The sequence below is a fragment of the Trachemys scripta genome, chromosome 1, assembly GCF_013100865.1.
Source record: "Trachemys scripta elegans isolate TJP31775 chromosome 1, CAS_Tse_1.0, whole genome shotgun sequence".
Taxonomy (NCBI): Eukaryota; Metazoa; Chordata; order Testudines; family Emydidae; genus Trachemys; species Trachemys scripta.
This window is the reverse complement of record NC_048298.1, coordinates 236,141,015-236,429,372: the sequence shown is the minus strand read 5'-3', so window position 1 is coordinate 236,429,372 and position 288,358 is coordinate 236,141,015. Positions and strand designations below refer to the sequence as shown.

The 288,358-nt window shown below is 41.4% G+C and overlaps 4 protein-coding genes across 13 annotated transcripts in view; 1 reads left to right on the top strand and 3 right to left on the bottom strand.

Annotated features, from left to right (window-relative positions):
* Positions 1-48,600, bottom strand: part of SH3RF3 (SH3 domain containing ring finger 3) — a 378,424-nt gene extending 329,824 nt beyond the window's left edge. For 2 of the 3 annotated variants that reach the window (XM_034758087.1, XM_034758088.1), the window contains exon 1: positions 46,681-48,600. In XM_034758087.1, the coding sequence (XP_034613978.1) occupies positions 46,681-47,199 (519 nt within the window). In that variant the 5' untranslated portion in view covers positions 47,200-48,600. The remainder of the gene's footprint in view (positions 1-46,680) is intronic. The other variant, XM_034758086.1, reaches the window with a different exon arrangement.
* A 43,978-nt stretch (positions 48,601-92,578) lies between these two features.
* Positions 92,579-200,535, top strand: EDAR (ectodysplasin A receptor). 2 transcript variants are annotated; one of them, XM_034758084.1, is made up of 12 exons: positions 92,579-92,865; positions 156,049-156,117; positions 156,624-156,746; positions 158,402-158,583; positions 168,233-168,318; positions 182,394-182,480; positions 188,604-188,732; positions 188,828-188,902; positions 189,216-189,288; positions 191,561-191,717; positions 195,061-195,121; positions 198,367-200,535. In XM_034758084.1, the coding sequence occupies exons 2-12, from the start codon at positions 156,067-156,069 to the stop codon at positions 198,684-198,686; spliced, it is 1,344 nt and encodes a 447-aa protein (XP_034613975.1). In that variant the 5' UTR covers positions 92,579-92,865; positions 156,049-156,066; the 3' UTR covers positions 198,687-200,535. The 2 variants fall into 2 exon arrangements, with proteins under 2 accessions (XP_034613975.1, XP_034613974.1); XM_034758083.1 differs by having other exon boundaries at positions 92,753-92,865; positions 188,607-188,732.
* Positions 200,536-221,672: 21,137 nt separating this feature from the next.
* CCDC138 (coiled-coil domain containing 138) lies at positions 221,673-280,559 on the bottom strand. 6 transcript variants are annotated; one of them, XM_034758078.1, is made up of 15 exons: positions 280,407-280,559; positions 276,605-276,665; positions 274,345-274,483; positions 271,799-271,923; positions 270,764-270,948; positions 269,409-269,567; positions 266,830-266,949; positions 263,799-263,876; positions 263,609-263,719; positions 261,777-261,929; positions 260,858-260,974; positions 258,661-258,853; positions 245,959-246,135; positions 224,124-224,262; positions 221,673-222,937 (listed from the first exon to the last, which is right to left on the bottom strand). In XM_034758078.1, the coding sequence occupies exons 1-15, from the start codon at positions 280,482-280,484 to the stop codon at positions 222,766-222,768; spliced, it is 2,007 nt and encodes a 668-aa protein (XP_034613969.1). In that variant the 5' UTR covers positions 280,485-280,559; the 3' UTR covers positions 221,673-222,765. The 6 variants fall into 6 exon arrangements, 5 of the variants coding, with proteins under 5 accessions (XP_034613969.1, XP_034613970.1, XP_034613971.1 ...); XR_004644030.1 differs by lacking the exon at positions 221,673-222,937 and adding an exon at positions 245,489-245,618 and having other exon boundaries at positions 224,176-224,262; XM_034758082.1 differs by lacking the exon at positions 221,673-222,937 and adding an exon at positions 245,541-245,618 and having other exon boundaries at positions 224,244-224,262.
* A 6,070-nt stretch (positions 280,560-286,629) lies between these two features.
* Positions 286,630-288,358, bottom strand: part of LOC117870750 (E3 SUMO-protein ligase RanBP2-like) — a 68,722-nt gene continuing 66,993 nt past the window's right edge. For both annotated transcript variants that reach the window (XM_034758076.1, XM_034758077.1), the window contains one exon: positions 286,630-287,941. In XM_034758076.1, the coding sequence (XP_034613967.1) occupies positions 287,639-287,941 (303 nt within the window). In that variant the 3' untranslated portion in view covers positions 286,630-287,638. The remainder of the gene's footprint in view (positions 287,942-288,358) is intronic.

The window sequence follows — 288,358 nt, the reverse complement described above, 5'->3', positions numbered from 1 at the left end:
CCACCAAAAGGAGAAATTCTCCCCTCAGCCATGAGTCCTCCCCACTCCCACTTGTCCAGCAGTATGGGGATTACAACGCAAGCATGCCAAGTTGAGAGGATGCGGGATGTAAAAATGATGTTTCAGCTCCATCAGATTTGTCAAGAACCCCAAGGAAAGTAAACCAAAACCATATATTTGGTCAGTACTTAACTCCTGTTCTTCTGTAATTCTTCCTAAAACAGAGCAAGAATAAAGGCATGTCTTCCCTGCAGTGTTAGCTCAGGATATAACTCGAGTCCTGCCCCTACCCCAACTCTCATTCACACACACAACAGTCAAGTAATGCAGTGAGGGCTCAGCTAGTCTACTTGGCTCATACAAACACCCTACGCTGCTTGAGTGTTCTGTGGCATCACTGCCCTCATCTGAGTAAGCTAACTCATAGACTCTAAGGTCAGAAGGGATCATTATGATCATCTAGTCTGACCTCCCGCATGATGCGGGCCACAAAAGCTGACCCACCCACTCCTGGAAGAATTCTCTCCCTTGACTCAGCTGTTGAAGTCCCCAAATCATGATTTAAAGACTTCAAATTGCTGAGAATCCTTCAGCAAGCGACCCCTGCCCCATGCTGCGGAGGAAGGCGAAAAACCTCCAGGACCTCTGCCAATCTACCCTGGAGGAAAATTCCTTCCCGACCCCAAATATGGTGATCAGCTGAACCCCGAGCATGCGGGCAAGATTCTCTAGCCAGACCCTCTCGAAAAAGTTCTCTGTAGTAACTTTTAATATCCCATCATTGACCATTGTTACTAATTACCAGCGATGGCACGTTATTGACCTATTGACTAAAATCACTTTATCCCATCAAATCATCCCCTCCATAAACTTATCAAGCTTAATCTTAAAGCCAGAGTGGTCTTTTGCCCCCACTGTTTCCCTCAGAAGGCTGTTCCAAAACTTCACCCCTCTGATGGTTAGAAACCTTCGTCTAATTTCAAGCCTAAACTTCCCGATGGCCAGTTTATATCCATTTGTTCTCGTGTCCACATTAGTACTGAGCTGAAATAATTCCTCTCCCTCCCTGGTATTTATCCCTCTGATATATTTAAAGAGAGCAATCATATCCCCCCTCAGCCTTCTTTTGGTTAAGGTAAACAAACCGAGCTCCTCGAGTCTCCTTTCATAAGACAGATTTTCCATTCCTCGGATCATCCTAGTGGCCCTTCTTTGTACCCGTTCCAGTTTGATTTCATCCTTTTTAAACACGGGAGACCAGAACTGCACACAGTACTCCAAATGAGGTCTCACCAGTGCCTTGTATAACGGAACCAGCACCTCCTTATCCCTACTAGAAATACCTCGCCTAATGCATCCCAAGACCGCATTAGCTTTTTTCACGGCCACATTACATTGCCAACTCATAGTCATCCTGCAATTAACCAGGACTCCGAGGTCCTTCTCCTCTTCCGTTACTTCCAACTGATGTGTCCCCAGCTTATAACTAAAATTCTTGTTAGTCATCCCTAAATGCATAACCTTACACTTCTCAGTATTAAATTTCATCCTATTACTATTACTCCAGTTTACAAGGTCATCCAAATCTCCCTGCAGGATATCCCGATCCTTCTCCGAATTGGCAATACCTCCCAACTTTGTGTCACCCGCAAACTTTATCAGCCCACTTCTACATTTGGTTCCGAGGTCAGTAATGACTAGATTAAATAAAATCGGACCCAAAACCGAACCTTGAGGAACTCCATTGGTAACCTCCCTCCAACCTGACAGTTCACCTTTCAGTACAACCCGCAGCAGTCTCCCCTTTAACCAGTTCTTTATCCACCTCTGGATTTTCATATCGATCCCCATCTTTTCCAATTTAACCAATAATTCCTCATGCGGTACTGTATCAAACGCTTTACTAAAATCGAGGTATATTAGATCCACCGCATTTCCTTTATCTAAAAAATCTGTTACTTTCTCAAAGAAGGAGAACAGGTTGGTTTGGCACGATCTACCTTTCGTAAAACTGTGTTGTAATTTGTCCCAATTGGCATTGACCTCAATGACCTTAACTACTTTCTCCTTCAAAAAATTTTCCAAGACCTTGCATATTACAGATGTTAAACTAACAGGCCTGTAGTTACCCAGGTCACTTTTTTTCCCCTTCTTGAAAATAGGAACCACATTAGCTATTCTCCAGTCAAATGGTACCACCCCCAAGTTTACAGATTCATTAAAAATTATCGCTAACGGGCTTGCAATTTCTCACGCCAGTTCCTTTAATATTCTCGGATGAAGATCATCCGGTCCGCCCGATTTAGTCCCATTAAGCTGTTCGAGTTTGGCTTCTACCTCGGATACAGTAATGTCAACCCCCACTCCTTTATTCCCATCCGTCTCGCTTCCGCTATTCCTCAGCCCTTCATTAGCCTAACTAAATACCGATGCAAAATATTCCTTTAGATATTGTGCCATGCCTAGATTATCTTTAATCTCCACTCCATCTACAGTCTTAAGCGGTCCCACTTCTTCTTTCTTTGTTTTCTTCCTATTTATATGGCTATAAAAGCTCTTACTATTGGTTTTAATTCCCCTTGCAAGGTCCAACTCCACACGGCTTTTGTCTTTTCTCACTCCATCTCTACATGCTCTGACCTCAATAAGGTAGGTTTCTTTGCTGATCCCTCCCATCTTCCACTCCCTGTACGCTTTCTGTTTTTTCTTAATGACCCCTCTGAGACGCTTGCTCATCCAGCTCGGTCTAAATCTCCTGCCTACGAACCGTTTTCCCTTTCTTGGGATACAGGCCTCCGACAGCTCCTGCAACTTCAACTTGAAATAATCCCAGCGCCTTCCACCTTTAGATCCCTAAATATGTTAGTCCAATCCACTTCCCTAACTAGTCCCCTAATTTATTAAAGTTAGCCCTTTTGAAATCGTAAACCTTAGTCTCTGATTTAATTCTGTTAATCTTTCCATTTAGTTTAAACCGAATTAGCTCATGATCACTCGAGCCAAGGTTGTCCCCTACAACCATTTCCTCAACGAGGTCCTCACTACTCACCAAAACCAAATCTAAAATGGCATCCCCCCTCATCGGTTCAGCAACTACTTGATGAAGGAATTCATCAGCTATCTCGTCTAGGAAAATCTGCGCCCTATTATTCTTACTAGCATTTGTTCCCCAATCTATATCCAGGAAGTTAAAGTCTCCCATGATTACACAGTTCCTATTAGTATTTACTTCCCTTAAAACGCTAAAGAGTTCTCTGCCCATATCCAGGCTAGATCCCGGCGGTCTATAGCAGAGAGAGATGCTGACCTGAGTGCAGATAACTCAGGCCAATACTACATTGAAGACAAGCTTCAATGGGAACAATTTCTGACATTAGACGGGAAAAGAACAACTCAGTTACCTGGTGCTATAGATGCCATACTGGAGAATAAATGTCTTTGCCCACATTATACAAAAGTCTGATGGCATCACATCGTATCACTCACAGCCAGAACAACAACAAAGTGATGATTGTTTTAGAAAATTTAAACCACTGTGTCTTAGAAACTCCCTGTATTTGTCTTTCAGCAGAAGCAAATACCAGTTTGTGTAAAGAGCTTTCACCAGGTCACGTGACTGCACTGCCACGGCAGAGTGAGGAAGCAGACACAGCGAGCCCCCAATTCACCTAGTCTCTAATTTTCAGCAACATTAGCAGCAGAGCCCTTTAACGAGAGCTACTACCCCTGATTAGACCTGGGGGAGTCCAGGAGAGCAGTAGACAAGTGAGAATAGAGTGGAGGAGGCAGGAGCAGAGAAGATCAGAGCAGGCTGAAGGCCTCTCCTCTTCCCCCTCCATCCACTGGAGATATACTGTCAGCATTGCTGGAGGTGAGTGAGAGGCCCCTCTGCCTCGATGCAGAGATCTGTACAGCGAAAGGCTGGGGCTTCACCCCCACCTTCCCTTGCCTCCCTCCTCCTTCCCTGAAAACATGGTAGCAGGAGACAAGTTCTCCCTATTTGCTGGGAAGCAGAAAAGTGAAGTCAAGGGGAGTGTCTCTCCTCCCCCACCCTCCCAAGAACTGCAAGCAGTGCAGAAGAGTTGCTGGTTCAGGACTGTCCCTCCATTCTGTCTCCTGAACTCACTGATTCTGTAGCAGCAGGAGACACACATTGTACTCCTGTCAGAAAGCTGAGGAGTTGAGTGACTTCGACATCCCCTCACCCCTCCAGGAGGATCACAGACAACAGTGGCTGTTCCAGAACACAGAGTGCAGGGTACAGAGGTGGCCTCACAGTTAATATGATTCTCCCAGAAGTGTGGGTGACGGTTGTCAATTCTGGACAAAAAACAAAAAGAAGGGGAAAAGAGAATAAACGAAAAGAGGATAATATGAAGATTAAGGCGTCACAGTCTGCGGGGAAGAGTAACGAAAGAGTGGCACAGATTACTGCTGATTTAACTGTGGTGCTGGAAATCTGTTTCAGCACGATTGAAGAAAAACTGAATAACCAATTGCAGAGAATGAATAATCAAATAAATTAACTCATAGTAACCACGACAGATGTGGAGTCTAGAATTACCAGCATTGAGGGCACGTAGAGCTGGGTGAAGAGAGCTGCTGCCCTGAGTGAAAAACTGGAAGATGTGGAAAATAGGGACTGTAGGATTCTAAGGCTGCCGGAGGGGACCAAAGGCAACTACCCCACAAAATAACTTGAAACATGGATTCTGGCAGCTCTGGACTCTATCAGTCAAATCAGATAGAATTAAGATTGAAAGGGCTCACCAGATCGGGATACAAGTATATAAAAGAAATGTGATTAGACCATATGCTATCATAATAAGGGTACATAGCTTCAGAGACCAGGTTTTGATTCTCGACATAGACAGGAAATTGAAAGTAGTAAGAGTTGAGGGCAACTGAGTCTCCTTCTGTCAAGATTATTCTATAGGTGTTAGAAGGAAAAGGGCTGAATTTACAATAGTCTACAAACAGCTCCTCAGCTAAAAGCTTTGATTAATATTGATTTTTCCAGCAATCCTGAAAATATATAAGGCGGGTCAAACTCATGCTTTGGGACTTCATTTTTTCTCCAAAACATATAATAGGATAGATCTAATTTTTATATGAAAATTTCTTTTAAATTAAAAACTTAACATCAGAATTAGATTAATACATATCTCAGACCACATGCCTGTCTTCATGAAAATAAAGTCTAATTCAGGAATAATACAAAAGTAGGAGAATTAGTAACACTGTTGAAAGACAATAATTCATGAATAAAATGGAAAACTATATTGATAATTATATTAAGGATAATCTTCTATGTGATATATCCCCAATAACTAGATGGAAGATCTTTAAAGGAGTTATCTTATATAACAGTTATAAGGGAAAAAAGACAAGCAAAACCAGATAGATTTAGAGGAACAAATTTACAGTTTGCAGAAGCAATATTATTTGACTAATTATGCAGACTTACTCCAAGAGATTAAGAATTCATAAAGAGCATTAGAAGCATTGATAACAGGAGGAAAAAAACCAGACAGCTCTCTTATTTGCCAAACAAAGATCAAATGGAGGAACAAATCTGACAGATTACTAGCCAGACTAATTTCCAACAGAAGATCCAGAACAGCCAAACTATACCATAAGGATAAAAATGGAATACTTTAAAAACACACACACACACACACACACCCACACACCACAAAAGGATTAACAAAGTACTAGCAGAATATTTCCAAGAGATATATATTAGCAAACATGGAAGAACTGGAATCTAATACACTGCAGGATCTTAAAATGCTCACTTTGATATATAATGACAGAGAAGTACTAGATGGTCCTATAACACAGAAAGAAATAGAGATGGTAATCTCATCGCTAAAATGAGGGAAAAGTCCTGGACCAGAAGTGGATATACCTCTGAATTCTACAAAATGTTTAAAACACAGATAATGTGTGTTTCACTATACGCTGATGACTTTATGCTTTTTATAGAAGTTTTAAATAAAAGTTAGCCAGTATTACAAGAAATAATTTAAGCTTTTGGTCAGGAATCTGGATACAGATTAAACTACTCTAAATCAGAGTTTCTGCACCTGGCTCTAAAAAATACCCAATAAATGTTTAAGAGCTCATTGAAAGTAGTGGATCATAAAATTAGATATGTAGGCATTAATGTATCACTTAAAGCAGGGGAGTTATTTAAAATGAATATTGAACCATTAATGAAAATTATTTACAATGACCTAGAAAGATGGATGTTATTACCATTGACTTTGATAAGTAGACTCCATGAACTTAAAATGAATGTCCTGCCCAGGGTTGTGTATCCTTTTTTCCATGGTTCCCTATACACCTCCCAAAAATGTATTCAAGAAATTAAAAAAAAAAAACACCGATTCCTATGGTCAAACTAGAAACCAATAATCAAAACAGAATGGCTAGGATGACCAGCTGAGAGGGAAGGCCACGTGCTACCAGAATTCAAGGGATGCTATAAGGTGGCAGAAATTAGACCAGTAGTGGAATGGATCTCTAAGTGAGAGAATCCATCATGGACACATATACAGCAGAAACTGACAAACCTGATCTCATTATACAATTGTATGCTGGACTCGTAACCCAAAATTCCAGCACTCATGAAATATCGCCTGCTACTTATAAAGTACACTTACTAACAGGGCATATGTGAGGCAGTTGACCAAACAAGAGCAGATGTAAGTAATATCAAAAATAAAAAATAATAGTGCTTTCTAACCCAGGTTGAACAAGAAAGTTTTTAGGTATTGGGACAAATAACACTAAAATAAATGGAAGGATTTTTTTGGGAATGGACAATCCCTAAAACAAACAGATATAGCTGATATATTAAAAAAGAAAAGAATGTGCAATATGAGGTTACACAGATTGCTTATTTTATTAAAAATTTCCTTTCGGGAAGAAGAAAGGAACCAATAAAGCTATCTGTATTGAAACTTTTTTACACAGATTGAAGTTTCAGCAATTAAAATTATGTCTAGAATATATATTCTCATGACTTTATTGTGAAAAAGACAAACCTCAAAGCTATAAAATTATGGAGTGCAGACTATAAATAGGAAATAACAGCAAAGGAATGGAATGAGATAATAACTACTGACTTTAATACTAACTAAACAGTGCAAGTTCAGTTCTATTTGGTTTACAGAATGTATGTTTTTCCATCTCTATATAATATGATATATAATATTGTCCCAGGTATCTGTATGACATGCAAAACAGCCAGGCTCTCTTTCAAACACATGATATGGGACTGTTAGATGATAAAAAAAGAAAAATGTGGAAAACCATCCTGAAAGAACTCATACCAGACTTAAAGACACACATATTGGGAGTTGGCCTGTTAAAAAGATTCAAGCCAGAAAGCTACTCCTATTCTTGCTCTTTATAAAAAAAAAATCTTAAATGTGTGGACCCATGCAGCGATTCCTGCTGTAGATCACTGGGGAAGGAACTATTAATAGAATATCTTATAATTGAAGACTTAACACATTTTGTGAGAAGAGTGAAAGACAAATTCACAAAAAAAATGGATAAAAGTAATAGTATACCTTGCACTACAAAACAAATAGAAATTCTGAAACTATTGAGATGCTAAGATACAGAAACAGTATTCCTGTATTTAAAGTACAGTCAAGAAGGATATGCAGAGGATAATAATTGAATTACAACCCCCACCTCCCTTAGTTTTTCTTTATTTCTATTCTCCTGAGACTCTTCTCCCCTTCCCCCCAAAAAAGGTACTATGAATGGTTAAATGTATATTGTATTTAAATAATTTTGAAAGAAAGGGTAATGTTAATGATGTAACAATATACAGTAGAACCTCAACAATAGAAACACCAGAGTTATGGACTTACCGATCAACTGGACATCACTTGAAACTAAAAGTAATCATGCAGCAGCACAGACAAAAAATAAATAAACCCCAGCAAATATTGTACTGCCTTGGGGCTTTAGCTCCATTTCCAGTTTCAGCCTTGTGGGGAGCACTGGGGCTCGGCGCTTCAGCCCCATGGACGGTGCCAGGGCTCAGCGCTTCAGCCTCGCAGGGGACACTGGAGCTCAGGGCTTTAGCTATGAAGGGAGTGCCAGTTTCAGCTGCAGCACTCCCATGGGGCTGAAGCTGGGAATGCAGACGCAGGGCTCAAGCCCCGAGCCCCAGTGCACCCCCAAGTCTAAAGTCCTGAGCCCCAGTGCTCCCGCCTGGCAGAAGCCCTGATCCCCCCCCCTCCCGCCATGAGCTCTAGGGCCCCAAGGGTCAGAAGCCCTGACCTCTCCCCCGCAAGCCATGACCCCCTTCCCGTGGCCGTAGGCCTCCATGGCTGAAGTCTGTAACCTCTTCTTCAGAGTTACGAACATTTCCAAATTACGGATAACCTCCATTCCCGAGGGGTTCGTAACTCTGAGATTTAACTGTATGTTCAATATACAATGTTGCCTAATATTGTTAATTCTGTATTAAAATATGTATCTATATGTGTCAAGACAATGTAATTGTAATGTCTTATTGTAAATGACCCCAAATAGCAAAAAAATTAAATATTTTCAAGGAATTAAAGGGTGGGGGGAGCTTTCACCATTCCTCTGATTTCTTGCTGCTTCCTCAAATTTCCATCTTACTCTTTCATTGGTGAAGGCAAACTCATGTCTAATTGTGTCAAGGCTACTAAAGACTAACACCACATTGCAGACAGTTTGTAGTGGGTGGGAAAGAGCTCAGCTGCTCCCCTTTCAAGCATTACATACCAATCCTCAGAGCCAAGAGCCTCAGTACTAGAGATTAGACAGACAAACAGAAGAAGAGCACGAAAACAATTTACTAAAATAGAGACAAAACTCAATAAAACTACACTGCCTCCAATATCCTTAGCATTAAAAGATCCTTAGCAACATGTTATGAACTGAAGAGTAAAATCTCATCTCAGAACTCTGAGGATGAGCGTAAATTAGAGATTGAAAATCATGTTTATACTTTTGGTATATCCTCATAATTTTGTCAATGTGTTCTTGTAAAATACTTTTTTCTTAGCTTTCTCTATAACTACAGTACATGCTTTTTGCTCGTAACATCACAGTCCTATTAATCTTATTCACTATGTCACCACCTTGTTACATAATCTAGGCTGGCAAAGAGCAGAGAACTGAAAACGGCTCAGTTTGCTTTTTTCCCTTGGGCATGTACAGACACACATTTATATTTTCAGCTAAGAGGCTAAGTTCGCAATTGAAATGCGTACACATTCCCCAGGTACTAAATGAATCCCTGAGACTGTACACCTGGAGGGCAACAGAGGTGAAATAAGTGAAGAGCTACTCCACTTCCTCAAAAATGTGTAGAAAACATTGGCAGTAAAACCAAAGTGAAAACATATCTTCTGTGTTTACTGCTTTCCTCCTCCTCAAGCTCAGTTGTGAAAACCAAACCACTCTAGGAACAGTCTACTGCAGCAAAAGCCCTAATATATCTCATTTTGACTAGTGTAATCACTTGTTTTCTGGCTTCTCTGCATCTCACCTCCCCCGAGCCAATCTATGAGAAACGCGACTGCCAAGATAACAACTTTATATTTTCAAAGCTCTGTACAAAAATAAATCAATATTCACAAACCTCACCGAGGTTTTACAAAGGGGGAAATTGAGACAGGGAGCAGCCAGCTGGGTAGCTTCTCAGCTTTGCTGCAGTGTTATATATTGACAATGATAACAACCAGATGTATTTATTTAACAGCATACTTGCCTGGCTCTTCACAGGTAAAAGCATGGTCCCATATTTCAGGAGTGTACATTCTAAGTTCAATACAAAATGCCAATAGTGACAATATACCACGCATGGTATAAAACATTGAGAAGCGGGTGGCAGAAGAGAACAATGGATAGGAATAGAGTTCCCGGGAAGCACACTGCATTTTGGCCACAGAGAGCCAAACAGAGTATGCATGTTGTTTAGCATATTTCTTGTTGGTTAAATTGGAATAGATTTAACTTTTTTAAAAAGAGAAATTATGTAATTGGAATATTTCTTTAATAAGTCTTGTCTGAAAGACTTCATGGGAGAAGTGTGTTTCTGTATGAATGTGTAGAGGGTGGGTGCCCAGAAAACTCAAAGGGTGCGTCTACAGTTCAAGATGGGGGTATAATTTCCAGCTCGAGGACACATATCTGTGCTAGATCTCATCGAGTTAGCACTCTAAAACCAGAATGTAGCTATGGTAACGGGAGCGGTGGGCAGGGCTAGACACCCTGAGTACATGTCTAGCATCTTGGATGGGTACATACTCGGCGTGGCTAGCCTCTCTCGCCGCTTGAAGTGCTGTGACTACACTCTATTTTTGGCATGCTAACTTAATCTAAGCTAGTGCAGGTATGTCTCCTCAAACTGGAATTTATACCTCCAAGTGCAGACATACCCAAAAGGAAAGACTGCTCCAGGCTGAAGGGACAGCAGGGAAGCAGATGAGAGGAGAGTTGTCTTCCCTGTTGTTGAAAACTACTAGGCTACAAGGCTACTAAGGGAAGAATGTGAGATATTCTGTGTCATACAGTGTCTCCGCCAGTATGAGAGTCAGCTGTATATCTTCTTTAAATTGATGCAAGATTCTATAATTTTAGTCGTTTCCCAGTACGTGATCAGACAGGGACTTGACTAAAAGAAATGTAACTAAAACTTAACTCTGATCAATTTTAAAATTATACTTACTGATAAAGGACAAAGAGGTAGTAAAGAATAATACAAAAATAAATAAATAATGATAATAGTTAGAAGTGGGCTGAGTGACCTCCACAATAGCTATTGAGAACTATGCCTCTCTCTTGCCAAACAGCTTGCAGTCTGAACCCTACTGGATTCATAATTTTTCCTGTACTCTCTGGGTAGCAGCAGCGATCGGTGACCTTTTTTAACTTATAGATGATCCAGACGCTGCAATCCGAAGAGGCAGATCTGACAACAGTCACCCAAGCCTTTGTCACCAACACACTAATGCAATAATCCCAATATGGGACCACACAACTGGCACAGAAGGTAGAACTGGGCAGTCAACCAGAGCATGTAATGCTGGCTCACAAATCTCTGTGCTAGCTTCTTATTCACTTCTGGGTGCTATTCAAGGTGATAATGATGATCCTTTAAAGCACGGTATGGCTTTGGACTGGTTAGCAAGAAGCTGCTTTAACTCCATTCTCTGTGATGGCAGGGGAGATAAATTCTGATAATATTCTCAGTCTCTGGGATAAATTTTCCAGAACCAGAGATTTCTTTGTGGGCCTCAACTTTTGTAATTCATGTCCCTGGAACAAGTGGCAAGTGGAGTGGGTACAATTCTAAGAATCATTTATGTTGTTTAGTGGGGATTTTAATTATCATTTTGGTTTAGTTTGGTGTTGTTTTGTGTTTATTTTACCTCTTGTCACTTCATTTTAGTTTTGGTTGTTAATCTAAGTTGTTTTACATTCTTAAACATTTGTTTACTAAGACATCCTGGTGACAGTCAAGGCAATAGGCAGGCATGGACAGATGGAGAAGTACTGGATCCTATCAGGGTGTTTTGGGCAGTTGCCGCTGGATTTCTCAAGAGCAAAGAGCACTCGCTTATACATTTAGGCTCTAAAGTCCCCATGGAGGGGGCATGTAGTGAGCCCAGTTCAGAATTGGGTCTCATGGATTTGGTAATTAGAAAGACCTGGAGGTGAGCTTTCCTATCCTTCCTAATTCCGAAGCATATTTGCTGGGAACGTGCAATTCTCCCAGACGATATGGGCATTTTGAGTGTCCATCTGAGACTTGGAGAACCAGATGACACCATCCCAGAGACAAATCACAAAATCTAGAAATAAGGGTTGCAACAGGCAATCGGTCAACTACAAACTATTAACTAAGGACTGTTGATAAATTAGAAAAGCTATCTAGTCAGGAAAGGCTGTCTAAGCCAAGAGGCAGTGAAAGGAACTGAATGGCAGTCGGCACTGTAGCAGGGCAATTACCCCGCTCCAAGGAAAAAAGGTAGGCTGATTGGGGAAGCGGCCACAGCTGTGGCCACACCCAATCAGGCCACAGCTGGCGCTGATATAAGGGCTAAGGGAGGAGCTGGGGCAGTCTCACTACAGCCTTGGAGTGGGAAAGACCTAGCTGCCTGGAGGCACAGGGTACCTGAAGCAGAGCAGTGCTGGGGAAGGGCAAGAGGAGCCGGGGCGCTCCAGCTTAGCAACTCCCCAGGCTGAGGCCTTGTTAAAGGCCTGAGAAGGTACTGGGGCTGCCAAGGTGTAGCCCAGGGATAGGCAGAGGCAGCTGGTCCAACCCCCCTTGCCAGTGATGAGTGGCCACTACAGACTGCAGTCTTCCCCAAAGAACAGGGGCTAGATGATGATTGGCAGTAGCCACTGAGGCAAAGTGGGCATAGGGGGATTGGGTTCCCCTGGGAGGGGAAACCCAGAGTGTAGGGGTACTGCTGCGGGGCAGAATCCCAGGGTAAGGGGCACTGGGGTCTGGGAGAGACACGGGACCTGAGGCAGGTGAGACACCGGCCAGCAGGGGGTGCTCCGAGTGCTGGAATTGAGCTAATTACCGGAAGACCAGCAGGAGGTGCCGCAGTGGTGAGTCTGCAATCTGCTATAGTACACTTCGGCCTTTTATGACCTCAACATGGAGCACAAGGACAGAAGTGTGCATGCATGCCATATGGATACTGCCAGCAAAAAACTCTGACCTCTGGCACATGAGGCCAATGTGCACCGTCAGTAGAATGTTCACATGGACAAGCGCTCAAAGGAGAACTATTCATGATGTGGTAGAATCAAGTTTTATGAATTATGCCTGAATTTGGAACATATTTTACAAGAATCAGTTATTAAGTTCTGAAGAAGACATACCTAAACAATCCTCTCTGATTCTGTCCACTCCAGCTTGCATCTAGAGCTTACTCCATGTGTAGGGAACAACACTAAAAAAACTAATCTTAAGTGGGACAATTATTATATATCATTTGACCAGCCTGTTTACACACCTGTGCTTTTTTCCTCCATCCATTGTCCACATGTACAGTTGCATGAGGAAGCTAGCACTTCATGATCAATTAACCAGTTTTTCGTGCCTTCCTAACACAACATCCATAAAGATTTAAAAGTCGCAATTATAGTGCAATACATTTTAAAGCTTTGTAATAGCAAAATTTGGTGCAAAATCTGACTTCCCACCACGACCACCTCTAATCTGTCCAATTCATCAAGCCCTACTTAAGAAATAGGTCTATTACACTTACATGTTATAGACAAAGTTCAGAGCAGGGCCGGCTCCAGGCACCAGCTCATCAAGCAGGTGCTTGGGGCAGCCGCTCTGGAGAGGGGCGGCACGTCCAGGTATTTGGCGGCAATTCGGCGGACAGTCCCTCACTCCGCCTCGGAGTGAAGGACCTCCCGCCAAATTGCCGCCACAGATCGCGATCACAATTGCTTTTTTTTTTTTTGGGGGGGGGGGGGGGGTGAGGGGGACTGCTTGGGGCAGCCAAAACCCTGGAGCCGGCCCTGGTTCACAGTAACTAAATGTCTCCTGTAAACACCATCAGATTTTTCAGCAAAACCACACTATGTTTTTTAAACTCCCTCCAGCATTATCATGACATTATAAATAAAAGCTGAAACATGAATCTCCTCCTAACAAACCCTGATACTATCAAGGTACATATTTTTAAAAATAAAATTTTGTCAGTCCTCCCTTCTGGCCTTCAGGCTAAGACTTAGCAGAGTATCAATTTATTATGTCATACTTTTTCTATCAAGAGGCTATAATATTCACTTACCTTTCCAATCTAGATGTTTTTAATTTATATTATGAACATAACACTTTACAGGAAGCTCCCATCCTTAAAAAGAAAATTCAACCAAAACATTTATGCATGTGTTAGATCAAGGATCGGCAATCTTTGGCACGCAGCCCGCCAGGGTAAGCCCCCTGGCGGGCCAGGCCGGTTTGTTTACCTGCCACGTCCGCACGTTCGGCTGCAGTTCGCCGGCCCAGGCCAATAGGGCTGCGGGAAGCGGCACAGGCCAAGGGATGTGCTGGCCACCGCTTCCCGCTGCCCCCATTGGCCTGGAGTGACGAACCACAGCCCGTGGGAGCCGCGATTGGCCGAACCTGCAGACGCGGCAGGTAAACAAACCGGCCAGGCCTGCCAGGGGGCTTACCCTGGCGGGCTGCATGCCAAAGGTTGCTGATCCCTGTGTTGATTCTGAAATATTAGTATATACAGTTTTCTAAATTGTTATTAAATGTTTATCGTTGCTTTTTGTAAGACAATTAAAGTTTGTTTTCTAAAATTTAAGACACCGTTTATCAGATCTCCAATATTTATTGCAATGTTTCTTTCCCTTCTGTACTGAAGACTAAGTTAAACCTATCGCTTTTTTCAAAATAATTAATCTGAAATCCAATAAAGAAAATGACTTCAGCCTTCCATAAATATGCTTCTATTATGAAAATACTCTGAAAAATCCATTAAAGAAGTGGATAATTTATTATACATGCAAGTGACTGCAATGTAACACTCCTAAGTAAAAGTGGAAGCCCACATGTGGTTATTTGCATCATCCATGAGATCACAAGAGTCCAGGGAGAAGTGCCACACAAAACAGAAAAATTCATCTTTTGTAAAACATTCCCTTTCATGTCACACTGTGCTCACTAAATAATTAATTACAAATACAACAGCAGCTGTAAAAAGAAAGGAGGAAAATCAATGAAAGCTTACAAATGAGGTTAACAAAGAAAAATACAAGAAGGATTACTGTTCAAAAATGCACAGGTCAAATGCTGAAGAAAGCACTGCCAGCAGCAATTGCCTGCAGACATCACATACATGATTAGTGACTTGGTGCCACAAAAACACTATGTTTGACAAAACCATGTGTCCTGAGGATCTTGACACTTAGAACTAATTGCAACCCAAGTAATTGCCCTGTTCCAGATGGCTCTGTAGCATAAAGCTGCACCTTTGTCCAATTTTTCAGAGTGCTGCACCATATAGGTCAGTCCTTCTGACATGAAACGAAGTTTATGTTAATTACTCCCTGTTGCTGACAATTCAGAAAATTGCTAGTGCTTTTTGGCTTTTATTTGTACATAAAAATGTCAATTAAAATGCCTTGCTGAAAACGAACACCTTTACCCTAGATAAAGATGTGAATTATAGATCTGTGCTCTTCACAGTAGTATGCTTTATAGGAACACAAAATGAGGTTTTAAAAAACTAGTACACATAAAATATGAATGTATTTATTCTATGAATCATTATTATGGAAGATTCACTCTCCTTTATTCTCTTCTCTGTTATTGTACAGACAGGAAATACGTCTTTTTGAGAGTTCACACTGCCACAGATTGATCCCTTTCCTGTTATGTGGAAGGGAACCAATGATTTGTTAGCTGGAAGGGAACTGTATTGGTTGCAACCTATCTAAAGATGGGAAGTGGCTCAGACGAGGGAGTTCACAATGGTTAACCTTCTGGAACACATTAGATATACCAAACTCCCAGTTACCCAGACTAAACAACCCTGAAACCTCTTGATTTTATTCACTAACAGGAAATGATTCAGATACCGTTCTACAAACGAAGCCAACAAAGATACGTAAATTACACAGTTTTTACTGTTATTTACTGTAAAACAATAAAGAATAAAAATTCTACAGCCCTGAAGTGATGGTGCCTCTTTTCCTCTTTTTAGTGCCTTTGACTAAAATTAACAAACCAATGGGAAAGGGTGCGGAGGAGGACAGGGGGAAGAATACTGCAAATACAAGAGTGATTATATTCTTATTTTTCAGATCAACAGATATCACATACTTTTGTAAACACATACACCCCATAAAAAAATTATTGACAGCACACTGCATCGCCACATGTAAAAGTGAGAAACAGACCAGAAACTCTTTGAGAATCTTGCCTGCAAATATGCTGCAATAAGTAGTAAAAGGTGGCAGAGTATGGAGCTAGAGAACAGATAGAAATCTTTTACTAAGCAATTGCCTTTTGGTATGGGCTATTTATTACTAAGATCAGTGTTACAAGCACAACATAAAACCAGTGCCTAAATGGATGAGAGTATAACATATGAAAACATTTTCTGACTTCACTTGTAACACTTATTCCAATTGCTTTATAAAGTGCAGTTGTGGTCCAGAAAGTGACACCCTGGTGTTTCCTATTTATTCCCAGCAATACATTTCATATCAAATTTATTGTTTACAATTAAGACACATTTTTAAGTGCCAGCAGTATACACACTTTCCTGCTCACACTTCAAAAGGCTAATGCCACACGTAGACCTCAATCACCATCAGACATCCATGAGAGTTTTGCCAAGAATTAATGACAATATGTAGACCAAAGAACTTATATCTTTACCAGGTCTGAACTTTTGCTGATATTATGTATTGTTCATTATTTTCCATTACTGATTTTGAAAATTCCAGTATTGAGCAGTAGCCTTACTCTAGGGGTAGTTGCACAGAAATAAATGTAAGTGAGACAGACAGAATTGGGCTCTAAAGAATGTAGTTGTTTATTATTCAGTGTATTTGTAATTATTTTAAAAGCTAGTGCAAATGGCAATTTCAGCAGTGCACTTTCCTTGCGAGCAAAACAACTTCTGCCGCCGTCACCTGAAAAAGTTAAGTGCTCCTGCTTCTAACACAACCGTGTTGTAAGCTCTATACACACACAGACACAGAATAATATTCTGAAGCAGCATTTTCTGTTTGCATATTTGCTTCACTGTGGAATTCATGTGATTTGCTAACCGCATACTTTACAGAACAGAACCACAAAGCTTGCAAGGCTCCTCAAATGTCAAACTGAAAAGTGTACTTGCTTCTGATTCTACAATGTTTAAATTTTACTATAATCATTACCACCCCAACAGCTAATCAACAGACTTTAACACTTATAGAACATCTGACTTGAATGTGTAACTCCAGTGGTAGGTTAGGGTATATTGTATTGAAAAAAAATGAAGTATCAATGAGACAGGTGTGAATGTTTTTTCGATAAACTGCAGTGCAATAGCTTTGTGTGATGACACACCTAGTTTGCATACAATCTTGTTGGCATTAAAGAATAAGCTTTATGCCTTGCAATAAGAATTTTCACATGAATCTTTTAGCAAGTGCACAGTACTTAACTAAACAAAGCATTTATGACACTTGTTGCAATGCTCATCTTCATCTCTATTTCCTAGCTGACAAGTAGTAACCCTGAAATTACATCTTTACTTCCACATCCTTGCAGTTTCATTTGTTTACCTACTATGAATTAGTAAAGACTTCAGCCATGTTCTTAAATTATTCCTGATATAGGTAAGCCACTATATCAGACTTTATTTTGTTCTAGATAGACCCAGTCAAAGAAATGTTAGAATAGAGTTCAGTAGCCTCTCAAGGGTATTTTCTATGGCCCCAATTCAGCAATTTGTTTCTATTCAGCAAAACAATGAAGCACATTCTTAACTTTGGACATGTGCTCATAGTTAAACATGCACTTATGTGCTTTCCCAAATAGATATAGACTTAAGCACACATTTAAATGTTTTGCTGAATTGGGACCTTAATTATTACATCATGTGGAGGGAAGAGCTAAGAACAGAAAGTCTCACATTTTCAATATGCGGCTAGCTTTTTTATCTTTTTAAAATAAACTTTGAGGGTATCTTGCAACGTGTTAAGATGATGACAGCATCCAATCTTACTAATTCTCCTCTTGTACCACTATGGGATAACCCACGCCTCAGGAGCAAGACCAACACTAGCACATTCTGGGATGCAATTCAGACCAGAGACAGGTTCTGTCCCAAAATGTTTCTGCTACTTGTTGTTCCCTGCCTGAGGCATACATACAGCCAGCATGCACTTTGAGTTCTGTATGCTGTATAGCTCTGTCTGATTCAACCACTTTGAATTCAACAACAGTTATCACAGGCACACTTCTGTCTTTACCAGAATGGGTTAACATTAACAGGTCACCTCAACACACACCCCAGTCCCGAACTTCCCCAGACCCATGTGCTCTGATGTGTCCACCCATCTCCTGCAATATTCAGAGGAATAATAAGATCCGTTTTCTCCTTTAAGTAAACATAACCAACCAGCTTGCCACATTAGCTGGAGTTAACATTCACTTTAGTACAAACACAGCACTGTTGATTTAAATTAATAGTAAAACAAGTTTATTAACAAAAGGAGATAGGATTTTGAGTTGGAGTATAAGAGATAAAGTTAGAAATGTTTACAATCAAATAAAAGTGAAAACATGCATCTAAAACTTAATCTTGCAAGGTTTGATTCAAGGTTTTGTCCAAGATGGCCTTTCTCACCCACAGTCTTCCAGCAGGATGGTGGCTGACCCCCATCTCAGTCAGGATCTTTTCCAGAGACCCAAAGCTGGTTCCTTTGTCATCTTAGATGAAAGAGATAATTTAGGGTTCTCTGCCCCTTTCTTCTATAGTTCAGTGAACCTTTGAAATGCATTCTTCTGAAGGTTACCTCTCAGAATAAAGTTTATTCAAGCAGAGAAGAAGGTGACATGGAGTCTGGGGGTGAAGGAGGCTCCATGCTCTTTTTTCCCCTCCCTGCTCATGTTTGCTAAAATGCAAATTGTTTGAATTCCTGCCATCTCTTCCCCTGCTGTCTTGAGGATTCTGTTTACTACTTATATGTAAGTTTTGTAACAACTTTTGCCTAGACAGGTCTGTCTGGTTTGGAGCAATTGACAACATACAGGGGGAATTCATAACTTTACATATAATGTTGCTACCTACATTTCACCATGATATTATTGACCAGCAAGGTATTAGTTTTCAAATAATACCTCACAAGGTATATTTTGTGTGTAAGGTGTGCACACAGGGTGTTTTGAGTCACACCGGGCCTCAGGATTAAGACCAATTCCATGTTTAGGACTATTTAAACAGAACAACGATTAACAAAAATTAAAGATGTAATGCAAGATGCAGACTGGCCTCCAATTACAAGTGTAACAAATACCAGCTACCGCTGTCTCTCAGTTCCTTCTTTCAGCAACTATGCTCAAGGATTCATGCACAGATAGGGAACAACTGGTCTGTTTTAACTCTCCTCTAGAAGAACATGTTAAGAAATATGGAAACAAAATGCACTTTGTAGGAATTATTTATAGATGGTGCAATGTTTTGCAGCACTCTCTTAATCTCAGTCTCAAAGAAAAATGGAAAAACGAACTTAGCCTTACTATCTCAAGAGAAACCTGGGAGGATATCTAGTTTAATGTGAAAGATACTTCAAGTTCCTTATCCTTGTGATTTTTCTAGAACAAGATATTAAAAAGATACTACTGGCCTCAAGAGTATTTGTTTATGGCTAGATTGACGATGCACAATGAGTGATGGAGATGCAAACAGCCACCTGCCAACCTTTTGCACATCCTCCATACCTGTCAAAAATTAATGTGTTCTGGAATATTATATTCAGTGCTTTCTCAAAAACTAATTTCACTATTTTCCCTTCTCCACGCTTGTGTATGTTAGGCATGCCGGATGAGTTGGAATTACCAGTTAACATTAAGAAATGAAGTACACTAACTATTCTAATGGCCAAAAGAGTTATTTTAAGAAAATGGAAATCTGCAATTCCTCCCTCAGACACTGACGGAGTGAGCGCTCTAATATTGCATTAATGAAAACAAATGACTGTCTAATAGAAGCACATGGAAAAATCACAAGAATGTCTGGTCACACACAAAACTATAGCATACCTTTGTAGTTTAGTATATATTAATCCCCAATACTCTTAAAAGTATATTCTTTCTTATTTATCTATTCTATCACCTTAATAATTAACGCTCTTTGCAACTTTTACAGGTTCGGGGTTTTTTTTTCCAGGTTTTGTAAATAATGAATATTGACTTTATTACTGATATTATATTTCCACTTTGTGTATGTATTTAAGTATGTTTTGTTTGGTTATGTGCTTATATTTTATATATAAAAAAAAATCTGAAATATTCTGGTTTTAAATGCATTGTATTAACTCTACTTTGAAAACAAATGAATCAAGAATTTTTAAAACTGCTCAGCAGCTCATCTGTCTGTCGCTTCTGAGCTCCTTCATGATCTATTTTCTCCATGCATGTCAATAAAATACATACAATAAGAACTGTATACACTGAATACATAAAACAATTGTATTTGTGTCCATAAACTGTTCTGCTAGCTGTTATTTCTGTTTCCAGGGTAAGCTCAGCTTTCAGACTTTGTGACCTCTTTGTTCACATTATTCATCCACGCAACACCAATAGCTAAGTGACTACTTTCTTTGATGGTCTATGATGAGCCCTGCCAAGTAAAATAAAGGGCTCCCTGCTATTAATCTACTCTATGTGGTCTCTTATTTGGTTGAACCAGTTTGTCAAACCTCAACAACAGCTATAAATATTCCAGTTATAAGTCACAGTAGCCACAAAGCTGAGACAAGCTATACATTTTCAGGACAGGTGACAATTTCAAAAATCTAAAGGAAAAGGGGAAAGTATTATAACAAAAATGTAATAATGATGGTTGCTTTCCAGTTATTTCCTACAGTCACTGATACTGCAGTGTAAAGTTTAAAAACAAAAACCAAGTTAGAAAACTAGTCAATACATCTTAAAAGGTCTAACAAAGAAAGCTACATTTCAAAATGACAACACGAGCTAAAGGTCTGTAAAATCTTGGACCATTTCCTTTTAAAGCAAAATAAGCCATCACATCTTCAGCGTGTATAAACCAGCATAGCTCCATTGCCATTGATTTACACCAGCTGAGGATCTGGTCCAATATCTATTAATGTTAATATCTATGGGCCCGATCCTCATATGCTGATCTGGTTCTTCCTACAGAGTAAACGAAGGAGATTAGCTACCTTTGTGACACTTCCCCCATCCTCTTTTCTAGGTCCCCATGGAGAGAGACGTTTGTGGGACACTGACTATGCGTGTGAGAAAGGGTGTTGGAGAGGGTGAGTCTGAGGCAGAAGGAAGATGTGGAGGTCTAGGAAAGAGGATATGGATCATCCCTCCCAAATCCTAAACAAAAGGCAACACTGTCCAGGTTGTATTAACTTTTGTGTGGAGCAACATCAGTGCCTAACCCTTATAAGAGAGGTTCTGTTGGCAGCCACCAGCTCAGCTGTCCCTAACAGCATGGCTCCATGGGAACTGTGCATTACTGAAGTACAAGTGATATTCAGGGGGCTCCTATGTTGGCAAAAAACCTCTGCATGGCAAAACTTAGGGCATTAACGGAGATTGGTGGCAGAACTGATGGCTGTTCCATGGTAGGGCTAGCAGCTCACCCTGGAAGAATCTGGAGAAAATCAGTGAAGGTACACTGGGAAGGGTTTTTCCTCCCCCAGACCCTTGCCTCTGAGTATGGCAACAGGACAGGAGATCCAGGCCTAAATTAACATATCCCATAGCATCCTACTCTCATTAGCCTTCAAAGAAGAAGAAGAAAAAAATCAAGTTCTTATTCCTTAACCCCCCTGAAGAACAAGATGCTGCATGTATGGAATTCAGTCATGACTGGTACAAAATGCATCAGACAATGTTTTTAATTTATTTATACTGTATTTGCGAGGTAGTCACTAAACACCCACAAATAAACAATTTTTTCTTTTATGTGTGAAATTCATCACCCTTCCCTCAGGCTTTATGTGGGGAAATTCTGCAGGGGGCTGGATGGGGGACAAATTTCTCCACCCTCAACCTACAGGAGCACCAGAGAGCAGTGATGCAACCTCTTTTTATCTGGCCACCATTCCAGCCTTCTCTGTTCTCTTGTCTACACTGTGTAAATGAGATGCATGCAGCAAACATGTTCATTTGTGCGTTTGCTAAACACTCTTTATTTTCCTAGTGTAAACATATCCTGGTCTGAAAGTCCTGGAATCCCTGCCCTGGGGCAGTCCACACAGGAGGGCTGTTGAATGGCAGCCCTGGCAACTGCAGACTGAAACTGACATGATTCTTGATATGAAACAGACAAGAACAATATCAATTTCAGTCAGCTGTTGCTGGGGTTCCCAGGGAGAATAGTTCATATTGGAAACTCCATGCGTCATTGTTTCCAAAACTTAATTTTTTTAAATTTCCTGTTAGTGGGAAATTTTTTTTAAAAAATGGTTTTGTTCCAAATCCAAAACCAAATTTAGAAATGTCAAAATTTCCTACAAACCAGAAGTTCTGAGTTTTGGCCAGCTCTAAAGTACAGTTCCCAAGGCTCTTGCTGGAGGGGATGTTGGAATGAGGAACAATAATGTAATCCACAGGTCTTTATCAGAAAAAGAAACATCCTCCCCTTCCATCCCTTCGTGTTGGGGAGCGGAGGGGAAAGATAAAATACAGTATAAATCTATAAAACTTGGAAATTTTAAGAAATGCCAATCACCAAGCCCTTACAGTACTTAGAGTAAAGAGAATGAGTAATCCAAATAGGTGGTTCTCTATCAGAAGGTCACACAACCGTGAGACCACAGTGCTCCAAAAAAATAACTAAATAAAACTTCCCTATGGATATTGAAATTTATAGTAATTATTTCAAAGTTCATCTAAGCAATATGATGATTTTCTATTGTTCCAGTTTCCATAGATACAAAAATGCTTTCTATAAACCAGTTATACAGAATAAAGGATTATTCAAATAGAGACATAAGTCAAGGTTGTGCCTTGTCTTTTCCTTTCTAAAGTCTGGTGTTTTATTCACACATTACAATGGATCTGTCAGGAATATGACCTTTAACACTTTCATGTTCACATCACATTAATAGTATTTACCATTTTAACCCCAGACATGTAATTATTCTTTTTGCCTTCAGGGTGAAAGTGTAGATTCAAATCTTTTACAAGCCATTGAAAACAGCAACTTCAGGGAAATTCTTATTCACAGAACTATGTGTACGTAACGTGAATTCATACAGTGAATACACACACAAAAAAAACTTTGTTAGTTCAAAGTAAAAATTGCTGAAGACATTAATATAACTTCTGTGCAAAATACAGAACTACAGCATTGCCCATTTTAAAACACAAGCATTAAAAAGACAAACATTTTAGTAACTTACTTTATTACCCTTAAAGTTCACATGCATTCAGTAAACCACATACTGACAAGTGATAATTCATTTTTCATATTGCAACAATCTTAACTCGGACTCATGCTCCAATTTTTGTGGATCTTAGGAGAGCTATAGCATCAAGAATCTCCAATCCCCTTCTCAGGATGGTGGATGGGGATCATGGTTAACAGAAGACTGGCAGAATAAAAAGAAATTTCCATAGTTGCCAAGTTTTCTGCTCCATGTGAGATACTTTATGCAAATTATTTAATGAGCTATTTTGCATATTTAAAGTAAATTGCACCACAGCCTGTTATTAAGTTTGCCCTACATATCCCATTATAAGACTCTGTTTCAGTTGCTTTTAACTGTTTGGGCTGAATTTTCCCATACCAGATATCTCCTCAAGCCAACAATATTTGGAAAATGTCAGCCAAAATGTTTCAGCCATTTCCAGGAATGAGGCTAGGGAAAGATACATTGTTTTTCCCATGTTAAAATATACTTGAGACCTTTTCTTTTAAAATTTCTACTATCCCTGTGCTTTGGGGTAGGGACTTAAAATTCTGTAGAAGGGTGGCCTTTGTGTTAGGAATGAGCCTTTTGCAATCACTAGAAAATCTGCCCAAATTTGGCCAAGTTACAAGCCTTGGAACAATCACAATTTGCACATGCTCAGTAGACACGTCAGAGATTTTAGCAGCTAAACATCTCTGAGGATTCTGTCCTCACTGAGCATGTTCCATCCCCTCACAGCTCCTAGTGATGACCCAGGCTGTGCAGGTGCCATCCCCAGAGAGGAACTGAGCATGCTCCACCTCAGGGCTACCAGGATCAGAAGGACTTTCCCTATAATTGCTACTCCAGGACACGCACTGGAACTGAGAGCAGGGAGCCTGTGAAGGACCCTTTTGTTTTTCAAAATCCCCAAGTGTATATTCCCTTTACAAGAACGTTAGTTAAGAAAAATATTCAGAATCCCAGGAAATGCAGATATAAAGTTGCACTTCTCAAACAAAACACCTAACACCCTGAACTCTGCCTCCATTGCAACACCTGGAGAAAACTGGAAACTCATACTACGTTAGCCATCCATATCAAAGAGCTCCATTTTATCAATCACCAGACAAATTAGAATGCCTTACTCTTAGCCATTTAGTGGTTCTGCTGCTTTCTACTCTTCTTTACAGTCATAAATAAAACAATTCTACACATTTCTGATTAGATAGATAGCTAGCTGAATGTAATCATTGCCCAGCCTTCATTAAGAGTTCAATACTGCCACGTGCTGGGATCATACAGAGCCTCATAAGCGACACTCAGCACAATGGTGCCGAAACCAAGGGGCCATGGCCCAGTACTTTTTAACATGAGTGTAGTTTGGGGAGACAGGGGGCAGTGTTGTCCCCACAAACTGCAAGCCTCAGGCAAGCACGGAACAATGCTGGCAGGGGCTATGCTTCACAGCAGGGTAGCTGATCAGCTGGCAGCCTGACATCCCTCCTCCCACACACAATGCATCCAGTATCAATAGACACAGAGTTAGGTGTCTCCATATACAAACTTTATGTGCCCTGATCATGAAATTAGAGAACTTGCATGAAAAAGAGCAAAGAATAGTTTGGACACAAAACAGCGCACTTAGTATCAGAGACAGGTATGTATGACAGAAGCTGTAAAATCACTGTTCTGAAAAGCAGATTTGTGATAATCTACATGCAAAGAAGGGAAGTTTGGGTACTGTACTTGGTCAAGAAGTGCAACCTTAATTCTTTTTTTTATTCAAAAAGTTAGAATCCCGGGAAATACCTTTCAGGAATGTTTAAAATTTAACATTCACTCAAACCACTGATACATGCCTGATTATTTACTTCAATTTAACATTTGGTGGGGGGGGGAATTGGGTTTATAAGAGGAATCTCAGAAAATGTTTGACAACAACTGTAATTTTTTTAATTGGCTCATTTTAAAGTCAGACTACTGAACAGGTTCACTTCAAACCATGAGAAAAATTCTATCTGTATTCCAAAGGTAAGCAGTGAAATTTTGGCTGTCATCATGATTTGTTTCCATGCTTAACAAGGCAATTTAAATACCACTTTAATTGAAAAACGAAACATAACCTTAACAATGGAGTTGCTACTTAATGCCCTTGTAATACTCAAACTGAAAAAACAATGTTTGTCATAAATAGTGTGTAATATGCAAGAGTTAAATATATAACGGTCATAATTAAAAGTAGTTGCTACTGTTCAGAGAAAGCAAATTAATTATTTAGATATATTATAGGATTTACAGGGCAACTGGAACCTAAGCTAGTTAATTGAATTCCTGATAAGGCACTGAAGTTCACACTAGATTCTATACTGTGAAATTCAAACTCTTTATTAAATAAGGGCATTTAAAGGGGATGATAATCCCTATGGCCTTAAATATGAATAAGGTGCAAAGTAAATAATAAAAGGCAAAAATCCAATTTTCATGCAGTCAACTTTCAAATACTCTACTGTTTCCATTAAATTAGCTTTTATTCACCATACAGTAATGCCACTGAGGGCACATCAGGCTTCCTTGTAATACAATTATTGTACAGCATTAAAACTGGTTCTTAACTTGAGACAGAATTATGGAATATATTATTTGGTTCCTTTCACATGTCAACTGACAGAAAATAGAGAACAAAAAACTCTGCAGATATATAAAAGAGAAAATAAGCAAAAGAGAAGTAAACACAAACAAAAAAAGCAAAACATGACGACAAGAGCAAAATAGGGTATTTAGCCGTAGCCTTCCCATTAACTCTGTAACAACTTAATATTAGCAAATAGAATAGCAAATAATTTCATCAAAAATTGACTTAAAATATAAGATTACAGGCCACATATAGCTGTACTGTATAGTAAAGCAAGTACAACTCCACTGATGTAAATGGGACTCATGATCACACTAATCAGCGCTGAATTTGGCACCACACATCTATTACAGTCACTTCAAACAGAAGGCTAATAAGGTCTTTCAAAAGGGCATGAGCAGTTTAGAGACAGTTCAGAGGTTCTGTCTAGGAATCAGGAGAACTGGGCTGTGTTCCAAGCTCTGCCACTAAGCCGTGTGTCCTTGGTCCACAGCGCTCTGTGCCTCAGTTTCCTCATATAAAATGGGGATGATATTTACTGTCCTTTGTAAGGTACTTTATGGATTAGATAAATATTAAATTAATAAACAGATAAATCTTTAGTTAATGAATGAAAAGTACAAAGTTTTACTGTTATTCACAGACAAAATGTTCTACTTGGGAAATATAAATCTGTAAAGAATGAGAATATACCTGTTTTAGGTGTCAAACAAATTTTCCAACCTGCCCTTTCATAAACCTTCTTTCAAAACAAAAGAATCTCTAGAGTGAATTCTCAATGACACAAGGAACATAGACCAATTTTATCTTTATAAACCCTTTTCAAAATCATTATCCATACATCAGAGGGGTAGCTCTGTTAGTCTGGATCTGTAAAAAGCAACAAAGAGTCCTGTGGCACCTTATAGACCAGGGGTCGGCAACGTTTGGCACGCGGCTCGCCAGGGTAAGCGGTGCAGGCAAGCGATGTGCTGGCCGCGGCTTCTCACCGCCCCCATTGGCCCGGGACGGGGAACCGCGGCCAGTGGGGGCCGCGATCAGCCGAACCTGCCACGTCAGCAGGTAAATAAAACTGGCCCGGCCCGCCAGGGTGCTTACCCCGGCGAGCCGCGTGCCAAACGCTGCCGACCCCTGTTATAGACTAACAGACATATTTGGAGCATAAGCTTTCGTGGGTGCATACCCACCTTGTCAGACACATGACACATGCCTCTGACGAAGCGGGTATTCACCCACGAAAGCTCATGCTCCAATACGTCTGTTAGTCTATAAGGTGCCACAGGACTCTATTATCCATACAGAAACCCTGCACTGAGGTGATCAAGAAACTGGAGTATAGAATTGAACTGTTCTAACCTCCAAAAAGAATTATGTAGAAAAATATTTTAACATATTCACTTTTAATTGTCTATAGATACTTTCAGGTAGTAAAGATTCCCGACTTGATTTTCTGTTCCACCCCTTGCCTCCTCAGGCTGCTCCAGTAGCGAAAGAGAGCCGTGAACCTGGCAAAAATTACCTTGGGGAATACACATGCCAGCATAAGGGGATTCCTCAGCTGAAAATAAGATGGAGGGCTACTGGGACAGGAGGCAATGCAGACAGAGCTCGCTGCACTCTACCTATTCTCAGTTGTTGAATAAGCCACAGGGGCTGTTGCAGCAAAGGTGCTTTAACTTACAGCAGGGGCTAATCAAGCCCCCAGAAAACCTGAGTATAGTACAAGCGCAAAGGTGGTGAATCAGTGCTTCCATGTTTATCTGTAGAGTGGGAGTTGTGTCACCAGTGAAATTGTTTCTTTTAGGTTTTATATGGATTGTGTATGAAGATAAACATTTAAAAGAAAAATAAATCTCAGCATTGAAAGCACAGCAATAACACCCATCAAGGCTAAATGGAAATAACAGAGCAATCCCATCAATCCAAGCCATTATCTTGGACAATATTTGTGCCAGGTCAATGAGGGAAAACTATTCAAATTCCCTTCCTGGAGTTTTCCTTCCTATGAAGGGCATTCTTCTCTGCAGCAAGACTCCTAAAACTGGTTTGCTGAGGGCTGTGGTACTACTACTTAATCCTCCAATGATTACCTATCCTTCCCACAGCACCAGAATGGGATCATAATCCTAAAAAGTAATAGGCTCCTTGGGCTATAGGCTAAGTAATAGGCTCTAATAAGTCCTCTATGGACATCTTTGCCAATACAGTCCTTTGAATCTTATCTATAAAATTCCCAGTCTCTCTGAGCTACACAGAGGCAATATATATACCTCTACCTCGATATAACGCTGTCCTCGGGAGCCAAAAAATCTTACCACGTTATAGGTGAAACCGCATTATATCGAACTTGCTTTGATCCATCAGAGTGTGCAGACCCCCCCACTCCTCCCCAGGAGCACTGCTTTACCACTTTATATCGGGTCACGTTATATTGAGGTAGAGATGTAAATAAATAATAGATATATACTTACATATAGAAAGAACTCATCCATCCTTTCAACTACATATAGAGATACTTTTTTACTTTTGCCCACTTGTCTAGCCAGTATGGCCAATACCCCCACTTTGTTTTGCTAAACAAAAGAAAAAGCATGAAAAAACAATTTATTTGGAATTCATTCTCACAGAGCTACTAAATAACTACAGTGACACTACCAAGTTCAGGCTCTCCCCAAATGATCACTTTCCAGCTTCTATAGCTACAGCAACTTCATAACGTAACATATTATTCTAAGGGCATTTCTCTGTACTCTTCAGAGTAAGAAAGGTAGGCAATTACCTTCCTTCTGTCAAATTCAAAATGATCTATATTCACTGCTAGCAACTTAGTTTACACCTTTACATATCAACTTTGAGCTGTCCACTTTCAGATGTCACCAACCTCCACTGAGTGCCCAAGCTCAATTTATTTCACCTTTGTTAGAAAGGAAACACTGATTTGTCTAGTCGGTTTTATTTTTTTATTTTTTGCTTGGGGCGGCAAAAAAATTAGAGCCGGTCCTACCAAGAACTATCATCATAATTCTGACGTTTGTTGGCAGTCACAGCAGAGGTTAGATTAAATAGGCCTGATTCTCTACTGCTTTGAAGCTCATGTAGTCCTATATACCTGTGCAAAGTGGGTATCAAATTGTAATTTTCTCTTCATGTATGCCAATGGTAGCATTTTACATCCACTTGCACAAGATTCAAGGCAGGGGAGAATCAGGTCCACAGAGTGTGACCTACCTTCTCCTTTCAAGGGGCCTGGGAAGAGGCCCTTTGGCAGGATATTATTATGGTGCAGCAGTAGCTACACTATAGTTACGGTTGTGTTACAGAGCATAGATTGAACAGGAGACACACACACCCCAACTACAAGGGCATTAGAACCCAGCTGGTGCCACCCTTCTCCCCATCATGTGGCCTTGAGGGAAAACTGCAGAAAGGAGACAGCCAGAGACTCCAGCTGGTATGGGCAGAAGCAGACAAAGCACGGACCTCTGGACATTCAGAGAACTTTCTACAGTTTTGACTGGACTGCCATATCTACCACAATTGCATTTGCATAGACAGTCAGCTCAAGAATGTCAAAGTGTCTTAACCACTCAGTAAATGAGGGAAAGGCACCGTGCAAGTCAATGAGGGAACCAGGCAACACTTGCCAATGGGCGCAACCAGCAAGTATGTGGCCTATATCCAGGGGTGCTGAGAGCCATTGAACCAAACTGTAAACTCAGTATATAATAGAAACCACTTCAAGCCAGGGGGTGCGGCAGCAGCTCCCCACCTCCCTTGCACCTCTAGTTCCAGCACTTATGCCTACGTCTTCTAACTAACCACAGTGGCAAGGGGGAAATCAAGAAGGACACACTTAAAGTCATTAGCAGCACATCTGATCAATCTACACTCCCCACCAGAAGCAAATGAGCTTTAACCAAAGATGGTGTGGAAGGTCAAAACCATGGGGTTGGACTGTTAAGATCTGTCACGGGATAGTCATTGGCTATATTTGTTTTTCGCTGTCTTCTGATAATTGAATGTTTGCTCCAACCCTCTTCCTCTCTCTCATTCATGGTCTCTTCACCTAAGTTCACTTTAAACCTCTCCCTCTTTCTTTCTTCTCACCTGGCCTGTCCTCCTCACTCACTCCCCCTCCCTTTTCTTTCCATTTAGCTTATCCCCTCCTACAAAAACCCACCCAATAATAAAATAATAATAATAATAATGGAACTAACATGATATTTGCTGCCATCCCATTGTTCACTCTAGTTGTGTGTTAGATTCCTTCTCCCACCCTGTGTCTGTCTTGTCTATTTAGATTGTAAGCTCTTTGGGGGGCACGGACCATCTACTATTCTGTGTTTGCACAATGATAAGCACAACAGGGTTCTATTCTTGGTTGCCCACTTTGTTTTGAACTACAGTTGCAAGAAATCTAACATACTCTGGAACCTGCCCTTTGTGTTGCATTGTTGCTGATTTTTAGACTATCAGTTCTACATCAGCAGTGGTTTTTTAGAGAGAATTTTGTAACTCTTTAGCCATAAGAGAAAATACGTGGGCCAAGGTAAACCTTTCCTTTCAGGGATAAAAATGAGAGAGAGTCCCCCCATGCTGACCAAATATTCCTCTAGGAGAGAGGAAAGTTTCCTGAGCTGGGAAAGAATGGATCTGCAATTCAAATCTTACCTCTTCTAAATTCTGTTTAGATTCCCATGCAATTCAGCACCTTTATTATTGGCTACAGCCATGACTCTGAGACTGGAAAGCAGCCAGGGAAGAATTGCTGAACACTCCACCACCCATTTTTAAAATAAGTTAGCAGAGAGTTTATGCAAGGTCACCACAGACACAGAAGCCAGATCTCTAACATTACACATCTCAATCTTATCCACTACCACACAGTGCCTTTCAGATTGAGTTAATCCAGTCTGGGTTACCCTATGTCTAAACACGATAAACCACTTGATCACCAATATTCTATTGCTGACTCATAAATAGTTGTGTAACCCCACTGGGAAAGTGTGTCAAATGCTCCTCCAGAGACAGGTCTACAAACAGGCTACCAATTACTCTTGTAGCTCAAACAGTAAAGGCCTACTGGGGATATAAAGATCCAGAGGTTCAAACCCTGCTGTTTTTCTATGTAGGGGGATAGTAGAGTTGACTATGATTCACACAGTGAGAAGAGCTCTTTAAAATAAGTTTTATACTTAATCTATGAATCTGTAAGTTATTACATGAATCACCAAAATATCTGTGCTTCATATTTCAGTCATCTGTCACACATTTTGCTTGTATAACCTCTTAGTCAGTCTGTGTGTGTGTTCTGTCTCCTTCTCTGTGCCCAATCCACAGAGGATGAAAGTCTGTGATAACTCTCAATTCAAAAGCCTTGCTCTCTAGTCCAATCTGTAAATATTCATGTTATTTTTTAGCTCTGGAGGTCATTGGTTCAACCCCTGGCATTGGCCAAGATGGCACCTGTCACACTTGGAGGTGTCCCTATTTGGTATATTTGAAGGTTGAGAGGTATGCCTCATACTGGAAAGGAAGGGAGAGAGCAATAGGCAGATCTGTGCATGCAATGGAGTCCTGCACACTTTGCTGCCACAGTTGTTTAACTACTGTCATTTAAAAGTCTTTGTTCTAGTTGTATATATCAGTATCTAGCCAAAGTGGTTGGTTAGTTTGGTCTTCAGTGTTTCCATTAGGCATTTCCCAGAATTAACGCTCTGTAATTTAAATATAATAATCTAAATTTGATACTGATATGAACCAGCTGCCAAGTTTATTGTCACATGTTTGTGAACTCTCTTTCACTCACTACTTTCCCTCAGTTAAAAACTGTAGCCATTCAGTAGTTATCTCACCTTGGCCACTTTGTTACAATCTGTCATTCTAGAATCTCTCTCCTTCATGGCGCCTCTAGTTTACTCCAGCTATTTAGACTACCTTTACATTTCATGACAGTTAAGATAGTAGGACTTGCCCCATACACCCAGCATTATTTAAGTGGGTGTATGCTACAAAAGGATTCAAGAACTCTATATAACCTCTCATCTGATTAAACAATTTTATTAATCTTTATTAGCAAACAAAAACTACATTTCATGACAGTTAAGACAGTAGGACTTGCCCCCCACACACCCACAACCTTGAAAGCATGGACATAAGAAATTAAGGGACAGACGTATACTTTCTTTGCCACTTTCATGTTACCAACAACATTGTTGATAACACACTCCAGGATGCAATATGAAGGTGGACTGAAAGGCATGAGTCTTTCTCCCCAATTTTCTTTTTTTCTTATTTCCCTGCTTTGAAATTTTTGGGTGCGTGGGGTGTGTCCTGCCACAACCTTAACTGTCCCAAAGTGTAATTTTTGTTTGCTAACTTCCTAGTTAGTTTGTTTGTTTTGCTGTACCTCAGCACATAGCTTCCCAGCATCAGAGAGAAGAGGATCTGCCTGCCTGGCTGGGAATTGGAGGGAGAAACTGCTGCTGAAGTTGCTCCTGACTATGTTGACTCTCCTGAAGAGTGTGAAAGTTTGTGACATGCCTGAATACGTTTTGTGTTTTATGATGCTTTATCCCCATTTAAAAGTTACTGAAACTAAGTACCTCAAGAGCAAGCCTCCATGTTAAGCAGTGATAACATAAACTCAGCTGGGGGCAACTTCCATCAAATCACTTTCCAAAATATTCCACAACCTCTGTTGAACTTCTGGAAAATGGATACAGCCAGGAATAAACAGTTCTTCAAAAAATGGACGGAATGGCAATGTGTAAATCCTTGAATAGATCTTGCTTAATTTATCATACACCTTGCCTGTATAGCAAATACAGTATTCAGAATAGGGGAGGTTGGGGTCCTTCCCACCCTCTCTTTTTTTTCTTTTACTCCTTGGCTAGTTAGATAACAAGAGTGGGGAGGGGACTGCTCAAACATGGAGAAATATGTGCACTGAATACTAGTCTTCAATACTTGTTAACATTTGTTGGGAGAACACAGACCCAGGCCCATACAGCACAAATCTGAACACCATTTATGAAAAACATTATTTAAAACCCTTAGAGATCACTGGAAGAAACAGTCTAGGTTTCTTAGCAAAATACAGTTTTTGAAAAATTCTATAATATTTTAAAGTCATCACAGCCAAATGCTTCATGATAGTTCCAAATTCTACATGGAAGCAATAAGGAGGGCTGTGGCAAATCTTTAATTTGTGATCTCTTTATTTATAGATACCAGAAGTTATACAAAATAAAACCAGCCAAACAAAAACAAACCATTCTAATTTAAAATAACTACCACTGTAATGTCAAAAGAAAATATATTGGTATGGTGAAGGAGATGAAACTGTTGCAAACTTTGAAAAGTCACAATAATCATCATTTGAAATTGCATAAGCAGTTAGGCACCATAACAAAGGCAGCTGGGTTAGAAATTGCTCCAAAATGCGGCTAGAAATAGGGGGGCAGGGAAAGTAAATCTGTAAAATCATCTTTGCTACAGTAGTTCACAACAAATACAAGTTTTCACATTGACTTAGTTTGAAATCAGCGCATGCTAAACAATATTACTCCACATCATACTAGATAATGCAAGTGTACTTGTCCTTTTAGAAAATCACAGAACCAAAACACTAGCTGACTTTTGTTTTTTTTAAACACACACACACAATCAAAATGGAGTATGCCAAAGTCAATACTGTCTCTTGTTTTGGTAGAATTTCAACATCTGTTATCTATGGAAAAGATGTAGCAACATGCTGAAAATTATAGATCTTGGCCCAGATTATTAACAATATTATTTAAGCATTGCTGTGCTCATCATCGCAATGTCTAACTGATTTAGGAGCCTGAATCTTATTTTCAAAAGGTTTTTAGGCACTTACGAGCTAAACTCCCATTGACAGTTGATGGGATTTAAACTCCTAACTGCCTCAATCACTTTTGAAAATGAGATTCAGGCTTCTAAATCAGTTAGGCAGTGCAATACCGAGCACAGCAAAGCCTAAACACCGTTAAAATCTGGGCCCTAGCTCCTACGTTCGTTTTAACAAACATCAACAGTTGTAAGTAAATGAACTTCTACCCACATGGGGAAAGGTTCCTGCAGCTCAGTGAGGTATTAATAAATATTACAAAGGCCATTATTTAGAGACTGTGTCTATTCTAGTCCTCCCTCGGATAAAAGTTGAGACTGTAGTACAAATAGTCATTAGCATTTTGATAACAAACCAGCAAGTCCTCAGTCATGAAGTGTTTTAAACTGAAAACCATATGTTATCTCATGGAAGCAAGTCATTTCAAAGCTCACAAAGGGCAAATATATAATCCACAGTTTTGAATCAGGTTTTAAAAACACCTGGAAAATAAATATTAACGCTAAGTTGATTGACTAATCAGTATCTTGGGCATGTTGTTGTAATAACAGAGACACATTTCAAGCACAAACTAATGAATAACCTGTTCCCACAATTACTGACTACACACATGGAAATGCACTCACTAAAACCACAAACAGCATTTATTTCACTTGTAAGGTAAATCAAACCCCAGTTGACAGCAAATAGAGGAGCAAATGCTTCACTAACATGATGAAGTCATTATCCCCCAATCTTCCCCAAAATGAGATGCTATTCATCTGCAAGAAAATAGGAAATAGTTTTACAACTAATAGAACAATTACCCTCCTGATAATCATATCATGCTTCTGTGAAAATTCCAATTAAAGTAATTTAATCAAACTACATTCTGTTATTAACAGAATATAAGATTTTGTCCCCATTTATCTATTTTTAAAGTTAATATGTACCTAATATGTTAATATGTAATATGCCTTCTCTCTTTTTTGGATCCAACTATGCACAGGGTTGCTAAATTTTGTAGTTTCCGAAACAGGACAAGATAGAGACCTCTATGGAAATCTTTTATTATTATTTTGACAGGAGAGAGGATTCTTCAAACAATGTTACCATTCTGCACCTATGGACAGAACAAAATCAGAACAATGGAAATCACATTAAAATCAGCACTGTACTAATGGAACAGGAACAGACAAATCCAATTTGCAAATCTAATCCTTTAAAAGGGAAAAAAAACAAGTTAAGACCCAAATCTACTATGCTTACATAAAGAGTTCAGGTTATGTGTAATTCTGGTTTTAAATGTTGTTCTTTAAACAGACTGAAATCTATCAAATTACATATACTTGGATGTGATAAAGCAGTCAATGACTGCATCCAACCAGTGAGTGACTTTGTGTTGGGTAAACATTCAGTCACATATTATATTTGTTTTTAATTGTATTTAAACATATTTTTAAAATGTTTTCATCATCTTCTCCAATCAATACAAAAGTATACTTTCTGCAAACAGGAACCAACAGGCGTGTAAGTGCAGCTGTTGTGCAACACAATCAACTGATTAAAACTAAAGGATCAGTAACCCCAAGAATTGCCAGAAAAAAACATTATATCTAATGCCCGGAGAAAAATACTGACGAAAGAGAACCAAGGATGTAGCTGGGTTTACTGTCCCCTGTCCATCACACCATGCATTAGCACAATGGTTCCCATCTTTTTCTCCCTCTATATTCTCTCTCTTCTGCCTCTGGTCTTTTTTCTTTCTTTCTTTCTCATCTTTTTGTTCTGTATGTTTTATTTCTAATTTTTATTATTTTTGCTGACTTAAATTGTGACTTCCCATCCTTATCTTTCCCTTACCAGAAAGCTACATCCTGCTTGCACGGAAGTTTCCATGGGTGGCTCCATGTTCTCTTCCACGTGGTCTAAGTGCCACCGGATCAGTTCAGAGCTGCTCAGGCTAGTAAGCACTGCCCAAGGCTGCATACCTCTATATGTGAGCAACTCCGTAGCTGCAGGCACTGGGGGTTGCTATGAAAGTAGGGATAAATGACAGATGACTCTCAGGAGCTCCTGTTGTTTTCTCCCCAGGAGCAGGACCTCAATTGCAGTGAGAGTTGGAGCAGATCCAAGGTCATGCAGCTTTCTCCATTCCCACTGTTCTTCTCCTTTGTCAAGACATCCTTGGACTAGCTGAACAAATCTTGGGCCCTTCCATAAGAGTCTGCTCCCACACTGAGAAAAAACTGTTGGAAAATATCAACACTGAAAAGATTGGGCAAAATTCACCTCTGGTGTGTACCCAGTGGCTTTATTAGAGTTGAATCCACTTATATCAAAGCTGACCTTGCAGGGGTGCTAGAACAATTTTTGGGGGAGCTGAGAGCCATTGAACCAAACTGTAAACCCTGTATATTATGGAATCCACTTCAAGCCAGGGGTGCGGTAGCAGCCCCAGGATCTATAGTTCCAGCACCTATGTGATTTTGGTTCATAGTGGTCACCCCTATATAGAAAGGACATTGTGAAAACAGAGTAAATACAAATTGAGCAGAGGTCAGCAACTGAAATGATTCAGGATTTGGAGATACTAATTATAGTGAAAGATTAACCATAACAGGCCATTTTTCTTTTGGAAAAAGATTCTAAGGGAGGATCCTATCTAAGACCCCCACAAGGAAGCTGTTTTAGATAGCTACTAGTTTTAAAGAGAAATCATTGAAGCTGAGGAGGGAATAAAGATTTTTTTTCTGCAACTTAAGCAGTGTCTTTACACAGAGAAAGTCTGAAATACCAAACAGCTTAAATTAGTGACAGAGGTAAGTACAACAGTGTGGCTCAATTCAAAAGGGAGCCAGGCACACTTTTAGAAAAAGGAGGGCGGGGGGGGAGGAGAGATTCAGAAAAGATTTAGCCAATAACTGGATTAGGTTAAAATGATGAGATAGTAAAATAAAATAGTTCTAGATGGTAAGAAAAAGCCTTGATAGTCTACGTAATCTATACACAAATGTACATATATCAGTGTTTTAATATTTTATGTTGCCATTTTGGTCAATAAACTGCATGGTTTCTGTTGTCAGGGCAGGATTGTATCACAAACAGATAGCCTCACTGACCTGCCAAAAACAGACACACACACACGCACACTAAAAGCCAACATATCTACAGAGCTTGACCTGCTGGGCATCTGGCCAACAACAGGAGTTACGTCTGTGTACAAGCTGTTAAGATTAGAAACAAGGAATATTGTGTCTGCTACGGAATTTAGGTTATGTCTATACTACATACCACTTGTGGCAGTGTGTAGGGTACAAGTGCGATATGGTGCAATGAAAAGCAGGCTGCGTCCACATGGCAGCGTGTAGCAACACATGTTAGCGAAAGGCTCTAGAAGAAGGGAGACAGCAGATGGGTCATTTTCCCCATTGCCTCTCCCCTGCCAGAGACTTTGGTCACAGGGTGAGTCTTTTCATGCAGCAGCGAAAGGCTCCAGCACGAGGAAGGTAACAGGACACTACAGTGGTAAAAATAACAGTGTAGACAAGGAGGCACAGCTTAGGCAAGTGGCGAGTGGGTAGGGTGCATATTCGAGTACCCACACTTTTCTGGCATGTCTATTTCCCTAAACTGTGCCTCACAGGCTATTCTGCTATTTATTCCTGTGTTAGGGAGGCTATATTCGGGTTGCCAACTCTCCAGGATTGTCCTGGAGTCTCCAGGAATTAAAGATTAATCTTTAATTAAAGATTATGTCATGCAAAGAAACCTCCAGGAATACGTCCAACCAAAATTGACAACCCTACTGTGGGTATGTATGTTATATGCTGCCAAAAGAAGCATGCAGTGTAGACACACCCTTATATATAGGTTACTGGAATATTTATATGCTATACCAGTGTGCCCCAGAAGCAAAAAAGGCAACTCTACTAAATTTTATCAATCGACAGAAAATAATAGTAATATCTTCAATATGGAGAGTACTTTTTCATCTCATATGATCCCAAATTCTTTAATAACAACTTTACACTTATGCAGCACCTTTCGTCTGAAGATCTCAAATCGCTGTAGGTGGGTACAGGTTTTAGAGGGGTAGCAGAGGTGGGTAAGCATTATTATCCCAAGTTTACAGAAGGGGAACCTGAAGTTCAAGCAACTTCCTCAAGGTCAGGGGCAGAGCTGTGAATAAACCCAGATCTCCTACGTCCCAGTTCCAAGCTTTAAGAACCAGACCATGCTGCCTCCCAGAACAGAAAACAGCAAAACTATACAACAGTTTAGGACAGAAAGGGATGAATTACCAGAGTTAGAATTTGGGTAGAACACAGGTTTTTAACATTCTTCCAAGCTTATGTATTTTATCTTTGAGTGGCTAATTACTGAACAAGAGTAACTAAATATTGTTACATTTAGTGATATATACAACCTTGAATCATTGCGAAAGAATGCTGTGCATTGGTTAAGTGGACAGTATTTAAGCTCTTGTCAGTCATACAATATCATGTCACCCACCACATCTGTCACACTTTACCCACAGCAAAGAGTAGCCCTCTCTTTAATATTGGTATTGTTCGACATACTTGAAATACTTTATTTGTATGCTCAAACATGTCAGTGGCTCTGGTTTCCGAAGGCATCACTTATGGTATCTGTTAGATTTGTTGTCACTGATTCACAGATGAATATAATAGTTCTGAATCCACTACAGTCATTGCACGAAGTCCCTTCCTCAGTCATCTTTTTACTCTATGTTCACTTTGACTCATGCCATTATTAGTGATTCCAATCTGAAGTGAACTAACTCCACCAATGAAAAAGTCAAATATTCAATAGTTCATCAAACATTTCTCTAGCTAGTTACCAAAAGATAATAGCAATATCTGAAAGTTGGTAAAACAGAACAAACTATTTGATTTTTGCAAGACGTAATGGGCTTAAAGTTGACAACTGAAAACAGTGACATTCTTAAATATATAACAATCTACTATATTATAAATTCATCTGATGCATTTCCCTAGCATTTCCCATCTCCTCTAACATGCGCACACTTCTGATAATACAGCTTTCTTTAATGGGGTTGGGACATAGAAAAGTAAATGAAAACCCTAGGGCTCCTTGCTGTTTTTTTAAAAAATGCTTTAAGACACTTTTTAATCTTCCTGTGCTGAAATATGTCTTTCGGGTACAATCAAAAAGGTTCAAGTTGAGAGATTTAAATTACATTTTTGTTTAAATTCAGGGCGGTTTCCAGCAAAACTATATGAATCAGAGGCAGAAAGATAAAGTGTATCAGCTGATCAGATATTATTAGGAAGTGTGATGCTACCCTTTTCATGAATTAGATACCTAAAAAGCTGGACTCAGGGTTTTCTTCAATATTAAGACAATGCATGTGCTTTTTTTCTCTCTATTGCTCCTAAAAGGTTTAGGCTACATAAACATGATCTTCTAAAATTCAGACATGTAAATGCTTGGCTTAATTCACTTTCTCCTGCAGAACCCAGGCTCTGGGCCCCTAGTAGTGAAAAGTCCACCTAGATGGGAAGCATAGCAGTGCAAAATGCCTGCAACCTCCACTCCACAGTGGACCCAAGTTTGGCCAGCTGCAGTCTAGAACAGTGGTGCCTAAACTTTTCTTGTCACACCCTCCACTTACCAGTAACAGAATCTGTCCACGCCCCTTCTCCCCCCATTACTGCACAGCCAAGGCTTCCTCAGCATAGGAGCTTTGGCTGAATGTGTAGCTAGGGGCAGAACTGGGAATGGGGGAGGAGCTGGGGCTAGAGGCGGAGCTGGGCTAGAGGTGGAGAGGGAATGAGAGCAAAGCTGGCCTAGAGGCAGAGCGGCACTGTGGCTGGGGCCAGAGCTGACCTGGGGGTGGAGCTGGCCTAGGTGGCATTCCCTTCCCACCGGTCACTCCACCCCACCCCCCATGAGGGGGCTGGCCTAGGTGCCGCCCCACAGTTTGGGAATCACTGGCCTAGAAAGTACATAGATGATCTGGCCTGGGATAGGGCTCCTAAGAAATGTGCTGCTTCACTCCTAGGAAGTTTCTACCATTAAAGCTACTATGAAGCCCTGGCCACAAATTAAAGCTGTTCCCTCCACTGGCAGGAATTTCAGAAAAGCTCTGGGCAGCGAGTTTCCCCTTAGGTGCCGGGGCTTGTAAATTGCAGACCTCTGCACCTGAAAAGGTGAAATATCCCTCCTCCCCTAATCTGATATATAGACGAAGCATTCAATGAAAAATAAGGAAAATACTATACATCAGTTGCTTAACTCAGACCAGCTGAGATGCCATTCTTATACCACCCTCATCCCCATATTATCTGAGCACCTTCTAGTAGTGCATTAAGCAATGTGACTAACATCTGTCACCTGTGGTCTGTCCTCTCTCTCATCCTCTCCTCAGAGGGAGAATAGTGTGTGCTATGTTTTATTTCGGAAGGTGGGGTGAACGGGGTTTATGTACAAGTGTGCCTTGACTTAGAGCAGAAGGTGGTGAGGTTTGTAACTGTCCTTAGTTCCTGCGAGAGTTCCACAGTCTCAAGTGTGTTATCTTAGTATGACCAGAAAGATCTTAAACTACACACTTTATGAATTGTTTTAAAAAATGGGGAAAAATTTATCTTAGGGATGTAGGGAGCCATTTACTCTTGATAGATCCTGAATTCCCAACACAGTTCTACATGGTAATGGAAGCAGAAAAGCTAATATATTATAACCTTGTATCTAATGTTCCTACCATTACAAACCACTCTTAGCCTCCTATTTTATCCCCAGGCACTCTAACAGTTTCTGAACTTCCTCTTATTCTTCCAATGTGCTTTCAGCTTCCAAACCTTTGTATACTACAACTTTACATTTACACAACATCTTAATCTGATTATATCAAAACACTTTAAAAATTGGGGATATATACAGTGTTTTTCCACACTGAAATTGAGGCACAGACTAGTCCAAGGTCGCACACATGTGAACAGAATCTGAAGTATCTAGTTCAGGTAAAAACACTTTAGAATCTTAATGTTTATAAGCAGATCCAAACCATATATTCTTGGGTAACTGAAATATTTCCAGGGTTTGACTTATCCTTAGAATAAAGAATAGAACATCCACATATTCGTAACAACTCCCTGTTGAATTATATTTCAGCACTCTTAATAAAATGTTACTAAATATTTGTAAGGTTGCAAAAGAATACTTGCTAAAGAGGGGATAAAGCAACACACAGAACCCAAAGTTCTGCCAAAATGTTACACATTTTACAACACCCACTTTGAAGTTGAAAAATACCACTTCGACAACACCACGCTTGTGGGAAATTAAACATGTATATATTAAAGCATAGACTTCTCTATCAAAGCCTTAGCTGGGTTTTTTTTGCTTTATTTTAAGGTTAATTAAAATTCTGAGAGAATACACATCAAGCATACATTTCTAACATATCAATCTGAACATCTTCTAAACAAGAGTGAAGTTTGACAGAACTGACCTTGGGCTCTGTGTCATTATTCTTCACCTGCAAATTTTGTTCTTCCCTAACTAAAAACTATATTGATAATGCCTCGTTTCTATTACGGCACTTCCCAAGATATGAAGGTATTAAACTGTAAAAATAGTGTGATTTGCATTTGATACCAGAGAGTGACAAATCTAAAGCAACAGCTGAAATAAGAAACTATTTCAAAATATCCTCCAAGACAGCCAAGCTGTCAAAGGCTGTAACTGTTGTATGCAATGTTATTGTAGCCGTGTTGGTCCCAGGATATTAGAGAGAGAGGGTGGGTGAAGTAATATCTTTTATTGGACCAACTTCTGTTGGTGAGAGAGACAAGCTTTCGAGCTTACACAGAGCTTTGTGTGAGTTCATTCAGGAGCATACTGATTGTCTCATTTCACGCACATAGTTGTTATTGGGCCATTTAGTGCATTGGATGAAGTACACCACATGTTGTGATAACCCAGTAACAACTACTGTGGATAAAACTGGACAATCACTGTGCTCTTGAATGAACTCACACAGGAAAAATGATAAAAGACAAAAACACCATGTCACCTGTGGGTGACCATTTTTCACAAAGTGATCACTCTGACTTCTCAGTCCGCATCCTCAAAGGAAACCTGCACAAAACCTTCAAAAGATGAACCTGGGAGCTTAAATACAGAACTCTGCTAGACACTAAAAATCATGGACTGAACAGAGATCCTGGATTTATGGCTTATTACAACAATCTACAACCCACTAACTTTCCTCCTACCCCCAGCCTTCCCCCCCCCCCGCCTCTTTTCCTCTCTATGACTGGAGAGGTGTTAACAAGCCACTTCACTTTGAATGGTCCCTTGTAATATGTGTTAACTACTTACGCTGAACAATCCATTTCACCTTGTATTTATCTGTGACACACTCAGACCTGAAGAAGAGCTCTGTGTAAGCTCAAAAGCTTGTCTCTCTCACCAACAGAAGTTGGTCCAATAAAAGGTATTACCTCACCCACCTTGTCTCTCTAAAGGCTATACCAGAAGACCAAATGATATCTGCTCTTCACAGTGAGATCACAGAAAGTCGAATTCTAAGCAGTTTTATACCGTCTATTGTTTAATACAGATAGAGATGCTGTATTTTGTTTTCAGGAAAGCTTGGCAATCAGCTGTATCAGCAGCTTTAAGGAGGATTATTCTCCCCTGCTGCTTTTTTTAAAAGGAGATTAGTTCAGACTTTCTTTCACTGTAATGAACCTTGTAAGGATCAGGAACACTGCATTGATTTCATAGATAAAACTGTAAGGTCATTCAAAAGGCTAAACAAACAGTTTCATGGAAACACTCTGCTCAGACATTCATTAATGGAAGCAAGGGAAAACTAGTCGTTAATCATAAAAGCTAGAATGTGATTAAGTGTTAGGCGCAATATTACTTTCTACCAAATTCACATGCATAAAAAGTTTCAAGGAAGCACCATAACTGTGTGTAAAATGCCCCCCAAAAAGGTTGGTCAGGCAAGGTGATCAGCATTAGAATGCAACAGTGTTACTGAACATTGAAAGATTCCTTACTGTACAGTGTATCACATTAATTGCTAGGGAGGTGACTTGTTAGAAAGTTATTCATTTATATTAATAATTAGCACTCAATCCCTTCTGATTGTGCCCACAACCTATATACTCAGGTGTTCCTGTAACAGTTACCCAGAGACTCTCATCTTCCCCTCCCTACCACACAGTTCATTGTGTGTTACAAACATAGGTCTTGTCTTCATTTAGACTGTGGGTTCTTTAGAGCAGAAACTGTCTTTTTCATTACATGTTTATAGAGCCTTATTCAGAGCTTGGTTTTGCAACAGGATCCATGCAGCCATAAGGATCCTCCCAGTCCCATGTGAATCCCTTTGCGGAATAGAAGTCCAAAAGTATAAAATATTTCCAACTCAAACACACATTCAGATGATCATGGGAATTTTCATATTTTAAAATGATCTAATGATTATAAACATTTTAAACTATATAATCTTTAACATCTGATCTCAAATGAGTTGCTCTGACATCATGAACTATCAAGCCTAAGTTTGAGATTTTATTAAAAGTATCTACAAAAATAAAGAACAGTTGCCTTTTAAAGAAAATTGGGTTCTTTAAATTGTGAAATTATTAAATACCTGAATATCATATAGCATGTGGACACAGTTGACTAAAAGTACCTATCATCCCCAAAGCATTCCCAAACATACTTCACCATAAGGTTCCAAATCTGCATTTATAGAAAACAATTCATGGAATTTCCCATCATTTCCTGAAGGCACAACTTCAAAACCTTAGCATGGGTCCCAAAGAATATCACATTGAAATACCCATTGCAGTGTTTCTCAAATGCGGCCACTGTGGCCACGTGCAGCCACCAGGGGCTTTTCTTGTGGCCACAGCCTCCTGGGCTGTGATTGGGAGAAAGGGGTGGGAGCAGTGGCCCCTCTCCCAGGGCTACCAGTGGGGGTGGGCACCCTGCCCCACTCCGGTGACACAAACATTGGAGGTGCAGGCAGCTGGTGAATTCCCCACTTTCCCAGGGGCGGGGGGACAGGCTTCAGGCTTCATCCACGCAGTAGCAGGCTCTGGTTCCTGGCTCTGGTCCCAGGCTCCCCACCCATGCCATTGTCCCTGGGCCCCACGGCCTAGCTGCCCACCTCCCCATCCAGGGCTTAATTTGTCCCAGGACTTGCCGGGGCTGAGTAAGTCTGCTGTGAAAAGTGATATTAACAAACATACAAATATCACTTTTCACAGCAGCAGACTTACTATCTAGCAAATTTTTAAAAAAACGCAACCAAAAAAACAAAAGAAACAACAACAACAACAAGACAAGAAAATGCAAAACACTTATTTGTGTTTCTATTCTGTTTAGGTCCAGCAAAGAATAGAGACCACTGTACATTTTTTTTTATTACTGAGTCTGAAAAAAAAAACCCAACATCAATAAATTACATGATTTGGACATGTATACATGCATATTTATTTGTTTTTCCTAAAGTTAATTAAGTATTTTAGGAAAAATTGTCAGCGCAGCCACCAGCAAGAGTTGGTGACCGCATTGTGAGGCCACCAAAAAATCTCTTGTTAGAACCCCTGGACTAGAAGTCCAAAACTTCACAAGAAATCTCACTACTGACCTTTCATATCCAAAAGGTAGTATACTAAAATGCTGTTCAAATAGAATTCAGAGGTAATTAAATATATCTTTACATATGACATCAGAGATAAGATGCAACTCTTGCTCTTCAGACTGCCTCTTTTCTAAAGTCCTTTAAAAAAAGAGCTATGCTGAATTTTATTACCTCAGATATATAAAATGTTTTGTAGGGACTGATCCTGTTCCCATTTATGTCAATGAATCCTTTGCCACTAACTTCAAAGGGAGCAAGATTAGACAGTTGACATGAAGTACTTTCTAGTAAAAAAGAAAACTGTATGCTATAATTTATAATACATACATTTTAAATTTTATATAAACTGATTTATATTCTCTTGTGGCAAAATGATTAAAACTCAGAAATAAACTGTTCTAATAGTAAGAATGGTTTTGAAGGTGCATGTGTAATTCTATTTACCACACCTCAAAAACTGAAGAAAAACCTTAAATGCAGTGCTAGTGGAATAAGTAAACATTTCCTAACTCATTTCTCCTACATAACAGAAGAAAGAGATAGCACTAGATCCTCAGCTGCAGCCATAGGTTCTGGAACTAGAGGTGCTACCGCGCCCTCTGGTTTGAAGTGGTTTCCATTATAAACAGTTTACAGTTTGGTTAAATGGCTCTCAGCACCCCCACTATACTACTTGTTTCAGCACCCATGGGGGCAGCTGAGATATGCATGGTGGAGATGGAGGAACTGAACAAAAGCGGCACTAAACCCACTCTGCAGCCCTTCAGTCTGGGAGCCATGCTGGTTTCTGAAGTAATGTAGAGCCACTTCAGGGCTGTTCTAAATTTATGCCCTATAGCAGTGGCTCTAAACCTTTTTAGACTACTTTCAGGAGTCTGATTTGTCTTATGTGAGTCCAAGTTTCACCTCACTTAAAATCTACTTGCTTACAAAATCAGACATAAAAATATGAAAGTGTCACAGCACAGTATTACTGAAAAATTGCTTACTTTCTCATTTTTACCATATAATTATAAAATAAATAGATTGGAATATAAATATTGTATTTGGATTTCAGTGTATAGTATATAGAGCAGTAGAAACAAGTCATTGTATGAAATTTTAGTTTATACAACAGCGCGATGGTGTGCTGTGTGACACACTAAAAGACACCTACTTTCAGCACATTTAAACAGCGAGTTGCTACAGCAATGATTACAAGTCATGTCACTATTTTAAAATGTGTATAGATTGGGCTGGAATCTGACAAAGTTTAGAACACCACATGTACCTGGAAATCTAATTACAGAGACAAACCAAACTGACAAGTTTAACATGGGATATCCTGTTGAAATACATTACATTTTAAAAAATGAAATCATAATGCAGTATGTATTTTAAACATTTCAGAATGTGTGTGGCCCTTTTACTCTTTGATTACATCTTTCACATTTAGTAACCATTATGTTTTCTTGTCTCAAAAACTATCCTCAGAGACCAGTCATTAAAATGATGAGGCAAAGTGACAGAGAAAAGGCTGGTTTTTAAGTCTTAAGTCAATGAACAAGACCAATTGCCACAGAAAACAAGCTCTGCAATCTATATAAACTAATACCAATACAGAGGGAAATACAACATACTTTCCCATGTTGGAATGTAAACGTCCATGCAAGCAACAACCATCCCCTAACACACACTGCCAAGACCTTGGCAACAGCACAGCCAAAGTAATATTTTCCCAATCTCTCTACTGACAGTTTGTCCTTCCCCCACTGAGAACTTTAGTTTGAGATTCTCAAATGTACTCTTAATACTAACTTCAAAGCCTCCCTTAGTTTGAAAAAAACAACAACAATAAACATAAATGAAACAGCAATAATCTCCCAAATGGCCTGAGATGAGGAATAATTAACCAGATTCTTTCCTCCTCTACAGGGAGAGAAAGAGGAAGGGGAAGAAGCTGTGTGCAGGGGGATTGAGGGTAGGGATGTGTGTAGATACAGGGGACAGGGAAATGCGAGGATCGAAAGCGTGTATGTGAGCAACAAGGGACTGTATGGCATGAAGTTTGTATCTGCACGATCACTGCTATAAGAAGGGGTGTCCGAGAGAGGGTGAGTGTGTAGGGAAACAGGTGCAGTCTAGAGAATGAGTAAACAGGGCGAGAGGTGTGTGGAAGTGGGGTAAGGGTGCAGGGACACAGGGGAAATGCGTGAGTCCACGAGGAGCAGGCAGGGCAGATGACTGGGTGCGTGGGGAGTTGAACTCTGAGGAGGGGGCAGAGCAGAGGGCTCGGGGTACCGGGTGGCCTGAGGAGGGGGCGGGCTGGGGGGTGCCCCGACCAGCGACAGGGCTGGGGGCCGAGGGCCGTGTCCCGGGCGCTGCAGAGCTGCTGAGGCAGCGGTTTGTACCCACCTTTCCCAACAGGGCGCTCCGGCTGGCGGCGGCCGCGCTGGGGGAGCCGGTGGCCGCCGCTGGATGATAGGCGGGCGACCCCGCCGAGTCGCTTCCTCCGCTGCCAGGGGCGGCGGCCGCCGCCGCTGCGCTGCCCTGCGCCGTGGGGCTGCCGCCGCCGCTACCGCCGCCCCGGGGCCGCTGGCGGATGCCGTCCAGCAGCCGGACCAGCAGGATGTTGGCGGGCAGCTCGTCCACCCCGCAGCCCACCAGGATGCGGCACTCGGGGCAGCGCAGCTCGTGGCGGGAGCTGACGATGCTCTCCAGGCAGCGGCGGCAGAAGGTGTGCTGGCAGGGCAGCGCCTTGGCCGTGGTGTCCAGCCGCTCCAGGCACACGGAGCACTCCAGCAAGTCCAGCAGGGACGACTCGTCCATCGCCTCCTCCGCCGCCGCCGCTTCGCCGCCTCCCCGCCGCGCCTCCGCTCCGCGCTTCGCTGCGGCTGCCTCGGGCGCGCACAACCGGGACGCCCCTAGGAGCATCTAGAGCCGCAGCAGAGGCCACCGCGGCACATGGCGGCCCCGGCTCCCAGCGAGCGGCCTGTCAACTGGAGCCATCAGGGCGGCGGCGGCCGCGGCCGCGCAGGGCGGCAGCGGGGAGCGCTGGAGGCAGCAAGTGAGTCACCGCCTCTAGCAGTCTGGGGTGCAGCTCCTCCCGTTCACCCGGCCGTCAGAGAGCGGGGCCACGGCCAAGTTCAGGCCGCCGGGCTCCCTCTGCCCTCGCCTGCCAGCCCCCTGTCCTTGCAGCACAGGCGTCCCGCGGGTGAATGCTGGTGAGAGAGCAATCCCGGCAGCATGGAGCTGGAGGAAGAGGAGGGCACCTGTTTCCTGGGGTCTCCCCCCACCCGCTGTGTGCGATCAGCAGCTGGGATGGGGCATGGCGCATCCGGGGAGCCGGCTTAGCGTATTCAAGCCTCGCTGGAAGCCACGGGGCTGGCCCAGCGGGCAGGGGAACGAGGCAAAACAGATCCCCCCAGGGATGGCTGCAGCACTTCATCTGACCCGCTGCTGCTCCTCGCCAAGCGGCCCCTCCTCTGCTCCCCCATGGCTCGCTGTAACCCGATCGCAGCACTTCTCTCTCGCTCTCCCCCCTGCCTTACTCAGCAGTGTCTCCCCCCGCCTCTTCGAAAGAGCAGAAATAACAGTGCGGAGAAATGCTGCACAGGGGAAGAGGAGAGTTAACGGGACCAAACAAGACCCCTTTGCACACGCTGTCCGTGCAGCATTTTGCAGAATCCTTTCGCAAGAAAACGGATGACACCCGCACCCTCTCCCCTCCCTTACGCAAGCACGGAAGTGCTCTCCAGGAATCGGCTCAGATACTGGGCCTGAAAAATACAGAAAGATTTGTCAATCTTGCTGACTTTAATTTTCTGCTCATCACGGTTAGCGCTAATCACGTTGCCTAGTTGTGTGGTCATTATCAGGCCCACTGGCTCTGACTTCCTGCCTCTGAGGAAGGATGGCCAGTGACCAACAGCCCAGGGATGCTGCTGCCAAGAAAGGAGACAGGCTGGAGGGTGCAAGCAGACTGACAGCGCAGCTAGCAATGTGCCTTTGCCACTAACACTTCATCTGCAGGGAATGCGGTCCAAACTACACAGCATACCATCCAGCAGCAAGTAATTCAAGCTGGAGAGTCTTCCGTCTCACTTCCCGTCCTCAAGCACGGGCCAGTCATTCAGGAAACTTTTTATTTCAGCCCAGATCCAAAGGCAGCTAATGTGTTTGTGCTGTGAAAGTGAGCAGTTAAATCCAAGCTTCTTGCTGCTGCAGAACCTCTCTTTCTTCCTTCTCCTCCCACTTCAGGGGGGGGAATTGCTTTCTCCTATCCGACCCCAGACTCAGGACAGCGTCAGAGCAACGGAAATACGCACCCCGGAGCAACCCGAGATGCTGGGGAAGTTTGCAGAAGTTTGTTCAAACTGCTCATCTAAAATGTATTTCTTGCAGTGGGTTGCCCCTTAGTGGACAGTCTCGGACACAGCACCTACTGGCATAGTGCTAGAAGGATATTGGTGGGGGGAGGTTCTTGGACAAATTCCTTGACAGTGTAGCTGAATATTTACTAAAATTTAATACTAATGAAAGCTTTTGTCAGATAGACAGATAGCTGGTCGACTGACTTTTGTCACTGGGTCTGTAAAAGAATGGGAATGATTCAGTAGTTCAGTGGTTAGGACAAACGGCCCTGGGAGGTGGTAGACTCCAGGGCCAGTCCCGCTGCTTCAACCTCTCTTTCATCAGTGCAACAACTTCTAGGGTCTGGTCTATACTACCCGCCTGAATCGGTGGGTAGAAATCGACCTCTCGGGGATCGATTTATCAAGTCCCGTCGGGACGCGACAATCGATCCCCAAATCGGCGCTCTAACTCCACCAGCGGAGGTGGTAGTAAGCGCCGCCGACAAAAAGCGGCAGAAGTCGATTTTGCCGCCGTCCTCACAACGGGGTAAGTCGGCTGCAATACGTCGAATTCAGCTACGCTATTCACGTAGCTGAATTTGCTTATCTTAAATCGACTCCCCGCTGTAGTGTAGATGTACCCTAAAAGAGAGACTAAGGGAGCCCTACATCAGACTAACCCATAGTTCAGTGGTTAGAGCATCTCTTGAAAGGTGGGAGACCCTGCTGAAATCCTCTCCCCACTTTAGGCAGAGAGGGGAACTGAAACTGGGTGTCCCACATCCCAGGTGAGTCCTGTTAACAATTGAGCTAAAAGTTATAAAATGGGCTTTTTCTCTAGCTGCGTTTTGAATGAGACCCAATCAAGCAGGCAGCCTCTGAGCTCGCCTACTGGATTAGGTCCCGCATGTGACATAGCCTGTCTTCATCTGGTTTGTGAATTGCTCAGGGGCTTAGGCAGGAGATTAGTTCTCTGGGCATCTGAGTGAGGCAGCAATGTACATATCCAAAGGCAGAAACATAGGCCCCTAGGAAAATATTACCCTGAAAAATATAGGTGCCAAGTGAGTTCAGGCACCTACACAGTTTGGCCAGAGTTTTGTGGATTACATTGGAGCCAAAACTGGGATTTACATGCCTAACCCCAGGACTAAATACCAGTGACTAAATACCTTTGAAGAAAGGCATTAGGGTCTCTACTAAGAATTCCTGTGATACAATTTCTGTCTCAGCAGGCAAGACCTTTGTCCTAACCCAGTAAATCATATACTGCTACTGGTGACTGCTTTTTCTGTTACATACACTCCCAATAAAAAAAGGAATATGTTTTTATGCTGCACTTTACTGCTAACAACCTGGTGAAAACAATCAGAAAAATCTAACGATAGTGAGGAACATCTGTTCCCTTTTCAGTCTCCCACATATGAGCTGACCTTCATGGATTCCAAGGCTCTGTGTTCCAGCCTCCCAGGCCATTGGGAAGAGCAGCAGATATCCCTTCTCTACTTCCTCTGCCTGGAGTGCCAAACAGCACTGAACAAATATAGCCATGCATGGAAACAGTCCTGCTTCTGGAAGTGGGATGCATGCCTGCTTCTCCTCAAGCTGAGTGCTCAGTCACACATGGAGCCCCCAGCCGGGACAAAAGAATGAGGTTCTGATTGAATTTCCACACACCTAATCATCAGCCTTGCAGGGTGGATTAAATGCTCTGGCCTCTGGACAAGCTCGTTGCAGCTCCACTGCCTTTACCACCCATGTGGTAAAGGCAGTAGCAGCAGCAGTCAAAAAAGCTAACAGAATGCTAGGAACCATTAGGAAAGGGATAGATAATAATACAGAAAATATCATCATTCCACTATATAAATCTGTCATGTCCACCCTTTGAATTCTGTGTGCAGTTCTGGTTACTCCTTCTGGCAAAAGATATTAGAATTGGGAAAAGTACAGAACAGGGCAACAAAATGATTAGGGGTATGGAACTGCATCCCTATGAACAGAAATTAAAAAGACTAGGACTGTTCAGTTTAGAAAACAGCTGACTAAAAGAGGATATGATAGAGGTCTACCAAATCATGAATGGTCTGGAGAAAGTAAATAAGGAAGTGTTATTTTCCCCTTCACATAATACAAGAAACAGGTGTCAGCCAATGAAATTAACAGGCAGCAGGTTTAAAATACAAGGAAGTGCTTCTTCACACAACATACAGTCAACCTATGGAACTCATTGCCAGGGGATGTTGTGAAAGCCAAATGTATAACTGTGTTATAAAAAATTAGATAAGTTCACAGAGAGTAGATCTATCAATGGCTATTAGCTAAGATGGTCAGGGATGCAACCTTATGCTAAGTGTCCCCAAACCTCTGACTGTCAGAAGCTGGGACTGGATGACAGGGGATGGACCACACAATAATTGTCCTGTTCTGTTCATTCCCTCTGAAGGATCTGGCACCGGCTACTTTCAAAAGACAGGATACTGGGCCAGATGGACCATTGATCTGACCCAGTAGTCTTATGTTCTTAACCTATAAAATAAATTTCATCCATCAAGCTACATGCAGTGTGCAACACAACAACTGTTTAACACCTAATTTCTAAAATATCCTAACCAGGGAAGGTGTGGAAAATGTTCAAAATGTGTGACTCTACTTTTTCAACGTGTGTAAAATGCACCTCTTTTTAGGAACCATGTTAATCACATTACTTAATTAGTTTACAAATAATTACTTAACACTTGGAGTTTGAAGGCAGATGTTGTGGCAGCTGAGACTGGGAATTAATCATTACTAAAAATTTGTGGGCTTAGTTAAGTAAAACAGAAAGCAAAACACAGGCAATACAGTAATTTTTCTTTCCCCTGCTATTTCTTTCTTTCTGTATATTTTTCTTAAGGCTTTTGTGTGTGTAATTTTTTCTGTTTTTAAAACTTTTTTTAAACGATCTGTACTTTTATTTTTCTGTAACTTCATTATACTCCTGTAGTCTCTCTGTTGTTCATACACCTCCCCTCATCCCCAAATTTGTCTTACTCTTCTCTCCTATACTTCTCAGTATGATCTTTCAGGCCCGATCCAGGAAAGCACATAAAACAAGGGCTTAACTTTCAGCATGTCAGTATTCCCTAAATCAGACTACTGACATGCTAAAAATGTTTTTCTGGATTAGGGCCTTATCTTCCAAATTCTATCTTCTCTCCACTTTTCTGTTCATAGATCTCCACCTACTCTAATTTCTCAATAAATCACTGTTTTCCCTTTAATTCTCTCCTTCCTTTTTGCGTTTTCCCTGTCCTGGTTCCAGTTCCCTTGTGTCTGGCTCTCAGGTCACCCCAGTTCAGTTCTCTCCAGTATTCCTCCTGCTCTGTGCCCCTTCAGTTCTGCCACTGCAGCTTTATTCCCTCACTAATCTTTGCCTCTCCAGTGTGGTTTAAACAATCTGTCCCCCTGCAAGGCCTGTTGGAGTTTTACCACAGCTCTAACTCTTGCTTCCTATTATTGTAACAATCAGCAGATATTAGAGAGGGTCCTCCCCTTCCAGAGAAATCAAAGTCCTTCCTGACCAGCTGTCTGGCTGGTGTCTCCAATGCCCTGCGCCACTTCCCAGTGGCTGGTAGGGGAACCCAGGCCCACCCTCTACACTGGGTTCCAACTCAGGAACCCTACAATAAGCAGCCAAGGCTTGTACAGTCTTACCCCTTTTTAATTTTACATACCAGCAATCTGGTTCCGTTCTGGTTTAGATGGAGCCCATCTTTCCAGGCTGCTCCTTTTCAGAAGGTTCCCCAGTTCCTAATAAGCCTAAATCCGTCCTTTGAACACCGTCATTTCATCCATGCTTCGAGACTCTGCAGTTCTGCCTGTCTAACTGACCCTGCACATGGAACTGGAAACATTTCAGATAATGGACTTTAATTTCTTACCTAAATTTGGCTTCCAGGACCTTTGTCCTAACGTTTGCTAGGTCATGGTACCTACATATACCACAACCACAAGCTCCACCCCAGCACTGCACAAAAGTCTGTCTAAATGTCTTGAGAGGTTCACAACCTTTGCACCCAGCAGGCAATTCGCTATGTGGTTCTCCCAGTCATAACAAACCCAACTATCTATATTTCTAATAATCAAATTCCCCTTACTGTTACTTTTCTCTTCCTAATAACAGTGATCCCTTCCCCAAGAGGGGAATCTTGAGTGTGAGAGGATATCATGACATCATCTGGAAAGTTAAATTTGAGAAGTACTTTGAGATTAAAGGTGCTTAATAAAGGCAAAATACTATTATATGAAGAATAAACAGAAGTTTTAGTATAGAAAGCTTTAGTTTGCAGTTGTACACAAATTATAACAATCAGAACAATAGTACAGTACGTGTAATACATCAGGTATTCAAGTGTCTCAATTTTAAAAAAATGCTGGTTCTGTTTTCATGGATTTTATTCTCTCATGATCCTTTTTTAATATTGAGTTCAGAGCAGGAAGGACTGTTGGCTTTCGCTTTTTTATATATTAAACTTTTGGATAGACAGATATATTGTGGGGAGAGGGGAAATGAGTTTTTAGCTTTGTCCTCATCCATTTACATGATGCTATTAGATCCAGCCAACTTGTTTCCAGTCTTTTGCCAAATGCCACACAGATTAGGTTTAATCACACACAAATTGCTCTCACATCTTGCCCTTGTTCTTGCTCTACTTGTAAGGGCCAGTGATGCAGTAACTATTCATATCATAGTTTTACTACCTAGCAATGATTAATGAGTGACAAATGTTTGTACAGCACTTCAAAAAATGTAAAGTGCTATAAAAGTACTAAGCATTATTACTATTTTTGAAAGAATCAATGTAATTAAACATGCAGTACAGTATACAGCTCATTAAAAACCTATTCTTAGTCTTGCATTTCCTGTGTGTGGTTTTAAATAATCACTGGTCTACACTTACATTATCTGTGTTATTTACATTTAGATGTAAATCTATTTCAAAGACCAATTTTGCATCTGAATTACATTAATATTTAGGAAAATTCTGAACTAAGCCTTCTACTCCACTCCCCCATTTACTCTTGTCGTATCTAGATACTGCAGCATATATGGTAAGGTGCATCCCAAACGGATTTCAGACCTCAGCAATATTTAGACACAAGGGGCAAGATTCACTACTTTATGGGAGGTCAATAGAAGGCCCTCTACATTACGGAAGCCCAGCAATAGCCCTGCATTGGTGGGGAAGAGCAGAAAGGCCATTCAGGCAGTTGGGGAGGTAGAGTCTCTGCGGGCTTTGAATAAGATGGTCTGGAGGAAAGCATTTGGGGCCCACTGGTTACAAGAGGATGCAAGAGCAGTAGAGTCCATAGCCTGCAGTAGCTGATGCAGAGGATCTGGCACCACTATCTGACTAACAGGGAGGAACTGGCTGCAAATCTAAAGGCAATTTGGGTAAAAGTGATTATGAAATGATAGATTAAGGAAAGTGTGAGAGCAGCAGAACAAGGGCAATGGACTTCAAAAAAGCAGATATTACACTCAGAACTGGTAGGTAAGGTCCCATGGGAAGAAAATCTAAGGGAAAAAGGAGTTCAGGAGGCCTGGCAGTTTCTCAAAGAAATGATATTAAAGGAACAACAGCAAACTATGTTGATAAGAAGGAAAGATAGGAAGAATAGTAAGAGGCCAATATGGCTCCATCAGGAGCTCTTTAATGACCTGCAAATCAAAAAGGAATCCTACAAAAGGTGAAAACATGGACAGATTGTGAAGGATGAGTACAAAAGAACAGCACAAGAATATAAGGACAAAATCAGAAAGGCTAAGGCAGAAAATGAATTACACATAGTAAGGGACATAAAAGGCAGTAAATAGAGGTTCTATAGATACATTAAGAGCAAGAGGCAGACGAAGGAGGATAGGATTAGAATTCAAAATTACCTTGAAAAACTGGAGTTGGTCTGAAATCAACAAGATGAAATTCAGTAAAGATAAATACAACGTACTACACTTGTGCATTTGATTTTTTCTTCCTAACTACAAAATGAGGAATAACTAGCTAGGCAGTAGTACTGCTGAAAAAGATCTGGGGGTTGTAGTCGATCACAAATTGTATACGAGTCAGTGACAATGTTCCCTCTAATTTTTCCTATGCATGTGTAGAATGAATTTTGTTATGTGCACCAATATGGAGGTAATGTGTGGCAGGGATGGGGCTGACAGGTTCGGAGTGCAGGAGGGGGCTCAGGGCTGGGGCAGAGGGTTGGGGTGTGGGGAGGTGAGAGCTCCAGCTGGGGATGAAGGGTTTGGGGTGCAGGCTGCCCTGGGGCTGTGGCAGGGAGAGAGGCCTCCCCAGCCCTCTCCCCAGCCATGGCAGGTCCAGGGCTGGGGCAGGGGGAGAGCATCTCTCCTTGCCTCTCCCTGCTGTGGCAGCTTCAGGGCTGGGGCCATGGGAAAGGTGCCTCTCCCTGCCGCAGCCCTGAGTGCCTGTGCGGCCCTTGATAGGCTGCTGCACGGCCATGCAGCTTAGAGGGAACTTGGGTCAGTGATGTTCTTATTATGTGATGCAGCTGCAGAAAAGACTAATATTCTCAGGTGTATTAGCAGGAGTTTCGTATATAAGACACGGAAGGTAATTGGTGCTGGTCAGGCCTCAGCTGGAGTATTGTGTTCCGTCCTGGGTGGCAACATTTAAAAAAAGATATGGAGAAATTGGAGAGAGGAGCACTATGAAAATGATAAAAGGTTTAGAAAACCTGGTCTATGAGGAAAAAACTGGGCATGTTTAGTCGTGATAAAAGAAGACTGAGGTGGGATCTGATAGCCTTCAAATATGCTATGGGCTGTTATAAAGAGGATGGTGATGTTCATTGAAGGTAGGACAAGTAGTAATGGGATTTATCTGCAGCAAGGGAGATTTAGGTTAGATATTCAGAAAAACTCTCTAGCTGTAAGGGTAATTAAGCACTGGAATAGGCTTCTAAAGGAGGTTGTGGAATCGCCATCTTTGTCCAACCTGTTCTTCAAAACCTTCAAACATCTGTCAGGAATGCTATAGGTCAGGGATCGGCAACCTTTGGCACACAGCCCGTCAGGGAAATCCACTGTTTACCCGCAGCATCCACAAGTTCAGCTGATTGCAACTCCCACTGGCCGTGGTTCACCATTTCAGGCCAATGGGGGCTGCGGGAAGCGGCGGCCAGCACATCCCTTGTCCCACACTGCTTCCTGCAGTCCCAATTGGCCTGGAATGGCGATCTGCAGCCAGTGGGAGCTGTGATCGGCGAAACCTGCGGACACGGCAAGTAAACAAACCGTCCCGGCCCGCCAGCAGATTTCCCTGACGGGCCGTGTGCCAGAGGTTGCCAATCCCCGGTTTAGGTTTACTTGGTCCTGCCTCAGCACAGAGGTCTGGATTACATGACCTCTCACCGTCCTTTCCAGCCCTACATTTCTATGATTTCAGTGGGAGTCCTCAGTGCCATGTAGGATGGAACTCTAAATGATCAAACTACAATAACTCCTCACTTAACATTGTAGTTATGTTCCTGAAAAATGTGACTTTATATGAAATGATGTTAAATGAATCCAATTTCCCCATAAGAATTAATGTAAACAGGGGAGGTTAGGTTCCAGGGAAAAAATTTTTGCCAGACAAAAGACATTATATACATATACAGTATAAGTTTTAAACAATTTTAAACAAACAGTTTAATATGGTACACAGCAATGAATGATTGGGAAGCTTGGTTGAGGTGGTGGAGTAAGAGGGTGGAATATTTCCCAGGGACTGCCTTGCTGCTAAATAATGAACTAGCACTTGGCTGAGCCCTCAAAGGTTAATACGCTGTTGTTAATGTAACCTCACACTCTACAAGGCAGCATGGACTGAGGCAGGAGGGAGGAAACAATAGATGCAGGGCAGTAGCTGCAAACACTTCCCTGCAAAAACTGAACATGATGATGAGCCCACGCTATCCAGCTGGAGTGCACCACTCCCTCCTCCTGACAGCACATGCACGGCTGCACAGGTGCTGACTTTCCAAAGTGCTGGGGGGTGCGTGCATGAGAGAGAGAGAGAGAGAGAGAGAGAGAGAGAGAGAGACATGCATTGCCCCTTTAAGTACGCTGACCCCACTTCAAGTACGTTGCCCTTTTAAGCAGATCAGCCAGAAAGCAACAGCTGCCAGCAAGCTTCCTCCTTTCTGTCCCTGAGCCCTGTCCCCCTCCTCCGCTTTGTGGAGAGGGGATACAGAGCGGGGGGGGTGGCAGGGGGACATCCTGATATTAACACCCCTTCCCCCGCCCCAGCAAGCAGCTCCAAGGTAGAGGGCAGGGCAGGAGCAGCATGGCAGTGGTGGGAGGGCAACCTGAACTGCTGCTGGGCAGCTGCCGAGCCACATACCTTACAGGGAATTCAGGGGAGCTGATGGGGGGGGGCTGCCGGCCCCCCCTGGTTCTAATCCCCACAAGGAGGGGCTCCTCTTCCAGAGAATCCTGCAAGCAGTGGACAAAGCAGGCAGCTGCCAAACGACGTTATAAGGGAGCATTGCACAACTTTAAACGAGCATGTTCTCTAATTGATCAGCAACGTAACAATGAAACAATGTTAACCGGTACAATGTTAAGTGAGGCATTACTGTATTCAAATGCTTTCTTCACACTTTCTCCGTTGAAGTCTGCTGTTGGAAAATATTACTGTCATAATATCATTAACCACAAGACCACATTAACAAGCCATCTGTAGCTAAAGAATGAATTAGAAGAACTTTCTTCTGTGATAACGAAAATAGGAACACTAAAGCACTTCTGAAAAGTTAATGTCAATAGAATGCATTTGATCTGCAACAACTGTTTTTTTAAAACATTTTCTTAGGAAAAGTATGTGATAGTAATACAGAATCCTAATTTTAAAAAATTGCTTGAAGATCATTTCAGGGCATTTTAGATTTTTTCATGGTTGCTAGACCAAGGACTGTCAGGTCAAGAAAGACCGTTAGTTTTACAGCTATACAAATAAATATCTGTAATTCTGAAATAATGCTCTTGTGTTTGGTTCAGGATCAGCCATGACTTTGATTTCTAAACATTTCAGAGATTAAGCATTACTTCACTACGTACAAAGAAAATAAACATGTACTTTCAGTCTAAACTGACTTATTTCAGACTAAGGAAAAGAGCAGCCACTTCCAGCACCACCAAATGAGACATTTGCCAGAGCACAATGATGTTGCCGTTCCCATAACAGAGTGCAGAAATTCAGTGAACAAAATGGCTGCTGTCTTTGCAGACAGACATAGTTCTTAGAAATGTAAAGAGGCAGTACACAGAAAAGACTTCAAAAATTCAGGCAACAATCACTACAGTCAAAAGTATAATTCAGTAGACTTTCTCAATATTCAAATGTTATTCAATCAACACCTCAGCTCAGAACTAGCTGAAACTCCTTAAAATAGCTTTTACACCAGAAAACCTGGTCTCAGTAACACTGGAAAACATATACTAAGGAACTCTTAAATTCTCCTGGCCCATAGTTTAATCTTTTGTTAAGTGAACATTGGCAACATTTACTACATACTGAGTATCACATTCCCAAGAAGTCTCAGATTCAAAAGGGACATTTCAATTTTGATTCTTGACCACACATGTTTAACACAAGTGAAATAATATACAAACTGTAATACAGTAATGTTTTTCAATAACAATGAAACACTATGCAAACTAATATACTCATGTTATTTTCATCTGTAAAACACTGCTTTGCCACAGCTAATAAGGCATATTGTTACTATATCTTTTCAATGTCCATTATAATTAGATATACACCTGTTTGTTTCTAAGAAGTTACATTACCTGCTGCAGATGCAGAATATATTTCTTTAAAGGCATCATAGTGTATTCAAGAATGACAAATGAATTTGTATATTGGAGAGTTCTATTTTAATAAGTGCACATTTGCCAATATTACAGCATGATCTGTTATATGGGAATGTATCTTTTAATGTTTCATTCATAGGGAGTATTCAAGCATCTTGTAAGGACTTTCTTGCTGAAACAGAACAACTGGCAGCCTTGAAGCCAAGACTACAAATATGAGATTCAAATACTTCCCACACCTACTTCTTATGAACTCAAAAACAACTGGTCAATTTTTTTCTTTTACTCTTTCTGAATGACTGACTTTGTGGGATCAAAAATGTTATGGACTCTTGACTTTAATGTGAAGATAGGATGAGCAAAGCCAGGTCTTTGAAAGTTTGTGTGAGATCAGAGGTGACACTGGTGTACAAGTTCTGCCAGAGCCAGGGCTGGCTCCAGGCACCAGGCAACCAAGCACATGCTTGGAGCGGCACCTGGTAAGGAGCGGCCAATCTTGGGGTGGTGGGGCGCAGTGTGGCGCTCGGCGGGGGGGCGGCGCGGGGTGTGGCGCTGGGGGTGGGGGGTTCCGGCGGCACGGCGCTCGGCGGGGGGACTCGGCGGGGGGGCGCTTTTTTTTGCTGCTTGGGGCAGCAAAAAAGTTAGAGCTGGCCCTGGCCAGAGCAGCAGAATTGCTCTGAAATTCCTTCAACAACAACTATAACTGTTCCCAGTTATCCAACTGGCAGAATTATCTTCCCAATGCCTACAAATAGAAACAGGTGCTTCACATCTGGAATTTAGTATCTCTAGGTTTATCCTCTTAATTTCACTTACATTTATTTTCAAGGTGGAGAAGTGACTTTTTCATTAGCAAAGCTCCACAATATTTGCATTTGATAAATTGATGTGTGGCAATGTCAATTCCAAGATATAAGTACCAAATTACCAATAAGCTAATGATAAAAGGGTGGGAGCTAGAAAGTTTACAAGATTAAAAAGGCCTGACTGGTAGCTTGATACAGCATGCAAGATGAGAAGAATGGCAAATACTCTAGCCTACCTTCCACCAGCCCAGAAATATAACATACAAACAATGCTGAAAGCTTCCAGTTTCCATCAGAGCTGTCCTGTAACTAAACATTCAGGGCCTGATATTCCACTTATTTACACTGGTTTTACACCAGTCTAATATTATTGACTTCAATGGAGTTACTCCTGATTTCCAATATGAGCAGAGAATAAGGCCTTCAAAATTTAAATAAAACTGATTTTGGAACTGGTCATTTCCAGCACTCTCAATTCTACTTATGAATTATCTAAAAATGAAGATATGTGAAGAGAATTAAACCTGATAGAAATGCTAAGTGAAACTATTTGATGATGAGAAAAAAAATTCTCCATAACTTAAATGAGCCAACTTGTGCTTCTGAGAAAATATGTTTGACAAATGCATCTAGACATTCCTGCAAATGCAGCTTTAAAACGTGACTTATCTGTTTATTTATAAATTTCATTGATTACCAAGGCCTCTAGGTGCATATACAAAATTTAACAGAACAACTGTCTTTACACCAACAGCCTAATAGGAAGAAAAGACTTCTCAATATAATTACCCAGCTAGGCTCCACACTGTTCATGCAAAACCAAATATAGGAATAGACTTGATGCTGTGCCTGACATGAGGATTCAACTTTCCAGCATTATTCCTAATATTAAGCGAATTTGTGATAGAAAAATGCAGAAACACCAATCTTATTAAATCCAAATTTGTATTTCTGTTTATAAAAATAGATTTTCCTAGTAAAAATCTAATTTGTTTGGTGTTTGTGTATATATAAAAACAGGTTTTTTTTAAAGTAGAACACTGTTTTTAATTTTGACTCTTTTACTTGATTTTTGTACTACTTTATACGCACTTTCCAGTTAGAAATTGGTAGTTCAAGTTATTGTAAATTTGTATTTTTGCTTTGTTTTATAAAATAAAATATATTTGAGCATAAATAATGCAATTTTTTATTTGAAAACCAAACGACTACAAAATAATATTATAAGTGTTCCGTAATAAGCTAAAAGTGTTTTGTGGCTAAAAAAGTTTGGGAAACGCTGGTCTAGAGGTTAGGATATTCTCAGTGGCGGGTCCATGAGTCTGCAGTTCACAGAGATCTTGGAGTCATTGTGGATAGTCATCTGAAAACATCCACTCAGTTTGCAGTGGCAGTCAAAAAAGTTAACAGAATGCTACGAACCATTAGGAAAGGGATAGATAATAAGATAGAAAATATCATCATGACACTATATATCCATGGTATGCCTACACTTTGAATATTGCGTGGTCACCCCATCTAAAAAATATATTAGAACTGGAAAAGGTACAGAGAAGGGCAACAAAAATTATTAGGGATATAGAACTGTGTCCATATGAACAGAAATTAAAAAGACTGGGACTGTTCATCTTAGAAAAGAGATGACTAAGGGGTGATATGATAGAGGTCTATAAAATCATGAATGATGTGGAGAAAGTGAATAAGGAAGTGTTATTTACCCCTTCCCATTATACAAAAATCAGCAGTCACTCAATGAAATTAATAGGCAGCAGATTTAAAACAAACATAAGGAAGTACTACTTCACACAATGCATAGTCAACTTGTGGAACTCTTTGCCAGGAGATGTTGTGAAGGCCAGAAGTCTAACTGGTTTAAAAAAAGAATTAGATAAGTTCACAGAGGATAGGTCCATCAATGGCTATTAGCCAAGATGGTAAGTCCTTCATTATCAAATTTCTGTTCCCCGTGTACACTCTCATATAAAGTGATCAAGTCACTCCTTAACCTTCTCTTTGAAGAGCTAAATAAGATTGAGCTCCTTGAATCTTGTACTATATAAAGGCATGTTTTCTAATCCTTTAATCATTCTCAGGGGTCTTCTCAGAACCATCTCCAATTTTTCAACATCTTTCTTGAACTGTGGACACCAGAACTGGACACAGTATTCCGTAGCAATTGCCCCAGTGCCAAATACAGAGGTAACACTACCTCTCTATTCTATTCACTATTTCCCTGTTTATACATCCAGTGATCATGTTAGCTCTTTTGGCCTCAGCATCACATTGGGAGCATATATTCAGCTCATTATCCATTACGACCCCCAAGTCTTGTTCAGAGTCACTGCTTCCCAGGATAGACAGACTCCACCATCCCATAAGTATGGCTTGCATTCTTTGTTCCTAGAAGTATGACTTTACATTGGCTGTACTGAAATGAATATTGTTTGCTTATGCCCAGCTTAGCAAGCGATCAAGATCTCCTTGTATTGGTGACCTGTCCTTTTCATTATTTACTACTCCCCCAAGGCTTTGTGCCATCTGCAAACTTTATCAATAATGATTTTATGTTTTCTTCCAGGTGACTAATAAAAATGTTAGATAGGATAGGGCCAAGAACTGATCCCTCTGGGGCCCCATTGGAAACATACCTGCTCAAAGACAATTCCCCATTTAAATTACATTTTGAACCCATTACAATTACATTTTGAGCTCCCCACCTTTTAATTCATTTAATGTGTGCTGGGTTGATTTTGTATTATTCCAGATTCTAAATCAAAGCATTTTGCAATAGCAAGTCAAATGCCTTACAAAAGTCTAATCAATCATATTACATCACCACTCTTACCTTTATCAACCAAAGAATCTGATCTCATGCACATGGGATGCATGCACCCCAGAAGTGGAATCCATTTGGCCAATCACTCAAACATGAGCCAATACTTAAGATAAGCATTTTTCCAGAAATCCTAAATTAAAGAATATGGACATATTTTAGTATCTTACTTACATCCAATGCTAGTAACCCTGCATATCTATTCATTAAATCAGCGCCCACTTATTGCCATTGCTGATCAAAATGATCCTAATAATAAATGGCTTATTACATAAGAAATGATGGAAGTAGAATTAATGACATGACAGATGTTTTACAATTTAAATTATGGTGACCTTTCTTGTGAAGTTATTTCTTTCAGTAGGTTCATTATCATTGTAATATCTTTAGAAGTAATATTAGTGACATTTCCCTGAATTTCAATTTTTACTGGTATGATGGGGTAGTAGCTAACAGTCCCATGGACACAGGTTACCCCCCATACGCTTGGCCTGCATTAACTGGCTGCGCTTCACTAATTTAACCGAAATTAGGGTGATAGCACTCCAAGTCTATGAGTGCCATGGTTTCTACCCCATTCAACTTTACCTGCCTTGTATATTTATGTGGGGTGACTGCGACCCCTACAATATTGAATAGGCTACATGGGTCTGCCCCGTTCCCCAGGTTACACTGCATTGGCTCTATGACATTGGGGCACTGGGCAGCTATGTGCCCCAACTCCCCGCACCCATAACGTCTATAATTGCTTCTAGTCACTCCCCTATCACATGGGTTAGGGGGTTTAGTCCCAGGGTTCCCCCCACTTAGGCCTTCCTCTTCCTTCTGGGTTCCCGATTGGTTTTCGACCTCCCTCTTCTTCCACCTAGGCCTTCCTGGGGGGTTGGCCGCCCGACCCGCCGCAGTCGGGGTCGAGTGTTTGATTCATGAGGGGCCTTCCTTGGGTAGTTGGGTTAACTCCCAGGCTGTCATCCGTCTTTCCACCAAAATGATCATTTCATCGTAGGTGGATGGATCATTCTGGCATACCCATTTGCAGAGATCTAGTGGAAGTCCCCGCATGTAATGGTCTATGACCAAAGTCTCTAAAATCTCCTCTGGGCTGCATGCCTCAGGCCGTAACCACTTCCAAGCGAGGTGTATGACGTCGAATAGTTGGGACCTTAGAAGTTTGTTCTCCCTGTATTTCCGCTCCTGGAACCTCTGGGCCCGTACTGCTGCCGTCACCCCGGATCGTGCTAGGATCTCTGCCCTCAGCCGCGAATAGTCAGCGGCATCCTCAGTGGGCAGATCAAAGTAGGCCTTCTGGGCCTCTCCATACAAAAAAGGGGTGAGAATGCTGGCCCACTGCTCCAGGGGCCATGCCTCACGCTGAGCAGTCCTTTCAAATGAGAGGAGATACATCTCTATATCATCGTCTGTTGTCATCTTTGGCAGACAACTGGTGGCCCTCAGGGTTCGCGTCCCATTGGACCGCCGAGCCTGGGTGGTGAGGATCTTCAGCTGGTCCACAACCTCGCGCAGGAGGGCTCGATCTTGGGTCGCCTGGCTCATTAATAATTGGTTGGTTTCCTGCTGTAATTTCATGGACTCCTGTTGCACCATCGCCTGAGCCCAGGTTGCCTCCTGCTGGGCCGCTGTGGCTTGCACCAGTGCTCTCACCACCTCCTCCATGGTGGTACAAACAAAAACCCAAAACCAAAAACCCCAGTGCACTTTTTTTTTTTAAAGTAAAAACCTCTTTGTTCCGCCACTCTGTGGACAATCATGATCCCACTTCTGACACCAGTTGTGGCAGAGCTCTGACCTTGTCCCCGTGGGTCCTGCGCTTCTAGGCAGTATATGCTAGCCTCAGTGGTTCTCTGTGACCCTCCACGTAGCCCTTCTCTCTCTAGGGCCAGGGTTACAGTCTACTGAGCCCTTTTCATCATAAGCCAGCAAGGAGGTTGGTGAGAGAACTCCCACAGTCTCTGTTGTCCCTAAGGCTTGTTTTAGAACAGTTTAGCCTCCTGTCCTGACAGGGGCCTGACTTCCCCTCCCAGGAGGTGTTCCTGTAGTGGTGGGTTGGGGGGGAACCCGGGCCCGCCCTCTACTCCGGGTTCCGGCCCAGGGACCCTAATGGTAGCAGCTGTTGGCAGCGAACCTTTCACTGCCAGAGTTGCTACATTTCCCTGGGCCACTTCCCCACAGCTCTCCTACTTCTCCCTTCTTCACCCTTACCTTAGGGCTCCCTTATCAATAACTTGAGGGTATCTTCATTAACCAGCCCTTCGGCCGCACTTCCTCTCCTCTGTCTCCCTGGCTCTCCCCTGCCTGACTGGAGTGAGCCCTTTTTATAGTATCAGCAGGGCCTTAATTAGAGTCAGGTGGTCACATTAGCTTAATGCCCTCACCTGACTCTTTGCAGGTTAATTGGAGTCAGGTGTTCTTATTAGCCTGGAGCAGCCCCTGCTCTGGTCAGTCAGGGAACAGAAAACTGTTAATCCAGTGGCCAGTATATCTGCCTTCTGCTATACCCAACTGGCCTGGGTCTATCACACCTGATGTAAATCTCAAACCTAGTCAAGGACAGAATAGTCATAGAGTCAATTAAGTAATCTAAAATATGTACATTTAGTTTCACATAATTCACAGGCTCCTATATATCAAATTAATAAACACTTTGACCCTTCTAAAAAAATTAATGGTGTCAAAGCCTCAGATTTGTTGGATCTATGGGAGACACTGAAGATTTATTTAAGAGAACTAATTACATCTTGTTATGCATAATGAATCTCTTTCAAAATAATATTGTAAGAACAGAAATTGCAAAATCCAATAGGTAAAAATCCAATCACACAAAGAACTAACTTCTAAAAGGAAGGTTCTTCAGTGTGCTCAATGCCAACCAGGCAGACCAGCCCTCTAGACAGAAGGCCAGGACTAGCATGCCCTGACTGAGTTGTTTTTATTATTATTAGTCAACTAAAAAGGAAGACTACAAAAAGTGCTCTCTCTCTCTCTCTCTATATATATATATATATATTATATATAAAAACCAATTTAACAAGTAATATAATGGCATTTATAATGGACTCTATTTTCCTTTAGTAACACAGTCCCTGGAAAACAGCAATTGTAAGTGGTAAAATAATTATTACAACTGAGTTAACATAGCTAGAAGCCAAAATTCTTAGAACAATAGATATAAGTATTATAACAAAGAGCCTTTAGATAATGGAGAATATAATTTCAGGACCTGATCCTACATACCTTTACCCCATGCAGAGTCCCACTGAAGTCAGGAAATTAAAGTTTGCAGAACTGGGTCCTCAGGTGTTATTCTAGTAAATCACACAGCTCAAGCACAAAATAAATGGTCCTGAAGAACATATTCCTTTGGCTTTCCATTTCCAACTCTCCCACTAAAATGACCCAGAAGTTGATCCTTTGCCCGTTGTCCTTCTCAATGTACACTATAGGATCCAAGTGTACCCCATGCCTGCTTTGTGTGGTGCTCTGTCCCCCTCTAATGTCACCTAGACCGTCTAGAGATTGATGGGTCTGCTACGGCCTTGGCCTATGAGGCATGTGGCTTTTAGCTCATGCAGTAGAGACTCATACAACAAGTTTTAGAGGTCTCAGGTTAGATTCTGACTCATACAAGCCTTGTGACACTGCCCAGAACTAACTGAGCTGGTAGAGCTTGCTGGGTTCTGGTGCTCAAAAAATCCCACCCACAAGCAACCCATTTTGCATCTGCAATTCTGAGAGTCAGTTCTGCTGTCACAGGGGGATTTTTCAGTATTAGTTGTGTTTTCCCTACTTAGGTCTTTGGGAAATGTTGACATGTGCCATTGTGTAGCTCATCCTATTTAAGGCAGCCAGGCAACAATACTTTCTCTTCCTTTCCTGTGTTTATTTAGGTTTTGGTTGACAGTAAAGATGAGATAGGCCCAAGTTGTAAAGTTCAGATCTGGATCTAAATTGAGACTTCCCCATAGTTCAGGGTGTTTGGATTTGGTATTCCAGTTCAGGCCCATCTGTACACCAATGTGAATCAGAAGTAACTCCAATTAAGTTACCAAGCCTTAAGAAATATAGGCCCCAATCCTTTTTCCAGCAAATTCCCCTCTGAAGGTCAATAGAAGTTATACTCGAGTAAGGGGTGAGGAAGGGCCAGTCCCAAAGGAAATGTTTGTCCAACAACAACAAAAAATGGCATCACTAAAGTGATCTGGGACAACAAGGGAAGTGCAATAGAACAAAAAATAACACAACACACTTACCTTTTATTTCCTATATCATCTTGTGAAGAAAGTATTTAGAAAGGATCACTCCAACCACTGAAAATGTTCTGAGTGAATTCTCTGAATGAGAAGAATAAAACACAACCTTTTAAAGCAGGCAGAAATAATGCTCCACTGTTAGTTTATTTACTGCACTGAGGGGTGTTTTGCAAAGAAAAAGGCAGAGGCAGCCCATTCAAAGAGTTTGTGTCGGAGTCTGGTTAGATCCCAGCTCTTATTAAATAGTTGCTCAATACTTTGTCCTCAAAGGGCCAGCTCTTGAGGGATGGCAACCTCAATGGCACGTATCCATGCTGTGCTATTTTCAGAAACCTGGATTATTCTATGTAGCGAATGGATCACAGTTTCACAAATAGCTTGATGTTGCATCAAGGACAGATGCTCGTTTGTTGAGGACAGTGCTTCAATCATTGTTTAACTGGCAAAGTTCCTCGGCCCATCTCCTCAAGGAAGTAAGTGCTTGACAGTCTCTTCCCATAGGGAAGAAATGTCATGAAGGAGAAAAATAGGTTACTTCCCTGTAGTAATTGTTTTCTCAGCATGCATTGCCTCCACAGAGCCACACTGCCCCTCTTTTCTCCCCTCCACTTCAGATCGTAGCGCTGACACTTTGGGTTCCATTCATGAGATGGAAAAAGCTCCCACTGATGGAAACAGGATTGAGGCCTTAAATGTGGTGACAATGTTGCACATAATAGAATTGCCTCACAATAAAAAGTATATGTCATCAAACTCTCCTATTCTTCACACTCTATATCACTCCACATTTCTCACTTGTGCATGTTGAGCGAGTCCTAAATACATAACAGAGATCCAAAATGTGAGCCAGAGAGAGCTTTGGTCATGAGATTTACTACATGTTTATGATATGACATTAAACATATGCAACTTTACAATATATTTTTTCATATTAGCAAAATATGGCTTAGTCCACAGGAAGGCATAATTCTCTTATTTTTTCTTTTTTTAAAAAACTACATTTTTGGTTTACAGTCTGGCAAAATAACATACTTGAACTGCATGAAATTTATATTTTGTGCTTCTTTATAAGCTCAAAATATATTACTTAACATCAGCATCCCTCCCCCCCGCCCCCCCCAAAAAAAGAAAAGAAAAAGCAGAGACTAATACTTTATCCACCTAAAATGTTCTTCTCTATCAATTTGACATGGTTAAGATATATTGAACATGAAGGTTTGTAATGGAGAAGCTGATAGAATCATAACTGTGGCATTACTTGTGATGTGACTTTAGAATGAACTAGTCTATTAGTAATTGCTCCATTAGATTTCTGGTATTAAGACTGATCATAAAACATTAATCAGTGATCCATGTTAAGGTCTTCACAAGTCAGTTTAGCGCCAGAGGCAAAGCCTCTTGTGAGTCATTAGCTGAATGGTGATCATCAACAAAGGACACATTAAAATGTATTCACAAAATGTATGGATCTTTTTATAGTTGGTTGATTCATTTCTTGAACATGTAAAAATTTGTATCTTACACCGCAGTGGAAAAATAATAGATTCCCTGTGTGCACATTTTGATGTTTCATCAAATGTATTGAACATTTATTTGAAATATACAGGTCAGCATACAGAACTGTATATACAGTATTGAGAAGTATGTGAATTATTTATAGGCATTGTGAAATGGACCACGTTTCATGACATTTGATAGGAATGATGTGACAATATATTTTCATTTATTCAAATATATTTAAAATGTCCATTGTCATGACACATACTGTATTCTATATATTATGGGTTATACGTGTAATATATTTGTTATTACTCTGTCACTTTGTTCTTCTAGCTTGTTATGGTCACCAGCCACTCTCTCAACTCCATTTTAGCTAGAAAATGGTGAGGCTTGGAGCATTGCAAATATAGGCTTTATATTTGTATTAAATTCAATTTTTTAAAAATCTATTATATTAGGCTTTTACGTGTAACCCTTCTGCTAGGTGGAGCCAGCAGCAGCCAGGGCTGGGTTCAATGTCTTGGGGTTCCTTTCCATCGATCCAACACAGAACCGGCTCAAGCCCCCACCCAGTAACCTGGGAAATTTACACATCACCCCTGGGCACCTCTGAGAGGCAATAATTCCCCACTCACAAGCACAGAGTATGAGTGTAGAAAAGAAACTTTTAATAAAAGGAGGGAAGTAACTTGGCATTAATTTGGGAAAACACTGCAAACAGGGTTCATAAACATAAACCATGAATAAAAGACCCACCCCCAAGTAGGTTGGGCCGTGCCTTTTCCCCTCAGTTCTTAAGTCCAGTAACCCAAAAGTCCCTTTGACATGCCTGACCCTGCACCCCACCCACAGTTGCTGTCCTTGGTCAGTGCAGACCCAGAGTTCAGATGTGCTCTGCAGAGTTCACCTCCCACCCTGGGTAGGGGCTAAAGTGGGGGGTAAGAAGCATGTTACTCGCTCAACACACCTCTCCACTGCTGCCCTCATGTCCCGCCGGCCGCCCCTGCTGGCCACCCACTTGCTGCTCCCACCAGTTGCCTCTGCCGGCCGCCCACGCCAGTCACCTGCTCCTGCCATCTGCCTGCTTGCTGCTCCCACCGGCCGCTCCTCCTAGCCAGTCTCTTAGTGATTTTAGCTCTGTGCAGGAAACACAGTCCTGTCACAGGTGATTTCAGCTCTCAGTGATTTCCAGCTCTGGACAGGCAGGGTAGAAACACAGCCCTATCACAACTGGCTTCAGCTCTGATGGAGCATTTAAAATAACAACGAGGCTCCTAATGAAGCCTATTTAGCTCTTTCTTTGAACTGTGTGTGTGGCGGGGGGGGGGGAGAGGAGGGAAGAACCAGGTTAAACCAGGCTAGGAAGGACCCTTCAGGGTGTGCAGCCTCCGGGCTGGTATTCCTGCCCCCATCCTTCTTACTTTCACAAGGCTCGGACATTCGAGCCCTTGTTTTACCAAACCGAAAGTGACTCCCTCCTTTGGGACAGGTTCAGCACAGACTTTCTTTTCTGTATTCCCACAATAATTACAAACATTGGTAACCATAGTTCACCACTCCTGCATGCAGTATGAACATAATTTGTGACCCAACACCAGCCAAGTTGATGACAATGAGCAAAACACGGCTCCATCTGCTGAATAGCTAGCAAATCTAAGGGTACATCTACACTACAGGGGGGAGTTGATTTAAGATATGCAAATTCAGCTACGTGAATAGCGTAGCTGAATTCGACATATCACAGCCGACTTACCCCGCTGTGAGGAAGGCGGCAAAATCGACTTCTGCGGCTTTCTGTCGACGGCGCTTACTCCCACCTCCGCTGGTGGAGTAAGAGCGCCGATTTGGGGATCGATTGTCGCGTCCCAACGGGACGCGTTAATCGATCCCCGCGAGGTCAATTTCTACCCGCCGATTCAGGTGGGTAGTGTAGACCTAGCCTAAGCAAAGCAGGAGCAACCGGTATTTACATAAACATACCCAGGGTCTCTTCCCCTCTCCCAACTAGCTGTCAGGGAAACATTCATCCAGACCCTGCATACATACATAAATTATACTGGCTACAGCTGTTGTGTATATTTCAGAGTTTATATGTAACAAACAAAGAAGAGAAGTGTGGAGTGGAGGAAAGAAAACCTACAAAGCAAAGAGATATCAAGCAATCCCATTGCTGTTGACTGCATTAAGTTAACATTTGCATTTTCCCTTGTATTTTACAGACTTACACTGCACAACAAAGGTGGAGGGCAGCTGTTGCTGTACTGGGGATACTTGGATGATCGGAGCCCCAACATAAGGAGCCATAAGGATTTTACCCTCAGGTAGTTGGTTTTTTTCTTTATTTTTTAAAATATTTTTATTTTGATTAGAGCAATTTTATATGGAGTGGCAGATTTTAGTATTATTCCCATTGACAAAAATAGAATAAAATAAAAACAGCCTAAAACACAGAGACACAAAAACTATATGGTCCTATTTAATCCTATTCAAGAACAGTTGCCTTTTCATAACTACTGTTCTTCAATATGTGTTGCCTATGTCGATTGCAGTAGGTGTGCGTGTGTATCTCGGGTCCCAGTGCCAGAGTTTTCCTAAGTGGTACCTGTCGGGGCAGCCATGCCTGCCCCTTGTGCCCATTGTGTTCTGAGCTGAGGGTATAAAGGGCAAAGATGTCCTCCCCACCCCCATTCCTTCACACCAGACCCTTAGATGAGAGGTTCCAATGCATTGGAGGAAGGAATATGGGTCATGAAATGGACATATGCAACACATCTCAAACCAATAATACCAAAAGGTTAGTAACTGTTCTTCCTTCAAGTGATTGCCTATGTGCATTAACTTAGGTGACTCCCAAGCAGTTTCCAGTAGGAGGAGGGGCTTGGAGTGTTATTGGCAGAGGGACTGCAGAACTGTTCTCTCTTAGCACCTTCCTTTGATAAAGTCAGAATTGCATAATGTGTAGCAAAGGTGTGCGCTGGGGACCACATTGCTGCTCTGCAAATGCCTGCAATTGGGACATTACTCGCAAACAGCATGGATGATGAGTGAGCTCTGGTTGAATGCTCAGATAACTGTACTGGAGGGGTAAGACCCAGAACATTGTAACACATGATGATGCAGCTGGTGATCCACTTGGACAGCTGTGGTGCCATTACAAGATGCTCCCTCACTTGTTCTGTATAGGAGAAAAATAGTTGGGAGGAGCCATGGAAGGGCCTAGTTCTATCTAGATAAAAGGCTAGGGCTTATCAAACATCCAGAGTGTGGAACTTTTGTTCATCCTTATCAGCCTGACATTGATCTTGGGGATCAGCAGTACTGGGAGTAGGCATAGACCATGTTCTTCTCCCAAGCAGGGCCGGCTCCAGGCACCAACGCAGCAAGCAGGTGCTTGGGGCGGCCAACGGAAAGGGGGCAGCACATCCGGCTCTTCGGTGGCAATTCGGTGGCGGGTCCCTCAGTCCCTCTCAGAGGGAAGGACCTGCCACCAAATTGCTGCTGAAGAATGAAGCGGCGGCGGTGGAGCTGCCACCGAAGTGCCGCCGATCGCGGCTTTATTTTATTTTTTTTCCTGGCGCTTGGGACGGCAAAAACTCTGGAGCCGGCCCTGGTCCCAGGGAAAAAGGAATATGTCTGAGAGGGGTCATAAGTGCATACCATCATATGCACTTATGGCAGCCTGAAGCAGTTCCTCACTGATGTTTGAGGATGGTTCTTGAGGGTCATGCAGCATCCTGTATCACTAGGAATCTTGGCAGCAGCTGAAAAGCCCTGGCTAGTGTTGAATCTAGGATTGCTCCAATAAACTCTATTCTCTGGAGGGGCAAGTAGTATTGATTTTTCTCTGTTCATTTCCAGACCGATACATGATGTGAGTTACATCTAGCAAGGGACAAAAAGGCAATAAGAAGTGGTTCTTTAAATACATTAGGAGCAAGAGAGAGACAAAGGAAAGTGTAGGTTTACTATTTAGCGTGGAAGGAAAACTCATACCTGGTGACATCCAGAAGGCTGAGGTGTTTAATGCCCATTTTCCTTCAATCTTCACTAAAAGCTTAATGGTGACCAGATACTCAGCATAATTAATCTTAACAACCAGGGGGATGAATGTAAGACAAAAATAGGGGGGGAAATGAGTTAAAGAATATTTACAGAACTTATATGTATTCAGATCAGCAGTGCCTGATAAAATGCATCCTAACGTACTTAAGGAACTAGCTGAAACAATCCTGGAACCATTAGCAATTGTCTTCGAGAACTCCTGGAGGATGGGTGAGTCCCTGAGGGGTGGGGAAGGGCAAACATAATCCCTATCTTTAAAAAGGGGAACAAAGAGGACCCAGGGAATTATAGATCAGTCAGCCTCACTTCAATACCTGGAAAGATACTGGAACAAGTTATTAAACAATCAGTTTGTAAGCACTTAGATGATAGTAGGATTACAAGGAATAGCCAGCATAGATTTGTCAAGAACAAATCATGCAAAACCAACTTAATTTCCTTCTTTGATAGGGCTACTGACCTAGTGGATGAGGGTAATGAGGAAGCAGTAGATGTGATATATCTTGATTTGTGTAAGGCTTTTGACACAGTCCCACAGGACACAGTCCCACAGGATATTCTCATAAGCAAACTAGGAAAATGTGGGCTAGATGAAATTGCTATTAGGTGGGTGCCCAACTGGTAGAAAGACCTTACTTAAAAAGTAGTTATCACCAGTTCGCTGTCAAAATGGGAGGACGTATCTAGTGGGGCCCCACGGGGTCAGTTTTGGGTCCAATGTTAGTTAATATTTTTATTAATGACTTGGATAATAGAGTGGACAGTATGTTTATAAAATTTGTGGATGACACCAAGCTGGGAGGGGTTGCAAAGATTTTGGGGGACCAATTGAGAATTCAAAACAACCTTAAATTGGAAAATTAGACGGAATTGAACAAGATGAAATTTCATAAAGACAACTGCAAAGTACTTCACTTAAGAAGAAAAAAAATCAAATGTACAACTACAAAATGGGAAATAACTGGCTAGGCAATAGTACTGCTGAAAAGGATCTAGTGGATCAAAATTGAATATGTCAACATGTGATACAGTTGCAAAAAAGGCTAGACTGAGGGAAGGCATGATAACAGTCTTCAAGTATGTAAAAGATTGTTATAAAGAGGAAGGTGATAAAAAAAATTTCTTATCCACTAAGGACAGGATAAGAAGCAATAGGGTTAAATTGCAGCAAGGGAGATTTAGGTTAGACATTAGGAAAAACTTCCTAATTGTCAGGGTAGTTAAGCACCCTAAATTACCTAGGGGGGTTATGGAATCTCTGTCATTGTAGGTTTTTCAGAACAGGCTACACCAGTGTTTCTCAAACTGCGGTCACCGCTTGTGTAGGGAAAGCTCCTGGCGGGCCGGCCAGTTTGTTTACCTGCCCCATCCGCAGGTCTGGCCGATCGCGGCTCCCACTGGCCACGGTTCGCCGCTGCAGGCCAATGGGAGCTGCTGGAAGCAGCAGACAGTATATCCCTTGGCCCACGCCAAACCGGCCCGGCCCACCAGGGGCTTTCCCAACACAAGCGGCGACCCCAGTTTGAGAAACACTGGGCTAGATAATACTGGTCAGGGATGTCCTAGGTAGTACTTATTCCTGCCTCTGTGCATGAGGTGGGAATGTGGGTTCAAGTCTCCCCTCTGCCTGATATGGAGAAGAGATTTAAATGTAGGTCTTCCCTCTTCATGATTCACATGCATGATTCATCCCTGTCATATAAGACGATAAATTTGCATGCTAGGATCTGTAAATCTGTATTTGTTCATCCCATATATAAGCAAATAAAAAAAATTGAAACTGAGCTGTGCACCAACATTGAGTGGACCAGTATTAAATAGTGTTACAGTAGGGACAGCCTAAGAATGTTAACTCTAGTCCTTTAGTTCAAAAGATTACGTTTCTTGCCTTTGCTCTTGTGAACTGAAACACAGCATCAGAGAGATCCAAAGACTGGCCAATGGCATTTTCAAGCAATAAAATAGCAAGCCATGTCAGTCTTTTGTCAACCATCATCGATCGAAGATATATTTTAATGACCCTGAGCTTCAAAAAGCTGCGCTCATCACCTGCGACTGTGACCGGCAGCATGAGCAGAATCCTCAAAGCTATCCACACATTAGAAAAAGTGTCCTTCAGCTCTGCGTCATGAATGAATTGGAGAACTTGGAGTGGAAAGTACTTCTCGTGTTGCAAAATGTGATGGATGGATGTCCAATTTGACATAAAGGCCTTTATCTTTGACATTGACATACCCGAACATTCCTCATGTGTCAGCATCTGGTAAAAATCTGTACAATTGTTCAAGAGTGTTTTCCTGTGTGCTGTCAGCTTACTAAGGTCATACAAAAAAATGCTTGGTCTTTTCATGTTGCTTCATTTGTCCAAACCTTTGTTAAATGGACACTTGAGCAGTGTCAAAAAGTGAGCAAAAAAATTCCCTCTTGAATTTTTCTTCTTTTTGCTTCCCATCACCTCACCTCTGCCCTCGTAACCAGACTGTTTCTTCTTCCGATGAATATGAGTTTCCTTGAAGACAGGCTCAACTCCTAAGTTTTCCACCATTTCCTTGGACAGCATTGATGGTCTCTTCAAATCCATTGTCTCTGTAGGCAACAATGAAATCAAGGCAGCAGTAGCAGTTGCAGTGTCCATCGACTGACTTTGTAATGCTTTGCTTACAACATTTACTTGGAACAGGACGTGCCAAACCACAACTGAGACCAGAAATTTGAAGTCAGTGATCTGGTTTGCCAGGGTTTGCACCGTGTTTTGGATTCCAGCCTTGGCTTTACTCGACTGCGCCAGTTCCATCAGAGTGTCATAAACCTCAGTCACTTGGTACCTCACTGGTCTTATGCTGTCAGTGTGGCTCTCTCAGGGAGTGTCACTTAGAGGCTTCAAGATCAGATTCGTAACAATGTTCATGAAGATCTTCCACGTCATAGTAAAGTTGATGCTGAAAACAGGATGTATATCCTTTGCAGTACTCCAAAGAAAGATACTGAATCTAACGAAGATGCTGTTGCATCTGATACAACCAGGTTGAGGGAATGGCAGCCACAAGGCATGAAGAAAGATCTTGGGCTGGGTCTACACTACCCGCCTGAATTGGCGGGTACAAATCGACCTCTCGGGGATTGATTTATCGCGTCCCATCGGGACGCAACAATCAATCCCCGAATCGACGCTCTTACTCCATCAGCGGAGGTGGGAGTAAGCGCCGTCAACGAGAAGCCGCAGAGGTCGATTTTGCCGCCGTCCCTACAGCGGGGTAAGTCGGCTGCGATACGTCGAATTCAGCTACGCTATTCGCTTAGCTGAATTTGCGTATCTTAAATCGACACCACCACCACCCCCCCGTAGTGAAGATGTAGCCTTGGATTCAGTGCAAGGATCCTTGCCTAGGTGCCACAGTTTCTTCCTTTCATGTTTGTGTCATTGTTGTAGCCTTGGCCACGGCTCTCCTGAAGTTTTATTTTATTCTCATTGAAAACGTTCATAAACAGTTCTATTAGGCCTTTTCCAGGAGAGTGGTCCACAGACCGTTAACAGATAAAGTGTTCCTTTACTTGGATACAGACATCGTCATCGTCAACAAATCTTACTGCAAATGACATCTTTTCACTGTCACTAATGTCAGGAGTGCAGTCCATTATTATGGCATAGCCCTTGGCTTTCCTGAGCCACATCAATATGTTATCAAGCACCTTCCTTGCCATAAGGACAATCAATTCATTTTGAATTGCTTTGCTGCAGTAAGCGTCCATAGCTTCTTTACAAACTGTTTGACATAGGTGATCATGCATGACATCATCGTATTTCCCAAGGAGCTCTACCAAACTGAGGAAATTATCATTATGTTCAGTGAACAATTTATTTGACAAGCCCAGAAAGTCAAATTATTCTTTGTAAACAAGAGGGTCAGACCAAAGGTCCATCTAGCCCAGTATCCTGTCTTCCGACAGTGGCCAATGCCAGGTGCTTCAGAAGGAATGAACAGAACAGGTAATCATCAAGTGATCCATCCGCTGTCGCCCATTCCCAACTTCTGGCAAACAGAGACTAGGGACACCATCCTTGCCCATCCTGGCTAATAGCTACTGATGGACTTATCCTCCATGAATTTATCTAGTTCTTTTTTGAACCCTGATATAGTCTTGGCCTTCAGAACATCCTCTGGCAAAAAGTTCTGCAGGTTGACTGTGTGTTGTGTGAAGAAATGCTTCCTTTTGTTTGTTTTAAACCTGCTGCCTATTAACTTCATTTGGTGAGCCCTAGTTCTTGTATTATGAGGAGAAAATAACTCTTCCTTATTTACTTTATTCACACCAGTCATGATTTTATAGACTTCTAGCATATCCCCCCTTAGTTGTCTCTTTTCCAAGCTAAAAAGTCCCAATCTTATTAATCTCTCCTCATACGGAAGTGTTCCATACTCCTAATCATTTCTGAACCTTTTCCAATTCCAATATCTCTTTTTGAGATGGGCAACCACATCTGCATGCAGTATTCAAGATGTGAGCATACCATGGATTTATATAGCAGCAATATGATATTTTATGTCTTATTATCTATCACTTTCTTAATGATTCCCAACATTCCATTAGTTTTTTGATTGCTGCTGTACATTGAGTGGATTTTTTCAGAGAACTATCCACAATGACTCCAAGATCTCTCTCTTGAGTGATAACAGCTAATTTAGACCCCATCATTTTATATGTATAGTTGGGATTATGTTTCCAATGTGCATTACTTTGCATTTATCAACACTGAACTTCATCTGCCATTTAGTTGCCCAGTTACCCAGTTTTGTGATGATTCCTATGAGACCAATAATGATCCATGGAAGATGCCCTGGATTCCTTATAGTGGAAGATGTAGGAATCCACTCCAGATTAAGGAGGAGCACAAGTACTTGGTGGGTCATGGAGGTGCATTACCAGATGGTGTCATCGGCAGTTGGGACCAAGATCTGACTAGACTACTGTACAGGCAGCAACACTGGGGGCTTTCTAGCTATTGGTACCATGCACTGTGGTGGAGGGGATACTCACAGTCTTAAAGCCAGCTCCATCACCAAAGGATGTGACACTGGGCCTGAAGCCACTAGTGCTGGAGCAGACACCAACACAGGAGACAACATGTGAATGCCATACAGTGGCCCTGGTAAGACACCATTGGTCTGAGTAACCATTGAGGGTGGTACGGAGAGGCTCAGAAGATCCTTTGCAACTGCATAGGCCGCTAGGATGGTTGGTACTGAAATAGGCCTTTGCCTCACTGTGATCAAGAGTGATGGCTCCAGCCTCTACTCTGAAGAAGCAGCTGGCCTCAACAGTCCAAACTCGGGAACCAGAGTCAAGGAAGCAGCACTGGGGAGTGGTAAGCCTGAGGGTGCCCTGTACCTTTGGTACCAGAGTGGTATGTTTCTGCAGCCAAAGAGTCCCACACCGAGGACTCCGACGATGGAGGAGCCACTATTTTCTTCAGCTTTGGAGGCCAAGAGAGGTATGAATGCTTATGCTTCTTTGAGGAGTGTCACAGTAAAGGGGATTGTCTCTTTTCCCTGCCTTCTGGTAAAGCCAAGGGAGAAACTCGTGGGCCTGGAGGAACTCCCTATAACAGATCAAAGTGCTACCAACACTGGGTAAAAAGGGCAGCCGCCATAAAGGTGTACCTGAGGCAATCTTCTCTAAGCTTCTTAGTTCTGGTTTTGAAGCCTCGGCAAATCAGACAGCTATCCCTGACTCTCACCCAACCACTTCAAGCAGCCTTGAGGGGGCCATTTAAGGATCTGGGGACAGGTCCTGCTTCAAGCAGGGGGTTGGACTAGATGACCTCCTGAGGTCCCTTCCAATCCTGATATTCTATGATTCTATGAAATGCTACTGAGTGAGTAGCCAAATTCACTAGAGTCTCAGACATTGATTTGATTTGGATGACAATAAAATAAATTCTACAGAATAACTTTTGCCTGGACAAAGTAATGTAAATCTGGACCAAGTATGATATTATATAAAGGCAAATAATATTTGTATTTTCCTTGCTACAAGTCGGGTATTTGGTACCAGAAGTAAATTGAGTCTAGTGGACAGAACCTGAAAATAAGTAGTAAGCATTCTGCTGTAAAATTCTACATCTCTGAGGGTGGCAATATCCCTGAATTGGGATGTCACACAGAGCGAGGGGTGGCCTTTCCCTTGAAAGATTTCACTGCATAGGAGCACAATAATGAGTAACATGCATTTTCTCTGTACCCTACTGAGACAAATTATTCCTATCAGGAAAAGTGGTTTTAAAAACCTACTCCATGGTGCCGCCTCTTTCTCCTTTCTCCTCAAAGCACTTTAAAGGTGAAATCCAGCATAGCTGGAGACACAAGGAGAGAAGGAAAAACACTATATTTCCATTAGAAAGTTATCCAAGTTTATGTACCAGCAGGAGGCAATGCTATGTACTTAATGTGAGTTCCCTTTTTTTAATGTTATAGAAAACCATTAACAACTCTGAGAAAGAGAGCAGTTTGTCGCCAACTTTCCCAGTGCAGTAACTCTGATTGTTTTACTGAAGTAATCTGAAGCTGAGGACTTTTTTTCAGTATATCCCTGCTTCCTTTTGGTATTTGTCTTTGCATTCATTAACAAATGTTCAATCTTTATTAAAGGACAGAGTCGGGGGAAGGGAGGGGGAAAGAAGGGAGAGATGGAATGACAAACATTTGTAGAACTCTACTAAATTTAACCATCAGTGTTAAGTATTTCAATGTTGCTTTGAAGGTGGCATTTTTAATCTGCTTTTGGATACATGCAAATCTAAAGACATATGTTAGGCTGTACCTAGTAAACATATCTTTGATTTGAGGAATGTTTGGATGATCCAAGCATGACAGGATGGCTGGTCCAGTGGTTAGAATGCTAACGTAGGGCTTGGAAAAACTGAGTTTGAGTCCCTTCTCCACCACAGACATCCTGTGAGATATTAGGGAAGTCCCTTAGCCTCTCTATGCAGCTGTAAGTGGGTATAATAATACTTCCTTAACTCACAGGAGTACTGTGAGGATAAATACACAGGCTGTACCATCCTTCCTCAGATGTGTGCAGCCCCTTTGGCTGGCCAGTGCAGAGAGAGGGTCATAGATGTGACCCCCTAGAAACAGTGTGCCTTGGGAGCAGTCTGTGTGAATCTCAAGTGCAGGGGCTGCGATTGTATCTATCCCTTGCCCAGGGTGTATAACAGGGGTAGGCAACCTATGGCATGCGTGCCGAAGGCGGCATGCAAGCTGATTTTCAGTGTCACTCACACTGCCTGGGTCCTGGCCACCAGTCCAGGGGGCTCTGCATTTTAATTTAATTTTAAATGAAGCTTCTTAAACATTTTTAAAACCTTATTTGTTTTACATACAACAATCTAAATTGTTTAGTTATATATTATAGACTTATAAAAAGAGACCTTCTAAAAACGTTAAAATGTATTACTGGCACGCGAAACCTTAAATTAGAGTGTATAAATGAAGACTCGGCACATCACTTCTGAAAGGTTGCCAACCCCTGGTGTATAAGAAAACTTCTTGCACCCTACCACAATCTGCATAAGGGCCAGTAGCAATCTAGCCTACAACTGATGTTGGGTAAACTTTAACATCAGCAGAGAGTTCTAGTCCTAGAAAGACTGGTAACATTCCCCTCTACCCCCAATTAAAAGGAGAAATGAAAAAGAGATTTAGATTGTATTGAAAGAAGCAGTGCTGTGGAACAGATTTTTTTTTTTTTTTTGAGCCATCACAGAAATTCTTTAAAATCCAGTTACAATGATGTAGATCTGACACAGGAGATATTATGATGATACCCCAGAGGAGGTCAATAAAATTTGTTATAAGGTCTCCACATTATTTCATCAGGGCTGTAATATAGATAAAATCTCATTATTCCACATGTTTTGCAGCTGCTCTAACTTAATTTTCAGGGCTACCATCAGACAATTATCCAAGATGATTAAATTGTATGTCCCCAGATCTTATAGATTGTGTCTACAGCAAGAGAGTTCAAATCTATTATGTAATAGCAACGATATGATTAGACTCCGAAGAGGGAATAAATAGATCATACTAAGGTAAAAAGGGCAACACAGACAGTCATGGACCAGCAATGTATGGCTGAATTAATGTCTTATGAAGAAAAGATGAATTTAGAATATCTAGAATTTGCAGGTAACTTACAGAATGTTGACTTTTTTAATAGTCTGTCAACCAAACATCTGTGATATTTTAGGTCCAGAGTTTGGTTTAGAACATACAGAGGATGAATGAAGGGTACCTGGTGAATATAGCATGGTAGGAGAGATGGTGGTAGGAAAGATTTCTGGGAAAGTTGCCAAAGTGATGGACGGATTGCATCAAAGAAGATGGGAAGCAGTGAATATTAGTGCCACTTCAGAAAGAGGAAGGTGGTGGATGCTTGCATGATGACCTAACCCAAGTTGATGGGATAAGGGGAAGAAGAAGAAGAGGTTAAATTGTGTGTGTTTTCGATTTAATTGGGATACTATGCTAAAATAGAGAGGTTAAGAGGAATTTAGATTTTTTACTTTGCATACTGGGACTTTTTTTATGTCTACTAAGCACCACAAACATCTTTAGTGCTGTATAAATATTAATTACACATGTTACATTAAAAGAACACTGTTAAGGTTGCAAAGTCATGAACTCAAAAGTTAGGAAATGCCAGAATTAAGGGTGACTGTGCACCATGAATTCAGCCTCCTGGTGCACTGAAACAGAGTTTCTAAAAATAGGTTTCTAAAATGAAGTATGCTCCCCGAGAACCCCAGCATGGGCTGACTAAAATGTACATGATTCTTATCATGGTGAAACTGACCTAACAGGCGGGCAGCAGTGAAACGGATAAAAATCATATTGATTTTAGTCCAGAGCTTCTGGGGTCCCTGGCTCCATAGCAGCCCCACCATGCTGACTGCCTCAGAGTTATGGACCTCAGGACTCTCAGACTCCTGGTCTAGCTGACTCTCCAGGCTACCTGACTCTCAGGGAAGATGGCTCCATTGCCTGTGGGAGTCAGGCAGTCAGGGAAGTCAGCTGGCCCAGTAGTATGGAAACCCTGGGATCTCCAACCCCAGGGCAGTCCACATGCCAGGGCTGCCCTGGAGCCACAGAACCTTGAAGCCCTGGTGTCCCCAGCTCAGGGACTGTACACATGGTGGGGCTACCCTGGACTCTAGACCTTGAAGATATGTCTACACAGCAAGCAGGATCTCATGGCAGCAGGTCTCAGAGCCCTTGTCTACAGACTCGGGCTTGCAGAGCTCACTTTATGATGCTTTAAATAGCTGTGTAGACCTGTGGGCTTGGGCTGGAGCTCCGTCTCTGAAGACCACCTTCTCCCATTTCACCTATAGGTGAAAATAAAGATATTTTTATTCTCTACGGCCTTAGGCCACGGGGCTTACATATAGATAGCGCTCAGCTCTTTACAAGATCAAGCCCATAGCGCACAAGTGGCACAGTTATGTTTAGAACCCAGAATTCCTCACTCAGTGCCTCATCTGTAAGTAATAATAGTACTTCTCTATCTCATGGGGGGGGAGGTGATGGCAAATACATTAAAGATTATGAGATAACCAGATAATACAATAATGGGGAACCACATAAATAGCCACATAGAGTCTCTCACATTGCACTTCAGATACTCTGGACGAATAGCATAGAAAAATCATTAGAGCTTAACATTGGAGATAAATCATATAACATTCTTGCTAATGTTAAAGGCTGAGTTTCCAAAGGAGCATAATAAATGGCCTGAAAATGTGCACATGCATCTATTGGTACATTCATAATATGCAAGTGAACAAATAAGTATAAATGCAACTATGCATTTGTGTATGCAAATGCACACATGTAAGTAGATACCTATCCAAATTTTGTGGATGCAGTTTATGAGACTCTTGAAAATTTGGCCTTATGTTAGCCTGAAGTCAACAAATCTAGTAAATTCAGATTAAGGCTACCAGTGTGTTCTGATAACATCTTTTAATGCCCAAGTTTGGAGCTCATAGAGCACATCAGGCTTTGCTAAGCATTTAAATTAACTTTCCTTAATAACTGAAGTAATGAAGTCTTTGCTAAGTTACAAATGAAGATAATCTGAATGTATTATAGAAACTAAGGTGGCACTAGCATGGGGAAAACAGAAATATGTAAAGGTTATTTATTCATAAATATACAGCTACGGTGGTGTTTTTACACATTATGGTCCAGCCAATAAGACATGGTTCTATTCCCAGTCCTAATCACTTCACTCTCCATCCCTCTCTTTCCTCTATTGTCTATCTTGTCTATTTAGACTGTAAACTCTTGGGAGCTGGCACTGTCTCTAACTTTGTGTCTGTATAGCACAATGAATCCATGATCTTTCGGGGGAGGGCGGGGGACCTCTAGGCACTACTGAAATACAAATTAAGAATATTCATCAAGAGTAGTTTAAAAGGAAAGACCTCACTGAGGTATTCCACTTCTGAAGGAAATAGCTGCTAAGCTATCTGCAAAAATTGTCTGCAAAATGCTACACAACTATTTTAGCTCAGATCCCATCTAAACAGCAGGAAAAAGAATACAAGATGGGAAAGTGCTGCCTGGTAAAGGGAGTTCAGTTAGAATTTACATAGAGAGCAGTTGATATATGAAGTAAACCACCAAATGCAGATATTGAAGTGACGGGTACAAGTAAAGTGTATAAATCTAACTATGTATGACACCTCTAATAAGTCTACCACTGTATTATCTATGCACCAGGTACAAACTTCCGAACCCATGCGAGCTTACTAAGGATCACATTTGGACAATGTCTTTTTCTACATCAAAAGAAAAATACAAAGAAAAGGCTAGATCATGCAACCTTTATGTGTGGCCTATCTACCTTTTCAGTTATAGCAGTGTTTCTCAAACTGGGGTCGCTGCTTGTGTAGGAAAAGCCCCCGGTGGGCCGGGATGGTTTGTTTACCTGACTTGTCTGCAAGTTTGGCCGATCGCAGCTCCCACTGGCCGCGGTTCGCTGCTGCAGGCCAATGGGAGCTGCTGGAAGCGGCGCAGGCCGAGGGACTTACTGGCCGCCGCTTCCAGCAGCCCCCATTGGCCTGCAGTGGCGAACCGCGGCCAGTGGGAGCCGCGATCAGCCAGACCTGCGGATGGGGCAGGTAAACAAACTGGCCCGGCCCACCAGGGGCTTTCCCTACGCAAGCAGCGACCCCAGTTTGTACCTCAGAAACATTGAGTTATAGGATTTCAGGTAGATGTAGGCCTCATGCTAACAGGGGTGAGAAATTCACCGGGGTGAATTTCACCTGTTGGTGAGCACTTAGACAAGTAGTTCCCTTGACTTCATTGGGACTACTTGCATGAGTAAATGCTCAGCAGCAGGAGTAATGGGTTGCACAATCTAGCCCAAACCGATTAAGAGCCAAGTCAGTGACAGAAAATGCACTGAGGACTAAATGAAATTTAAAACAAAATAGTTTGCTCTTGCCAAAACCTGAGTCCAGTGTTCTTAGTCTCCTCCACCTTCTGTGGACATCACTAATATCTAAAGCATTATCATTAACCTTGTTTTTGGTGTTAGTGATATCAGCTGTTGTAGGACAAACTGAGAACCCAGAACTTTGCTCTTGGCAACTAAGCAGCCTTTCAGTTCACTTTTAAAAGGAGAACAAAAAGCATATTTGGAGAACAGACTGGGCCTCCTGACTTCCTTCCGACCTAAAACTGTCTATGCTCATAGAAAGTATTATTACAAAGCAGGGTTTGTTCATATACCATGCTGACAGCTTGAATTTATTATGCATCCTGAAAGTTAGTAGTATACCAAACTCATACGTTACAGGTGACATGATACCATATTAAAATATTCATCAAATCTGCAAACCATCTAGATTCATTGCAAATAATCTGCCAGCAAAGGTGTTATAAACAAAATTGAATTTCAGAACAATATCTTTAATAAATGTGCTGCATGCCAAAGTATATTAATATCTGGAAAACATCCTAGAATTTCCCCCTTACATTTGATACATATTTAGCCTAGGAAGTTTGTATTAAGTTATTGGGAATAATGGAAGTGTAAATGAATTTAAGGAATCTGAATTTAAAATCTCCTGTCATTGTAAAGAAGAAATGCCATAGACGTCAACTGAATAGCAAATGGAATATAATATTCCATTAGCTCTAGATGTTAGCTCTGATCAGACATGCCTTAAGCATCTCTGATTTTTCTGTAATTTAAGTGTGTCACCAATGTGGTCAAAAACTGCTTGTAGTTTAGACACAGTGTTACCTGTAGTGTTATGTTCTGTGTACACAGTTTAAATTAGGCTTTAGGTTTGACCATGGTACCCTGGATCACCTATAATTTATAAACCCAGTGCTAGTCATGTCTAGTTTACATTGTAAAATTAAATAAAAATCAAGCCATGATCACTAATTATGTAGCAGGAGAGTATAGTGCTGTCCAATTGCTATCTGAAGAGGATACAGAAGTTACCTACTGCTTTGTAGATTTAACAGTGCAAGAAATTTCTTACAGTGTTGGTGATTACAGAGAAACAGATTATTCCCGTTGTATAAAAGCATCAGGTAAATACTCCTTTACTGCCTGAGGCACATTGTCCATGCACCCTGAATTGTCCCTGTGACAGATATTACAGACCAATGAAAAGTTCTGGTTTCTTTCAGTTTCTCCTCTTGTATTGCTACCTGCCAGAGGGAAGAGGTTAATTTATTTTTTTAAACAAGATAAGAAATGCAGTGACTGGGGGGTGGGGGAGGGGCAGGGAGAGACGTGATATCATTATGAATAAACTATCAGGAAGTATCAGCCTGTGAAATGAGTTACAGAACTGTGAAATAAGCAAAGACTATGGTCTCAGCTTTATAAGTGTCATATGTATCTTTATGAGCTAGTGTTTCTATTTTGGCTCCATGGGGAAGTTCCTGGAGTTTCCTGCAGGAACTAAAGTTACTGAGAAATAATTAATGCAATGTGCTAGGTAGGTAAATATGCCTAGAGAAACACTATCTGCCTGGGGGTAATTGTATCTCCTGGTTTGAAGCGGTTGAGGAAGGCTACCAGACCAAAAACTGAGAATTGTAGAAAGTGACCAGCCTGCCTTGGGGTGGCGGGGGTCACTCTCACCCAATCCAAGAACTGACATGGCACTGTAACCAAGAGAGGCAGACCCTGCTGAAAAGTTTTGAAGAATTTTGAAACCTTACAGGGTCTCCGTGTGGAAGATGAGTGACACCTGGTAGGACAGGCATGCATATGAGCTGTTCTATTATTTTCAAAATACAGTGTACTCCTGGTTATCCGAATAGCAGGTGGGACACGGATTTAATTGGGATAATTGGGAGTTCAGATAATCATGAGGGCAGGAGCCATTCAGCCATTTACCAGCATGGTGGTCCCCCCTTCCAGCTTGACAAATGCCACCATGAGTTTCTCATTTTCTGGGTGCTCAGCATGTAGTTTACATGGGGCTTTATATGCAGAAGTGCTGAGCACTCACAGCTGCAACTGAAGTCAATGGGAGTTGTACTTAAGAATATGGCATCCTATATAATGCTAAGTACTCTGACAAAATCAGGCTGAGTCCTCTCAAATTGGGCACAAAACTCCAGACACTTTTGACCTTAATCTCTCTCTCTCTGTGTGCTTCAGTTCCCCATGTGTAAAATGGAGGTAATAATGCCACCTAATTTCACAGGGATATTGAAGCTAAACTCATTAATGCTTCATAAATTCCATTCTATGGAACCATGGAGATCCCCACCTGGTCCCGCTCTAAGAAATCAGCATTAGAGGCCTGGATAGTTATCACTTTTTCTAGCCCACATGCAGATTTCTCCATTAAAGCTAATTGTACATCCAATTATTGAAGAAAAACTGTAATGGATTAATTCATTAAAAATTAAAAATTACTGGTGGTATAACATGCTGCCTTATGTGGTCTTAAAGAGGTATAAAAACAAGGGTCTTAGGCCTTACAATGCACCAGAAATGAGTGAATATATTTTAGTGGCTTGATAACTTGGTTCATAAAGTGATTCCATGAGCTCTTCCAGGAACTTTTATATAAAAATAAATGTCATGCTTTCAGAATGATTACAAAAATAATTATCAGTTTATTTACAAGATGGGGCAATGTTCATACTTAAGCAGACGCTGACATTTTGTGCAAAATCAACAAGATGAGGAGGGCTGATCTCATATTTGCTCTCTGTCCTCAAAACACTCAAAGTTTATCAGTGTGCAGCGTCTATCTTTCATATAAACTTGTCCAAGACAAAAATGGTTCTGAAAAGTCTGGCCTTAAGCTCCTTGGAACAAAGGTGAGTCCATTATTCTGCAATGCATTAATAAAATCGCCAGTGAGCTCAGCCAGAAAAGTGCTAAAAAGAATCTTGCCTGTTTCTCCAACTTAACATTTTAACTATATTTGGAATATGAAGCTTTTAATCTTTTGTTAGAATATTTTTGTGACCACACCACCCTGCCATGTGTTCTTTTTACTTACTTAAACATATATAAACCATATCAAACACATGTACATCTTCACACAGGTTTAAAGGAGAGCACAATATATATACTGTCTGAAATTGGCATCTGCTATGCCAGATGACTACTAGATCTGTAAAAGTGAGAAAAGTTCTGGAAGTTACTAATAGTGGCAAGAAAGGCAAAGATGAAGACAAGAATACAAAACCCATAAGAGTCAACCTAGCAACATATACACTTGACACAAAATTCTAATAGATAGGAAGATGCAGGTATGGAATCAGGATAAACACCCTCAATGAACAATGCAATAAGAAGAATTTCAGGAGGAAACAGAGGTGATCGTAATAAATTGGCACAACTCTTTCTGGAAGGAAAATGCTTATTGGGATCCTAATTTTCATGCTACTATGAAAGTTTGGAATATGAAATAATTAATCTAAAAGTAATGATCCTTCTCCCAAGCTAAAAAATAAAATAAAATAAAACTGTACCAGTATAAAGTACTGGATGTTTTATAGAAATGATAATGAGAAGAAAAAGCACCAGTACATACAGTAATGTACCAAAGAACAAAACTAAGAGACATAAAGACAATTATTTGGTTAAGCAAATAATTTTACAATAGCAACTACAGAAATACCAACAGACAGGAAGTGACAAGGAATAGCGACGAGTGAAAAAATTGTAACGTACATAACTCTAAAACCATACAGACCAACAAAGACACAGAAATAGTGAAACTCCAAACTCAGACAGAAACACAGTTTTTGCGCAAGACAGCATGGTAAGCATCCAATGAGCTCTAGTTCAGGTGCTTTAATGGAGGTCCAGCATTAAAGAGCTTTAACAGCTGTACCTAGTATCTGACCCTGCCTCATTGATGTCAGTGGCAAAACTCCAATTGACTTTAGTGATGCCGAAGCAGGCCTCTTAAAGTGCTTTAGCTAATCCAAACTAAACACAATTTAGCTATGATGTCCCACTCTACACTTGCGTTTTGCTCTTGGGCTTCCCCAAGTTCCTCCGCCATTCATAGTTATCTAAAATCACTTTTCTGAAACCCTCTGTTATCTGAAAATTTATATCTATCCAAGTAATTATATGACTCTCATCACCATAATATCAGGGTGTGTGAGGACCATGAGGATATTGTTTTGAATAACAGAGTTTCAGATAAAATGTGATTCAGATAATTGAGTTTCTAAAGCATTTGAAATCAGCCATTGATAAAATTGCTTGAGATAAGGTTCCTCTTATGGTTTTTTTCATAGATTTGAAGGCCAGAAGGGACCACTGTGATAATTTAGTCTGAACTGCTGCATAATACAGACCATAGGACTTCTCTGAAATAATTCCTCTTTGAACAAGAGTGGAGCTTTTAGAAAAACATCCAATCTTCATTTAAACTGCCAATGATGGAGACTCCCCCACAGACCTTGGTAAATGATTCCAATGGTTAATTACCCTCACTATTAAAACATTTGAGCTGTAGAGATTCAGAGATGGGCCTAGGGATGTGCTGGCTGCCGCTTCCCACCACCCCCATTGGCCTGGAGTGGCGAACCGCAGCCAGTGGGAGCCGCGATCGGCCGAACCTGCAGATGCGGCAGGTAAACAAACCAGCCCGTCCTGCCAGGGTGCTTACCCTGGTGAGCCGCGTGCCAAAGGTTGCCGACCCCTGGACTAGGCTGACCCAGGTGTGTTACAATTTGGAAAGGGTCTCCAAACATGCAGTTTTTCGCTCATCCTTAGTTGTCTGGTTGAGTTCATAGGCACATACAAACTTCAGAGTTTTGAAGGAGTCAGGAAGAGACACTAGCCTGGAAAACTGGGAGAATTTCCAGCAGGTAAGTGGTCTTTTCTTGAATGAGCCCTAATCCTCCTCACTGTTATAAACTCTTCCCAATCCCCAGCATGTATTCCTTATGCAAGATACCTCCCAAATATTGTACCTCAGTCCTAATGAAAAGCATGAGACAAGTGTGAGGTGTGAGGAAACAGAGTGGTCACAAAGTTTGGGGTAAGAACCTGTGAAGTGGAGAAGCAGGTGGGTTAGTAGCCAGAAGGCAGGTAGGTAGGGGGAGGGAGCTGGCTGTGGAGGAAAGGTGGATTGTATTGCACCAGAATTAGGGAGCCAGAGAAATGTCTGAAGTATTGTTCAGAGGATGAGGCAGGGTCAGAAGCAAAGTATGAGTATACTCCTATTTAATTCTCAGTTAACCTCTAATGAGGCCAACCTGTGCACCAAATGAGGCACGTGTGGCAGGAGGAAGTTTTGCTCAGACACACCTTAGGCATTCCGGAGCTGGGGAAGAAAAGTTCCAAAGGGGCACTGGGAAGGAGGCCCATTGTCTGTACTGGTGGAGGGTCACCGACAGAAGTGCCGCTCCTATGTACTTCGGAGTTCTGCTACTGAGGAAAGTGCAGATTTCACTTCAATTGTATTCTTGTTGCTGCTCTTCTCCCCAACCCCATTAAACATGTTTTGCATTGAAATGGATGCCACAATTTTTGTCACAAAGAGAGGACTTGAAGGTTTTTGTATTGTAGAAAGAAGGCAGAAATGTTTTCTACTGAAAAAGGGGAAATGACTCACATGGTCAAGGGCCCTCTTTATGGCCCTTTGAGTTATAAACCCTGAATTGCAACAGTGGGGAATTTCTAGTTTCAGGATGCCTAGCACAAAAGGCAGGGTAAAGGCAGGCCTGAGGGACTTATTTGGTTATTGACTGCCATGAAAAAACACAAAATAGTGCTGCTCGGAATGGTGATTATTTATATTGCAGTATCACCCAAGATGTTCGAGGCATTATACATACCCACAAGAGGAGATGGCTGCTGCCCCAAAGAGCTCAGAACCCTAAGACAAAGACAAATAATCAAACCTGCACAATCAAAATGCTTGAGGCTATGTAAGGTTACAGCTTGGAGTTTCTTTATACCACCCTTGCCATGGCCATCCTTTCCCTTCCCCTGTCCAAGTGTACCCACTCTGTCCTTGGTGCCCCAAAGTATCCCCTTTCCACCCTGCGGTTCAGTGTGAGAACCAGAGGAGAAAGATCATTAGGCACAATAACCAATAGAAAATATTTTCTTCACATGCACTGAACTAAAGGGGTAGTTCAGGTCACTTGTAGAAAGCACATGTAGTATGTATCCTAATTATACTCTATAGTTTCCACAGCTTGAAAAACTACCTGTAATAATAATTTCTATTTTTAACTAGAATATTGTGAACAACCCTTTGTTATTTTTTCCATCAGTCTTGTCGCTAAGCTAAATGAAATAAACACACTTGGGAAAAGGTTGTTTCCCATCTCTCCCCTGCACAGTTCTTTTCCCCAGTGTCCTCTGCTGCCCTTCACGCTTCAAGGTTCTCCAATCCTGCACTCCTCTTTTTGTCTGTAGCAGTCTCAGCTCATCTTCTTCTGATTGCTCAGCCCCCTTCTTTGCTCTCTAAGAGCTACTGTTCTCCGCTGTGGCTCCCAGCTCAGTCCCTATTATTCATCTGCTCAGCTCAGCAGGGGAATGGAGCTGAGATTCAATTGCCTACAGCTGACAGTGGCAGTTGGGACAGGGTGCCACTGAGCAGTCAGGAGGTCAGACAGCCCTGTCTCTCATCCCAGGACTTTGGCAAGGACTAGTGCCAAGCAGAATGGAAGTGGTAAGCCAGTGACAATCCCAGCCAGGCTGGGTACTGGCAGCTATGAGCTTTTCTTCTCTGCATGTGAATGTGCAGCCATAAGTGGTACTCCTGTGGGGTCACTGCTTCTTAGGAGTGACAGCCACTTTATTTAAAAGGATCCTTAAAAATATAAAACAATCTTGAATGACAATTTCATACCAACTCACAAACAGGAGGCTGACAAGGTGAGGCAAGTGATGGTGCCATATGCACACAAGTTTTTGATGCCAACAAATGCACATACACGTTTTGGATGTAATCCGAGCCCATGAGTTTGGTGCTCAGCCCAGCTGCTGAGTTTTTCCAATTTAATGCAGTAGAAACCTAATCTTATGAACCTGGAATTTACAAAACTCCATTGGAGCTTAAATGCTTTTTTAATTCCCCTGCCCAAGAAATATTCTTCACTGAACCACCCAGTGCTGCCAAATTTCGATATTAGATATTGGATGTAAACGGAGGTTTTCATAATACTAAGCTATTCTTCTTTATCGGACTTACCTGCATTTGGGATTAACTGTATGGCTGGCCAGAAAAACAACATTTCTATTCAGCAAAAAAATGTTTGAGGCTTCAAAATTTGTTTGTTCCAATGTGGAATGAAACCATAAGCTTGTGAGGTTTTTTTTTGTAAAAAACATATATACATATATATATATATATATATATATGAGAGAGAAGGAACACGGGACACACATCCACCCAGCCTAGCCAATAGCCCAGGGGTGACTGCACTCACCTGTAACAAGCCATTTACAACACACACTTCATTTCTCTACAAAGGAAAAAGGACAGTAAACTATCTAAACTCCTACATACCATAGGGAGCTACAACAGTAGTACCCTTAACTCACCCAATGATATTGTTAATCTATCCAACCACACACTTAACCCGGTGGAAGAGTCTGTCCTATCTCGGTGACTTTCTTTCAGCCCCACCACCCTCACGAACATGATACAGTTCTGCGGTGATCTGGAAGCCTACTTTTGTCATCTCCAACTCAAGGAATATTTTCAACACACCACTGAAAAGTGCACTGATCCTCAGGAACCCTCCTACCAATACTACAAGAAGAAGAATTCTGCATGGACTCCTCCTGATGGTCGAAATGACAGACTGGACTTCTACATAGAGTACTTCCACAGACATGCACAGGTGGAAATTGTGAAAAAACAGCATCACTTGCCCCATAACCTCAGCCGTACAGAACGCAATGCCATCCACAGCCTCAGAAACAACTCTGACATTATAATTAAAGGCTCTGACAAAGGAGGTGCTGTAGTCATAATGAACAGGTCGGATTATGAACAGGAGGCTGCCAGCCAGCTCTCCAATACCACATTCTACAGGCCACTATCCTCCGATCCCACTGAGGAATACCAAAAGAAACTACACCATCTGCTCAAAAAACTCCCTGCTATAGCACAGGAACAAATCTACACAGATACCCAGAACCCCGACCAGGGGTATTCTTCTGCTACCCAAGATCCATAAACCTGGAAACCCTGGATGCCCCATCATCTCAGGCATTGGCACTCGTACAGCAGGATTATCTGGCTATTTGTACTCTCTCCTCAGACCCTATGCTACCAGCACTCCTAGCTATCTTAGAGACACCACCAACTTATGGTAACATACAAAAGCCAGTAGGAGAACACTTCAGTCTTCCTGGACATTCTATAACAGATTTAAAAGTAGCCATACTTGAACAAAAAAACTTCAGAAACAGACTTCAAAGAGAAACTGCAGAACTAAAATTCATTTGTAAATTTAACACCATTAATTTGGGCTTGAATAGGGCCTGGGAGTGGCTGGCTCAGTACAAAAGCAACTTTACCTCTCCTGGAATTGACACCTCCTCATCAATTATTGGGAGTGGACTACATCCACCCTGATTGAATTGGCTCTGTCAACACTGGTTCTCCACTTGTGAGATAACTCCCTTCTCTTTATGTGTCAGTAATATAATGCCTGCATCTGTAATTTTCACTTCATGCATCTGAAGAAGTGAGTTTTTTTACTCACAAAAGCTTATGCCCAAATAAATCTGTTAGTCTTTAAGGTGCCACCGGACTCCTCGTTGTTTTTGTGGATACAGACTAACACAGCTACCCCTCTGATACATAAAAATTTGGGTTCTTGTGTTATAGCTCATGTTTTGGCTCTCCATATCTGTTAACAAACAGGCAAAGAATCTTTAAGTGAATTATGTCCATATAAACAAGAGTAAAAAAACTGAAAGTAGTATATAAGCTCTATAAATAGTCATGGGATGAATTGGAAAAGAGTAGGTGTCAGATCTGCGTAGGATAACTGCTTGGCTTTTCTAATCCTGTGGTACACCTCTAGGTGGTGCAGGTGAGTTTCCACAGAGAGAAAGCCCCTTTTCCATTCACTGTAGTTTTCAAAACTTTGAAGCTAAAGAGAAAGCAGCAAAGGAAAAGTTATTGGGAAGTCCTCTGAGACGGCAAGTGCGTGAAGGTTTATACTGCACCTCAGCACACTGGAGTGGATCTGTGGATACTCGTGACAAATTCTCCACAAATGTACCATGCAACATCTGGCTGAGAACGACCCTTGCCACCTGTGAAAACCTCTTGCCTTATTTGGATTGGATATTGCTAGAGCTTTATTCACAGACGGATCTCCTGGCTGGATTTTGGTTTTGTTACTTACATCTGCATCAGGTAAGATTTTTTTATAATACATTTTCTCTCTTTTTTTAAAAACTAGATATTGTTCAAGGCAGAAACGCAACTGTCATGAGATAACAGTCAAAAAATATTTCTGAAAAGTGTGTCATTATTAGGTTTAGTTTGAACAAGCACTACCTTTCAGCATGCATCTTTGCTTAGGGCATTAATGCCAAAGAACTTTTCTTTGTTATTTCTGCACACATTAGAGAGTAAACGGAGTGCTTGCTTAGTTGCACATTTAATTAAAGAAGCCAAGTTTCCTTGTGTTAAACTTGTTTCAGATATGTTGATTAGTGAAAGTACCAATGCCCCCATTAGCCCACAAACTTCTTTGGAGGTGTTCAGCATAGCGTGACTTCATTTGAGAGGAAGAATACTTTGTCTGGATTGTTATTTCACAACCCAGCATTCAAATGTAGCCTCTACACCTTACAATATTTCTGTGCCATTCTGAACAAAGAATGTTACTGCAAGATTTCAGTGCACCAGCTGGGGAATGAGGCTGAATGAATGTGGGGAATTATGTACCTGTAAATACAAGTTTAGGAGCATGCTGAGTTTTGTTTCCAGCAGAGAGGTTCCTCAGTCCTGCTAAAATCAAGCTCTGTGGAGCCCAAGTCCTGTACAGAAGAGCAAACCATGGTACTGTACCAGACCCACAAGCATACAGTTTAACCACTAACTGTTGTAGCAGATTAGAAAAATGCACGGGAACTCTGTAAGCTAAAGGGGAAATTAGTTTTAATTTTTGCAGACTCTGAATCTTTGGAAATTGCACGACCAGGTGCTGGATATCATTTGTGTTCCATGTTCTGTAAGATAAAGAGCCAGATCCTCAGCTGGTGTAAACGGGTGTCACTCCATAAAAGTCAGGGGTGCTATCCCAATTTACACCACTGAAGTGAATGGAGCTGTGTGGATCCACAGCAGCTGGGGATCTGACCCAGAGTGTCAATTTTTATGCCAAAGAAAAAGTACAATACCAGGACTTAATCTTACAATTGTCACTACCTGGAGCAAGAGCTATTGGACTGGGCCTAATGGTGCTAGTCCCCCTTCTCACCAAAAGAAGAAAAAAATAGTGATGGCTATTGCAGTATCCAGCTATAGGTCTGGAAATATGTCCATGTCAGAGATATTGATAGAGGCCAAATCATGGAATATCATAACATTTAGAAAGGACATTGGCTTTACTGGACAAGAGGAAGTCAGTTCAAATGACTAAGATCAGGCTGGCATACTCAATTTCTCTTTCTTCGCTGTCATTTAATGTAGCTTAAAGTCAAAAGCAACTTTGGTTTTGGAATACTCAATTAATAAAGCCATCAAGAAGAAAATAATTATTAAATGTTAATGTTTGTGATTATTCCCTCAGGACATGTACATTTACACTTTAGAGTACATAGGTAAATACATTACTTTTGGCAGCAGTCTGGCTCCAGACTCTGTTCAATGGGCCAAATTCTGATCTGAGTTAAACTGGTGTAAATCAAAATAATTCTTCCCTGGAGTTGATTTACACTGGTTTAATATAGATCAGAATTTGGTCCATATTTTTTCACAGGAATACAATGTGGTTGTTATTCACTATAAATGATTTAGTTTGGGTTGGTCCTGCTTTGAGCAGGGGGTTGGACTAGATGATCTCCTGAGGTCCCTTCCAACCCTGATATTCTATGATTCTATGATAAAGAACTCTCACATCAGCAGAGGAATCAAAAGAGGCTATGGCCAAGGAACTCCACTGGGTTTTCTCTTTATGGAAGGTGGAAAAATCTTTCCATAAATGTATTGGATTTTTTTTTAAACAGCTGGATAAAAAAAAAACATGATTTCTTCATTTTAATGTCACTTTGTGAGGGATGATGTTCACTTCCCTGGAATCACACTATATTACTTGAAGCAGAAGTAAAGTCACTACAAATACTGGGTCACATTCCATCTGAGAATTACTTCATTTAGGATATCAGTTTCACATTTATGTCTGGCACCTCCGGGAGGATTTGAATACTTTGAAATAGACCATGGCTTCTAACTGAACTGGTACGGCACTGACAGGTAAATGGTCCACACCTAGCTTTTGAAAAAAACAATAGAATATTCTTTCAAAGGTAAGGCAGTCAATGAAGATAATGCTTTTCTTGCGTTGTCATCCTTGGAGGACTTTCCCCTTCTAATATCTTCAGGAGACAATTTTCCTTTAACCAAGCCAGGATGGAATTAGGATTCAGATTGAATCTGTGTTGCTCCTTTGATCAACTAAAATGTTGTGAAACAACAATATAAGCTACTGCCTATGGCTGAATGAACACACAGGGTCCAGTTCAACCAAGCCATGCAAGAGTCCTTTGCAAGGATTGGGAGTACCATTTTGTATTAAATGCCTAAATATTTATTGGACCAGAGAGACTGTATAGTCTACTGGTTAGCATGCTCACACCTGGGAGACAAAGGCTCCAGTCCCTAGTACAATGAATATTTAAGTATTTTATACACAGTAGAACAGCTTCAACAGCAGAGTCTCATATTACAATACCTGATAGCTAAGTGGTTACCGCCCCCTCACCAGGGCGGTGAGCAGACCACGCTTTAAATCCCTGCTTCCCATCAGGTGGATTTGAACGTGGGTCTCCCACGTGCAAAGGGAGTATCCTAAGCACCTGGCTATTGGGCACAAGTGTGGAACCTGCTCCTTCCTGTTTTATGTGGGCCCGAAGCTGATAGTTGTGCTCTTAGGTGTTTCTAAGAAAACCTATCAGATCAGACCCGACGGATGGGGGAGAGCTTAGACTGTGAATCACGCTGCAGTTTAGGCATGAATTAGATGCTGAGCAGCTCAGTGGTGTCAGGACTTAGGTGGTTATGTGCTTGCCCAGTGGCAGAACCTAGGTGCCTAACGGAATTTACCAATGGAAATTTAGGGCTTGTCTGCATAGAGCCACAGTCTTTTCTATGGGGGTGTGAATTGCACTCTAACGGGTAGTGCTCTAACCATGCTGTGTAGACCCTGCTGGTGTCCACTAAAAGGTACCTAGTTCACATTAACATAGTCACACCAGCAGGGTCTCCATGGGGGAGTCAGAGCACAACACATTAGAGTACGCTACCATTCACATCTCCATAGTCTGGACTGTGGCCCTGTGCAGACAAACCCATAGGTACCTAAGGACTGTAGGCATCTACAGTGTTAGGTGGCAGCAGCTGACCAGTGGTTTTGTGAATGCCAGTGGTGCCTAAATGTTGGATTTAGGTGCCTAAAGTGGTAGTTACACACCTAAGTCCTCCCAGTGAATCTAACTCAAAGGGTGAAATCTTGACCCCATTGAGTCAATGGTAAAGCTCCCACTGACTTCAGTGGGGCCAGGATTTCACTCCAGATGTTTTGTGCTCCCTCTCACTGGCGCCGAGGCAGCAAACAACCACCAAATCCTCTTTCCAGAACTCTGCTAACTTCAACTGGTAACGCTACTGCACAGATTTCTTTTGGGATGATAATGTGCTTTATAAGTTGAAACTGTGAAACAAAAGCAGCCATGTTTCAGTTCCTTTCCAAACAGGAAAATCTGAACTACAGGGGTAGGGGGAAATACTATTTTCAAACTTGTAAGTGGGTATATTAGAAATAACAACCAAAAGACTAACAGACTATTTTAAAGCATTACCTGATATCACCTTTTTAAGAAGTTGTCTGAAGTTTTGGCTTTCAGAATCTCTATAGAGAGGCAGGCACACCTCCCCCCTCGTTGGTGCTTGTGATTGCTACTTTTTCAACTGTCAAAAAGTGGAGTTTTTGCGAAGGAAGGGAGAGACGACTGAGAATTTCAGATAGAATGAGGATGAAATTGATGGACTCTTTAAAAAAGCCAAACAGTGGACATTAGACTATTGTTTCCTATAATCAGAAATAGTTACTGTATACCCTAAAACACAGGATCTTTATTCGTCATAAAAAAGATTTAGGATGAGCATTTAACATTGGGCTAAGTCTGTTCCCATTGAAGTGAACAAGAATTTTATCACTGACTTCAATGAGAATAGAGTTAGGTCAATACCGAGCATTTTGAAAACCTTACCCTTAAAGCATAGCTACAAGAGTACGGAGACAAGACCAGGAATGCCTCATCTTTGTGTGACTTGAAATTTTGCCACTTCCTTTTCTTCACATATGGTTAGCTGGTGATCACCTGACTATTCAGCTGTACAAAGTTTCCCATTTCCCAAAAAACCTCCAAAACAAATAAAAGGAGGTGGCCCCAGCTTTTAACTGGGTGAAAGTGAGATTGGGAAAGGCAAAACTAAATCTCTGAACATCACATGGCATATTTATTTCATATCATTCAAATATAATTTTCCTTTGAAAAGTGCTTTCATTTCAAAGTTTCGGTGCAGAAAAAGGATATGCTAGTACATTGCCAATTAGGGGTGTGCGTGTAAAGTCTGATTATTTTGCACCTATGACTAAGGCTACGATTTTTTCATGGGGGTCGTGGAAGTCACGGAATCGGTGACTTCCAGCAACCTCTGTGAATTCAGCCCCAGCAGCTGGAGCTGTAGGGTACCCTCGTCCCCCTCCCCAGCAGCTGCGGGAGGTGGGGGTACCCCTGAATCTCCTGGCTGCCACAGGTGACAGGGTCCCCAAGCTCCAAGCCGCCGCTGGTGGCGGGGCTGCAGCTCTTAGCCACCGTGGGCGGTGGGGCCCCCAGAGCTCCCAGCCGCTGCAGGCGGCAGGAGACTGTGGAGCGCCTAGCCCTCACTGGGGGTGAGGACCCCCAGAGCTCAGAGCGGGCCCTCGCAGCTGCACAGCCTCTGCAGGCAGTGTGGGGACCCCATATCTGAGCTCCCCATTTTGTCATGGATATTTTTAGTAAGAGTCACAGACAGGTCATGGGCTCCCATGAATTTTTCTTTATTGCCCGTGACCTGTCTGTGACTTTTACTAAAAATATCCATGACAAAAATCTTAGCCTTACCTATGGCTGTTTCACCTTCACTCTGCCCACTAATCCATCTCCACCAGAGCAACAGTAAAGCTAAAAGTGTGAGTCTTAATTCAGTGCAAAAGGGAGAGTCCCAAATTTCCAATAGGATACACAGCAATTGCTTCTAGCCCTAAGAGGTCCTGCAATATCACATATATATGTATACAAACACACTTTCTATAATTTAAAGAAGTTTCTGATATTTACTTTTTTTTTTTTTCCTCTCCATTCAGGGCCTATACAGGCAGGCTCATTGCAGTTAAGTGAGCCCAGCTTTATTGGTAGAGGGATCTGAAAAATAGCAAAAAAAAGTCAATGCTTTAAAATATTTCCAAAATAGTTTTTGTTCTGTAAAATGAGTGGCATATGCAGAAGACTTTTTTGGCATACATTTGAGAGGATGTGCATAACTCACTCAGAGCTCCGCTACTCATGAGGAATATGGTTTTCCCAGACTCCTGCTGATAATATGCTTTATAGTCTACTGTGTGTGTTCTCTCTCTCTCTCTCGCTCTCTCTCTCACACACACACGCACCCTGAGTGTGTCCCTACACTCATGCGAGAAGGAACTTGCATTTAATTTTTCCTTGAACTACTTCTAGGCTATTCTTTACTTATTCAAGTAAAACTTCCATTGATCTCAGTGGGAGATTTGCCTACATATGGAGTGAAAGATTTGGCCCCTTGGGAGTAACTAAACCATTTTCTATTAGTTTGTCTGCTGGCATGATCTATTTCCTTAATAAATGGTTGCAGCCAGCACCTTTTATGTTGTCTACTAGAGATTAGATTACATATTTTGTGAAGATGAGCCAGAGGCACTGCTCTTGTTAGCTAAATATGGGGACTGTTAAGTTGGTTTGGACCTGAAATACAAGCAGATAATTCTCATCTCTTTTGTTGTTGCTAATGAACACATTATACCTGACTGAAATAACATAACCTAAAGGGCAAAAAATAGTTACGTATCGGAAGCTTTGAGATGGGCTGGGGGTAAAAAAGTTGACTTATGAAATAAGATTAAAGCAATTAAAGGATAAAGCTCATACTTAATTTTCCTCCGTAGATGCAATTTTTCATGCAGTGACAGCACCAGAACCTTTTCAAGTTTTATAGCTATTTCACATTTGGCAGAAATAACAGGAAACCAGCTGTAGCAAACCAGAACTGTTAAAAGCATATTCAGTAATAAAAAAAAGATCAATAGAAATTAAATGTTAACTTAAAATGATAACTTTGAAGATGTGAGGTATGGATTTACTTGCTCTTTTTTACCTACCATGAACCTACCTACCAAATTCTAGAACAGGCAGTGCTGACTTGAAAAGGTCGATTATTCGAGCAGAAGGAATGTGAAGTACACTGACTGATCTGGCAAAGCATATAAACACTCAGATGATTTTAAGCATGTGAGTAGTCCCCTAGAAGCCAATAGGACTACTCATGCTTAAAAACTTTGCTGGCTCAGGACCTGTACTTTTAAAGGTAAGGTACTAACTCTCTAACTGCTGCAGGGACAGTGCACTGTATGAATTGTATGGGTCTCATCACACTGCGCTCTCTCATGGAGACTTACATTTGTTCTTTCTTTGTTCTTTTCCATATGCTGAAATGACACATCCAGACTGAAATGATGCATTTTTGCTCTTTGTGTATGAAAAACACAAAAGTATCCTTTCACTGAAATTCAGCCCATAGATTAATTAAGTCATGGGTCAAATCCTGAGAGATGTGCTGACCTCAGTGGGGTTGCAGGCACTCAGCAGCTTTTAGGACCCGGCCCCATGCTGTATTGCATTCTACAGTGCTTCAAAATGTGAGTGGTACGAAAAGTGCTAAAAATATTGATAATGGCAACATACCAATTATCAAACAGGAGAGCTAGTCTAAAAATGAAACAACATATTCGCAAAATTGTTCATGAAAATTTTATCAAAATGCATTGAAATTTCAGATTTCAATTACAAGCTAAGAAATAATCACTTTATTTTGTAATTTTGATATTAATGGCAGTTTCTCACGTGGCTCCAGAACAATATATGGATCTAATTTTAGAGGATAAGATAACATTTCTATCTACCAAAAACCAAAGTTGTCATGGGATCTGTAATGTCTTTTCATTACTAATGTCTCCATAAATTGCAGTCAGACACCCAGTTTTTCCAGTTTTCAGGACAGGTTGCGGGGGAGGCGGTTTTAAAGTGCCAGGCTGATGAGACATTAAAGGTTTCTTTCAAATAGTTTGAATGTTGAGTTGCTCCCTTCACTGCCTCCCAGTTTAGAAATCTGCTCCACCTTCCCAGCATCAACCACTGAATTTACATATCTCCACTTTTTCTTTGAGTCTATCAACTTGTGCGGTCATTAAGATGGGAATGCAAGAACAACAAAGCAGCACAATGGTAAGAGATGACATCACAATACCCTCACTTTATAAATCTTAGTAACAAGGAATCTCCCATAGGAGAAAATTGTACCAGGAATAGCACAGATTTAGCAATCTCATATACAGCTGCTGGGACTGACTAACCTAGTAACCGTAAGGAAGTCATAGTTCTAGATGTAAGTCCTTCTGAAAAGGATTCATACTTGTGGTATTTTGATTTCACAGAAATTATATAAAATCTTACTGGTTAGAAAGTCTTTGTGAAGCACTATTGTGCTTGTTCATTGTTGTGATAAATTTATGTGGAGCAAGCTGGTGGGATTATTGTCTTCTTTAGATGTTAAAGCAGTTTCTGTTTTGACTCAAATTTAATAGTATATATAAATAAATTTCATGTGTGCTTGCATATCCTGAACATACTATACACAACATATCTTTCGGCTTTAGATGTACTTAGGTATATTTCCAAAATATTATGGCTCGTTAACCCAATCATTCCTCTCATATGTACTTAGGAGACATTCAAGTGTTTCACAGAATTACATATAAGTGGCAAAGTTATTACTTAAATAAAACTTTTAATATAACAAAACAATTAAGAAGGGCCTGAGCTAACATTTAAATGTGCTGAACAGAAATATATGTATTTTTCTATGTGCAACTCTTTTTCACTCAGTTTGAAAACATAAATAAAAAGGAACAATGAAAGAAGGAGGTAATCCTCTTGTATTAATTCTTCCTTGTACATTTTCTTCCAATCCCCTTTTAAAACAAAAATTCTTGGAAAGACTGCAGTTGTTCCATTACGGTTGCCATAGGGTCCTTGATTTCATGGAAATCTGTCTCAGCTTCTGTTAACTACAGAAGCTAATTTTACATAGTGGATCTTATGTTTTTTCTTTTGTTTTTGGTGTTCGCTTATTGTCAGGTTAGTTGCACATCGCTGTAGAATGGGTGAAAGCTCCTACATTCTGAATATTATTTTTAATTACAAAAAGGGTTTCCCCTCTAACTTTTTCACCTTTTTTTTTCTTATATACAAACCAAATACTATATTCTCATCAGGAAATTAGAGATGGATATGTGTATAGCACCTAGCGCAATTGGTGGCCTGATTGGGGCCTCTAGGTGCTAAGAAAATACAAATAAGTAACAGTAATATAAAACTGACTGTGTTGCAGATCATCTAGTGCATTCCCCTGCCATTGCAGGATTGTCTGTTACAGAATATTTGGTAGAGCTTTGTCCCATCTAGTTTGTTAGGGCTGGTTGAAAAGTGGAAAAAAACAAAATAGTTAGAATTTTTCTCATTTTTTTAAATTAAAAAAAGTGCACTCAACTTATATCACCCATCCAAACCTAACGTTGCCTCTTAATTAAATTTGCATAACAATATATACAAGTCAAAATAACAAATGACTAACAGATTATTGAAAATGGAATTGCTGAATGAAAGCCTACATTTTAGCAACTTTAACTTTGCCTCCTTATAATTTCCACAAATATATGTAAAGTTAAGAAGAACATACTATTAGAAGGTTGTAAAATTCCATTTCCTTACTAAGGGTATAATTTCCAATGTTTTATATACCTCTAACATATAGTACACTATTACTTATTAAAAAGATAGTATACATATTAGTTATTAAACACAAGCAAATGTACCAATTATATAAACATAAAAGACCATATACACCTCTACCCTGATATAACGCTGTCCTCGGGAGCCAAAAAATCTTACCGCATTATAGGTGAAACCGTGTTATATCGAACTTGCTTTGATCCGCCGGAGTGCACAGCCCCGCCCCCTCGGCGTGCTGCTTTACCACGTTATATCCAAATTCGTGTTATATCGGGTCACGTTATATCGGGGTAGAGGTGTATTTGATACATTCCAAATCCCTAGTGATAAGATTTCCTGCTTCATTCATGAAAGGAATCTTGCTACTCCTTCAATACATCGACTGAGAGGAAAATTTGCTAATCCACCCTGAGATTACACTAGTATGAAAGTCTTTAGTTCTTATTCAGCTAAATAGCATATTTGTCTGTATATATTCAACAATATATTTATAATTGTTTCAGAACACAACAAAGGGGAATACAGTAGTTGAGGTTGGTGGAAAGATATAACTTGCATGTATTAGGGTAGCAGCCGTGTTAGTTTGTATCCTCAAAAAGAACAGGAGTACTTGTGGCACCTTAGAGACTAACAAATTTATTAGAGCATAAGCTTTCGTGGGCTACAGCCCACTTCTTCGGATGCATATAGAGTGAAACATATATTGAGGAGAAATATATACACACATACAGAGAGCATGAACAGGTGGGAGTTGTCTTACCAACTCTGAGAGGCCAATTAAGTAAGAGAAAAAAACTTTTGAAGTGATAATCAAGGTAGCTCAGTACAGACAGTTTGATAAGAAGCAAGTGTGAGAATACTTACAAGGGGAGATAGATTCAATGTTTGCATGTAGTGATAATAAGTGAAGAAAGAATAGGTGGCATGAGTGAAGTGGCTACATCCCGTACCTGTTCATTTCCAACTTCCACATTTCTGAGGTAGAAGAATTATTTTATGGAAATGATCATACATTTTATGGGCATTAAGCAAACTGTGATATGCATTTTCACCCTAAAGTATTTGGCTTTTAGTTAGAGATTTTTTCAACTTTACTCATGTAGAATAATACCTTACTCCATATGTAGGCCTACTGATTTCAATGGCTAGTATACCTCAGAGAGTAAGGGTGGCAAAATCTGTCTCTGAGTTTCTTGTTGACTAATATTCTCTCTCTGTTAAAGAGCTTTGATTGTCTTATTAGGTCCATATGTTTTGTATATCTGCATCCTGCTTCTGGAGCTTTCCATTATAAGGATGCACATGTAGGGGGAAAAAATAGACTTCAGTATTTCAGCTGAACAACTTTATGCATGTAACAGTCTGAGCACGGGAGATGCTTTGATAAAATGGCCCTCTGCAAACCAACTGAGGTTAGTCACGTTTCTTTACAATCCTAAAGATGCATCATCTTGAGATGCCAATAACAGGTTTGGTGGTCCAAAGCTTTTCATAGTGGGGTGTCTGAAGCCAATAAGTCATGACACGACAGGTTTTTGTTAGTTTCCTATTATCTGCCCATGAAAAAAGTGTAGCAGCATACCATACAGCTTGTTAGCAACAATCAAAACACCCTTGCCCAGGCGCACATTGGTGTGTCTAACTTTGATGTAATTAATCTTAACAGAAAAATAACTCATTTGTCAATACCTTCACTGTTCATCATTAAAAGATAATTTATGGTTTTAATTAAATGCCACTTGCAGTCGGAGATGTGATATACAAATTTGGCGTTGAGGAGCATACATGGATTTATGTAAATGAGATACAAAGCAGAGCCAAGCCAGCAAAAATTCAGCCTGCAAAGTAGCTCTCATTACATGTGTGCAAACCCAAGCATGAAGCTATTACTAACTACAAAATGCTTTATGCAGTGTTGTTGTGGCTGTGTTGATCCCACAATATTAGAGACAAGGTGGGTGTGTACTTGGCCCACCTTTTCTCTACAAAGGTTTGCCATTTTAAACAAACACCTTCCCACTTGTGTTTATTTTTCCAGTATGATTAGCTTTTGTATTTCAACAGTTGAAGCACCTCAGGAAAATGCACCAGGGGCCTCCAAGCATTGTGTGACATTGTGGTTCACCAGTTGTTTTATATTTGACAGCTTTATTTTCCAGACCTTTTCTTTTTATGATCTTTGCTTTCCTTTAATCAACTATTCATTTGGAGAAATAGTATTATATTGTGTAGTTTTGCTGTTTGGTGCACATTCAATTGCTTCAGTATTAATGCTATTCTTTCCATAGTTACACAAGGCTGTACTTACTCAGAGCCAGACCATCCCTTATGGGGAGTGCCTGACCATGGGCTAAAAAACGGTGGGGGTAAAAAACAGGTAAAAGTGGGCTAAATGTGAGGGAGATCAATGGAAATGGCATCACATCTCTCCCTTTGCTATGAAGAGGGAGGAGCTAGTGGGGGGATGGGAGGAGGGGCTGCTCACCAAAGCATCATCCCCCTGTAGGATTTTAGATGCAAGATTACATTGACATTATCAGCACTACTTGCGTAGAAACCTCCTGAGCACACTGACACAGTCCTGAGGGCAGTAGGGTTTCAGCCAAGTGACGTTCCTATGACAGTATGGCTTCCTGAGAGGTTATTCTGGTACAGAGGTGGGAAGGAAGCACACACATGCAGTAGGGACTTGCCCACTTCTCCTCTTACCTCATCCTGCAATTGTATGGGTTGGTGCTTCCAACTCTCTGGAGCACTTAGCACTGCCAAAATGCCACCAATGGCCTTTTAACGCTATGCCCCTAGCCTGCTCTCTGTGCCTGCAGGTGAAACCCATCCTCCTCCCTAATGGGATGGGAGTTACAACTCACAGCATTTCCTCCCCTTTTTATATGCCTATGGAAGGGGTGATTTGAGCCTTGGTCATTACTCAAGCAAACCTCCCACAAAATCCAGTGAAAGCGTTTCCTGAGTAATGTGTACTGGGTTGGATCAATAGTTATTTAAATGAGACTATTATTTTGTAAAATGTGCACTGTGACAGTCTTTGTATTGTGCAAAGATCAAACCATAGTAATACAGGAAGCTCACAATATTGCTGATTTTGGAAGTTTCATGCAGAAGTCTGTTCGTTTCGGGTTATTTCCCTTACAGCAATAGGAATACATAGTTTGTTGAAGTTTTGCTGTAATCAGCCCCCTGTGATGCTATGAAAATCCCCACTTCATAGCCCCAAGAAAATCGGATAATGTCAATGCAAACTGTATTGGAAAACTTTGTTAAAATGTGGATGGCAACATTGTATGAATAGTCTAAAATATTACATGTATATGATTTTGCCATAGATAGATGTAAGTAATATGCAGCATCATTTGCTGCATTAGTTTTAGTGATTGAGTACCATTGTTCTTCCATTTTTTATATTCTCCATGTTCCAGTCACCTTCACACATTCTTCAGGGATATCTTCTTTTGTACATTTGTTGTAGCTTCTGTGCTATTGCAATGTCCCTTTGAAATGTTGATCTGTCATGGGAACAATACTTGCCTACCATAAGGATCTGATACAGGAAGGTATTCCTGTACAGGCTTTCTTTAGTTTGATTTCAGTGTTCCTTATCTTGATCTTGTCTCAATAGTCCCACATGGGGATAGGAACACTACAAGTTTCCTGTGTCCTTATATGCATTTCATCCCACCCTTGCTAGTAAATGCACCGAAGCAAGCATTTTGTTAGGGTTCTCTTTTTTTTTTTTTTTTTTTTTATAAATCAACAGGAAAAGATTTGGAAACTCAGGCTACCTTAGAGAATGTCTCTTTCTTTGTATAGTAGAACCTCAGAGTTACAAACACCAGAGTTACGAATTGACTGGCCAACCACACACCTCGTTTGGAACCCGAAGTACGCACTCAGGCAGCAGCAGAGGAAAAAAATAGCAAATACAGTACAGTACTGTGTTAAACTACTAACTAAATAAAGGGAAAGTTGAAAAAAAATTTACAAGGTAAGGAAACTGTTTGTGCTTGTTTCATTTAAATTAAGGGTTAAAAGCAGCGTTTTTCTTCTGCATAGTAAAGTTTTGAAGCTGTGTTAAGTCAATGTTCAGTTGCAAGAACAACCAAAATGTTTTAGTCAGAGTTATGAACAACCTCCATTCCCCAGGTGTTCATAACTCTGAGGTTCTACTGTATTATATTATAGCAGCAGAGAATTAACATTGTCCAGGGGTCAACGAGAGGGTAATGTTGATAGGATTTTTACAGTGAGGGGCCCTCCTGGAAGTCACTCCTAGCATCAAAGCCAGTTTGTTGGCTTTCCAAGCATGCTGCAAGGCCTCTCTCTTTAAAAAAAACACTATTGCTTGAGATAATAATAGGAAGGTTTTGATTGTGTTTTTTTTCCCTTGGATAGGAGAAAGTTGGAATCTATGTTGGCAATAAGTACAGATGCAAAACTGTTATTGGCTTACTGACTTAAAATACTCTTATTGCATGTACAGTGAATCTTGTAAATTAAAATAAAATAAAATTCATATTTGGTTTTTAATTCATCGTAACATAAAAAGGTATTAAAGAGAAGGAATTTAAACTTTTTGGCATAAAACAGCCTTTTTCAGATCTCCTGCTTTCGTTAGGGTTTTCAAGCCCACACTGAATTGTGGTCAGATCCCTGAATATACTGCGATTGTGGGACTACATAACCATTCACACAATTCCCCATTTAAAAAAAATATTTACAGCATGCCCCTGAGCACCACTAATTTTATCTAACTCTCTATTAGAATTCTTTGATTCATTCATTTATATTAGACGTGGGCAACCTGAGGCCCATCAGGGTAATTTGCTGGTGGGCCACCAGACACTTTGTTTACATTTGCATGGGCGCCCGCAGCTCCCAGTGGCCATGGTTTGCCGTTCCCAGCCAACGGTAACTGAGGGAAGTGGCGCAGGCCTCAGGGATGTGATGGCCGCCACTTCCTGCAGCTCCCATTGGCTGGGAACGGTGAACCGCGGCCACTGGGAGTTGCGAGTGGCCGTGCAAATGTAAACAAATTGTTTGGTGGCCCGCCAGTGGATTACCCTGACGGGCCGCATGTGGCCTGCGGGCTGCAGGTTGCCCACCACTGATTTATATGGTGGATCAATGAATGTTGGTTGACATAATTTATTTGGACTGTCGAGTCTTTGACAAAATTCCTCTCAAGAGACTCAATGATACTAAGTAGTTGTGGAGTGAACTACAAATACCAGCTAAAAGACAAAATAAAGAGTAGGAATAGTGGTCTATTTTCTTCATGGCAAAAGGATAACAGCAGAGGTCGACAAGATTCTGTGTGAAGGCCAGTATTGTGTAATTTATTTAGAGAGCTGGAAAAAGAGATGAACAATGAGGTGGCATTGCCCATGACAAAATTATTTAGGCTAGTCAGACGAAAGGAGAGAGTGTGAGGAACTTCAGAGGTAACTAACCAAGCTAGGTCAATAGATTAAAATCAGGAATCAGGTTAATAGATTACATTTTAACAGATTAAAATTAAGCGTTGACAAATGCAAATAATGCTGATTGAAAGCAATAACCAGAACACATACCTTACTAGGTTCTAAGTTAACTATGACAACACAAGAAACAGACTTGGGCATCATTGCAAACAGCTTAGTGAAAACCTTTGCTCAACAATAAGCAGTGGTCTAACTTTTTTTCTTTTTTGGATGCACAAGGAATGAAATGGAGAATAATTCTAAAATATAATGCCATTATGTAAATCAAAGTTATGCTGACTCTTGGAATACTGTGTTCATTTCTGGTCACCCTACCTTGAAAGGGATGGAGGGGTTTCAGAAACAGGCAAAAACAATGAGTAGAGGCATGAAAAAACTTTCATGAGAAGAGAGATTGGAAAAAACTGGGTCTCTTCATTCTAGAGAAGAAACTAATACAAAGGGGCATGATAAAGATATCCAGAGATATACCTATACCTATCTCATAGAGCTGGAAGGGACCCTGAGAGGTCATCAAGTCCAGCCCCCTGCCTTCACTAGCAGGACCAAGTACTGATTTTCCCCAGATCCCTAAGTGGCCCCCTCAAGGATTGAACTCACAACCCTGGGTTTAGCAGGCCAATGCTCAAACCACTGAGCTATCCCTCCCCCCCTAGAGAGAGAGTCAGAGAGATGACTACAGAAGGTAGATAGGAAACTTCTACCTTTTCACTCTTTCAGACAATGCACAAAAAGAGAGGGAGATTCATTGAACCTGAAAGGCAGATAATTTAAAATTGCTAGAGGGAAATACTTCTTCACTTATCACACAATTAGTCTGTAGACCACCGCTACAAAATATCCCTGAAACCAAGAGCTCAGTTGAACAAGAAAAGAAACTGTTTTATATATAAATAAAAAGAATATTCAGGGTTATAATAGCAAAGAATAAAAACCCAAGAATCTGGGAACAGATATAAACTATCAAGTTTCTAGGCAAAAGCCACTGTCTAATTACCAGGGGTCTGGAAGAAACTCCCCTGTATGGCAGATCAATCCATAACTTTGCCTTCTGTAAGTTTTCCTCCACCTTCCTCCAAAGCACTCTTGTCTCTAAGATACTGAACTAGATGGATCACTAGTCTGATCCAGTATGGCCATTCCTATGAGGTGGGAGGAGAGAGAGAGGGAAGGAGGGTCCTGAGATTGGAAGTAAATGGTTTGAAGTTCAAGAAGTATGTGGTGGGCAGGTGGAAACCAGAGGTTAAGTGGGTGATGTGGAAGCAGATGAGATGGCAGTTGGAGAGAGGGAAATGTGAGGCAACTCTGAAATGGAGAGTGTGGAAAAGGCAGTATTTAGTGAAGACAAAAGTCTATGAGTAGCCATTTTGGTAACAGGGACTGTTGATGTAGGGTAGAAGGTCAAACAAAGAATTGATGGCGAGGAGGCTGAAACTATTTTGTGGTTCATTAAATAACAAACCGATGACTGTGAAAGGAATAAAACTTTAATAAAACAAACTGGAGAGCATCTCTGATGAACTGCTGCACACAGTCGTGCAGTGTTCCCAACCCCCACCTCCAGGGCACATCGCTAAATTCCTATTTTCATAATACAGTCCCTTTTGAGGGAGCATCTCTAAATTACAATCTTCTATAAACATCTCTCTACAAGGAGTACAAGAGGAGGCATTCTGGCTGCAAGGGCAGTGTCAGTTGCAGGGGGAATCTAGCTTTTGTTGTATGCAAGAAGATGGTGGTGATCCTTTCTAAGGTAGTATGGATCCAGATGGAAGACGGTGGGAATGGGGCCAATGCAGTACAAAAAAAGTCTTCAGCACATAGCTATTAAATTCAATATTTCTTACTCTACATGCAGATTTCAAATTAAATAATAGCACAAGAGATACTGTTGTGATTGAACTGTGTTGGGCAGAAAATAATAGAGGGCTTGTGGGTGTAGGATTGCGTGTGTGTAGAGATGGAGGGGCAGTGCGGTATAATTTCAGGGTCTCTGCTGTATAATTCATGTCTAATGTTCTAATTAGGACAAGATGCTTTGATTATGGCTTTAAATACCTTGGAATTGCAAGTGAGCTATTTTTAGACAGATACACAGCAACTGTAATGAAATGACTGCCTAGAGCCACATATTTCGATTTTTCTCTTTTACTGCTGTTGTGTGACAGTGAGTTCCTTCACCTGCATCTCTTTTAGTAAAACTGCTTTTCTTTCATTGCATTTGACTTGAGCTCAACCAATAGTCCTTACTTTGCTGCCAAGAGCTAAAATGTCAGAATGAAATACAGAATGCTATTTTCTCAGATACCCAAGGTCTTAAGTTATAAAGGCGCCAAGCTTCGTATCCACAATGGAATCCTGTGATTGCCCCGTGGACCTATGTTCCTTTTTTCAATCCACTGACTATGGTCTCATGAAATTGGTTTCTTTGGGAACTTCACAAACCTCCTGCTGGCACCAGTAAGAGGATATCAAACCTTGAGAAATATCAGCACAAATGTGAAACCTTTCATCTGTTGAAAAAAACAACAACAGGGCAATTGTGACTGAGCTCATATTGACATTGTGGACACAAGCATCTTTATCACTACACTTCATTTAGAGTACAGGTGTTTTTCCTACTATCCCAGACAAGGATTATTCTTTTGTGTAAGTTTGATAGCTGAACTTTGCATTTTCTTTTTTAATCGTAAATCCACTTTATTCAGACTTGTAATGGCATGTCTAGCTGAAAACAAATGCTGTACCTTGTGTCCTGAAAACATTTTTATTTGTATTGAAAATTATACTTATTTGGATGCAAAATTTCAATAATGTTCTAACTCAGATGGATCCTAATCAAAACTCAAAATCGGAACATCCCAAATATCTCATAAGCCTGGAAATTTTGCAAGTGACCTTTATCTTTAAAACTGATAACTAAAACCCTCCATCTAAACATCCCTGAACATTGAGAGTTAGAAATCTAGAACCAGAGCCTAATGTTGGGCCCAATCCAGCACCCACTGATGTCAATGGAAAGACTCCCACTGACTTTATAGGCATTGAATCAAGCTTACTGTAACTCATGTCCATCTTTAACAAATACCTAAAGAGATGTGCAGTCCAAATAAAATGCTATAAACCAGCCTATTGGGGTCATGACATCTGTTGCATCCTTCTGTTATCAGTCCTACAATGCTTCTTAGTGCCTAAACCAATGAAAACGATTCTGAATGGATTGATAAAAATATCATTTTCTCTTTTTAATTTTATTTCAATCACTGCTGTACAGCGATTCTCCTATAGTGTTGTCACTATGTTGCCAGCTTAGAATGCCTAATTGTTTGTGGGAGTAGCAGACATCTGCAAGCTACAAATGTTCGGTAGTATTTCAGATTAGATGGTAAACTCCTCAGGACAAGAAATGCATCTTAGTGTGTTTTTATACAGCACTATGGCCTCACACTTGGCGGGGGGGGGGGGGGGGGCTCTGAGTAATACTGCAAAATGAATGATAAATAAATCTGCAAATTGTTGGGGTGGGGTATTTATGATGGGCTTTTTTCTGTCCACATCACCTCAACATATTCTATAACTAGTGCATTGATACCTGTTAATATTGGATTTACATTAACCAAAGCTAGAGGAAATGATGTTCTCTGTCCAGAACATGTTGCCCCTCTTCTGCATGTTCTGTTTTTTGTCCTTTCTTCCTTCCCACCCCTTTTCTTCTTTACACACCCTAATACCTTGTGATTTAGACTGATCCCTCCTGAAAAAAGGGAGGGAAAATCAAGTAGTCATCTGAGCTTTTCTGGAATGTTGAAGCCTGAAGCTTCTCGGAGTAGAAACATTTGATGCTATGATGGTTAGTCTTGAAACGGGAAAGGAAGTTCTGAGATAGAAAGTAGCGATCTTACAGCGTTTCTTAGTGGGAGGATGAGCTATATAAAAGCATTGGAACCAACAAGAAATATGGCCTAACAAATAAATTAAACAACATGATTTTATATCCCAGTCCTTCTCGTCTCTGTACTAGAATGTGAGCATATCGGGCAAGGGACTCTGTCATCTATAAAGTGCTATGAACACTTTTGCCTATATAAAAATATGCCCCCTCCTATGCCTAAATTCAGTAGCCAATCTGTTTAAGGACTAAAACCCAGCTGCCTAACATGCACTCGCAGTGGCCAAATCCATTTTTATATTTGCTGTCCATGTCACAGACATTGCACTCCGTCTGCTTTCTTGTATATCTCATCCCCCCCCATACACATCTCTTACCAATCCCCGTTTACCTTCTCCCGCTAGCTGCATCAGGGACTTGATTGCTGCCTGAAAGTGACCACAATTCCTTGTGCGTTTATCTTAGATTATGTGGTCATTATAAAATGAAGTACTTGAAGCAGTCAGTCTGCGGTTGATTTGAAAACAGACGAGTCTCAACAATGAGCTTAAAAGAAGGCTGGCAGGTATAAATCTTGTCTTCAAACAACCAGGCACATTCCAGACTTCAGAGACACTTTTGTGTAAAGATTTTTTTATTCCCTCCTTTTCTTTTCCTTGGGCTTGGAAGAGGATAAAAGTGCAAGGGTGTGTACATTCGTTTAGTCTGATAATGAGGGTGAGGCTCACGGGCATGATAATTTGGCAGCCACTCACTTCCTGTAACAGTTTTAAAAAAAAATTATCCAAGGGCTGCTTGAAGACAAACATTTTTTGTTAAGCTGTTGGTGGTTCGTTCTTATGAAGGAACCATGCAATTAATCTTGATTGTATTAAAGAGGCAGGTTGTCTTTGTATGCTTTCCTGAGCTATAATTAATGAGGATCAAAAATGTTACAGAGGCATAATATTTAACTAACATAGATGAGGCTATGCAACATCTGCAGCAATTATAGAAGTAAAATGAAAAACAACACCCTTTTCTTCAAAGTGTCTGTAAGCACTTTCCGTAAACAGTGATAGCTATTAAAATACATTTTGGTGAAAAATAATAGGTTCTAAAACCCAGAGGAATATGGCAGAGGAAGATGAGCACCTATTCTACAAGTATGGTCAAAGAGCTCCATGGCACTGATTCCTAATGGCTTAACTGGAAGCCAAAGCGATCAGCATCTTCGATGATGGGCTCATAAGCAGACAAGAGTGTGTGTCTGGGTGTGTGTGGGTGTCAATCAAAACTTCAAAAGAAACAGAGCAGTTTCAGGATTTTTCATGTTAAAAAAAATCTGAATGTCTTTGCCTTTGGGAATTTTGTAGAACAGATTATCTTTAGGGCTGTCGATTAATTGCAGTTAACTCACGCGATTAACTCAAAAAATTAATTGTGGTTTTAATCACACTGTTAAACAAGAGAATACCAACTGAAATTTATTAACTATTTTGGATGTTTTTCTACATTTTCATATATATTGTATTCTGTTTTGTAATTGAAATCAAAGTATATATTTCTGATTACTAATATTTGCACTGTAAAAATGATAAACAAAAGAAATAGTATTTTTCAATTCACCTCATTCAAGTACTATAGTGCAATCACTTTATCGTAGGGTGACCAAATGTCCTGATTTTATAGGGACAGTCCCAATTTTGAGGTCTTTTTCTTATATAGGCTCCTATTACCCCTCACCCCCGTCCCGATTTTTCACACTTGCTGTCTGGTTACCTTACTTTATCGTGAAAGTGCAACTTACAAATGTAGATTTTTTCATTACATATCTGCACTCAAAAACAAAACAATGTAAAACTTCAGAGCCTACAAGTCCACTCAGTCCTACTTCTTGTTCAGCCAATCGCTAAGACAAACAAGTTTGTTTACATTTGCAGGAGATAATACTGCCCACTTCTTATTTACAATGTCACCAGAAAGCGAGAACAAGCATTTCAGTGACACTTTTGTAGCTGGCATTGCAAGGTATTTACGTGCCAGATAAGCTACACATTCATATGCCTCTTCATGCTTCAGCCACCATTCCAGAGGACATGCTTCATGCTCGTTAAAAAATAAGGTGTTAATTAAATGTGACTGAACTCCAGAGGGGTATGTCCCCTGCTCTGTTTTACCTGCATTCTGCCATATATTTCATGTTATAGCAGTCTCGGATGATGACCCAACACATGTTCGTTTTAAGAACACTTTACTGCAGATTTGACAAAATGCAAAGGTACCAATGTGAGATTTCTAAAGATAGCTACAGCACTTGACCCAAGGTTTAAGAATCTGAAGTGCCTTCCAAAATCTGAGAGGGGCGAGGTATGGAGCATGCTTTCAGAAGTCTTAAAAGAGCAACACTCCGATGTGGAAACTACAGAACCCAAACCACCAAAAAGGAAAAATCAACCTTCTGCTAGTGGCATCTGACTCAGATAATGAAAATGAACACGCGCCGGTCCGCACTGCTTTGGATTGTTATCGAGCAGAATCCATCATCAGCATGGACGCATGTCCCCGGGAATGGTACTTGAAACATGAAGGGACATGTGAATCTTTAGTGCATCTGGCACATGAATATCTTGTGACGCTGTCTACAACAGTGCCATGAGAACACCTGTTCTCACGTTCAGGTGATAATGCTGCCCGCTTCTTGTTTACACTATCTCCTGCAAATGTAAAGAAACTTATTTGTCTGAGTGACTGAACAAGAAGTGAGACTGAGTGGACTTGCACTCTAAAATAAAAGGCTCTAAAGTTTTACATTGTTTTATTTTTGAATGCAGGTTTTTTTGTACATAATTCTACATTTGTAAGTTCAACTTTCATGATAAACAAATTGCACTACATTACTTGTATTAGGTGAATGGAAAATACTATTGCTTTCATTTTTTTACAATGCAAACACTTGTAATGAAAAAAATACAAAGTGAGCACTGTACACTTTGTATTCTCTGTTGTAATTGAAATCAATATATTTGAACATGTTGAAAATATCCAAAAATATTTAAATAAACGGTATTCTATTATTGTTTAACAGTGCGATTAATCGCGCAGTTAATTTTTTTAATCGCTTGACAGCCCTAATGATCTTTTATCTCTGCTGCTGATTTAAAGTTTCAGTTGGAACAGTTGATAAGTTATTTAGTTCTCGATAACACTTCAAATAAAACAAACAAAACAGGAATCATCAGCTAAAAACACAAGACACCAGAACTTCAAAATTTTACTTGGGAACTGCAACCTACTGCCCCACCTCCTTTGTGTCATCACAAGAGCCTCAGCGAAAGCAAGGAAATCAAGAAGCAGTCACCATTGGGGTAACTCAAAACATGGCTGACTCTAAATATCGCTGATTCGCAAAACAAATGCACACTTTGTACAAACAATGGGAACATTAATTTATTTTGCTGGGAAGCATTCATTTCATATAGTCATTTTTACATCTGTGCTGCAAATAAATATGCAGAAACTCAACTCACAATTGGTCTGACAGCAATCAGCAATAAGCCAAAATTAGGCTGTAATCTGTCTGATTTAGGGTGCATTTAAATTCTTTTTAAGGTGATCGCCTTGGGATGGATCATTCCGCTAAGATCCAAAAGTGGAGGGCACCACCCTGTCGGAATCAATATTTCCTGTCATCATCTTCTGTGGGATCCAGGTTTCACCTGAGAGGGAACATGTTGGGAAGGGACTAGCAGTGCAAATTACCTAGGGTTACCATATTTCAACACTGAAAAAAGAGGACACTCCACGGGGGCCTTGGCCCTGCCCCAACTCCGCCCCTTCCCCACCCCCAGTCCCGCCCCACCCCCGCCCCTTCGCCACCCCCATTCCAACCCCTTCCCCAAAGTCCCTGCCCCAACTCTGCCCCCTCCTCTGAGCACCCTGCATTCCCCCTCTTCCCTCCCGCTCTGATCTTGGTTGGGGGTTGCTAAGTGCTTCCCTGCTCCCCACTTGCCCTGCAGCCTCTGCACCTCTCCCCCCCCCCCCCGGCAGCCTCTGTGACCCTCGCTCCCAACTCACCCTGCAGCCCCTGCACCCACCCCGGCAGCCTCTGTAACCCCCGCTCCCCACTCACCCTGCAGCCGCTGCATCCCCCGCCCCTGCAGCCTCTGCGCCCCCCACCTGCCCTGCTCCCCCGCACACCCGGCAGCCTCTGCCTGGCAGGGGCTTTGGATGCTCAGCAGCGACCGGGGCGGCATGGGTCCCTGCAGCCCCGGCACATGCCACACTCCCCGCCCCATGCCGCAGCCTCCTTCCTGCCATAGCCGAGCACGTTCCCCGGCCTGTCTGTCCCCATTGGAAACAGCTCCCGCAGCACTGGGTTCTGAGCCGGGCGGGGTGACGGGGCCGCAGGAAGGGTCCCCCAGTGGCCGGGGGGTCCCCGCCCACGAGGGAAGGCCTAGCCACTGGCTGGGCTCGGCGTCCCCGTGGTCCTGCGGGCTCGGCTGGGGCACGCGGTCCGCCCAGCCTGCAGGGGCAGCAACGGCCCCTCCGCCACCTTCTGTGGCTGCGCCCCCTCTCCTCCCCGCCTTAGCTTGCTACAATGTAGCCGGGGCGGCTGGGCTGCGCTGCGGATCCGGCGGGTTGTGCTGGGGCCAGGCGGACCCTGGCTTATGCCTCCCTATTTTCCCGGACATGTTCGGCTTTTTGAAAATTCCCCCCAGACGGGGATTTGAGGACCAAAAAGCCGGACATGTCTGGGGAAATCCAAACGTATGGTAACCCTAAAACTACCCATTAGGAAGGGGATGGAGATGTGCATCACCCCCATCCACCAGTGGGGAATTCTTTAAAAAGTTTATGCCACCTGAGGCTGAGTTAAATTTACCCTGGAGACCCCTATGTTCTGTGTATTCCCTAGTGGAGGTCCAGGGGCAACGGCGAGTAGAGGAGCTGACTGAAGCCGAACACAGAGGTGGGCAGAGGCAAGGATTTTGAACAGTTCACAGTCACAGTGCCGTCTCCGTCGGTTGAGGATACACACCCACAATTAGTCAATTCAGGCCATAGCCTAGGAGTGTTCTGGGGGTACATCTGCACAGCATTTTGGATCCCACATGAGCAAGCCTCTCAGCCTGGGTTGACAGACTACCCCCATCCCGAGGCATCAGAGTCCAAGCTCCAGCCCAAGCTGCAACTTCAAAGTTCTGTCTATACAGCTGTTTTTAGAGCACAAGGGTGAACCCCACCAGCCTAAGTCAATGGACCCAGGCTGGGAAGCTCACTGCTGCTCACTTCAAAATGCTGCCTAGATATACCCCTGGATTCTTCACTAACACTGAGTTCTCACATAGCAGCATCTGCAAGTAATGCTTTCTGCCATCTGAGCTTGGCTAGGAGACTTGGTCCTATCCCACCAGATGAAGACCTGACCTCAGGTTACTCATACCTTCATCCACTCTATTACAGCAGTGTGATATATGAAGCCTTCAGCATTTAGGAAACTCCAACTCTTCCAGAACGCTGCAGCTCATCCCCTCAGCAACACAGAATACTGTAGGCACATCAAACTTATCCTCCGCTCACTACACTGGATTCCTCTAGAATTTCAAATCAAGTTCAAGGTATCAGTCCTTATTTTCAAAGTGGTCCATGTTCTGGGCCCAGGATACCTAAAAGATTGTGTAAGGCTCTGAGATGAAGACCATGGTCTACAGCTCCACTCCTCTGGCCCAATGGAACTCTCAACAATAAGCCTAATGCTCGTCTGTGTGGGAAATGGACTTTTCTAGGGGGCTGGTCTGAGACTGTGGAATGAGCCCCCTCCTCAGGACGCAAGGATCAGAAAAAAAATGAAGAACAGTGTTCTGATTAATACAGAAAAGTATAGCTTGTCTGCAGAGACAATCAGTAATGGAATGATATCACTACGTAATGTGGGCTGAGGGAATGAACAGCAATATACTACCTAAAGCAGGGGTTCTCAAACTGGGGGTCAGGACCCCTCAGGGAGTCGCAAGGTTATTACGTGGGGGGTCATGAGCTGTCAGCCTCCACCCCAAATCTTACTTTGCCTCTAGCATATATAATGGTGTTATAAATTAAAAACACTTTTTTTATATATCTAAGGGGCGGGGTCACACTCAGAGGCTTGCTATGTGAAAGGGGTCACAAGTACAAAAGTTTGAGAACTACTGACCTAAACCCTAAAAAAAATGAGACTCAAACAAATGTCAGCAGCTTCCCCATGACCATGAATAATTACTTGTTTACTGGAAGACTCATTACTCAGAAAAAATGGATACATACTTTCAGCAATAAAAAAAAATGCATGCTCTTCAAATGAGAAGTCTGGCTTCTATGAAACGCACAAGATGTGGTCTTATAGAAACTAATTAAAAAACAGAACAAAATTCCTAAGTTATCCATCCTCTACATTGCCCAGTGTGCTGTGCTGTTCATGTTCCTATCTTTCAGACGATAAGGTTTTGAGGCAGGAACTCTTTATTTTTGTGTATTGTACAGTACTGAATATGTTTTCAATTATTAACTAATAGTAATTATTATTAATGATTGCCTACCTGTGAACAATTGTCAACCAAAATAGTTTAAGATGAAGTAAAGGTTGTAATTTTTTTTATTTAAAGGGAGGGTGGAATCTTAAGCATATATACATATATATATTGCAGTTTAACAACAACACATTAGAAAACCTGAAAATTTGAAGTTAAGGTTACACTTAAAAAGCTAACAAATATATAATGAAATGCACAGTTTAATCACCCAAAAAGTTTTACTCTCCTCCCTCTCAGCTAACTTTCTGCCCTGTGTGACTTGCATGTGAATTGGAGACCTTGTCATGAGGGTGTTCTGATAAGGAACTTTTCAGAAGGGCTTTAAGAAGTTTACAGCTGGTGACTGTGGACTTCTTGTATCTGCTAAATTCCCTTTGTTTAGTTTGCCTGTGGAGTCAAAGAACTCTGGAAAACATGCATTTTGATTTTGAGTACATGGGTCTATGATATGCAGAGATTACCCCGGTCACTCCACAAAACCACTGTGTAAGAAATCTAATTTCTGATCCCCCCCTTAAAGAGCAGTTCTGCTCTGAAAATGACAGTAAAAATGTCTTCATGGGATTTTCTATTTGTTTCATTTACTCCATATATATGCTCAGTATACAAATATTTATTCTGACTCCCCACTGCCTTTCACCTTGTGTAATCATTTTCATCCGAGCAAAGTCAGAATAAAATGCTGCTAAAATCAGCATAGTAGTTTTTTTGCACCCACTTTCCACTCCCTTTGCACAAGAATAAATAACTACACAGTGTGGCAGGCAGTGGAGATTTATGCCCATTTTCTTTAACTGCCATCGCTCAAAAACTGGGATGTGAAAGTCAAGCTGCGCTCTTCCCTGCTCTTGCATCCTCACACGATTCAAAGACTCTGCAGGCCAAAATCTGCTCTCCCGTCCAACACCACTATCTACAAACAGTACCCTTTGTTACACCTGGGCAACCCTGTTGTTTTCAATGTAGCTACACAGGTGTAACAATTTCTTTGATTTAAAAATTGTGTAAGAAGTGCTCAGTGACAGGAATCCCTTTGGCTTAGCAAACTTTACAGGAGCTTCCACAGATGGCAAGATGTGCAACAATGAACCCTACTCCTCCCTAAACCACTTCCCCAGATCCCCATATGGCTTCCTTTTTCCTCCACCTCACACGGCTACTACAGTTGGTGCCCCCCCCCACCACCACCCATGACTCTCCCCTCCTCTTCTTCGACAGGCCTCCTAGCCATCCAACAACACTTATGTGGCTTCTGCTCCCTAAATTTTGAGTGCTTGGGTCAGTGCTTTGCAGGTTCTACAAACCTTGCATCAGGACCAGTGGTGAGCTGGAGCCGGTTCGCAAGAACCAGTTGTTAAATTTAGAAGCCAGTGTAGAACTGGTTGTAAAGGGGCTGGCAGGTGGGCAAACTCTGGTCCGCAGGCCACATCCGGCCCATGGGACTGTCCTGTCCGGCCCGCCTGAGTTCCCAGCTGGGGAGGCTCCCCCGGCCCCTTCCCCGCTCCCCCCTACCCCCCGCAGAGCCCCACGGCGCCGCACCACCGGCACCAGTGCTCTGGGCAGCTCGGCAGCTCCTGCCGCTTTGAGCAGCATGGTAAGGGGGCCGGGGCTGGGAGGAGGGGTTGAAGGGGGCAGAGGTTCTGGGGGGCAGTCAGGGGACGGGGAATGGGGGGGGTTGGGTAGGCGTGGGAGTTCTGGGGGGTCTGTTGGGTTGGTGGTGGATGGGGTCGGGGCAGTCAGGGAACAGGGAGCGGGGCGAGTTGGGTGGGGTCCTGGGGGCCACTTAGGGTGGGGGGTCTCAGGAGGGGGTGGTCAGAGGACAAGGAGCGGGGGGGTTGATGGGTTGCGGGTTCTAGGGGGGCAGTCGGGGGCAGGAAATGGGTTGGGATCGGGTGGCTGGGTGGGGGAGACAGGCACGTGGGGCTTGTACTCACCGTGCGGTTCCCTACCAGGTCTTTGGCGGCACTTCGGCAGTGGCGGGGGGGGGGGGGTCTTCACTCACTCCGAGTGAAGGACCCGCCGCCAAAATGCTGCCGAAAACCCGGAGCAAGTGAACCCCCCCCCACCCGCCGCTGAAGTGCCGCCGAGGACCCGGTAGGGAATGGTTATTAGGATTTTGGGAGCTCATCACTGATCAGGACCATATGAAATTTATAGAACCTGAACGGGAGACCATGTGGAATTAAAGACTCTGTAGAGGTACAGTATTTGTCAGTGAGCACAAAACAGTTACCATACAAGTACCAAAGTTATTTTACATTGTTCTAGAGAAATTGTGGTATCTTAGATACCATTGTTTGGTAGTTCTTGGCAAGTGCTTATTTTAAAAGGCAACCACTGACACTGATGTGGAAACAGTTGTTTATAAATCAATCAATCACTCTCCTATTCCCTCCAAATGAGTAAAATATACTATTTCTCTAGATCAACCTGTTTGAGTTATGACATGCCAATAACATTATGCTTTTTTAAAAATCTCTATGCCTTTCGAATACCTTGTGCAATTTGCCTCCGTCTTTCCAGAAACCATCTACCCTGCAATGAGATCAGACCTGTGTAATTTCTAAAACAAAATGAATCCATCTGAAAAGTAGAGGTCGCTATAGGCTTCAGGTTTATTTCAACATTAGCTAATATATAGATAATTTATATTTAAAAGGAGACACGGGAAACAAAAAGAACTTACAAATCTGATATTCCTATATTTCATGGGTGTTCTTCATTTTATCCTATACTTTAAAAGTATTCTGGAGAGTGACTTGATCAAACCAATTGGAAACAAAAGTGTAAAGATTTGTTAGAGTGAGGTGAATATCTGGAAGCTAGAATAGGAGTGAGGAGCATTTCTCAAACCGATAATGATATAGGACTCAATTAACAATGAATTAAAGGAGGTTAACATAATGAATGCCAATCAGCATGGGTTTATGGATAATAGATCCTGACAACCAAATATGTTTTTTTTGCAGTGAGATTACAAGTTTGGTTGGCAAATGTAATATACTTAGACTTCAGTAAGACAAGGTGGATGAGGTAATATCTTTAATTGGACCAACTTCTGTTGGTGAGAGGGACAAGCTTTTGAGCCACACAAAGTTCTTCTTCAGGTCTGGGGAAAGCATACTCAAAGTGTCAGTTTCCCAGATCACAGGAAGTCTGTGTGAGCTCAAAAGCTTGTCCCTCTCACCAACAGAAGTTGGTCCAATAAAAGATATTACTTCACCCACGTTGTGTCTCTAATATCCTGGGACTGACTCTGCAACAATGCTGCATTAGACTTCAGTAAGGTATTTGACTTGGTACTGCACAAGATATTGATTAAAAACCAGAAAGATATAAAATTAACATGCATATTTGATAGATCTCAAAATGTAACTTTAAATAGGGAATCATCATCACTGAGAGAGAGTATTTCTAGTGCATTCCTGCAACAATTGGTTTTTGGCCCTATGCTATTTAACATTTTTACCAATAACCTGGAAGAAAAAATAAAATCATTAGTTAACAGGTGACACAAAAATTGGGGAAATAATAAATAATGAAGAGGACAGGTGACTGATTCAGAGCAATCTGGATTGCTTGGGAACATGGGCGCAAGCAAACAATATACATTTTAATACAGCTAAATGTAAATGTATACATCTAGGAACAAAGAATGTAGGACACAGGATTGGGGACTCAACGCTGGGAAGCAGTGACTATGAAAAAGATTTGTGGGTTACAGTGCATAATCAGTTAACATGAGCAACCCGTATGACACTGTGGCCAAAAGGACTAATGCAATTATTGGATGCATAAATAAGAGGAATTTTGAGTAGGATCAGTGAGATTATTTTACCTCTGCACAACTGCTGCTGTTTCCATTTGTGGTATCCACAATCCAAGAAGGATGTAGATAAAATGGAGAAGAGCCATGAGAATGATTAAAGGATTAGAAGACATGCCTTATAGTGATAGACTCGAGGAGCTCAATCTATTTAGCTTCTCAAAGACAACCACAGAAGAATCATAGAAGACTGGGGTTGGAAGAGACCTCAGGAAGTCATCTAGTCCAACCCCCTCGTCAAAGCAGGGCCAACACCAACTAAATCATCCCAGCCAGGGCTTTGTCAAGCCAGGCCCTAAAAACTTCTAAGGATGGAGATTCCACCACCTCCCTAGGTAACCCATTCCAGTGCTTCACCACCCTCCTAGTGAAAGTGTTTCCCCAATATCCAACCTAGACCTCCCCCACTGCAACTTGAGACCATTGATCCTTGTTCTGTCATCTGCCACCACTGAGAATAGCCGTGCTTCATCCTCTTTGGAACCCCCCTTCAGGTAGTTGAAGGCTGCTATCAAATCCCCTCTCACTCATCTCTTCTGCAGACTAAACAAGCCCAGTTCCCTCAGCCTCTCCTTGTAAGTCATGTGCCCTCATTTTCATTGCCCTCTGCTGGACTCTCCAATTTGTCCACATCCTTTCTGTAGTGGGGGGCCCAAAACTGGATGCAATACTCTAGATGTGGCCTCACCAGTGCCAAATAGAGCAGAATAATCACTTCCCTCGGTCTGCTGGCAGTGCTCCTCCTAATGCAGCCCAATATGCTGTTAGCCTTCTTGGCAACAAGGGCACACTGCTGACTCATAACCAGTTTCTCATCCACTGTAATCCCCAGCTCCTTTTCAGCAGAACTGCCGCTTAGCCAGTCAGTCCCCAGTCTGTAGCGGTGCATGGGATTCTTCCATCCTAAGTTGTGAACCTCATCAGATTTCTTTTGGCCCAATCCTCCAATTTGTCTAGGTCACTCTGGACCCTATCCCTACCCTCCAGCGTATCTATTTCTCCCCCAAGCTTAGTGTCATCTATGAACTTGATGAGGGTGCAATCCATCCCAGATCATTAATAAAGATGTTGAACAAAACCGGCCCCAGGACCAACCCCTGGGGCACTCTGCTTGATACCAGCTGCCAACTAGACATCGAGCCATTGATCACTACCTGTTGAGCCCGACAATCTAGCCAGGTTTCTATCCACCTTATAGTCCATTCATCCACCCATACTTCTTTAACTTGCTGGCAAGAATACCATATCAAAAGCTTTGCTAAAGTCAAGATATATCACATACACCCCTTTCCCCATATCCACAGAGCCAGTTATCTCATCATAGAAGGCAATCAGGTTGGTCAGGTATGACTTGCCCTTGGTGAATCCATGTTGACTGTTCTTGATCACCTTCCTCTCCTCCAAGTGCTTCGGAATGGTTTCCTTGAGGACCTGCTCCATTATTTTTCCAGAGACTGAGGTGAGGCTGACCGGTCTGTAGTTCCCCGGGTTCTCCTTCTTCCCTTTTTAAAAGATGGGCACTATATTTGCCTTTTTCCAGTCGTCTGGGACCTCCCCCGATCGCCATGAGTTTTCAAAGAAAATGGCCAGTGGTTCTGCACTCACATCAGCCAATTCCCTCAGCACCCTCGGATGCATTAGATCTGGACCCATAGACTTGTGCATGTCCAGCTTTTTTAAATAGTCCTTACCCTGTTCTTTCACCACTGAGGGCTGCTCACCTCCTCCCCATACTGTGTTGCCCAGAACAGCAGTCTGGGAGCTGACCTTGTCTGTGAAGACCGAGGCAAAAAAAAAAAAGCCTTGAGTACTTCAGCTTTTTTCCACATCATCTGTCACTAGGTTGCCTCCCCCATTCAGTCAGGATCCCACACAGACAAGGTTAAAGGGTGACTCGATCTACAACCTGGGAGAAAATTTTTGGTAATAGGCTCTTCAATCTAGTAGACAAAGGCAAAATATTATTCAATGGCTGGAAGTTGAAGCTAGACAAATTTAGACTAAAAATAAGGCATAGCTTTTTAATCGTGAGGGTAATTAACCACTGGAATTATTTATCAAGAGTTGTGGTGGATTCTCCATCACTGGCCATTTTTAAATCAAGATTGGATGTTTTTCTAGATTGGCTCTAGGAATTATTTTGGGGAAGTTCTATGGTCTGTGTTATACAGGACGTCAGACTAGATGATCACAACGGTCCCTTCTGACCTTGGAATCAATGAATGTAAAGGGAATTTTCCAGCCCTGAACCAGTTTGATCATTACAAGTTTAATCTGAGTGCCTAAAATTGTGTCTAGGCTTACAGTTCCTCAAGCAAAGCAAGTGTTTCTATCACAAGGATGGATGTGGTAGTGACTTTTAAAAATCTCTGCTTTATCCTTGTCAGAATTTGCAGATCTCTACAAACTCTCTTTAATTAAAAAGACATGAAAAAGGAAAGTTGAGGCATGTCCATATTTGGGATATGTCAAAGTGCTCTCTCTTGCCATTCTGGCAGACTGGGACCCACAAACAATACGATTTCTGGAAAAATGAATGTCTATGCAGCTATATATATGGCCAAGCATTACATCTTTTTAATGTTAGTGGATTCCTTCACTTGGTTGTGTCCAGCTAATAAAGCTGCTGATCCCATACTTTTTGAGCTATATAGAAACCCTCCCTGTCCTAGTGATGAGTTGTTAAAATGGACCCCAAAGATAGTAAGTCTGGGGAAAAATTCAGGATCTGTGGCACCTTTAATGAAGTGGAGTGGTGAGGTATTTGTAAATAAGAGAGAATCACTTACCTGTAATAATTGTTCTCTGAAGCTATATATTATGTAACAATAGCTCTCTTGAATCATGCTCCTGTGTGTGGCCATGGTCCTGAGGCAATTGAAGCTTGAGCAGAGAGCAGCCTTGACAAGTTGCTGTCAGGAGTCCAGGGCAGAGCTGGCATGTCAGGAGCTGAATGATCTTCTCCTGACACAGTCCTAGCTCAGCTAGGTACCTCAGAGGAAGATGTGCCTTGCTTTACAAGGGCTGGCGCTGAGCACCACGTGAATACTGCATCCACGTACTACAGTTGTTGAAACTTAAGCATGTTTTTATGACAGTTACATGTTGGTCTCATTCCTTATTTGGAGGGTGGAGACAGTTCTCTCCTCAGACCAATTTCAATATGGGCGGACTGGTACAACCACACTATGCAGCTGGGACTATCAATTCTGGAGCCGCAAAAAGACATGGGAGCCATGGAGTTTAGAATTTCAAGCGATTAACAGAACTGAAACTGCAGCTCTTTAAATAGCAATAGCCAGTAAAATGACAAGGTGAGCTAGAATCATAGAAGATTAGGGTTGGAAGAGACCTCAGGAAGTCATCTAGTCCAACCCCCTGTTCAAAGCAGGACCAACCCCAACTAAATTATTCCAGACAGGGCTTTGTCAAGCCGGGCCTTAAAAACCTCTAAGGATGGCATTTCCACCACCTCCCTAGGTAACCCATTACAGTACTTCACTACCCTCCTAGTGAAACCGTTTTCCTAACATCCAGACTAGACCTCCCGCACTGCAACTTGAGACCATTGCTCCTTGTTCTGTCATCTGCCACCACTGAGAACAGCTGAGTTCCATCCTCTTTGGAACCCCCCTTCAGGTAGTTGAAGGCTGCTATCAAATTCCCCGTCACTCTTCTCTTCTGTACACTAAACAAGCCCAGTTCCCTCAGCTTCTCCTCGTAATTCATGTGCCCTCATTTTCATTGCCCTCCGCTGGACCCTCTCCAATTTGTCCACATCCTTTCTGTAGTGGGGGGCCCAAAACTGGATGCAATACTCCAGATATGGCCTCACCAGTGCTGAATAGAGGGGAATAATCACTTCCCTCGATCTGCTGGCAATGCTCCTACCAAGGCCGGCTCCAGGCACTAGGTGCTTGGGGCGGCCAATGGAAAGGGGCGGCATGTCCGGGTCTTCGGCGGTGGGTCCCTCAGTCCCTCACGGAGGGAAGGACTGGCCATCGAATTGCCGCCAAAGAATGAAGCGGCACGGTAGAGCAGCCGACGAAGTGCTGCTGATCGCGGCTTTTTTTTCCTTCCCCCCTGCCCCCTTCTCCACTTGGGGCGGCAAAAAAGCTGGAACCAGCCGTGGCTCCTACTAATGCAATCCAATATGCCAGTAGCCTTCTTGGCAACAAGGACACACTGTTGACTCATAACCAGCCTCTCATCCACTGTAATCCACAGGTCCTTTTCTGCAGAATTGCTGCTTAGTTGTTCCCCAGCCTTGTAGCACTACTAGGTAACCACTAGTCTAAAGTACTAGACTGTAGCAGTCCAGGAGCTCTTTTCAAACACAGGTCAGAAAGGAATTGACAATCAGAGCATTTGGTAGCACCTATTATCCATTGTAAGGATGGGCATGAGAAGTCTATTGGAACCAATAGCTGATAAGTTTGAGGCTGGGAATTTCCTGTGGTTCACACAGAGAATTATATACCCAGGAGTGGGTATATGTTATGATGGGTATCTTTAGAGAAGAGATCATTCAAAGATATATTACACTGAGGATTTTAGGCCTCCTAAGCTATTTAAATTGAGCATGAAAAAAAAAATACTCCTTCCATGTTCCCTTTGCAAATTTGGGATACTGTACTCCAGGGAATGTAATCGGTCCTAGCCGGGGCTCGACCCTTCCAGGCAGGAGGGGAGCCACACCGACTCACTACTGGGGGAACAAGCAGTCAGTTAGTCCCGAAGCTCCGGCTCTCTGGTGCAGGGCGGAGTAAAGCCGGCAGTTAGCTCAGGGCTCAGGCCCTTGGTTGCAGGGGACTGAGCGAGTAAATAGTTCAGAGCCCAGGCCCTGGATCAGGGCGGGGCAAACGCAGTTAAGCTCAGGCCCTTGTTTGCAGGGGCTGAGCGAGCAAATAGTTCAGAGCCCAGGATATGCCTAGGCTGCTGTAGCCGAGCGTTGGGTGAGGGGGAGGCCTGCCACCCGTGAGCGGGGGGTGGCAGGGGGGAACGCAGGCCCACCCACTCCACTGCGTTCCAGCCCGGGGCCCTAGCAGCGGTTGCTGCCGCTGCTGGTCAGCGGGGTATCCAGACTGCAACACACTGACATTGGCTCACACTCAGTTGCAGCCGGACCGGGGTCGGCTACCCCCGGGCTACTTCCATGATCCCCCTCCGAGCCTACCTCGTTCGTTGCGCCGGGCTCGGGCCAGGCCATCTGCATGGGCTCCTCTCAGCCAGGGCTCAGTGGCAGGTCCGGTAGCTCTGCCGGGAAGTCAGGCCAACGGTCCTCGGGTGGCTCCTCTGGGTAACAGCAGGGGCGGAGGGGTTCGGATGCAGTCTCGCCCTCCGGGTTGGTGGGATGGGGTTCCCAGGGATTCTCCCAGTGGCGGGCATGGACGGGCTCCGGCGGCTCCTCCTCGTAGCGTGCCCGGGGTAGCTCAGGCCAGTTAGGGCCCGGGCCTCGGAGGTCTCCTGGTCGGGAGCTCCCGGCCGCACGTCTGCTCCCTGCGGTGGCTGGCCGCCAACTGAGCTCTGGCGGCCGGCCTTTATACTTCCTGTCCCGCCTCTTGACTTCCGGGGGGCGGGGACAGGCGGCGGTGGCTCCACCCACTCTGGTGCCTGCACGTGGGCTCCCTCTTCTGGGCAGGAGGGGAGCCATGCCGACTCACTACACAGAGAAATGTGGAATTGTTCAGGATTTTTCCTATATGCCATAGTGGTTGGCTAATGATGTTTTGCACTGACAAAAGCAGGCTTTTAGAGTACCTACAATACCATATATCATGGCAGAGGTGTTGCATCTTGGATGTTGTTCCCATAGGCTAAAAACACTCATTAAGTATAAAATGGGCAAAAAATACTGTTCTAAATTAAATTAATTTACTTAGCTACAGCCTGCTCCGACACAACGTCTAATCCTCTGCCTCCGCCTGGTAAATTCACTAATGTCTGAAAAGTGCTTGAGCTCAAATCCTTGGATAGAAGATAGTATGGGGTACATCATGAGCTGATTCCAATGAGGCCACACCAATTTACATCAGCAGAGTATCTGCCCCCTATCTATGCAAAAACAAAATAAGATAAGAAATCCCACCCCCATCCCCCGTAGTAGCCGATACTGAGAAAAGAATTCTGTCCTCATCGTGAACAAGAGAAGTGTAATCCATTGAAAGAATTCAGAGGGCTTTTTCTTTCCAAAACAAACCCAGGAAATACTATTATTGTTGCATGATAATCGGCTGCTTTAAGTGAAGGTGCTACGAGGTGTGTTGGAACAATTTTTATAGTGGAGGTGCTAAAAGCCACTGAACAAAACTGTAAACACTGTCTATGATGGAACCTACTTCAAGCCGGGGGGCGCTGCCACACACCCAGTACCCCTAATTCCAGCACCCCTGAGTGCTACAACACCTCTCTTTTCACATGGTCATAATTTTCCTTTGGGAATCTTTCACATCTGAGACTGCAATTTTCTGTGCTTGGCCTCTGCCCAATTTGTGGAATATTTGAATGAAATCCTTCCAGATGTTTCTAAGCAGGTGAGTGAAACATTTATTTTTCATCATTCTAAAAAATTCTAGTCCCGTTTATTTGAAAAGGCCTCCCTGAATACAGCTGAAGTTTGACAGTTAAAACATGGCATGGAAATAATCATTGAGGAGTGTGCACTTTGCTTGGTTTGAAAACAAAAATGAGTTTGATTGAATAAAGTTAGGACCATTTGAAAGCTATTCACTGGGTATACACAGCAGATTTTTCAATAAGCCGGAAGGTGTGTATTTTAAAGGTCTATTCCATGAACATGTGTGAGCAGCTCAGAAAGTGCACACTTTTTAAAATTAGTTAAATGGCAACAATCCTATCCCCCAAGCAACTCTTAGCTTCTCTTCTTGGTGTTTTTGTGGGTTTTTCCATTTAGTGATAGGCCTCAAAATGATTTTAAGGTGACATAAGGCCTTAGGTGTTTTTTAATTGCATAAATACATGTCATGTAACAATTGGCAATGGCATTAAATAACTAAAGGGCTGGCTAAAGGAATGCCTTTATAAGTATACACACATGCACAGGTATGGGAATGTGTCTTTAGTCTGCAGGACTAACAGACACTGGTTGCCCTTTTGTTTCTGGTTCCTGTTACATGTTCAAATGCACAGCTTACTAAAAGACAAACACCTGTTAGTCTCAGCTATCTGGTACCTATTTATAGAACTGGGTAGCTCTCTTGATTCTTTAGAAAAAAGCATCGAAAATTAAATGCAAAAACTTTATGTAACCAAAGGGAAGGCTGCAGAATGCAAGTGATGTTTTGAACATGTGTTCAGCAGATCACCCTATATTGTTTGAGAAATGGTCTGTCATCATATAATTAAAGCCCACAGGCACTGACTTTCCACTGTGCCAGGGGATGCTCCACCCTCAGCTCTGCCCCAGGCCCTGCCCCTACTCCACCTCATCCCATCCGATTCCACCCCCTCTCCCGAGCACGCTGCCTCCTCGCTCCTACCCCTTTCCCCCCAGCCTCCTGCATGCCACAAAACAGCTGACTGTGGCGGGCAAGAGGCATGGGAAGGGAGGGGGAAGCACTGATCAGCAGGGCCTATCGGTGGGCAGGAGGCACTGAGGGGGAGAGGGAAGTGTTGATAAGTGCTCAGCACCCACCATTTCCCCGCCCGCGGCTGTATTTTTTTAGCCTTAATTTTTATTTAACCCACATACCTCCTGCATGTGGTGTTCTGTCCCCTCTAGTGGCACCAAGACCACTTAGATTAATCAGTCTGCTACAGCCTGAGCTAAGAAGCATGTGGCTTTTAGCTCATGCATTTAGCTCCACAGGTTCAATCCCAACAACCGGGATCTGTCAGTGTTACATTTACACTTCCTTTTATATCTTATTTATATAGAACCTTTCATCCCAAAGATTTCCAAAGTGCTTTACAAAAGGATATACTAGTTACACATAGGCACAATTTCATCCACCACTGAAATGCCACTACCTCTGTGGTGAAATGTGGAAAATATGTAACAGTAGAAAGGAACACTACGTGACAATATAAAGCACAAGAAATAAAGAATACTTTATCACAACCTATAGGGGATTTAAGTTGGTGGAATGTAATTACTGGAGTTGAACTCTGGTAGCATTGACACTCACTTTCACAAGAAGTGCCATGGGATCTTCAATTACTGCAGTTTACTAGGATATCAGCTTACTGCTCATCCAAATGATGGCACCTTCAGCAGCGCAATATTTCAAACACCTTGCTGGGGCATTTGTTCAATATTGACCAAGAGGAAAGTGTGCCCAGTCCACTTCCTACAGTACTTGGATTTTCTCAGAACATCTGCACCTATGCTTGGATGGGAGACAGAGTTGGCGCCTATAGATACTAGACCAAATCCTGGCCTCACTGAAGTCAATGAGAGTTGTGGCTCCAAATACCTTTTAATTTTAAGGACTACAAACCTTCAAGACTTCTCTCTATTCTAACCCAGTTTTGTGAAGGGGCTATCCTTTTTAAAGTAAGGAAGTTTGGATTAGTAGTTGTGCTCTGCAGGAGTTTGACATGTAAGAGAGGCAATTTCTACTACTTTGTAGAGAGAAACCATGTCACACCGGTGTCAGATACTAGAATTCTATAGGGAAATGCAGAGTTATTTTGCTGACTCATGATGGCAGGCAGTCATTACCTGCACCTTAAGATTCACGCTGAAGTACAGGGAACTAGAAGCAGAGATGGAATCATATCACTTGATGATGAGGGCTGTGTAAGAACCTGAATGGAATGGTGTCCCTAGAGGCAAAAACAAAAAGAGCCAAGCACAAGAGAAATTTATTTATTGTTAACTGCAATAACAGGAACAACACAGGAAAAAGCCAAGTAGGGAATAAACTGGAACTTTCTCCAATATGTGTGTATTCTGTTGAAAGCCAGGGGGAGCGGAACTTGCTCAAAGCCACATGGGGGGGATGTATCTGCGTGGCAATGCTGAGCCCATTGCCAGGATCAAGGGAGGATTTGTGCTTCCCCTATCTGGGTTTGGCTCCAGCACAGGCTAGAGTCTGCCTTAACTTGCACCCAAGCTACAATGGCTCAGAGGGGCTGTTGTGCTACTGGGGAATAATCTGGGCACATCAACAGTTACAGACCCTCCAAGTTATTTGAAGCAGCTATGTCAACTTGTCAGACTGTAACAGGGCAGACCCCACTCCTGTCCTGCGACCCCACACAGACAGTCTTGTATGCCTTTTGTTTATTAACACCTCTTTGTGAGTTATTAATATTACCACCACCACAGTCCTGTGCAGCAGCACATCTGTTTACAGTGTCCTTCAATCCTCTGCTCTTCCTCTAGGAAGCAGAAGCAATCCAACCAGCCAGAGTTGGCTTCCCCTAAGCTTTGCTAGCCCTTTCTCTCTCCTCCCTTTGTGCTTCCTTCCCGTGCTTTTTAATTACTTTCTCAGCTGCAGGGCTAATTAGCCTCTTAGCTCACCAACCCACAGTCTGATTAGGTCATTAAGTACTCTGCCCCTCAATCAGGGCTTCTCCAGGGGGAACTAGTTAGTGCCTAAGTGACCAGAGTGCTGGGTAGGCTGCAGGCTGTCAGCACTCTGTCACACCCACCCACCCACAAGATCATTGAAATAAGCACTATTCAGTTCTACACAAGCTCATCCCACAGAGGCTGATCCAAAGCATGTATAAGAGTGAATGGTTCCTATATTTGCTGCTGCCAAGCCACTCTAAAGTATTCAGTCTAATATTTATCTTACTTTTATACCCTGTATAGTATTTAAAAACATCCTTCCTTCTGTATGGAGGACATTTAAGAACCAAAGACTACACTCTTGTTAGAATACTTAGTATGATCAAGGCCAAATTCTGATCTCAGTTATACCAATGTACATTCAGAGTAACCCCCTTCAAGATAATGGAATTAAGTCCAGATTCGCACTGGTATGTAACAGAGATCTGGGTTTGGCCTTATGAGCCTATGACTTAAAGATGTCTTTTTAAGAATTCTATTACCTGGGCTAACAAACACCTTCCAAGACTTATAGTATTTGGCATGGGAAACAGTAGCATTTGAACTGCAATATACATAATATCAACATTCTTAATAAAACACCTACAAATGAGTTTTCCCATCCTTTACTATACATCTGTACATAGTATCATCAAAATAAACAGCAATGCTCTGTTAGTTTTTTTTCTGGAACCATCTCACGAATAAAATCTGTATTAAAACCAACAAAACAAATCACCTTTGATTTCATAAATGGATTTTTTTGATTACCTTTGCCAAACATCACTAGAATAAGGCAAAAAATACCAAATCATCTGGAATTTAAGGTACTACCCCCTTGGGCTTTTGGACAACTTAACAGGCACAATCACATACCTCTTGCCCACATTTCCTCAGGGCATTGCAAAGATAACAGGTTTACAAATACAGAAATACCCGAAAGTACTGGATCCATAACATCCCTTTTAAAACAGGCTGGAAACTACCTGCTTTAGTGAAGCAGCTACAGAAATCCATTACTATGTTATTTTCTTAACTCATCCCCAGCTTCCATCATTATCACCACATATCCTCCAAAGCTGGAATGAGACCCATTCTCATTAAAGAAGCCTACTGTGTCCACAAGTGCAGCACATAAATCCAAACCCCATCTTGGTATGACTGGTAGTCTTTTCTCAAGCAAAGCCCAGAACAGGAATAGCAGGGGTATTTCAAGTCAGGACTGAGGTTTGTTACATGAGTTGTGTGAAAATACATGCACAGCATCTGTCTACACCTTAGCTGGTTTATGACACTCACTGACATTTATTTTTATCATATATATATATATTTGCAGTGTCCAGGAATGTATCATATGCAACATACAAAAAACAATGTCTTTTCCCTACACAGAGCTGACAATCTAATTCCCGATGTGATACAGAGAATTCTTTCCCAGATGTCTGGTGGGTCTTGCTCACATGCTCAGAGTCTATGATCATCATATTTAGGGTTGGGAAGGAATTTTCCTCAGGTCAGATTGGCAGAGACACTGGCGGGGGAAAAGGGGCTCGCCTTCCTCTGTACTATGGGGCACGGATCATTTGCTGATTTGAAGTAGAGTAAATGGTGGATTCCTTATAACTAGAGGACTCTAAATCAAGATCTGAGGACTTCAGTAACTCAGCCAGAGGTTACGGGCCTACTACCAGAGTGGGAGGGCGAGGTTCTATGGCCTACAATGTGCAGGAGGTCAGATTAGATGATCGTGATGGTCCCTTCTGGTCTTAAAGTCTATGAGATATGTGAGAGAAAGAGACAAAACAATGGTGGAATAAAAAACTGAGGAAGGAAAAACTGAGGAAGGGAATGAACTACAATACAAACACAGAATCACTGGGTTTTAGTATGTACACATCTGAGGGATAGTTACACACACACACAGGACATTAGCCTCAAATTCATATCTAAAGTACAAAAAAAAATTTCCCCCAACACAAAGAATACATTCTCAACTACACAGCTGGTCAGAGATCTCATTCATAAGCCATTTTGTGGTATTTGATCTTATCACCTTTGCATCAAGCATTAGAAGCTATGACAGGTGGAACTGAAATAATGGCAAAAGTCTCCACACTAACTGAGTGAGGTAAACAATGTATTCAAACTATATTTCTATAGTATCATCCCTGAAGAAAGTCTCTTAGGGTAGCCTAGGAAATGGGAGGTTCAGAGCCAAGCCTCTAGCCCAATCCACAACTTCAAAGCACGTCCCACAGCCATTTTAGAGCACTAGCACCTGTCCCACTAGCCTGAGTCTGTCAAACTGGGTTGGGGGGCTCATTCCAAAATGCTATGTAGACATATGTGACACAGAGGCTTCTGGCAAAGGGTCTGCAGTTCTCTGTGAACAACTCTCACCTCAGACCTGACAATTCACTACACCAAACACGTCTTACAGGATATTTATCCATAGAGAGTAACATGTAAAAGTATCTACAGAAAGCTCATAACTTGTCAAGACTAATAATCATTGTAAGAGGTATGTATGGATAATATTTAAGGAATAATGTATGTATATTGAAAGTATGTGGACTGCCGTAACGGATTGCCCAGTATCTCCACAAGCGTTTCCTGGAGATCTCAGAGGCAGATTCTCGTGAAGTGAGGGAGTCAATCAACACCTTGTTCCGCCGCTCAGACTAGGCATGTGGCGGTACATGCATCATACAGACACAAGCCTGCTTTCTGAAACCCTCCTGCCCCCAACAACTTGTTTCAGCGATTCCCAAAATCAAATCCACTTACCAGGGGCCTCCTCTCCTGTTTGCGCTTCGCCAAGATCCGACAGCTGTGACTGGCTAGGCTCCTCAGGGGTAGAAAAGAGCTCCTGGCTGCATGCATCTCTGACCTCCTAGTTGTCCTCTGCCTCTGGGTCCCCCTCCCCATCCACATCCTCAACCAAGATTTCCTCCTCTTGGCTCGGTCCACTCTCGACTGGCACACGAGCCAACGAAGTATCCACGGTGGCCTTCGCAGTGAAGGTGGGGTTGCCACCAAGTATCGTGCCCAGCTCTTTGTAGAACCGGCAACTCGTGCATGCAGCACCAGAGTGGTGATTTGCCTCCCATGCCTTGTGGTAGGCGTTCTGCAGCTCCTTCACTTTGACCCTGCAGTGCAGTGTGTCCCGGTCATGTCCCCTTTCTGTCATGCATGGTGCAATTTGTCCGTAGTTATCATAATTCCTAAAGCTGGAGCGCAGCTGGGACTGGACAGCCTCCTCTCCCAAAATGCTGATGAGGTCCAGCAGATTGGCATTGCTCCAAGTGGGGGATCGTCTGGTGCATGGAGAAGGCATGGCCACCTGGAAAGATGCACTGAGACCACTGCACACATCACCGAGCAAACAGGAAGGGGACTTCCAAAATTCCAAAGGAATTTACAGGGCAGAGATGATGGTTGTTCACCTAAGGGCAGGGCAGTAGAGTTCAAACTGATGACCAGAGAGGTGAGAACAGGCATTGTGGGACCCCAGTTCCAGATGGCACCCTGGGGGGAACCCGGCACAAGCTCCATATAGCACTTTTCATCCGTAGATCTCAAAGCACTTTACTAAGAAAATCAGTATTATTTTACAGATGAGGCACAGAGACTGGCTTGCTTAAGGTCATCTAATTAGAGGCGAATCGCAGCGCTGTAATCGACCAGGGTGTCTACACTGGCACCGTGGCGCTGTACCCTGGTGCAGAAAGCTGTACGCCTCTTGTCAGGGTGGGGGTTTTATAGTGCTGCAACTGCGCAGTTTCTGTGCACTAAGTAGCTTGGCCGTGTGTACACCTCAGGAGTTACAACGCAGAAAGCTGCTTTACTATTCAGAAACTTGTCAGTGTAGACAAGGCCTAAGACTTCACTTTGTGTAAACAGGCATTAAAAGTTTTGCCAACTCATAGCAAGGTAGCTTCTCATTTAGTTCTGTCAGAGAGATATTTCCAGCACTCATGCTGTATATTTTATACACTGAATCCTTGGCTACTTTTATACACCCAAGGCTTTCATATTACTGAAAAACAAAATCGCTTCTAAACCGGTAGAACGGGACATCATGTTTGACAGGAAAGACCCAAATTTATGTCTTGCTTGCTTCATGCTTGGACTCGAATTTTCCAAACAGCTTCTCTGAGAGGTGACAATACATGGTTATTTATAACCACGGAACATCCCAGTCATCTATGTGATCAAATACCACCTGTGGCTGGGTCATTTCAGTGTCAGTGCATAATGACGTAGAGAAAAGGGGGTGGGAAAAAACAAACTTTATTTATGATGAACAGTATCTAATCCCCTCAAACTTTATTAATTTAAAATTATTCAAAATTCTCAAAGCAGACTTGCTAAACCTACAGAAACACTTTCTGATATGTACTTTGACCACTAGAATGAGCCCAGGGGAGGCAATTTTTCCTGGGCCTTTTTTCTGTTTGACAAGTCCTCTGAACCTCCACTGTCAGATGCCCACACTGCTGCTAAGTAGCAGCTATAGAAGACTGGCATAAATCTGTGTCATTTGCAGTATGCAGTTTAAGTTAAGAATCTAGGAGAAAGACAGAAGACAAGACAGACCATACATTCTGACAAGGGTCATATTTTCAAAATGGCCAACAGATCCCTTCACAAAACTGAGGAGGACAGACACGTTCTGAAGGTTTGTTTAGATTTAGAAAAGATGTAAAGACTAGCTCAGGGCTGGCCCTGTGAAACTGAGGTAATAGGTACCTGCATCTGCACTAGAAATAAGTCAGTAGTTAGAAAGGGGTGACATGCATTAGTCAGCCCCCAGCAAATCTCAACCTCTTTTTCCCTAGACTAGACAAACCCTAAATGACAGAGACAACACTCCTGTTCAGAGAAGCATTGAGACCTTTAACACATTCTGTACTGAGACAATTCATGGAAGCCATCTTGATGCATCCAAATGTCTCAAGACTAGCACCTATGGATTGATTAACTATTTGGCTACAAGGTCACAAGACTTAATTAAACTGGTGTTCTGAGAACTTGGTTTGTCCCATCAAGAAACCTACTGGCAACAGGGGAAGCAACTGAAAATAATAAAAATCTAGTGGATAGAGAACTAGACTGGGACTCAGGAGAGCTGGTTTCTATTCCTGGCTCTACTGCTGGCCTGTTGGATGACCTTACGCAAGACACTCTCTGTGCCTCATCTGTAAAATGGGGGAAATAATACTGACTTTCTTTGTAAAGTGCTTTGAGATCTACTGATGAAAAGTGCTATATGGAGTTTATGCCGGGTTCCCCCTGGGGTGCCATCTGGAACTGGGGTACCATTGAGCCCTCTGGCCCACCAGCCTGGGCTCCCTCTCTCACTGTGCTGCTGTGATAAACTGCAGACCTTCTCCTGATCCTACACCTCCACCAGCATACACATAGGTAGGAACATACCCAGCTGCAGTTACATGCAGGCTCTCTGACTAGCCACTACATGAACCAACAGTAGGAAGGCTAAAGCCAAGATAACTCTCAGCTCCCCAGGTCTGAACCTCCTCTGGAGCATAAACCCAAAATTATACCGTCTTGAGCTGCACAGGGAACTGTACAGCATAAGCTCATAGAGTTCACCTCCCCCCCTCAATGTGGAGAGGAATATGCAACAGCCTTTGTCCCTTGAGCTATCATTTCCCATGCATTTCACTCAAACTCACTGGTTTAGATAAAGCAAAATCAGGTTTATTAACTACAAAAGATTTTAAGTGATTATAAGGGATCGCAAACAGACCAAAGCATCTTACCTAGTAAATAAACAAAAATGCAAACTAAGCCTAAGAAACTAGAAAGACAGGATATGAATTAGCAATTTCTCACCGTGGCTGATGATACAAGCAGGCTGCAGATTCTTAAGGGGCAAGCTGCACTTGCTTTAGAACTTGGAATCCCCAAGTCTTTCATACACAGGCTAGAAATCCCTTTAGCTGGGCCCAGCTCTTCCCCCAGTTCGGTCTTTGCTCCTCAGGAGTTTCCAGGAGTCTTCTTGTGTGGGGAGTGAAGAACCACCGATGATGTCACTCCCTGCCTTAAATAACTTTAACATATGCTGGGAACCCTTTGTCCCAAACTTAGTTTGTGGAAAAACACTGACATCCCAAGATGGCATCTGGAGTCATGTGGCCTGGTCACAGGCCCTTGCATACTTTGCTGAGTCAGAGCAACCATTACTTACAGGCGTCTGGAGTGTTCTCAGGCCGGCTCACCAGGTGGGAGAAAAGCTTCTCCTATGATCTATTGTTTTCCCTAATGGTTCATTACCCTAAATAGACTCTTCCCCACCCAGCTATCTAGACTGAAAGCATCTTGCCTAGTGGGCATCACTCAGGGGTAACTACTTTTGAAATACAGATACAGAGTCAATATTAATAACTTCAGATACAAAAATGATACATGCAAACAAACAGGATAATCATATTCAGCAAATCATAACTTTTCCAATGACATCTCATATGACCCATCTTGTACATAATGCATCATAATTATACCATAATCATATCATAATAATGTAACTATGAAGAATATGGGGTGCAGCATCACAGAGTTAAATATCATTATTCTAACTGAAGTCTGCAGGAATGGTTGGGCGTGGTCAGAAAGGAAGTGAAATGGAGCATTTCAGAAAGAGCTGTAGCATTACATCAGTGGTTCTCAAGCTTTTGTACTGGTGACCCCTTTCATATAGCAAGCCTCTGAGTGCGACCCCCCTGATAAATTAAAAACACTTTTTAATATATTTAATACCATTATAAATGCTGAATGCAAAGCGGGGTTTGGGGTGCAGGCTGACAGCTCGTGACCCCCCCATATAATAACCTCATGACCCTCTGAGGGGCCCCAACCTGCAGTTTGAGAACCCCTGCATTACGTGAACCTACCAGTCCTTCAAATACTCAAAACTCTTTGTCAGAGGGGGGAGTTCCTACCTGTCCTTTGCTACAAGCACAAGGACTGAGAGTAGGAATCCTTTTAATATGGTATCTTTAGAAAAAAGTAGCATATGCCTGCAATAGTAATAACTGGTGCAAAGTCTCCACTAAACTGAATATTTTGCAGATGGCAGTATATTTAAAATACTGGTGAAGCATATAAACCTTTCAAGGGAAGGAAGTCACTGGGTGATTTTCAAAGCATTGGTAGCAGTGGTCAATGGCAATCATTAAGCATGTTTCTACTTTTAGGTCAGATTAACACGGACAGTACAGTCAAGCCCCCTCGTATGCCGCTTTGGTACAGATATCACTTTTGCACTTCATAACTTTCTAAATCCCCAAACTAGTAAAACAGGGCAGGATTCTCTCCTCCGCTACAGCCCGTTTACACTGCTGTGGCAGCGTACAAAGCCTGTGAGAGCCCCGAATTCAGCCAGGGGAGGGTTCTCCCTGTACAGGCTTTGCACAAGGCAGTTTAGGCTGCCCTATAAGACCGCCACCACAAACCCCACTGTAGGGATTATATTGGGGGCAGGAGCATAGCACAGGGCAATGTGGCAATTCTGGGTAGCAATGCCACCCATAGACAGCTGGGAACAGGCTGCTATAACTTAGGCAGCCCTACATAAAGTTGTCTAATGCTATGTCTACACTAGAGACCTTTCAGTGGCACAGATGTTCCAATGCAATTGCGGCGCTGTAAGGTCTCCTGTGTAGCTGCTCTATGCCGAGGGGAGAGAGCTCTCCCGCCGGCATAATTAAACAACCCCCAATGCGGGGCAGTAGCTATGCTCTCCTGCCAATATAGCACTGTCCACACCGGTGCTTCTGTTGGTGTAACTTATGACGGTCAGGGGTGTGGTTTTTTCACACCCCTGACTGACAAAAGTGCTAGTGTAGACATAGCCACACCACAGGCCTCACCATCCCAGAATCAGGAGGGCGCATACACACTGCAGTCCCTCCTCCCCCGGCGTGCAAGCTCTGTGCTTTGTCTCACCTACAGCATGTCAATTGTACTTGGGGATTCCTCAGATACACACCTCCTCTTTTATACTGATCTATCTGCAGTCACCTTCCAAGTAACCTGGCATAGTGCTAGAGAACTCTGCAGGGGCATGGTGTGAAGAACGCTCTCCCTGCCCACAAGGTGGCAGCAAAGCCACCCTGCAACCCCTACTTTAGCCTCATGGCAGAATAGGTTCTGCAGCTTAGTGACCCCTGTGTGTGGGGAAGACCTGGCATATTCTCCTAAAGAGAAATCCTCCATTCCTGCTCCCATCTGCAACCACATCACCAGAGCTGCTGTACATGAAGCTGAGCTTTAGGGTGCGCAGGAGATCACTATACCTTGCATGAACTCCTGGTATCCTGCTCTCCCCCATTTGGCTTCAAGGTCACCTCTGTACCAGCAGAAGAATTGGAAGAATAGGGCCTATATGTTATAACCATTGTCCCTCTAATGTGTTCCACTGCTGCCTCAGAAAAAAATGCAACACAGCTGAAAAGAAATAATAGGTATTGTATTATATCTATCAAATCTAGCAGTCAATGTACTTACATTGCTGGGCTTCCCATTTTTTATTTAATTCTAAATGCAGCTTGACTTTACTTTGCAGAGCAGGTGTTCCCCACATTGGAATGCCTGCCAGTAGCAACCACCCACGTTGGCTGCCTATTAAAATTATATAGCATTTTGACAACTCTCCAGAGGAACATTAAACCTTCTCAGAGCTGGTTGGTGGGTAAAAATTAAAAAATAATAATAAACTTCTCCATGCTTAATTATTCCCTGCACCTTTGTAGTCAATTTAGAATCTATTGATCCCAGTGCCAAGAAATGGTTTCTCTTTAAACTACCTAATACTTTCGGGGATAGTTTCACTGTCAAATTTATGCCAATTGCATGGCTAGGAGAGTTCTGTATTTTAACCACGCATACAATAGTTCATTATATTTGTTTTTGTTCTCTTCAGGAGCTGTGATGTGACGTCTAAACATTCTTCCAGAAAAGCCCGTTTCAAAAGCAAACTGAATATTTTAATATATGTGCTAATTTACTGCCCTCCAGTTGAGTCTGGATCTAGTTTCGGAGTGCTTGCTTTGAATGTCTGCACTTGTATTGTGCAAAGTCTCATTATCTTCATTTTACCTCACAGAAATTGGAGGCAGCGATAAAGAAAACATGAAAAAATTATACCACAGCATCAGATTAGTAAGGGGGAGAATATTGTTATTTGTTATATCTGGATGCATTTTAGGAAATTAAAGGAACTGCAGTTTATCTTAATTGTGTAATGCTAACTAGAGCCTGATCTTATGAGGTGCCAAGAGCAATCAACTTCTAGTCAATGGGAGCTGAGGGTGCTCAGTTGTTCCTGGAAAATGCTTAGCATCACACAGGATTGGGACCGAAGGGAAATCAAATTATAATTTTTAAGCACAGTTACATGTAAAGCATCTCTAACATCAGGTGGTATAGAGCCAATATTATTAAACAGCCAGGAAATAGTTTCATTTAGTCTTTACAAGATCCCTTCTTCCTTTCTGTTTGGAAAGTACCTAGCACATTATGATTTCTACCAAAAACAAATACTAATTAATAATTAGTAATAATAGTTTAGCTGAGAATATTAAGTGTTTTTTAGAAACTAGCTTTTAAATAAACTTTAGTTTTGCATTTCCCTGTCTCACTGACTTGTTTTCCTCCTGATTTCTATGGGATTTGATTGGTTCCCAAAGGCCCCCTTGTTGGGTATCTTTCTGTTTCATGCTTTCTACAGCAACACACAATATATTGTGGAAAGGAGGAAGCGTATGATTTCGTTTGTGGCCGGAGTCCCACTATCAGTGCATTCCAGAGATTAAAGTTTGTCAACTGGTGGTTTTCTGTAAACGGTACTTACAAGAAATGAGCACTGCTAAGAGACTAGGCTGCAGAAATCTTTACTTTCCACCTTCATTACTGCTTTAACTCTCTTCAGTAATGACTATTGCTTCTTCCAGAGTACTGTGCCATTTTACTGATTCTATACACTTTACGTCTGATTACCTAGTACCCACTTTTCTTAGTTCAGACCATGTCCACACCCACATTCCCTTTGAGCTTGTTTTGCGGGGTAGGAAGTGTGTGTGTGTAGATGTAAAAGAGTGCAAAGGCCTATGCATGGCAATATGTGGTAAACACCTGTTTGCTCCATCATCCTGACCATTGGTGATTCTGCAGTAGTGTAAAAGGCATTTAAAATTAACAAGAGGAGAGAATGCAAGGGAGAATGCAAAAACAATCAGGAGAGTGGTGAAGCTGGAAGACGGCATGTTCTATGTTAAATAGGCTAACTATTATGCTGTGGTCTTCTATCAGTGAAGAAACAGGTAATAGCCCTGCCAATTAACTGGCTTTCTCTTCAGAAATTTGTGTGCTTTAAACTTACAGATGATGGGAAACAGTTTTCTCATTCAGGGGAAAATATTCAAGATTTCAAATAAAGTTCCTGTCCTGAATTGGGACAAAAGGTCAAGTTCTTGACAATTTTTGCAAACCAACAAACGGGGGGGAAAATTGGTTCAGCTCAACTTAAACATTTTGTTTCAGTTTGGATGATTTTTAGGTTTTTGTACTATATTATCTCAAATTTAAAAACAAAAGGTTGTTCTGAACCACAAAATAAGATTTTTTTCTTTAAGAATATATCAAAATAGGACATTTCAACAATTTCAAAACTTTCTTTTACAAAAAAATAATCAAGTTGAGAAATTCATCTAAACCACACCTTTCCTGCAAACAGATTTGGTTTTGATGAATCAACATTTTTCTACCAAAAATAGTTCATCAAAAAATTCCTGACCACCCCTTATTAAATTAGATTATTGCTATCCCTGTTGGGTCCAAGCAGTTAGCCAATAGGGTTTTGTAGAGTGTTTGTGTTAGGAAAAATTAATGATGGAATCAGGTATTTACAAAGAATGTACATAAAGTCCTGTTTACCTGGACACAGTAGGACTCAAACAACAAGAAGCAGTTTTGTTGCTCATAATTCCAAGCCTCTTCCAGCCAGAACTCTGCCCAAAAATCTCTCTTGGCTTTCTCTCAGGGCCATTCTGCAAGTGCTTTTTTGGCAGTCTCTTTGGCTCACTGCTTCTCTGCCTGCTCGCTGGCTGCTTCTGACTCTCAGACACAGTCACACAGATGAAATCAACTCTATGCTGAGATCATTCCATCTAGTCTTTGGATGGTGACATCCATTGTTTCAGCTATCACTAAACAAAGAGGATTTAATTGTTCCTTCATTTAGCCTGAATAAAAGGTGCCTAACATGCCCAACAGCTTCAACAAGATGCCCATAGATCAAAATAACAAAGTTACTAAGAAAGACTAAGTGTTCCTGTATCTATTGAGCAACACTGAGCTCTTCGGGTGTGTCTACACTGCAGCTCTGAGTGTGCTACCCAGCTCAGGTAGACAGATACCTGCTATCTCTGCTTAAGTTAGTGCCCTAAAGATAGCAGTGTAGCCGGGGGTAGCACAGCTGCCTGAATACATACCTGGGGGTCTGGGTGGGTTTGTACTCAGGTGGCTAGCCTGAGCTGCTGCCCGTGCTACCCCCAGCTATACTACTATCTGTAGCATGCTAGCTCAAGCAGATTTAGTGCATGTCTGTCTTCCTGAGCTGGGAGGCATGCTGCCACCTGCAGCACAGAGGTACCCATAAAGTCCCTCCATTGTCTCAGGTGCCTACATCAGCAGCGCTGGTCAGTGAGAAGTGTTGTGGAAGACTCTCCATGAAGCCTGCTAATACTACTTCAGTCATACTTTTAGCATCACCACCTATCTGGATTTGTCCTATGCGAACAAATGACTATGTTGCGCTAAGACCTCAGCACATTCCTTTTGTAGTATTTCCAACCCTGCTAGCCCACACAGCTTGGGATATCATTTTAGATTTCCAGCATAATAGACCATTGTGCTGCCACTGAACCCCCGGGCCAGCTCTTTCTACAGAAATTACAAACCCTATTCTCATTCAGTTATACAAAAAAGATGTCATCCTTTCAAGGGGTGTTGAAATAGGCTCTTTTATCTGCAACACGTGGCCTGCTTTTCAGAATCGCTGAGCATGTGAAGATCACATTGACTTCAGTGGGATTAGAAGGTGCTCATCAAATCTGAAAATTCAGCCAAAGTGCAAGCAGCCTCTGCCTAACATATTTGATTTATTACATCTGCCAGAAAGATCGATGTGGATGTAACTGCTTCAGGGTTGCTTAATGTATTTGTACATGGAGAAAAAAATGCAGATCTAGTGCTGCTCCAGCAACCGTCCCTATAAATGTTGGCATATTAATGGAATGTTAGCACTTAAAAGAACACTGCTGTGTTCTGCTGTAGCAGGCTTCAGCAGCACAGTGGTTGGTATCATAATGTCAATAAGAGACACAATCATTTGGATAGTTTTCATATGCTATGCAAAACAGAATTAACCTGAACTATGGAGCTCTGACCAGCACCTCCGTAATGTATATGCTATAGCCACAAACTTGTCACAGAAGCAAGAAAACAAGATATTTTGGCATTATCTGGCTACATACTTGATTTCTGAAATAATTTGCCAATGTTAAGCAGGTATTTTGAACCCTGTAATAATAATACCTGGCGCTTATTTAAGAGGACTAAATATGCAACAAGCCTAGGTACAAATGGATTTATTTAAGGTCACCATAGAATTTCCTCTGAGTGTATTCCTTTGACACAGCTCTGGATTTCTTTGTTTTTGTGGTTCTGTGTGCATTACCCATAATCTTATAAAATGGGTATTACTGACCAAATCTTGCAGGGTGCTGAGAACCCGCAACTCCCTGACTTTTAAGGGAGTTGCGGGTGCTCGGCACCTTAAGAATTGGCCCTGTAAAAGGAACCAACCAAGTGGTTTAGTGGGGCTTAAATGCTTATTAATCTCAAAAGTCAGCTAAACCACCTTAACCACGGCAGTCAGGATTCATCACACTATTATTATGATCATCTGCCATCTAGAAATCACAAAGCCTGCTAAAAAGAAATATTAGGGAAATATCATTCTCTCTCTACTGTTGTTTGGTTTATTTAAATTTCTTTAACTGGCTTCCCTCCCTTCCTCCCCCAAAATGGAAAGTACTACATATTTCAGGCATTAAGGAGAGCTTCTGAAGTCTGGGATTTTTTTTTTTTTTCAGCCAGAAATTACAGCTCTCAGCTAGCAGTAGAATTCTACAAATGAGAGTCCTCATTCTCAGCTACTGGCTGATGGTGACCTTTCTGATTCTGTTTCTGAGGAACAGCAATAATAAGAGAAAAAAACAAGGTAATGGATGAATTGAGAATACTTCATAGATGTTGCAAATCTGCACCATTTGCTCTTTACTTCCTGTGCTAATACCAATAAAATTATTTGAATATACAGTTAAGACAAGGGAACATTCCAAAAGTCTGCATTTTAAAATCTTGCATTGTTTTCACAGATCAATCATTTATTTCCATGCAAATGGAAATTGGTCACCAGCAGTAGAGAGCCAGAACTTGTGTTGGCTCACCTTGGTGATAACACAACAGATCTTGTGCTGTGCTCTCAGCAGAGTTGTGACTTGCCTCAGACCAGCTTCTTCCACTGGTATCATTCCACACTTTCTAAAGCACAGTTCTTCAAAACCAGACAAACACAGTAAAAGCAGCAGCACTTCAGAACATTACCCAGCAGAGAACGTAGAAACTGAAAATACAAGTCTTTGTGTATGTCACTTCAATTATTATATTTTTCAGCTACAGTGAAAACAAGATTCTCCCATGGCCAAAGTCCTCAGTTTCCCTTCCAGATGCTTGGTGTTCCTGAGGCATCGTAGAGTAACCAGAAAGCTGTAAGTGCAGCTGGAGATTCCCTTCATGTGGTTTGCTCTACGCCACCTGTAGTATAGTAAATGTGTCAGGGCAGCCCAGAGGCATGGCTGGCACACGCTGCTCTAGCACAGTGGCTCCTAGGGAAGCATGTTCCAGCCAGTGTAACTTACAGTAGCTCTAAAGTTGCTGTAAGTTATCTCAAGGGGGAGACTGAACAAGCCCCTGGCTGCCCCATGGATTAAGGGAATAGAAATGTGCTTAGAACCACCTCCCTCCATTCCGCAAGTACAGTGCCGGGCACAGCTTGGCTGGACTCAAGGATCTGTACTTACTAGATGGAAGTAAGAGGCTAGCATTGCGTGAGGGAGTCTGCAAGGAAAAGGATTTTGTTCCTGGAAAGGGACATGAGCCAACCAGTGCCCCGCCCTCTCCTGTGATCCTGGTGCCCCTGGAGGGAAGAGCAGGAATGCTCAGTAATCTCAGCCAAGTACATTTGTTGTAGCCAGAGAAAGAAGTAATCTGTTGATTGCTTCTTCATTAAAGATTCTGGCACCAGGGCAGAGGCAGACTGCTAGCAGATCCCTACCCTGATAATTCTATGGCAGAAGGGGTAAGGAAAACACGTTGTAACCAGCTTTCCTTTCTCCCTGGATCCTGCTGCAATAGATGCTGGTGAACCACCTCATGAATAGCTTGCTAGTATAGGTCCTGATCCTGTAAACGCTTCTATATGTGAGTAGAGCTGGAAGGGAAACAGGTTTCCCACCCTGAGACAATGTTTGCCATTTCTAAAATTGGCCTGTTCTGTACTGGGATGAAACCAAGACTTTTCAAAGTTTTTGAACAAGAACAGAGAGTGACACGCCCCCTCTTCCCACTCCAGAATAGGCCCATGGTTAGAGCATTTACCTGGAATATGGAACACTAAGGTTCCAATTCTTGCTTTGCCTGATTCAGACCAGAACCTTTCTCTAATAGCCTAGGTGGAGGCCCTAGTGACTAGGTTATTCTAGGGCAGATCCTTCACTCTCTGGTTTTGACCACAAATTCCATTCTGAACCTGAGAAACCTTTCCTACTGAAAGTTTTAGCAAAACAGATATGTTCCCACCATAAGTTTTGGTTTAGACAAATCAACATTTTCTAATGAACGAGTCAGGAAATTCCTGACTAGCTGCATGTGTGTGTAGTCCCATTATGATCAGCGTGACTACTGATGAACACAAATTTACACTTGTGCATAAATGGTTGTGGTCTTAGAGCCTTACACTGCTAGTTGCTCATTATTGTGTCCATGTCTGTGAAAATGGATGTCAGCTGTACAAAAATATGTTAATCAACCAACCAAACCCTCTTTCTCTTGCTCTGTTTACCTCAATCCTGTCTTTATTTATATGAAAACTTTATCAGAAAGACCACATCTGCCCTGTCCACACTAGCATTAAGCTGAACAGGTTTGAGAACTGTTTCATGAAGGTGTTTTTTTGAAGGGGCTGAGCAAACCCCATTTGAATAAAATAAGAACTAATCTGAACTCTCACCCCAAACCAAGCTGAACCCGCACTGCAAGGTTTTTATTAAACCTGCAAAGTAACTTCATTTTTTCCTCTGTGCCCCAGCCATTCCTGGTTCCAGAGAGGACCACAGATAGGGGTACCAAAATATGGTGCTGTTCTCACAAGATTTCTAGTACAACAAGGGATGCATTTGTGGTCAAAGCACAGGGCTGTAAGTCAGGAGATCAGTTCCACTGTGGTCTCTGCTACATCCTTCCTGTGTGACTTTGGGATAGTTATTTGTTAGTTTCTCTGGTCAGATTTTCATTGTTGCTGGGTTTTGTGGGCATGATATTGTGCCTATGATTATTTCCACCCACAGTTAAAAGGTGGGGATAAAGCCAAGTGGCTGACTGTGCTTATTTAACAGATACTTAGGTCTTGATTCTGAATGCTGAGCATTCTGTCCCTGATCCAGCAAAGCACTTAAGTACATGCTTAACTTTATGCATGTGGGTAGTTCCACTGAGCCACAGCACTCAGCACCTTGTGGGAATCAAGTCCTTAGATGGATAAATAGAAGGATATGCACATGGGATTTATAGTAGGTGCAAAAATTACGGCACAATTATTCATGCCTACAAAACATAAGACCATGTTGAGGTCTATTTAAAATCAAGCCATAAGTGTCTTATTAGCTTCACCAACTTTTTTGAGATTCACCCATCACTTGTATTTCGGTACCTTCAATAATTACTCGTGGAGGAAAAACTGCTATGTCCTTCCTAGAGATGGTTGACGTCCAAAAATATTGCCTCCTCTTGAATGTACAATGTAATAATTAAGTATTGATTTACTGATGCTGAAAGGTCATAACTTCCAGATATAGTTTCAATATAGCAGATCTGTGGAGAGAGATTTTTAGCATTTATTACCCCCATTTCTCCAATGTACAGTACCCATAAAGAATTTGATATGTCGCATCTGGTCCACACAACTCCCACCGGAAGGGAATTTTGCGACTAGGCTCCATCAATGAATTATTTTCCTGCTGAAGAGGTCAGATCATACATGGCAATTAAAGTTTTATGTGTCGTTTGATCCATGATGGCTCCATTTTGATGTAACAGGAAAAAAACCAAACAGATTTGTGCTCATTGTCATCAGGGAAGCAGGTCCAGAAATCTTTGCTGTCTGGCCCAAGCTAGGGGTATTAACCTTACTTTGGCTCTGTCCTATTTTATCTTTAACACCTTTTGAATGAGCGGAAAAGGGGGAAGAACTTGTTCCCAGGCTATGAGGAATGCATCTGAAACGGATTGACAGTCTCTCCCTGCTCTTGAACAGAACTTTCGGCATTTCACATTCTGTTGGGAGAAAATAGGTCTATGGCCAGACTTCCCCACAGAGTGAAGATTTCATTTAGCACTGATGTCTTCAAAAGACCACGTGTGCAGCGTTTTTGCTGAGCTGCATGGCTGTTGTGCTTTCCCACTGAGCCTAGATATAGCTTGTGCTCTGTACCCCAGCCCCAAAGAGCTATTGCCTCTTTGCATAGATGAGTGGAGTGAGCATTTACTTGCTTGTTCAGATTTAAAAATTTGATTAAAGCTAATGTTAAAAAAATTATATAATACATAAGTTGAGAAAAGAGTGTCTGTACATCTGGGTATAGTGCTTAGATTATCCACAAATACAAAGTTAGTTTTTAAAAGTCATATGATACATAGAGTACATAATCAGCAATAACCCAAATTTAGGTGAATAGATTTAACAATACAGTTTAGATACTAGAATCCGAATACTCGGGTACATCACTCATGAAAAGTTGTACAGAGATTTGGTTGTGGAAAGCAAAATATATCAATGAGTGGAGATTGTCCCTCAGTAACTGAGAATTAGGTAGGTTGCCCATTTAGAAAATACTATCCATGAGGAAAATATTTGTTACTTTTCTGATTGCGCTTCTCATCGGCACTCCAGCTCATCCCTCCTGGGTATTGCCGATGTCCGGTGATGTGTTCTATGTAGATGTCTCTCGACCACCTGATGGCATCCAACACCATGAGTTGTCGCATCAGCCGAGCGTAGCATTGACCGATTCCGCTTTCTCTCAGCACTCGCTCATTACTGGGGTCCCATGCACCTAAGGCTTCAATAATCAGTGTGTGTGTCTAGACTTGGTAATCCTTAGCTTTCAAGGTTTTGGCCAGAGCGGCGTATTTCTCTACCTTTCAAGCTTGGGCATCATGGAAGGCTGGGGTCCTGTTCTCGAACGGCACTGTGACATCCACCATGATGATCTTCTTCTGGTCCTCTTGGTGATGACAATGTCCAGTTGCAATTGGCTGTCGGTTCCGGGGATGGCAGAGTTTACGGCAACCTTCCCCACGGGTGGTGGGATGGCTCTGGCCGGGCGATCTTGAATGGTGTTGTGTCGCGGCTGCCAAGCTCTCAAATGGGGCTTGTAACTACACAGGATGTGGAGAGTGTTTCATTGGCGTAGCCACACTTCCTGTATCGCTTGTCCCAATTCCCATGGCAGACGACTCCGTTCAGTGGGATGCAGTTGAGCCGGGCCCTGTGGATGAACTTCCAGTTGGCAAATCGGGTGACGCTGCCTCCATAATGTTTTAGAGATATCACAGGGACTACTGCCCTAGTAGAAATATCTGAAAAGTCAAAGGATGGTCTGAATTCATGTTATGCAACACTTTGTCCTTCAGCAATGAGGGCATTAGCTAATTTTCATAATTCAAAAGATTCTTAATAAATATCTACATTTTTTCCAGAAATGGTATTAGTAGCTTGACATCAGTACCTGGAAATTTACTACCCTTATGCCTAAAGTAGCAGATGAGAAGACCTTTCTTCCCTACATGTCCATTTTCTTCCTAACACATTCATTCTCTTACCCTCCTTATCACATGGTGTTGCATGAACTTTCCCCCTTTAAATCTCTGTAACTGCAGCTTTGACCATCAGAATTCTGGGCTAGATATGTATGGAACATACAAAAAAAACCTCTCTTTAATTAGCTGCTAAACTTTATTAGCCTTTTTGACATTATTTGAACTGATGAAGGTGAAGATCAGATTGCTTTTACTGGGTGAGACAGTCCATCTAAAAGAGGAAGTGTAATCCTACATCTAAAAGATGCTCCTGGGATGTCAAATATTGAGTGGGAAGTCTCCTCAATAGAGACAGAGGAAATCCAGAGAGTCTTTGTCATCTTATCTGTAAACTCATGGAAAAAGAACTGCATCCTCTGAAGGGGATGAGCAGTTGTAATCCCCACACTGTCATCTGGGGATGTCTGGTCCTCTGAGTCAAGATTCATTTCATGAGATTGTTCAGCCATCAATGGTTCCTCTTCCTCTAAAACAATGTCTGGTACAACTTTAGGGGACTGAACCCTACCCTTGTGCTACATAGACAGATCCTGAATACTTGCATCTGAAGGTTGCAATCTCTTTCGGATCTGTGGTGGAGAAGGATTTTTGGATAGAAGGTTGTTGTGACTCTCAGTATTATCCTGGGGAGGAAGGGCCAGTATGGCCATCTCACTCATGGAAGAACTTGCCAATCTGGCCAAAAATCCATACTGGGATCCAGGTGATAGAATTTAGAATGATCTGGATCTTTCAGTTTCAAATGGCAGTAGATCAAAGCACCACTACAGAACTTTGAGTCCATGGTAGTAGGCTCCACACAGTCATATTGTGTGTGATAGGCTAGAGCATTTAGATTTACACCCTGACTTCCCATGCACTAAGTCTCTGTAACATTCCTTGGCTCTCAGGACCAGGACGACCCCTTTGGCAATGGTGGGGAATCGGTGCTCGTGCCAGGTGGATTGATGTGTCCTGGGTCGCAGTTGAGCAACTGGATAAGTGATAGCTCAGGCCTCCTGGCTGAGGGCTAAACAGAGAGATAGTCAAGGGATCAGGCCTGTGGGGTAAGGGCTGAGCAGGCAAACAGTCCATGGCTCAAACCTCCTGGCCTAGGGGTTAGTGCTCATTCAACCCCAAGTGCAGGGCCCAGGGGTACGGGGACCTCGGCCTGCCCTGCTCCATTGGGTCCCAGCCCAATGCCCTAGAGGCAATAGGTGGTCCTGCCACAGGGTCAGTGGGGAAGTGTGGGGTTGCTGCCTTGTCCCCCGGCAATACAGACGAGTCAATGTCTCGCTTTCCTGGGCTACTTCCTACCGGCATCTGATGGAGCTACTCCGTAACCACTGGGGCCTGGTTCCTCGTCCCCACGTCAAGTGGCTCACTCTCCGCTTCCCCTCTGGGTCTCTCTGTCTCCCGGAGCAGTGGATGGCCTTCTCTCCAGGCCGGCTCAGGGGAGTCGTCACCTGCCACAGCTGGTTGAGAGCTCTGCTGGCAATTTGGTTCCCTGGGAAGGACGTCTGGCTCCTTTTCTGGCTTGCCTCCAGCTGAGCTGCAGGGCCCTGATCTTATACTTCCTGCTCTGGCCCCATACTTCTGGTGAGAGGGGCAGGGTGGAGTTACCTGGGCCCAATAAGGTGAGGTAACCCCCTCTGTCCCAGAATGAGGCCACTCTGCCTCACTATAGTTTCCATAGAAACAAGCCCTAACACCATCTAAAAATACAATACATACAATAATTAAACTAAAGCCTAAGCTAAAATTCTCTAAGAAAAGGCTCTGAAGAGACCGAGCCAGGTCATGCCCAGAGTGGTCCCTACCTGCCTGCTGGTCGTGGTTGGAAGGAACTGAAGTGGCTGGAACACCACAGCCCCTTTTGTAGCCTCACCATCAGAACATATGGGAATGCTGAGAGGAGGTCTTGGAGGGGGGCATGAGTGCTACAAGAGACTCTGCTAGACAGAGTTCCACCATCCAAGCTGCACCACAGTGTCAGAGTATCCCAGGAATGGGAATAGGCAGAGGACACTCAAAGAACAGAAAATTGTTCCCTACAATATGTTTTAAAATGATTTTTAAGTGCAGTATGTGTTCATGCTATAGAGTCAAATGATGCATCTTACATTGCAAAAATAAACCGCACAGCAGCAAGTCTCAGAACCTGGTTCCACTGACTCAGGCTCATGGGACATGGGCGACAGGGCTAAAAACAGCGGTTTTGGCAGAGGCAACACGTAAAGGGGCACGCAGGGTCATGTGCCCCCCTGCCCCCCCTCTCCCGATTCCTGTCAGGATTTATATTTTTATTTCTTTTTTTGTGGGGAGTGGGTTCAAAATACTGCCAGAGCCTTTACATTTGCCTCCCCTCTCCCCCACTATCAACATGTCGCCTCCGAGTGTTGGTATTCCCACTCGAGCAGGAGCCCAGGTTCTGAAACCTGGCAAGGGGGATGGGTCTCAGAGCCTGTCGTCCAGCCCAAATGGGAACATCTACACTTCTATTTTTAGCTCTGTAGCCTGGGCAGGGCCGAGGTGGGGGAAAGACGGTACAAATTACCGGGGCCCAGCGGTCCGGAAGGGGGCCTGGGGCCCAGCTTCCCCCCACCCTCTCGTCAGCCCTGTTTAGCCGGTCCACCCTTGATAGTGGGCCCGAAAAAAATTTTTCACCAGGGCCCGAACCTGCTCTCGGCGGCCCTGAGCATGAGCCCCACAAGCCCAGGTCAATTGACCTGGATTCTGAGAATGGCTCCCTGGGGAGGGGGGGGGGGAAGGTGCTAAGATTGCTAAATAGTTTTTGTTTTCTTGTAACTTTCTAAAAGTTATCACACCTTTTTTGGCTGAAGCTTTCCATATTTTGTCTCTGTTCCAAAATAGATTATTGTGCACTCATTGTCATCCAGCGTTGGGTTGAGTGAACCCTTTTCCCCGTGGAAAAAATAATTCTAACTACATTTTTTTTCAGCCAGGCTACAGGCAAGACTGAAACTTGTCAGAGACATAGCCCTCAGTGGGGATCATGTGCTTTTTTTAGCTTGGAAATAAAAAAAAGGGTTTTGATTTAACAAAGTAGTGAGCTTACGAAAATGATCTACTGAACAAATTCAGCAGACAATTGTGTTAAGTTGTAAGGTTAGCCACTTAAGAGGGATGCACTATGTATGAATGCACAAACTTGGGAATTGCACGCTGCCTGATTGTGTCTTCTGAATATAAAACTTCTAATCTCCTGGTCAGCTTTCCACTCCCCGTTTTCTTCCCTAAAGTTTTGATTATGAATGTGTGATCACATGTCATTCAAATATGCCAGGCTCTCAAGTTTTGCATTGGGACCTCCAAAGTCCAAGAGTTCTAAAGTCTGTGATCAGAGAGCTGGTCCTCAAAACTGCTCCATGCCTCCCCTGTTTGGATTGTGAGGTTCTCAGGCACTTCCCTCTCTGGGTATTGAGACCAATCTCTGTCCCACTTGTCCTTATGGGAAGCATTTCCCAAGTCTCCTCCCAGATGACTTCATGCCTCTCCTGTTCCTATAGTAAGTGCACACTCCTTGAAGTACACATATATTAATGCTGAAGTTAAAGAAATTCACACTTCAGAGAGGCATCAATACAATACTTATGTGACACAACTGTCTGCACCTGGAGGAAATGCACATTTGTGCAATTTAATTCAGGGTTTTCTTTCTGCCAAAACTTTATTTTAAAAACAATCCAAACTAGGAAATTAAATTAAACAACTATGTTAACACAATATTAAACTCTCACACATTTAAAAATGTATATAACCATATACACACGTTCACATACTTATAATATATATACTTTGACACTTAACATTTTTGTTTATATCAATACCAAATGTGTGCAGACTACAATGTAGACAACTAGAGTACAACATTTAATTTGAACTAGACAAATCTGGCTATCGCTGCGAATAAGCATTTCAGACCAGTAGATATCTGTGTAGTCTGAAAGCAACTGAAACTTATTTATTTATTGTACAGCTGTCTACCACTGAAATTCTCTCAGTGAAGTTTTGGCCGAGAACAGTCTCAGAGCCAATTTTTAATAAAAACATTGGGTTTGCAATATTTATATGGTACCTCTCCCAAGCTCAGTTATAATTAGGATTCAGTTTTATAATAGTATGTTTTAAGACTATATCTTGGAATGCCTCCAGATTAACCATACTCTGGTAGCTAGAACTTTTGGCCAATTTAAACATATTTGGCCACTAGCACCATCACAGGACTAATTTCCATAATGATGACTACAAGATTATATTCTCAAAAAAAAAAAATTTTTTTTAAGTTTCTCTACCTCTAGGTAGGTTTCTAGATTTAGGACAATTTATCCCTGATTTTCTTTTGTTTCTGTTTTTTTTCAAGAGTAATATCCTGAAGAAATTGAAGTACTCTATAATTCAGTCTTTTCCCCACCCACCCAGTAACCTGCCTCAGCTAGCCCAGTTGCTAGAAGGAACATATAGTGAGTTAATTGCCTGATGGTAGAGCGATATAATCTTTACTTAATCTATTTAGTGTTTAGAACTGTAAACTTTAGGGGTATCTCAGTTAATTGAGCACTAATATATTATAGCTCTTGTGCTAGAATTTGACACAATGCAGTAATTGAACTCTCACTGGAGACTTAAGAAAGCCTTTGAAAGTGTCAGAGAGTTGCCAACTGAAGCTTCTTAAAGGGTAGTTAGCATCTGCAATAACCAAAGTATTACACCCACACCTCAACTATTTGAGATTTTTAATTTGTAAAATCCCTGCAGCAACGGTACCTCTAAATATATTTTTTATCGTGCTGTAGAAAGGATTTGTACCAACTTTCCTAGGTTTATTTTTTTTCAAAAATCACTGCAAAAATTAATAAATAGCATTAGCTCCCCTTCAGAATTGTTTATGAAAAATTATGTTCAGACTCTATAGCCAATATTTTAAAAAAGAGCCTAACATTTTTCATCTGCAAATATTTCTAAAAGAAGTTACCAGAGATGCAGCTGTCACAAAGACTGTGATGAATTCTTTTAAACTACTGTCATTCTACCTAATACCTAAAGTTAGGCTCCTAAAGCTATGGTTTATTTGTCAAAAGTGCTGAGCACCCAGCAGTCTCCACTGAGGTCAGTTCTATGCCCCTGGGGCATTCTCCTTGGTTCCTGTGAAGGGGGAATCCTTAGAAGGCCAGTTAAGCTGCCTGTGTAAAGGTGCTCACAATCTGCCCTCCTGCCCCAACTTCAATAGATCTTAGTAAGGACTGTAGAATTAGGCTCCGTTATGCAATTGTAACAAGGGGTGAAGAAAGCTCAGGCAATATTCTGTATAACTGTACACTCCCATTCTTCCTGCTTACCTGAAACATAGGCCAAAGTTGTGTCTTTTGGGGACTTTTCAGAAAGCATTACACAGAGTTAAATCCCAGGGCTATTGTATGTAAAACCTTCATAAACAGATGTTAACAATTCCCAGTCAATTTCAAAGACAGAGCAAAATACATTTTCTTAATAAAAAAAAACATTTAACGCACACAAAACACATTGTATAGAGTATGAAATATTGTAATAGTATTTGGAATATTATGAATAACTTTTAAACACAAGCTATTAGACAGTAAATCTACAGCTGTTCCTTATATAGACTTTCCACCCTTCAGTTTCTGTTACTCACATTCCAGCATAAGGCTTCAGCATAAAATTTTCTATGCTTTAGCACACACATCATAACACATTCCCCTCTGATCTTCTTTCAGAGATGACTTCTCAGTATTTATAGTGTGCCCATAGAGTGTGTGTCATTTGGACCCATCAGAGCTTGAGAAATGGCAGCATCTCAGCCCTTTCACTTCAGAACCCTGTCAGAAAACAAGCCGTCAGGGAGGTGGGGGCTCCACAGCTTGCAGCATCCCAGCCCTTGGCTTAATAGCTGACTGGTTTTCTGTCTCCAAAGTGCTATAGGGATTGCGAACAGCCCCCACAACAAACACAATTCTTGGTCCTGCATTGATCTGAGTCCATGGAGCTGTTTCTAAATATTCTATTTATAATATTCTGCACCCCCTCCCACACACATACACACAGTTTTGCTCTTTGGTTGGCTCAACTCTCAGAGGATAACGAAGAAATGAACTCTCAAGATGAGTTGCCCACAATGAAAAACTTCCTATATAGCCTCAGAATAGCTACGAGGCATGTCTGGTAACTTCTACACCCAGTTCTGGAAGTTTTGGGGTCTTTTCTAACTGAGTGACCCTGCCCTGCTCTCTGTTTATGTTCAAAGTCACAGAGTATCCCACTAAGATCCAAGTCCCCTACCCATGGCTTCTCTTCCCCTCCCCGGGAGAAACAAAGTCTAATGCTGCGTTACAAAGCATATGGGTTACATAATGACAGTCTGCTCTCAAGAAGAGGAAAGGGCTTTACTTTTAAAGTAATATTTAGATTTTTTTCATGGGTGTGTCTCTTTTGAGCTTTATATAACTTCAGGCATTGCTTGGTTTTAATTATAAAAAGTTCATACTTTGACAGCAGACTGGAATTGCTCATCTCCACAACAGCTCTCAAAACTAAGTCCCAAATTGTGAATGAAGCATCCTTTACTTTGAAGAGTAAAACAGGGGAGCAGTGGGGAAGAGGACAGAATACAAACCCAAAGAGAAAAACAAAGAATATTTATGAATGTGTACATCATAATGACTGATCATATCTTTTCAGGTAAAGTATCAAGAAAATATGGTTCATCTGGGTGAACATAAATGGACGCATGTGTTTCCTTTTCTGGTGGTAGGTATTTAATTGCCTAAGGTATAACCAACTTGCAAAGATAGCTGTCATTAGTGTGTGTGAGGGTGGGAGGTGGGTTTGTTTGTTTGTTTTTAACTTTAGTAAATTAACATAGCACTTCTACAGACAATTGAAATGACAGGTTCCTGTCTCAATTTAGCAACCCATTCCTATTCAGCAAAGCATAAAGCATGTGTTTAACTTTAGTCCCATTGACTTCAACAGGACCTAAGTATGTGCTTAAATGCTTCATTGAATTGGGGCCTCAGTGCTACTGAATCAACCCTGCAGTTTTAGGGTGCCACTCATTTTGCTGAAATGTATGTTTTAAAACACCCATAATTCATTCTATCTTCACTTCCAGGCAGTAGCGTAAAGGATGTTTTGCACTAAAAGTCAATCCATCAGCCTTCCAAACCCTAGCTGTTTGGCAAGGATAACATGTTTGTAATAGGAAAACTGGTTGATTAAATTAAATATTTTAAATGTTTAACCTTTCGTGACAGGTGTCACTGGTGTACTCTGCTAATGCTGAATATTCTAACTGCGGTGAAAATGAATACTATAATCAGACCACTGGAATGTGCCATGATTGTCCCCAGTGCAAGCCAGGAGAAGAGCCTTATATGGTAAATTCAGAGTCTCAATCTTATTGTGAAATGCCACACCCGAGGCTAAAATAGGAAAAAATGGCCTACAAAAATTAAATATATTGTTCACAATGGATTGTTTTTACATTGGGTATAAGTCATGAAAATGCAGTTTAGTGTCTCTGTGCACTGCTAAACAGAAGTGGTTATGGATCTCAGATATCTACTACGGATCGTACCAAATTTATGATGCTCAGCAGACTGCAATGCCCCTTGAAATCCTTGGATAAAAGATGCTGTACAAACGCAAAGGATTCTTGGTTCTTTAAAAAGTATTATTCATTTTTTTAAAGATAGACATGATTTCTAACATGATTTTATTATATTTGTATTGTAGAGAGAAAGGAAAGAAACTGAGACCTAATCCAGGAAGCATTTGAGCACATGCTTAACTTTAAGCCTGTATGACTACTCATGTGCTTAAATGCTTTGCTGGATTGAGGTCTTACTATTTTATGCTTCTGTAAACCACGGCCCACAAATAGTTTCTTAAAAGTAATACTTTAAAACAGTGCTTATGTAAAAAAATTATACACACACACACAATTTTGCCAGTAGTGTCATCTTGGTTCCCATATTTCAGCTAATCAGCAATTTAAAAACCTGACATTAACATTGGAGATTTTGTGTGATGAATAGCATGGAGTGCTTGCTGACCCCACACACAGAGAATTTAATTTTGCTTTCCTGCTACAATACTTTGGCATTAAAGAAACTTGGAAACCTCTGCAACATTTTAAATTACAGTTCCCAAATAGCCATTTAATTTATAGCAGATAATTTGCGTATTAAAAAAATAAATTACTGAAAACCTTTTTAATAGGCTAAACTTCCAATTGTAAGTTTTGCACAGTTGCTAATCCTGAATAAATATGTTTGTAATAACCAGTTGGTTTTAGTTCAGAACACCAGTGATGTTTTATTTAATCTAAACTGAATGCTCATCTGGGAAATCAGAGTTAGGGGGTTACTGAGTATCATGCAAACATTGCCATGAGAGAAGCACTCGGAGCCTCTTCCCTCCCCACCAATTAAGAGATCTCTGATATTCCTGCTGGAACGATAATGCTTCACCCACATTTTTCTGCTTTAATCCCTAATCTTCAATGTCCTAACTCAGGGGTAGTCAATTGTTTTTGGCACGGTCCAAATGTCTTGATCAAGGTATAGTAGAGATCTAGTCTCCAGATAAAATAATAAACAAAACCCAATAATAATAAGTAAATAAAAAGATTTTGGGGTCCATTCAAAAGTGTTTGGGGGTCTGGATTTTGTCCCCAGTCTGCCTATTGACTACCCCTGCCCTAATGTATAGTCACCATCTTTCCAGTTGAGGAGTGAATAAAACTCACTTCTGAGTCTGTCAGGAATATAATATAAATGGCTAAAGGGGGTCGCTTTTGAGAAAAACAAAAGTCTCTCCCCTTTCCCTTCCTAAAAATCACATCATGCCGTCTCCTCATCATTCTTCAGCCTTATCAGTACAGATACTAAGAGACTGAACCACAAACTTGGCTCTCCTATTTGGTATTCCATAGCACTACAAAGCCATGGGGCCAGACGAGAGCGTTCTCTTTTCCTACATGGTAGCACCAACTGCAGTTCTATCATACAGTGTCTGTCTGTTATTATAGACTTGTGGCTATGGCACCAAAGATGAAGACTACGGCTGCATTCCTTGCCCGTCTGAAAAGTTTTCTAAAGGAGGTTACCAGATATGCAGGCGTCACAAAGATTGTGAGGGATTTTTTCGAGCCACTGTCATGACACCTGGTGATACAGAGAATGATGCAGAATGTGGGCCTTGTCTCCCTGGGTAAGGATATAACCATGAATCTTTACAGATGTGTCCTTCAAAGTGCTCCGAATGTCTTTTCCCCACTGACATTCTGACATCTTCCTATTTCCTCCCCACCTGGTTATAAGTACTATGTCAATTAGTCATAATTTATGGTATTGGTAAAAATAATAGATGTCAGTATTTGAAAGCTTTTGAGTAGTTGTAGTAGTAGATAGGAGTGTGCCTTTAATCCCATTGAAATGCAATAGACTGGAGGAATATTTCTGAGAGACAGAATGGGAGAAAAAAATTATATTTTCCCCTTAAAAACAGAGAATGAGACTCCTCTGAAAAAGACCAGTGTGGCAATAAGCACAGATTGTCAAGTGTGGCAATAAGCAGTATTTAGTAGTTCTGTAGTACAGCTGTCTAAGATATGTTCATTCTGAAAAAAAAAATGAAGGCAGCAAGTCTCAGAGGCTGGGTCAACTGACTTGGGCTTGCACTATAGGGCTAAAAAAAATACCAGTGTAAACGTTCCCACTTGGGCTGGAGCCCAGGCTCGGAACCACCTTCATGCCAGGTTTCAAACCCAGGGCTTCAGCCCAAGTGTTAATGTCTACACCGCTATTTTTATCCCCATAGCATGAGCCTCAGGCTCGGAGACTCGCTACTTCTTGGTTTTTGATTTTCTTTTTTGCATTGTAGATGTACCCTCAAGGGCTACTAAAGCCATACTACCTATTATTAACACACTCTCAAGATTAAAAATAATAATATTACGTGGCGGATACTAGTCACTTATTATTGGAAGGCAGCACTAGAAGGGATTAAAAACAAGGAATTCATAGAGAATGTCATATTGGTTTGAAATGAAGATAGAACAGATGCCATGTATTAGGGCTACCTTTTATTACCATTTTGAGCTCTACTGAGAACAGACAGCATAATTCTGAAGGGGAGAGGGAAATAAAAGTGATAGAACAATCACCAAATTAAATATATTAGAGATGTTCTCTTAGATATACAGTAGAACCTCAGAGTTATGAACACCTCATGGAAGGAGGTTGTTCATAACTCTGAAATGTTCATAACTCTGAACAGAACATTATGGTGGTTCTTTCAAAAGTTTGCAACTGCACCTTGACTTAATACAGCTTTGAAACATTACTAGGCAGAAGAAAAATGCTGCTTTCCCTTTATTTTTATAGTAGCTTACATTTAACACAGTCCTGTACTGTGTTTACTTTTTTTTTTTTTTAAATCTCTGCTGCCGCCTGATTGCGTACTTCTGGTAACAAATGAGGTGTGTGGTTGACTGCTCAGGTCGTAACTCTGGTGTTTGTAACTCTGAGGCTCTACTGTATTATCTTTTAAGGTCTGCATGCATATGCATGCAATTTTTTAGAACTTTATTTTAGTTGGCTTTATTTAAGTAAATATTGTACAAGAAAATTCACTGTTTTTCTTTTATACATATGTTCACCTTTGGTCTATATGTGTGACTCTCATTTACATCAACGGGAGTTGTGTGCAGGGAGTGAAGGTACAAGATAGCTCACACTACTAAAAACGCAGTTGAATCAGTAAGAAGGTCACTGAGATTCCATAGAGTCATGGAGTCTAAGGCCAGCAGGAACCACCAAATCATCTAATCTGACTGACCTCCTGTATATCACAGGCCCCCAACAAACTGCCCAGTACTCTCACCTTAACCCCAACAACCAAAATTAGACCAAAGTTATACAACCTACAGGAGACTAAACTATTGTGTGCCCCAGGCAGAGAATAGGAGGGACTGAGGTGCACCAATGCTCAGGGCCCCTGCAATGGCAGTAAATTGAGTAAGTGAGATAATGCCAGAAAACCATTATGCCAGTTAATGCCAGCAAGCAACCTGCATCCCATGTGGCAGAGAAAGGTGAAAAAATACCGAGGTCTCCCCCGAATCTGACCTGAGGGGAAATTCTTTATCAACCCCATGTGACAATCAGTTAGACCCTGCGTTTATTGCATCAATGATTTGATATGAAATTTTCCTCAATTTACAGGTAAAAAGAAGGGTTTATCTAGCTGCCAGCCTAGCAAACTCAAAGAAATCCCACTTCACTGTCTTTTCATACACCACCAACAGTAAGGAAAAGTATGAAGGTTAAATAATGGCCTCAGTCATACCTGCGCAACCTCACGGAAGACTAATGGAGTTGCACAGGTATAACTGAGGGTTCAATCTGTAAACAATAAGACTGCACAGCTGTCACTTGGGGCATGATTGGAAGATACTGTGTTGGCACAGGTGGGAGTGAAAACAGAATTTGGATTAGAGGATTCTATTACTAAATGGCTGATGCATGAGAAAGAAGGGACTCATTTGACTTTCAGATCCCATGGTGATTTTGGAGGGCTGGCAGTTAGAAAAATATCTTCTTAACTGTAAACTGAGGCGATTGGATATGAAATGACTGAGATAAAATAAACACGGAACCCCCACTGTGCTATTTTTACAGACTTGGGCCCCATTACTGAGAGAAGCCCCACAGGCTGCTTCTAAGTAGCTATGGAAAGCTGTTATAATTTAGGGCTGCTCTGCCAGACCAGATTATTTGGAGCACACAAACTCTTGCCATGCCTCCTCACACCTATCTTCTGAATGGGGACAGTGAGGTGGGATGGCGTGTGGGCAGCTCCCTGCCAGGCAAAGGCTCTTTTACACAGGGAGTAATTCTCAAGGGACAGAGCCTCAGTTTGCAGAGTAGAATGGCAGTTAAGAAATGTAGTACATATAGCTACCAAGATGATGGGCCAAATTCTGTGATCTTGACCTAGGGATATATCCTGCCATCAGTGCTTTAGCAGAAATACCTCATGGAATCAGTGGCCCACAGTCCATAATTAGACAAAACTCTATTCTATATAGTAGAGCTCTGCCTACTGCTACAGTGAGCCCTCACACCACTTGCCTCAAATAATGCAATAGAGAATTATATAGCTTTACAGCTGTATTTGCAGTACAGTAACTCCTCGCTTAACGTTGTAGTTATGGTCCTGAAAAATGCTACTTTAAGCAAAACAATGTTAAGCGAATCCAATTTNCTGATCTACTTAAAAAGGCAATGTACTTAAAGTTGGGTCAGAGTCCTTAAAGGGGCAATGCACATCTCTCTCTCTCTCTTACACACACGGTGTGTGTCTGTCCCTTCCTCTCTCTTTGATGGTGTGTGTCTCTTTTTCTCTCTGCCATGCTGTCTCCTCCCTCCATTCGTGCTGCCTTGTACAGTGTGAGGCTACCTTAACAACATGTTAACCCTTGAGGGCTCAGCCGAGTGCTAGTTCATCATTTAGCAATAAGGCATTCCCTGGGAAATATCCCACCCTCTGACTCAACCGCCTCAACCAAGGTTCACAATTATCATGGCTGTGTACAGTATTAAATTGTTTGATTAAAACTTACACTCTGTGTGTGTGTGTTTATATATATATATTTTTCACCAGACAAAAGCCTCTATTTTTTATATATATATATATATAAAAAATAGAGGCTTTTGTCTGGTGAAAAATATATATATATAAACACACACACACAGAGTGTAAGTTTTAATCAAACAATTTAATACTGTACACAGCCATGATAATTGTGAACCTTGGTTGAGGCGGTTGAGTCAGAGGGTGGGATATTTCCCAGGGAATGCCTTATTGCTAAATGATGAACTAGCACTCGGCTGAGCCCTCAAGGGTTAACATGTTGTTAAGGTAGCCTCACACTGTACAAGGCAGCACGAATGGAGGGAGGAGACAGCATGGCAGAGAGAAAAAGAGACACACACCATCAAAGAGAGAGGAAGGGACAGACACACACCGTGTGTGTAAGAGAGAGAGAGAGATGTGCATTGCCCCTTTAAGGACTCTGACCCAACTTTAAGTACATTGCCTTTTTAAGTAGATCAGCAAGTTGAGAGAGCACCTGCTGGCAGCATGCTCCCTCCATCCTGAGCCCTGTCGTGTTCTCCCTCCCCCCCCTCACCCCCACTCTGTGGAGATGAGGTACAGGAGTGGATGGCAGGAGCAGGGGTCACTGACATTAGTACCCCTCTTCCCCACCCCCACCCCATCCCCTGTACAGCAAGCAGGAGGCTCCCAGGAGCAGCTCCAAGGCTGAGGGCAGGAGCAGCACAGGGCAGTGAGGGGAGGGACAGCTGAACTGCCCAGCAAGTGATAGCCTGCTGGGCGGCTGCCACACAGGTAACTTAGGGGAGCTGATAGGGGAACTGCAGGCCAACCCTGGTTCCAAGCTCCCACCAGCTAGCTCCACTGGACTGCTCTTCCTGCAAGCAGTAGATAAAGCAGGCGGCTGCCAAACAACGTTATAAGGGAGAATTACGCAACTTTAAATGAGCATGTTCTCTAATTGATCAGCAACGTAACAACAAAACAATGTTAACTGGGTCGACGTTAAGTGAGGAGTTACTGTATTCCCTACAATAAATATTAATGAAGACTCAGGCCTTTGGTGTGTGATGTTGGGTCATTCACAAGCTGTCTGTGCCCAAGTTTCCCATGTGTAAAATGGGGATACTACTAGTTATCTATGCACAGGGATGTTGTGAGACTTAAATCATCAATACTTGTGAAATACTTTGAAATCCTAGGCTGGAAGGTGCTAGAGAAGTGGAAAGTATTAGTATTACAGTGGAAAAGTTAGACCATCAAATCCATGACAGTTCTCTTGCTCTTGACCCACACTCTTCTTTTCCACAATTAGTGCTATAATTTGATTAGTAAATACTTTCCAACATTGTTCAAATACTTGGTGAATAGTAAGGTAACACAAAAAATAATTCTGCTGTTTAAAGTTGACAGAAATGGATTAAGGTTTGTGATTGGAGAGCTTTCTTCAAACACAGATGAACACTTGCATGCCCTCTAGCACCTTCCCCAATTCTTTTTTCTTTTTGGAGAACAAAAGTAAACTTGTCATGCTGTTTCATGGCAAAAACCCAAGAAATATTTCTTCAGCTTGATTTGATAAGCTGAATGAAGGGCTGTTTATCTTTTCTAAATCATTGTGGCTAGAAGACACTGGATCTAGACTATTCCATATTTATCTTTATGGAGTAATAAGTATCTTTGGCCTGCTGTTCTCACTTGTGGTTTGGCAATAATTCCCTGCTTATTCATTATGTGCTTCACAGTGCATCATTATGCGGCACTAACAATCCACCAACGAATACTGTTGAGGCAAAGGTGGAGAGGTAGACTGGGTACAGGAAGCGTAAAAAGAAAGGAATGAGCATCTCTTTCAAAACTACTAAAAAAAAAACCAGTATCTACTAGCTTGTGCCCTCTCTTTGGCATGTCTACACTGCAATAAAACTCCCACAGCTGGCCTATGTCAGCTGGCTTGGACTTGTGGGGCTCCAGCTGTGGGGCTATAAAATTGCAGTGTAGATGTTGGGGACTCCGTGGGTTCCCAGAGCCTGGGCTCCAGCCTGATCCTGAATGGCTATACTGCCATTTTATAGCCCCACAGCTCGAGTCCCATGAGCTCAAGTCAACTGACACAGGCCAACCATGAGTGTTTTATTGTAGTTTAGACATATCCTTCGGTATGTCAAGATAATACAATAGAATGAGTGTTACCCTTTTTTTTTTTTTAAACCCAAATGCAGCTAGTCAAAGTTTGAGGCCTGAAGGTGTCCCCTTTGGGAGTAGAAATTGATAATGTAGTCTGGTCTTTTCTTTGATACCATCTTGTTTATTTACAAGAAATGTACAAAATCCTGCTTCTCCAAACACAGGAGGGACCAACACCAACAGGAGCAGTGCCTTAGCTTACAGGCCCAAGCTTTGTTCAGCCAGCGCCCCTGACCTAGACCTCTCTCTGGGCTTCTCCAAGATCACACCAGACTTGCAGGCTGCTGCTTGGCTTTCTTGAGCTAGCCATGAGTCTCTCTCATTTTGTGTCTTCCCTTACACACACATGCCCTTACCCAAACGGTACTCAGCAAAACCCTTCTACCCACTGGGTCCAAAACCCCTTTTGCCTTTGGTGGGGGGCTTGTGATTAACTTTTCTTGATAGTTACGTTAATTGAACGGGTGTGCTCACACCCGATTTTAAAGAGGTTTGTGATCTGTGCAGTCACCAGTACCTCTCAGTATAACAGTAGTTATAATCACTTATTTTATATATTAGATGGCAGGCCACAAAATAGTTAAAGAGACCAGTAATTATTTCTATGTACAGTAAAACCTGTGGTATTCGGCACTTTACCAAAGGGAAAGCTCTAGAAACCAATATTTCTGATATCCATTAAAAGTCTGGTTGGCACTGCCCCAGCTCTGCCCCGAGCGCTGATTCTGCAGTTCCCATTGGCTGGGAACTGCGATTAATGGAAGCTGCGGGGGCAGTGCCTGCAGGTAGAGGCAGCATGCAGAGCTGCCTGGCTGCACCTCCGTCTAGGAGCAGCAGGGACATGTCACTGCTTGCGGGGAGCCGCCCAAGGTGAGCGCAACCCGGATCCAGCACCCCGAAAGCCCTCCCATGCCCCAACTCCCTGCCCCGAGCCCCCTCCCAGACCCAAACACCCTCCCTCCATTGTTAACTCTTAGTTAACTGGAATTTTTGATTAACCAGCACCAACCCTGCCATCCCCCCCAACATGCCAGATAAAGCTTTTACTGTATATGTCACACTGAACTACCTCACTGCGAGTGCCATGCTGTCAGAAAACAGGGCAGATACCCCAAACTGGTGGTATATATTCTATAATTAGATTCCACCAAGCCAACAAGAAATGTGAACTCCTGGATCACTATACCAATCTTACCATGGAGTCATAGACAGTCCCCTTAGACTCTCCAGCCTATCTTGCCACCCAGACAAACTGGATTTAGTGATAATGGTTGCAATAACCAAAAATCACACCATATCAGTTTTCTCCCAGTCCCGAAGGACCAGTCTCTTACCCCCAGATCAATTGATACTCCAGATTTTACATCAAAGACAATTCTATAGTAAACTAACTATAAGTTTATCAGCTAAGAAAAAAGAATGAGAGTTATTGAGAGGTTAAAGCAGATAAAATATAACAAGTGAGTCCAAGTTTGTAAGTACAAAATAATAGCAGAGATGTAGTAATCTGCCAGTTTCCCAAAAGTCTCTTCAGAGCTACCCAGAATAACTGGGGATCTCCACCTTCTTGTTCAGTTATTCTACCCTGTTAGAATCCAAACAGTCCAGAGATAATGCATCTTTCTTTGAATCCATATTTATAGCTCCTAAGAAAAGACAAGCTGACAGTCTTTCTAACCAGTCTCTCTCTTTGATGACAGATAGTGAGGAATGCACTCAATGTTCTTGATTAGCATTTCACAAGATTTCTTTGATGGGTAATTTAGTTGCAAGGGTATTTACCATGTAAATGTTTATAATAGCAAACAATAGGGTATGTCACTAGTTTTCATGAACTGAATGCCTGAATACATTCTCAAACTAGCACACACTTTAACCTAGAGTTATTTAATTACCGGGGTATATATAATGTAAACATAATTACAGAGGTACATGCAATGTAAATATAATGCAATAGTAAACAACAGGATATAGATGGGCAAAAACAATACAATTAACATCTTCTTTGATCTCTATTAACACACAAGTGAACTGGCCTATGGCTCTGGCCTGAGCAGGTCTCAGTATATACTATTAGGTGTGTATTATGGCTCTAAAAGCCAAAGCAACTCTTGTGGGAGGTGTGGAAAGGTGCACCACCCAAGTAGCAATAACTGGTGACATTATATATGTGGAGGCTCCTCTGCCTCTGGAGGTGATGAAGAGAACATATTCAACAGGAGCCATTGTGAAAAACTTTTAATCATGTGTATTATGGGCTTCCGCAGTGCAGGTCTGCAGATGCTTGCCAGTGCATGGGGAAATCATACCCAGACACATGCCTCCTGGGATAGTGAGCACTAATGAGCTGCAAGAGGTCATCTTTTGCACTAGGTCACTACTGTCTTTTGTGCCTTTTTTCCCCACTAGCACACCAGTACATGGACAAACCTGTGCAATTACATTACTGAGTGTTTCCCTCAGTTTGAGAAGATGATTTAAAACCATGCTAGGTAGATGCACGCCAAAGGATTTCAAGGACATAGAAAGTCCTCCACCCATGGGCGTTCCGTGACTGACCTTCCAGTAGCTAGAATCTTTTGGGACATTTCTACCAAACGTAAAGGGTTCCGAAAAGTTTGAACGCATTTGTGTGTTTAAATTTCCCTGACTAGAGGAACATCTTCATTGGTACTGTTTGTTGCACTAAATAATCAGGATCAGGCTTGGTAACTGGACATGGGCTCTGGGCTACTTGTTCCTGCATCAAGGTAGCAGTGTATTCACTATTTGCATTGGTTTTAGTTACTTTTTATCATGTGGGCAGGGAAGGTTTTGGTTGAAAGAAATACAAGAGCTTAGTTCCGCTGAAACTGGGCAAGTTATTTAGGTTTTAAGGAAATTTGCCATGACTGTTGGGACTGTTTGGTGTTTTGTACCTCTGTTCACCATTATTATAAAGCTGAAACATGAGCGTACCATTGCCTTCTGTTGTATGTGTACCAGTGTCTGTATGTTGAAATAATATAGATTAAGTTACAGGATAACAGGCACCTGTTATTTCTTGAAGCGTAAAGAACAAAAACAAAAATATAACCGGCTATTTTAGAATGTTGATTAATAGTTTCAGCAATAATTTCTGAATGTGAATGTTTTCAGAAAAAAGTCACAGGTGCACACATGGACAGAATAAAGCAGAATTCAGAACTTATGCAGGGTCAAGTATATACTGGGTACTGAGATACCACAATGAAAAATATAGAACAAATGCATAATGAGACATAACATATATGTTCAGTAGTAGTTATTAGACCCATGTATTAAAAATAGTTATGTAAAGCATAGGAATGTCATTTATTGACAAAAAATTTAAGACTGTTTACTCATCAGCTCATCTATGAATGAAATTCTTAAATACATACCGCCCAGTTACCATGTTCCGAGACAAACTTTGAGGAAAATGGAAGTTTAAAACATGAAAATCTTTTCTTCGCCAAGAGGGACCTAATACAGACCATAACTCTTACGTTACATCTAAACATAAACCATCCCCAGCAAGGAGCTGTTTGAAATACTATAAACTGTAATCTGGCTTTCTCTCAGTCATGATGGTTTTTCTAGTCATGATTGGTGGCCTGCTCAGATTTGGCTTTTTCCTCCTTAGTTAAGGAGATTATTCTTGTGTTGTGTATACAGAAGACTAAATAAATTCAGCTGGTGGTCTTGTCTGGAAAATTACTACTTAAAAAGAAATATTGTTCTTGTTTAGAAAGTCTCATTTCAGGGCATGCTGTAAATTGCAGCAAGAACTCAGTAGGCAGAATAATGTTGTTTTAGGCAATGTTGCTGCTTCATGTCATGTATGGTTAATGGTGGATTAGCTGCCTTTATGAGGGAAGGGAAGATGAGAAAGGCTGTCTCAAATCAGGCAGTAAGAAATGATAATGTCATCAAAATGGTTATAAAAAAGTTTTTAAAAGTGATTTTATCTTAGGGTAATTGCTTTCTGCTCAACCGTACTCAACTGTGATGGATGCACTTATATTGTTTTGCCTTGTCTTGCCCTTTATTGCAGTTACTACATGTTGGAAAACAGACCCAGGAACATCTATGGCATGGTTTGCTACTCATGCTTGTTGGCACCTCCTAACACCAAGGAATGTAAGTGTTCCTTAGTTTCTATGTATTTCATTCAGTTTTGACTTGGATTCAGCTGGAAGTTTCATGTGCAGCTCAGGGTTAGGTTAATGCATATGCCAGTCAAAAATCAGAGTCATCCCTCAGGAAAGCTCAATCTGCTTTCAGCAAGATCACACTGAAAATTAAGCAAACAATTCAGGGAAATTAGAACTTTTGATTTTAGGTCCTATTATTCTGTCATGTGATGTTTTTCCCATCTCCCAAAATACTCATATGTGATCAATTACCCTTCTTTAACTGGCTGCTCTCTAGATGTTCAATGTCTTAAGGACTAGCTAGTTTCCAGGTTTCTCTGAGGCTGCTGTACTGGGAGATAAGCAACACTGGAATTCTAATTACTTGAAAGTTCCAATTAGCCACTTCTCTGCTATGCTGGGTCCCTGCCTCTCCATTAAGATAGGAAGAAGCAGGGAGACAGGGGTCTGCAAAAAAGACTGGGGTGAGAGAAAGAATGACATACAGCTGGCGAGGTGATTCAGCAGGGAGAGCAAGGCTGGCAGCTGAAAAAAAAGTGGATGAGGATGGGACTCTTGGAGTTAAAACTAGGAAGGAGAAAAGGTCTTATTTAATAAGAGCAGAAAGGGTGGGTTCAGGAGGAAGCATGAAGTCCTGCTAGTAGTGGGAAAAAACTAGGGAAGGGATGGAAGCCAAGAGTTCTTGTCTCCTGTTCCTAAGTTTATACATTCCTGGCAAGAACAACTACTTTTTAAGTTAAAGGTTACGGTTAAAACTGGAAAGAAAGATATCCCTAACCATCATCTTATTAGTTTGCTATAAAGCAGCGGTTGGCTTCTAAGCACACAGCCTCACACTATGGTCGCTGTGAGACAACCAAAATATGGAACATCTTCCTCTAGATCCAGGTAAAAGAGCATCTTGCCTTTTCATGCTCTTTTTCCGTCACAAGGTGGGAGAGCTGACGGTAGAATTTGAAGTTGTTTAAGAAGCTGCTGAACTTTCATTTGTTAATTGCAAGAAGAGAGCCTATACTCCAGTGGCACTTGCTAATCATCATGTTGAACTGGGCCAGTGGTTGATTCATCCCTGCCCATGGGAAGGAGAGAGAGAGACAGTCGCCAACCACACCCCACTGTAGTTAAAGCTTCTGGGAGCCTGATCTCCTCTTTCTGTGGGGGGATGAAGAAGGAGGTGGTGAGATTAGAAATCCTCTGTGGATGGGAGTAAAGAGAGTGGAACTTCTCTCAACTAATCCAGGAAAGAGGAGATGTGGGGAGGAACAGAGGAGAGCCCCAGCCCAGCCAGCAGCCAAAGGGGTGGGTAGAGAGTTTTTTTCCCTACAAGCAGATAAGAATGAGGCCTGCTCGTACATCCTTCTATTTTTTAAAAGTCCATCAAATTCATAAGTATAGCGATATTTGATCTGTAGGATATAAGGCCTGGGATCGTCACACAGCTACCGAACTGTTCAGATGGCTGTGTAGCAATTAGCTAACAGATGATCACTGATACACAGCAAACAAAACAAGCTGCAGGTTTACAATACTTTTTGGTCTTTGTTTCAAGAGGTGTAGTTACTGCAAGGAACTGTACACCTGTGACGACTAGTCCCAGCCATTTCCTCTTTCCACCACCGGTCACTGCAGCTGCACTCCCATCTTCTGCTTGCGTTTGTCCCATCTCTACATAAACCATGGAGACGGGATCAGGTTGATCTAGTAGACATGACATCCTGAATTGTGATGGGTGTGAGCACATGCTTAAGAGTTTTGTAAATTGGAGCCTGAATCATGCCAAATATGTAAGATATGGAATGTCTGGCAAGGAGCCATGACAGGGGCCTATGACTATTGCCTACTTCAAAAAGGCAACTTCTGTTTTTTATAGGGTATTTGGCAGGTATAATATAAGCGTGTCTAATTCTTTGAGAAAAGTACATTACACAACTTACTGACCACATTCGTTCTGAATTTGCCGAAGGCACCAATAAATGGGTAGAATACACATTATCTTTGGGAGTAGTTTAGGCAAGCACATTAATCTACTAAGCAATCAAATGGGCTGTAGGAGAAAATAGCAATCTAAATCAGAGTGCACATAATCACTTCAATCAATTCCAGTAAAACCAATAATTTGACTACACATTGAAAAGTATTTAACAATTTCTGAAAAAAATCAAATCCAGGTTGCTTGCAGCGGATCCCTCTTGGCATTAACACCAGGCTATTTGTTTTATTAGGTACAGAACTCTAGATACTGTTGTGATATTGGTGCTTTACAATAAATAATTATTTGCTATTAAAATGTAAAATCCCTTTCCTGTGGGATCTCTTGAAGAGCTCACAGTCACTGGGGCAAGCAGCATAAAATCCAATAACAGCAAATGATCAGAAAGAAAACATCTTTCTCATAAATTACAGTGAAATCAAATCAACAGTGAAATCTCACCTGGTGTGCAAGGATGCTATACAGTTATTGATGCATAATTGTATAATTTTTCCAATCATACAATTTCCTGCTCTGATTGGTTGTGGGTCCAAGTTGCATAACTACAGTACCTTACTATGAGTATGCACTCTCTTCATTCTGATTTACTACTATGATACTTCTGCTATGATTGGCTCCTGTATTCTGATGTTTCATGTTGTGTGCCAGCAACAGTAATGGTGCCTCCATTTCTTGCTCCCTTCAGATAACAAACTGGAGAACTGGTCTGAGTTCAACAGGGTGAAATTCATTAAAGACAAGTGCAAAGTACTTTACTTAGGAAAGAAAAAATTAAATGCACAACTACAAAATGGGGAATAACCAGGTAGGTGGTAGTACGGCTGAAAAGGATCAGGGGATTATAGGGGATCACAAATTGAATACGACTCAACAATGTGATGCAGTTGGAAAAAAGGATAATATTAATCTGGGGCGTATTAACAGGAGAGCTGTATATGAGACACGGGACGTAACTGTCCCTCTCTACTCGGCCCTGGGAAGGCCTCAGCTGGATTACTGTGTTCAATTGTGGGCACCGCACTTAAGGAAAGATGTGGACAAATTGGAGAAAGTCCAGAGGGGAGCGACAAAAATGATAAATTGTTTAGAAAACCTGAGCTCAGAGGGAAGGTTTAAAAAAAAAAAACTGGGCATGTTTAGTTTTGAGAAAAGGAGAGAGAGGAAAGACCTGATAACAGTCTTCAAATATTTAAGGGCTGCTATAAAGAGGACTGTGATCAATTGTTCTCCATGTCCACTGCAGGTAGGACAAGTAGTAATGGGCTTAATCTGCAGCAAGGGAGATTTGTGTTAGATATTAGGAAAAACTTTCTAACTATAAGGGCAGTTAAGCTCTTGAATAGGCTGCCAAGGGAGGTTGTGGAATCACCATCACTGGAGGTTTTTAAGAATAGGTTGGACAAACACCTCACAGCGATGGTCTAGGTTTACTTGGTCCTGCCTCAGCACAGGGAGCTGGACTTAATGACTTCTCAAGGTCTCTTCCAGCCCTACATTTCTATGATTCTAGGACATCAAAAAAGGCTATGGTTTACATGAAGAAAGGAACAAGATAATGTAAAAACTCTACAGTAAATGGGTCAGTGAAATTGCCAGAATATTTTAAATTTGTACTTATTTCCCTTCGTCCTCTCAACTGTCTCCCATCTTTTCCTCTCAGAAAGGTTTGTGTTCTCAGAATAGCTGCCATATGTCAAACAGTAGGAAAATTCCAGCACTTCCCTCCAGATTCAGTGTTTAAACACACACACACACACACACCATATATATTTACACTGATGGAAAAAAGACTTGCTGATCTTTAGAGAAAGAAAGGGCTGGGGAAAGTAGAAGAATGAAGTGAGCAAAAAAAGGGTGGAGGCAGGGGAGAAAAAGCCAAAACAACTGATTTTTTAGAAATTTCACTTTCAGGAGCTTGATAGCCCATTTTACCTAGGTTTTTTCCCCACATAAAATAATAAATCAGTAACGTAATAAAGAGGTTACATACTAGTGTTGTTCTTCCAGAGTGTCATCTCTGCCTTGTCACTCTTCTGGGATAAGCGACTCCTGGTGTTGAACTGTGGAATCTTTTTGCCAGCAGTGAATGTTTAGAGCTGCTTATTTCTCCCTCCCCCAAGCCTCATGGAGGATTCTGAGGATAACAAGAGGGGAAATGTGCCCAACAGCCTTCAGTTCCTTCCCTAATATCAGAATTCTTTTTCTGAGACTCCAAAGAAGCAGGGAAGCTGAGTGGGGAGTGTGACTGTGTAGAGATGACACTCTCAGAGAAGAGCTACTTAAAAGTAACCTCTCTTCCTTCTTCAAGTGGCCTCTGCTTATTCGTATTTAAGAGAGATTAGCAAGCAGTACAACCCACTAGGAAGATGGGCTGATACATGGTAGGTGAACAAGGACTGCAAAACTTCCAAAATGAGCATTAGCTCTGGATGGCAGTCAAGAAAGTGCTGGAAGTGACCTCACTTCTGCTCTCCCCGATCAGACCTCAATGAGGGATAAACGTTTGATTCAAGTACATACAGATCTTCAAGTAAGAACATTACAAATCCTATGAAGACAGAAGGATGCTGCCTTCAAATTAGTTGCATGTCTTGTTATATCCAGGTGAATGAACACCTGGCAAAACATAAAAGGTGTAAGAGAGACTTGGTAAAATACAGAGAAATTATTGGACTGTATTAGATAAAAACAGAGATACTATGGAAACGGAGATGAGGACACTGACTAAATCACACTTCTTATATGGACTAGTTTGTAGAATATTGGCCAATTGGCCAATATCTCATTAAGTCCATGGACTGTAGCTATGGCTATAAGCCGTGCTCTCTTCCCAGCTATATGTTACAGATAATAAATAGCTGACCAGAGGTCACAAGAACTTTGTGAAACAAGACTCTGACCCAAAGCAACTGAGATACACATATAAGAAAGAATATCCCAGGGGCAGCTAAATAAATACATCCACTTGCAGTACTCACACCATAATCAAGTGCATTTTGCCAAAAATGTGGATTTTTTTTTATAGCAACCATGACAGCAGATCAGTCAAAAAATCATTCCTTCTAATCTTTCTCCCCTCCCCACTCACATGCTGAAAGAAGTGGTATTAATCAACCTATCTAGGTTTTTAACCTAACACACATTAGGGTGACCAGACATCCCGATAAAATCGCGACCGTGCCAATTTTGAGCTATTTGTCCCGTGTCCCAACCGATCTGTGGTCGAGACGCAATTTTTGTCCCGATAATTTGCGCCGCCGAGCTTTTTTTTTTTTTTTGCCCCTCTTGGTGTCCTGATATTTTCTTCATCTCATCTGGTCACCCTAACACACACAGACTAATGGTCTGACAATTTAATTTTTTAAAAGAGTTACTAAAGTAATTTTTAATTACCAGAGTGAGACTAACATCTGGAAACATCCCTTTTGTTGTTGTTGCATTCTTAGAACTTTAAAACAACCAAACAGATGAGAACTGTTATGTTGTACAAAATAATTTATTAAATGGCCGAGGGCTTCGTATATCATGTTCCAATCAGAAGATCACTTTTATGTCTATATTTTAAAGACCCTGAATTCTGGGCCTTTAGCTGAAATTCTTAAAACACTTAACACAGAAAAACTCCTTACAGTACTAGTAATACTATATACAAATAATTTTAATATCTTTTTCTTTTTAACTCTCCATTCTTTTTAATATCACCATTTTCTTTCCTTGCCAGTTCTGTCCTTTCGCATTTGATCATTCCCTCCCTCGTCCCCCCCTCCCCCCGCCATTTCTTCCTTGTGTCCAGTGATACTTACAAATGAATAGCCTTGTTAGCTGGAACTGACAAACTTATTTTCTTCACTTCTTTGACCTTAGAGCACCCAATTCCTCTTACCACATAGAATGGAGGAAATGCTAGGTTGCTGACTAGGTGGTATAGCTCAGCTCTGATTCCCTTGTGGTTTGGCGACATTAAGACAAGAGTTGAGGTTAGGTCAAGGTTAATTAGCCTCAACCCCATTTCTTATTCTAGACAAAACCTCAGAGGGTGGGATTCGAGGGCCAACAAAAAAGAACGCCTGGTCAATCACCTGGAGCCTGAGGATATATGGGAAAACTTTGTTCCAACTGTGTAGATCTTGTGTTATCCTTTGAGAGGGCCTGCCTCTCCATGCTGCCCATGGAACACCAGCTCCTATTCTCATAGCTCATTCAGAAGCCATGATGCCATTGTTTTTTCAAGTGAGCGACAGTGGGAAATTCTAGAGGGTTGCCACAGCTTTGCCCGTTTCAGTAGAAGGGCTTCCAAGGTCTCATAGCAAGACTAGGAGACTAATGTCATTTTGGGTCCATTCTCCTCCCCCTCACACTTTTGGAACCATTATACTAGAATTTCAGCTCTTTTTATCCCCTTCATTTTTCACAGCAAAAGAGATGTTAGACCCCATATACAGAGTTTAATTCACAGGGCAGATACCTATAAATTATAGGTGCCACATAATAATTACAACAGTTATAACATCCAAAATCAAAATACAACACATGCAAATGAAGTGCCAAACCAAGGCCACATAGCCTAGATTCACAGTGGTTCTCAAATTTTTGCACTGGTGACCCCTTTCACATAGCAAGCCTCTGAGTGCGACCCCCCTCCCCCACCACCATATATTAAAAATATATAAAAATGTGTTTAATACCATTATAAATGCTGGAGGAAGAGCGGGGTTTGGGGTGGCGGCTGACAACTCGTGACCCCCTATGTAATAACCTCACGACCTCCTGAGGGGTCCTGACCCCCAGTTTGACCCTGTCCTAGAATAATCACCACCTCTGCTCCCTCAAGAGAGCACTGTCACAGGGTGCACTCACCGCTCATAGCGCCTCTTCCCAGCCATCCTGGAGATTAGCTCTGCCAGATGTTGTGCCCTCCTCAGGTGGTCTCTCTTCTGTCATCCTCTCACCCTACGAGCCCCTCTTGCTCCAGGAACTGCAGCCTCCCCTTCCTGCCCCCTCAACATGGCTCCCACTTCCGGGGGGGGGAGGGGGGCGTAACAAAACCTTTCCAGAATAAATCATCCCAGGCAGTCCACTGTCCTCAACCTAGCCTGTGCCATGTCCCCAGTGGTTGGTAAGGGAACCCAGGCCCACCCTCTACTCCAGGTTTCAGCTCGGGGTCCCTCCAGTCGGTAGCCAAGGTCTGCACTCCTATTCCTTGCTGCTTTCCCCCAAGCCTTCTCGTACCTTCCTGGATTCCCCCCAGTTTGGGTTTGCCAGCCTCCCAACTCCCTCCTCCCAAGGAGTAACTGTGGAATACCCTTTACAGTACCAACACGCCTCCCTTCACCGAGGGAGTGACTGCAGACTACCTCCCTGCAGCCCCTTTCTGCTCTCAGCTCCTGGGCTTTATACAGGCCCCTCTTTTTCCTGCCCAGCTAAGCCTCGTTTAATCAACCCCTGCTCCCTGACTTCTCCTCCAGGTGCAGCCTGAGTTAATTGGCCCAGCTTGCCTCCTTCACTCCTCCTGGGCTTGTGTAGGAGGGACACCCCCATCACAGCCACCTAATCAAAAACACAAGAGAAAAGTTACATTGCTACTTGAAGGGGTAGCAGAGAGAACACAACAGCACAAAAAGTTTCCTTGTGTGTGTCTTAACACCAGTGGCTACTTACAAGTTTGGCAAGAGCTAATGTAAAAGTTTGGATGTATATTGCCAAATTATTACAGGTTTAAAAGGCTCAAATTTGGGAGCTAAATTATTTCACAATGGGCCTGATCTCATGACCACTGAAGACAACGGGAGCTCTTACACGGATTTTAATAAGCACTAGGTTGGGCCCACAGTATCTCTTTGACAGTATTTCTGCAAATGATACTATTATCGCACACCTCACAAATGCCATTTTTACTATTCAGCAATCTTCTCCAATTTAAGGTGAAATTCTATTTCCTGGAAGATTCTTCCTCTTAGTTAGTGATTTTTAGTTAATCTCAGAGTGTGGTTAGGCAACATTTCTAAATTTGACAGGCTAATATTAGGCACCTAAATAAATGGACTAATTTCAACAGATGCTCCAGCTCCCATTTGGGAACTGCACCTCTTACAGACCACACATGTAGGTGCCTAAATATGAAGTCACACAGAAAATTCTGGCCTGTGTTTACCAGATAGCTAGTCCTATACATAGGACTAGATTTACACTTGTAGTCTTGGTTCAAGGTGCCTTGCTCAGGGTCAGTTACAGATTTCACACCTTCATTGCCTTTCACCAGACTAGATTTCAGTCCAACCCATATTCTGGGTTACCATTGTTTTTTTCCATTTTATTTTACTTCTGCTCCCCTCACAGCCCCTACACTAGCAGTTCAGAAGGCAGTATGTTTCTAATGAGTATACATTCATTCCACTAACAGATAGTTTTACAAAGACCATTTTAAATACACACTATTTACAGAGTTGCTGTGACACGGTCAGGTACTGTAAATGCACGTATTTTTACACTGTGTATTACGTATACTGTGAAGAAGCTGTGGGAACCTTGTTGGTGTTCGCCTAGAGCAGTATGCTTCAAAAACACCCAAGAAGTTACATACCAACTTGGTGTCCTGCCAGCTTTGCTGCTGCTGACACTTCTATCTCAGTAGTAGGGCTCCCTTGCACTGGCCAGCAGGAGGAGCTGCTGTTCTCTCACCACCACTCCAAATAGCTTCACTGAGGAGTAAAAGGGTCATCTGATCTTTGCTGCTGGCCTGGGTACCACCATGCCCAGCCCATATATTGCACGGATCCTCTTGACTGGCCAATAGAGCAGTGTTTCTCAAACTGGGGTCACTGCTTGTGTAAGTAAGTCCCTCGGCCCGTGCCGCTTCCAGCAGCTCCCATTGGCCTGGAGCAGCGAACTGCGGCCAGTGGAAGCCACGATCAGGCCAGACCTGTGGACGGGGCAGGTAAACAAACTGGCCCGGCCCACCAGGGGCTTTCCATACACAAGCGGCGACCCCAGTTTGAGAAACACTGCTATAGAGGCACAGATCTTGGTTGGCATTACAAGGGGAAATCTTTGGAAGGGAGGGGAGACAAGATGATGATGAAAAGGGAAGAGAAGCTGAGTGGAACTGAAGAAAGGAAAGTGAAGTAGCGGGAGAAAATATTAGAGTAACAGATAGGAGGGAAGCAGGTAGGAGTAGGGAGCCAGAGGATAACAAATAGGGAGACGGAAAACTGGAGGAAGAAATATATGGCATGAATGGATAGTGTGGAGATCTGATGAAAAGCAATGAGGAGAGAGAGACACACAGAGAAAAGGAGAAAATTTGAAGGAGGTGGTCACTAGATACAGGAAAAGAAGGAATTAGATGGGGAGGGAATATGAGAGGCAGAACACAGAAAGGGGAGTGAAGGAAAAGGAAGTGGGAGACAGAAAAGAGAAGGAAAACAAACAGATAAACTCACATAACTTCAAAACTGGTCACTGGCATTGATGTTTTATTCATGTTCATCCGGGTTTGTGTTATAGGGGTGATATTCAGAATGTGCCTTATTATACATTTTAAATATCGTCCAACTTTTTTCTTTTCAATCTGCACATCCATGAGGACTTCTAAAATCAGACTGTATTCAGTTCAAATACATGTAATCACTTTTAAAATCCATGCAGGATATTCCTCCTTGTACAGTTCATTTCAGTATCCACCGCTTCACTAAACAAAGAAAAATAATAATAAATGTGCCTTTCCATTTGTACATCACATTATCAAAAGCCATAAATATTATCTGAGCAACATGTCCACAAACCTCCCCCCTGTGCCTGCCACCCAACGAGTGCAGTAGTGTTCTTTATTGTGAATTGGGCTTGCTAAGTACAAATAATTGTAATAGTCCTGCTGTGCACAGAAGAACTGTTCTTTAAAAGGAAAGAAAGCAAAATGTGACTTTAAAACACAGCACCTAATCTGTGTTATGGACAAATGACTGGCTACATAGCGATTTAAAAGTGAAAGCTTCTTTTTGAGTTACAAAAGCAAATTCAAATGTGAAAACAAATGCAATTATTCTCAAAACAATCCAAATTATTTTTAATACATTTTTGAAAAATAAGGCTGAAGGCAGAGTTTGAGTCCAGAGAAAACTTTGATGGCCAAATTATAACCTCCCTAAATAACAAGGTTTATAATGGAAAAGCCGACAAACCCTTAATGATATAGCACTGCTAGCGGGTGTCTTTGTTACATTCCAATGGTATTACATACAGGTGCCTAAGGATGTAAAATACTCTGCCATACAACTAGATTTCAGCCTTTTTTTCATGGCCAGAATAGAGTGATTTCCACATGTGGTGCAGCATGCACTTAGAATTTCTCAGCCTGAACTATGTCTAAATCTTTAGAGATAATGTAAGTGACATCATCTGCATTGGAACCAGAATTAGGAATATGGTCCGGGTACAAACTGGACTTTCATAGTCTTGATGTATTGTTGGATGGGAAAAGAGTGAAAACTAATAAGTTATTTTTTCCCTTTTATCCATCGAAAGCTGACATAAGCTGGCAGCATAATTAACAAAAGACCTTCAAAACCTGGCAGTTTTCGGTTCACCTTTTAATGCAGGTGCATTATTTGGCATGGTCTTCAAAACCACATCCAAAGTAAAATCTTAGCTCATAATAAAATCTGCCAAATTATTAATTTTGATATCAGACTTAAAATGTGTGTGATTACTAACAATTACATCAGTATATTTGAAAGACAACTCTGTTGTAGCATCAGGGTAGACTTCACTATGACATTTACGACCAAAAAAAAAACCCAATCAGTCCCATTCCTAGGTAACCATAAGAAAATTCTTGTTCAAGCATTCTGATCCTACATGTACTGAACTTTGAGCCTGAGAACAGACTCTGAGAGTGAACGAAGGACTCCGACATGCTGATGCAGGACAGGGTAGGATCTCTCTCTCTCAGTTTGAAGTAGGAAAGTAATGGTGTGAAATGGCTCTCTCTAATAGCATCTCTTGGTCTTTCAGTTGGGCAATCATGTTCTACACCCTGACTGCTCCTCCTGTTCATGGAGGAATGACAAACTGTTAACAATATAAGAGTGCCTGAAAGCCTGCTCAAGCAAAACTGAAACAGTTGAATAAACACATGCTTGAACTCAACTAAAAAAAGAGGGACGAGCTAGAGCTTGTTGGATTATCTAAAAGCAGACAAAGCAGCATATTATTTGCCTGTGTTAATGAAACTGCTGGGTAAGAATAGCTATTGTTGACTTGGTGCAACCTGAAAGAATTGTATGGCATCACAATTGTTTTCAGCCCATTTCATAGGCTGAACATTGACTTAAGTCTCCCACTATCTAACTGTGATGAAGAAATAAATAGATAAAGATCACAGAGGTTAAAATTCAGTTCTGTGCAAAGAACTAGCACAACAGTAGATAAATTAAGGGATTATTTATCCTTAATCTCCATTTCATATAGAAACTAACTTCATTTTTATATTTAGAATGGTCTAACAGCAAAGGGTGTTTTAATGGCTTATACCTAACTTCTCTTTGGACCAGGTCTGTCACAGAGAAGTGTCCAGAGGTCAAAGTAGAAATGGGTGCTCATTCTGCAGCTTTAGAAATTAAGGGGAGCGGGGAACTAAAAAAGAAAAAAGAAAAACGTAGGCTAAATAACAAATAAAAACTTACTTTTTGGGAACTATTTCATACTATGAATATAGTTTTCCAAGAAACATGGTAAAAGATCCTCATCTGAGATATTTAAATGTAGACTCGATAAAGCACAACAACATAAAGGGTCCAATCCTGCACTGGTAGACAGATAGATTTGATCACCTACTACGCAGTGTTGTTGTAGCTGTGTCGGTCCCAGGATATCAGACAGACATTGGCCCAATGTCTGTTGGTGAGAGAGACAACCTTGAAAAAGAACTCTGTGTAAGCTCGAAAACTTGTCTCTCTCACCAATAGACACTGGTTCAATAAAAGATATTACCTCCCACACCTTATCTCTCTAGGTGACCTAGTGGGTCTTTTCCATCTGTAACTTCTATGAGCCAAACCCTAAAGTCCTTTTTCAGGCAAAACTCATAGTTAAACAAATGTGAAACTGAGTCAATGAAAGTTTTGCCTAAGTATGGACTGATTAAGGACTATAGGACTTAGTTCTATTATTTATTCACCGTAATTCACACGCATCCCATGAATAGAACGGGGTTCTTAGTCATCAGTCTGGTTGCTAAGGCTTCTGCAAACTAAGGGCTGTCTTCCAATATACACATTTTAAAGATTAAACAGATGTAATTATTTTACCTACATAGCATTGAAAGTGCCTGAGTTAACATACCAGTATATTTAAAATTCTATAGAAATAAGTGCTGTTTCAATTTAAAAAATGAAAGTGCAATAAATAATATTTATTTCCTTCCATACCAACAAATGAGGTTTGGAAGGTGTTTTGCCATTGTTATAGGGAAAAAAATCTTTTAAAGTCATCTGCACTGTATTCTTTTTGCCAAGTTAAGAGTATGCGTTTATCATTCCAAACACACAGTAACATTTTATATTGGGTAATATTTTTTCATTTTCTAAAAAACTTTTTTTATTTAAAGATCATGTATATTTCTTTACTTCATAGACCATGAGACATTTTTCATACCCTACCAGACAGCTTAATTTCCTGTTGACCTTAAGTGATGGGCCAAGACCCTGAAATTCCTTACCGCATTTCCCAGAACAGCAGAATAGCATTAGTCATTTTTCAGTTGTGGTGTGAATTTGCCAGACTAGGTCTTTGATGATTATACTATCCCCATGCTCCCACAAACACAGACTAGCTGTACAGAACTTTTAGTTTTAGAAGAATTAACTCACTAATACTTGCCTTTTGCTCCACAAGGTAAATGTGAAGAATTGGTGATTTTTATCATTTTGCTTGACGCTGACGACATCGCACCTTAAAATAGTTCAAAAACTTTTCAGTGTTTGCATTTGCAGACTTCTTCAAAAGTTCTTGCAGGTGTGATGAAAATGGTCTTTTCTAACCCTAATTTCTAATTCCTGTTTTGGAATCTTATTACAGTGAGATACTCAGAGTATTCCTAGCTTCAGGCTAAGTTCCCACTGTTTCTATCTTTGCCTAGAGTCAAAAGAAGCTCGCAGGATTGGTATTTTGCCCCAGTTTGTGACCTGATTTTCCATTCTGAAAACATAGCACATGTATTGCCTCACAGCTGAATTAAAAAAAAAAATTACTATTGTTTTTTTGTAATCAATCATAGAAACCTGGTAGGGAAAGAACCTATTAAGTTATCCATCTCACTGTCATTGCTAATTGTTTTCTACAATAGATTTAAGGGCTCTGTCTTGTAACAATGGTGATTTACAGTTTTTTCCAGATGATGGATTCTAGCTGGCAGAATCATCTGAAGCATGTTGTCCTGCCAGGCTGCAAAAAATATGCAAACTCCCTATGCAGTTTACCCAGGGGAAGACATTCTGCAGTACTGTTTGCCATCTTCCCTAGAGTCTCCACTGGGACAATATAGCTTTAAATACTAATCAAGGCTCTATGGAAATCTCACTGATGGAGGCTGCCTGAGAGAGGCACTCATTTGATGAATCTCCTAGACGACCTTCCTACATTGGGGGTTCCACTGGCCAGCTCCAGACTCCATAATGGATAAGGGGTTGTGAGTGACTTGCGTCACTTTGACTCACTCCTGGCAGACATTCTGCTCCCAGTTCACACGAGGGGAACCTATTGAGCAAATCTGACCCTGTGTATATCATAGAACATTTTGTCTTTAAACAGGTTAATAAACTAGTCAGTGGGGCTTTGAAAATTCCTCCAAGTCCTATGCAAAAATATAAACTAAATACATTTTTCAAAATGCCAGAAACGTACTTGGGGATTGTTGACATTGCAGAAAATAAAAGTGACTCTGTGGATTATTTTTTAATGAATGGGAAATTCAATGAAACTAAGTGAGTGCTCTGCTTACTACGACTAGGTCAAGACATGGCTGACACTTCACAAGGTAAGCAGGGAAATTTATGGCAATTTTGTTACTATTGCAGGTGCTGGCATGACCTCTGGTGTTTCAGCCATTTTCCCAAGTACCTCTGGCACAAACACGCTCTCGCCTTTTCAGCATGCACACAAAGGTAAGAAAAGCTTCTGCAGGTTTATTCAGCAGCTGTTTCTTCAGAATACAGTATCAGCTGGTATAACGCACTGTTGAACTGAAAACACCTCCTGTAAAATTACTTTGCAGTATTCTCCCACATTTGAAGAATCACTAAAAATAATAATAATTTACAATGATTTCTTATTCCTGGATTAATCAATACTATTACTTCAGTGGAGATGGACTTAAAATGGACTTCAACTGAGTTGTACTGATTTATTGCCAGCAATTAATTTAGCTCATTATTCTAGTAACAAGGAAATGTCATTATGCCCCAGCAGAGATGGGCCAGAAATGTGAAAATAATTTAATATAACTATATGGCCACTCTCTTTTTGGACTGAACAAACAGTTTTACAATATGTATTTTTGACAAACCAAAAATAATGAAAATAAGAACACGGCATACGTAGTGGGGGAAAAAACAACTAATAAAAAATTACCAAAGCTGACCATTGTGCGTCTGGTTTTGTGATGTTGGAAGCAATGTTTCCAGACATTTTATTATCTCATTTTTAATTCAGCTTCCCACACGCTTTGAAGTATTTATCATTCTCTATAATCCTACATGGCTTTTTAGATCCTAGCTTACTGCCTCTGATTTTCATCTCTGATCTTACCTACCTTATTTTAAATTCATCTTCTGCCAATGCTACGTGTGAAATCTGTGTTAGAAAAGCAAATATAACAATTCTTTTGCAGCTTGTGGCTTGAACTTCTCCCTTTTCTTACCTCTCTTTTGAGGGCATTAAAAACACCCTGAAGCAAAATGACATCAACATGATCAAACAGTCCTTCTGAAGCATGGAAACTATATGTTAAAATATTCAGATCCTCTTTCTGAAGTAAGGACGGATGTGGTTACCCCTATGATGAATTTATTTCATGAATGAGCTCCAGACATTGAGAGAAAGCATATATTAAGTCAGCTTTTAAGTTATTTATTATCATTATTGACTCTGACTTTGGCTTTCAGTTCTTCTCTCTGATATTAAACACACAATAGTTTGGCTTGAGCGCAAGAGCATGTGTCTTTGGATTCCATTCCCACTTCACTGCTGAGGGAGCATTTACTTTTCATGGCATTGTTTATCTGAGGAATAATGAATCTCTTTGACGTTGGTTCTTTAAAAATTCTTTGCTGATGCCTAATCTTCATCCTGATTTTATTAGCTTATTTCTATTCTGATATAAACGTTAATTTAACTTGTTTGAGAATTCCAATCAGGCTATCGAGTGTACCATACCACAGAGGATGATCTGGTGAACGCGAATTATGCATTATTCAGTTCTGCTAATTCAGTTCACTTTCAGTTTTGTTTCATTTTTCAGCATTCAGTAGCACTGATCATAGTATTCTTTTGATGTGCTTACTGTCTTGTTGGGCTGTCAGAAACTGCTTTGGCTTGAATCTTAGGCCTGGTCTACACTAACCTCCCAATTCAAATTAAGGTACGCAACTTCAGCTACGTGAATAACGTAGCTGAAGTTGACGTACCTTAGTTCGAACTTACCGCGGTCCAGACGCGGCAGGCAGGCTCCCCCGTCGACTCCGCATACTCCTCACACCGAGCAGGATTACCGGAGTCGACGGCGAGCACTTCTGGGTTTGATTTATCGCGTCCAGACAAGACGTGATAAATCGAACCCAGAAGTTCGATTGCCTGCCGCCGAACCAGCGCGTAAGTATAGACAAGCCCCTACTGAAGAAAGTAGTCAGACACAGTTACCATGGGTCAATTTAGACCTCAGTCTGCTTCTCTGTGTCTTGCCTGAGGGATTAGTGGTAGGACCAATGCTCTTCTGAATGTATACGTTACTATTGGGTGTTATTTTTTAGGGACTATACTGTATATTTTCATTGTTGGGCAGACACCGTCCAGACCTACCTCATGCTTCCAGCCAGTTGTCAGGCTGCTAACATGATATCCAGTTACAGATGTCACACTATTTTATAAAATTATCCAACTAAAGCTGATTGCTAGCGGGTTTTAGGTGGTTGTTATGTTAAGCACTTAGCCTAACACATCATTTTGGCAATATTTACTGAGCCTATTTCTTTAGCATAAAGACACTAGGTGCTAAAATGACATATTTGTCAATGGCCTTATACTCAGATTTCATAACTAGAACAGCCTTGTACTTTCTTCCGGATATTGCTCTGATAAGAAACAATTAGAATCATTTATCAATTATTCCATTTTTCAAAACTTACTACTGTAATTCCTTCTTCGTGGGAGCTCCAAAGATATATTGTCTAAACAACAGCAGCTCCTATTCTGATAATTGAATTTTTCCTTGTTTTAAGATCCTTTTTTTGGCTTTCCATTACATTTTTAATAATTTAAAAGTTTTATCATTTATTTTTAAGCAGTGGTTTCATCCCAGAAAAGCATCTGTAAAAATGGCATCAGACAGGTTTTATAATCCATACAAACCAACACAAATCAAACTAAACATATTAGAGTTTTCACCTGCACTTTTGATAAATCTTTCAATGGAAGAATTTTAAACATGTTCACACTGATGGAACATTACCAGCTGTACACCCACTTTGTATGTTAGTGTAGGTCTATGAAAAGAAATTACACATTTTGTTGTTTTACTGACTTGTTTCATTGTTCTATAAAGGAAAGCTAAATAACTGATTTTACAATTAAGAGAATGTCCAATTTTCACTCAGGGTTGAGAGCTAGCAGCTGTTCACAGTTACACACAATTAGCTGCAATACCACGTTAGGATACAGAGGAACACCACTTTCTGTCTTAGAAAAAGCCAAATCCTCTCTTCAGATGTGCACACACAAAGAGCCCACTGAAGCCAGTTGTGAGTGCAACCATGGGCAAAACTGGGCCTACAAGTCTGTTATAATTTTCAGCCAACATAAATTTCAGTGTACTATTTTCACCTGTTAGTAACAACGACGAACCTCATTCTCTCAGGAGCAGAATGACAGTGGGAGACAAGAAAATTACCAAAGAAATTACTGTATTTTCTGGCGTATAAGACTACTTTTTAACCCAGGAAAATCTTCTCAAAAGTCGGGAGTCGTCTTATACGCCGGGTGTCGTCTTATAGGGCGGGTGCTGAAACTTCCGAGCCGGACTGGAGAATCTGCGGTCGCCGCATATGGTGGGGGGAGCTCAAAAACGGCCGCGGCCGCATCCCCGCCTGATGACGAGGTGAGGGGGCGCCTCACCGGGAAGGTGTAAGTGAAGGGCGGAGCAAGCTGCAGGCGTCCGGGACGCCCTGGGTATGGAAAAAAGAGAGAGAGCGGCGCTGTGCCCAGAAAAACACGCCTCTTTCACCCGTCTGGCCCGCCCTTGTATCCTATTACCGTACCTCCTTCTCTGCCTCTCAGATCTCGCTCCTGAGGACTGCAGTGAAGCGGCGCAGGCGCGCATGTGCGAGATCTGAGAGGCAGAGAAGGAGGTAATAGGATACAAGGGCGGGCCAGACGGGTGAAAGAGGCGTGTTTGCGCTACCGCTCTGATAGTCTTGGAGACAGGGAGGGCTGGGCAGGCAGGGAGAGCTGACCAATCCAAGCAGGCTTTGTATACAACAACCAGCCAATCGCCGGTAAGGTACATCACTTGTCGTGATTGGCTGGTTGTTGTATACTGGGTACCACATACAGTACAGCACCAGTATCTGTACCTGTTCATACAGTATAGCACCAGTACATACAGTACAGTATACAAATGTCCAACAGTCAAAACCCCATCATGGCTCCACCAGCAAGAAGAAAGAAATATGAAGCCAGTTTCAAACTTAAAGTTGTAAACTCTGCCATGGAACATAATAACTGCGCTGCTGCAAGACAATATGGAGTAACAGAAAAGATGGTTCGGGACTGGAAAGCAAATGAAAAAGCATTAAAGAGTATGCCAAGGGGTAAGTGTGCATTAAGAAGAGGCACTCCACATTGGCCAGAACTCGAAAAACATGTAGCAGACATGGTGAATGAGCATCGCCAAAATGGTTATGTAGTGACACGAAATAAAATACATTTGTTTGCACTTCAGTGGGCCAAATCTAACCCAGATCACAGCAACAGATTTAAGGCCACTGTATCCTGGTGTACTAGATTCATGGGAAGGCATAATATGGTACTGAAGCAAAAGATGAAAATTGCCCCAAAATTACCTGCAAATCTTGATAGCAAAGTAAATAGTTTCCATCGATACGTAATACAACAGCGCACTAAACATGGCTATGCGTTAAGTAGTATTGGAAATATGGATGAAACTCCAATGAATTTTGATATGGTTGGAAATAAAACTGTCCATCAAACAGGTGAAAAAACAATTTTAATTAAAACAACAGGACATGAGAAGTCCAGTTTTACAGTGGTACTAGGATGCACAGCTGATGGCGCCAAACTGAGACCAATGATTATTTTTAAAAGAAAAACAATGCCGAAATTCAAGTTCCCTGTTGGTTGTTTTGTACATGTGAATGAAAAAGGCTGGATGGATGAAGAAGGGGTAAAGCTATGGCTTGATAATGTATGGAGCAGGCGACCAGGTGGACTTATTCAAAAATGTAGTCTACTGGTGTGGGATATGTTCAGGGCTCATTTAACTCCCAGCACCAAGCAAATGCTTGCAAGACTAAACACAGATGCGGCAGTTATTCCTGCAGGATTGACATCGTTGGTACAGCCACTGGATGTGTGCCTAAACAAGCCATTTAAAGATCGCATTCAAGAACAGTGGAATGAATGGATGGTTAGCGGCGAAAAGTCATTCACAAAAGGAGGAAACATGCGTGCTCCGCAGTTGGATGTTTTGTGCAAGTTTGTCATAAAAGCCTGGAATGATATTGATGCAGAAACAGTAATCAAGTCTTTCAAGAAGTGTGGCATATCAAATTCATTAGATGGTATGGAGGACGACTACTTGTGGCAAGATGAAGAGGAAGCCGAAGCTGAGACCACACCATCTGATACGGAATTCGATCCATACGATGACTGCCTTACAAATGTATCACAAGATGTCATTGATGTACTTATGATATCAGATGACGAACAGGAGGATTTTGAAGGCTTTTAAAGGGAAACTGTCACGCCAGCAAAACCTGTAAAAATACCATAGCTTGCAGTTATGATGGGCGTTGCTAACTCGCCGGGGACTTGCCCGGCACTTGCTCTCTCTCTCTTGTTTGTTATCTTCCTCCTATCATCATCAGTTCCAGTTTGGTTGACAGCTTAGAAAACAAACAGCATGGCAGCTCCCATGGGTTTATTGTCTTATCCTTCCTTTCAGCTTTAGAGTGAATTAGGAAAAGTTTAATCCACTTGCACTGTTTTATGTTTACATGTTTGATGACAAACAGCCTTATGTTTATAAGTGACAGTTTTCCTGCTAAGTACCTGCATGTCATAAGCATTTGAATTAAAATTACCATATTGAAATCAAATCTGATGTTTTTTTAATTTTTTTTTTTGGTGTGCGTTGGAAGAGGGGTAGTCTTATACGGCGAGTATATCCCAAACTCTATATTTTAACTGGAAAAGTTGGGGGTCGTCTTATTCGCCCAGTCGTCTTATATGCCGGAAAATACGGTACATCCGCATATTTTATGTTCGTAATTTTTCTTTTTACAATAAGCAAAGCATAAACAAAACGTAATGAAATAGTTTGTGTATATAATTTTAAAAAACTGAAATATGAAAAGAGGTCAAATTTTGGTAGCTCATATTTCTTCTTATTGAAACATTGAAAATTTCACAAGGTATTTGGAAGAGCATAGTATATTTTCCTCTTCATACATAATTTCTTCTAACATTAGAGGACATTTAGCTTCCTTCATCTCTGCAGGACTACCAGGGCTAGCATTTGTTGTCATTATTATTAACTATCGTAGAACAAACTACACTGATTTGTAAAATTCTGTATAGTGGTTGGCTTTTGAAGCGTCAGAGCTACGTTCTGCAGTGCTTCATCCGCCAAAGCACCAGTTCAAATAAATGAATCAAGTTTTAAGTAAATAAAGAAATGAACTAGGGATTAAGTTTAGTGCAGACCTCAAACTGAGAAACGTTCTTTGTTTTCAATAATGGCTCCTTTACAATAAACTATTTCTTTGTGTCTCCAGCAGATCTTTCAGGACAAGGGCATCTGGCTACTGCCCTAATAATTGCCATGTCTACTATATTCATAATGGCTATTGCCATTGTCTTGATCATCATGTTTTACATTGTGAAAACAAAACCTTCTGGTCAAGGTAATTGTGTGGCATAAGAAATTCCAGTTGCAAAATGCTATCTCCAGACAACTGCTGAGAATGACTAGTAATAAGTTACATTCTTTATATTCTAGCCTGTTGCACCAGCCATTCAGTAAAAACAGTCGAAGCTCAAGCCAATATGCAAGAAGAGAAGACAGACGTACAAGGTTTGAGCTGTTTTATAGTTTCCATTTTCTCCATACCAGATAACACAGGTCTTAAACTCCCTTAATCCATCTTCCTGTGCAATCCCCCTTTTTAATTGTTTAAACTCCAATTCCATTTAGTAAAGGAATATGCCAAAAAAGTTTCTGTACCACCAAAATTGCACTTAATCCTGTGCTAGAAATTAAAAGTGTAGAAGAATTCGGGGAGATTTAAGTTTGTAGTAAGACTGCCAGCTGATGAAGCTAGTTAGGCAAAACACGCATTTGCACTCTCTCTGCCAATTAAATAATATCTTTATTTTTTGATCTGCAGAAAATGTTGTGATTTTCTCAGAGAAAGAGGAGTTTGAAAAACTGACAGCAACTCCAGCTAAGACTGTTAAAAGGTATGTGAAAAATAAACATTATTTTAGCTTGGTTAAGGTGGAAAAGGAACGTAACCATTTCTTGAGGCAAAGGAATTATTTAGCCTGGCACAAGGGAATACAACAAGCAAAAAATAGATGCAATTAAGACAAGGGGAAAATAGGCTAAAAGCTTCCTGATGGTGAGATTTAATAGACTGAGGAACATTCTGCCAAGGGAAGCACCAGAAGCCCCGTTGCTTGAGTTTTTTAAAGCTAGACCTGGGAGTTGAAAATGCACTAACCATCTTGCAGCAGCAGGGGAAAGACTAGATGACTTAAGTATTTTCAATCTCTAACTTCTACAATAGGATGGCAGATGCTAGTGGGGGGGAGGACTGATCATTCCCTCATCCCATCTCCTTCCTCAGCCCTACGGGGCTCTGTCGTCTTTCCTGACAGCTTCATTTTGGTAGTGTGTGCCAGAAGTGTGGTTTTCAGGTACGTGCTCTTCATTAATCTTCTCCCTGCTGCCTATCAGCCCGCACAGGAGAACACATTTCCTGCTCCATACATCAAAAAATCACTTTATCCTTAAGTTTATTGCTCAGCTTCTAGATGGCACAAAGTCACACAAGTCAGTAGCCTTTACATTATTGATGGGTTGATATTATCAATGGTCTCTTAAACCATAGTAACCTGGGTCAAATTTTTGTGCTCCCTAAGGGCTGCTACAGTATTATAATTAGCAGAGCGAGAATCACCATTAGAAATGTCATTTGGTCTGGAGGCTCTCAGAGCACACAAGGAATGATAGCAGGGACCACAACAGCATTCACACGTTATTAAGCTTCCCGGTATTAAAAAACTTACTACATAGATAATCAATCAATGCCACAGTTACAGATATATAAATGAACATGTACCAATACCAAAAGGTGTCCAGCATAAATGCTCTCATACTCACATCTCCAAGGGTTCCACCAAGATAGGTGGCTCTCTGAGTAGATGGTCATCTGTGGAGGGTCTCTTGATGGATCTTCCTCCCTGTTCATGCTGATGAACCCCTTTTATGCTGAGTTACACTCACACCCATAACCCTTGTACATATGATGAAAGTTCCAACCCCTTTGTCCTTATCAGGACTTCCAAACCCCATAAAATTTGGTGTCCCACTTTTCAAAGGCTACTCTCTTAGTTCCCTTTATTTACATTAACATTTATATCAACAAGGCCCCATGGCAACCCGTAGTTGCTGCAGAATTGTCTATGCTGTTACAATTGGGTGCCTTGCAATCCTGACAGGTAGATTGCGGCATATTTCCCCAAACATCACTCATTGTCACATTCTTTATAGTAATCTTGTAACGTTACTGGTACAGGATTATTCCTGGGTCACCTGCTTATGTCAAGCCTTCTTTTAGGCCTGAGGCATAATGCGGCTAACCTAAAATCGTACCAGCCACAGCCTGTAGGGCTTGCATTACAGCCTCATTTTGCTGTACACATACCTAATACACACTGTTCTCTCATAAATGTTTGTCCCTTATAATACTGTACTATCCTTCTTATTCCTATACTATACCTAAATCTATTCATCACGCATTGATTACATCTCTGTTGCTGTGGTTAATTCATAACACAATTAAATGATTATATGAAATAATTGGCTACAGCTCCATTCGCCTTTAGGATTCTCTGAGCTCTCCCTAGCTGCTGAGCCCCGCTAGATGACACAATGAGCTTTGTACCACACCACAAAAACTACATCTACACTACAAAGCTAGGGGGTGATTCCCAGCTTGCCAACACATAGTCGTGCTAGGTCAATGAGGAGAGAGTATAAATTGTAGTGTAGCCACAATAGCATGGGCAGCCTGAACTACCTGGGTACATGCTGCCACTGCCCATGCTACCACAGCTACGTTACTATTTATATTCATGCTAGCTGTCATCTAACTAGCACAAGAATATGAATGCAAGCTTGGAATCACAACCCTAGCTCGAAGTGTAGACAAAGGTAAAGTCAGGAAGAGCTAGAATTTGGCCCTGAGTAAAGAAACATATTTAAAAAAAATCCTTTATAAGGTCTCCCTCTTGCTCTCACACAGGTATTCATGACTGTGTAACTTAAATAGAGACCGTTGCACATACATCTTCAATAGCAGGATCAAGCTTTAATTACATGATCCCTCAGGATAGACATTTTTTAAATAAAAAAATTATTCCATTGCCTCTAAGATAGAAGAAAAGACAGAATTGGACTCATACTATCAAAGGCTGCATTGCCGTAATCTTACCCTTAATTTTTCAGTGAAAATGATGCATCTTCTGAGAATGAACGACTTTTAAGCCGAAGCATGGACAGTGATGAAGAAGCTGCTGTTGATAAACAAGGGACCCCAGATCTGTGCTTGTTATCTTTAGTTCATCTCACCAGGGACAAATCTACAAATAACAAATCAACTGGGGTAAGGCTTTTTTCAAAACTGAAAATGGAGAAGTATTTTGATAGTTTAAAAAAAAAATACATGCACAAATCATCACCACAATAAAACAATGAATCACAATGCAGATCAAACTAATCTACAGGAAAGTTTTGCAAGGTAATAAGAAATTGTCTGACAATCTCACCTATAGAGACAGCATATAGTATTCCTTCAATATGCCAAAAATGCTGTGTACGCATATAAAATGCACTGTTAAGGGCTGAGAAATTAAGCACCCAAAAGTCAGGAATTTCAAAAGAAAGTTTCCTACAGCAGTATTAACTCTGCTCTTTTGAACACTGTACATTTTATGGTACACATTTTAACAAAGAAATCAATAATACAGCAAGGCATGCATTTAAACCAGCAAATCGAGAAAGAAAAATTTAGTCTTGGTTTTTCTGTTTAAATGCATTCCTTGCTATATTATTGACTTTTTGTTAAAATGTATACCATAAAATGTACAGTGTTCAAAAGAGCACCATTAATGTTGCTGTAGGAACATGACTATATGGACAATGGGCTAGCCTAGTGTTATAGTGGGAACCTTAACTTCTGAATTTCCTGACTTGTGTGCTTAAGAACAACATGCTCATTTCTACACCTTCATGTTTCATTAATATTAATTTTCATACTTAGTTTTCCTGACTATTTTTCAAAGATACAAGAGTCACACTGAAGGTGGCTCCAATATTCCAAAGAACCACACCTGCACCATCTCACTGTTTGGTTTCTCTACTTGTGGCATACATTCCTTCCGGCTGGCTGGCTGGCTCCCTAACAGTGTATTTAAAGGCAGCTAAGGGCATATAAACACATGCGTAAGGTGCTTCAGCACATATCAAACTTTCTAACCCATGTTAACATTAAAGCATACTTAAAAAGAAAATGCACATATTCATATGGATATGTTTTATACTTTCACAGCTTTAAAAATACTATAACAACTACAATGAAGTCAGTCAGGCCAAGATAGAAGTTTGTAGCATCAACCATTTTTGGTTATCCAAGACTGAAAAAGAAACTTAAAAAAAAACAAAACTTTGAAAAGGCTCTTTTCACACTTGCGTAGTTTAACTGGCTGAGATGATTTAGCTCAAAACTTTCCAAAATAGCTCATCTTTCCACTAAGACCAGACATGGAAAGTTTCAGCCTCACGGGAGATGCTTTTAGCTTTGCTTTTAGAAAGTTATGAACAGCTGAAAATTATCATTAACTCTATGTATGAGTTTTTGTTATCTGTCCTTAGGTATTTCTAATGCACACATCATCATAGACTCTAGGCACCATTGTCTAGCTATACTTCACATTGGGTTGAAATCTGGTACACAGGTTCTCAGACCAAGTGGCAATGTCATAAGAAAAGGCTCTAAAGACCGTATACACAGTAGATACAGCCTCAGAAGCTTTTCTTTGGCTTGTAAACTTGTCTAAAGCATAGACAGATCCCTTATCCTAGACCTCTCCCCTGGAATATGGTTATGACGACTTGAGACCTCTTAACAAGTATAAAACAAGGTCTTTGATGGAAATACAGATTGTGCTGAGACACTCAGCTTCCGTGCCTCGGATTTTAGGACCAAATCAGGTTCCACGCGCTAAAGTACTTGGGGGGTGCAGATGAAATAGTGTTTATAAGACAGACCATAGAGCTCAATGGATGTTGAGTGAGGCTAAGGACAGCTAAAGAGAAAGGTAGAAAAATATAGAGAATTTCAAAGCTAGATTTGGCAGGCTCTTCGCCTTACTCTGGACTGCTCCTTCCTGTTTTAAAAAATATTATGCAATGAGTTACCACACAGAGGATCCAAGATCAAAACACAAACGTAGCCATTTGCTTGTAGGCTAAGCACAGTGCAGAATCAGCAACCTCGGCATTTGGAAAAGAAGACAGCCTCTGGCATCTCTCTCGCTGGACTTGGGAGGGAGGTGTTAGTTAGTCTCTCTTTGCCCCAGAGACAATCAGCACAGAAGGGAGGCTGCCGAATGGAGAGAGAAAATGGGGGATCCAAGATGCTTTAAGAGGAACTCTAAAAACCCCTTATGGAAAAAAATGTGAGCTCCTGACATGTTTATAAAGTGGCTACTCCAAATGCACAACAGTTACTGCACTTAGAAAACCTCAAACTTGCAAGTTTTTATTATAAAATAACACCAAGAATATGTAAAATCCATTTAATAGCTGTATTCCCATCTCATTATGTTCAAAATACCTGCAGACCTAATGTGTCTACATGACAGGTCAAGTGAGCAGCAGTCAATTGGGGATCCACAACCACAGGCCTAGAAATCCAATTGATTGATGTACCTGGGCTTTTATAGGCCAGTGAAAACAAACCAGACAAGATCGTCCCAGAAACCCAGAAGCTCAAGCAGGCTTTTTTCAGGGTGTTTTCTAAATACATTTGTGACAACTGGTGAGTTTGTGAAACAAGTGTTTGAGTCCCATGATAAAGAGATTTTTTCCAATAGCTTGCTCCTAGCTAGAGCTGGCTGGAAGACAACAATTCTGTATTCTGACAACTTTCAAGGTTTTAAAATTGTTTTCATTTGGCATTGGAACAAAAACAAAACCTTTTCACTGTTTTTGCAAAATAGAACTGTGTTAAAACATCTGGTTTCAGATTGAAAAGGTCAGATCAATTCACGTGTCTCTCGTCAGAAGTGATCAGAGAGCCCTGGATCTCAGAAACCCTTCTTGTCTAAATCAAGATGTTTCTGCTTCAGCTTTGACAAAAGAGCATATTTTGGCACAAAAAAAATAATAATAATACATTTAATTGAAAATGTTCCAATTGGCCTAATCGACCCCTAATGCCAACCAGCAACAACTCCGGCAAGTACAACCCTCTTGCAGTGTGCTGGGAGAATTAATTCATCACAGCTGGTCCAATCCTGTGTACCTAACAATTTGGGGCACGCAGCTACAGTATTTAGTTTACTCTCTCCCTTGGGCAGGGTCTATAAAGGGAAATCAAATACTAAAACACTTAAAGCAGAAAGTTCATTAATGCAGATGAGATGACACTAGGATACAGGAAAAGGGAGATCTCAGACAGTGGAAAGCGAAAGCTGAAAAATATTTTTACTCTTAACTCATTTATGCTTATCCTACTCATCCATGAATCTTCAGAAGAGACCCTGGGAGGCTCCCTGTGCTATGCCGTGTGTTCAGCGTCTTGGAAGAGGAGCCTCTAGAGAGCACCTCAAGAGGTTGCATTGTGTATCTGGTGCCTCTGTTTGCCTAGTAATTATCTCCTCATGTGACTGAAGAAATAACAAGATGCTAGTCTTTAAAATATGTTTGGTTGCTGCTCCCTTTAGATTCAAAGTCGAAGGAAAAAGATACTTGATGTGTATGCGAACGTATGTGGTGTTGCCGAAGGTGAGTGTGAACAAAATACATCCAAACTGACTGTATAGAATTAGATCTTCACTATTGGCCGTGGAATCTATTTCCTTTTGCCTTCATAACTGTCAAAAAATGGTCTACAAAGAGATAATCCAAATTTGGGGTAAATTATAAATTGTATAATTTGTATTAGTTATTTATTTTAAGTAAATTGGATGAACACAAACTGATTAAAATATGTTTTGATAAGTTTAAAATTAAGATTTGGGAAGGATCAGATTTGTATTTCAGCTCTCAACTCCCTCAAGCCCTACTCCACTCTGCCATCACATCCTGAAAACAGTAGTTTCCAAGTTGGGCAGTTTTTAAGGGTTTAATTCGATTTAGCACTTGATTACCTGTATTACCTAGGCACAGTGGACATGGATTCATTTCACTACATCAAAGAGTACATAATCTTATTTAATTCTCTCTTTTTCTATGTGTTCTATGGCTCAGTGCGATCTCAGCTCCCACCAGACCACTGGTATTGAATTTGAAATGGAAAAAGCTCTATTAGTCTCCAAATCAATTAAAGACGGGTAAATACAAAAGTCAGAATCATAGAAGTGTAGGACTGGAAGGGACCTCGACAGGTCATCTAGTCCAGTGCCCTGCACACATGGCAGGACTATGTAATAACTAGACCATTTCTGATAAGTGTTTGCCTAACCACCTTTCAGGAATGACGGAGATTCCACAATCTCCCAAGGCAGTTTGTTCCAGTGCTTAACCACCCTGACAGGTGGGACATTTTTCCTAATGTCCAACCTAAACCTCCCTTGCTGCAACTTAAGCCCATTGCCTCTTGTCCTAGCCTCAGAGGTTAAGGAGAACAATTTTTCTCCCTCCTCTTTGTAACAACTTTTATGTACTTGAAAACTGTTATGTCCCTCCTCAGGCCTCTCTTCTCCAGCTAAACAAATCCATTTTTTTCAATCTTCCCTCATAGGTCAGGTTTTCTAGATCTTTAATAATTTTTGTTGCTCTTCTCTGGACTTTCTCCAATTTGTCCACATCTTTCCTGAAATGTGGCACCCAGAACTAGGCACAATACTCCAGCTAAGGTCTTGTCAAGCACAGAGTAGAGTGGAAGAATTACTTCTCATGTCTTGCTTACAACACTTCTGCTAATACATCCCAAAATGATGTTCGCTTTTTTTTTTTTGTAGTGTTACACTGCTGTCTCATATTTAGCTTGTGATCCACTATAACCCCCAGATTCCTTTTTGCAGTACTCTTTCCTATGCAGTCATTTCCCATTTTGTACGTGTGCAACTGATTGTTCCTTCCTAAATGGAGTACTTTGCATTTGTCCTTATTGAAGTTCATCCTATTTATTTCAGACTATTTCTCCAGTTTGTCCAGATCATTTTGAATTGTAATCCTATCATGCAAAGCACTTCCAATTCCTCCCAGCATGATATCGTCCGCAAACTTTATAAGTGTATTCTCTATGTCATTATCAAAATCATTGATGAAGATATTGAACAGAACCGGACCCAGGACTGATCCCTGCGGGACCCCACTTGATATGCCCTTCCAGCTGTGAACCACTGTTAACTACTCTCTGGGAATGGTTTTCCAAACAGTTCTGCACCCACCTTCTAGTAGCTCCATCTAGGTTGCATTTCCCTAGTTTGTTTATGAGACGCTCATGCAAGACAGTATGAAAAACCTTACTACAGTCAAGATATATCACATCTTCCTCTTCCCCCCCATCCACAAGGCTGGTTACCCTGTCTAAAAAAGCTATTAGATTGGTTTGACACAATTTGTTCTTGACAAATCCATGCTGTTACTTATCACCTTATTATCTTCTAGGTATTCAGAAATTGATGCTTAATTATTTGTTGCTGATACTGTCTTCTGTACTACGTCTAGTATTAGGAGAAACTGTCTAGCAAAGAGCATCCATTCAGCCACATGATCATTGCTAATATTGACTAAGCTCTCCTATGGAGGTACTTCAACAATAAAACTCTTGCAGGAATTTATATGCATGGAGGCAGTAGGCATCATGGTACGACCTGTGCTCATCTCATCCCTGCAAGACCACCTTCCAATTATGGAGACAGAGAGAGACAGAGTCAGGGGAGAGTCAAACACTGAGCAATCTGTGGGAGATGATTATTGTCTGCAAAGTACTCTCTGTGCCATTATATAACTGAATTTTGTACCATTAGAAAACTGGTGGCTGCTGGCCAGTTTGCAAAGCCAAAACGAAACTCTTGTACTAAACATACTTAGCTACATCTATTGAAGTGCTCACTAGGGATACATCTACAATATATTCCCTGGGACAGCTACTTCAGGATTAGCTGAGAAAGGGATACAGTAGTAAGGCAATACACAACTCAGTTAAGAATCCATAGGAGGAGAGATTAATAAGACTGCGATTTTTCAGCTTAGACAAGGGATGAGTAAGGGGGGATATGACAGATCTATAAAATCATGACTTGTATGAAGAAAGTAAATAAGTAAGTGTTATTTACTCTTCATAACACAAGAACTAGGGGTCACCAAATGAAATTAATAGACAGCTAGTTTAAAACAAACAAAAGGAAGTATTTCTTCACACAACGCACAGTAAACCTGTGGAACTCTTTGCCAGAGGATGTTCTGAAGGCCAAGACTATAACAGAGTTCAAAGAAGAACTGGATAAGTTCACGGAGGATAGGTCCATCAATGGCTATTAGTCTGGATGGGCAGGGATGCAAAACCATGCTTTGAAGTGTACCAAGCCTCTGTTTGCTGGGATCGGGCACCAGGGAATGGATCACTTGATGATTACTGGTGCTGTTCATTCCCTCTGAAGCCCTGGAATTGGCCACTGTCAGAAGACAGGATACTGGGCTAGATGGATGATTGGTCTGACTCAATATGGCCGTTCTTTTGTTCTATGTTCTTATCTTATTTCCCACCCAAATTCACACATGCATTCTTCTCTTATCCTCTCTCCTGTTTCAGTTTTTTCTCTCTTTCAAGACTTTTCCAATTTGATACTGTCATTTGGGGCTATTAATTTAGGGCTACCCATGTCAAAATACTCATGTGAGAGTAACTCAAAGAGTTGAGTACAAGGCAAAGTGTGTTACTCTCATGATTTTTTGGGGTGTACTTATTTAATATTTTAAGATTATGCTAATAATATTATAGTACTGAACAAGGGAACATTTCTAGTAGTCATCAAGATCTGTATCTAGAACTTCTGACTCTAAGAATTTTTACTTCATAGGTCTCAGTCCCACAGAGCTGCCATTTGATTGCCTGGAGAAGACCAGCAGGATGCTCAGCTCAACATACAACTCAGAAAAAGCTATTGTGAAAACATGGCGCCACCTTGCTGAGAGCTTTGGACTAAAGAGGGATGAAATAGGTGGTATGACAGATGGCATGCAACTCTTCGACCGCATCAGCACAGCCGGCTACAGTATCCCAGAACTTCTAACCAAACTAGTGCAAATTGAACGGTTAGATGCTGTTGAGTCTTTGTGCGCAGATATTTTGGAGTGGGCACAAGTGATGCCTTCACCTGAACCAGTGGTTACATCCTGATGTGAGCACCATTTCCAAAGGATGTGCAAGAACATTGATCCCAAGAACAACGGTTCAAAGACACGGGGTAGAGACTTAAAAGAATCGGTGGTTTTCTCATATACTACTCATATTCACGCCGAAGAGTAAAGCAAGGCAAGATTTGCAACTGAATTTATCACCAACAAATTAAACAGAATGGCTTTTGTTAAACAGTTACTGATAGTAAGTGGACACTAATATCCATTTTCCACAAAATTTACAAGTATAGGTACAGGTCAATCTGCTGATAGCCTGTCTGGCTTTGAAGAAAGCCCATTTAATTATTGTCTGAAGATAGTTCTATCACCTGGGGCTCTGTTCAGTAATTTAAAATCTACAGTTAGATACAGTACCATGGAATACAGATAAAGCATACATATTTCTATCAGCTCTAACACTGTAATTGTAACCAATTTCATTCCTTATACATACTATGGATTTGTTGAATCAAGAAGTGCTTAGATTAACTAATTATACTGTATGAAAAAAGTTACTAATGGAGTCTACATGATCCAAATGCTTCAAATGACTGTATATACTGGTAAGAAAGATGGCAGTGATTGCTCTTAAGTTAAAAGGACAATATTTTTTCTATTCTCTGTATTTATAAACAAACACTTGTCTATTGCATTACAAGACATTTTGCTTTATCGGTATTAATGACGTCTGTGCTTCTTAAGTTATATTCCAAACAAAAACGGTGCATACGCTAGAACTGCAGAGGACAAAGAACAAAAAACACTTGAAAAAGAAGAAAATGTAGCAAATCAAGTGGTGGTTGAAAAGCTGTGCTCTTGTAAAAATATGATATGAACATGAACACAGAGATCACAGGATTAAAAAACCATGGAAGCTTTATTTTGAGGTTGTCCACAGCAGCAACCTATCAATTTATTTGTTTAAAAAGTTAACAAATCGCTATTTTTCTTGAGATAGTGGGTTTTTAAACCTATAATTGCGGAGGCCAGAAGCCAGTAGCTGTTAACAATCCAGTTGGTTAATCTACAGTTCAGTACATTGCTCAATGGTGACAGATTTCAGTGAGAGTTATTACTAAATTAAAACAAATTCCATGACTTACAAAGCAATACTTTTTTAATTACAAATTGCATGACTGAGCTAATGTGTTATAAAAATATCAGTCATATCCTTGAAACTAACAACCAGTTTTCCACCAGTGAGCATACAGAATTTATCTCTGACAGGGCTATAATTATGTGCTGAATGTTTAATATCACCATTTAGCAGTTAATTTGCTGATCTTTTCAGTACTTATTTCGTGTAGTCTGGGAGCTACATAATTTAATTATCCTTTGAGTTTCTCTTTGAAATCTTCTTTTCCTACTTGTTCTATGGAAATTATAAAAATACTTCCCTTAATTAGCCTGCAAATGCCAAATTTGATCATAATTCTGTCCTTAAAGGAAGTTTGCTGCTTCCTTAAAAAAAATACTTTCACATTTAAAAAATAGAGATAACAAAACCCCAATTGACTTCAGTGGGGACAGGATTTCAGGCAAGATCTGAATTTTGCAGTTTGAGCCCATCTCTAATAAAAAGGAAAGTTGCTATTTTTCTTATGCCAGTATATAACTACAGTGTTGTCCTACAACTATAGGACTGGTCTGACATTTATTGTTTCATTTAATATTAACATATTGTGTACTTATGTAAAGACAAACAGTGATCATTTGTTTATTGAGCCTTGAGGAACATTAGGCCCTTGAAATTAATGGTGCCAATGTGCACACAGACTATTTAACATTACACATCTACCCCGATATAACGTGACCCGATATAACACGAATTTGGATATAACGTGGTAAAACAGTGCTCAGGGGATGGGGAGGGGGACAGCGCACTCCGGCAGATCAAAGCAAGTTCGATATAACGCGGTTTCACCTATAACGCGGTAAGATTTTTTTGGCTCCCGAGGACAGCGTTATATCGGGGTATAGGTGTAATTTATTTGATATATAGAGAAAATTGTATTGTGTTACAGGAATAAAACAGAATACTTCTATATATCTTGCCTAAAGGCATCATTTCTAATAATTTTGTTTAATGTCTGTACATATAACTTATTATATTGTATAATACGAATAAACATATATACTAATAAAATAAAGATATTGAACATAATATTAGTCATGTCTTCATTTAAATTGTTTATTGATCCAGAAATCTGTAATTAAATAAATCACTCAAGGGCTAGCAGGCACTTTATATTCCTGTGGAACAGACTGCCTACACAACATACACAAACGATTTGAAGTAGGAAAGGAAAGGCATTTGGGAAACTAAATTCAGGCTTTTTTTATATATCTATCTATCTTGGTTTTGGTGTACACTTTGTGTACCAGACATAAGGAATGGTGTGAAAAAAGCATGAAGTCACACATGGGAGGAAACAAAGGAAGTAATACACTATTATCTGTCTTGTGTGTCTGGAAAAATCAGGGATCCCAGACATTCCATTTAGCCAAGTTTTAAAAATAAATAGTTTTTTAATCCACATTTTAGACAGAATTTTGTTTCCACTGGATGACAAAAATCAAACCCAAATACTCGACCAACCCATTGATAATTAGCCAAAGCCTTTCCAAAATAGAGAGGAAGGGAGCACCAGAGGCCATCCTGGAAAGCTGATATATTCTTATTTTTTCAATCAGAAGGCTCAACTATGATTGTTTTAGAAGTATTTCTGTCATTGGATGAGTGACAGACTCTAGTGCATTCTCTGACTTGTATTTTAGAGAGGCAAATTGCCCAAGGCAAGATATTGATATTGCCCCTACCTGTGTTTTAAACGCACTCTGGATCAAGGCTCCCACACTTCCCAGTGAATGAACTCTAGCCAGATGCTATTTTATCTATGAAGCCAATATATACAGATTCATTAATATCACTGAGAACAAATGTCACAGAATTGAGATATAGGCAATAGAACTACAATAAATACCTGAACAGATCGTGAAAGAGCAGTACAATTATTTCTTAAAAATTAAATGGTATGTAGAAAAAGATCATGCTTATGTATATCTATAGTTTTAAAAAAGTAATTCATTTAAAAACAATATTTAAAATATTTAAACAGTATTTATGGTATTTAAACAATGTAAATTAATGTTTTTTTTTATTTTAGATTCCTGTTTCATTTCTCTCTCCCTTTTTCCCTGTAGGCCTAAACCCATGTATTGAGGCTACCATGTCCTGGGGCTGAAGGTGGTGTCTGTGTGACATTTTTAAAAGCATCAAAGTGACTGTTCCATTTTCAAAAGAATGAGACTTAGGCTTCTAACTGCCCAACTCACTTTTCGGAATGGGACTTAGGAGCCTAAGTTACTTAGACATTTCAAAATTTTGCCCTAAGTCTGTTTGAAAATCAGTGAGACTTAGGCTTCTAAGTTACTTGGGTATTTTTGAAATGTTTACCTATTGGTTTATCCTCATTAATTACAATAGAATCTGCTTTCACACCGTACCCTTACACTCTCTCAGAACACACATTTTGGGAAAAATTCAGGACTGGGAGTGTGTTGGGGTCACTCTGAAAGCAGTAACCGAAGCAGCTGGAAGCCAAGTGTAACTGGTGTGTAGCTGGCAGGTTGCAGCTATATATACAGACACTCAGGTCATGACTTGTATTCTGTTTGGCTGTTTGTGAGCGGCCCAGGTGGAAGCTACAGAACCACAGCATTGTGATGCACCGATGGTTGCACGGCAGGTGATGACAACCCCTCACTAGTCTGGATCGCACCCCAGCATGTGGTGACCAGGGCATGAGACAAAGACAGTACCACCGACAATGAAAGTGCTGCTTTGGGCCCCAGAATCAAGAGAGCCTGCCCCAGCACCACTGTCAAGAGTGCCATCTTAACCAAAAAGTGAATGGAGGAATGCTTTGATACATTACTCAACGCTTTGTTCCCTTTCTTGGCAGATTTAGGGACCAGAGATCTGCCTCTCCCAGCAACATCCTTGGAAGCCTTCTGTTTCTTCCTGGGCACTGACAAGGGTGAGCAATGCTGGGACTCATGAGCATTGGAGGCCCAATTCTCACAAATGCCAAAGATCTTGGCACCCTCTTCAACCAACAAAGCTCTGAAGGTGATCTCCATCAAAAGAAACTTCAGCATGGCCACTCAATCTTTTTTTAGTCCTCGGTTTGAAGTCCTTGCAAATCTGGCACTGATCCCTAATGTGAGACTCACCCAAATACTTTAAACAGCTAGAGTGCAGGTCACTCATTGGCATCCGCTTCAACCATGAAAGACAGGGCTTGAAGCCCAGTGACCAAGGCATTCCTTGGTACCAACAAACGGAACCCCAAAATTGGAGAACCAAGAAAAAACTGTCATTAAACAAAACTTTTCATTAACACTAAGAAATATACAGCTATGTAACTATATACAAGAAATACACCCTAAGAAATCTTGCTAAAGCAAGACCAATAGATTCCAATAACTATCATGGGCAGTAAGAAGGAACTGACAGGGATCGGGGGAAGCTCCATCTTTTATACCCGCATGCAGTGGCACATGGCAGCAGAGGACACTTGAATTGTCCCAATGGGTACTACTGAGTGAAAAATTTCCAACAATTGTGCTCGGGGCATGCACACACCAAGAGTGGAATGCACATGTGCAATCACTCAAAGAACCAAAATATTTAATCAGCTTTCATTGGACTGAATGCACAGGGCCAGTTAGACAGGCAGAACTGCAGGTCTCAACGCGTGGATGAAACAATGGTGTAGGGACGAGGGGTTTAGATTTATTAGGAACTGGGGAAACTTTGGGGAAAAGGGGAGCCTATACAGGAAGGATGGGCTCCACCTAAACCAAAATGGAACCAGGTTGCTGGCACTTAACATTAAAAAGGTCATAGAGCACTTTTTAAACTAAGGGCTGGGGGAAAGCCAACAGGTGCGGAGGATCACGTGGTTTGGACAGAGACATCTCTTAGGGGAGGACCTAATAATGGAGATTCTCTATGTCCTAGTAAGGAGGACAGTATGGAAGATGATAAAATACTGGTAGGATTTGATGAGAAACAGTCAAATGAAACAGAGTCCCATTCAATTACATCATGTAATGAGAGACAGCTAAAAAGTGACAAGTTTTTAAAGTGCTTATACTAGAAGTCTAAATAATAAGATGGGTGAACTAGAGTGCCTCGTATTAAATGAGGATATTGATATAATAGGGAATGGCATCACAGAAACTTGGTGGAATGAGGCTAATCAGTGGGACACAGTAATACCAGGGTACAAAATATATTGGAAGGACAGCATAGGTCATGCTGGTGGGGGAGTGGCACTGCATGTGAAAGAAAGCACAGAATCTAATGAAGCAAAAATCTTAAATGAACCAAACTGTACCATAGAATCTTTATGGATAGTAATTCCATGGTCGAATAATAAGAATATAGCAGTAGGGATATATTACTGACCACCTGACCAGGATGGTGATAGTCACTGTGAAATGCTCAGGGATATTAGAGAGGTCATTAAAATAAAAAACTCAATAATAACGGAGGATTTCAACTATCCCCATATTGACTGGGTACATGTCACCTCAGGACGGAATACAGAGATAAAAGTTTCTTGACACCTCAAATGACTGCTTTTTTTTTTTTTTTTAATAGATTCATAGATTCTAGGACTGGAAGGGACCGTGAGAGGTCATCGAGTCCAGGCCCCTGCCCGCATGGCAGGACCAAATACTGTCTAGACCATCCCTGATAGACATTTATCTAACCTACTCTTAAATATCTCCAGAGACGGAGATTCCACAACCTCCCTAGGCAATTTATTCCAGTGTTTAACCACCCTGACAGTTAGGAACTTTTTCCTAATGTCCAACCTAGACCTCCCTTGCTGCAGTTTAAGCCCATTGCTTCTTGTTCTATCCTTAGAGGCTAAGGTGAACAAGTTTTCTCCTTCCTCCTTATGACACCTTTTTAGATACCTGAAAACTGCTATCAGGTCCCCTCTCAGTCTTCTCTTTTCCAAACTAAACAAACCCAATTCTTTCAGCCTTCCTTCATAGGTCATGTTCTCAAGACCTTTAATTATTCTTGTTGCTCTTCTCTGGACCCGCTCCAATTTCTCCACATCTTTCTTGAAATGCAGTGCCCAGAACTGGACACAATACTCCAGCTGAGGCCTAACCAGCGCAGCTGGTCCTGGAACCCACAAGAGGAGAGGGAATTCTTGATTTAGTCTTAAGTGGAGCACAGGATCTGCTCCAAGAGGTGAATATAGCTGGACCGCTTGGTAATAGTTACCATAATATAATTAAATTTAGCATCACTTTGGTGGGGAAAACACCACAGCGGCCCAACACTGTAGCATTTAATTTCAGAAAGGGGAACTACACAAAAATAAGGAGATTAGTTAAACAGCAATTAAAAGGTACAGCACCAAAGTAAAATCCCAACAAGCTGCATGGAAACTTTGTAAAGACACCATAATAGAGGCTCAACTTAAATGTATATCCCAAATTAAAAAACATAGTAGGAGAACCAAAAAAGAGCCACAGTGGCTAAACAACAAAGTAAGCAGTGAGAGGCAAAAAGGCATCCTTTAAAAAGTGGAAGTTAAATCCCAGTGAGGAAAATAGAAAGGAGCACAAACTCTGGTAAATGAAGTGTAAAAATATAATTAGGAAGGCCAAAAAAGAATTTGAAGAACAGCTAGCCAAAGACTAATAGCAAAAAACATTTTAAGTACATAAGAAGCAGGAAGCCTGCTAAACAACCAGTGGGGCACTGGACTATCAAGATGCTAAAGGAGCACTCAAGGACGGTAAGGCCAATGCGGAGAAACTAAATGAATTTTTGCATCGGTCTTCACAGTTGAGGATGTGAGGGAGATACCCAAACCTGAGCCATTTTTTTTTAGGTGACAAATCTGAGGAATTGTCCCAGACTGAGGTGTCACTACAGGAGGTTTTGAAACAAATTGATAATCTAAGGCCTGGTCCACACTAACCCTCCACTTCGGACTAAGGTACGCAAATTCAGCTACATTAATAACGTAGCTGAATTTGAAGTACCTTAGTCCGAACTTACCGCGGGTCCAGACGCGGCAGGCAGGCTCCCCCGTCGATGCCGCATACTCCTCCCGCTGAGCTGGAGTACCGGTGTCGACGGCAAGCACTTCCGGGATCGATCCGGGATCGATTTATCGTGTCTAGACAAGACGCGATAAATCGATCCCAGAAGATCGATCGCTTACTTCCGGACCAGGAAGTAAGTATAGACATACCCTTTACAGTAATAAATCACCAGGACCAGATGGTATTCACCCAAGATTTCTGAAGGAACTCAAATGTGAAACTGCAGGACTACTAACTGTCGTCTATAACCTATCATTTAAATCAGCTTCTGCACCAAATGACTGGAGGAGAGCTAATGTGACGTCAATTTTTAAAAAGGACTCCAGAGGTGACCCCGGCAATTACAGGCTGGTAAGCCTGACTTCAGTATTCGGCAAACTGGTTGAAACTATAGTAAAGAACAAAATTGTCAGACACATAGAGGAACATAATTTGTTGGAGAATAGTCAACATGGTTTTTGTAAAGGGAAATCATGCCTCACCACTCCACTAGAATTCTTTGAGGGGGTCCAGTCTGTACTTGGATTTTCAGAAAGCCTTTGACAAGGTCCCTCACCAAAGGTTCTTAAGCAAAGTAAGCTGCCATGGGATAAGAGGGAAGGTCCTCTCATGGATTGGTAACTGTTTACCAAGTATTTTGTCACACAATGCATAGTCAACCTGTGGAACTCCTTGCCAGAAGATATTGTGAAGGCCAAAACTATAACAGGGTTCAAAAAAGAACTAGATAAATTAATGGAGAATGGGTCCATCAATGGCTATTAGCCAGGATGGGCAGGGATGGTGTCCCTAGCCTCTGTTTGCCAGAAGCTGGGAATGGGCGACAGGGGATGGATCACTTGATGATTACCTGTTCTGTTCGATCCCTCTGGGGAACCTGGCATTAGCCACTGTCAGAAGACAGGATACTGGGCTAGATGGACCTTTGGTCTGACCCAGTATGGACCTTCTTATGAATCAACCATAGCTTACTTTGAATAACTTACATATAATTCCTTAAATCCCATCTATAGTTCATTAAAGTAATGGGTTCTCTCCCATGCCCACCTGGTTATTATTTTGACCCACAGAAATTGGGGTCAGAACTTCTCATAAAAGCTAAATGCAAAATTCAGGAGCATCCTTTCAGCAAAGGGAGCTACAAGTTTAACAATAAGTAGCTTTGTCCAAAGTTACTTCTCCTATGAGTCATGAGATAATCATAGTCATGCACAGTATTTCCTCTCCATGTTTCCTCTGTGGAACACTATCAGCCTCATAAAAAGGAATATACTCCTATAATTGGGCACAAGACTGTGGATTGAAGACCTGTACCAAACCAAGTTGTCTTGGGCTGCACTGTTAGAGACACCATACTTCACATGAGAAGACACCTTTCCCATCAATGGCAGTTGTCCAGGTAGAAGTTAAAGATCATATGGTACATTTTAGAAAGGGAAGAGACAACACTGATGTGCCAGCCTACTTCTCCTTTCTTAATAATAATTGTAGAAAGTTATAGAAATGTGTGAGCATTAAACTCTTGCTGAGAAAATAATGGCTCCCATAGTTACTGCACTATCATAGCCCAACTTCTGGCCACCAAGAAATAGGAGATCAAATTATTTGACAAACCACTGAGCTTTCAGAAGCTACCAATCTGGGCCAGATTTGAATGGGTTATCTAGACCTAAAAGGCTCTGTATCAGATTATCAATCCCTCAAGCCTTTCAGTTCTATGGAAGAAAAACCTCAGCCTATAATTATAGGATGCAATGTCACAGCTGTGAATTATGAATTTTGCTCACAGCTCTTTTTTAATTTGATGTGATAAATTAAACTATACATAGTAGACACTGATGCTTATTGTGAATGAAAGCTCTTAAGGAAAAAATATTGCTATAGGCATATCTTTTAGCTTTCAGTTTAATTTATCTGCTTAAAAAAATCTTTTCCCTTTAATTTATTGTTAAATCCATTTATTTAAAACTTAAAAATAGAAAACTGACTCATATACAGTGAAGTTGGTAGGTAACTATGAATTACCATTATGAAAGGGAGACATTTGATTGGCTGGCAACGGTTAAAACTATGTAGGTATACGATACAATTGTTCAGGCCAGGACTTGTTAGCCAATTTATTTCCCTGAATCCACTGTGTTTATGAAGAAGCAACAACCCCCATGCATCCCAAACAGCAGCAACATCTCTTTAAAATGTTCACTTACTTTGTTTATATTTTTATCAAAGTTTGTAGCTCAAACACAAAATATCTATTTGCCCACTTCTTAATGGGAAGTGGGAAGCTTTTCATGGTGAGCATGGTGTAGTAAGACATGAAATTCTGCAAAAAGTAACACATTTTTTAAACAAAGTTTCTAGCCTTTGTTGTGAAGTAAACTTTCCAAGTTACCAAATGCAGTGCCTCTTCTGACATGGCCTCTGTAGTGGCTCACAGCTTCACCAAACAGCAGCAGAGTGAAATTAATCCAACCGTGGTCAGTTTCACAGCTTCCAAATCTGGTGGGTGCCACAAAAGAGACAGGAAACTTACCAGCTTCATGCTAGCGATGCTGATAGCTCACAACACTATGAGGTGCAGCCAAGGCAGGCTAGTGGTGGAGCTATTCACAGAGGACAAACAAAAACAAATCACAGGAGGAGGAGGAGGGAGGCTAGAGCTGCAGCCACCTCTTTTCAACCCCTTCTTGCTGCAGACAGAGTGATGTGGGCGAAGGGTAGAATAGTAGAAACTCTCCCGCTTTCTCACAGCACTCAACATGCTGTGGAACGAACTGAGAGAGGAAGCTCCCTCTCCCCTCCAGCAGCTAGAAGTCGATGGAGATTTAAGCTTAAGGGTATCTTGAAGGTAGGACAAGGCAGGTACCCTAGTGCCATCTATCTATTCCTGACCTGACACTAGTTTCCTCTCAGACATGGGATGTATCTCAACAATGCTGCCATTACCCCATCTGTAACGTGGGCTCAATAATTAAAGCTGTTTGAAAATTTGTCAGAATGATTTTCCAATTAAAAAAATGCCCTTTTTGCAAAAGCCAAAATTTTTCACACGATTTTTTCCCCCCAGTTTTGTCCACCTGGAAGGCTTGTCTCTGTTTCACTGTCTGCCAGTCTCCCTCACAGCTCTGGGAGACAAAGGAGCACAGCACCCAGGTGCTCAGCCTGCCCTGCAACTCCAGGAGCCCCAGGGGCAGAGCGCCCCAGTGCTCTGCCTCCCCACCTCTCGGAGCCTAAGAGCCAGCCAGCCAAGGCACTTTACCTCCCTGCCTCCCTCTCAGCTCGGGAACTGTGTGTGCCGACTGCCGTCAGGCCCATAAACCTCGGTCTTCCGGGGTCTGCAGCTCTAGGCCTCCTTGCTGTGGAACTAGGAGCTTGAAAGCCCTAGGATCCTTGGCTCTGTGGGAGGGAGCCTGGAAGCTGGGTCTCTCAGGGCTTCCACACTCCCTGCCACAGAGCTGGAAAGTCCTGGGACAGATTTCCAGGATCTGATGCAGTCTGCATGGGGGGGCTGTCGGCAGCTACCCAGTGAAACTGACAAGAATGTGAATTTGATTTAACAGCAATGGGTCCTAGGGAGCAGATTTTGTTTTGGAAACAATATGTGTCAGTGTTTCCTAAACTAATTTTGGGGGATTTCCAGTTTGCATGACATTTAAAAAACTGGTTTCATTCCAATTCGGAAAAGCAACAATCGCCAAACCAAATTTTGAAACAGCAAAATTCCTTCTGAACCAGAAATCCCAAGTTTCAGCCAGCTTTACTGATACTTTCTTACCTGCCCCCCAAAGGCTGCTATGAAATTAGCTGATGTGTGTGAAGCACTTTAAAGATGAAAAAGTAGGTATTATGCTGGCTCACATTTCCATAGAAACAGATATCAAAAATTGAAAACGGGAGTGAAAGACTTAAAAACAATCAAAATGGTTATTATTTTAACAGCATCTTACTCTGTTTTCAGTGACATAGCATCCATAACTAGATAAAAAGGAATAACACATAGCTATTGAAAACAAATCTAATTATACTTCAAATAATTCCCTTTTTGTCTTGAATTTGACTGCAGTGTGTTTTCCTTCTTTTCTTAATATATTTTTAATTTGAAATTTCTATAAAGGAAAATAAGATCATTGTCTCAGCCCTTTCCCCTGCTCTTCTCCCTCCCCCCGCACAGCCAAATTCCCAAGGTTTAACCATTTTGTTTTGAGATATTTTGTTCTTATTAATTCTAATTTCTTCCATATGCTGGCTAATTCTATACATTGTTCTTTGTTCACTCCTGTCAATTTACAGCATTCACTTACGGAAACTAGTAAATGCATGTAATGAAGTGTCCACCCCACACAGGACAGGAAGGGGTTAAGATGTCCAGGTGGGTCAATTAACTCCACAGGCTGCGGATGGAGGATGAGCCAGGGAGCAGACAATTGATTCCAAACAGGTTCAGCTGTGCAGGAATAGGTGGGGCCTATAAAACCAGGAAGCTGACAACAGATGAGGGTGACTGCCGGGAAGGAGGAGTGTTTGTAGGCTGCAGTCACTCACTGGGAAGAGGGTTTGGAGCTTGTACACCCAGAGCATGGAGGGGAACCAGTTGTGGGAAGCAGTCCAGGGAAGGAGCAGGAAGGGCTGGGAGAGGAAAGCCCAGAAGTGTTGGACTGGAACCCAGAGTACACGGCAGGCCCGGTTACCCCTACTAGCTACTGAAGGAGTGGCACCTGAGGCAGTGAATGGGAAGATGGGCTAGGACTGCTGAAGGAAAGGCTTTGATATACCTGGAAGGGAGGAACACAGTGACCTGGCCAGAGGGCTGAGTCAGGAAGAAGACACTGCAGTTCCTGGAGTGAAAGAGGAACTGCAGATCAGAGAGATGGAGTGACAGCATGCAATCACAGGAATGGGCATTGCCCTGATAAACTAATCCCCAGAGTGGCCAGGAGGAGGTGCCAGACAAGTGGTGAGTGGTGTGCCCAGTCACAATGCAATATAAGAGTTTTATTGGAGAAGTGTATATTTATATACACTGATAGAATCTCGCCTTTCTTGCTCATTTTTTATATTGTGCTCTTACCCATGTTCCCTGTTAAACAGAGAAGATGATGCCTCTGTTATTGTAAATCATCTTTAGTGGAACTTTGGTCCTCCCTGAATAAAATATTGAAATGTGTATATGTATTGTAGATGAACAGTTAAGACTGTCTTACACTTTCCTCTATAAATCTCTGTTTCAGATAGTTAAAATACTGACAAATCTTACCCATTTGGGCATGCTACATGCTTACTATCTGTCTCAGATTTAAAGTTTTGGAAAGCTTGAGCAATAATAGTGTGTCAAGAATGAGGCTAGTGAAAAAGAGTATCAGCACTGCAAAAAAAATCCTATATTATTTTTGAACTGCTCTAGTGCCTAAGGGTTTTCTACTAGAAACTTGAGGCTTGGCAGCAGGAAAGTACATAGGTCAGAGAAGTGTCTTTCAAAAACTTTTCGGCTTTGACAGAGTTACAAGATGTGTGTTTGTGGGGGGGGGGGGGGCGGAATCACCATTTGTACATGCTCTGTAGAAGTTGCTAGGTGCTTGCTTTTAATTTTCGGAATGTTCCAACTCCACTGAGCATGCTCTTAGTCCCTAATGAGCCTCTATAGTGTTTTCAAACAAACAGCTCTAGGCTGGATATAAGCAAAACATATAATCCTGCTCCTTCTCGCCTCCATCAAGCTAGCATTTGGCATAGGGTGGGGGAAATCAGGCACAAAGCACAAGCAAAAAGATCAGGATGATAAACACATGATGCTGCTTACATATTTGATTCCCCTCTCATCCTCTCTCCACCATTAAATCTGCACACAGCAATCCTCTGCTTCAATTGCAGCATTCTTTTGCCTCTCCCTTCCAACAACGATGCCTTTCCTCAGGGAAAAATAAGCAGTACACTCCATTTTTTTAAAAAAAGACCCATAATTTAAGAACCTAAATGACTTTGGAACCCAAGTCTCATTTTCAAAAGTGATTTAGCATTTAAGCTCCTAAATCCCATTGATTTAGTGTTTCAACTCTACATATGCTCTCCCTGCCGGCTCATCTGGCTGCTGTACTGGAGGGTCTCATGTGCTCTTGGCTTACTGGTGATGGGCAGCACTTGCCTTCTGGCTGTACCTCAAGGCACATACTTCAGGGGCAGATCCAGTTTCTGATACCCCTCTTGGCACTGAAGGTCTCACAGTCCAATTACCTGGGCCCTGAAACTAGTGCCGGCTTGCCCAAGCCTCCTTGGTAGCTGCTGCACACTCCCAGAGTTGCACCGAAGCCGGGGTCCTCTGGTTTAGTTTCCCTTTTCAAGGGCTGTGACTGTGTAAGCAAGTAACATACAGACTCTGCAAATGAATTTCGAAACACCCCCCCCACCCCTTTAGTCACAAAGAAAGCACAAGAGGCATACCGATCTATAGAAAAATAAACCCCTGCACACAAGACCCAGACTCAGTTTCCTCATCCATCCTGACCCCATCCTCTGGGTCTTAATCAGCATCTTCCAGAGCATCTAGAATTCTTCTTCACCCCCACTTCCCAAACAGTCTCATCTTCTAGTTCTGATCTCTCTCTGTTTGAACACGCACATAGAAGCCCTCCCACTTATACACAGTTTTTGATCATGAGTCCCAGCTTAAGACCTCATGCCCTAGCCTTGCTGCATTCATATGCATTACCCCCTTAGTCACAGAGAAGGTGGTAGAGCTGATGGGACACATTAGCAAATTAACATGGTTCTTTCAGAGAGTTCCTATTGTCCTGTTAGGGCAAGTTTATTCAGTGGTTGATGGTCTTTAAGCTGTGTGATTAAGGAGCAGACCCCTAGCTGCCAACCCCATCCATTCAACACACAAGAGCTATGATGCTGTGTAGTGGTTTAGCGGTTGGTTCCTCCACTCTGGCTCAGTGGGAGGCTCCTCTGCCTCACTACGTCACGAGGCCACCGACAATCAGGGAATTAGCAGGAGAATAAATAGTCTGTGGCTCTAGCCCTTAGTTGGGGCAGAACAAATAGTTAGGGGAATAGCAGTCTAGGAACCCCTTGGACCTTAGGCAGAGCTGGGCACCAACAGTTGAGGGGGCTCTGGCCTACAGTTAGGGCAGTTGTCAGCCTAGGCCTCAGGCAGGAGGGGGAGTACTACCACCCCAGGAGTTGGGTGGCAGGAGTTGGGGGATACAGGCCCACGCAACTCCACTGGGTCCCAGCCCAAGGCCACCCCGCCATTGAGTCAGCAGGGATTGTGACCGCAACATGCTAACCTAGTCTCTGGCATGCGCTGCAGCCAGACTGGAGTCGGCTGCCCCGAGACACTTCCTCCCCTCTCCTGGGGGTGTACCTGACTCTGTGGAGTCCTCTGACTCCTTGGGGTAGATATCTGGCAACAGCCCCAGCCACTCTTCCATGCACAGGTCCGTTGGCAACAGCAGCAACTCTGGCCAATCTTCGGCGTGGCCAGGGTTCTCCTCAGGCTCTAACTCCCGGAGCAGACGGGAGGCATCTGTCTCCTCCAGCCACTTGGCATCAACTGAGCTAGTATAAGTATAGTATAGTAAAGGTTCAGCCTTTATACTTCCTGTCCCGACCATTGACTTCTAGGGGGCGGGGTGAGACTAGTTTGGCTCTGCCCACCCTGGGTTAGCAGTTGGCTCCTCCTCCTCTGGCTCAGTGGGAGGCCACTCTGCCTCATCACATGAAGGAAGACAGTAAAAGACAACCACAAGGGTATAAACATACACACATTCATAAAATCAAACTAAAATTCATGTTCAGACAGATTTCCAAATTGTCACACTTAGTCTGTATCCGCAAAAAGAACAGGAGTACTTGTGGCACCTTAGAGACTAACAAATTTATTAGAGCATAAGCTTTTGTGGGCTACTGCCCACTTCTTCATCCGAACTATCCCTTTCTGTAGCTGCGGTACCACCAGTGTGTTGCGGGGCAGGTGGGAGAAAAAAAATTCAACTTCCTTGATGAGGATATAATAGCACCTCTTGACTCTTTTAGGTGTGGGGATGCAGGATGCAGGATGCTGGAGTGTGCCAGACCAAGCTAGCCTGCTCCAGGATGGCCTCATTAACTGGAAGCACCACCTTACTTGGGCCTACAGGTTGCAAAATATTTAAGAGCTAGTGGTGTGGGTCCTGCACCTCCTCCAGTGTTATCTGGAGGTTACTAGCAATCCTGTACAATAGCTCCTGATACTGCCTCTGATTGTCCAGCGGGGAGAGAAAAGAAGGAGTGACTGCTTTGTCGCAAGACAAGGATGAGATTTCCCATCGGTATCAGAGGATCTGAGTCAACATCCTCCTCCTCATACTCCAACGGATCTGGTTGGTGCCAAGAAGACATGTTTAAATTTCTGGACAGGTCCTTGGCATCTGCCATAGGGATCCCCTGGGCCCCAATAAGGCCAAAAAAAGGTGCTATCGGGTACCAGCCATCCCTGGAGAAGTCCTATTTGGTGGGGGTAGCATCCAGATCTCCTTGACTAACTGCTGTTCAGTGCTCAGCTCACTCTGAGGAGGTGGCACAGAGGTCAGAACATGACTCATCCAAGTCTGAAAACTGCTCCCTTTCCAATGGTGGGACCGTCAGTTCTGGGACACTTCTAACTGATGGTCAGAGATGAGACACTGAAGTAGTTTCATTCTCTGGTATAGTAATGTCCCTTAGGAGGGCCAGACCAGAGAGTATGGGAGACTGCAGATAAGGGAGGAAGACATTCACCGGTATTGTATATGTCCCCATATATCCTAATGTCCAAAGAGTTCTGACACATCTCAGGAGGCAGACAAGCAAGTTGATACAGATGACAAGTCTGGATCTGCACTCTTAGATGGAATCAGTAGATGATGGTCCTTGTATTTTGGAGTTGGAGTCACTAACAGACCTGGCAGATCTTTCCTCTTGCACGCTTTACCCTCCAGCCCAGGGAGTTTCAGTGGTGCTATTGTCCTTTAGGATCTGCACGCGAAAGTTCACCCAACCTCAATGGTCTTGAGGAGAGATTGCATCTCTTGTGAACAGTACTGGACTGGAATCTGTCCTTTCAACCATGAGACTGCACCCTACTTGTATGCAAAGCTCTGAGGAAGAATCCTTGGGCTTAGGAGCTGCAAACTCAGCTACGAAATTTGTGCTTGGAGAGGCATCACTTGCATGTTGGGGTTGATGTACAGAGTGATCTCTCTGGCCCAAATCAGAGTGGGGCCTCAGCCTTCTACATAAGGTGTTTCCTTAGATGAAGCTCACAAGCTTCATGAGTTCTTAGTGGAAACGAGTGAAATACTGCACTTCGCAGAGATCTGCAACTCATCCAAGCAGTAGAGGCAGCATTGGTGATTGTCACTCACGGAGAAGGAGTAAGGGCAGAAGACACAATTGTTGAACTCTGGGCATAGTCCCCATATGGGGAAAAAACAATCCATAGTAACTATACTAATATGAAATCTATGAAATATAAAAACTATTTACACATCTATTTACAGTTCTATCAAGAGAAAAAAAGCTGGAGAAATCGGTGAATACAGGGATTCTGACTCAGGCCATGCAGCAGTAAGAAGGAACTGAAGAGACATTAGCCTATATTGATTCTTATGCCCTCGTTAGGGAGCACAAGATCTACCTGACATTTTAAGATGTAGCAAATACTCTAAATAAACAGACTAGATATTAAGGATCTCTAGTACTGATTATCTATAATAAAAAGCCTTTCTATTCATATGCACAACATCTACATGTGGATCCTTTCCCTGCATTAATCAAGACATTTTGTACTTCTGAAGAAAAGACTGCCTAAGAGTCTCAAAGTCCTATTGTCCATGCCGTTAGATGAAGCAACTGAGGAACTGAGTGATATGCTTTCCCTTCCTGTTGTGACAAGTCAAGTCTACATATCCCCTTGGACAGATGAATCCAGTCCAGATACCACTGCTGCCTGGGTCAACCTGGTATTATCAAAATCATTTTGGCTTTGTTCTGTTTCATCATGCTCTGAACGAGAGGGACGGGTGGAAATGCATATTGGAGATCCTGTTCTCAGTCCACCAGAAATGCATCCAAAATAGATTCCTTGTTTCCTCCTGCCCTTACATAAAGCTTTCAACACTTCATGTTATATTTGAATGCAAAGAGGTCTATTTTTGGTCAATCCCACAATTTGAAGATTTCATTTGCCATAGGAGCCTTCAAGAACCACTTATGTATACGTGATTTTTTTTTTTTTTTTTGCGCATAAGTAATCCATGAGATTGTTGCTTTCTCCAGCTACCTGAATGGTCACTGGGTAAATTTCTTGTTCTATACATCATCCCCAAAGATGGATTGCTTCCCTGCACAACTGAGGGGACTATGCACTCTTCTTATTTGTTCAGAAAGTATATTACTATTGTATTGTCAGTCGCTACCTGAACAACCTTGTGACTGATTTGAGAAAATAATGATTTAAAAGCCCATTGGATAGTTCTCAATTCCAGTATAGTGATGTGCATCTTCCTTTCTGCTGAGGACCAATCACCTTAGTGTCACAATGTTGTTAAAATGAGTCCCCTAGCCTAGAATGGAAGTAAAAAGTAACGAATATTGATGGTATTAGAGAACTGAAGGGAATCCCTTTCATGACACTCAAATCCTGTGCCCACATTAGTGATACATTCTAGGAGACCATCAATTTTTGATGCATGCATGGTTTGTAACTGCTGCAAAGCAACATTGTAAGCTTGTCATTCAAAGACGTGCACATGGGGTCACAACCATGGTTGACATTATGAGACTCATCAGTTTGAAGAATGGTTTCAGAGTAGCAGCCGTGTTAGTCTGTATCCGCAAAAAGAAGAACAGGAGTACTTGTGGCACCTTAGAGACTAACAAATTTATTAGAGCATAAGCTTTCGTGGACTACAGCCCACTTCTTCGGATGCATATAGAATGGAACATATATTGATATGCATCCGAAGAAGTGGGCTGTAGTCCACGAAAGCTTATGCTCTAATAAATTTGTTAGTCTCTAAGGTGCCACAAGTACTCCTGTTCTTCTTTTTGCAGTTTGAAGAAATTTTCTGCTCCAGAGAATGTAGAAGCAGGGTTCTCTCTCATTTTATCTTTGGATTACTTTCTTCTGGGAAACAAGCTCTGCCAACCAGTGCCCAGTGCAGTCCCTGTGAAAAGAATCTTCTGAGCAGGCCTATAAGTGACTTCGCTCAATTTACTCACAATTTCAGATTGGCAAAAAGGAAACAAATCTGCATTATATCCAACTTCTCTCTTTGACAAGCCAATTGTCTAGGTAAAGATAGAGAAAAATCCCTTGCTTCCTGAGATATATAGCCACTATGGAATTGCACTTTGTAACGACCATTGGGCAATGGAAAGGCCAAAGGGAAGACCTTGCACTAGCAGTGGTCCCTTCCTACTATAAAACATTGATATTCCTGATGGGATGGTCAGACTGAAATGTGAAAATAAACCTCCTTTATAGCAAGAATCATACAAATGTAGGGCTGGAAGGGACCTCAAGAGATCATCTAGTCTAGTCCACTGTGCTTAAGCAGGCTCAAGTAAACTAGATCATCTCCAACAGGTGTTTGTATGACCTGATACCTCCTGTCAAATGCATTAAGCTTCCCAAGATCTAAAATGGGTTGAAGGCTCTCACCCATTTTTGGATATAGGAAGCATCTTGAATAAAAACTCTTTCCCCTGTACTATTGTGATACCTCTTGTATACTCCAGCTCTGTTCACAACAGGGTCTCATGAGATAGGTCCCTGAAGAGGACTGGGGGGGAGGAGGAGGAGGCTTGGAAGGAGGAAGGGTTTAGAACTGGTTAGCTGAGCCACTGAGAATAATCTCTAGAATCCATCGGTCTGATGTTATAGACTGCCAATGTTTGTGGAATTGTGACAGGCAGTTCCCCAAATAGGGTAAGAAAGGTATTGGATAGGACTGGTTTAGTCCTTCTGTCCTCATGTCAAACTTGACGTTGAAGCTGAATCCCAAAGGAAGATGATAGTACGAGGCTTAAACAGTTCCCTACTCTGTTGCTGAGGACACTTCTGGTGTTGATAACACTGGTCTACAATTTTTGAGAAGTCGCCTGCTTCAGAGATAAAATGTGCTATTTATTATGTATTTTGATGTGCTGAATTCAAATATGACAATTAAAACAACTGATTGGCTACTGTTTCTAAGATATTTAAGTTTTTACATTTTATGTCTATGTATATTGTGTAGATAGAGTTTTAATCATAAATTGTAAACCTAGGTCTTTTCATGTGTTTATGGTTGCTTTATGTGATAATATTTCACCTGTCCTGTTTATGTAACACTTTAAAAATCAGCAAAAGGGTTATATAAATAAAATTTATAATGAAACAAAAGGCAAAAAACTATTATGTACATAGTTTAGTCCTAGTGTCCACTCGGCGCTTCTTGGCTTGTCTCTTGTATTCATTAAATGGAGCATCTCTTGTCACTGTCCAGCAATAGTCTGCAAGCATTGATGGGCTCCATTTGCCCTGATAGCGTTTCTCCATTGTTGCAATGTCCTGGTGAAATCGCTCGCTGTGCTCGTCGCTCACTGCTCCGCAGTTCGGTGGAAAAAAATCAAGATGAGAGTGCAAAAAATGTATCTTTAGTGACATGTTCCAACCAAGGCTTTTGTATGCCTTGAGGAGGTTTTCCACCAACAACCTGTAGTTGTCTGCCTTGTTGTTTCCGAGAAAATTTATTGCCACTAACTGGAAGGCTTTCCATGCCGTCTTTTCCTTGCCACGCAGTGCATGGTCAAATGCATCATCTCGAAGAAGTTCACGAAATCTGAGGACCAACAAAGACACCTTCCTTTATCTTAGCTTCACTTAACCTTGGAAATTTTCCACGGAGGTACTTGAAAGCTGCTTGTGTTTTGTCAATGGCCTTGACAAAGTTCTTCATCGGAACCAGCTTGATGTGTAAGGGTGGTAACAAAATCTTCCTTGATTCAACAAGTGGTGGATGCTGAACACTTTTCCTCCCACGCTCCAATGACTGTCGGAGTGGCCAATCTTTCTTGATGTAGTGGGAATCTCTTGCACGACTATCCCATTCGCAGAGAAAACAGCAGTACTTTGTGTATCCAGTCTGCAGACCAAGCAAGAGAGCAACAACCTTCAAATCGCCACAAAGTTGCCACTGGTGTTGGTCATAGTTTATGCACCTCAAAAGTTGTTTCATGTTGTCATAGGTTTCCTTCATATGGACTGCATGACCAACTGGAATTGATGGCAAAACATTGCCATTATGCAGTAAAACAGCTTTAAGACTCGTCTTTGATGAATCAATAAACAGTCTCCACTCATCTGGATCGTGAACGATGTTGAGGGCTGCCATCACACCATCGATGTTGTTGCAGGCTACAAGCTCTCCTTCCATGAAGAAGAATGGGACAAGATCCTTTTGACGGTCACGGAACATGGAAACCCTAACATCACCTGCCAGGAGATTCCACTGCTGTAGTCTGGAGCCCAACAGCTCTGCCTTACTCTTGGGTAGTTCCAAATCCCTGACAAGGTCATTCAGTTCACCTTGTGTTATGAGGTGTGGTTCAGAGGAGGAGGATGGGAGAAAATGTGGGTCCTGTGACATTGATGGTTCAGGACCAGAAGTTTCATCCTCTTCCTCGTCTGACTCAAGTGAGAAGGATTCTGGTGCATCAGGAACCGGCAGTGCTTCTCTGTGGGGTACTGGGCGTATAGCTGATGGAATGTTTGAATAATGCACAGTCCACTTTTTCTTCTTTGACACACCTTTCCCAACTGGAGGCACCATGCAGAAGTAACAATTGCTGGTATGATCTGTTGGCTCTCTCCAAATCATTGGCACTGCAAAAGGCATAGATTTTCTTTTCCTGTTCAACCACTGGCGAAGATTTGTTGCACAAGTGTTGCAGCATATGTGTGGGGTTCACCTCTTGTCCTGATCTCCAATTTTGCAGCCAAAATAAAGGTGATAGGCTTTCTTAACCATAGTGGTTATACTGCGCTTTTGTGATGCAAAAGTCACTTCACCACAAACATAGCAGAAGTTATCTGCACTGTTCACACAAGTACAAGGCATCTCTGCTCACTTTGGCTAAACAGAAATGTGTCCCTTTGCAAAATCAAACACTGACAAATAAGAGAGCACGACACTGTATGATTTCTAGAGCTGATATAGGGCAATTTGTTCAGCAGAGTAATGTAAGCTTCGTTATGATTGCATCATCCATGACTACTAGGAATTACATGATGCAATTCATATCATGTATGATGCAATACCAGCTTCAGATTGCATCATTCATTGTTTTGCCAAAAAGCACGTACTGTCCAAACCCAGTCATAGATTTATTCATAGATCCAGTCAAAGATGTATTTTAGTCATTTCTGGTTTAAATTGAGATCCCTTCCCTTTATAACTCACTTATCCTCCGCCATTCCCAAGTCAAGGGTCGTATATACTGACCCAATAACATATCTTGAAAACTAGAGCCAAACAAAAATTTTAAGCATCATTTTCGTTCTCAGTGACCCAGAATTAGTAAAATTTGACTACATTTATTTCAGAAGCATTTTGGCTGTAGAGCAGTGTAATTCCTCCTTTGATAAAAACTGGACAAAGATTAGCACAGAGGGTACCTAAACAAAGATATAGTAGAGCTCCTCATCAGCTGGAAGACCCCTAAGGATCTGGCCATCGATTTAATAATCAAGAGTTAGTACAGATCCATCTCCTTGAGCTGGGAATCACTACCCTCGCTCAAAGTGTAGATATAGCCTTATTCTTCTTGGAGCTAGCTGACTGAGTATGTGCTCAGGCAGCTAGCCCAAGCTTCCACCATGGCCCATGCTACTCCCAGCTACACTTTTCAGAGCCATTTTCAGAGCACTACCTCTAGCAGAGCTAGCATAGCTGTCTACCTATGCTGGGAAGTACACTCACAGCTGCATGTAGACATACCCTTAGTAGCATATGCCCTCTTCTCCACCCACAGGCACATCCCCTTAACATTACTGTAACTACAATACACCATAGACCAGGCATGGCAACCTTAGTTCAGTCCTTCTCAATCCCCCCTTCTGCACACACCTCTTTATGAAACTATAACCTACTGCTATTATTAGTTTTGGATGTTTAGTGCAGTACTTGTTTGTATTGGGAGGGAGTAGTAGCTTAGTAAATGGAGTGATGGAAGGCCGACAACCCTGCAGGAGCAGAATTAACAATGAGGTGTGTGTAGCAACTGTAACATCTTCACAAATCAATTTTTTGTACATTAATTTCTGAGCATTTTTAATGCTTAAGCAGGAGTAGAAGATTATGTTGGGCAGGGTGGAACAGATCATGAGTAGAAGAAATGCGGCTGCTAACAGAAAATTGGCACGTAAAAACTTCTCTGTTGTGAAATAAAATTTGACAAAAATATATCTGCTGCGGGAGAAGTTTTTATTCGAAGATTTAATCCATCAGCAATCATTGGCACAAACTTTCAGCTATGATGAATAATAGCTAAAAGCTATCTGAAATCTCCCCTCCCCCCCCTTTTTTTTTTTAAATTATACGTTGCACTAGATACACTCAGGATTTCCCGTCTACCACATTTGGTGTAGAATGATGTCTTAAAAAAACATTGTCAACAAAAGATCAGACTGCAATGGACATATTTCTGTCAGAGCCCTAATTCAAAGACTTTGTAGTAAGAAACCAAACAAAACCTGCACAGAAAACTCAAAGGGCATTAAAGCTAATCTTGTATGAAGTTTCACATGGACTGGTCACAGAGTTAATCAAACACAGACTTATTATAAAGCAGGTTCTTAAATTATAATCACAGCTTCAATTATATAATTACAAGGAGTTGCGAAGAATACATCTTGTAGTTCTACAGAATGGCATAATCAAACACAAACATTAGAAATGAAAGACTTGTTGGGCCAAGTGACTCATATTGTTTACATATGCATTTTTTTTGAGTACTGATACCTATGCATATAAATGACAAAATTAATTGGCTGTTAGTGTTTGAAAAGTACGTATGGAAAAGTGCGTGCATAAGTAGGAGACTGGACTACGGCCCTTTTGGACATTAATAAAATAGATTCATTTTATTAAAAGATTATGGCTTTTAACTGAAGTAATATTATTCCAAAAAATTTAATACTTTATATTTTCAGAAATATTACAATCAAAATCCATAAAAAATACAAAACCAGTATCATGAGTTAATAAAGCACAGCGATGTACCGCAAATACATATAAGTAAAGAGATAACAGTGAACAGCGATTCCTGTAAATACTGGATATTGCAGACCAGAGAAAATTTCTCATTCAACATATACCTAATATACATCAAGTTCAATTGCATCACAATTTGACTTCAGTACATTAAAACAATCATTTTCCTGAAATACATTTGCAAAAAGACTAATGTTTCCATGTTATGTGCCACCTGTACAACAAAAAAATAATAATAAATGTTGGTAAAACACTGAAGAATTTTAATTTTTAATATTTTTAAGGTTAACTCATATTTCACAACTTTGTGAGGAAAGTAGGTACTAGTGGTGTGTCTAGCAAGCAGGTGCCAGTTGTGTTGAACAGGTCAGTTTTCTAGAACAGCACAGCACTATCCCTGTAGTATATTTCAGCTACATTTAAAATTTAAAAACAAAGAAGGCCTCTTGAAGATTGTGCAATTTTCCACCTTCTCTTTCAATGAATACACTGATTGTAAGGGAGGGTAACATGACAAATTCTAACCCATGCTGTAATAAATGAGCTATTGATGTTCTTGTTAGCGAGTTTGCACTATCTTTTGCTAGTTTTTATAAATAAATATAATCTTGTTTGTACAAATTATACAGAACATAAACCATAATAAAATACCGTTTGTTAGTGACTTGTGCTTAGACTGGAGATAAGAGAGTTGGTCTTTGTTAAGCCCAAATTAAAGAGAATTGAATTGAGGTTAATACAGAGAAAAGCATGATTTGGATGTGTTGTCCTCTGCAGCTCTTGGATCATTAGATGAATAGTAAACAATTCAAACATCTTCTTATTACTTCTGCAAAAGATTTTCATATAAAATTAGTCAGTGACAAAAATTCATTGGATTACTTTCAAGTATGGGAAGAGAATTTCAAAATCACTATTCTGGAGAGACTGACTTTTTTATGGAACCAAAATTTGTGTTGTATTTTATATTCCATGAATGTGATTCTTTACATTGTCAGTGATAATGGCAATCTCTCTAAACTGCTATGGTTTTGCTGCAGTGTGACAAAAAAAAAAAAAACATGGCCCCAGGCAGAAGTATCCTTTCCCACAGATAAATGGCTTTTAAATGTAGCCCAAGGAAACCTTAAGGAAGAGATGAAGCAAGTTTTCATAGCTGTGAAAGAGGGATAGGGTAGTAGACTAAGTGGTGGGGGGAGTGCAGGGGGAGAGAGACAGCCCTGGAAATACAGACAGAAAGAAACGATACTTAAAAATATTGTAGACAGATCCAACACTGGAAGATCCAACAGCTGATAGGGATGTGAGGGTTTTCTTTTTTTCAGTCTACAAATTTTTAAGCAATTTTGTTTGGAAAAAAAATCAATTTATTAAATTCTAACTTATCTCCAATGAAAAATAGTTTTTTTCTTTCAACTTAGAAACTTATCTTGTTTTCCCCACCTAGAGTTATAGGGTTTGTTTGTTTGTTTTTTATCCTCAAGAAGATCAAAACTAATCTATATATCCCTAATTTACTGGGGGAAAAAAGTGTCCAGTACCTAATGTGAATAAAAGACTTTAATTTAGGTCTCTGTTGTTTTATAAGAGAAGTAATCAAATCAAATAATCCACTGGCATAATTCAGTACAATGTGTGATATCATTAGGCAGGTGAGAATTTCTGTTGCAATAAATTTGTAAAGCAACAAGCACAGAGAAAGATCCTTAGAAAGGGTCAAATTTAAGAGTCTAAATTCCCTTTTCAAAAATGACTTCTGGGCACTTAGAAGCTTAACTGTCACAGCAAGTGGATAAGACTTAAGGCTTCTAAGTGCCTAAATCACTTTTGAATATAGGATCTAGATTCCTATGTCACATCGGTCCTTTTGTAAATTTCAACCCAGAAAAACTATGTTACAAAGTAACTCAGCAAAACTTAGGGTCAAGGAGAGAAAATTAAGTCAGAAAGCTTATGAGGAGGAATACAAAACAGCAATTTTTGATAACTAGGACTACAAAATAAAAAATATTTACTTGATTCTGGAGAGTTTTTGCAGTATAATGCTGAGTTTTTCCACTATCAGTAGATCGAGTTTAGGATTTCGAAGCAACACAGAACAAGTACGGAAAAAGGTCTCATTGCTGCAGGCTTCTAGGAAAGGCTGCAAAAAACCTGTAAAGTAATAATGTAATGTTCTCATCAATTAATTTGGTAGAAAAAATCCAATACTATAGTTAATAAAAGAAGAAGTGCACTTTATACTTGCAATGTAACAAGACAAACTACATAACTTTTTGGCTTCTACTGCACTTTTGACATAAAACTCTGTCAGAATCAGAAACTACAGAACCTGAGCTACAATGCTGTGCTGACATTACCAATAACACTTGAATATAAAACAAGGTAGTAAACACAGTAAAAGAATTTTGCTTTCTCAACAATAAAAAATGGCAGGAGGGAGGGAGGGCTACTTTTAACTAAAGTGATAATTCTGCATCTTTGACACACCTATCTGAAACTCACATATCAGCAGTGCACATCATGTGATCAGCAGGCAGAAGCACTAAGCAGTGTCAAAGGTGGTTCACCAAGGAGTATTGCTTTAAGAAGCTGCAAAAGTACATGTCAGCAGATGATACTGAAACACTTATAGAAGCTAATGTGAAACTAAGAAATCTGTCATCAAAATGTTTGTTTAGTAGTACTCAGCTTCGAGACAGGTGCAATAAAAACTGAGCAAAAAAAAGATTGATCCATATAAATATTAATATAACTCCCCTAATGCTGCATACCTAAAGCTTTTGGTCAAGTCATGCTGCATTTCTATTCACTTTTGTTCTCTTCTCCACAATCTTATTGCTCATATATACACAATGAAATCTGTCCACATTTCATCACATTTTCGTACCTAACAAATTAGTTTATAATTACAAACCATCAAATTCTGTGTTTAAGAGTTCAAAAAACTAATAAGAACACCAAGGGTGAACAATTCATTTTTTTGGCCTGACAGGGCAAAGAGAATACAAATACACCGCTACCTCGATATAATGCGACCCGACATAACACAAATTCGGATATAACGCGGTAAAGCAGTGCTCTGGGGTGGCGGGACTGCGCATTCCAGTGGATCAAAGCAAGTTCAATATAATGCGGTTTCACCTATAACGCGGTATGCTTTTTTGGCTCCCGAGGACAGCGTTATATCGAGGTAGAGGTGTACAAATACATGCATCATATTGCTAAGTCTCCCCCCCCCCTTGTGAAATGGGCATGAACGTGCATTTGTTCCACCCAAAGGTAGATGATGTTTTTTAAAAATTAAAAACTCAGTTTAGTTTTTATTTAAGTCAATTTTTATTTAAATTAAATATTTTTCTTTTTTAAAATAAACCTATTTCAAATTACATTTGAAATTATGTCAATTTACATTAAGACCTAAGCCTACTTTAGTCCATTAAAATAATTTAAATAAAAAAAAAATACAGCAGCATCAATAAGCCCTCCTCAAATTACAACGAGATAAAGTGTGCCTATTTTTAAATTGTATAACTGGGGTAAATAGCTGACTTTTTAGGTCAACTCAAGGTTTATAAATTATCAAAATGTTGTGTACTACATTAAGTAGCCTTTTTTTTCCCATTCTTTACAAGGGAGCAAATATTGGTATTTACATTTTTCCAAATGTAAGTACTACAGTTTCTGTTCTGCATTTTTAGGGCTTTGTCTATATGGTGGGGTAAGGTGCTCTACAGAGGTATGGCTTCTAAAGTGCACTAGCGCGTTGTGCATTAATTGGTCAATGTAGACCCGGCTGATGCACACTAAAGGTTCCCTAATGAGCTTTAACATCGTGCTGTTTCTAACATGTGCTGTTTCTAACAGCACTACATTAAAGTGCACCAGCAGGGTCTACATGGATCAAGTAATGTGCAACATGTTAGTGCGCTTTAGAAATCACCCCATCTCCCACCCACCCACCATAGAATACATTACCCACCCCACCATGTAGACAAGCCCTTAAGCACCTAAATACTTTCAAATATCTGTCAATTCACTAACTCCAGGTAATACTTCCTTTGTTTAATAAATTTTAAATGCAAAATATTCTCTGATAAACTTGTTTTCTTTCTTATGTTTCTTGCATATATAAGGTAACTTTATGCATCTAATAAAAAACAAATGTAAAATGTTGCTTTTGTACACTTTTAATTCCAATTTCCATCTAAATGCAGCTTGGCACAAATCCTGGGTAAAAAAATATCAAATGTTTACCAGTCACCATTTTCTAACATAAAAAAATGTTAAAATTGAGAATTCAAATAAATGTAGGTTAACCTATATAATTGTTTAAATACATATGTAATATACAGTATATTCTTCCAGTTAGCAAAAGGAAGTACCAAATTGAGCGTAAAGGCTATATTTGGTTGCAAATCAACATGTTCCAATGGTTATAACAGCCAATGAGAATGAACTTTTCTTTAGGACAATAACCAAAAAGTACAAATGCAAAACCAGACTAAAACCAATTATTTAAATCAAGGTTTCCTGCTTGTTGATTTAAACCATGATTAAAATAAAGTGCGGCTCCGGTGTGGGTGGGCATCCCAAGCAAGGTCCTTTACCCAGTGGCCCTTGATCTGGCTTGCTCAGTGCCGGGTCCCTCTTCTTAGGCACCGGCGAAGGGGACCAATGCCGGTAGGAGCCCGGTGCACTGCGCAGAGGCCGAAGTGCTTGGCATTACATCAGGCCGGGCTGGCTCCAAGGCTGGATAAAGAGCGGCCTCCATAAGGAGGGCCCTCAAGCAAATGTCTCATTCTTTCTGTGTCCTGGGACGAAAGAGCTTACAGATATGACACTTCTCTTTAACGTGGGATTCCCCAAGGCATTTCAAACAGCTACCATGCGGGTCATTAACAGGCATAGAGGTCTGTTGCAATCAAAGCAGGGCTTTAAACCCGGAGACCAGGGCATGCCTCACTTGGGGCAAAGTCCACACAGTCACCCTAACTGACTAACTACAGGACTTAACAGCTACTTACTAACTAATCTATTACAAACAGAACTATTTACAGCTGGCACAAAAGGTTCAGGAGTAGGAGAAAACCGCTGACCACCGAGAAGCAAGGGAAAGAGGCACTCCGACCAACCACCACGGTTGGTAAGAAGGAATTGAGAGGGCGTAGGGCCAGCGGTGCCTGATATACCGACGCATAAGCGTGGCACTCAAGGGGGCACCACAGCCGATCTTACAGATACCACCAAGGCAAGTCTCCAACAATTGTGCACGTGGGCGCACGCACACCTAGAATGGAATCGATGTGCACAAGCACTCAAAGAAGAAAGTGTATTTCTTTTGAAAGTTCCTTTGCATGTGTGTTGAGCAAAGTACTTTATAAATGAAATGTCAAGGTGCTGCTATCAATTTAGTGAAGATGGATGCATCTTTGTTTTTTTTAAACAAGGACATATATATTTTTATTAGTCATAATAGATAGCCTGGGAGTGAATACAAGGTTGTAATTTATTTCAGGAGCTTTACTGAACCCAGTATAAACTAATCCCAGAAAGCACAACTCAAGCAACCTAACACCATTTCGAACAATGGCTGAAAAAAAATCTACTTGGCAGTGACAAGTGGGAGTCTTTCCCTTGTCAGCATGAAGGTCTAACTCAATTTCTGCAGAATTTAAGCTTTCGTTTATTTATAGTTTCTAGCCCATATGATTATGAAGATACCCTTCCAAAAGTAACCTCTATGCAAAGCAATGCAATGCAATGTTGCCTTCCTCAGTATGCAAACATATGACTCCAGTGCCTTTTTCTGCTTCTTATAGCTTTATTTAACAGCACCAAGTGAAATTAACAAGATTTGTCAGTTTCATGCTGCTACTCTGTGGACAGTAGTGATACTAACAAGGACTGTCAGTTTCATGCTGTTGGATGAGAATGCTGAGGAATAGCAAAAGCAGACCATGGAGTTACTCATGATAGAAGGCTGACAAAACATAGGCTAATAGAGTGGAAGAGTAACAGAAACCCTCCTCGTTTACAGGCCCCATGAAGAGGTAGATGAAAGGATTAATTCTTGTAATTCTGCTTTGAAAGTATCATTTCACTGGATTCCTACCCTTGGGCTTCCCTACAGTGAAATAGGCTGACATCCTTTAGCTGTCAATGAATTTTGGCTCTTTAAGACTCCTTGATGAACCTGACACAGAGAAGTTCCTAAATTGCAAAAGTAATGTGTACAAATATTTATGATAGGATCATCAGAAAAAAATCAACAATTGAAAGGACAGTGAAAAGGTGAGTAGAAATCAAAGGCAATTTTGCTTCTCTGAAGATACAAGTGGGTAATTCTCTCTCTCTCTCTCAAGTTACCATTATTATGTTATGGTAGTGCTTAGGGTCCCCAGTCAAGAATCAGGGCCCTAGTGATTGAGACATTGCACGAAGTTCCCCTGCCTCAGAGAGCTCACAATCTAGGTTTGTGACAAGACATAACAGAAGAATAAAACAGGCAAATGTGGAGCAGAGGAATAGGGCTGGGTTTCTACTAAAGAGTAGACAAACTCTCAGATTCTCCAATCACACAGGGGGAAAAAATACTGTCTGAGGCAGGTTCACATCCCAGGAGAATCATGGAGTCATCCAAAATTCCCATCCACAACAGGAGATGGGAGGGCTACAGGGGAATTTTGAATAGAAGATGAACAGAGATAAGAATGTATATTCCTCTATATGAAGATAATATGGTTTGTAATACAAGGCAAATTTAAAAAAAAAGGAAATTCAGGCTCTGGAACATACACTTGTAAAGCATCTGAAGACTTTACTATACCGGACATCATAACAAGACAGCAGAAAGCCAGTTTCATAAAGATCTACAAAAACATCCTCCTGGAGGAAAATATATAGTTCAGGAAAGGAATATCATTCCAGCACACAATTCAACACCCAACACAATCTGACAAAGGGAACTTAGGTTCCAACGTGAAAACAATTTTCATTTTCTAAGGTAATTGTGTCCAGAGAGGAACAGCTATAGACCATTTCTGTCAGGTATCGAGCAATGTCACTATCCATCTGATTCTGTCCTTAATGTGACTGTCCAGGTCGACCATATACCCAAAGTGTACCTCTGGTCTTTCTACAGGTACTTTACTTTTGAGACAATAGGGATCATTGTGAAAAAAAAATTGAAATCAAGATCTCAGGGCCATGTAATTTGAGGCAGACAGATCCTGAGTAGATCTACGCAGGAAATTCTTTTTCCATCCTGCTAAAGTGTTCACAATTTTAAAAAGTTTTCCTATTGAGCACTGAGACAAAACCAAAACAATGTGCATTTTCTGAAAAAACAGAGGAAGAGAACCCCAGAACAATCAGCAGCCTAGAGGTTAGCGCTCTCATCTCAAGTGGGAGACACAAGTCCCAGCTCTGAATCTCCCATATCCTAGGTGAGTACCCTGAGCACCAGAAGGTTGGCTATTCTGGGGTCTCAGTTTCTCCTGTTAGAAGTGTTCCACTTTGAATAAATAATTAAATACCCATTTGGCCAGAGAGAGAAATTGACTCTACAGCCTGTGGGTTATGGCACTTGCCTGGGATATGGGAGAGCCAGGTTCAAGTCCCTAACCACCAGCTATTAGCTATTCTGGGAAATGGGGGGGGGGGGGGAAGCGTGTCTCTTTGACCAGAAATTTCATCCTGGACCTCATAAACCCTTCCTGCTAAAAGTTCAGTTGAAACTGTTACAGTCCCATGAAAAATTTTGATTCTAACAAATTGGCACTTTTCAACAAAAATATTCTGTCAAAAAATTCATAAACAGCTCTATTCCTGAGGACTGCTCAGGGATGTATATGCTACTCTTAAAATGAGTAATATGGGATTACAGAGACAAGGTGGGTGAAGTAATATCTTATATTTGGACCAACTTCTGTTGGTGAGAGAGAGAGACAAGCTTTCAAGCTACAGAGGGAGCTCTGTGGGACCGACAATAGCTACAACACTGAATATAATATGGAACTGACATATAGAATTATACCAAAGGTCCTTTATCTAGCCAAGAAAAATATTTAGTTGAAACATTGCAGTTGTTACAGAGATATGGCAAAATATTAAATCTGGAAAGAAAGAATTATCTATCCCAGAAATCCTAGTAACACTGTAAAGATCATGGCTAAGGTGAGTCTAACTTGTTAAATTCTTAAAGATGGGCCCCAAGACTACAGATGTAGCCTCATTCTCAGACAGATGTGTGCAATCAATGTACACTGCTAGCAGATTTGCAAGGAGCTTAAAGTGAGCAAAGGAAAGGGAAGCTCACCTAGCATACTGAAAGAACTAATCTCCCAGAGAATTTCAGGTCAACTTCTGTACTCTTGTCACATAAGCCACTTCTAGGAATTTTGACCTAGAAAGGTACTAACTTTTCTCTTGAGCAAAAATGCTTAACAGATTGTGTTAGTTACTAGGCAGCAATTGAAGCAAGACCAATTGAAATTCTTATAGTGTCCTAGGGACGCAAGAAATGAGTACACATTTCCAAGTTATGATAAGGACAGCAGCCCTCCCAGTCTACGTTACAACAATGAAGAAGTGATGTGAATTATTTCATAATAATGGGAAGCTGAAGAATACCTTGTTTACCAAGGGAGTTACTCCTAAGAACAGGTAACAGGAAGGTGCAGCAGGAAAGCTAGTGAAAACACAGTAAGTATTATCAAATATAGATGAATAAGACCACTAGCATCCACAAACTAATTTATAAACAAAGTTTGTTTAAATAAATATGTCTTCAGACAAGAGAAAATAAAGTGAGTATAAAGACATTCGTGAGATGACATATGCCTTCAAGCTCAGACTGAATGCATTTTGTGCAGATGATGGTGGCAAGCTCTCCCCACTGACTTGAAGATCGGAGTCACCTCTAAATACATTATAAGTAGTAGTAGTAGTATTGCTGTAGCACCAGAAAGCCCTAGTTACGGATTAGAGCCCTATTGTGCTAGGCGCCATACAGAAAGATATTCCTTGCCTCAAACTGCTTACAAACAAAAATAATTGATCCCTAATTTGAGACACCAAGGAAGCACACCTCTGCAGACACACACAGTACCCTACTTAACCGGCTCTGTACTCACAGGATATAAAGCCAGGGAAATCTTCTTACGACCTCCCTATGTTATTCCTTTTGAAATAAAATTTAATTTTAAAGAAAAAAAAAAAGTTAATATTTTGATAAAGTTTATAACACAGAATATAAGGCATAAGTTAAAAATACTATAGAAAAGATTGACTACTTTAATAAAATAGAACCACCATCAAAGTGGAAAGAATTGCTCGGTTTCACAGAATATAATTAGCTGGAAGTAGAGCAATCAAAAATAGTTTATGTATTTTAAGAGAATTTTTTTATAAACTAAGTTTACAAAATCTCTTAGTAACTTCTTCTGGAAGGATATTACTGAAAATTGTTAGAAAGCCCATGTTAATGTAATACATTTAAATGCACATTTATGTGAAAAATAATTGTGGAGGTGAACAAGTGCTTCTAAAACATATTTGAAAAATTTCTATTTTGGTGGTCTGTGGTTGTAGTAATTATATTTAATTTTTCTTGTAAATTTTTGGTGATTATGAAGTGTATATCTGTCATGTCAGGAATTTTGTACAAGTTATAATATTCTGTACAAGCCTGCACAGGTATCCTTAGACATTTGTACCAACTTGCATTAGTAGTTCAGTTTCAAAAGTACACTGCAATAGACAATAAGCAATTAATTATTGTGATCAGTCACCAACAGTCATAAAATCTCACAGGCTGTTATTGTCTTTAAAAAAACTCCCTTCTAAACTTAGATATACGTCATTTTCGAAAATGAACACAGACAGAAAGCATATTTGTGAGAGTCTCATGCTGAATAATTGAACAGTAGGGGTTTTGCCTCCACTTCATGTGGAGATGTAACGTTTACTAGCATCAGTGGCTAATGTACATACACACCAATGGGAGGGAGAAGAGATGGCAGCAATGCAAGTGAGTGACAGAGTACTGACAACATGACTGACCATTTGGAGAAGTCCCTCACTAGGATTATGGAACAGCAAAGAACTTAGGAGGAAATGAAATTGTTTCCCTGTTGCATACAGTCACCTGCAGTAACTTATTTATAAAAGAGAGGGGAACAACTTGCTAAGTTAAGTTCCTGTATCTTATTGATGAATGACAACAGTTGTTTGGAACCAGTATTTAAAATGTATCTGATGTAGTATTGCTTAATTATTATTTTTATTGTTTTAGTGCCCAAACTTTGCTAGGTGGTTTCCACACCTGAGAAAGGTAGTTCCTGCATGATAGAGCAAACAATCAAAAAAGCCAGAGACAGATGCAAGGCAGAAGAATGGGAAAAACAAAATGATCACAGCAATTAGAGGCACACATCTTGGTAGCTACAAATTTCTTTAGGATATATCTATTTATTTTAAGTTAGACTAAATTCTCTTTCCTGCATCATCCTTCCATCATTCAATCCCCAGCTGCAATTTCAGTGTTCTTATGGCTATCACAAAATCTGATGCCCAATTCATCACAAGGTATAACAAGGAAAGATTTGCTTTTGATGTTTATCTGTTAAAGGAAAACTGAACCCATTTAGTTAAGTTCAGCCATTTGAAAATTCATAAAGCAAGAGGATGTTTTGAGTGAAGTATCTGGACAAGCTACTTAGAATTTCCTTTTCTGAAGCTGCCACTGTAAGCAACCATTATGGCTTGAAGAAAAAAAAATCACCTAGAAATTATAGTTTGTTATTTAAAAATGTCAAAGCATAATATTTAAACAAAGCACAGTATTTATACTTATTTCTCTTTATTTGCATTTTTTAAAAAGTTTTCTATAGTAAGGTCAGTTGGAGACTTGTTTACAACTGCTTGCATAGGGTTCTCACACGCAGTGTCTAACATGATTCTAATTTTCAGCAAGATGGTCAATGCCAATGTAAGAGTCTAAACTATTTGTGCAAACCTCTAGTGTAGATAGCGTAGTACAGCTAACACCAGAGAGCAGGTAAGGATTAATTTTTTCTCTTTTCTAATTTTCATCCTATTACTTGTAATTATGTCAGAATATAATCAGCATAATAAATGTTTCTGTGTGTTTATTTGCAGTATTGTAGATTGTTATGCCCTAAATAGACATCTAAGCAAGGTATATTAGACAGACAAGGTAGGTGAGGTAATATTTTTTATTGGACCAACTTCTGTTGATAAGACAGACAAGCTTTCGAACTACACACAGCTCTTTCTCAATGTAGCTCAAAAGCTTGTCTTTCTGACCAAAAGAAGTTGGTCCAGTCAAAGATATTCCATCACCCACCTTGTCTGTCTAATATCCTGGGACTGACATAGCTAAAACAACACTGCATATGCAAGGTATATATATTTCTCTCTTAATTCTTCGATGTAAATCCATCTTTATAATCTCCATCCATTTTTGTTGCTCTTTTCTTCACTCCCTCCAAATATGTCAATACCATTCAGGTAATAAGCTGCCCAGAATGGAACACAATATTTCAAATGCCCTCAAACCACAATAATACAGAAAGAACATGGGGAGGTAATAGGTCCTATGACAAAATGTCCTTACATATTCAACCCAAAACTCAACTGGTGTTTTATGCTGCCACATCACATTGCAAATGTATCTCTAAATGCAATTATGAGAATGCATAGATGCCATTCAAGACCATATAAATGATCCAGAATGGCCTTCAGTAAAATAACCACAGCAAATATATTGGCGTCCTTTTAGAGTATGATTTATTCAATTGCAGAATTGCACTAAATTCTTTTATTGTGGTTATAAGGTACGAAGAAGAATAATTCTAAAAATTCTGCTAATTATTTATCTTAAAAGTTCTGCCTAATATGAGAATAAAAATAAACTTAAAAAAAAAAAACACCACACACTGGTGACTGTTTCCAATGGTATTTGCAAACTTGACAGTTTATTCTTTCAGTAATGCAGACTGAATATATCCATTTGAACTTTTATGTTCCCATCCTGCAAATAGTTACACATGAGACATTTCGTTGACTTTAATGGGGCTACTATAGGAGAAGTGAAGCACATATGCAACTATTTGCAGAATTGGGACCTTAAATAGAAAAAATGTTCAAAAACTAACAAAGTTTATATGCTAAAATAATTAACTTTATATTTATCTGTTTACAGAGACCAGGTATATTTGTACCTAAATTCTTCAGGCCTTCTATTCTTGAAAAATATCAAAATCTCAGGATTCAAGAGAAGTCAGATATAAACAAAAAAGGGTTAGTGCAAAATGGAGGAAATAAAAGTTACTCATCTGTAACTGGACTTTCAGATGACAAAACAATTCCTCACCTTTTCAAAACTGTTGTTCTTCAAGATGTGCTGCATATGTCCATTATATTGTAGATGTGTGCGCATCTCATGCGCCAGCATTGGAGAGTTTTCCCTAGCTCCTTGTGCTCTATTCCGAGTGTTTGAAGGGTGAAGCCATCCTGCCCCTCCTTCAGTTCCTTTGCATCAGAAAGCTGATGTGTAGGGGAAAGAGAGTGGGCTGGCTAATGGACATATGCAACACATCTCAAAGAACTACAGTTATGAGAAGGTGGCTAATCATTTTTTCTTCAAGTACTTGCATATGTCCATTACACTATAGGTGACTCCCAAGGTGTTATTAAAGGTGGTGGAGTTTGGAGAAAAGGGACTGCAAGATTGCTTTTTCCACCTTCACATGCTTTCTTGATGGAGTGGTAAGAGCATAATGACTGGTAAATGTATGGACAGAAGACCATGTCACTGCTCTGCCTATGTCTGCAATAGAGACCTGCCCAACAAACACTGCCAAGGCTGCATGCACTCTGGTAGCGTGTACTGTCAACTTCTCAGATGGCATCCTGTCCATAGTAGCATAAAACATAGTGATGAAACTGGTAATCCATTTTGAGAGTCTGAGTCATAACCTTTTATATGTTCTGTGTAGGAAATGAATAACTGGGTAGAGACCTGCAAAGATTTCGTCATGTCCACATAAAAAGCCAAAGCTCAACGCACATCAAAGGTGTGCAGCTTTTGTTCACCCTTGTGAGCATACAGCTTTGGGAAAATAACAGGAAAGTACATAGGCTGACCAAGATGGAAATCAGAAACCATCTTTGACAAAAACATAGGATGAATCCTAAGCTAAAATTAATTTTTATAAAAAGACAGTGTATGGTGGCTCTGTGGCAAGCACCTACAATTCCCCCACTCTCCTGGCTGAGGTGATGGCCATCAGGTAGGCTATCTTCAAGGACAGACACAGGAGCTCTGGGCCTGAATGGGGGACTCAGAACAGCAGGCAATACTAAATTTAACTCTCACATATGCATTGGGCCTCAAAACAGGAGGGAACAATCTATACAGACCTTTGAAGAATCTGGTCATGACAGGATTAGTGCACAGTTTTAACATTGATTTTAGGATGAAATGTTTAAATTGTGGCCCCATGATTCCTAAGGGAGCTGTGGGATACATTAGATTGCTTGAGGTGCAGGAGATAGTCCACAGTTTCTTGAATCCATGTATGTTGGTGGCAGATTCTGGGAAACTGCCCAGATAAAGAAACATTTCCACTTATTCAGGTGAGTAGCTACTGTAGTAGAAGGCTTCCTGCTTTAAGTAGGACATCCCCGTCTGCCACTGAGCAATGAACTTCTGCATCTAACCACTGATGAACCACACTATGAGGGGCAGCACATGCCCATGGTTCTATGTGATTAAGTATTTGATTAATGGCAGAAGCAGAGGCTTCTGGTGAACAGCTGGCTGAGTTCTGAATACCAGGGTTGTCTCAACCAAGCTAGAGCTATCAGTATCATTCTGCCCCCATCTTGCTTCAGTCTGAGGATGAGAATTAGGAAGACTGGCGAGTAAGCATATGGCAAGACAGTCCCAGGGAAGGAAGAATGTATCCAAGACTGACCTTAGGCTGTAACCTCCCCAGAGCAAAACTGGGGATATTTCCTGTCTGTTAGGTTGCAAACAGGTCCATCTTTGGGGGAAAAAAACTCTATAGGAGATACCTCAGACAGGATGTCTGAGTTCAGAGACCATTTGTGGTTTGGGTGAAAGACTGGATCAAATGGTCCGCCAGTGTGTTCTGAACTCCTGTTAAGTGTGACGCCCTGAGAGGTAGGAGTTCTGAATGCAGAAATTCCATAACTTGAAAACCTTTTGGCACAGTCTGTTTGACCTGGTACCCCCTTGTTTGTAGTCATAAAACACCGCTGTGATGTTGTCAATGAATAGCTAGAGAATCTTGCCCCAACATGAGATAGAAACTGTTGGCATGCAGCAAAAAAATCACTCGCTGCTCAAGGACAATTATATGTAACCTTGCTTCTTGGGGGGACCAAAGCCCCTGGGCTTGGAGGCAATCTAGATACTCTCCCCCCACCCCATGGTTGACGTAGCCTTACTAGAGTAATGGCTGGAGTAAGGGGAGCAAATAGGACTTCATGGTTCATCCACCAGTCCAGTGAGGACAGCACCTTGATCAGGATGCTTATTGTTTGTGCAAATAGTGAACTGCACAAATCGATCACTGAACTGCACTGAGCCCAGCCTGCATTGCTCTGAGGTGCTGTCTGGCATGGGGCAGATGGGGTCACATATGTACATATGACTCAGAAGTCTAAGACAATTCCTTGCAATAATTCTTGAGTGATCCTTGAGGGACACAAATAGAGATCCTGAATAGCATGGAACCTGGGAAGGTGTAGAAGACCTCTGGAGATGGTGGAATCCAGAATAACTCCAATGAACTCCACCCTCTGTATGGGAGATCATATCAACCTTTCCTTGATTATTTTCAGGCCTAAAAAACTGAACAATTGGAGAATTCAATGTAAAACAATCTCTACCTGTTTAAATGACCTCAAATCAACCAATCATCCATGTAAGAATACACCTAGACATCCTTGTGCTGAAGGTAAGCCACTACCACGGACTTACAGTTGGTAAAAACCCCTTGTGCCAATAATAGACCAAAAGGCAGAACAGTGAATTGGTAGTGATCTTGACCTATCACAAACCTTAGCGATGGATTGCCATATGGAAACAAGAAGAACAGGAGTACTTGTGGCACCTTAGAGACTAACAAATTTATTAGAGCATAAGCTTTCGTGGACTACAGCCCACTTCTTCGGATGCATATAGAATGGAACATATATTGAGGAGATATATATACACACACATACAGAGAGCATAAACATTATGCTCTAATAAATTTGTTAGTCTCTAAGGTGCCACAAGTACTCCTGTTCTTCTTTTTGCGGATACAGACTAACACGGCTGTTACTCTGAAACCTGTCATATGGAAACAGGCATCCCTGAAAGTCGAGGGTAGCATAACAGTCTCCTGGAGCTACGGTAGGAATAACAGCAGTGACATACACTATATTGAACTTTAACTTCTTGATGTATTTGTTTAAGTTCCGAAGGTCTGGGATGGGTTTAAGACCTCATCTGGCCTCGGGTCTTAGGCAATATTGAGAACAGAACCCTCTTCCCTTAATGAGGCTGGGGCACTTCTTTCACAGCTCCCAAAGTATGTAGAGTCTGCACTTATAGTCTTAGGGCAGACCTCGGAGAAGGTTCCCTAAAGAGGGTATGGGAAGGTGGGATAGAAAGAAATTGCAGGGTATAATCAGATTCCACCATGCTTAGCACCAACTTGTCCAAATCAATAGCCTGCCATACATGTAGGAAGTGGGAAAACCTGCCCAGGAAGGAAAAGGCCAGTAGAATCCAGGCTGCTGAGTACACTGTCCTCGATATAGCAGTCAAGCCAGCTGCTTTGAGGCCTGGGTATGCCTATGTGATGAAAACAAAGAAGCAGGAGCTCGAAGCCTCCATCTTTGTGATCTTTGCCTCCTCTTAGACTAGTCTGGCTGTCAAAAAAAGAAATACTACCGCTTGGTTGTGCATGATATTTGGTCCTTCTTGTAGATAGTGCATAGAGAGCCCTAAGAATTTCAGAACAGCTCTAGAATCCTGTGAGGTGTAAAGTGCTTTATCTATCCTGTAGGATAATAAATCAGGTACCTCAAAAGTGAGGTCTTCATTTGTTTGTTGTACTGTACCTCCAGAGACCTGCCGCCAAGAAGAACAGTTCATGGCGACAGCTGTCACCATGGATCTGGCTGCCAAATCTGCCACATCCAGTGATGTCTGCAGTGCTGAACAAGCAACCAATTGGTGGTCTATAACCAGGGCTCAGAACTGCTCTTTAGAGCTCCCCAGAAGTTTGTCTGTAAACTAAGAGATTGCCCACCAGTTAATATAGTTGTATCTGGACAGTAAGACCCGATAGTTAGCTGTGAAGTTGTAATCCTAATGTGAAAAAATTCTTCCTCCCAAACAGATACAGTTCCTTTGCATGTTTTCCTTTGGAGGTGGCTTTAGACTGTCCCTGGAGACCCCTCTCATTCACAGTGCCTCTACCTGTGACCCTAGAATGGGACACGTATAGAAATGTTCAACCCTCCCCCAGACAGAACTTGGTATTTCTGTTCAATGAGTTTGGCCACTGGTGGAATGGATGAGGGGGTCTGGCACGGAGTCTTAATAGGCTGCATGATATCCATGTCCATCAACAATGCTATCTTTCCTGTTGTAGCTAGGTGGAGAATATCGATAACCTTATGGCTGCTCTCTTCTACAAGCTTAACTTGTTTTTCAAGCGAAGCTGCCATCCATCTAAGGAGCTTTTGGTATACTTTGAAATCATCCAGTACCAGGGATGACATCTCCAGTAGCAGGGCCTCATGCAGTGATGAGGACAAAGCATTAAGAGGGGGCACTGGAGAGACTTTCTAAGGCTGATCCTGCACTGAGACAGCGTGCTGTTCCACGAACTGTTGGGGTAGCCTTGGTGATGCCAATCTCCAAGGTCGGTCAGTACCACCACCACCTGTCTCTAGATATCAGTGGGCGAGACTTTCCTCCTGGCTTTTGTGACTTTACAAGGGGGTGGAGAAGGTGACCTGGAAGCTAGAGATGTCATATTGGATGCCATGAAGGACCACTGAGGGGGTGAGAATGGTACTGGACCCCAAGAATGCCAGGTCCAAGTCTCCCAGTTCTGTGCTCTGCCCCTGTCTGAGATCACTTGAGGAACTGAAAGCATGATCTAGAGGATGCCCCACTGTGTCTGTAACATGTAATCAGCAAGCCATCTTTAGACTCCAAGACAGACCTGGGGTAGTCTGAAGCCCACAGCAGTGTGGTACTGGGGGTGACTTCCTGACTGCTGGTACCGTACAACAAATCAGCATCAGCACTGGTGCCGAGGTCAAGTGTGATATAGAGTTGGACAGTGGTGGAGCCACTGTGAAATGTACCATAGCTAAGACATGTAGTACCTGTGGTGGTGCCAAATGAGAGTCCTTGCCCTGAACAAGAGGTGACAAACCGTGTTACTGAGAGATTCTAAAGGTCTCTGCTGCAGCATAAGCTTCTAATGTTGTCAGTAAAGAGAGACACGGTTGTTCCACCAAGATCAGAGAAGACTGACCCAATGTCTCTGCTAGAGCAAGAGCTAGTCTCGATGGCCCCTGAAAGGACACCAGAGTCAACAGCTCAACATCAAGAGACACAGCATGAGCTAGTATTTGAGAACAGTAAACTGAAGAGCGCACTTTACTGTCGGTACCGGAGGAGCTTTCTGAGGAGGAATGTCTCCTTTGAGACTCTGACGAATCTGATACTGACTTCTTATGCTTCTGAAGCTGAGAAAGCTCAGAAGCTCTTAGCCTCCCAAAAGGCAGCTCTGGCAACAATGAACTCCTGCATCCATCAATGCGTAAAGCAGGGGAAGTACTTCTGGAAAAAGTCTGAGACAAGGCCCCTTTTGAAGAATTAGGGCAGCCTCCATGAGAAAATACCAGGATCATTCGTCTATAAAGGAGAAGGAGAGTGCGTCGTGAAATGGACAAGTGCAACATCTCGAAGGTCAGTAACTGTTTTTTTTCTTCTCTGAGTGATTGCACATGCCCATTCTACTTCAAGTGACTCGCAAGCAGTCTGGGGGTGGATTTTCTAATCTACTCGAAGAGTGACTGAAGGACTACTCATCCGAACTTGGCATCATCTCTGGAATGCTGAGGTATAGCATAAATTGTAAAAGTATGTACCGACAATCAAACTGCTGCTCTACAAATACCTGTTATAGGTACTTAAGGCAGAAGCTTAAGGAAGCTGCTTGAGATCTTGTAGTGTGCCCTACTACTCTACCCGGAGGGGTTACATTAGCAATGTCATAGCACAGATACATTTAGGAGGAAATCCAGGATGAGATTCTCTGAGTCAAGACAAGAACGCTTTGCACCCTGTCTGCAATTGCCATGAATGGCTGGGAGGATGACAACAAACAATCTAGTTCTGTTCAAATAAAAAGTTACTGCTCTTCTAACATCCATGGTATAAAGTCTCCTTCCTTATGAGAATGGGGCTTAGGAAAAAGTTGATAAGTACACCACTTGATTGAGGTGGAATCCCAACACTACTTTAGTCAAAAAAATTTGATGCGGATGTAAGTACTTTGTCTTTATAAAAGATTGTATAGGGAGCATGAGCTACCAATGCTCATAATTCTGCCTCTCTTTCTTGCAAAAGAAATAGCTACCAAAAAATGCTACTTTCACGAGTCGATGGAGTCAAGAGCAGGTAGCCATCAGTTTAAAGAGTGGACCCATCAAACTTTGTTAGCAGTTTCCGCCCTTTTTTCTAGGGTGGTCAGACTGCCTAAGCATGAAATGCAGGTATCGTTGGTACGACTGAGGGCAGAATTGTTTCTTTTTACGGAATAGAGTGTAAAATCCCAGTGTTTTCAATGTAGCCTTCAAGTCTTTTGAGACTGTGAAACTTCTCATCAGTCTGCTGAGAGAATAGGGTTGAACCTTCCCAGGGGAAATCCTGAATAGTCTGCTGGACCTCCCATGGAAGACTCAAGGCTTGACTCATGAACAACTACACATCATTACTGCAGCTCTGGTTGCTGAATCTACCTCATCGAATGCATCTTGGGGGATGGGGGGACAGAGAGAGAGGTCCTACCCATGAGTTTGCGCTCTTCCAAGATGGCCCAGAATGCTTTCCTGGCATCCTCTGGTAACTTGTCAATCAACTTGAAAACACTGCCCTACAGAGAAAAATCATATCTGGCCAGCAAGGCTTGCTGATCAGATATATGAAACTGCAGGCTAGCAGTAGAATATATCTTACCAAAAAGGTTGAGTCTTTTTGCATCTTTATCCTTTGGGGTAGACGATGGCCGTCCCTGACGTGCTCTTTCATTTACTGTCGAATCAACCAAAGAACCTGGCAAGGGATGAGTGTAGAAAGGTTCAAAGCCCTGAGAAGGGGCATGGTACCTGAACTTAGTTCTCGTGGCTGTCAGCAGCAGAGACAATGGCATTTGCCACAGTAATCTTGTGGGCTCTGGTATGACTTCATTTATAGGTAGAGTCACACTGGAAGGTCTTGCTGACCCCAGTATGTCTCCCAGTCTGTGAGAACTCTCTTGAACTACCTCAACCTGGATGTCAAGCTCATTAGGAGCTCTTGGTAGGCCTGGTAGTCATCCTGAAGAGAGGAGGACTTCCGAGACATAACTACCTCATCGATCAGGTGATGAGGAGGAGGTGTGCAAAGAAGGTTGAGCAGGAGCTTTCTGTACCTCCCCAGATGGAAATTGTGGTATGTAATGTTCCTGCTTGCTACTGGCATTGGTACCACAGGTAACCTTGAAATTCCACATGTGAACTATCCTGACGTCTGCTTGGGGATCTGGAGGGCAGAGGAACTGGGGAGGATCTGGTGGTGGGGAGGAACCCCAATTGTTTCAATACGGCCATTGGTAGGATACAGAACCCCAATCTCTATCAGCCCAAGGATGTGTGTCCCTGGACCACCACGGGAGCTCTTCTGGATACCAGGAGTGGAATCTTCACAATGAAGTTGAATGATGCCTTCTATCCTGGGAGCGAGAGCCAAAGGAACCTACATCAGGCACCAAAGAAGAGTCACATAGCCAGGGAGATGTACCACCATGTGGTATCGTGGACAGGTGCCATGCCTCTGGAGACACTGATACCAGGGACAACATAGTGAGTTTACATCTGGATGGCACCAGGCAAGGCACCAAGGATTGGACCTTACTGATAGGTAAGCCAGATGAAGTCTGAAGATCAATCAGTACAGGATGGGGTATCTTGCATATAGCATGGTAGGTCCTCCAGGAGAGTCACATTGGGGACCACTGTCAAATCTGCAGGGACTTCAAGCCCCAGACAGGACAGAATCATACAACTATAGGACTGGAAGGGACCTCATGAAGTCCTCAAATACAGCTCTGAGGAAGGACCAGTAAACCTAGAACATCCCTGACAGGTGTTTTGTCTAACCTGTTCTTAAAAATCTCCAATGACGGGCACTCTACATCCTCCATTTGAAGCCTATTCCGGAGCTTAACTACCCTTATCGTTAGAATAACAATTTTCCTCATATCTAACCTAAATCTCCCTTGCTGCAGATTAAGTCCCCCCCGTTACTACTTGCCTACATTCAGTGGAGTTCAATGGAGAACAATTGATCACTTTCCTCTTTATAACAGCCCTTAACATATCTGAAGTCTTATCAATTCCCCCCCGTTTTCTTTTCTCAAGACTAAACATGCCCAATTTTTTTAACCTTTCCTCATTGGTCAGGTTTTCTAAACCTTTTACCACTTTTGTTGCTCTCCTCTGGACTCTCCAATTTGCTCATATCTTTTCTAAGGGCTGGTCTACATGGGCGGGGGGGAAGGAGGAAGAGGGGAATCGATCTAAGATACGCAACTTCAGCTACATGAATAGCGTAGTTGAAGTCGAAGTATCTTAGATCATTTACCTCAGGTCCTCACAGCACGGGATCGATGGCCACGGCTCCCCCGTTGACTCTGCTACCGCCTCTCACTCTGGTGGAGTTCCGGAGTCGAGGGGAAGTGCGTTTGGGGATCGATTTATTGCGTCTAAGATGAAACGTGATAGATTGATTACTACCCACCGATCCGGCGGGTAGTGAAGACATACCCTAAAGGTTGGTGCCCACAATTGGGCACAGCACTCCAGCTGAGGCCTCTCCAGTGGTGAGTGAGTGAGACAGTTACCTCCTGTGTCTTACATTTGTGTTAATATATCCCAGATTGATATTATCCTTTTTTCCAACTGCACCACATTGTTGACTCTGATTCAATTTGTGATCCACTATAACTTCTAGATTCTTTTCCCAGAAAGGTGGAAACCAACACTCTAAATAAAAATTAAGTAAAATGACAAATTAAATTTACTCCAAAATTCTAACTAACTATAGACAAGTACACTAACTACATAAAAAAAAAAATAGATTTTCTGAAAGGGAGAACACTTGCAGAGCAAAGCAACATGCTCTGACTACCAGTCACGAGCAGTAAGAAGCAACTGAGGGAGGCTGAGGATGGGTCATGCAACAGCACGAGACAGCAAACGGTGCATGCGCTGCCATGACAGATATCATTATGGGAAATATCTCTGGCTCTGGTGCACTGGGCATATACATACCTGAAATGTGCAATCACTCAAAGAAGAACCTTAACTCTTCCCCCACAAACACTACCAGCTGTCAAAATCTTTAACCATTATTCTGAATACAACTCCTTATCAAACTATCCTCTCCCAACACAACCAACAACTACTTCACCGAACAGCTACAACTATTAGTGTCAGGGAAAATAATGTAGTAAAGGGTGTAGGCCTTACTGGAGCCCTAGGCCTGGTTAAAAGTATGAACCAAGGCTATGAGCCAATGTAAGCCTTATCAGAACAGCAAGGCTAGGTATCAGCTAATCAAGTACATTCCTAAAGGGATGATACAGGAAGTCACAGATCCTTTGTGAGATAAGGAGGGAATGACAGGATAATGGAGGAGGATGCTTTGTTCAAACTATCAGATACAAGGTACAAGAATGGTAGCTAACAACATCTAGAGTGTAATAAGTAACTTGTTTGTACCAATGTATAAAAGAAAAAATCATAGGAGGGGCAGTTTTGTATTGGCCTAGCAAACAATATTATGTTGATTGAGCCAATACCTTGTCACAGACATACATATGTTAGTGAACCTGCTTGGTATGAGGGGCCCTAGTACCGTGCTTTGAAGACAATAAACCTGGCCAATCCTTTGTCACTGAACGGAGCTTGTGGTCTTTCTTTATGAGTAATGTCAAGGTCTGCTGAATCAACATTAGCTGCAAGCTATACTGGTGCAGCAAACACCGTAGCTTCAGAAATAACACTGCAACACTAGCAGCACAGGGGTGTGTGAAGAAGGGAAGGATGGGAGGGTTGAAGAGAGAGGGGTAGAATTAAAATCAGGTGAACACATGTGACATTCATCTCATTATGCTATTTGATGCTGTTCAGCCTTCCACCAGTAATATTTTTAAGAGTATCTTTTTTAAGGCAGAGCAAACAGTCCCGTTTCCACCAGCACAGACAAAGATACAATGGGGAGTTTGGTTTGAAATTTAAGTTCTTGGAGAAACCAAAACAGTCAAGTATGTAAAAATGCCCAGCTGACTACCTTCAATATTTAAAACCCAGTGGCATTCCCCTCTTGGTCTAAAAACCCAAACATTTTTACAAATTAAAAAAGGTTTATGTACCAGGGATCCCCCAATACAGCATCTGACCCATCCCCTGCCTCCTTCCTGAACCCACCAATAACTGCACATAAGCTCTCGTTTGTTGAAAAACACCCTTTCTTGGGGTCAGTTTTATTAAAATAATATCACAGTTCAATGTCAACTTAAATTAAAAACAGACTTTCTCCAACTATACATTTCCTTAGTCCCTTGTTCAATAGTTCTTTTCCAAAACCCAGGTCCTGCTGTTTGGTGCTTCCTAAAGCCTCTTCCACTTAAGGGTTCTGCCCTTGTCCCACACATGCCTGGCACAGAAGGCCTCTTTCTTCAGGTCCTCTCTAACCCTTGGTCTCCTGCAGAAGCCTTCCTGCAGGTTTCTCATCCTCCGAGTAACCTTTCATATAGGGAAGCAGTGCCTCTTACCTGAGCATCAGGGGACCATCTGATTGCTAACCTCAACACCAATCACTTGGGGATGCAGTTTAAAAGTGGCACAGGTAAGGCTGAGCCCCACCCCCCCTTAAAGGGCCAGGACATCCAGTAACAGTAAACAAAAACAAAACGTCAACAAACCATCTAGAAAAGTCACTTTTACTTATTAGAAATGGAAAAACTGAGCAGCATCAGCTACTCACTCAAATTATAAAGAGAGTTAATACAAGAGCCTGGCTATTTTCATGTCTCCACCTGATGGCAGAAGGACTTGCATCCAATGTCTGTTCTAGCATAGACTGACTTCAGAGAAACTAGAAATGTGCCCATCACCTACAGGAGCAATGGAAAAACCTTAAAATGAGTTGCAAAATGTAACAGGGATAAATCAGAAAACAGATCTGACAATATGCTGCATATATTTAAGAAATAAAAAAAAAATCCCAAAAGAATTGACTTATACATAAAGAATGAGAAACAGCTAACTTATGCAGCTAGGGAACAGCTTCACAACTGCTGTATTTATATGACAAAAAGATAAGTACTACTTGCTACTACATATTACATCAGAAAGAAAGTACGTATTGTTTTTCACTTGGGATTTAAGTTTCATCGCATTTGTTTTTCATTTAATAATCCTATATTTTTATTGTTTAAAATTAAGCGAATTTACCAGATTCCATTGTCATCTGAAGCAAACCATCAATGGCATTGGAAAGCAGACCTCTACTGGATATTCTTAAGTGACTTAATATAACAGGCACAGATTGGCACTCCAAAAACAAGGCCTTCCCTTCATCTGTCTTCAAGTCCACGCAAAGGGAATCAAATGCCTGAGCCAGATAATCAGCTGAAAGAGACATTAAAATGCAAACAATTTTATAATCACAGTTCTAATGTCTGATCTATAAAGTTTAGTATAAATAGTTACTTTGAGATTAATAATTATACAGCTATAAAAAATGTAACAAAATTAGAAGATTAAATGGATCAAGATATTAAGGTTTAAATTGTTAGACCTTTATTTTAATATTTCCTATATTTCTAATTGAGGATTTACTGTGCCTTGGTTTAAAGTAGGGAACAGGGAAGTTGGGGGCAGCCCACATTTTTAAAAGTATGACTTATAAAGGTTAGATTTAAGTATTTTGCTAAAGAGATGAAGTGAGCCCTCTCCTGCACTCAATAAAGATTTATAATCCAGGTTAAAATTAACAGAAATGCTTATTTCTATACTGCATGAATGATGAATGTAGAAATTCAATTTTATTCTCAATATCATTATTCCCAATATTAACAATAAACAGATCTACAGAATCAGTGAAATCCCAATCCCTATTGCTATGAACATTATTTTTTTTCACATCACCGAATACTTCAAAGTGTAACACTGTTTGCTTTATGGCTTTGAAACACAGAAACATGCTGCACTGGTTTTGAATTCTGAGTTAGTCTATCTCCCCAGCTTTGTTTCCTCTCCTCCTCCAAGTTTCTCAGCAAGTGCTACATAAATTCCAATAAATACAAATTTTAACTAGTTTCATGATCCAACTTTAATTTTTTTTTTATACAAATTAAACCATGAAAGGGAAGGACAAGGCTAGGATAACTTTAAAGCCTGCTTATGTACAAATCTATTGTTTACTTTTCTTCAAATTTTACATAAAATATTTAAGACATACTGCGCCAATTTCCTAAAAATACACATGAATGTTGAAGATAAAAATAGTCAGAAAGTGACACAAATGTGACTTTTGTTCTTGTATTGTATTCTTGTTCCAGCAGTAATTAAATGGACAACCTGAACTTCTCTCATACCTATTAGGGCCTTTATTCAGGACAATACTTATGCACACGCAACTTTAATAAACAAAGTAGTCCACTGACTTCAAAGGGATTACTTATGTGCTTGAAGTTAGTCACATGCTTTTGTATCTTACTAAATTAGGGCTGTAGATACATTAGAGGGTTTTTTCTTCTGAAATGTGGTATAATGAATAAATCTGCCTAGCTTGAGACTATGTGTTCCTCAACATTTGGGAGACATCTACTAATGTGCTCAGAGATGAAGGAGAAGAGTACTGGATAAAGACAAAGATCACAACTACTCCATTCCCATTTACTTTCACGAGGATTTGCTCGGAGGAGAAGTTTAATCTTTCAGTTTATATGCTGATTACCCCTCTACAGTATATTAAAATATACAGGGACTTGAGACTCACAGTTAAATAATGAACTCATCTAAGTGCCTTAAATAACCACAGGTCCTATATTTCAGATCTCCCTATTTCAAATTCCTATTTAGGACTAAAAACACACTACTCAGTTACAGGATGAAATAATTAAATATAATGGAGCCATTCTGTAGTAAGAAAAGTTTAGTTACAGTGCCACCTCCTGGATTTACGACACTTTAGAAGAAAAAAGTAATCTTACTGAAGCTCTTGCATTATGAATAGAAGATGTAGATCAATCTCTGATAATTTTCATATGACTTTACATTGTGCCTCTTCATATAACCTTGTGGTGGGTCTACCCACGTGTGACCTCTGTTTTCATGGAACTTTGTATCAAAGCCTCATTTAGAAACTTTGCATTGCCCTTGGTATAATATTATAGCCCCTAAGGATAGAATAAGATAGAAGAAAAATTTCTGTTTGCTAGGAGTAGAACAAGAGCTCTCCCCCCCCTCCCCCACTCTTAATCAATTGCCCTATTGAATGAATGAGGTGTGAATGAGGAAGGCATGGAAGGCAGCACCTCCAGACAGCCTCAACTGTTGGAGAGGGGCTGGGAGCCAGACCCAAGGACAATAAAACGTGTCAAGTGGGCTCATTAAAGACAAGCAGACATACTGACGGCCTCGGGGGTTAGAAGCAAGCACCTTCTTTTGGAAACACCCTCTTTGCAGCATTGGAACAACACTCAAAAGAAAGCAGCACAAAGGACCAATGGACACAGACACAGAGTTTGAATCTGGTATAGATTTGCATAAGAGAAAAGCTGCTATAAAAGTGAGGTGTCTTGCAGAGGACCCCGGGTCTCGTCTTGTCAACATGGGAACATCGATCCGGATCGGCAGAAGCCCGGCTCCACCTCCTCCTCCATCTAACTCACCTGGCCAGTGAAGTTAAGGGGAGCAACTAATTGGTAACAACACGACGGAATGGGTTTGTGTGTGTGTGTGTGTGTGTGTGAGTGTAAGTGTAATATATTATATGCATATAATACAGTGTTAATGAATACATGTATTACTAATAAATGTGGCGTTCTGCCTTATTCCCCCTGAAAAGATCCTGTGCAGTACTTTAAGTACAACAAAGAAAATCAGTGCTTTACTTTCAATGTGTGATCAAAATTAGTATACAGTAATTTCACGAATGTGCTTTTTATTATTGCAGATCATACTTAACCATAGCATATAAACTAACAGTAAAAATCAATAATGAGAAGTTAAAAAGTTTTACCATTGTAAGTATTGGCTTTAGCTGTTTAGCTTGATTAATGACAACTTAGTATGGCAACTATTCATGTTGGGGTTTGTTTTTTAATATCAGGAGGGACCTCTTATCAATGTGATTCTCATTTTAAGAATATATTTCACATTAGTTTATTAGATAGAATAACATTCTTCTAATTATTAGAACCTGTATCTGTTTTAAAAACTTCAAAAACCAAACCTAAGACACACCTTTATCAGGAATTTTAGTCTTAAAACAAATATAGCACAAACAGTGACAGAGTAAACTTTCACATAATGTCACACTAATGTGATTCCTACCTAGTCTGGAGAGATTGCATCTGTAAATATGAAAGCACAGTTCAATCTCCAGAGTTATTTAATCCTTAGCCTCCCTGATTAGGCTGCCAATGATAAAAGTGGTAGTAGTTTTGTGATGTGGACATCTGCCTACTGAGAACTGGCCTGAAATCACTAACACATTTCACGGAAGCCACTGAATAGCCACCCAATAGATCTCAGGATAGATGGTTAACAAAAGTTGACATTGGGGATGGATTTATATTGGCAGCTGAAAGGTGAAAATCTCTATAGCGCATTACCAGTTCTCCAAAATACATAGTCCCCCTGTCCCTCTATTCTCTATAACAGATGTTTTAACATTTGGAAACAAAGAATGGGTTTTATTTGCACAATCCACATTTAAAATCAGGAGTCAAAGAATAGGTGGTAGTACTCTCTCAAGCTCTATCAACTAATTCTTTTCTCCAGATGCTCAGATAATGATGAACACCACCTCAACGCATAGATGAAACAGAACAAGGATAAATTTAAACAATTAGCAATTTAACAGTAAATTAAATTACCCCAATGGTGTAAACCTGCAAGGGATGTCAATAGCAGAAACATGGCATACCCTCCATCTAGGGACGAATGTCCCCATAGGGGACCACAAATTCACTGAACTGGGTGTCTAAGATTCAAGTGCTCTGTCTCTCTCTCTCTTGCCCCAATACTGGATACGCTGGGAGGCTCAGGTCCCCTTGTGTGGAAGGGCAGGAGGAAGGAAGGTGTATTAATTTAGATGGAATATATAGGCCAAAAGTGTTAACATTACCCAGTGATTGTCCAACATTAAACAGTGTTAAACAAGGTTTGGGGTTTGGTGTACAGAGATCTCAGCTTGCTTAGTACCATGGCAAACACACCATTAAAAATCCTTTTAACATTTTAACAAAGATACAGAAAAAGAAAGAAAAACAATTAAAGCATTTTAAATGTAAAATATTAAATTAGGTTTTCATTATAACAACATCCCTTGTTCCCCCCTTAGCTGAAGAGAATTTTTAGGAGGAAAAATCCTCATTTGACAGTCTCTTAGATGGTATCAAAGATGGTAATACTTTCTTTTCCCCAAAAAAGACAGTTAAGTTAGTTGAGATGAGCTGGAGTGAAGCCACATGCAAAAAGCAGGGAGAAAAGAACAGCAGAGATTGAAATTCAGGTTCGGTCTCTGATATTGACTCTCACTTAGAATCTCACTACTGCAAAAACACAGTCTTATTAGCCACTCCGAGACCAACTTAAACCAGCATTGGGGTATTTAGGGCATTGCTTTTAGTTACCTCTTTCTGGTCAGAGGCTTACAGAGCTGTAGTAATGAATACAGTCTTGGCTGGCTAAACCAGATTCCTAGTAAAGAGAAGGAAAAAGTCGAGGGATAGGAAAGGTAAGAAATAAGGTAGGGAAGGAAAAGGATGCACGGGGAATGGGGAGGTCACAAAGTCTCACATCCCACGGTGTTTGGGATTCAGCTGGAGCCAGCAGAGGTGCCGATGTCATCTGGGTCCCGCTCTCTGGCCCAGTCTGGTCAGGACATCTCTCAGGATTAGGACAAAGAAGGTCTGTGGTCCCAGGAAATGGTGGGGGTGGCAGCCATGATGGTGAAGCTCCCTCCGATAGAGACTTTCAGAGAAAAATGGGCTTTAAGGACCCTACAAACGAGTGGTGGGTGGAACAGGGTAAATTTGTAGGCCCAGTTATCACAACATGGGGTGTGTGTCCTGCCCAGGGTAGATTATCCTTTCCTTGGCTGTTGCGAGGGTTATGTTGATCCCGGACAGGATTCTCCCTTCCATGAGCAGCGGCTCCTTCTTCCTGGTCACAGAGGGCATTGTGGTGCTCCAGAGCAGCTACAGGAAGGTAGCAACCACTCTCAATACTTCCTCCTAATGATATATGCCTGGAAACTCCTCTGGCTTCCCACTTAGAGGAAAAGGACTCTGGCAATGGCTCCTCCTCCTGCTCTCTTTCAATAGTGGTGCTGCTCCCCCTGCTAACAGCTGCTTGAAAGTACAGTTACTTAACCTATAGTAATTGGTTCTTCAAGATGTGTGGTCCACAGAGATTCCACTCTTAGCACTCATGCAACCCATGCACATGAGATTGGATTCTTGTTGGCTACGAGTGTTCATTGGAGCTGTGCCCTAAGCTGCCAGAGCTCTAGTAGAATAAGCTCTCTTGTGGCTAGAAAGATCTCTTCTAACTAACTCATAAGTTCTTGTGTGGTCAGAAACCCACCTGGATAGCCTCTGAGTGGATACAGGTTGGCTCCTGACCCTGTAAACAAAAGTCATGAACAGCCTAGGTGTGCTCCTGGATGATTTTGTTCTATCTAAATAAACTGAATTCTGATACCACCTTAGGCAGGAATTTAGGGGAAAATCTAAGAGTAACCCTGTACTTCTGAAACGCTAGAGGGTGCCAGATACGAGAGCCATGAATCTCTTCTACCCTCCTAGCTGACAAAATGGCCACCAGGAAATGAATTTTCATGGACAGGTGGCAAAGGGAACAAGATGTTATGGTCTCAAAGGGGGAACCTGTCGACACTGCTTATACTATACTCGGGTTCCAAGAGTGGGCTTCTGAAAAGGGGGGGGGGGGAAGAGGGAGATGAGATGAGACCCTTCAGGAAATGTATTACTGTTTGGTGGAAATAGGAGTTTAATTCACATATTGCTGCCAGATGGACTCTTATGTTGATGGAAAACCCAGATTGCTTCAGGGCTAACAAAAAGTCCAGTATTGATTAAACTGGTACTATCAGGGAGAAATTGGGTGCTGAGATGCCAAAATAGAAAAGCTCTTCCATTTAGCTCTATAAGTCAGTCTGGTTGAATGTTTCTTTATCCAGAGTAGAATGTTCTGAACCTCTGCGGATGTCATCCAGCCCACACCCAAGCCGTCAGGTGTAAAGTTTTTGGACCAGATAGAGGAGCTGACCACTGTTCTGAGAGACTGTGTCAGGCAAATGGGTAAGATGGCTATGTTGGTAGGTTTAGAAGATCTGAATACCAGAACTGCCATGTCCATGCGGGGGCTACCATGCTCATTTGCTCAATATCTTGCTTCAGTTTCCTTGAGACGCTAGGAATCTGAGGATCAATGGAAACATGAACATCAAACACACAGTCCAAAGGATGAGGAAGATGTCTATTAGTGAGCTGAGCTTGTGCTCCTCTTGGAGCAGAATGTCTGATACTTGTTGTAGTTTGCTGTGAGCAGGTCTAAATTTGGGAACCCCCATTTGAAGAAAATATTCTGTACGACTGTGTCTTTGAGAGACTACTTGTGGTTTTCAAAAGTCTCTTCTGAAATGATATCCCAGTATGTTCTGTAGGACTATTGGTGTGACAATGTAGAATGCACCACTCCTATAGATGTATGGCCTTCTGACAGAGGTAGTGACGACCTTGCTTCTCCCCTTGCCTATTGATATAGTGCACTGCTGTGGTGTGGTCTGCCAGGACCTGAATTATTGTTCCCAAAGAGTAGACCAAAAGCCTTGCATGCCAGGTGGATGGCTCTGAGCTCTAAAATATGCATGTGTGTGCGCGGACCATCATACCTGAATAGTCAAATGATCCGGATGAGATCCCTACCCAAGTAGGGGCATCTGTTATCACAATCTTTACAGGTAGGGATATGGAAAAGGGAACTAACTCTGCTGCACAGATGAAGTGGTCTCTACATGAGTTTAACAAGGAGAGGACTTTTTGCAGGACTGTTATCATCATGGATTCACAGAAATGTAGAGCTGGAGAGGTCATCTAGTTTAACCCCCTGTGCTGAGTCATGACCAAGTATGCCTAGACCATCCTTGACAGGTGTTTGTCTAACCTGATCTTAAACACCTCCAATGGATGAAGATTCTACAAATTTTCTTGGTAACTTAGTCCAATGCTTAACTATCTCTATAGTTAGAAAGCTTTTACTAGTATTCAACCTAAATCTCCCTTGCTGCAGATTAAGTCCATTATTTCTTGCCCTACTTTCAGTGGACATGGAGAGCAACGGATTACCGTCTTCTTTGTAACAGTCCTTAACATATCTGCAGACTTATCAGGTCCCCACTCAGTCTTATTTTCTCAAGACTAAACATGCCCATTTTGTATTTGTTCATTTGATTTTTCCTTCCTAAATGTAGTACTTTATATCTGGCTTTACTGTTGATTTAAGACCAATACTCCTATTTATCAAGGTAATTTTAATTTCTAATCCTATGCTCCAAAGTGCTTACCACTTCTTCCAGCATGGTGTTATCCACATATTTTATAAGCTCCACTTCATTATCCCAGTCATTAATGAAAATTCTGACTAGTGCCGGATGCAGGACAGATCCCTGCAGAACTTCACTGATATGTCTTCCCAATTTGATAGCAAACCATTGATAGCTACTCTGAATAGTTTTTCAATCGTTTGTGCACCAACCTTACAATACTTACAGCTAGACCACATTTCTCGAGTTTGCTTATAAGAATGTCATGTGGAACTGTGTCAAAAGCCTTACTAAAATCAGGTCCACTGCTTCCCTCATCCACTAGGCCAAATACATGCACTGTCTGCTGGGTCGATACACTAATCTCCATCATCTTTGCATGGATCAAAGGTGAAGTCTGTCATGCTGTGTGACAAACACACATGACTACGTATCCTAGAAGTCTGAGACACGTTCTTGGGTGGGGCTGAAGTTGACTGATGAGGTCCAATATTGCCTGAAACCTTCTCTGTGGAAAGCTCGAGCTGTTTTGGAGTCTGAACATTACCCCTAATAACTCTATTTTCTGCTTCAAAAATCAGTGTGGATTTTGTCTCTGTTGACCTTGAGACCTAACGAGATGAAGAGTTTTAGGATTGTCTGTACTGGGTTGGTCGCCTGTTGTGGTGATCTTACTCACATTAGCCAGACATCGAAGGTACCTGGATTCCTTTTGTTTTTAGGTGAGTTTTCACTACCAACAGATACTTGGTGAAAATCCTTGGAGCTGTACAAAAGCTAAAGGGCTGGGACTCTGTACCAGTAGTGTGATGTTCCTACCAGATATCTCAGGTATTTCCAGTGGAGATGTGAAAATAGACATCTTGTGGGTCAAGAGCCATGGACCAGTCCATAGGATCTAATGAAGGGATTAAAGAACCTAGGGTTACCATTCTGAACTTAAAACAATGGATGAAAGTGTTGAGACATCAAACATCAAGGAGGGGTCTCCAGCACCCTTTCTTCTTTGGAATTAAGGAGTGGGAGCAAAAGCCCTGGTGCCTGAACTCCAAGGACACAAGTAGGAACAATAGAAGTTGTAAAAGGGACTCCACCTCCTGCTTCAATTGTCTCTCATGAGAAGGGTCTCTGAAAAGGAATGGGAAATGGGAGAGGGGATTGAAAGGAATTGTGAGGCAAATGTGCCGCCAGATCAGGCATGCTGCAGCAACTTACCTGCAATGACTCATCCCTCCAACAGAGCCTGCAGTGATTCAGCCCTCAGGCATGCTGCAGCAACCTATCCCTGAGCAGGGTGTGGGTCACATGACCCCTAGGTACAGGTATTTCACTGACCCCGCCAGAGCTGCAAGTTAGTAGTACTGTTGCACAGACCCAGCCTGGAAACCTCCTCCTGCCTCACAGTGTAGCAGACTCCCTAGGCTTCCAGCCTGCCCTTGATGCAGTTCCTGTTCCTGTTCCTGTCCCAGCCTGCCCAAGCCTTACTCTAGCTCTGTTACTGACCTGCTCCAGCCCTGCATCCACCTCCTGACCCCCGGACTCACAACTAGGCTTCAACCCTTGGCCTGCACCTCGACTCCAACTACAATACTAATTTGGCTTGTCTATGGACTCTGACCTCAGCTCTGACCCATGGCGACTCTCCCTAGACCCCGGTTTCACCATTGCTCTTGGCCTGGCAGCCAACTTCGACCATCTCTCTTAACCACCAGCCTGACTGCCCGGAACTAGAGCCTGATAGGGACTGAAAGTGAATGGGATACCCGTTGGTCACAATCTCAAGAACCCACCAGATTGAGGTAATGCCAAAGATGTTGGGGGGGAGAGGTGGAAGAGAGAGACTAGAGCAGAAAAGATCCTGTAGAAGTCCAAGCAGACTACTGACATTCGTGTCAAACCTGCTGCCCATTTGAAACACCTTACTATGGGCAGCCAAGGACAAAAGAAAGGGTCACCTCCGGTGAAGTCTCTGCCTCTTCTTCAGTGGCTCAGAAGACCTTGCTGGATGAACATCGTCTTGTGTCAAGTAGTGCTGCCTGAAACATGTTTGGTGTCATGGTTGCTTCCCTTTCTGAGTTGGGATACAAAATCCCAAGCAGCATAGGATAGTTCTGGAATCTTGTAAAGTATGGATGGCTTCATCAGTTCCCCTACTGAAGAAGTCAATTCCCTCAAAATGGGAGGTCCTAAATTGTCACCTTGCCTCCCTAGAAATACTGAATGATTGGGAAGCCATGGCAACCTTCTCATGGGTATTGCAGAGGCCACTGTTCGCACCAGTCAGACATGTTCAACAGTCTGTAGTGCTGTCCAAGCTGTCAGTTGGCTCTCTGATATAAGAGATTTAAGCTCTGCTTGGTGCTCCTATCAACAAAACTAGATTTGTCCTATTTTAAGAAATCCTACCTTGACCGCGTGCACAGTAATATGCTAGCCTCATTTGCACTTCTGAATGAGTAGACCTTCCAGCCAAAAAGATTCAATGTTTTTGTTCCTTTTCAGTGGGGACAGATTTCAGAGGACTTTGCTGCTTTGTCCTCTCCCGTATACAGCTTGCACAAGTAGAGAGACAGGTGCAGGACGTCAGGAAAAAAAAATATTCCAATCCTTTTGCAGGGACTTGAAGTCTTCTGTCTCTTCTCAGAACCAGGCTAAGACAGAAGCAGGCAAATGACAGATGGAAATGACAAGCTCCTGCAGAGCATCAATTATTGCCATGGTTAACCACCCTGGTGTTGCAAAGCATAATATGTTCAAGAACTTGTGTTGTTTCTCTAGCATAATCTTAAGGGGAATATCGTCATGCATTTTATTAAGTCTTAGAGAACGCTGAATACACCTAGAGAGGCCAGTGTAGGTGGGATCATGGCCTCACTGGGAGGAGGAGGAAAATTCAGCCCGAACTTGATGCTCTTCCTCTAGAGAGTTTTTTTTTTTTTTTTTTAATGTTCTCCTCCTCTGGTCTTTTCAGCAGCTGTGGTTGGAGCAACAGAGTTGCCAAAGGGAGACCTAGCCCTGTACACAGTGGAGGAGGCAGGTTTCCTGAAACAGTGTTGAACATCTGAAGGGGGTGGTCCAGTATGGTCAGGAAATGAATTAATATGGGTAGGATTAGTGCAGTGGAGGGCACATTGGGGGGATACCTAATTGGGTGACCCCTCTGAGATCCTGACCTCTTTCTAGCTCCTTTGAAATTCTTCCCTGGAATCTGTCTCAGATTCTCACTGAGCTATCCTGGGGGAAGATAAAAGGCAAGTGGATGATGATTCTCTGCTGTGCTCAACAGTAGAGGAGAAAAAAAGGGTTTGCCTCTTCTAGGAGAAAGGCAGTCCTATCAGGTATAACCTGTATATAGATTATGTTGGTATACGGGATACCTCTCTGGCCAAGCATGGTGGCTGTACTTCAGGGAGCTATGTACTGACCTTCCTAAGTATCTCCAGCAGAGTTGACTTGGATACTGGGCCCACTGAGAGGTTGCTTACTACCATCTGCTGTTTTGGTGCTAAGGTAGTCGGGATCAATGTATCAGGTACTGTAGAGTTAGTCAATACTAAGAAATGGAAAACTGCTACTTCTGAGGATGTACTTAGTGCAGAGGAACTAGATATCAAGGTGCTCTGTACCATATTTGGTACCATAGGCAGCTCTGCCCTTAGATTTAGATGGTATCATATGAGCTGCCTTAGAAATTGGTATTGGAATGGGCCCTCTTGCTCTTATGACCCTTTGCCAACTGAGCCCAGGTAAGTCATAGTGACTTTTCCGCCTCTTGCTAAGTGCCAGGAAAGTTGACCTAGGCTCATCTTTGCAGTGGTGCTCCTTACTGCACATGAAAGATGTCAACGCTAATGTACCAGCAGATGAAGGAGGCCTCTACAAGGAAGCCACCCAAAATCAAGTCGCAGCTCATGGAGGTCAGAGATGGACTGACAGTGACATTGAGGATTCTCTGAAGATCTCCTTGAGTCTGAGGAGACCTGCATCGACTTCTCCAGCAGGAATAATTTCAGCCTGACCTCCATTGCTCTCTCTGTGCTTGGAGAAAGAGCAACACAAGGAACAATGTTCCAAAATGTGTCCTTCACCAAGACATATCGAGCATTGAGCGTGACCATCGTTGATGGGTATCACAGTGTCACATGAAAGACAGGTCTTAAACCTTAGTGACTTAACTTCTGCCATGATCCTAGTACTCCTGTATGTGGGTGTCGGGCTAGAAACTTACTGATTGACTATGCTAAATATAATACAGTCTTGTTTTTTAATAGACCAACAGACAAAAGAAAACAATTACTCTAACACGAATACTAAAACAATCTAAATTAGCTAAGCTAATTCTCACAGTGTGCAAGAGAAGCAGACATTGCCACGGGTTCCATCCTGCAACCATGGAGATAAGAAACTGGAAAGGGCCCACTCTGCCCTTTATGCCCTCAGATGGGGATTGTGATGCAAGGGTACTTAATGTGGAATATGTGGATGATCACTTGAAGAACTGATGCTTTCCTGCCCCAGCCTCAGGCAGTATGGTTCTGACTGGCCTTTGGCAGTGGAGAGAGGATGGGAGTAAAGCAAGATAGCAGGCAGCTAAGATAAGGGCTGCCTGGTGTACGGGTGTGTACCAGCCCCAATTTCAGCACAGCTAAAAATGACCTAGCAATTTAGAACATATCTTCTGCCCCAATTCTATTTCACTATCATTTGTCCTTCAGTTAGGGAAGTCACCTACAAAATTACCACCATGCCTACTTAATAGATATGTCATCAACAAGGACAATGCAGCTCACCATCCACTCAGAGGACACGCAAATGACTACCAGAGCATGCTTGATACTACTAGCCTGAACATGAAACATGTGGTCTCCTTAAAAAGCAGTGCAAAAACAACTGCTTATTTATTTCAGCTATAAAAAATCCCAAGCTATCTGAATCAACCATAACATCCCCCAAAAACCAAAATTCAACTGTTGAACTTTGAATAAAACTTTATTTATTCCTGTATCATTTTTAACCTTTTGAATAGCTAAACATGTGAAATATACAACCACCAACATGTATATTTTCCACTTCCTTTTTTGCTGTGGATCCACCTTGACAATGTCAATTTATATCATACTCTACATATGAACATCTTAATATAATTCAAACTATAACTTTAGAAAGCCTTCTGTTTGCTGCAGCATACTTTGTTTCTTAATAACGTAAAACTTCAAGAACATATTCCTCACTTTACAATTACAAGGGACTTCAGACACAGATACAATACAATCCATTTCATGGACTTTGTGTATTTGGTTTTTGCCCAGACAAAAGCTATTTACTAAATGCAATAAAAACATTTAAGAACTTACCTTGTGTTACTGTTTTGAGTACAATTAAAGTTGATACAAATCTCAAAGGTAAAATGGAACTCTTAAAGAAAGCTGCTATCTTTGGTTTACTTTCAGCAGATTGCTCAGAAGAGCCATGTTGGTTTCCCTTAGTTACTATGCCTTTGAATATGTCTTCACCAAGCCTCCTCATAGTTGATATCATAGTAGAATGCTGTTGTAAACATTGTATCCATTTTATAAGAGTAGTAAATGTAATCACACAACTTAAAGCAGTCTATTTTAAAATACTATATTTATAGAACTGTACGTTCTGAGGGACGTTATATAAACAGGTGGCAGTAAATTAAAAATATTACAATTAAACTTAGCCAGTATTAAAACAGCATTGAGAGACAAATAAATCTAGTAAACCCAGACTGTAACAGAATCAACCTTTAAATTATCCTGTTTTGCCTAGATACTATGGGATAGCAACCTAAAAGCAGTTACTGTTCTGTTAAATCTAGTAGAATACAATATTTGCAATGTACCCATAAAGACAATTTAAAGACACAATTTAAATAAGAAAAAAATTAAATTACTAAACTATCAATCTGCACTTACTCTCCCACATTGAGTGACAACATAAAATTAGTAGAGAAGGAAGCATTGAATACGAGATTAATTTCTTTACGAACATTGTAAATGATGTCAATTTCAAGATTCAGACATTCACATGTCAATTTTCTGTAACGAACCAGGCCATGTGAGATTGAAGTAAATTAGGTAATGAATGCAAAAAGAGTGATGTAGTTTAAGATCATTTATTGGTGAAAAGTAAAATTATAAATGAAAACAAATTTTAAGAAAAAAATTGGCTGTGGGATGACATTCTATACCCAATGTTTCAGCACAATAACATTTAAAAGTGACAAGCGAATTCTCTTTTCATCCACAGCTATCAAATATATTCCCATATGGAAAATGTTCAAAATTAAAGCTAAGCTTAAAGGAGAGGATTTTCAAAGTTGCCTAAGGCAATTAGATGCTCAAGTCCTATTGAAACTCAATAGCAGTAGACACCTAATTCTTTTAAGAGCCTTTGAAAATCCCAACCAAAAGCGGGATGGATTTTGGAAACACTAAACTACTTAATTATGGTATAGTGTTGCAATAAAATGCCTCCAAAGTTTAAGGAAATGATCACTCATGTATATAATGCTATGTTACTCTTTTGCTAGGGGACACTCTTAAAACCCTAGTAGCCTTTATAACAGTTCATATTCATTTTTTTTTCTAGGACTAACCCACTATATGTTTCTGTATTAAAGAAAATCAATATATTAAGTAATTACAATTATGTAAAATTAAATAAGGAGAATTTATGCATAATACACTGACATATTATACAAGTGTTCACCAGCAAAGGAAAAAGTATTTTATTATTGGAGTTCATGTCACTGAATTGGAAAGGTAAAACTGGGGGGCAGAATATATTCTTCACACTGTTAATGTAATGCATCTTTAATGTGATCCAAATTAAAAAAAATACAGATGCTCATGTAAAAAACAATCTGCTTTGTAACTTCAGCATCATTTATTAGAATCTAAGGCTCCAGTCCTGCAAAGATTTAGACACGTGCCTAGCTTTGCAATCAAAGAGACTACTCAGAGTATACAAGTTAGGCATGTGCATAAAATTTTGCAGGATTGGATCTTAAGGTATGACACCATTTATGCTGCTACAGTACGGTTCTGTAAGAACTTCCATTACATACTGGATGAAAACATTTACTTCAGGATTAAACAATACAAGTTTTCACTTAGGTAGCATCTTTTGTTTAACATCCATAAAAATGGGGATTTCCTTCTCTAGCTAAGAAGGATGTTGTGAAGATAAATTCAAGGTTTGTGAGGTTCTCAGATGATATTACAATGGGGGCTACATAAGCATGGATCAGATCTATAATATAAAACTAAATACAGAGTTGATAAAAACAGTTGTGACATAAAGCAGTTTTAAATTACTATCTTAATTTTTTTCCCTTTGCCTCATATCTGCAGAAATTATTTGAATTTGAATGTTGTGAAGGCTGATGGGTTTTTTAAAAGTATACTCAGCACATTGAAAAGCATCTATTTATCTTATATAATAGTATCTGAGCATCTTCTGAGAATGAGCATTCTGAACATGAAATATTAAAGAATTATTCTGTAAGTAGAATACATGTTTTACCTGTTTCCCACAGTCTAGCTGCCTTATAGCCCAGTAAGTAAACTTAATTACAGGCATATGTAGTTTAGGGTTCACAAGTGGCATCCACTGGAGTTGTTCAGCAACAATAGGTAAAAGCTGGAAAAATGTACAGTGGTATAGTTTTATACAGCATCTGTCACTGAGTAAACAATTTAAATTCCTGGATGATAATGGATTGCACATGCAAATACTTATCTGGCAGATCCAGTGCATTGAATACATTTACGACACGCACAGCAAGTACATAAAAATTACATAATTATAGGTTAATAGCATGTAACTCAGATTATTATTTTTAAAAAGGCTGACTTCTAAAATTGACTCAAAATGGGGCATAAATTCCTGTTTTTCTCAAAAAGTATGCGCCCAATCCATGTGAAATTTCACACAGGGTTAGGATTTATGCCCTATGAATTCTCTGTGTAGTTTGTTTGATTTCTCTTTGTAAAATGCACTGACACCTTAACTCTGCCTCCAAAGGAAAAAAATGGTTACTGATCTCTATGGTAAATGTTGTTCGTCAAGATGTATTGTGCACATATACATTCCACTGTATGTGTGCATGTGCACCCAATGCACTTGAATCAAAGACTTTTGCCAGCAGTACTTGGACGTCTTTGTGCATGCAGCTGAGTGTATAAAAGGCGGAGTCATCCTGATTCCCTCTCAGTTCCTTTGCAGCAGAAAAACAATGACACTTCCAAATTACAATAAAGGAAGGCCTGTATTTTTGGAGCTATAAGTGTCAAAACGCTCACTAAATATTACTGTCTGAATGAATACTGAACTGTTAACTATGCACAATTATTTCTGTTTTGAGAATAGTATTCAAACTATATAAATAAAACTGGCACACACTAGCCACAAGGTTTAAAAAACCCAATCCAAACCCGTTTACCTTTGCACACTTTTCTTGTGTGTAATTTTTGTGGGAGTACGTTTGTGTTTGATTGTCTCTTCCTTCTTCCTCTATTTTCGTTTTGAGGAATTGATCTGAGATCCAATCCATAAGAACAGTTAAAAGCTCATAAACATGTGAATTAAGTGGTACCTGTAACAACCATAACATTAAATAAGATTATGAAGCTTTTCCAAAACATATGGTATAGTATTAGAGCCACTCAAAGAAAACAGATTGGTATGTCAGAATATGAAAACAGTTTTAACATTATATGTACACCTCTAACTCAATATAACTCTGTCCTCGGGAGCCAAAAAAAATCTTACTGCGTTATAGGTGAAACCGTGTTATATCGAACTTGCTTTGATCTACCAGAGTGCGCAGCCCTGCCGCCCCGGAGCACTGCTTTACCGCATTATATCCAAATTCGTGTTATATTGGGTCGCGTTATATCGGGATAGAGGTATATTTGGAGGAGGATGGCGGAATGCCTGAGAAAAATTAGGAGTTTAGACCATTATTTGTGGTGATTATTGGTTGGCAGAAAACATACAGGTACGAAATTTATATAAAGTCCTAGAAAAACATCTTCTAGAAAAACCCAAAGAATGAGTCCGTTTTATCAAGTTTGGTCGTAAGAATGTGAGAACGTGAAAGACAACTGCATAGTTCACAGGTATCAACAACATGTGGTAATTTTTATGTGGGAAATGTTAGATGCACTAAACAATTCATGTCACTTTCTTGTATGTAGCCCACTGCTTTTAAAATTTACCTCATTAACTACAACTGAATAATGTTCATTCCAATAATGAATAAATTAAAAGAATTAAGAACAAGACTTCAGAAGAACAACCCTGCCCCCACATCTCCTAATTTGCCTTCTCCAATACATTAACTAAGAATCCCAAAGTGGACCAAATTTTTTTAGGCTTGTCAGGAAAAAAAAAAAAGCAGATGCATTCAAGGAAGTTTCTAGGGTAAGCCCTCAGAGGGAAAAATCTAGTTCCCTTAAAGCAAAGAGAAAGTTGTGTATAATATTTCAAACAATATTCCAAGTAATTTTATTGTTAGATGTCATAATTACCAGAAGGGATATAATGGTAGAAAACTGACAGAAGGCACACTATTAAATAGGACAAAACTGCAATAAGAAATATTATTTACAAAAGAAAAAGAGAATGCTTCAAGACAGAAGGAAGAAGGAAGGTGACCATATTGCAATCATGTATGAAACATGTCAGCATTTACTCAGTTTTTGCCTCACTAGAGGCTTTTTCTACTATAAGCACTAAAAGCATAATTACCTACGGCTTACAAACTAATCTTCCTATATCTGACATCACTTACCAGTTTTTCTTTTCAGTTAACTATAGAAAGCTATACATAGAGATATTATTTACATTGTGGAGTAATCAAAATGTGCTAAGAACTTTCCAAACAGTGGAAGAAACAGACATACAATTTAAAAAGATGGACAGATTAAAAGAGGGGTGATGAGATGCAACATAAAAGCAAAGTGATCAGGATGACAATAAGTGCACTTCTTTTTAGTGACATATTTAAATGTAATTCTTTTTCCAGTTAAACACACTAAATTTTCCCCAATGCAATCCCACTGCTTACAATTCCACTGTTCTTATTCCCTGAACACTTTAAGCCCTTTCCTAGTATAACTGAGTAGTTCACTCATAAATAAATGACATGAGTAAATGACTTCACTAGTTTCCTGAAGGCATAGGAAAAGTGGGTCTTCTAGAAAGATATTCCAATATCTAATATTCTTTAATTAAGACAGAAGTTTCCTTTCCTCCTTGCTTATGCCTTACCTTACAAATTTTTGATGTTGCTGCCATTTTTTCCTGCTTCACAGATTTAATTTCTTGCATTGCTTGAGAAACATCTTTAGATTTCTGTATTGTTAAAAATTCATGCTTCCTCTGCAACAGGATATATTAAATAAATTAGATTTGACTTATTTCTTACAAGGGAAGAAGTAATAAGGAAAATAAGTCTCACTTGTAAATTCTCTAAACGTGCTTGTACTTTTCTTGCTTGAACTTCCATCTTCTTGTTCTGCTCACTTACATCACTTAACTAAAAGAATTGGAAAATATGTTTAAAATATTTGTGGATTCAAAACAGGTTTAAACTCATTCTTTACTTCATATAAAGGTTGTTCAAAAATCATTAGTTATAGGCCGCTAGATTTATTAAAGTGCAAGTTTATCTGCTCGTCGTGTGAACAAAGCAATGATCATTCACCTCTTTATAAAGAGAGTCAGCTAGTAAGAGCTCTGCTAACTGTTCAGCATAATGTATAATAAGCTATGTCCTGTGAATTGAAAATTCAACTTGCAAGCCAAACACTGGGCTCACATTACATACAGACACACCCAAATTCAGAAACCACACCTTTAAAAGTGAGATTTTCTGAAGAAGACATTTACAATTAATTTGAAATTATCTGTGTGCATAGCTCTATGCATTATATTAATGAGTGTACAGTGACAGTTATAAGTATCTTTACGGCTTCAGAGCACTATCCGCATAACTAATTTCTCTAGAGCAGTCTCTCTGGACAAGCGTCTATATGGTGGAATAAAGTCAGACTGCAGTGACTATGTAGAATTACAGAAGTGTACACTACACACAAACTTACACTGGTGCTCTGAAATGCAACTGAGAACTCCATTTTCAGATGCTTGACTGGTTGGTTCTTGCTCATGCTCAGAGTCTAACTGATCACCATATGTGGAGTCTGGAAGGCATTTTCCCCTTACACCAGACCGGCAGGGAGCTTGGGGTTTTTTGCCTTCCTCTGCAGCATGGAGCACAAATCACTTGCTAGGATCCTCAGGGTCTCTCTCATTTAATCAATCCCCTGCTATGGCAGGGACTTCAGGCATGGTCTCACATTGATCCCTCCTGTTCTCTATCTAAGGGCTTGGCTACACTTGTGAGTTACAGCGCAGTAAAGGAGCCCCGGGCACACTAGCTCACTATCCATCCAGACTGGCAAGGCACGTAGAGCGCTCTGACTCCGCGGCTACAACGCTGGTGGTACTCCACCTCGGCAAGTGGAATAACGTTTGCTGCGCCCCCGCTGGAGCGCCGCGGCACCAGTGTGAACAGGGTGTTGCATTACTGCGCTCTGATCAGCCTCTGGAAACGTCCCATAATCCCCTTAAGTCAAGTGGCATTCTTGTCTGTTTTGAATCACAGCAGGAATGCGGATATGCCCTTTGAAAGCTCTGTTTCTGACAGCCAACTGCTTATCTGCCCCAAGACAAAGCAATCATTAGCGTGGAATGCTGTGAGTGAGAGAGAGGTGGGGGGGGGAGATAGGGGGTCTGCTGCTATCTGAACTTACAACACAGCATGCTAACATGATCTCAGCCCCCCCAAAAACCCACTCTCTGCCCCCACATACACACAACACACTCCACTCCACCCCACTCCCCCATTTGAAAAGCACGTTGCAGTCACTTGCATGCTGGGATAGCTGCCCATAATGCACCGCTCCCAATGCCGCTGCAAATGCCATAAATGTGGCCATGCCAGTGCGCTTGAAGCTGTCAGTGTGGACAGACTGCAGCGCTTTCCCTACTGCGTTCTATGAAGGCTGGTTTAACTCAGAGCGCTCTACATCTGCAAGTGTAGCCATGCCCTAAGACACACAACAGTTTAGTCTTCTGAGGGCAGTAATACTTTTGTTAATTCTGGTTTTTGGGTTTAGCTAGCAGTCGCTAGGGGGTTTTAGTGGCCTGTGATATACAGGAGATAGACTAGATGATCTGGTAGTCCCTTCTGGCCTTAAACTTTAAAAATTTGACTAACATTTTGTCAACTGCCTTAACTTTTTCTCACCACACTGGCATAAAGGAGAAGGATATCACAAAAATGCTATTTTACCTTTTCACCTTTTCATGACTGATTATGGAGCATATGTACTCTCGCTTTCCCTCCCCAGAGGCTGAAATAATTCACTATAAATCATTCGTAGCAAAGCCAGCCTGAGGTAACTAATTGAATCTCCCACTTGGTAACTATCACTGCCTCTATCATTTTGAATTTCAGGATAAACTGAACCTAAATTCTGCAGCAAGGTCACTAGATTTTTCTTCAGCACACCGGTACAACAAATTGAAAATTGTGCATCATCTCCAATTAAACTTTACAAAAATGATTTAACTGAATCTGAAAATGAGCAATATAAATCAGTATGGTACCCCTTGGGTTATTTAATTTTATCCTGCCCCCACATTTTGAATATGCCACAGATTTTTGTACTGCAAACATATACAACTGCATTGCAGAAGCTGTCCTAAGGAAAAACAAAGGATTTGGCAGTTGGGAAGGAAACAGATTTTTAGCACCTGATGAGCATGAGAGGTAGTTTAAGATTATGGGGTAAACATGTTACTGGAAGATCCACAGTGAAATATAGTTTAGAGATGACAATTATAACAACATTTTAGGCTTGAAAATTAACAGCTCAGTGAGATGAACAGAACATTTGACACTATTCTGAATAGTTGTTTCCGGTTGTCTTTCTGGGTCTAAAGACAACACTGTTATTGTTTACACTTGGCTTATATTTTCAAAGTTATATTTACAATTATATATTGTATTTAAAAGCTTAAATTCAGTAGCACAATTCAGCAGCAAAGAATAGATTCCACAACATTATGGAATACACAAAGATTTGCCCATGCTATTAACTAGATCAGGGCTGCATTCTGAATTTTAGAAGGCTATCTATCCTTGCCGTCTCAACTTCCTTGGCAGGATATTGAAATGTTTCTTTTCTTATGAGTGACCTGTTGCTGGCTATTTAGAAGAGTAATTCAAACTTTACCAGTATTTGAGATTATAAAAAAAAAAAAGACACCAACCAGTTAAAAGAAAAACCAAGTTGTAGGAAAGGAACAAGAGTCATTTCTTGTTTAACAGAACTGCAAATACAATCAGTCAACTTGCCAAAAATAATTTAAATTGATTCTAATATTTACAATTTTTCTTGAATAGGTATGAAAATGGATCTTGCCTGTTTTTTTAAAGAGTCATTCATTTCCTTCAAGGTGTCAAATGATGATTTGAGCCTCTTGCTTTCTTTAGTCTTCTCTCTCAAGGTTTCTGACAGCTGTTTAACTTCTGCCTCGTGTTGCTATAGAAAAATATGATTAATGATATACCAACTAGAAACAACTTCTGCAATCAGTATATTAAAACACAAGGTCTAATTTTCAGAGGGTCAGGTGTGCAATTTTGCATGCCCAAGTGTGCCTGCACTTTTTGCCCATGATCTTTTGAAAATCAAGACTGTGACAAATGTGGGTAGGAGAGAGAAGGGAAAATTTGCCTTAATCTGAGAATTACCATCTTTTGTACTAGTCTTCAAATAGCATTCAAGTGTTTGGTAAAATTTGAGTAAGTGTCTACTAAATTTTTCTAGCCCTGCTTTCATGCTCCTATAAAGCCAAGCTGAAAAATGTGTCTTATAAGCATCTTAAAAGCTAAAATCTCTGAATGTAACCTATAGGCATAGAAAACAAACACGAGCGCCAAAAGCCTTTAGCAGGAATGTTCTGGCACCTACCCTCAGAAGTTCAATCCTGGAGACAGTATAAAAAAAAAAAGAATTCCAACTGATCATAACAGCAAAGAGCTAGTCTCAAAAAATATAACTCACCTTCTTAACTGAAAAGGAACCAGTTGCCTGCAAGACACTTAAGTAGAGTAGCCATGCTGGCAGGGAACCATAGAACTTCAAAGAAAATCATGAACTTCTCCAAGCTACTGTGTTTTACAGGTTGGCTAGACTATATAACATACTAAGAAAATTTACTAGGAGGTTTTAGTTTTGTGACATGCCTGCCAGAACTTCTCAGGAAACCAGACTTCAAAAGGGAAATGCTAAACCCTTAAAAATATTTCCTCCTTCTTGGCTCTACAGCACTTCAGAGGCAGTCAAAAAAGCTGTGGAAATGCTGAATTTTAGAGTTTTTTTTTTTTTTTTTTTTTTTTTTTTTAATGTATTTCAAAAAGATAGATCAAGAGCTTATTAAACCGCTGCTGAAAGTATATCTGGGTTCAGGGGGACAGGAAAAAGTTTAAGAGTCCAGGAATCTTAGGAAAGTAATTTAAAAATAAGTTTAAACAACAAATTATTTTTCCTTACTATTTTTTCTCATCCTTACACTGCAAAATTATTTTTATAGTAAAAAGATATATTGCATATAATAATAAACAAAAGAAGTCATACTAAAAATTACTGCAGGAAGTGAATTTTAAATGGCATATTTTAAAATAAAATAGCATTAAAACACTCCAGACTGTTGTTTCATGCTTCATTAATACATGTCTCAAATGGCTGAAGATATATTACCTCGCTACCTTCAGCTTTCTGTCTCACAATCAATGTTCTCATCTCTTTTCCTTAAATTCAGAATTACTACCTAAGGTTAAGTTTAAACTGTTTGAGAGCAGTTTTTCCTAATTCCATTCCATCCTGCTCTTACCCTATCCCATTCCTCATTAGAAGGCTTCATCCAAAGCCCATTGAAGCCATTGGAAAGACTCTAGTGGACTTCAATGAGCTTTGGATCAGGCTCTCAGGGCACATCTTCACTACCCGCCGAATAGGCGGGTAGCAATCGATCTACTGAGGATCGACTTATTGTGTCTAGTGAAGACAAGATAAAATCGATCCCCGATGGCTCTTCCGTCAACTCCGGAAATCCACTGCGGCAAGAGGTGGAAGTGGAGTCGACGGCGGCGCGGCAGCGGTTGACTCGACGCCGTCCTCACAGCCAGGTAAGTCGACCTAAAAAACGCCACTTCAGCTACGCTATTCACGTAGCTGAAGTTGCATATCTTAGGTCGACCCCCCCCCCGTAGGGTAGACCTAGCCTCAGTCTCTTTCTTCATTCACTTATTATTACAGCTGGTCAGGGGACAATTCTGTTTTGAAGAAACTTTCAAGGTTTCAAAATTTCAGAGCAGAGTTTTTCATCCCAGATCTCTCTGAAACAGGCAGAGCAGGAACTCGAACCTAGGTCTCCCATAACTCAGGCCACAGAGCGTGTGTGTCTCTTTCTTTCTCCCCTCACCCCAGACCCCCAACCTTCTGACAACGTTTTTGTCAAAATCAATATAGCGCCACAAAATATTTCGGCTTCGGTGAATCATATTAACAAAATTTCATTTAGTTGAAAATGTTCTGACCAACTATTTCCTAATGTATCACAAAATTTTAGACGAGTTATCTCCAACCATTCTTTCTGATATACAGAACAAAGTCACACACGTGGTTACATTTAATTATTCTTTTAGAAATGGATAATATTGTTCTCCAAATTATAACAGCAAAAGGCAACCCTTGAACCAGACTGTTAGTTGCTTTCTCAGAAAGATGAGTTTACTAATAACCAAAATACATAGCAATATTACTTTACCCTTGTATATCAACGTTTCATCTGAGGATCTCAAAGCTCTTTACAAAAATGAGAATTACCTCCATTGTGACGTCCAGGTGACGAAATTGAGGGACTGAAGAAATAAGTGAAATGGCTTGCCCCAGATAACGCTTGCCCAAGAAAATAATTCTAATACAAATTACTGTACCTCCTTTATAATTTGAAATTTTGCATGAACTTCCTCTTCCACACCTCTTATCTTAGTCAAAGCAGCTTCATGTTTGAAAAGCAATGCTTCTCTTTCAGCTAAAAAACGTTCTCGTTTCTGAAGTTGCAGAGCATACTCCTGCTGTGCTGAATTTTCTTGCTGTGTCAGAAAAAATGGAGAATTTTAAAAAGGTATAAAAATGAAAGTATTATAACTTATATTTAAATACAGTCATTTTATCAGGGATACTTTCAGTTTTATGGAAATGTATATAATAGATCGCATGTATGGTTCACTGAGTATAAGCACCACCTTGGTGTACTGGGACACAATGCTGAAAGCAGACTACTTTCAGCACCTCAACACAGTGATCCAACTGACTCCCATCAGGGATGGGATTGTTTGGCTTCTGAAAATCAGGCCACTTCTACTTAGGTAACCAGGGTTCAGAACTGGGGTAGACAACCTATGACACGCGTGCCAAAGGCAGCATGCGAGCTAATTTTCAGTGGCACTCACACTGCCTGGGTCCTGGCCACCGGTCCGGGAGCATGGGGGGAGAGAAGGTGGCTCTACATTTTAATTTAATTTTAAATGACCCTTTTTAAACATTTTAAAAACCTTATTTACATACAATAATAGTTTAGCTATATATTATAGACTTATAGAAAGAGGCCTTCTAAAAACGTTAAAATGTATTACTGGCACGTGACACCTTAAATTAGAGTGAATAAATCAGTGTTTCTCAAACTGGGGTCGCCGCTTGCATAGGGAAAGCCCCTGGCGGGCCGGGCCGGTTTTTTTTACCTGCCCCGTCCGATCGCGGCTCCCACTGGCCGTGGTTCGCCGCTGCAGGCAATGGGAGCTGCTGGAAGCGGCGGCCAATAAGTCCCTCGGCCTGCGCCACTTCCAGCAGCCCCCATTGCCTGCAGCGGCGAACCACGGCCAGTGGGAGCCGCGATCGGCCAGACCTGTGGACGGGGCAGGTAAACAAACCGGCCCGGCCCGCCAGGGGCTTTCCCTACGCAAGCGGCGACCCCAGTTTGAGAAACACTGGAATAAATGAAGACTCGGCACACCACTTCTGAAAGGTTGCCAACCCCTGGTTTAGAAACTTGACTTTAGGCACCTAGATCTGAAATTTTTGGTTAATACTAGTTATTGTAATACATTGCCTTTTATCTGAAGATTTCAAGCCCCCTCCTCTATCCATAAGAGAGCACTGCCTCATTAGACAAGTTGTTAAAGCCTCTTGCAATACAACGGCTTACATTATGCTGTAGAATGATACGAGGAGCAGCTTTAAAAAAAAAAAAAAACACTTTAAATATTCTAAAGTCATTTCCAGTTCCTACCTGCAGTTTCTGATGTATGACATATAGCTCATCATAAATCTGGTTGATGTGAGATGGTATTAATCTTTGACCACTCAATACCTGAGTTTCAGGCTTGCTCACGATCTTCCTAACCAGACCACTACTGGTATCATGGTCACTACATGTTACTGTGTTTGCAGCCAAATTGGATGGTAGGGTGACATCTAAGAAATGAAAAGAACACATTTTATAAAAATTATTCTTGCAGTTTAGATTAATAAATCAGATGACCAGTTATTGTTACATAAAAGTAGAAACACGTTAGGCTTTTGTGATTAAATAGCAGTATACCAGGTACTAAAGTGAAAAGTTAGTCTGAGTATCTCCTGAGATACTATGAGTATTTGTTCAAAACCTTTATCATCTATTTCCTGTGATTCATTTTGGACTATTATTATTATTAGTTTTCTGATCAGTGCAGTTTAATACATAAATTATATCCTAAGCCTACACGCAGAAGTCCAACAGACATCACTAGAAGATCTGTGCGCAGACTGAAAGCAAAATATAGCTATTAAGCAGTAACTATTTCTCAGTGTTTTGACTGGTTCTTTTGGTGATGGTGGGAGAACATGAAGGAACATTATGAGAGATGTTTTTATGTGGAAGTCAAATAATGTCTTGGAACAGTGCTATTTAATCAGACAACCTATTCTTAACATTGAAAATGTTTCATTTTATAAACTGAAAATACTGTGTTAATAATGGCTGGCTTTTTCTTTTTCTCTATTTCTTGATCCATAACATACAATAATCAGAACTGCATTGCCGGAGTCTTAAAAAGGCCAATCTTTTAGAAAAGAATTTGTCTTGTTTATATATAATACAATTATGACTAGATCTACTAAAACATTACATCTCAAAACTAAAATATAGTTTACTCACTCAATTAATTTTATTAATTGGATTATGAAAAAGATTCAGTTGAAACCTGAATAAAGGTTTTATTTTTCATACATATAAGTCAAAAGTTATGTGATAAATTGAAGGTGAATTTAATATTTTTCTGATTACCTGTTTCTGTATACGTGTACGTGACTGTATTTGGAATTGCATCAGTTGCAGAGACATTTACAATGACCTCTTCCTCTAGTTCTAGCTGACTTGAATCATAGAGCGAATCCAGCTCATCATCAAAGCTAAAAAATACAAATGGATGACATGAATCTGAAATTATTCAGTGCCATTCTAAAATGTTATGCATGTAAAGAAGATCTGCATATTAATACAACTGTTTCTCATTCCAGCATATTTACATTTGACTGAATGCAAAGAGACAACACTAAGTAATTTGAAAAGCACTTTGAGATCCCTTCAGAATGAAAAGCACTTATAAAATAAGATATTAACTACAGTCAAACAATGAAATTGATGACTTCGCAAAACCCGTGGAACAAGTAAGCGATCTAATTTTCATAAATTACATGCATGCAACAACTAAACCACTTTTATAACAGATCAAAGCACAACTTTTTTTTCTTCCAAACAGGATATCCAGAGAAGAAAATAAAAGGTGTGATATATGTTCTCTTTCAGGTTGGTGCATTGGAGCATTAAGATTATCTCTCTGGAGTCTTCTAAATAGATTTAAGACTATCTTGTCAACTCTGGCTGTCTCCCTTTCTCCTCACTTGTTTAGTCCCTTATATGTCTTAATCCCTGCATCCCACAAGCTGAGCCCTGCACATATAGTTATCTCAAGTAAGTGGATGAACTGCCCTACCCAAAATCAGTGTTCACATCTAAGGCTGTCGATTAATTGCAATTAACTCACGCGATTAACTCAAAAAATTTAATCGCTATTAAAAAATTTAATTGTGATGAATTGCACTGTTAAACAATAGAATACCAATTGAAATTTACTAAATATTTTTGGATGTTTTTTCCTAAATTTTCAAATATATTGATTTATATTACAACATAGAATACAAAGTGTACAGTGCTCACTTTCTATTATTTTTTATTACAAATATTTGCACTGTAAAAATGATAAACAAAAGATAGTATTTTTCAGTTCACCTCATACAAGTGCTGTAGTGCAATCTCTTTATCGTGGAAGTGTAACTTACAAATGTAGATTTTTTTTTTGTTACATAACTGCACTCAGAAACAAAACAATGTAAAACTTTAGTGCCTTCAAGTCTGCTCAGTCCTACTTCTTGTTCAGCCAATTGCTAAAACAAACAAGTTTGTTTACATTTATGGGAAATACTGCTGCCTACTTCTTATTTATAATGTCACCTGAAAGTGAGAACAGGCATTCGCATGGCACTTTTGTAGCCGGTGTTGCAAGGTATTTACGTGCCAGATATGCTAATCATTTGAATGCCCCTTCATGCTTTGGCCACCATTCCAGAGAACATGCTTCCATGCTGACGATGCTCATTAAAAAATAATGCGTTAATTACATTTGTGACTGAACTCCTTGGGGGAGAACTGTATGTCTTTGGCTCTTTTTTATCCAGATTCTGCCATATATTTCATGTTATAGCAGTCTCAGATGATGACCCAGCACATGTTCATTTTAAGAACACTTTATCTACCGATTTGACAAAACGCAAAGAAGGTACCAATGTGAGATTTTTAAAAATAGCTATGGCACTAGACCCAAGGTTTAAGAATCTGAAGTGCCGTCCAAAAATCTGAAAGGGACAAGGTATGAGCATACTTTCAGAAGTCTTAAACAAGCAACACTCAGATGCAGAAACTACAGAACCCAAACCACCAAAAAAAAAAAAATAATAATAATAATAATAATAATAAATCAACCTTCTGACTCAGATGATGAAAATGAACATGCGTTGGTCCACACTGCTTTGGATTGTTATTGAGCAGAACACATCATCAGCAAGGACGCATGTCCTCTGGAATGGTGGTTGAAACATCAAGGGACATATGAATCTTTAGTGTATCTGGCACGTAAATATCGTGCCATGCGAATGCCGGTTCTCACTTTCAGGTGACTGGCTGAAGTAGGACTGAGTGGACTTGTAGGCTCTAAAGTTTTACATTGTTTTATTTTGAATGCAGTTACATTTTGTATACAATTCTAGATTTGTAAGTTCAACTTTCATGATAAAGAGATTGCACTACAGTACTGTATTAAGTGAATTGAAAAATACTTTTTTTTTTAATTGAAAAATGTTAGTGCTAATATTTGTAATACAAAATAAATAATAAGTAAGCACTGTATTTTGTATTCTTGTTGTAATTGAAATCAATATATTTGAAAATGTAGAAAACATCCAAAATATTTTTTAAAATGTTATTCTATTATTGTTTAACACCACGATTATTTTTTTAATCGCTTGACAGCCCTATTCACATTATTACATTAGTCAGACAGAAGCTGATCCTTAATGACCACGAAAGTATGAGTATACAAAAACTGTGAAAGCTATGCCTTGCACATGGCAACCTGCTACTGGATCCGTCTGAAAATCCTACATAATGTATTAAGGGTTAACTCATGATTTGTTTAGAGTTTGGGTTTAAGGGGAGGATGGGAGGAAGAAAAAGGGGTCTAATGACATATGAGGGAATGAGGGTTCATCTCTTACCAATCCAAGTTTTTGAAACTCTTGAACAAGTCACTAAGAGGTTTGCTATAGTGCTTTCTTCCATTGTGGGTACTTTTTGATTGTGAAAAATTTATGGACAAAGGCATAATTGTATTATCTGATGAACTGTCCAAGTTACCTATAAAATAATTCAAATATTAAATATTTCATTTTGCAGTTGAAAAGCACACATTAAAAAAATCCAGAATGATTTAATTAATATATTTTGTACTCTGTAAGGGTTATTGCTTAAGAGAACAAAACCCAGAATCAGAACATATTAGAACGAGCTCTGACAAGTTAGGAATTAAATTTAGAGAAACACAAAATACTAGCTAAATTGTATTTTAATAATAATTTAAAACTGAAAAGTTTTATAGATGACTAAAAAAATTAAGTCCTAAAGAAGTCCTAACAAAATTAAATCTGAAGAAAAGTTCTATGTAAGCTCAAAAGTTTGTGTCTCTCACCAACAAAAGTTGTTCCAATAAAAGATATTACCTTAACCACCTTGCATTTCTAAAACCATTAAGTCAATTTTAAAGAACATTCAAACTTATTACATTGTTAAGAATCTTTTTAAAAGCTTAGTTCTGTTACTAAAAACATTTTAGAAACCTCAACTTTGTTTTCAAGTCACATCTATCTTCCTGAAGTTTTACAATTTGCATTCATATGCTAATTGCTGTGCAAATTTGAAGTTTGAACAACATAGCCTGTTACTTGCTTATCATGAGCATCAGCACGGGAACATGCATTTCTCTGGAACCCCACCTGCATAGTAACCATTAAGTTCATATCTGTACATTTAAAAAGTGAATGTATATAAAAGTCTTAGATTATATAACCTAAAACTTTTTTAAAGATTTTAAAGTTTCCTGTTTTAATTTTATTTTTTATAATTTGCGTCATGCAATGTTTAACTGCGTCCCCTCCAGTCAGCAATCCTAGGCACCTGCATGTACTGTACACGCAAGGCCAACCTTAGGGAAACTGGTGCCCTAGAGAAACTTGTATTTTGGCACTCTGGCCCCCATGGGTGTCCCCCCATTGTCCCTGTCCCCCGTGGGTGCCCCCTTGTAACCCAGCCCCTAACCCCTGCAATCCCTCCTGCACCCACATGGGGAAGCTGCCACACGGAGCGTCCTTGACCACAGGGCACCCTGGGCGGCTGCCCGGGTGACCCACCCCTAAGGACAGCCCTGTGTACATGGCTATAAAAGCAACATATTGCCACATAGGGAGCTACCCAATACCACCCACCTCAAAGAATTTCCCACAAACCGACCCCCTCTCAACAAGACACTTACTCCATCCCACACAATCCAACTGATGGCAGCCAGTTCTCATATATGTGCCAATGATAACCAAATGCTTCTCTCTGCCACATCCCAATAATAGCCAATCCTCACCTTCTCAAACATATAGAATAAGATGGTCATACATATACTAGAACCTTACTTATCGTGAGTGGGGTGTGCATGTAGCTGATTTTCATTCTATGGATGAAAGTAAGGGTACGTCTCCACTAGCCATGTTACAGCACGGCCGCAGCAGCACTGTGACGTGGGCAGCGTAGACACACGTTATCGCCAGGGGAGAAATCGCCCGGTGATAAAAAAAAAAAAAAAAAACACACCACCCCGAACAAGCGGTGTAGCTTTATCGCCGGGAGATAAAGCACTGTCTATACTGGCGTTTTTCAGCACTAAAACTTTTGTCACTCGGGGGGGTGTTTTTTCACACCCCTGGACAACAAAAGTTTTAGCGCTGAAAGTGGTAGTGTAGACACAGCCAAAGACTCTATTGCAGTACTGGGCCATTATAGTCACCTTCCCCCGCCCCCAAAAGGTTATTGGTACTAGTTTTCGCTTTAATGCCCAGCTAGTGAAGTTTTCTTTTTAGACACTGTGGGAGCAATACTCTTTTTTACCCATATCTTCCTTACCAGCAGCTCTCCTTCTCACAGGGAAGATACATAAGCATTAGCAATTCCTCTCCTGCCAACCCACCCGCAACTGCAACGCAAGGAGATTTCCTAGAGTACTCCTGTAGAATCCATACATATGTATAAACTTCCAGGCTGGTGCCCAAGTTTCACAAACACAAACCAATGTCTGCCTACTTAAAATACACTTGGAGAAAATATAAAACTACTCCCCCAAAGCACAGGAATTCTTAAGATAAATTTGAAGAATAGTGAATTTGAACTGATGTTCCTTTTAACAAAGATATCCAAAACATCCTTTTTGTATATTACCTGTGTATGTTAGGGAGTTTCCTTTTTTACATTTGGTCTGTAATGAACCTGAAAGACAATCCTAAGAGAAAACAGAAAAAAAGTCACTACTATTTTTAATTCCATTATAATGTATATTACAATGTATTTGTTTACAGTTTATAGTGCCTTTACTAAGGAATTGCTGTTAAAAGATGTTTGCTTTGAGCAGAGGATGATTTTTCCTAAACAAAAATGTAAGTGAAACCTCACACGAACATAAGCGAAGAAACAAAAAACCCTATAAACTAATCAAGCTACTTCCTCATAAGCTACAAATGAAAGATTGCTAACATTATTTCTATTTTTGAAAACTTGAGAGACCCTCAAATACTTCAGTGATAAGGGCCATTCAAGTAAATATGTGTAAGTAGATTAGGTAGCCATAGAAACAGCTCCATCCAGTCCTACATTTCAGCCTATCACTCCAACATTTCCTACCTTATGTCTTGCCATCAACCTATAATTATACACTTTAAAAAAATTACATTAAAGTATTATTAGGTTGCAAATTCAAGCACTTGAATGTTAAGAAATGCTAGATTTAAGGTGGCTCCTGCAACCCTCATTCTACCCTACTGTGCATCCAGTCTGTGCTCTTGTGGAAAAAATAGTACGTGATCGTGTAATAAAAGACTGTATCATAACTACAGATACGATTCTGCCACAGAGGTCACAGATTCCGTGACTTTCCGGGACTTCTTCTGGAGAAGGAGCTGCCAGCTGCGGGGCTGTAAGAGCAGAGGCCCCCATCCCACTGGAGCTGTGGCTTGGGCTGGGTCAGCCCCTCTGTCTACCCCTGCCCTGCCCCAGGGTATTTTTAGTAAAAGTCAAGAACAAGTCACGAGCTTCCATGAATTTTTGTTTATTGCCCACGACCTGTCCGTGACTTTTACTAAAAATACCCGTGACAGAATCTTAATCATAACACATATGCACAAAGGGGCAGAACTGAGGTTTCACAGACAACTGTAAATCTAGCATTTCCCAACTTCAATAATGTTCTTTTAAGGTAATTTTTGCATGCAACTCCGTGTGTTATTTTTTAAGGAAAAAAAGTAAAAACTAATTATATTATGTGCAACTGTAACATTTCCCCCCTTTCCAACAGGCATCATCAACAGAGGCTGAACTCTGAACCTTCAACATTTCAGTATGGATTAGTACTACTTGAGCTACAGAACTACCTCACCAGGCAGCAGAAGGTTGTTATCCCAGAGGGAGGATGGACTAGTACAATCAGGAGATTGGCTCCCCACTGACAAACTCTGGGAGTTGGAAGGGCTCCAGTCCCATGTAGTACCCCAGGGGCTGGGGAGGGAGACTGGGGAAGTGGATCCAGGTGGATTTATGGGATGGAGAAACCCAGACTGATTACTGCCCCCCTCTGATGCTCCAAGGAGGCAGAATGGGCCACTGGGGCCATCCATTTGTCTTTAGTCTGGAGAGCCCTCCTCTCCACCTGTCCATCCACTCTGGCTGCTCCCAGCTAGTACAGTTTGCTATTGTCGCTTTGGCATGATCTTGGACTTAGAATGTACGTGTGTTCAATTACTTGGGCACATTGCCAATGTTTTTCCTGGGCCATGCAAGTGAGAGAAGGGATGTCAATCTTTAATAGTTCATATCTTGGCAAAAGATGAACTGAATTTCATGGGACAAAGAAAAGGTAAATGGGTAGCCTGAAGGTGTTCTCTCAGTCAAATATCAAAGGCTTTTGGCAAACACTAAAGGTGTGTGAGCTCCTCAAAGAAAAGGTCCCAAGAATGGAAAGCATTAAGCATTCTTAATATAGGGATCACTAACAGCTCTCCCCACCTCTGTAATATGGCCCTAGCTCAACAGCAACCCTTTCCACTGCCCCTTTATTGTTAACTGTTGATAACATCACTATCCTTTCCATCAATTAGACTTTTAACTTCACAGACATCTTCAACTCTTCCTGCTCTCTTGCTCCCAGGTTCTCTCCAAATTGTCAGTTTCTTACATATCATTTCTAATATCTGACCTTTCTTTCTGTCCAGATAACTAGGACTCTCATCCAGGCCCTAATCTCTTCTCTTGATTACTGCAGTTTCCTCCTCTCTGGCCTTTCCGACAACCATATCTTTCCACCTCACCCTCAATCAATACAAACTGCAGCTGCTATAATCATCTATTACTGCCCATTACTCTAGCCCACACTGTCCGTCTCTTTCAATCTCTCCATCACACCTATTCCATAATTAGAGCCCTGTGTGGATACAAAATTGATATTCACGGATGAGAATATCAGCTGATATAAATCGGTATCCGCGGAACTGCAGGGCTCTACTGGGAACCGCGGAGGCAAAAGCAGCAGCCTGGTGCCCCACGCTGACAGCTCCTCCAGCCTGGCTATACTGCCCCCAGCCCAGCCCACAGCACTAGCACAATTAGGGACAGCTGCTGGAGACCCTGGTGTCAGCCATGCTGGAGGAGCTGCCAGCACGGGGCACTAGCTCCTGGGAGCAGCGGCCCACCAGGCTGCTGCTTTCATTGCTGCGGTTCCCATTAGAGCTCTGCAGCTCCGTGGATACCGATTTGCATCCGTGGATATAAGTGTACAGGGCTCTATCCATAATATCAAGTTCTTGTTCTAATCTACTAGGCCCTTCGTTATTTTGCTCTCTCATCCTTATCCATGTTCTTCCTACCACTTTCCACCCCCCACCACATATGTTCTGCCCCCCACCCAGCCACCACATATGTTCTTTTGCTTTCTTCAACACTGTCCTTATGCATGAAATGACCTGCCTGAACTGATCCTCCTCCAAATCCCTCCCCAAAACCCACTTATGTTGCTGTGTCACAAGTCAACCAACTAGCGGTCACTTCCCATTTTATTGTTACACAGGTTTGAATATTTATTTAGTAAGTCCTTAGGTAATATGATGATAGGTGCTACAGAGTACCCTAAAATAGACTAATATAGAATACGCCTCATGTCCCACAGCCATTAGGGCTCACTCATTGCCCAAAGTGTTTAGCAGATTCTGGCGCTCCATACACTCCCTCACACGCTATTATTTTAACCGGCTGCCTGAGAAGAGGGAAAGAAAACACAAAGGGGTGCACATTTCCAATGCCACACCACTCAATCATGCCAAAGCCTGAAGGTGAGACATAACACGTGACAAAAACCTAAAAGGAGGGTAACACAAAACCTCCACAGGATTAATTCCCTTCATGTGAATGGCCCCCCATAGCCCCCACATCGCGATTCTTTCTTTCTGAAGTAACTAATGTTCAGCAGTAAGAGACAGAGGACTCTCCCTCCCGGAGCAATGCTGAGAACTTTGGGGTAACTCCCCTCCCCACAGGGGGCACCAGGGAGCCTGCCCAATGCCACAGGCTGGGGGCGGGACCCCTCCTCATGCCCCACAGATGGGTGACCAGATGTCCCGATTTTATAGGGACAGTCCCGATTTTGGGTCTTTTTCTTATATAGGCTCCTATTGCCCTCCACCCCCGTCCTGATCGTTCACACTTGCTGTCTGGGCGCCCTACCCACAGATGAGGCTGGTACATCGGGGGCTATTACAGAGCCCCTCACCGAGGAGACCAGGAACCTCCGCCTGGGGGGCAGGGGACACGCTGCTGCCAGGGAGCCTGGATCTTCAGAGGGGCCCAAGCACCGACCCAGCAGCTCACGACCTGACCCCACGTTTTCCTACACGCGCCCCCCACCCGGGCGGCCCCCACCACTCCTGCTCCCCGCTCCATCCACGCCCCCTCCTGCCCTGGCCGCCTCAGCGCCTCTCACCCCCGCGGGCCTCGGCTCCCCGCGCAGGTAGCGCCGCTTCAGACGCTCCACGGAGCTGCTCAGAGCCGGGCTCGCCATGAGCCACCCCGCTCGCGCCTCCGCCACTGGACACAAGCGCCCCGCGCTAAGCCGCTGCGGCGCGGCAGTTGGCCGCCGCCGCGGCGGCACTGAGCATGCGCTGGCTGACGGAGCCAGCTCCGTGACGCCTGCTGACGCCGCTGCCCGTAGTGGAGGGGCGGGGGGCGAGGGGGGGCAGCGCGCCCCCTGCTGGCCGCGGGCTCACAGGGCGCAGCTCGGCGGGCGGAACGCTCGGGGTGTGGGGGCAACCAGCTGGCGCCAGGCGGAAGAGCGGAGCCAAAATCAGGGCCGGGGGTAGGAGCCGGGCTTGAGGCGCTGCTAGACGGTGGCAGAGGCGGGGAACAGTTACCCTAGGCGGGGTCAGCTGCCTGCAGCGGGGGCAGGAAAGAGGAGCTCCCCCGCTCCTTGCAGGACGGGGCATCTCAGCACCCGCTTCCCAGGGCTGCGCTCTTATGCCCAAGGCTGCAGGGAGCGTTGCCCTGGCTGAAGCCAGGTCCCGAGCTGCTAACGGAGACTTGGGTCAGTGCAATAGTTTATAAACACCCCCCCCCAATAATAATTCAGTGTTTAAAAGAAGCCCGGGTCAGTTTGTATAAAGCCCCACAAATGTATCTCCTGGGCTGTTCGCATTGCCTGAACTGGCCTGACTTTGCCTTGCTAGCCCCTATAAATAGCACTGCCTGTCTGTACATTACTTACTTTTTAAAATGTTATTTTTGTTACTCTTGGCACTTCATCATTCACCTTCCTTAACACTGTGCATGTGGATGGCACTGTGCTATTTAATTGATGTATTAATAGCAATAATCATTTAAAATAGTAATAGCTGCTGGCAGGGCCGGCTCTGGCTTTTTTGCCGCCCCACGCAAAAAAGCCTTCGGCCGCCCCCCGCGCGGCAGGGTAGGGCGGCCAGAGCGCCAGGGGGAGAGCGGCGAGCCCCGGGCGGGGCTCCGCTCTCCCCAGCAGCAAGTCCCAGTCGGGGCTCCGCTGTCCCCGGTGGCCAGAGCGCCGGGGGGAGAGCGGCGAGCCCGCCCGGGGCTCCGCTCTCCCGGGCGGCTGGAGCCGGAGCACCGCACCGCCTCCCTCCAGGTGCCGCCCCAAGCACGAAAGCTTATGCTCTAATAAAGTACTCCTGTTCTTCTCCCTGGCTGCTAGTAGCTTCAGCAGTCACATCTCAGTGTTTCAAATATAGCACATCCTGTTTGTATTACAACATTCGTTTTTAATTCTAAATTTTTCTTTTTTTCATACACAAAATCATATCATATGATTCTTTGGGATCATATGATATCAAGACTGACTGACTGTCCCGGTTGATGTCAAATCTTCACTTTCCTTTAATCTGACCATCTGGGCTAATAGCCATAGATAGACCTATCCTCTATGAACTTATCTAGGCCTAGGTCTCTACAAAGTTTGGATCAGATCACCTGTGAGGAAGTAGAACACCTTGCAAGAATGCTAGCATCTGCCATACGGCTCTGGGAGCAGGAGGACGTATTGGAAGTCAGGGCACAGGAATGCTATCACACTGCTACTTTCTGCCCCACTCTCTTCGTTTCTTATCTGTGGTGATGCTGCCTGTGACTATGCGCAGCTGAAAAGCAGCAGTTTCTTTGTGAGCCTAGTGCGGCCTGCAGACTGCTAGCATACAGCAGAGTGAATAACTGCACTATTCCTTTCAGTTCTCTTCGTCAGAAGAGGATCTAGCCTACTCTAATATGTGGTAACTCCCTCAAGTTACAGATAAGGAGCATCTGTTTGTGAACCAAGTGGCCTGATGAAGAGCTCACCTGATATTTTGCAAAACAGAGCAACTGTATACAAGAGGAACTTGTTGTACTTACATTCCCATCATGTTAACCATCCCACATCTCTCAGAATTTGGCCCCACCACAAATGATGAAAAGAGAGAAGATGTGATGAATATTCAAGCCACCCTCTGTAGAATAGGAAAATCAAGGTTTCCTTTAAAGAAATTAACCTGTCAGCCTCCCTGAAAAATGTAACAATCCACCTGATCCTCAAAAAGCCAACACTTGATGCAGAATACATTTTCTCCATCTCTAACCTTTCATTCCTAGGCTAAATAATTGCAAAATAGTGACAAAAAAACTGTAACATGGGACATCTGCCAGCATCCTCGATGCCTTACCAGTGGACTTCATTTTGGGACACAACATGAGACAAACCTTAGTGGGGCTAAGAGATCACCTCCCCGTGGCAATATCAAAGGAGAGCAGTACCTGGTGAAGAACTTAAAATCAACCTGGGCAAGATTAAAGTGATACTTCAGGGAGGCAGAAATGCTTTGAAAAATAGCTACATCACTGCCCTCCCCTTCCATCACAGAGATTTCCTACTGTTCATCAAAGTAGCATGAAACCTCAAGGCTGTCGTCAACTCAATATTTAGCCTACTAGATCAGGTTCTCCCATCACCAGCTTGCAAAGAAACTTCACCTCTTCCTCCCAGATGAGGATCCTGTCTGTCACATCTACCCATGGATTTGTAACCTCCAGCCAGGATTACTGTTACTCACCATATCTGGGTTTGGAGGTAGCAGCAATGTGGAGGCTCCCACTTGTGCAGAATGTGGCACCCTGCCTGCTCAACAGAAAGATATGCCAAAAGCCTGTTACTTCTGTTCCAATCCCTCTGCTGATTTCCAGACTACTTCTGTGACCAGTTCAAAGCCAAGAACCATCTACTGTAATGACTTATGACCTGTCAAATCAGTGACACTGGGACAAGGCAGCTCACGAAACTTAGGACAAAGTAGGAGAGCCAGAGATAAATAATTCTGGTGAAAGGATGTCAGCTGTGCAACAAACATCATGATCAGATGAAACCAGAGTCTAATGACTTTTCAGGCTGTTCTGCCAAACTCTCTTCATGGATAAGAGTTTCCCAACATAATGAAATTAAACTTTTGAATGTTCACAAAAAGCAAACACAGAAGGGGGCAAATACATTCAAATCAACATTTGCTTTTGAATTTGATAATTTGCATGCATTTTTTCCATTATTCACTTCACTCTAGTCATAATGTACTAGCACATTTATATTAGTGTAGCCTTACCACTACTGATGATTTTTTTTAACAATGTGAAGTCCTTTGGATAGGGCCTGCCTTTCCCCCCCATACATGGGAACATAGTCATGCACATTTACTTACTTCACTAGGTAGTATTTACGGCGGTCTCTCCTCATTTCTACTGAGATGTTTTAGAAATCAACACAGGAAATGTTCCATAAATCAAGTGACTTAATTGACAAAGCAAAAGCCTACATGTGGGGCTAGTATAAAAGCAAACAAACAGAAACGCTGTAATGGACATTGCAGTGCTACAGCAGGTAGATATGTTGATTCATGTTCTTTGGAGACTAAAACATACAAATGGAATTTTTAAAAATGAAGATAAGGTTCATTTAAAGTAATGTATGTATTTATCTCAGTCTACATTTTTAATTCTTCCAAAACTTTTTTAAAATGGAGAATTTTTTCATCAATTATGTCGAATACTAAAATGACTTCATTTGGAAGTGTAAACAGTACATTCCCTGCCTTGAGTTTGGTACTTTGAGTAGGGAGAGTGCAGGTGCTGTATCCACTTTCTTAAAACTTCAAGGCCGCAGCCTGTTTGATAAGTGCATGTTCCATGTGCTAGTAAAGGGGGAAAGGAGAGAGGAGTTGGAGCAGGGTGCCAGGGGCCTCATTACACAAAATAGTAAAGATTTAGTTTTTCTAAATCAAGATGCTAAGTGTATAATAAACTTTTGAGCATGTCAAAAGCACTGTTTTATATGTATTCTATGCATTGATTATACATCTACAAAGAATACAAATTAACCAATTCAGAATTTTTGTACAAAATGGAATAAATGCAGTTTATTAGTCACAGTGCATCTGGCAAACTCTGCTCATACAGGAAATGAGAATTTCTCTTATTTTGCTAATGCTGATTTCCACCGCCCCTAAATTCTGTACAAAACCAAATTTATGAATCGCCTCCAGTGGAGTGAACCATCCATAATTATGGCATGGGCAGTAATTTCAGGAATGTTCCAGCATGAGAAGTGCAGTCCTTTGGTGGTAGTTTCATGGCATTAGGGGTAAAAATTAGAGGTGGTCAGGAATTTTTCAACTAAACTTTATGGGAAAAGGCCAATTCATCAAAACCAAAATTCTTCACAATAACCTATCACTTTTGATTAAACTTCAGTGATTAGAGGTTTCTCAGGTCCAGAATAGCATTTCTTGTCAAGATGAGAGAGAGACTCCCGCCCCTTCCCCCCAGAACAGCCCAGGATTCAGATGTGAAAGACCCAACTTCAAGTACACTACCAGGGTGGCCGAAGATCCGGCTGCTGCCGAAGAAAATGGCGCCCCCCAAATGCTAGTGCCCTAGACAACCGCCTAGGTCGCCTAAATGGTTGCACCGGCCCTGCATGGCAGCCATACCCTTCTTAGTTTACTTTTAACCATCGCAAAGGAAGATTGAGATATCAAACATTTGTGCAACAGCACAACTTGATTCATACTGTAAAAGTGGTGATTTTGCCAAACTGATGTTTTAAGAACTAAAAAAAGCTTTGCAAAAGTGACAAAATTTGCTTTTCAGGTATTTAAGATTATCTACTTAGTTCACAGCAAGTTTAATGATTAAACTATTAATTTTATTATACACAAAGAGAGCAATTGCATGTGGACAATACAAGCAATGAAAGGTTTCGGGAAAATAGCCTTGAGTCAGCTAGATGTCTACACAGCAATTAAAAGCCCACAGCTGGCCTGTGCCACCTGACTCAAGATCATGGGGTTGTTTATTGCAGTGTAGACATTTGGGCTTGGGCTGAAGCCACAGCTATGAGACCCTCCCACCTTGCAGCTCCTAGAGCTTGGCTCCAGCATGAGTCTGAATGTCTACAGTACAATTAAACAGCCCCACAGCCTGTGCACCATGAGCCTGAGGCAGCAGACGTGGTCCATCTGCCAGTTTTTAATTGCAGTTTCTTGGTTGCATTCTGATGCCAGATGGTTGGTTAAAGAAAATTGGCTAGGGCTGATAACCAAACCAGTTTTGTTGGTTGCAGGGCGCTTGTAATAATTCTCTTGGTGTGAGTAAGTATGTCCAGTAGTCGAGAGTGGGCAAAGTTTAACCAAACTGGGGCACTGTGTTCCCACTGAGCAGCAGAGAAGGAGCCCTGAACAACGCCCTGTTTGCACACGGGGTCTCAATGCGGACACTACCAGTTTGTTAAGAAGAGTGTTTCTGCTCTTTATCTTTTGAAGTACTTTAGTGAAATGGTATTTGTATGCAAGTGTGATATCTAGATCAGTAGTTCTCAACCTTTATGGGATCAGGACCCATTTGTAAATGTTTATGACCTCTCATGAACTAGTAAATAGGCTGAGGGTGGAGACTCTGGGATAGTTTTAGTCAGGTCTTGCCTGGCACTCACCCCGCCGTGGAGGTTCTTGTGCTGTGGAGCTGGCAGGGCTTAGCTGTCAGCCCTGGGCATTGCAACCTCCCAGGTTACAGCACTGCTTTACCCCACCCCTGACTGGAACAAATTTGTGAGAGTGAAGTTGTGACCTGGCTCATGGGACTGCAGTGCCACCACTCAAATTTGGCTGACGTGGACTCCTGTCATCATGATGGCTGGGCCAAACCTGAGTGGTTCTGGGACCCTGGACCAGGGAGGCAAGCCCAGTCAGCCCTATGGGACAGAAGCAAGAGGAGCTGCCATGTGATCCTTTGAAAAATTCTGGCGGCCTAATTTTAGGTCCATTCCCCATATTGAGAAACCCTGATCTAGGGGGACCTTTAGATATCCTGGCTTTGAATTGTGTGCCCATCACTGAAAATACTACATGCAGTGTTGTAACTATGCTGGTCTCAGGATATTAGAGAGAGAAGATAGGTGAGGTAATACCTTTTCTTAGACCAACTTCTGTTAGTGCGAGACAAGTTTTCAAGCCTACACAGAGCTCTTCAGCTTAAAAGCCTGTCTCTCTCACCAACAGACGTTGGTCCAGTGAAAGATTGCTTTTCTCATCTTACCACTCAAAATACTGTTAAGCTTGCATTGGATCTGAACATAATATTGCTATTTATAAGACATGCTTTAAGTTCGCAGAATTCTATTTAATATAGTGAAATGTAGTTACTCAGTTCTGAATTTAGCAGACATTTACCAGAGCTGAAAAAACAGGGTATCATAAAAAGCAACAAAAAACTAACAGCATTTGGACCAAAAAGGTCACTAACAGTAGATGCAAAAACACGTTATTTTTCATTTAAGATCCAGAGTTTACCAGTTTTTTTTCCCCACCCAATAAGCTTTACAAGTTCTTTATTTATCCAATTGCCCTTACAAGTATTTTTGCAATCACTCTCCTATATACAAAGCACCGATACAAGCAGCGGCTCTCAAAGCATATTAATTTATACCACAGGAAGATCACAAGTTCTCAGTCGGATTTTTACAAGAACTTATGTTAAGATAGTATACAGGCAATAGTTCAATAACTTCAGGGTTCAGGTACCCAAAGACTGTTTCACAAACAAACCACCCAGTAGAAAACACACGTTTTCTTCAACTTAGGAAAGATAACTTCCATCTAGAGAGAAAGATGGTAACTTATATTTGCAGCTGAATGCTCTTAAGAAGGGTAAGGAGAATGAATTGCCACTTTGCTTTTTGTTTTTCTGTACATCAGTGGGAAGAAGAGGAAATAGTTCTCACATAGAGCTACTTTAGTTTGGAAGCATGATCGCTAATTCTATATTCAAAATACTGATACATCAGAGTAGCAAATCAAAATAACTGAAAATAGATTATGCATGTAATAGTCCTTGTACAAACCAAAGTGAAGAAAAGACAATTGCTTTAACAAGACTAGGATTTAATTTTAAATTTTTCACATTTAAAACAAATGTCAGGATAACATATGCCAGTGTTTGAACTTTTATTTCACAACATGCAAAGTCAATTAACACATAAAAAAGTACTTTTCTATAAGTTGTAATTTTACATTTATACATCAGAAATGTCAATTTTAAAAAAGCTGAACATAATTAGTCTACAACAGCCCAACTTTGATTTATGCTGTTAGTGCACATATCTGTAGAATCACTACTTAGACATTATATTTGCCCACAGTCTGTGATGACAATTCTATTCACCAACCCTTTGGGAGAACCAAAAGATTCAATTTTTTTCACAACATCCATGCCATCCTTCACAAACCCAAATACCACATGTTTAAAGTCCAGGTGTTCTGCTTTTTTAAGAGTGATGAAAAACTGAGAATTATTGGTGTCCCGGCCACGATTTGCCATCGACAGTAATCCAGGACCAGTGTGTTTCACTTCAAAGTTCTCATCCTCAAATGCATCTCCATAAATGGACCGTCCACCTGTTCCATCATGCCTAGTGATATCTCCTCCCTGAAAATATTAATCATTTATAGAATTAACTCATTACTAACCCATAAATATCTACCAAGTAGAAAGCTTGCTGTATGTTTTCCTCTAAGAATAACTGAATCAGAAAAACATTAAGAGCTCAGATGTCTGGATATTGACAAAATAAGACAGAATGGTCTCTCATTCTTAGTTTTAGCCATAAATGTGATCATCTAACAAGCGAACAGAAAACTGAAAATATTAATCACTCATGGCAAGGATAAAGTTTTCATATGTGCTAATTTGTGGCCTAACTGTGAAAGGTACAGAGTGTCCTCTGAGAATTACTGGTGTCCTTTCTGTTTTCTAGTTGAATCTACTCAACTTTGAGGTCGGCACCTTACAAAATTGGGCAGGTAAGAAGTTCTTTGGGCTTGTCACAGGGACATCCAGGAAAAT

Bases quoted from the DNA above. Each gene is read 5' to 3' on its own strand.
- CCDC138 (XM_034758078.1), bottom strand. From the start codon at position 280,484: ATGGCGAGCCCGGCTCTGAGCAGCTCCGTGGAGCGTCTGAAGCGGCGC. The intron at 271,924-274,344 runs GTAAGAGATGAA...TGTATTTTTTAG, and splicing joins AGTTTCAAAAACTTGGATTG to CTTTGATGATGAGCTGGATT. The intron at 258,854-260,857 runs GTAAAACATGTA...TGTTTACAACAG, and splicing joins AGCTAGACTGTGGGAAACAG to CATTCTACTATGATATCAAC.
- EDAR (XM_034758084.1), top strand. From the start codon at position 156,067: ATGGTTCATCTGGGTGAACATAAATGGACGCATGTGTTTCCTTTTCTG. The intron at 156,118-156,623 runs GTAGGTATTTAA...CTTTCGTGACAG, and splicing joins ATGTGTTTCCTTTTCTGGTG to GTGTCACTGGTGTACTCTGC. The intron at 158,584-168,232 runs GTAAGGATATAA...CCTTTATTGCAG, and splicing joins TGTGGGCCTTGTCTCCCTGG to TTACTACATGTTGGAAAACA.